At 36.9% G+C, this 240,983-nt stretch overlaps 3 protein-coding genes and 1 long non-coding RNA gene across 12 annotated transcripts; 2 read left to right on the top strand and 2 right to left on the bottom strand.

Moving 5' to 3' along the window:
- Nucleotides 1-6,484: 6,484 nt before the first annotated feature.
- Nucleotides 6,485-55,631, bottom strand: LOC118901955. 3 transcript variants are annotated; one of them, XR_005021500.1, is made up of 4 exons: nt 54,959-55,631; nt 33,854-33,926; nt 29,804-29,907; nt 6,485-6,556 (listed from the first exon to the last, which is right to left on the bottom strand). It is a non-coding gene; the product is annotated as an uncharacterized LOC118901955 (long non-coding RNA). The 3 variants fall into 3 exon arrangements; XR_005021498.1 differs by lacking the exon at nt 6,485-6,556 and adding an exon at nt 23,951-24,000; XR_005021499.1 differs by lacking the exon at nt 6,485-6,556 and adding an exon at nt 28,764-28,791.
- Nucleotides 55,632-55,757: 126 nt separating this feature from the next.
- LOC118890662 (influenza virus NS1A binding protein) lies at nt 55,758-76,230 on the top strand. 3 transcript variants are annotated; one of them, XM_036843792.1, is made up of 15 exons: nt 55,758-55,893; nt 62,125-62,375; nt 63,351-63,478; nt 63,700-63,869; nt 63,998-64,073; nt 65,180-65,353; nt 65,703-65,828; nt 67,179-67,286; nt 71,225-71,354; nt 71,908-72,132; nt 72,606-72,727; nt 72,824-72,950; nt 73,034-73,165; nt 73,276-73,449; nt 74,777-76,230. In XM_036843792.1, exons 3-15 carry the CDS (start codon nt 63,368-63,370, stop codon nt 75,028-75,030), a joined length of 1,929 nt encoding a protein of 642 aa, XP_036699687.1. In that variant the 5' UTR covers nt 55,758-55,893; nt 62,125-62,375; nt 63,351-63,367; the 3' UTR covers nt 75,031-76,230. The 3 variants fall into 3 exon arrangements, with proteins under 3 accessions (XP_036699687.1, XP_036699678.1, XP_036699697.1); XM_036843783.1 differs by having other exon boundaries at nt 55,761-56,161; XM_036843802.1 differs by having other exon boundaries at nt 55,766-55,837.
- A 4,392-nt stretch (nt 76,231-80,622) lies between these two features.
- On the bottom strand, nt 80,623-182,620 carry SWT1 (SWT1 RNA endoribonuclease homolog). The gene is given in 22 exon segments (XM_036829500.1): nt 80,623-82,283; nt 95,840-95,904; nt 99,659-99,725; nt 129,525-129,656; nt 132,355-132,542; nt 136,210-136,358; nt 140,001; nt 140,751-140,830; nt 140,833-140,887; nt 142,258-142,421; nt 144,021-144,166; nt 150,647-150,740; nt 156,944-157,132; nt 157,542-157,643; nt 158,592-158,661; nt 158,663-158,719; nt 159,955-160,014; nt 163,812-164,550; nt 169,266-169,324; nt 171,167-171,250; nt 178,522-178,622; nt 182,507-182,620. Coding segments are annotated over 21 exon segments (2,724 nt in total). The 5' UTR covers nt 178,615-178,622; nt 182,507-182,620; the 3' UTR covers nt 80,623-82,153.
- A 211-nt stretch (nt 182,621-182,831) lies between these two features.
- On the top strand, nt 182,832-219,794 carry TRMT1L (tRNA methyltransferase 1 like). 5 transcript variants are annotated; one of them, XM_036868077.1, is made up of 15 exons: nt 182,832-183,326; nt 187,708-187,818; nt 189,189-189,302; nt 192,224-192,288; nt 193,916-194,045; nt 195,503-195,626; nt 196,121-196,200; nt 200,770-201,019; nt 201,420-201,632; nt 202,566-202,756; nt 212,713-212,791; nt 214,742-214,908; nt 215,583-215,645; nt 217,993-218,119; nt 218,227-219,794. In XM_036868077.1, the coding sequence occupies exons 1-15, from the start codon at nt 183,083-183,085 to the stop codon at nt 218,477-218,479; spliced, it is 2,211 nt and encodes a 736-aa protein (XP_036723972.1). In that variant the 5' UTR covers nt 182,832-183,082; the 3' UTR covers nt 218,480-219,794. The 5 variants fall into 5 exon arrangements, with proteins under 5 accessions (XP_036723972.1, XP_036723980.1, XP_036724005.1 ...); XM_036868110.1 differs by having other exon boundaries at nt 182,839-182,887; XM_036868103.1 differs by lacking the exon at nt 182,832-183,326 and adding an exon at nt 183,337-184,894.
- The last annotated feature ends 21,189 nt before the right edge of the window (nt 219,795-240,983 follow it).

Here is a 240,983-nt window from a genome sequence, read left to right as displayed (position 1 = left end):
GACCTCTAAGGAGAGAGGGAAAGGAAGAGTATGAAGGGGAGAGAGATACCTTCACCTTTTTTTTTTTTTTTTTTAAAGAATCTTCCTGGTTATTTTTGCATCTTTTCTTTAATTAATTAATTAATTAATTTTTGGCTGTGTTGGGTCTTCATTTCTGTGCGAGGGCTTTCTCTAGTTGTGGCAAGCGGGGGCCACTCTTCATCGCCGTGCGCGGGCCTGTCACTATCGCGACCTCTCTTGTTGCGGAGCACAGGCTCCAGACGCGCAGGCTCAGCAATTGTGGCTCACGGGCCCAGTTGCTCCGTGGCATGTGGGATCTTCCCAAACCAGGGCTCGAACCCGTGTCCCCTGCATTAGCAGGCAGATTCTCAACCACTGTGCCACCAGGGAAGCCCACCTTCACCTTTTACACTTACTATTTTGAGGATTTAGAAGTCCTCAAATCCTATGATAAAACTGGACAGCAGTAACCCAGGGGTTTGTTACATTATTTTCAGAATTAATCTGAATACTTGAAATGTTGCCTAATTGGTTTGAAGAAGTATGCTACCATTCTTTCCTTTTTTGTCATATTCATATGAATATGGTAGAACTAGACATGACTAAAAGATCTGGTTCATCATGTGGTTCTCATGTAGACTGGCTACACAGAAACTTGGAAATATTAGACCTGGACTTACGTAACTGACATCATGAGCCACAGTAACTCAGACTGACCAAATATTATGGTCACACCTCGTTCTATGGTAGCATATAAACAAGAGCTAAGAGAAAAATATCAAACCCTCAATTAATCAGAACTCAAGAAACAAACTTTCTTTCATGGAAAAACATCTATTTTTAGAAGAAAACAAAAACAAACTATTATCAAAGGTATACCTTGATTTTCAGATTAAGTCCTAGGGTCAGTGCCAAGTCAAGCTAATCTTCGCATGTTCAATATTAAGGTTGGAGAGAAAGACAGAGATAAAATGGGTTTCTAGCTGATCTTCATTTTATTAAAAAATTAATTTAGCTGTGCATCCCATCCAGTGATGCTGCTTTTATTGAACATAATTGTTTATTTCCATTTTGCTACAATATAATTCCAAGATTTAAAAAACTCATACTGTAAGAGGACATGGTGGTAGGAATTGTAAAGAATCTATACAAAACTAAGCCTATCTATAAATCCTGAGTCCCAGTGCAACCAGTTGAAAAAGTTCCATTAATCTTTATAAGTTAAGAGATTTCTAAGGAGCCAGTGTCCTGGATCTGGATAGAATCCTTTCACCCTAAATCCCACATTCAAATTAAATGAAGGACAAAGTCTGTACCTAAAACTCTGGGTGAAAACATAAGCAAGCAATAACCAATGTCTCTGCCATTTAGAGCCAGGAGTACAAAAGCTTCCTTTACAGGGGAAATAATGGAAAGAGTGGAACCAACATCATTCCAGGTGGCAGGAGGTGAGAAAAGGCATTTGTGGCCAAAAGATAGGGTCAGGAAAGGGGATTTGGAAGAGCCCTGGTTTGAGACAAACAGACAAAACAAAGTAGAAAGTGTATGCTCTGAAGTGAGTCAAGTCATATATGAGCCAGGCTGGCAGAATAAATCAAGTCTACACGAAGCTGAAAATGAATCAATTTCATTTGCAAACAGAGCTGCAAGGCTAACTCTTTCATATTTACTTATTTATTAAACATATTAAATGCCCCCTTTTCTTTCTTCTTCTACTGTCCATAAGTGATTATAATACAGTTTGTTGTAAGTTTTTAGGTTTAATTTCTAATAAAGAATGACTATAGAGCTTCAGAAATAGTATAGCTGAAGGTCAATATGGCAGAATGAACCAAACAGCAAAATCACCTATCCCAGTATCTGAGAAAAGAAAAATCAAAAACATATGTCAATAATATTTACAATTTGAATAGTACTTAATATGTGCCAGGCATTATTCTTAGAACTTTATATATAATATCTCATTCAATAGTATAATGCATTTATGAAAAAATACTATTATTATCCCATTTTACAGATGTAGAAACTGAAGCACAGGTTTTAACTAGTAATTGGTAGGCCTCAGATATGATCCCAAGCAGTCTAAACCCAGAGCTTGTATCTTTAACCACCATACTATTCTGCTCACAAACAGACAAAATAGGCAAACAAGCAATGTGAATAGCATGAAGAAAAAAAAGTCCTCAGTTCCCATTCAAGGAAAGAGTCTAAGCTTAATGCCATAAACTTTGAAAAGAGGCATCTAAAAAAACAAGAAATAAATAAAAGGGATTGAGAATATCTATTAATCCTATTCCCACTTACCAGAAACAATATTGAATTAACATTTTGAGTCAAACAAATATAGAAAATTATTGCTAACACCGCCCCCCCCCAAAAAAAAATTGGAGATAAGTGAAATAAAGGAGTGCCTTGGCAATGTCAGGAGGAGTTAATACTCCAGACTTTACCATTTTCCAGGGCTTCGTGAAGAATGGAAAAATGAACAAAAGCCTGAGAGAATCTGTCCAAAAATAAAATACACTCCCAACTAGTTTGATTGCTCTTTGTTATAGAATATTTAATGTAATCTCAGATCAAAGCACAGAGCTCAGGTCTTCCAATAAAGGCTGCATGTAGCTCCCATCTCAATATGCAGCCTATAAACCATACTGAATGGAAGAGAAACAAATCTCAGATAAGATGGAAAGCCTCCAGAAGAATTTACCTGCATCAGAGCAAATTGAAGTTCAGTCCACATTAAAGATGAGCGAGATAAAAATGAAACACATAGCAATGGCAAACACACACACACACAAACACACACACACACACACATACACACAGAGGATGAAACAATGAAAAAAGAATTTGCAGAGTTAAGAAAACTAATTGAGCATGAAAACCACACCACTGGCGTAGGGGGTCTACAAACTATGATCCCTGGGACAAATCCAGGACACCACTTTTTTTTTAAATTTTACTGGCACACAGTTACATCCATTCATTTATGTATTATCTGTGGTTGCTTTTGCACTGCAACAGCAAAGTTGAGTAGTTGCAACAAAAACCATATGGCCAAAAAGCCCCAAATATTTACCAAAGGGCCTGTTACAGAAAAAGTTTGCCAATACCTACATGAGAAAATTGATACATTATAAACAAGCTGGCCCTCCTGTCCTGGGCTCTACACCACCTTTGTGCTGCTGTTTTCTGTTACACCCTGAAATTGAATGTGCCTTGAAAAATGTACACGTCTCATCCTCAACATAAGCCAAGCATCTTTGATAATATACAATTATAACTGCTAACATTTATTTAGCACTATATGCTAGGTACTATTGTGTTTTTATAAGAATACAGAAAAAATGGTAAAAGTGGTATATAAATAAATAAATTTTAGACAGTATTACCTCAGTCGAAAATACTTCCCTGTTGTATAATAATTCTCCTTTATAGATCAATCTAAACATGAAACAATGAGGAAGGAGAAAAATCAGACTCAACGTTTACAACACTTTATTCTACTTCTATAAACATGTTTTATTGGAAGCATCTTTGTAGTAAACATTTTAGAGATTTATTTACTTTATTAATTTTCAGAAAAAATATCAGGCTGCAACCCTGATTATTGAGGATGTATAATTCTTTCAAAAGTTTACAAAGTACAGTGCAGAATTATATGCTACTACTTTAACCTTGGCTAGGAATAAATAGAAAGTGCATTTTATTCTCACTGGCCATTGAATTGCATTTTATAACTTTGAGGAAAATATCCCACTGGATTAGCTTGCTACCAACTCCTCAAACCCCAAATGAAACTTCCACAGTTCCCTTGGGTGTTTCTTATTATTGAGCAGATGTTAAGTTTACTTATTTGAAAATAATTATAAAGTCTTGTATAAAAAGTAAGTTTTGTTCAGAAATAAAATTTCTCAAAATGTACATACCTCATTGTAATATTGTCACTATGTTGTATATACTCTAGGACCACTACATTTCAATTTTAATTATATTCAAGCACCCAAGACATGTTAGGACATACTTAGATATTGTTAGTTCATCAAACATTTTAACATCTGTGCTTCAAATATTTATCCAACCTAAACCATGCTCTGCAGGCACTATGCAAGGTTCTGAAAACACTAATGAATAAGCCCCAGGATTTTTGGAATTGAAAGTCATGATTACAGATGAGCTCTTCCAAGATGGGTATGTAAATCAGGAGTGGGAAAAAGTTTCTTCTCACCTGCAAACTCTGATCACTTGATTGTTGCCTGAAGCATTTTTGAGAATTCTAAGATAGCATCGGGGATCAGAGAAAACTGCCAAAATCAAATAGCAATGTCTGCTATGGGCATGCATGATTTGGTTCATATTGTATGTTCATAATTTCTTATAGTACTAAAAGGAAAAAGGAGTAAGTATGGAATATTGGATGTCAATATTTAAGGAACAGGTGAAGAAAAGGGAGGAGCAGCAGAAAACTTTTCAACGGCAACATCATGGAAGCTAAAAAGAAGAGAAGGTCCAGGAGGAAGTAGACAATAGTGTCAAATATCATATTCCTTGAGAAAGGAAATTTGGCAAATTGTAATTCATTGGAGACTTTCCTGAAAGCAGTTTCAGCAGAATGGTGGAGAAGAAACTTAAGCGCAGAGACTAAGGAAATAAGGAAGTGGATACAATCTACATTTTTCTAGAAATCTAAGATTCCTCACACTTCACACTGCTCCCCAATATATAATAATGCATATTTGGTTCTGGGATTATTTCTTTGTATATTTATAAACACACTTATAAAAGGAAAACTAGTGAAGTAGTGAAGACCTCGAGCTTCCCTGCTTGGGTTCAAATCCCAGCTCTCTGTTGCTCTCTATATGCATAACTTTGAGCAAGTTACACAACTTCTCTGAGATTCTTTCCTTATCTGCCAAATGGAGAATTGCTAATGTGACTAAACGCACGTGAGCTTAGAACAGGGTCCAGCACCTCATAAACGTCCAGCAACTACTAGCAATTTTAATTTTCATTGTAAAGAATACAGAGGAAAAAGCAAACGGTCATTTACCCATGGTGGTCTCTACTAACCGCTTGGGGTATGTCCTCCCAGGGCATCAAATGTGTAGTTTTAACCAAGAGAGCAGTACTGCAACAGAAATGTGAATGCTACATTAGCAATGACTTGGTTCAACAAAACCTAAGTGTACATTCCACCAATAGTTCTTCTAAGGAAATCTGCTTCAAAACTCTAGTTTCTATATTACTTGCTGGTTTTTCAGTAATGAGGAAGATACAAGATAATATAGTTACTTTAGAATTCATGGATCAAATGTATTCGGAATTCACACACTGTCATTATGAATTCAATATTCATGACAAGCATTCTGGGTGAACAGCCAGACTGTGGGGCTGGGTTTCTCTTTAATTTTATATATTACATATGTATACAATATTTTATAAATCAGCCTTCTATATATTCTATTTCTGGTCCTTGAGAGGAAAGCTGTTGCTTAGCAACCGGTCTTTTCTGCTTGGCTGATGCTTAAAATAGAAAGTTGTGCAAATCAGAAGCAAACAATTGTGTCCATTAGGAGTGATGAGCTACTGGTTTTAACAACTAAGTTGGCTACCAACTTAGTTTATGGTTCTCCGTGTGGAAAAGATAAAATATGAGACAGAAGCTGTATCATGGTATTTACTAATTATTTTTAAGGAACAGATTAATTCACAAGATGTAAATTAGTATATAAAAAAAGGAATAATTCAAGGATATTAAAAAATTACCTAAGTTTTGAAGTATATGGTTAAATTTTCAGATAGAAAATATTTACATCTTAGAATGAAAAGGGAGAACACTAAAACCCATATGCTGAATTCTCAAGTTGTAGCCAACAAAAAACTATGTTTATACCCTGTAAAACTTTGAAACATGATTTTATATTTGCTTTGTCCATTTAGGTTTTAAACAAAGATTATTCACTAGGGAAAGAGAGGTTAGGTCATATGGTGGTAAGAGATTTTGTGGCAGTGAGAGTCCCTTGGCTGCTGCCAACAAAAACTGACCTGGCCAAGTGAAGCTAAAGCATATTTATTGGAGCAAAGGGTTTGGTGGTGCTGATGGTGTGCTCAGAACTGATGTGGTATTGCAGAGCAGGGCTTGGAAACAGGCTGGGCACTCTGGAAAACTTCCTGTGGTCAGAGCCATTGCTGTTTCCTTGTGTCACTCAAGTTTCAAAAGCTCATGGGAAAGCAACTGCCCGGCTGATTCTTCATGTGCCTGCCCCTTGGCTGGGGTGAGTGGAGGGGCCGGGAAGGATCTGGTCTTCTCAACTTCCATGGAGGCATGCATCCGGATTTATAGGATGGTCACTGCTCAGTGAGCTTTTCCACAAGGGGAAATCTGGGTGCTACTCGTTAGAAAGAAATGGATACTGGAGAGGTATATATGGATACACACACACACACACACACACACACATACACATACACAGTATAAGACTTACAGTAAGTCTCTTGGGTCTTCACGAAACTCGTCTGTGACATAATTGCTTCTTTCTTCTCATGTTCCTTACCTCTAAAGTGGATATAGAAATAATCAACTTCATGTATTTACTAGGTAATGTAAAATTTATTGTTTAGTTGGTGGTATCTAGATCATTTTAGAAAGGTAATATGTAAGTACAGTTATAATTTATAAAACAGTGGTGTTTGCATATATTTATATGCAATTTACATGGAGTTAATTTTTATAATTTGAAGCTTTATTCACCTTTTTTTTTCATCTTTATAAAATCTCTGAACATCAAGGAAGAAATCTATATAATCACAAAATCTATATAATCACAAAGATTAAATAAAAATAGAATTAAAGCAAAGTCATTGAGTCTAACTTTTTATATAGTGTGGAAGCAAGCCAAAAAGACAATAAGCCAAATCATTCCTTTTACATAACTGGATTTTTGACTCAAAGAAAAAGCTCATTAGATGTTGAAAGAGTTTGCACATATTTCTATGGTAACATATCTTGGCTTCGATTTACTTGACTGTCAACATATTCTTTGTCCTTTAACCTAAAAAAGTCTCTGTTACAATTTTAATCTACCACTGGGACTATTTTATTAGTGGCCAGTGAAAATAAATGGCCAAGCTCCCCAAATCTTCCCTCTGTGTTAGCTCCTGAAACAAAGGTCAAAATAACAGTCTTAAATAAGATAGAAGTTGCTTTCTTTCTTTCTCACAGAATAGTCAAGCTTAAGTAGACTACGGCAGACTTGGCAGTTTCATGGTGCAAGGGACTAGGTTTTTCTATCTAGTTTCTCTGCCACCCTCAACGTGAAGTTTCCATCTAGTGGTCTAATATGACTGCTCCTGTAGCAGCTACTGCCATGTCTGCATTCCAACCAGTGGGAAGTTGAGAAGGGTAGAGGGCAGGGCGTACATCCCTTCAGCTTACTTATCATTGGCCAGAAACTTGTCACATGGCCACACCTAGCTGCAAGAAAAGTGGGAAACATAGCTCTTAGTTGGGTGACTGAGTTCTGTTGTTATAGAAGGGTAGAGTGGAAGTTTTCTGTCATTCCATCTCATTAACAAACTCATTACTGTCTTGTGCTAAAACAGAAAATGTCTATATTGAAAAATAACAATAGCAACCCAAATGTCTATCCAAAGAAACAAACCCTGGAGCAAATTAAATAATACTATAAAATGATGAATAAAATTCTTATAATGTACATTCTCTACATATAAATTAAACTGTTGTCTTTCAAACTATCAGGTTAATATATATTGTACTAAAGAAGTAATTAACCTACTAGCACCCCAGAGTTCTAATATCCTCAGAAGGTGGGTGATTAAGGGCAACTTTAAGTGTAGTTCTGACACACTTAGACTCCTTATACCATTGGCATGTTGCTGAAATCCTATACACGTTTTCCAAATGATCCTCAGAAAAATATATGGTCTTATATCAAAACCCTTAAAAATATACATTCCCTTTGACTCAGGAATTTTACTTTTGGGAGTTTGTTCTAAAGAGAACAATGAGGATGCAGAAAAAGATTCATCTATAAGGATATTTATTGCAAATTTTTTTGTTGTAGAGAAAGATTAGAAATAACCTAAACATCCCAAAAAAGGGAAGTGTGTACATAAATTGCTATATCCATACAAGAGAATAGCACGCTGCCTTCAAAAATGATAGATGCAGAAATTTATTTATTGACATGGAAAGTTGCTCACAATATATTGTTAAATGAAATATGAAGATTAGAAAACAGTATGTACAGTGTTATCCAAAGTTTATAAATTAAAACTAAAATATTCTTTAAGAAGGCACACCAAAATATGAAAAGTGGTTAGGTGTTCCTGGGTGGTGGTATTAGAGGTCATTGTTATTTTATTCCTTTTGCTTCTTCGTAGTTTTGAAATTAGAAAAAAAAAAAAGAACATATATCATTAGTATAATCACAGGTTTTTGTTTGTTTTGTTTTGTTTTTTTAACATAGGAAGAAATTAAAAACTGTGTTCTCTTAACTCCCAGCCAGATTCAGAATGGCGTTGGAAGGGGCTTCCTTGGTGGTGCAGTGGTTAAGAACCTGCCTGCCAATGCAGGGGACATGGGTTCAAGCCCTGGGCCGGGAAGATCCCACATGCTGTGGAGCAACTAAGACCGTGAGCCACAACTACTGAAGCCTGCGTGCCACAACTACTGAAGTCTGCACACCTAGAGCCCGTGCTCTGCAACAAGAGAAGCCACCGCAATGAGAAGCCCGCGTACCACAATGAACCCCCACTTGCCGCAACTAGAGAAAACCCATGCGCAGCAATGAAGACCCAACGCAGCCAAAAATATAAATAAATAAATAAATAAATAAATAAATAAATAAATTTATTTAAAAAAAAAGAAGAAAGAAAGGCACGGGAAGACAGAGATTCTCCTAGCCTGACTTCTGACTTCTAAGGAGGCTCTTGCTCTGGAAACAGTCCTTCCCCAAAGCCTCTTTGAAAGTTTCATCACCCCAGCAGCAGTCACATCTCTCACAGACAGGGCCAGATTTTAGATGACCTTAAAGACTAACAGCATGGGTTTTATTCTGTAAGTAATGGGAGAGGCTGTAAGCTTTTAAGCAATGATAAAGAATAAGGATGTATTTCTTCCTTCAGTCCATCTCAAGATTTTCTATATTAATAGATGCTTGGAAAACCATTATGGAATGAATACAAGAATGACCAGATGGATAAGATAATAAAGAGAAGAGAAACTTTTGTGATGCCCTAGAATGCACATCTGTGGAAGTAAATTGACAGGATAGGGCCAAAGATTGGGTGGAAGAGAGGTGGTGTCAAAGATAACCCTGGATTTTGTGCTCAGGGACGAGGAATGAATGACCAAGAGAAATTGGAAGTTGGAAGGATTAGCTTTTAGTTTTGAAAAGTAATGTTACTGTTTAGATGTTGGTTGTCCATGAATAAGGAGACATCTAACATGTAGGTGGAAACAAGAGTTTGGAAATCCAGAAACAGGACAGATATATTTATAGAGAATTAAGAATTATGCCATAGCCTGGTTGAAATTTGGGGGCGGATGCTTAGGAAGAAGGATTAAAAGGATTAAACTGACCTGCATTAGGAGGAAGGATCACAAAAGGGAACTGGGGAAGCAAAGGGAGAGATTGGCTATGAGGAGGAAACTTCTGCTCCTCCCTCATATTGCTGGAGATGGCCCCCCTCAGGTGATTCCATAGCATATTATACAGACTCTATTGCCAAACTCTTCCATAGTGAATTTAAAATAAAGTACTAATGGGAAAAATTTCAAACATATCCAAAAAATTGAAAATAATATAAAGAGTACAATGTACCCATCACCCACTGTATCAGTCAGTGTTCAAAAAGTTAAGTGGAACTACTAGGACATGTGTGAATATGTGTGTGTGTGTCTAAATATACATATATGTGTGTATGCTTGTACATATACAGTTGTGCCTTTGTGGAACTCGGTTTAACAGTCGCTGTAAGGCTGTTGCCCTTGAATCGATTGCTGGAATTTGAAGTGCACAGGGCAGGCAGTCAGGAGGGGAAGACGAGTATAAAGTGGGAGACAAGAAGAACATGCTGGAGTTGGAAACTTCGAGGACAGACTGAAACTCATCTTGCCTTAGACCCTGGTTTGTGGTTGTCCTACAGAAGTCCGGGCCCTTCATCACAGAGCTAGGCACACGCACCTTGCTGTGGAGTTGGAGAGGCTGAAGGAAGTTCCAGAAGTAGATGCAGCAGTTTCAGGCCTGTCCACTGTCTCATGCCAATGTGGTGAACCAACAGATAAAGACAGTATGCATGGTTATAAAAATGGCTGCAGCTTTACTTCCAGCCCCCAAATTTCAAACAAGAATGTCTCTTATCGCCCACCCTAACCAGAAACAGAAAGGGAATAGAATTCCGGGAAATGTAGCTCAGCCTAGCCAAGTCATCACGTTGCAAAGCAATCATACCTAATTTCAACCATTTCTATCCCATGGCAAGCCTTGTTTCATCTATTCCTCCACTCACGTCCTGTTCCCCACTTTTTTTTTTTTTTGGAAAAATATCCTAGGCAGCATATCATTTTATCTTCTAACCATGTTGTACTTTAAACGTTGAGGGGTTCTTTTTTTTTTTTTTTTAATTTTTATTTATTTATTTATATTTTTGGCTGTGTTGGGTCTTCGTTTCTGTGCGAGGGCTTTCTCTAGTTGCAGCGAGCCGGGGCCACTCTTCATCGCAGTGCGCGGGCCTCTCACTATCACGGCCTCTCTTGTTGTGGAGCACAGGCTCCAGACACGCAGGCTCAGTAGTTGTGGCTCACGGGCCTAGTTGCTCCGCGGCATGTGGGATCTTCCCAGACCAGGGCTCGAACCCGTGTCCCCTGCATTGGCAGGCAGATTCTCAACCACTGCGCCACCAGGGAAGCCCCGAGGGGTTCTTTTGTGTCATTCTGTGAGCTTCTTGAGAAAAGAATCCTTACCTTATTTAACTTGCACCTCATATATATAGGTATCTTATAAATACTTGTTGACGTAAGGATGTATGATTTTTATGCAAATGAGTAGAAGTCTAGAAAGAGCTGACATTGTAAGGCAGTCTTTGTCCCAAGGAACTGGGTTCAAGAGTTGCCACCTCCCTAAAGTCACTTTTGAGTCCTTTCTCTCTCTTGCTTCTAGGTAGAAATACCCACTCCTTCTTTGTGCCCCACTGGCATATTGTGTAAATACGTCTATCACTCACTGTACCCATCCATTTTATTTTTAATTTATTTACATGTCTTTCCCCTTCCATTAGCTATTTTTAATGAGAGAACTGAGCTATTTGACCTTTCTGGGCTTTACCTTTTTGAACTATCAAAAGTAAAACTAAGAAGATTGGCCTCCCACACCAAGATTCCTGTGAAAATTTCTCCTGAAGAGAAAGAGTTGGGTTCTTCCGTTTTTATTTTTCTACTGCCTTGGGTTCATAACAATGAGTTATATATAATTTTCCATTATACCCAGTATCTTCAAGGACAGTGCATGGTCTAATATACACAGGGGTTAGAAATTCTCATCAGGGCAATGGAGGTGCCACTTTTCTTACAAGAGTTACTAAAGGATTATGAGTCATACCCTTTACATAGGTTATTAGTCGGGACTCTTGACTACAAGAGACAGAATCTGACTTGAAGCAGAGTAGGCAACCATATAAGCTCATATAATGAAACTGCCAGAAAGGCAGGAACCACAGAGTGTGGAAGTCTCCTACTTGGGAGAAATGTTCAGAGGGTGTTTGGGGAGCTGCAAAGAATCTGGCTGTGAACTGTAGGCATGATTTAAAGTCATATTTTGGAGGCCCTTGAATGCCAGGCTAAGGAATATGCACTAATAAACCCTATACTTTCTCTTGCTGAAACCAACGGGAGCATCAGACAAGTCCACAGAAGAAACATTTTGATCTCTAGAAATGTCAAACTGCAGAGCTCTAATACAGAGAAGAAAGCACGGCAGAATCTACAGGAGAGAAAAGTGTCAGTTGCACTGTTTCTGTCAACACATCTGATGTTAGAACATGCACAAAAGACATATAAAAAGTTGATAAAAATCTCAAGGTGGGAAAATTGACATGGATGTAATTTTTAAGGCATTGGATAACATAAGTGAGTGGTTCTTAAAGTGTGAGCTTGGGACCAGCAGGACCAGTATCACCTGGGCATTTGCTAATAGTTCAAAATCTTGGACCCCACTCCAGACTTACTGAATCAGAAACTCTGGGAGTGGGCGCCAGCACTCTGTGTTTTAACAAACCTCCCAGGTGATTCTGATAAATGATTGAGAACTACTAGGTGGTAGGCCGAAAACAGCACCCAAAGCTATTCATGTTCTAATCCCTGGAACCCAGAAGAGGAGGAGAAACATGACCACGAGGCGGAGATTCAAGTGATGCAGCCTTGAGCCAGGGAGTGCTGACAACTACACAGAAGCTGGAAGAGGCAAAGAATGGATTCTCCCTCCGAACCCGTGGAAGGAGTGCAGGGTGGCCTGGCTGATACCTTGATTTCAGCCCAGTGAAACTGATTTCAAACATCTGTTCTCTGCAACTGTTGTTTTAAGTCCTCAAGTTTGTGGTAATTTGTTACAGCAGCCACAGGAAACTAATATACACTGAAATAAAGAAGAATTATAGGCTAAAGTACCTAAAAATTCATTAGATTCTTATAATAAAAAAATACGCTTGCTATTATTTAACAACTCTAAAAATAGTCTTTTGTGTTAAGTAAAAGTTGCCACATCTAAGAGCATTTTCCTAACATAGTTTACCATTGAGTGTTAAAGTATAATAATTTTCATAATATTAGCGTCAAAGATGGCTTTTATATACCTTGATTTTCCTATGATAGCTAATCCTGCAGGAAATGAAACAAATTACCTTGGGTAGAAGAGAAAAAATGAGAGACATTTTGCTTATGGCTAAGATTTGCATAGGTTAGAGAGCTATCATACATCTTCCTTTATGGATAAGAAAATGTTCTTGGAAAATAATAGTGGCGTTTATTTATAGGAAAATGCTTCATAATAAATATGAGAAGACTTTTAATCAATAATCTATGCTACTTGCTAAAATATTCAAGCTCTTTTTAAGATATCTGGAACACCTTAATAGTTATAATAATTTATTTGTCTTCTGCACAGTGCTTCTCAGATCACTTTCATATGTATATATTCCCATTTAATCCTTACAACTGCTATGTGAGCTGAGCAGGGTAGGTATTTTTAATTTTCGTATTTTACAGATTTAAAAAATGATGCTTAGAAAAGTTAAATGACTGGCCCAAGGTTACAAAAAAGGTAGATATTGGATTTGAGATTAGAAACTACCCAAATCTGCTGTACGACGTCATTTCCAGGGATCCAAGTTTTCTTAGCTGCCCTCAAGAGGGTGTATTAGTGTGTGTGGTTAATTATGCTATGGATAATTACACTGGGGTTCAGAGGTCCTGTGATCTGTTTAATTCAACCCAGTAGGCAGTTGCTGAGCATCTGTCGCATGTCTTGAACTGTGCTAGTCAATGCGGGGAACACAAAGAAAGGGCCAGACACAGTCCTTGCACTCAAGAGAATTTACGTCTCTATTAGGCAGGAAATGTCTACGTAAATGAAATGAATAAGGAGAAGAAAAGAATAAAATCAAATGCCACAATCTGGGTGACTTCATACAAAAAAACCTTTGAAGAATAGATCTGATTCAGAGCATTCTAGGTGGCAAAGGGTGTGTGCGGTGGTGTGGGGTGCAGAGAGAATGAACCAGAGCGTAGAGGCTGAAGCAGCCTGTGAAACCCACGGGGAGAGAGGGATCACCTGAGCTACCAGAAGCACCATGGATGTGTCCTGAGGAATAGAAGCTGGGCTTCTTGGTGCCACCTGGTTTCAGACAGTTAAACAGCAGTGAGAATCTTTAATACTTCTAGTGAACACTGTACCCTAGAAAAGTGAGGGAGAAGCAGTACTCATATGTTAAAAAAAAAAAACCAAAAAACCCACAACTTGAAAATCCTCCCATTCTCTCCAATTTTTCTATTCCAGTCCTATGGACACAGCTCCTGAGAACTTACAGCTCTGTCTGTGCAAGTGTTTTCTGACAGTCATAGGTGTGTGTGTGTGTGCGTGTGTGCTCATCTCTGTGTGTAGGTGTGTGTAAATGTAGTATATGAACACCTGGCATAAAGTTCCCCTTAGGAAAAGGGGTGTGTTTGTTTAGGAAAATATTTTGAGAGTATAAGGTGAGGATACCGTTTGCAAGGAAACAGGGAAATCAAAGCAACATTTACATAATAAAGTGGCAGGAATTTGGGAGAGGGGCTTAGCTGGAGAAAGAGGGGAGGGCATAGCCAGAGGAGGCCAGTGCTTGAGGAAAGGAAAATGGGTAAGAAATTTCTGGGGCCAGGATGGATGAAGGGCTTTTAAGAACAGGGATATTTAATTTTTCCTTTTTTTTTTTTTTTTTGTAAATAAGTTGTTTTATTATTTATTTATTTATTTATTTATTTATTTATTTATTTATTTATTTATTTATTTATTTATTTATTTATTTTTGGTCACGCCACATGGCATGTGGAATCTTAGGTCCTGGACCAGAGATCAAACCTGCGCCCTCTGCACTGGAAGTGTGAAGTATTAACCACTGGACCACCAGGGAAGTCACTGTATCATTTTTTTAGTTTCCACATATAAGTGATATCATATGATATTTGTCTTTCTCTATCTGACTTACCTCACTTAGTATGATAATCTCCAGGTCCATCCACATTGCTGCAAATGTCATTATTTCACCCTTTTTAATGGCTGAGTAACATTCCATTGTATATATGTACCACATCTTCTTATATTTGGTGCTTCCATGTAAATTTTCTCCATTGCCTTGACTCTTCCATAAAAGTAGTTAACACCCAGAGTCTTGAGTCAGTGGTATTTGGGGAAGTACATAAAGTAAGTGCAGAGAGCAGGGCTATGTCCAACAAGGGGCAACAGCAAGGGTAGCTTTCATGCACTGGCAAGATGATCACAGACCAAACTAAGTTAGAGCCGTAAGTGACAAAGAAAAATCTAGGTACATTGTCGTCCTTCCCCCGAGTCCCTGGAGAAATTGCGAAGGATACTGAGTTTTCCATTTCATGTAGCCTGGGGGTCTAGCCAATTTCATTTGAATAATCTAGGACATGGTAACCCCTGCATGTATCTGGGTTACACCAGTTTGTGGTCAGTCACTTACAGTGACATTTTAGTCTCTGCTTCACTGGGCTCCTCTGTCACCACAGAAAGGCCTTTCTGTTTGCTGAAAATCGCCAGCTCCTGGAGGAGGAGGTGGTAGAGTTAGATTGGCTGAGGGTAGAGTCTCCAGAGAGTGACTCAGGTTTGGCTTCTCCTGGCTCCAGAGCCTATTTTCTGTTTACCAGGGGATTAATCATGGTTTCCAAATTGGTCTGCCAAGACGCCAGCAGGACTGATTTAAAAAAAAAGGCAGAGGTGCTGGGTTTGGGATTTTTCCATGCCCTGGTCAGTGATTTTCAGCAGGAAAAGGAAGGGATATGATTCCTTGTTTATAGCCTCGCAATAAGTTATGGAGCGCCCTGTAACTAATCTGATTCTGATCACTTGTCCCCGTGTAAACACACCAGATTTATAGCAGCTGAGGTGAGATGCCTCAATTCTTTCTTTTCTGGTCAGCAGAAGAGTGAATTCAGTGTTTGATTAAACAGATTTGGTGGGCATTTGATTTAATTCAATCTAACAACTATTTAATGTGTAACCAACATGTGCTAAGCTACAGAAACCTAAATGTGATATTTACAAGAAAATCAGGAAGGGTTTGGAAATACGTAGAAAACAAACAAATAAATAAATATTTTTAGTCCTTAAAACAGAGGTTTGAGCCTTTTTACTGGATTCATTACAACACTGTTAGGAAATACATTATCCAATATATTCATATATAAGCAATGAATCAACACAATATCTTCCTGAGCCTGACAGCAATATCATGGAGAAGTCTTTTTAGAAGCTGAAGCAGTAATGGTTTTGCTGTCATTTGTTGGGTTGTTTACCATAGGAGATGGTTTGATTATTTTCCATTGTAAATATTGTTATTTCCACAGATACCCAGACAGCTCATATTTCCTCAGTGAGGGCAAAGAAGCTCTTGAAAACATCACAGATCATTTTAAAATGGAGAACTTGTTTTTCAATTAGGTGGAATTACTTCAAGTAATTTGTGATACTTTAGAGTTTAATATATGGGTATTTACCCTTATATTGATAAGAATAGTCTCTAGCTTGGGAAAGTTGTATTAATCGCACAAAAAGATTTATTTTGTGAAGCAGATCGGTAAAAAGAAACATGTGACAGGTCTGTTATGGTATTTTTTGCTTTATCAATCTTTCTTTTAAAGTATCGATAGTAGAACAATCAGAATAGAGAAACAGCTTACCATGTTATAACAGAGCTGTCTTTAGATCCTGTTTAATTTTCATCCCTTCAACTGTTTGCTCTACATAAATCTGCATTTACAACACATAGGAACTAGCATTATTATGATATATTTTGTGATTAGAAGATAGATAGATACATAGATAGATAGATACATAGATAGACAGACAGATAGATAGATAGATAGGCAGGCAGAGAGACGGACAGACAACAATGAAACATTCTTCCTAACCTAGTCTCCAAACCCACTGGTGCCTGAAATCCCACTTACTCAGTATAGTGTTAGGCACAGTCTGCTTCAGCAGTGTTTCGTTCCTGTGCTTCAGAGAGTGATGACGTTACCTCGAGGAACATCAGTGATCAGGAAGCATGGCATGTTCAAGGGGCATGTTTTCAACTTTTCTGACACTTTTTTTTTTCCTGTGGCATTAATCTGGCACTTAAAATTATTGGGAAAGAATGGCAGTACCCCAAAGTCCATTCAGTGTTCCCCACCGATGACACAGAGAAGAAAGAGCAATGATGATGACTATTCGAATAATCATTCTCAGACTTTCTTCTGGATCTGGGTTAGGCTTGGAGAGATCAAACACACAGAACAAGTGAGTACAAAATGGGCACTTAAACTTGAACTTCTGAATCTGGGGTTGAGAGTTAAGAGTCCAGGTTCTGACTACTCTGTGGACTTCCCGAACCATGGGCCTCCATGATACCTAAGTAAAGTGAAGGTGGGATTACATCAAGGTTAGGAGGCTTCTATGACGCATTCCTTAGAAGCTGTAAACTGAGGTGTTTTAATCAGGTGGTTTGGAAAGAAAGCTTCTAGAGTTGCCTGCTGTAGGGGCAGTGTCCTTGGAGGCAATAGTGCAACAAGATTATTCACCTAAGGCAAAACCTTCTAAAAAGTCATTCTGAAATTTACAGTTGGAAAAAGCTTTAGAGGTCATCTGATTTACCTCCTTACCAGCTGTATAAATTCCTCTACGGCATCTCTTAGTTTTATTATCCACTTTCTGCCTAAACACCTGCAATGATATGGAATGCACTTAAATACCCATTTAGGTAGTAACCTTTCTAGGACTTTTTACATAGCCCCGCAGTTATCTATAATCTTCTAGGAACGTTCCCTTCAGCATGGTAGCCAAGTAACCATTTATTTCTAGCCATAATTATTTGAGATTCCTTTATTTTCATACAAAAGTGCTATGTTGGGTACTACAGAGAGAGTATAGGGTTGAGTGATACAGACTAGAATCCTGGGTTAGCTTTAAGGACATTTCAGTCTAATGGAGGAATGTAAACACAACACACACACACACACACACACACACACACACACACACTGCCTGGGAGGAATAATCAGGGAAATTTCAGCGAAGAGGTTGTTTGTGAGCTTGGCCTTAAATTGTGAGTAGAATTTGGAAAGACTTTTCCAGAATGGCCTAGAATATAAGCAAAGTTCTATCACATGGGAAAATAATTCAATAGGATTCAGGTCTCTTGCTTAAGGACCCTACTTCCCAGAAGGCAACAGTGGGGAACTTTCCATTAAAGGACTTGCTTTGGGAATTTAGATTATTGTACTCTTTGATTTTTCAAAGATGATGTTAGTAGTTCTCTTTTTCAACAGAACGTTCCTACTAAACCATATTTCCTGTCCCTGGAATAATCTTCTACTGAACAGAAGAAAGGAAGTAAATAGAGTTCCAGAAAGCAATCTTAAACCATACCCACTTTGAAAAAAATATCCAAAGGAGATATTTTTAAAGGTACTTTTATTCAGAAGATTTTTAAAAGGAATGAGCAAAAAGGCAAACAACCCAGATTTTGTCATATAGAACACAAATGCTCTCTAAGAGGGAAAACCTTGGCATACCAGAACAGCAGAGGTCTGAAGTCTGAGATTTTTTGATTTGCACTTCCTGGTTGTGCCATACGGGTTACTCCCTGCCTGGATGTAAGCTCTCTTGTTCCTCTCCCCCTACCCTGGGCTCGACTAGACCCAGATCTGCTCTGTCTCTCTGGGTTTGCTTACCAGGCACAGAGGAGGCATATAGTTCAGTGGCTAAACCGCAGGATAGAATGCAGCCTCTTCCACCACTGACTCACAAGATGACAGGGCCAGCTAACTTCCCCTTCTGACGTTTCTGTTCCTTTGTGTATAGTGGAGCCCTAGCAATCCTCAGCACCTTTCTTCATTCCACAGAAATAAACAAGTATATTTGTGAGTGTGCTTTGAGACAGGGATCAAAAGAGATTAGTTCTTGTTCCCTGAAGGCAAAGCACAGAATCACTTTCCCTCCTATTACTGTTGCACCAAAAATACCCATGGGATATTTCATCAGGGATAAATAGTGGCTTTTTTCAATGTTGGCTTGTTTATTACAGGGTAAGAACAAAATCTTGGGCTAACCAAGTTACATCCCCATGTTGACTCACTTCCTTACCTTCCTCCTCGCTGCTAGAGCACCAGGGTCAGTTGCTTATTTTACCTTCCCTTGGTGTTTCATCCTTGCATTTATTGCACAGGATTGATTCTTATTCTTCTGCAGATACAGAGGTGCATTGCTTTATGCTACAGGCTGTCTATAGGATGAGTTTTGTGGATATCAAATATTTGCAAACAAGTCAAATTTCTCCCCCAACTGAAATCATTATCTCAGAAGAGTTTTTTGTTTTGAGTTGACTTCTCAGCGTGATAAAGTGGAAAGAGCATCAAAATAAGAAATAGAAGATTAAGCTTCCTATTCTGGCTATGTCCCTAATTCGCCATGTGACTTTGGGCAAACGACACTCTGAAGTCCCACTAGTCTATGTCCTGGCCATGTGGGGCCTCAATTTTGTCATCTCTAATATTTTGGATTCAGATTAGATGATGTTTATGGTCCAATTATGGAATTCTTTAAACAATCCCAGTAATCCATGATACCATTACTTTAAATACCTTATTTTTAGCCTTTCCTTAAGGAATTTGTAGTAATAATTATCAACTCTTGAGAATTAATGTGAAAGATGAATATATGAAGGTTAAACAGCAGTAATACATTTTATAAGCAGGTTTCCAGTTTATAATTATAACTGGTCTTTTCTAGCAAAGTATTTGACTATATATTTTCAGCAGTTCGATAAATATTCTACACATTCTGGACCCACCCTGTTTAGCTTTCGAGTCCTCAGACACACTTCGTAGTGAGTTTTACAGCTGTGGCTTTAGATATCATCTGTTGTTGTTGTTTTTTTTAATTTTCAGATTTTTTTTTTCAATTTTATTTATTTTTTGTCTGCGTTGGGTCTTTGTTGCTGCACACAGGCTTTCTCTAGTTGCGGCGAGCGGGGGCTACTCTTCGTTGCAGTGCGCGGGCTTCTCATTGCGGTGGCTTCTCTTGTTGCGGAGCACAGGCTCCAGGCACTCAGGCTTCAGTAGTTGCAGCACGCGGGCCCTAGAGTGCATGGGCTTCAGTAGTTGTGGTGCACGGGCTTAGTTGCTCCGTGGCATGTGGGATCTTCCTGGGCCAGGGATCGAACCTGTGTCCCCTGCATTGGCAGGTGGATTCTTAACCACTGCGCCACCAGGGAAGTCCTGATACCATCTACTGTTGACTCTAATAAATTTATATATCTAGCCCAGACTTCTCTCCTAAACCCCAGACTCATATTCTGCAGTCTGTGACATCTCCATTTGGATTTCTAGTAGATGTCTCAAACTCAGTGGGTCCAACATGGAATGCCTGATCTCCACTGCCTCCCAAACTGCTTCCCCCATTGCTCTCCCCATCTCCGTGCACTGCAACTCAGACCTTCCACTTGCTCACGCCGGAAGCTTGGTCGTCATCCTTACTGCCTCTCTTGCTCTCACCATCCACTTAATGCCACCTAATTGGTCTCCCTGCTTTCTGCCCTCATTCTTTTATGAATCATTTCCCAAACAACAGTCAGAGCGAGCCCTTTAAAAATGAAGTCAGAAATCCTGTCTGACCAAACCTCCTTAATTGATCTGAGTTAGTCATTGATTCCTGATCACTCAGAGCACAAGCCAAAACTCAGGGCCCTTGTAACCTCGTCATTTTTATCTCTGCTCCTCTCCCTTTTGCTCACGCTGCCCTTGCCACATTGATCTCCTTGCTCTCCTGGGTCTTGCCAAACATGGTCATTCCTGAGGCCTTTGCATTTGCTGTTCCCTGTCCTACAGTGTTCTTCCTGAAGATATCCACATGACTCATTCCCTTGCCTCCTGCTGGTTTTTGTTCAAATGTCATATTCCTACTGCGTTCTCCCCTGAACAGCTTCCTGCCCTCCTATGCCCTGCCCCTGGTATGCCCTAACATCTTTCTCTTTTTTTCCTCTATAACTCTAATCATCTAATACAGGGTTTCTTGACTTTGGCATGATGGACATTTGGGGATAATTCTTTGTTTTGGGGGATTGCCCTGGGCAGTGCAGGATGTTTAGCAACGTAGGGATATTGCTACCTTCTACCCACTAAATACTAAAACCCACCTCCTCCTCCCCAGTGTGACAACCAAAAATATCTCCAGACGCTGCCAAATGTCTCCTGAGGGGCAAAGCCATCCCCGGTGGAGAACCATGATCTAATATGTGTTTTACCTATTTATTTGTTCATTGTTCCTCTCTTCCCCACCACCAGAATATAACCTCCAGGAGAACAGGAATTTTTTGCCTCTATCATTCACTGCTGTAATGCAAGCACCCAGAACAGAGCCTGGTGCATAGTAAGTGCTCAAGAAATACTTAATGAGTGAATAAATGAAATGGACTCCTACCTTTGTTCCTCTGAGCTCATTGCGCTCTAGTCACACAGGTCTTTTTTCTGCCTCTTGTACATCCTGAGCTCATTCTCACCTTTCTGTCTTTTTCTTTTAGCTCCTGCTCCTGTAAAGTTCTAACCACAGGTCATCACATGGTGGATCCCAGCTTTTTACTCAGGTCGCTACTTAAATGTCACTTGCTCGAAGAGGCCTTCCTCCCTGATCACACTATCCAATATGACCCTCCCTGCCTGCCAGAGTTACTCTCTACCATTTACTCTGATTTTGTTTCTTCATTACATCCATCTCCGACATGAGCTTATTTGTTTACATGGTGAGTTTCTGCCTTTCCCTCTTAAATGAATGTTCTCTGAGCACTTGACCTTATATGTTTATTTATCATGGCAACCCCACAGTCTAGAACAGTTCCAGGCCCAAGTTTATGTACTGATTAAACAAATAAGCCTACCTCCTAGTCGATTTCAGAGTGGAAGAGATTTCAATGGTTAGGAATTAAAGGTTGTGTCTGTCAGGGTTCAGTTGCAAAGAAGAGAATCCACTTTAGCTAGTTTAAGCGGAAAGGGCTTAATTACGGCATTAATTCTGTGGCTCACAGAATCATTGAGAAGGCTGAAGAAACAGCCTCCACATTGAGCTCTCACGGACAACTTTGAAAGCTACACAATGACTGTCCCACCAAGGGAGAGAATGCTCTTCAATCAGGAAACCTCTCGCTGAACCGGAAGCTGAGGTTCCAGCTGCTGGCTCTGAGACCAGACCACCATTGTCAGGACCAGGCAGCTAGCATGAGAAGGAGGTCAGCACTCTTCGGGAGCTGTCAAGATCAGAAAACCACCCCCGGAAACACCAGATACCACCATGCCAGTGTTGGCCTGCAGAAAGCTCAAGACAGTGAAACTTGCCCTCCAGCGAGCTTGATCTTCCAGCTCTCGTGGCAGTACTTTTGATTAATGGAACAAATTCAAATGAAAACTGTGGCTTCTGGGAAGTCTGGGAAGATGTGGCTTTTAGCTTTCCAGTCTCTGCAGCACAGGCAGGCACATTGGAAGGAGATTAGGATGAATGTGGAGGGCCAGTTTACCATATGCAGGTGTGGTGGTAAGACAGGATAGAGAGATAAGTGATAAAAAAAAAATGAATCTTCAACTTCATATCTGCAAGGCAAAAAGTTTGCCCCAAATACAAGTCAAATAGTCAAGAGTCTCTTATACACAGTACTGATGGGTAGCATTCATACAATTTCAGGAAATGATTACTTTTTCTCAAAGATGCAACAGCATATGATGAATAGTTGTCACCATTCCTAAAGATCAGTCCCAGCAAACCAAGCTCAATCAAGCCATGATCTGAGCTCTCCTGCATAGTGGAACTGTTTATACCTTGTAGCCCTACAAGAAAAGTGTGAGATCCGTCAGCCTGAGCACTGTTTTTCATAGCTGGTCATGTACATTTATTTCCAACTTAGGGCACTGTTCAAACTCAAGTCTTTGGAAAGGCTTAAATTGGACAGAATCTCAGATTTGTACTGGCTAAGAAAGAAATTCATTACTAGATTTCACTTTTATTATTTGAAATCTATGAAAGGCTATTTATTTGAATGAATCTATTTTCATAAATTATACTGTCTACACTTACATCAGATCACATAATGCAGTGTGTATATGTATTTTACTTAATTCATTTTTTGCAAGGATAAAATTCACAGTCTTTTTATTCTTAACCTTATATTTGCATGCTTTTCAATATTTAAAAAGTTCATTGCAATTATAGATGCTGTTGGTTTATCTGTTTTACACACTTAAAATCTAACTTTAAATAGAATCAATATGAAATGATAATTGGGGAGCCCCTGCTCAACTAAAAATATAGAGATAGATAGAGAAAAACCTAAACAAAATTTTAGAATGTACTTTTAAGAATGCGATTTTATCAAATTTAGGAAATGCATAACTATCTACAACTTTTAAATTCTTCCTTTTAAGTACTTCATGCTTAAAATAGCTTAAGGATTTCTTCCATTCTTTCTCTCCAATATCCTTTGCAAAGGACTTTTTAAATAGCTGCTCTTTTTTGAATACCTTCTGTGTGCTAGACCTGGAACATTCTCTCTTTTAATCCTCATAGCTTCCCTATGAGGTATAGGTATTATTTCTGCTATGCCAATGCAGACACTGAAGCTCAGAGAAATTGCTCATAAGAGGCAGAGCTGGGGTTAGAAATTGGGATTCGACCTCAAGTCCTCTCAACTTCAGAGCTTACTCTTTCTCCTGTAACATTTAGTTATTCACTCACTCATTCATTCATTTATTCAGTTAACGCTACTCAAGGACTCCCTATGGGCTAGGCATGTACTGTTTTCTGGAATTAAAATAATGAGTCCAAAAAAGGGCACCATCCCTGCCTGTATGGAGCTGAGAATCTCTACACCCTCCAGCTGGTTGCTTATTCAGGATTTATAGATGAGGATTAACTTCCTGCAAACACAGACAAGAATGTGAAGATTGCCATTTTTTTTTTAAATGTCGGAGATGGCCATTTTATAAATATTCCCATGTGAGAGAATATTAAAACTGACTACCTGCCCTAGGTTACATGTGTTTGCTTAGAGTCCTTGATGACTCCAAGATTAATGAAGCCCAGAAATTAATTAGAGAGGCTGAAACTCAAGAAATCCCTGGTGAGGAAAATAAGGGTTATCTGATTTTTACATAAGGCAGAAGCAATGACAGAAATTGAGCTCCTGTCAGGAAGAATCAAGCATTTAAGACATAGTTTAATAATGTTTCAGGGTGCTAGTAGTTTTGGTACATTGGCCAACACTGTCAAATTCCTGAGTCAAGGTACTAACGTCACCAGCCATCATCTATAAATGACAGAACCCATTATGTGTACCAGGACTTCAATGCCAGGAGGGGCCAGTAGGCTGTGTACCAGGTGTGGAGGGTCAGGTCTATTAACAGATAGGAATATTCTTCACTTCCACAGCCAAAAATATGTTTTCTCCTATTGGTAGATCTTTCATTTTTTGCCCCTTCTGATAGAGATATAGATATAGGAACTATTTCACTTTCCACTTTACCATAGGAAAAACAACAGCCTGAGGGCATTGATGAGTATTTGGTGTTCAGCCTTACTCTGGGGGAGTCGTTTGGAGTGGCAGGGCCTGTGGGACCCTGGAAAAACATGTCTTGTCTATTGGGGCCGCAGTTATTCCGCTCCGCTGATTGTTGCTGTGGAAGAGGGCCCAGTAGTGCCAGATATTTCATTTTTTAAAGAGAAGCCAGAAATCAGGATTTTTCTGTGAAATCATCTGATATTTAAATCTTGGCAACTAATTCAAAAATTTCAAAAAAAGAGCAAAAAACTCTTGCACCAACATTTTAATACAGTGATCAATCATCCTTGGTTGGTCCAGGACCAAGGTGTTTCCTAGCGCATGAGTCTTTCAGTGCTAAAACAGAGAGAGTCCCAGGAAAACTGAAATGGTTGGCTCTTCTAGAATGTGGAGGATAAGGAAAATATCTCTATAAGCCACAGAAAGTCTGTAGGTGGTCAGTTTGTAACCGCTGATGATTAGGACAGCAAACTAGAATAGGATTCACAGTGTCACATTTTCAAAGGAGGGGGAAGATATTTGATGAACAGAGAATGACTATGTATATCCAATTACTCACTTCTGCTCTCCCCACAGTCCACATCTGATTGCCACAGTCAGGTTAGAAACTATTGTAGTAAACTGATTGCAGTGCTATAGTGTTCTCTTTTTTCAACTGCTTATCCAAAATTTGTCCAACCAAGGAACATACTTAGAGAGAGGGAGATCCAGAGGGTAAAAGAAAAGGCTGACTCCTCTGAAAGGATACAAATAATCAAGGAAAATATTGGAAGTGTATTGGAAAGTATCTTGGGCCAGACTATTTTTATTCTACCTAAGTTTTATAACTAAAAATAAAGGTTAATTTGTCACACGTTTTTCTTAAAAAAAATTTTTTTTTGATTTACAGAATATTATCATGGGAAAGCAATTTTAACACTATGTAGTCCAGGACTTCCAATATAAAGTTGGGGAAATTGAGGCCCAGCATCGCATAGCTAGTTAGTGGCAGAATGGTTCAACCTGCACCTGTTTGGAATGGTGTAGATGGGTGTCAATGACGTGATAAGGGAAGGCAACATGACTCCTCTAAGATCCAGTTCTAGCGATTAGGAAAGTTTTATGGCAAAAGGAAAAATAACCATTAAAATCTAAAAACAACAGGCGTTATTTCAAACTCTGACTTTTGTTTATGAAATTAAAAGATAACGAATAACTAAATGCTCATATTGTTGAAACTCAATGCAGATTGCATAAAATGAAGGACAGTGAAATGGAAAAAGGAGAATTCTCTATCAAAAAGACTACTATATTGTATCTGGGCCATTTCATGTGCACAGTACACATTTCAAACTAAAAACCTATGATTTGCAAAACAGACAAAGAAGTTTAAAAAAAGTCTTTCCAACCATCATTATATACTGGCATAGTTTAGTTTCATTAAGTTCTAAATGCATCACTTCTTCACAAAAGAATTCTCTTTGAAGTCAGAGAATGAACTCTGTGGTGAGGATATGCCCCCAGGCCCATATGAGCAAGTAAAAACAAGGCTGATCTTTATCTTACTACATTGGCATGCTGCCCCAGCCAAAGAACTTACTGGTCTTATTTACAGTCACAAAGAGGTATCATTAGGGTCCAAAGATTCACAAATTCCTTGTTTGAATAAGTAGAATCCCCCTGGCTTCTTTTGGGGACAATATGAAATACATAGTTCATCTCTGACACCTGCTTGTATTAATTCCTAAGAATCTCACAGAGTAGAATACAGACAATGGCCCAGTAGCTTGAACGTCACACCAAAAGACCACAAGGCCAACCTATGTTTCTTGCAGACTCTAAGAAGCTCCTACAGCCCGGAGGTCAGTGGTCACAATGTCTTTATTGTGGGTAGAGTGCATGTAGCTGTAGCCCACTTAAGTCTAAGCTTGGTGAATAGTTCAAGGTCAGAATGATCCTGGTCAGAGTGACAGGCCAACACTTAATGAGTTTATGGTTAATGACCAGACCCACAGCTGGCCCAACACTTACCATTCCCCTCCTGATTAGATCCAGGAATGCAGTGAGAAGGGCGGGGTATGTTAATTCTTGATAACCATTTGGAGGTTGACGATATAGGAAGAGGAATCAACAAAACACAATTATAAAACATTGTTTTGGTGTTCAGGCCAGACTCTCTTCCAAGATAAATCTCTAAGGGGATGATTTAGGCACTCTATTTCAGAGGCGAGTCCTAGGAGTGTTGCTGCTGTTTCTGTGTGTGTGTGTGTGTGTGTGTTTAAGCTTAAAAAAACAAATATTTATTATCATACATGATTTCTGAGGGTCAGGAATCTGGAAGTGGCTTAGCTGGGTGGTTTTCTCCTATGGTCTCTCATGAGCTTGCAGTCAAAGTGTCTGCCAGGACTGCAGTCACCTGAAGGCTTGACTGGGGCTCAAGGGTCTACTTCCAAGATGGTGCACCATTGGCTCAAGATGGCTCATTCACATGGCAACTGGCTGGAGGCCTCAGTTCCTTCCATTTTGCCTTCAACCTGTCTGTGGGCCTGCTTGAGTGACATGACAAGACAGATAGCTTCTCTCAAAGTAAGTGGTCTAAGAGAGGAAGTAGGACTGTAATTAACGTGGTCAAGAGTGACTAACTTGCTTTAACGTGGGAAGCAGATGAGTCCATGCTGGAAGGTGTGGAAGGTGGGAGATGGCTCTGGCACTGAAACCAGGAGAAGTCTTAAATAAATGACTGTTATACATTGCTGAAAGCAGTGGTAAATTATCCTTTTTTAACATTTGGGATAGAAGGATTTGAACACGTGTTTAGCTCAAACCTTCCATTTCAAAGATGGCAGTTGAGGGCATGAGAAGGGTAATTTTAGGTAAATATTTCAGAGTATTTGTATTTAAAAGAGTCATCTATCTTTAATTAACCTTTGTTTGTGGGTAGATTATTACAGTAGAGTATAGATAAGCCACCTCTGGACTTTCCAAGCTCATTGTGAACAAAGACAAGGTAGTGGCTGGCAACAAGGAAACCAGAAATATGATTCTTAGCAACCTTTGAGTCATGTGAATCTGAATGCAGAAAGAGATCAAGATTATAAACCTAATTCTCCCACACATGAGTGGGACAATGGATTGTTGGGAAATTATAAAGAAAGTTTCTTCTTCTGAGCCTCAAAGCTTTTAGAAAAATTAATGGAAAACCTTGAGTAACTTACTTAACCTTGCTAAGACCTATTTCCACTTCTATCAGATAAGGCTGATGATAGCAACCCTGTAGGATTATTGTGATGATTAGAAATAATCTATACTAAGTAGGTGTTCAATAAATGGTAGCTGATTTTAAAATTATTATTATTACCATCATATTTTTTCTTCAAGGCATTAAGCTCATAACCAACAGGCTAGGAGAACCTAGGAGAACTTTTATCCCTTTGGTTCTCAAAACTGCATCAAGGTATCTGAAAAGTGATGGTGGGAGAAGGGGGAGATGCTCCAGTTTACTACAGCCTTGTGAGGTAGTGTTTCCCCTGAGACCACCTGCTGCAGAATTACCTGGTTGTTTGTAAAAAATTCAGATTCTTGGATCCTGCCACAGATCTACTGAGTCAGTATATCTGGGGTTGGAACCATGTAGTGTGCTTTTTTTTTTTTTTTTTATAGACTTTTACTTTTTTTTTTTAAGTATTTGTTTATTGATTTATTTATGGCTGTGTTGGGTCTTCGTTTCTGTGCGAGTGCTTTCTCCAGTTGCGGCGAGCGGGGGCCACTCTTCATCGCGGTGCGCGGGCCTCTCACTATCGCGGCCTCTCTTGTTGCGGAGCACAAGCTCCAGACGCGCAGGCTCAGTAATTGTGGCTCACGGGCCTAGTTGCTCCGCGGCATGTGGGATCTTCCCAGACCAGGGCTCGAACCCGTGTCCCTGCATTAGCAGGCAGATTCTCAACCACTGCGCCACCAGGGAAGCCCCGTAGTGTGCTTTTTAAACAAGCAACCCAAATGATTCTTATGCCCACTAAAATTTGAGAACCACAGCAAAAGATGTTTTGAAACCCTTATGGGGCTCACAGAAGGCAAAGCAACTGAATTGATCTTAACCAGAAGTGTCCAACTTTTAAAAAATTATGTACCTCCATCAATAAAACCTTTTGTATAATGTAATCCTAATGTTTGTATCTTTTTTTATATAAATTTATTCATTTATTTATTTTATTTATTTATTTATGGCTGTGTTGGGTCTTCGTTTCTGTGCAAGGGCTTTCTCTAGTTGCAGCAAGTGGGGGCCACTCCTCATCACAGTGCGCGGGCCTCTTGCTGTCGCGGCCTCTCTCGTTGCGGAGCACAGGCTCCAGACGCGCAGGCTCAGTAATTGTGGCTCACGGGCCTAGTCGCTCCGCGGCATGTGGGATCCTCCCAGATCAGGGCCCGAACCCGTGTCCCCTGCATTGGCAGGCAGATTCTCAACCACTGCGCCACCAGGGAAGCCCTAATGTTTGTATCTTTATATTTATACTTTTATTCATGAATTATTTACATGTAGCATATCCTAAACATTATAAAACAAAATAGAAATTTTTTAAAAGATGGTATAAAAACTTTTTGTATAAATTTTAATATTTTCATCCCATATCCTAGTGGATCATATGGTATATCCCTTGGGATTCATACTTCCTAACCTGGAGACCAGCAGCTAAACCAGCAGTGGTCCCTATGGTTGTGTTTATTCAATCACTTATTAAGCGAACATTTACAGTGTTCTTTCCAAATGCCAAGCCTGTTCTAGGCTCCAGGGCTCACTGTGAGTGATCATTTCCTTCTGTCATATTGAAGCACTAATAACATCACTACCTCACCGTGTCTAAACACTTTGTTATTTCCAGGTTCTGTGGGTCAGAGTGTTCAGCTCATCTCCCCCAGGCAGTAGAGTGGTGCTGCACCTAGTTCAAGGCTATATTCAAGGTCACAAATATATAACTTAACAGAATATTTGGGATTGGGGGAAAGTCCAAGACAGTCATGGTAAGCCACAAGTAAAGGGGGTAAAGCCCTCCCTAAATTAAACAGAGCACCATCTTTGGGAAGGTTGTGTGGCACTGTGGAAAGAATCCTGCATTTAGTTCTGGAAGAGCTATATGTCTGGGCTTCATTCCTTACTGGCTGCATGACCTTCTGTAAATTATTTACCCATTGAGCTTCTGTTTGCTCCCTTGTAAAACAAGGATAATAACACCTTTTCTGCTTACTTAACACAATTGCTATCACAACCAAACTCTTCTCATCTTTGATAATAATCCTGTTGAATGCCAGGCTTGATCAATCAGTTGTCAAACACTATGTTTTACTGAGTGCCTGATGGATATTCCAAAGCATCACTAAGTAAGTAGAATTTCACTTTTCCTGATTTTACTAGAACAAGCAAGTTCTTATTCTTCTGAATTTAGTAACTACTCACCTTCTATCTGTCACCCTTCCACTTCCACAGAGGTTAAGAGAAGTGACTTCAAAGCCTGGCTTTGCCACTTTGACATCCCATTTCCTTAAACATAGTTCCCTCATCTGTAAAATGAGGATAATGATATTTACCCCCTAAATTATTGTGAGGGTTAAATGGGATAATTTATGTAAATTTTTGGTACAATTGGAACATAGTACAAATTGAATAAATGATTGTTATTTAAATGGCAAATATGAAGAGGTACTCTTTCAACATTTTGGTAAATGCAAACTACAACTTGATACATCCATTCAGAAATGGATTTCACTTGGTGATTCTGAAAAAACAAGTGATTTGACCTTACATCTTTTATATGATTAACCTTCTTACCCTGGTTATTGAGGATGAAGTTAAAAGATTGATTTCTTTTAAGATTCAGTTGGAGAATGAATAATGACTAGCTTGACAGAATGGAACTTTTTACTATGTTTTAGACTGGTCTAGATTTAAGAACTGCCCCAAACATGAAGACTTAATATCTACTAGAAATAAAAAGAAAAAGAAAAAATATTGCTAATAATCTTATTACAGTGAGATGTGAGCATGAAGTAATGAGCTGGTAGTCTATAATATGTGCCACAGCAAAGCTTTGATCCTGACTTTTAAATTATGTGATACAAATCTTTCCCTATTATTTAATAATGGTGGATTTTTTTCTTGTTACACAAACTATTGACATAGCTTAAATCACTTACTTAATGACTCATGATGTAATAGACTGACATTTCTTTCATCCTTACTTATGCAAAGATGATCTGATTATACAGGCACACTGAGCTGGTCATAACTTACCTTCATCATAGGCCTGCAGTTTAAAAAATGCCCAAAGGACAGACCAGTATTTGTTCCTAAGTGAATTTATATGCCAGTTTCCCTTAAATGGCCTAAGTATAAACCTAATCTTTAAAACGAGGGTTCTTCTCCTCTTGCCTGAGTTTGAGGTTGATCTTCTGTTTTGAATTCCTCTTGATATCTTAGTCTGCTTTCCTGATCATTGTAGACTCACAGGAGCATAGGGTATTTGAACAGTGAAGAACCATAAAGATTTTCTGACTGTTTCCTCATTTTTTAGAAGTGAAAGCCATGACTCAGGCAAGTCATTCATTTTCATCAGCTTCAGAGTAGAGAAGAGGCGCCAAGTCAGGACTCTCAGCTCTGTTCCTGGTTCATTTCTCCTCAACGCAGCTTCTTTCAGTTTCCCTGACTCCTGATTTGATTGTTTTGTTCAAATGTATAAAAGTGTGGTAAAATCAGATTAATCTGAAACATGGTGTTCATCTCTTTCCCTAGAACAAGCCTTGATGTGTGCGTGGGAACACTGGTATTTCCAAGTTCTAACCAGTGAGATGTGGCAAACCGGGACCTGGATGAGTCCCAGGTTCTGGCTGTACTTATATCTTTAGTATTGTGATTCTTATAAATTGGGTATAAAATTATCTACATTGTTAGTGAATATTCACATTGAGAAGTCATGTTTATTTCTCCTTTTCCACTGCAGTGTGACTTAGATGAAGTGAATTAATTACACCGGAGTCTCCCAACCAACTTCAGGATTTTACATATTCTAAATAGATTTTTTAAAACCTAAAGTATTGATTAATAAATTAGATACTGAGGAACCAAAACTCATTATTGAACTTTAATTGAAGAGAGCTACTACAAATGCTAATCTGATATCCTGGGAGTTGTAAATATTGTATAGTAACAGTATATTTTATATTATTGAAACAGAAAATCTATTTAACGCAAGTAAAAGTAATAAATTTAGCAAAAAAAGAAAAGTAGGTGTATGAGTGTGGCATCATGGAAGACAGGCTCCCAGAATTATCTGTGTTATAATTTACTGGTGTATGTTCATGTATTGCTTAAATACCTTTATTTTTTTTGTTTGTTTTAAGAGCTCCTGACTTATTTATTTATTTATTTACTTTTTTTTTTTTTTTTTTTGGCTGTGTTGGGTCTTCGTTTCTGTGCGAGGGCTTTCTCTAGTTGCGGCAAGTGGGGGCCACTCGTCATCGCGGTGCGCGGGCCTCTCACTATCGCGGCCTCTCTTGTTGCGGAGCACAGGCTCCAGACGCGCAGGCTCAGCAATTGTGGCTCACGGGCTTAGTCACTCCGCGGCATGTGGGATCCTCCCAGACCAGGGCTCGAACCCGTGTCCCCTGCACTGGCAGGCAGACTCTCAACCACTGCGCCACCAGGGAAGCCCTTAAATACCTTTCTTTAAAAAAAAAAAAAAAAAAAAAAAATCACACTGTTTCAGGACACGGAGAACTACAATTATATCTGGGTACTCGGTTCATTAGCATCTTTTCACCACTGGCTTTAATCGGTTTTACATCAGTAGGAGTTACGAGCATAACAGAAATCTAACAAGTGTATGAGGATCAACATGTGGGCTGATTTTAGTCAACAGAGCACTGAAATTGTGCCAATTCAACTGAACCTGTGGCCACATTCTGTGTTTACTCAAAATAGATCATGCATTCGTAGTAGTTTCTAAGGAATTGTTTTAAATAAATAACACTTTCGGGAATTGATTCTCTTCTCAAATGCATATTGAGTGATTTTTTTTCAACTGACTTAGTATAAGAAAAAAAAGTAAGAATGAAAGACAAATTATTTTTATTTAGAGCCCTTGATAACAAACATCCTTTCAAAGTAATTTTATCCTCCCTTTGTTCTGTGACATAAATTTCTAAGATGGTATATCTTGATAAAAAGCCATGTTCTGGTGTATGTTTCTCTTTTCCTTCCTCACTTTTGAGCTCAGTGTAGCAATGCATTTACCAGCAATACAGGCAGAAATTATTTTCTCCTTCAATTATTCCCACCCCAAGGAGGTAGACAAAGTATTCAAAGTAAAGGAAAATATAAACCAGACCAGGAAAGGACCACTGAAAACTTTGCTGAATAAAATTGGTTTAGGAAAGAAAAAATATCCCAAATGTATTTGTTTTGGGGTTAAAACGTTTTCTTTTCTGTGTATTCATTCATTCATTCTGTGTGAGGAAACTACCCTGGAGGCCGGAGACACAGAAATGGAATGCACACATCTAATATTCATATTCAGGAAGAGGAAGAAGACGCGTACACCCAAAATCATAGTTTAATACAAAAGTGCTGGAATGGAGGTAGGAAGATAGCTATGGGGACCCATGGGATTGACCACCCCAGAAAATGGGAGGCAGGAAGGCTTCTATGAAAGGGTCCATGGGACCCTTGAAGCATGAGCAGAAATTTGCCGGAAGGAAAAGGAGTTGGAATTCCAGAGTTAGAGTTAATAAAATGTGCAAGTCCCAGGGAGATAAAAAGCTATGGTACCTTGAGGACAGTGAGAACTCCTGTACTGCAGATTAGGAGATAGGATGGGGCCAGGTGGTTAAGGATTTTATTCACTATAGTAGAGAATTAGGACTTTATCCTGAGGGCAGTCAGGGGCTGATAAGGATGTTATCAGGCAATGAAGCATGTTATAAACCACGACCATTTAAAAATAAAAACATAACCAAGGAAAACTGGGAGGAAAAAAGTAGAAAATGAATACCTGTGCTAATTTCCTCAACTTTCATAGGAAAGGAGTCAATAGGTATATCTAAAAGTCAGTCAGAGGACAGAGGCCATCTATATTGTCTAGGCATTACAGGCAACCTCTAGAACTGAATATAATGCTAGAGGTAACAAATATCAGGAGACAAAAGACAGTAATTTAGATAGAAGGGTCTATGAGAATTCTTCTCATCCTTTACAGCAAGAAGTCAGTACCTATGGCCCAGAACTGATAAATCAAGAAATAGAAATTAGCAGCAGAACTTAAACTAGTTGCCTCTGCAAAAGGAGGCTTGTCTGGAAAATACTTTCTGTTGGTTCTGATACCTGGAATCCCCTGTATTAGGTACAAAAAGCAAAAGGAGCATAGTTGCTCTTTCTTTCTCTTTCATCACTTTCTCCAACAGGGTATTTATTGGAGAAAATAAAGGGTATTACCTTTACAAGGCAGCTTCTTACCTCCTCTCTCGGGAGAAAGTCTCCAAGGGGATGTTTATTACTTTTCTATTCTAGGGTCAGTCAGTCTTCAACCCTATAATGAGAAAAACAACCTTTAGCCCATGCACTAATGATAAAATATAGGCTCTTAAAGATTTCAATGAGCTTAAAATAATTAGTACTATTGTCACTTCTCTACTTTAGATACAGAAAACCTAGGGAATAAGAAATGTAAAGCCGGGGCTTCCCTGGTGGTGCAGTGGTTAAGAATCCACCTGTCAATGCAGGGGATACGGGTTTGAGCCCTGGTCCGGGAAGATCCCACATGTCGCGAAGCAACTAAGCCCGTGCGCCACAACTACTGAGCTTGCGCTCTAGAGCCCTCGAGCCACAACTACTGAAGCCCACGCGCCTAGAGCCCATGCTCCACAACAAGAGGAGACACCGCAATGAGAAGCCTGCGCACCGCAACAAAGAGTAGCCCCCGCTCGCCACAACTAGACAAAGCCTGAATGCAACAACAAAGACCCATCGCAGTCAAAAATAAAATAAATAATATAAATAAATTTTTTAAAAAAGAAATGTAAAGCCTTTAATCATAAATTAATTGAGAAAAGACTATTAGTCATACCATAGGTACTAAATTAACAACTTAATTGTTTTCTATTTCTTTACCACTTTTCATGAATATTACGGAAGGTTCAAACTTTATTAAAACTGTCTTACTGGCTTAGGATAGAAAAAATGTCAGAAAGGTTTTAATTTTCTCTTAGAAACAAAATCTTTGTGACAAAAGTTCAAGCTGATTTTTTAAAAGCCACATTTTAAAAAAATCAACAACCTGCTAGAAGATTATGCTACAAAGAAAAGAGTCAGTATCCCTAAAAAAGGAAAAGGTCATGGCATCCATCATTCCTCAGACAAAAAGAATGGCATCAACTGCACTATATGCAAAGCCAATTTTTAAATATTCCTCATGGTAAGATCATCTACAAAAAAAAATCAAGGCATAACCAATAGGCCTTTCTTCTTCTCATGCAAAAAATTATATATATTTATGAGGCCATATTCTATAATACTTAAGAGTATAAGGTTGACTCTATAAGACCTATCTGGGTTAGAAGCTCAGCTCTGACACTAACTGGGTGACCTTGGAGAAGTCATTTGCTCTAAGCCTTGGTTTCTTAATAATACTTGTTTCACAGGGTTGTGGTGAGGATTACCCTGAAGAACTGATGTAAAGTGCTTTAATACAGTGGATGGCACAATGTTAGCTATTCTAAGTAACATTTTATTTATTTAACAGAAATATTTCCTATTTTTAAAAGTACCCTTTAACAGAAATATCCCAGGCTGGCAGTTAACTTTGAATAAGTGAAAAATCAGAATTTTGTTTAGTTAGATGCTATGGACCCAACAAGGGATACCTAAACAGTGTCCTAGAGAAGGACATCTAGAACCCAGGAGACAGGCTATGACATCACCCAGCCCCTCGCTGACGGCACGGTCTTTATCGGGGCCATCTCCTTCTGCAGGTGAACCTCTTCCCAGGAGTGCCTTTTCATTGAGAAGCTGTTTTCTGACAGCAAGAAATGATTTGGTTGTCATCCATTAGAGTGAAAAGAGTGGTTATGTGATTAAGGGTAACTCCTACAAAATATTTTATAAATCCAAATGCCAAATGCCAACAAGATTTTTCTTTGACGGCTTTATCCTAGCATGTTGACAATTCCAGGGTCAGGCAGTTTTCTCTGGGCAGAAAATGGAGGTGGTGGGGTAGAGGAGGTATGGAAAATAACACACTCACATGCAGACAAGACATGCGATGTGCAAAGTCGAAAATATCTGCTATCTGTCCCTTTAGCAGGAAAAAGTTTGCCGACCCCTGCTGTAGAGTCTAAACACTAAACTTTGAGAAACTCTGCCTTAAGGATTTCAAACTAGAAGCAATAGATGAAAACCCTGATATCTGCACAACTAATGATGTGACCATGTTCTTTTAGTCATGGTTCTGGGATATTGAATAGAAAAGGACATTTTCCTTCTTGCATCTATTTGCTTGAATTATTTATATTTATAGATTAAATCATTCAAAATTAAATGATCGATTTATTGGGTGACACTGAGTTGTCATTCAATCAGAATCATGTATCATTTGTTCTATCATTGGGGTTGGAACTCCGAACAGGAACAGGAACTTTCCTGAAGTCAGAAGCCTTCTGGGTCATGCAGCACTTGAGTGTCACCACCCAGCAACAATAACACCCCCAGGCGAGGAGAACAACTCAAAATCTCTGAAAACCAACTCTTCCCATGCTTTTGGCGTCAAACTCATTTTTGTGGAAAAACCTGAATGGAACCTATGTGGGCTGTTCATTGTCCGTATCCTACCCAGCGTGACTATTCAGCTTCTCTCTGCAGAGGTATTGACGTGGTTGGTCAAGTCTGCCCGAGACTGCTGACTATGTAATGAATAAGGAAGCACATTCTAACTTCTAAAACCTGGGGTGAAAAGTCTGAATCCTGAACCCAGCTTGTCCTAAAGGTTTTCAATAAAGAGCTGTGGACCTATATTCTATTTGATTATGATTAAAGCAAAAATGGGAACTGTGTGCGGAAAGTGTCAGTACTTTGAAACCAACAAAATTCTTTTCCCACAATGCTCCCATATAATATGTCCCTCCAATTTTTTAGTGTTTACAAACAGTGTAAGCCAAACATTTGTTCCAGTAAACAAGTGAATACAATGACTGGTAGTTTTCTCTTTTAAGGATTGTGTACAGAGTAGTAATGTCAGGGTTATAAACACAATGAATAAAAACATAAGTATTCTTAAAGTGACACACACTATTCCCTCTCCATTGTTACCACTCCCAACTTAAATGAACTTAATTTAAAAAAATCACTTTTTGAATCTCTACTATGTGCCAGGCAATAAGGTGGGTGCATTGATGCACAGAACAGGCATCTTCTCCTGTAAGAAGACAATGAGATTTGAAAGTGGATATACAGATGCACGTACTGACTTATTCATTTATTTAGCAAATAAATTTATTGAGCACCTACTACAAACCAAGCACTATTGCAGGTGCTGGGAATTTAGCAGTGAAAAAAATCCCTATCATAAAAAGCTTACCTCCTAGTAGGGAGAGATAGATAATAAGGAATATAAATAATCAAAATTAATTAATATAAAGCAGAGAAGAAAATAAGGAGTGTCAGAGTTGGGGATGCAATTTTAAATAAGGTGATCAGAGAAGGTCTCACTGATAAGGTGTCATTTGATAAAACTGGTAGAAATGAGAGTGCCATGTAAATATTGGAGGTGGGAGGTGTTCCAGGTACAGAAACTAGCAAGTGCAAAGGTCCTGAGGTAGGAGGGAACTTGGCCAACCTAGAGGAATAACCAGGAGGCCAGTGTGACTGGAGCAAAGGGAATGGTCCAGGGCAGTTCAGGAACTGGATGGATGGTGGTAACACTGTTGAAATTGAGAACATGGATAGGGAAGATAATGAGTTTAGATTTCAACGTGTCTGCAAGCCATCACAATGAAGATACTCAGTTTAGAGCAGGGGTCCCCAACCCCCGGGCCATGGACCGGTACCAGTCCCCGGCTTGTTAGAAACCGGGCTGCACAGCAGGAGGTGAGCAGCGGGTGAGCGAAGCTTCATTTGCCTCTCCCCATCGCTCGCATAACTGCCTGAACCATGCCTCACCCACCATCCATGGAAAAATTGTCTTCCACGAAACCGGTCCCTGGGGCCGAAAAGGTTGGGAACTGCTGGTTTAGAGCCCATGATGAGGCTGGGTACTGAGATTTGGAAGTGGTCAGCACTGATAGACGGAAAGAATTTTTTAAAGATTGCATGATAAGTCATTCCATCATATATTACAGTCATCCTATGTAATATTTGGGGGCAAAATATACTAAATATTTTGGGACAAATTTATACTAACAATTTCTTTTGTTTTTCTGGAATTTACATTTAATTTGGCATTCTGTATTTTATCTGGCAATTCTAATCAGTATTCAACTGCCCTGAGAAAAGAGGCAGATACACCAGTTAGGATACAATGACAACAGTCCATGCAAGAGATGAGGAAGCCCTAAAATTAGTGTTTCATAAAGGATCCTTTGCTTGACTAGTATAAATGCAAATTTTAAACTGTAAAATTGAATCAGTTAATTTGAATTGATTAGAAGCATAATGATTTCCTATAGAGGTACTGCTCCCTCAGGGTCAGGATTATACCTGTGTGCTTTGATTCATGAGAGGCCCCAACTTCTGCTGTGGCTCAGCTGGGGGCTGCAGTAGCTCACAGAACACTTACCCCTGGAGAGGGAGTGAAGAGTTAACACCCTGCTAGGCTGTCCTAAGGGGACTTATCTGTAAGAGGAAAGTTCTATGTGCATCTTCGCTTCAGTAGAACTTGTTTACTGTGCTGAACTTGACATAAAAATGAAAACTGAAAGTCCCTATTGACAGTTGATATAGCTTTCCTTCAGGAAACGTATTTTAAACCACACAAATTTTCAATATAGACTCATGATTTGGCTTTAAAAATAAGCTGATGAAAACAAAATAAAAATAAATTCAACAGGGACTTCCGTGGTGGCACAGTGGTTAAGAATCTGCCTGCCAATGCAGGGGACATAGGTTCGAGCCCTGATCTGGGAAGATCCCACATGCAGCTGAGCAACTAAGCCCGCGAGCCACAACTACTGAGCCCGCATGCCACGAAACTACTGAAGCCCGCGAGCTTAGAGCCCATGCTCCACAACAAGAGAAGCCACCTCAATGAGAAGCCTGCACACCGCAATGAAGAGTAGCCCCAGCTCGCCGCAACTAGAGAAAGCTCGTGCGCAGCAGCAAAGACCCAACGCAGCCATAAATAAGTAAATAAATAAATAAATCCAACATATCAAAACTATTTCAAAATACAAAATATTTTCTTCTTTCAGGGCAGCTGTATTCCTCATGCATTATACACTATAAACTGAATTCCATAGGCCTTGATCTATCTTCAGCAAACACTGAAGACCCCATTGTCCCAGGGCTCTGACTCAAGAGGGCTCCCGGGAGAGGAAGGAGCAAGCAACTGCATATGCACATATACATTCTCAAAGTGGATTGGTAGACCCTACACTGAAAGTTGCTTGGTTTTTCTTCAGGCTCAAGTTCCATGATCAGATATATCGTTAACGGCAAATAAATTCTTTAAAGCCTGCAAGAGATGTATAATAGAAATATGACTAAAGAAACATGAGTGACATCCGTGCCATTTAACTATAGGACATTTTCGACACCCAGATTTGAATGTAACTTGAGTGAGGGTAGTAATCTTAGTCTGTGCTCTGTTTGCCAGTGTGGTTGACAAAAAGGGGGCAAGATGAAGAATCCGCAGCAGCCAATCATTATGTTCAAGGGGATGCTGAAATCCTTCAAAGCTTTTCATTTCTAAGCTTGTTCAAGAGCAGTTCAGTAACCAAAGGCAGACATTTCAATTCTTTCATTCACTCAATAAATGTCTGTTGAGGACCAATAAATTGCCAGGCACTGTGCTGGGCTCTGTGCTTCAAGAACAGAAAAGCCATTCATTTGTAAACTGGAAGAACTACAGCGTAGAAATCTGCCCTTTAAAAAGGTGACCCTAGATGCTATCTAAAAAGAAAGTTGGTATACTAAAAACTACTGAATTGTACACTTTAAAAGGGTTAAGCCTATGTGAGTTATATCTCAATTTTTGAGTGGGAAAAAATAAACAATTAAAAGTAAAAAACAAGTGGGAAATTAGAGTATAATTAGATACTATTCCTTTTATACCCAACAGGATAGAGGCAGTGACTCTAATAATTTTCAATTAATAAAACTCTAGAAATTGCCAAGTTAGCCTAAGACATTATCAAAAAAATAAGCAATATAGTTAAAAAAATTTAAAGACAAAAATGAGTGTCTTTAATTTCAAAGTAAAAACTGATTTCTTACTGTCCACGATAAACAAATAAAATGACTGATATAAGAGAAAAGAAAAGCAAAAGGTAGGGAGAGTCTCTAAAACGAAGAGTTTTTCTGGACTCTTGGCCAGTTATTTTTAAAGGGAAATGATTTTTATAATATTTAGGAGTAATTCAGATACAATTTATCTTTTTTTCAATAAAAGCTATTTGAGAGCTGTCAAATCTTTTATTCTACTACATAGTAAATTTCAAAAAGACATTAGAAAATTGTTCTATGAATTAACAACTCACTGTTTTATGAGTTATCATATCTACTTAATATAATATTATGCAGATTTCTCCAAGTAAATCAAACTGCTTCACAAGGTTATCTAAAGCCCTACTGGAATGTTAAAGAAAAAATTATTCATGATACTTGTTAAAGACAGTAAGGAAGACTTTATTCAAGGTGGGCTACTACAATGGGGTTTTTTTAGTAGGGAAGAGAGATGGGCTCCCATCACAAGGAAAAGCCAAGGAGCAGAGTAGGGGGTGGGAGTGGGGAGCAGGGGACGACTGGTGAATGGAAAGGTACTAAGAGGAAACATGAAGGGTTCAGGGATCTTGCTGAAGGCAGGCCAAAGTGATGAGATATTATGTGGGGTTGACGGAAGGTGAGGAAAATAATCAGAAATAGTTTATAAAGGCTGAGGTTTCCTTTTCAATCCTTCCCTTAATTCACATACTCAGCTGACCAAGTCTTGTACAACTAAGAATGCCTTTGTGGTAGGGGGAAAAAAAAAAAACACTAAGAGAACCTCACTCTGGTTCCTGAGTCTTTTGCTATGTGACTTTGGATGGCACAGTTAATTATCTGTAACAAGATCTTCAGGAAGATAAACTTAGGTAGCTAAGTTGACTGGTACATTGCAAATATTCAATATTCATATTTGCAGGCCTAAGTTAAAAAGAGCAATCAGACCTACTAACTGGGGTGAATAAGGCAGTGGTCTTCAAACTGGGGTGCCCATAACTTAACTGGGGTATGTGTGGACAGATACACACACACACACACACACACACACACACACATACTTTGGAGGGTTTCACAGGCAGGGATTGTTTGAACAGAATCAGTGTTCAAATCCTGAACTCCCATGTGTCCTCTCATGACACTGGTTTACTGAAGAGAACACTGTGGTGGCATGGCCCATGGTTCCTTTTCCCACATCCCCTTTCCCAACCAGAGGCCCTGCAACCACTTTACAAAAGAAAGTGAAAGCAAAGCCCCACTGGGCATATAACCTTTGTGTGTTTGCTCCAGGGGTAAACAACTCCAGGCCACAAACTGAGGGACCATGAGGGAATGGAGATTTCCTGAGGAGATTTCTGGAGAGAGAGGGAGAGCAAAGCAAAGAAAGACACCAGAAAGCTCCAAGCCTTCTCTCTCTCAACTTAATTTCAACTTGAATTAAGGAGTAACATTGCACAGACATGCATTTAACCACACTTACTTGCAATAAAAAAGATAAGAATGAAGTCAGCCTTCTCCTGGCCAAAAAAAGAGTCATTCTACTTTGGCCAGATATTTTGCTCTCTCATTTTATAATGAATAACGTCTGACCTGAATGAGGCAAACCTGCAACTCCAAGATTTTGAGGAAAAGTATTTAAAGAATGAAGATGTTGTTATAAAATAGATTCTTTGTACAACATGTTCAGATGTTGACTTGATAATGCATAAAGAGATACAGAGTTTTACAAAAAGTCTTTTAAAGCTTCTGAGAGCAGAAAGGTTGAAGGCCCGTGATCCAAGGAACTTAAGGGAAGAAGTTCTGTGCCAGTCTATACCCATGCTTAGAAACAGGTCTTCTGACAGAAAAGGTGATTTTGAATGCAGTTGGATTTTTTCCAGCCTGATCCTCAGAAGCTTTTGTCCATCCTCGGGAAAGGACACCTGCAGTAGTACCGGTAAACAGTAACCTGGGGCCACATTACCCAGACCTCAGTGGGCACTGTTGTAAGGTAGACTATGACACAGTGAGGAGTGAGGTACGACCCTCATGATGGTGCGCATCTCAGGAGCCTCAGGGCACTGGCAATATCTGAAACCACGAGGCAGCCAGAGAGCCCACAGAAATTCCAAATCACTTGTTTGACAAACCTTGGGGACTTCCTGCAGCAGTTGCGAGGGGATTCGGGCGGCGGGTGGTGTCTCTCTATTTCATCCAGTTTGTGGGATGATCATCTCACTGCTGGTCTCATGAGCCCATTGGGTGTTGTCTGGGGAAAGCAGGGAATTCTTTAGATAAATTATCTAGAATTTATGAAATATGAAATCCCTTTCTTCACTGTCGCCACCTCCAGCCTTCCTCTCATCCCAATTAAAAATAGAAGGACACTGGGCTTCCCTGGTGGCACAGTGGTTGAGAATCTGCCTGCCGATGCAGGGGACATGGGTTCGAGCCCTGGTCTGGGAGGATCCCACATGCCGCGGAGCAACTGGGCCCGTGAGCCACAACTACTGAGCCTGCGCGTCTGGAGCCTGTGCTCCGCAACAAGAGAGGCCGCGATAGTGAGAGGCCCGCGCACCGCGATGAAGAGTGGCCCCCGCTCGCCGCAACTAGAGAAAGCCCTCGCACAGAAACGAAGACCCAACACAGCCAAAAATAAAAATAAAATAAGTAAAATTAAAAATTAAAAAAAAAAAAAGAAAAATATGAGGACACTGAGACCCAGGGAAGGTGAATTGTCAAAGTTTCTGAAGTAGTGCCTGTTCAAGCTGGGAAAGGCACAGAGAACTTTCCATTTCTGTCTTTGCCTAGTCTGTACTCAGCTCTCCTAATTTCAAGTCCAGAATTTTAGCCACAGACTAGACACTACTGGAAATAAACTGTCTCAAAAGGGCATAACTTTCTTTATATTTTCCTCAAGTTGTTTTTTATGTCATTTGGCTAAGAAACAGAATTGGCTCCGATTTGGGCAGGAAGCTGGGTGTGAAGGGGTGCATCACTCCACTTGGGTAGCAGCTTGTCTGCCAACAGGGCAAGCGCCCCGCCCCTGCAGGAGATGGTGGCTAGGATTTGTCTGGACTGTGTAATCAACAAGGACATACTACTCTTTTCCTTCTTTATTCCCAGTGAAATATCCTTCCCTTTGACAGTGTCACCCATTGCAGGGACTGTGGGATACCTGTGGGTAACAGAGGCCCCATTTGCTAAAGGAAAGAAAATCCTTTACTCTTTATATTAAGAATTTCATTAAGGATTTACAGTCCTGCTTGGCAAAACAGAATAATGAGCACAAACTCGATGCACTCACAGAAAAGACCAACCATACAGCCTCCAACAGAAATTTGCATATAGACACTATACTAAATTTGAAGACTTACACATCACGTGGTGAAAGAGACTTGTAAACTTCCTTGTCAAGGACCCCTTTCTATGGGGTCCATTGTTGTACCACATTTCTGCAGAGTTCACATTTTTAACCTACATCAATGTAATATGGTTCTCTTGGACACCAGCTTCTTCCAGACCTCTGGGGTTACATACATTGAATGACCTGACAAGATCTTCTCTTTTTTTTTTGCTGGTTAAAAAAATATCTTTTATAAAAATGAATAGTTTTCCTACATACAAGTGATATTGAGAGAAAAAATAATTAAACAATATCTCAAAAGAGCAAAACAAAAACAAATAATTAGGAATCATCTTAAGAGTGAATGATAAGATCTTCTGAATCATTTTTAAGTAGCCTATATTTCTCAGATAGTTGTTTCTCATCCAATCCAGCTTACCAGCACACTTTATGACCTAACATACCTCCAAGTATGACTTCAAAAGTAGATGGCAACTGCAAGGATGGGGAGATTCACTCTCTCTTTCCCCACACATGGCAAATACTGCTCATCGGTCTCCATCCTTGTCCCAGTGCATGGAGACTCTCAACTCTTCACAACCTAATACTTCAAGCAACACTGCCAACTAATTGGAATTGACATCTAAATTGAAGTCTATTTGCAATTCGAGGGTTACATTAAATCACTAGAAAATCTATTTTTGAGAGGTTTTTTGGAATGTCCCAAGTCTTATGCCCGGCAACCGAATGTCACATTCCCAAATGTGACGTTCTTTAGATGACTCCAAAATTCCATCCCTCTGTTAAAACTACACATTAGAATTCTAACTCCCTCTCTGAGTTTTGAATTGTTGTCAGGAAATATCTTTATGTGGAGGGATGAGGGACAGCTTATCTATTCCCTGTTTTCTTTTAATTTTTTGAAATGAGTATACCTTTGGTTTCCTGATTGTCTACTAAGTTGGCCCTTAGGAGGGGACTTCCCTGGCGGTCCAGTGGTTAAGACTCCGTGCTTCCACTGCAGGGAGCACGGGTTCGATTCCTGGTCGGGGAACTAAGATCCCTCATTCTGCGCAGTCAAAAAAAAAAAAATAAAGTTGGCCCTTAGGATTCTAGTTTGATTTGAGTTTAAGGCCAGCATATATGTTCATATTTTATCCGATTATATCCTAAAAATAAGGAATCTAAAAAGTAGTCATGCCTAGTTATTATTAAATTTTGACAAACTTGCTTGAGAACTGTAAGATCTAAGATCATGGACTTGTAATGGATAAACACTCTGGAAAAGTAATTCCAAGTCTTAAATACTTTTTAGGATTTCAGAACCTAAGGGAAAAATCTTAGAGTTGGTAAAAGAATCAAATATATCTGGTTCATTATTTTACCAAGTGTTCCCTTTAGAACAGAAGACCATAGGGGTCCTGTGATAAATTAAGTTTGGAAACCCTGAATCCAATGTCCCACTCAAAGATTCACAAGGCACATTAGCATGTTAAAGGCTGTAAAAAGTCCTACAGCAAATAGATAGGCCTCTCCAGCGCGCCCAAGCCAAACTTTTGGAGAGCAGTAAAATTTTGTTTTCTGTTCAAGGAACATCTATTAACAACTCTTCTAAAGAACACACTTTAGGAAATCTCAGCATATGTAACCTCTTGCCTCAAACCAGACACATATTTTAAAATGTGAAAGATGACCATCCTTTATAAAACATCTTCAGGTCTTCTCAACCTCTGTCTAACCATCCACAGGGTCAAGTTCTTTGTCTTATCGAACTCTCTCTTGCAATGATTCAATCCTTTTATCTCATCTTTTTCCTTCTTATTCTCTCTCTCGTGGATATGGGGAACTCATTAACTTTCTCCTTATGCAAACACTCCACAAAGCTTTTTTTAATGCAAATATGATAATGTTCCTCCCTAGATTAATATCCTTCGGCCACTCCCCATCGCCTTTAAGACAATTCCAAACTCTAAAGAATAAGGAGTAAGGTAACTGCTTCTCTTCCCACCTTCATTTCGTTGTCCAGTCTTCTCCCGTCTTACTCCCTCCCTATCATAATCTACCCGGGAATCCTCAGACACACTTTTTATTTTGCATATGCTTTTAAAAATGCCCTTCCCTATCCACCAGGAAAACTCATACCCATCCTTCAAGTCTCAGGTCAAACCGCACCTCATGAGGTTTCTCTGATCGCCGCCTTCACAGGCTCACCTGCTATTCTTCCAGACTCCCATAGGGCTTGGAAGCTCCCTCACTCCCTCAGCATTATTACAGTGATTATAGTCACTTATTTCATTGTCTGTCTCCTACTCTATAGGATGAAAACTCACCATAGCACCTGGTATACAGTAAACATGTAATAAACATTTGTTTAATGAATTAATTTATAAACAAGCAGACATAAGAATTTGAGATCAGCTTTTCTTTTTCCGTAAAGAACCACTGGATCTTACTTTACCAGTCCTACCCCACAATCTTTTCCTGTTTTTCTTAGGAACCTCTCTATTATCTCCACATCCCTATCAGAAGGAGGAATCCAAAACTAGACCCCGTGTGGTATTTTATGTTATCTGGAGCTCAAAGCTCTTTCTTTGGGGTGAATCTATAATGAATTTGATTTCAAATTTCCTCTCAATTTTTGGTATTTCTTCCCATAAACATTTTCTTTTCAGAGTAAAAACAGGAAATTAAAGTTAGAACTTTGGTGGGTGTATAAAATCCCACCCTGGTTTTTATCACACTCTGAATTATGGCTAAAATCTGAAATTAGCAATAATTTCAGATTTCTTCCAGAAGATTAATTCTCCCAACAGTAACATTGCTAAAAATTCTCAAAGATGTAAACCACGTTGACTGGATTATATATTACTTTATAAATCTCTTTATTAGAGGAATATGTCTCAGGTACTAGGGAGAATGAATGAATGTTAAAGGACTTTAAGTTCCTTAAAGGATTATAGTACCTTTGGAGTTAGGTATATAACTCATATTTGAATATAAAAGATTAATACCCTAAAGATATTTGTATGCTTTATCTAAAGACTAACTAATGCAAATGATGATTACCAAGAACATGAGTCTACTTTGTTGGATTATTATGGAAAATGAATAAGAAAATATTTTCTTCAGCCCTATGTAGAGCAATATAATTCAGAACCGCAAACACAACTATGCATCCAAACATAGCGTTACTGAATTTGTCAGAACAATTACTAACACTATTTCTTCTATTGTGCTCTGTGGCCAGAAGAATTCCAGAGTGGGACATTAATAAATCCTTTCAATTATCAGCACTCCCTGGGAAAAGTTGAACTTGAGAAAATATGCCAGGAATGTAGCAACTCTGGTGACAATAACGCAGGCAGCAGTTTAAGTCAAGAAATGGCATGGGGACAGCCAGGACTGTCGGGTGGCAAGTGATGAAAAGCCAAGTCACCTGGCTTAAGAAAAAAAGAGAAATTAATTGATTCATGTAAAAAGTCCAGGCATTGACTTTAGCATGGCTGGATCTAGTGGCAATATCACTGCATAACCAGTTTTAATTGCTTTTGAACTGTGTAAATGCCTAGGTTCCTATTTCCTAAAAATTGGACATCCTGAATCCATGGAGCCACTTGCTTATATCACAATGGTTACCTCAAATTCAAATGTTCTCTTTGTGTCAATTAGAACACACTAGATTGTGAGAATGTTCTTGTTTAACAGCATGTTGAATGAAGTTTTACTTTTCATCTCTATATTTGAGCTGAAGTCCCAAAGCTGAGAATAATAAGAGACAATTGCCCCCATGTTCTAAAGAGAGTGCCTGACACATCCACGGCAGACTTAGTAAAAGAAGACAGATCAACCCAATATCTATGAAACTCCCACGTCCAGCTTCTATATGACAAGACCGAATTGTGAAAGTTGGTTGAAGAAAGTCAAGGAGAACAGGAATTCAAAGGAATAGAGAGCGTTTTGGCTTTTCTTCCTCCTCTTCTCACAAAGAGAGAAAGGTACGCTACCTCCTGATCTGCCTCATAAAGACAGCAGGAGGGGAGACAGGTGCCTCGCTTCCCAGCAGAAGTGTAATTTATCAGATGGTGAGATGAGAAACATAAAGCAGAGTAAGGAAGTGATGGGTGTGGGTGTGTGTCACTTGAGATAGAGTAGTCAGGGAAGCCTCACTGATAAGGGGACATTTGAGCAGAGGCCTAAAAGTGAGGGAGCAAGCCTTGCAGATGGCTGGGGGAAGAGAGAAGAAGAGAAACAGGAAACTCAAGGGCCCTTGGCAGAAACATGTTTAATATGTTCTGGGATGCAAAGGAGGCCAATGGGACTGGCGAGAATTGAGCAAGAGGGCACACGACAGGAAAAAAAGGCAGAGATTAGAATGGGCAGAGATTACTCTCTACGCAATGGGTAGAGAGTAAAGGCAGAGTGAGAAAAAGATCACACCCCCCTCCTCATGCCCACTGTGGGTGCCTGAGCCTTGGATCAGGCCTGGGCTGGGGGTGGGGAAGGCCAGGGGAAACTTTGAATTACATGTGAGATTAGGTGTAATTGGATTAGAGAATTCAATGTAAGGTTTTGATTTAGACTGAAATGTATTTGTCTTTTAATACCTGAAAGTAAGTCTTAAATACTAAAAAGTGACTAAAAAACTATAGGATCTATCTGAAGGGTTACCTATAATGAGAGAATCCATGTTTGAAGGTTAGAGAAAAATAAACCCGTTCCCTATTTATAACCCCACAGAGTTTACCCCCATTCAGTAAACTGATTACTTTATTAAAGAATCAAAACCTTTACAATCCATCAGTGAACTCACTGTATACAGCACATGTTTTACACTTTATTATGTGTAAACTCAGTAAACATGTGCAGTTAACCTTCAAGTAGGCTAATATGCCATTTGGGAGAATAAAAATGATGCGGCATTAGATCAATGGTCAGATAAGAGAAAGCTGAGGTAGGGCCTAAACCTCTAAATTGTATAATTCAAAACTTGAGGTTATTTGTAGAGTTTACATGTGGCCTCCTGACCTTTAATCAGAGTCACCTACAAAGGACTTACTGTGAACTTGTTAGATAGGATCAATAACCAAACAGTCTATGACATAGAAATGATGTTTGCTGCTTGCTAGTTTCAAATGTGCAGTGTAGGTTCCAGGAAATATAAACATCTGCAGTATTGTAAAATGAAATAAATTGGACAGAAACAGAATAACACGCAGGAGGGACACTGTTGCAAATGATGGAAATCACTAAACTGGCTATTTCCACTTCCACTTTTGGCTTAAACAAGATGAAATCTGTTATTCTTTCACACAGAGTAATTCTAGAGTTTGGCAGACCAGAGCAGGATGGCAGCTCAAAGGTCATCGGAAGCTAGACTCTTCCTATGACACACTGCTTTGGTCATCCTCGACTGATCCAAAATGGCTACTTGACTTCAACCCATCACATCTGCATCCCAGCCAGCAGGAAAAGGAAAGGCAGAAAGGTACTCCTTTTTCCTTTGAAGAGCACTTTTATGAAGTCCTCACATTTCAGTTTGCCATAACTAGCTGCAAGGGAGACTAGGAACTGTGGCCTTTAGCACCGTGTTTCTAAGGAGGAAAAGGAGAACGGATGGACAACATAGGCAACCAGCCATGTTTGCCTCCCCTTGTTTCTCTTAGAGACCTGTTCACGGAGTTAGGTTAATGCTGTTTATCAAGAAGTGTTACTCAATTTCTTAGGTCTGCCTGCCAAATTGGTGTGTTTGCAGCTCTATGTACTGGTTATATTGTGCTTCTGATTATTCTTAGTGGCTAATTCCACTAACACCAAAGACAAAAGTTCAGTTATATAACCTAACAATATCCTCTCTGTTGACCCTTCCCCTAGATGAATTAGTTGTGCTCGCTGACTCATTTGTCTCCTATGGAAATTAGTAATAAATCAATTTAGTAAACATGTACTGAAAGGCAGGGTGTGGTGGTAGAACAGGGTGGGCTTCAGATCAGATTCTCTTGGATTGAACTCCTGGCACCGACATTCAAGTAACATGACTTCAGGCAAGCATCCCAACATCTCTAAATTCCCATTTCCTTACCCATGAGATAAGAATGATAATATATCTTCTTGAGGCTGTTGTGAGAGGTGAATAAAATAACATCAGAAGTGACTATATGCCCCTATAACAGTCAAAATTGCTATTCCGTAATTCCCTCAAGCATCTGCTATGTGCCCGGCATCATGCTTGGCACTGTGGCTGTTAAAATCTGGAGAAGACATGCAAGAAGCTTGTGATATAATGGAGGAGCTTAAGAAACCCAGAAACAGGCTCTGCAGAGTAGGAGAGGCTTCTCGTATGTGCCACATTAGAAAAATGAGACCTCCCTCGACTGATATCAAAATTGTGGATCCATTACCTTCCAGAAAATGAAATGACTCAATCTGTTAAGAATTTGTGTGCTTGACTTGCTGTTTGGTGACTAATGTTGACATGTGGGCCATAACATGTAGGTAAACAGAGTCACATCAAAGGCTTGCAGTGGCCTCACTGATGCATTTTTCTGAAAAGTGACAGAGAAGTACCTACATGGTACTTTCTTGACTACAAGCTTTGTGAACATCGTGTATTATTTTAGGTTAGAATTTTAAAGCTAAAACGAATTGATCATCACACTACAAAAATTCAGGCAAAAGTCACTTCTTGTCTTGTACATTTTCATGGCTTCAAAGCTCAAGGCAATACCAATAATGCATACCATTCCCTGCTTCGTTTGTTGTAGTGATGTGTTTTGAGGATCTCTACGTGCCTGGCCCAGGGTAGGTACTGAAGATGTGACGATGAACAGGATGGCATCTGTCCTCCCAAAGCATAGTATACAGATGGGGTGCCTACAAGTGGTACTTTCATTACTGTGTGATTACCGCTACAAAGAGGGGAGATGTCCCAGGATATCGTGTGAGTTCATAGGAGGGACAGTGGCCCAGCCTAGGCCCATCCAGGAAGGCTGCATGGAAGAACTGAGTTTTCTACAGTTCTACACTGAGGTTTGGAGGATGAGTAGAAATTAACCAGGTAAAGGGTGCTTCAGTCAGTGCCATGGTACACCCAAAGGGCATGGTGTATTAAGGAAGGGAGAGGTTCAGTGTGGCTGAAAAGGAACTTGAACATTGAGATTTGCTAGGGCCAGATCTTGCGTCCCAGCATAGATACACACAGGGAAGAACCTTGACCCCCACCGTGTTTCAGATCATAGGCTTCTCCTAATTTTCTAGGAAATAGGGAGCAAAAAATCAGGATTTATTTTGTTATGGCAAAGAATAATTTTATGTAAAAAATCTGAGAAACAGCTACATAATGACACTTTTCCACTTGGAAGAGACACAGGAAGCAGTATTTAGGATGTTTGTATACACACTTCCCTAGGTGAAGGGAAGATGGAGTTGAGAATCCTACATCCCCTTCAGCACATTGGAGACCACTTTGAGAAAGAGAAAGGAACTCAGCCAAGGAGATCCGACATCCTTGTTCTGCCATTTGAGGTGCCTTTATTCCCTCTGGTTCGTGATATGCCTCAATAACCACTTCCGTCCTTATTTCCCTAGTCCTCTATCATTCCAGCTTCCTCTAGCACTTATCTTCACTATTTGGAAACATCAGTCTGACAGAAAGAGGCACGAGAGGCACATGTGGTTTAGACATTCATTCATCCAACACTTCAAGGTGTCTGAGGGCAGAGGAACAACCTGCTTAAGAGCCTGGGTTGCTGCTATGCTTCAAACCACTCATCTCTTAACCCTGCAAGCATAAAAGTACCCCAAGGTAGATTAAGTGACAAATGAATTTTATAAGTGATGTGCCAGGGTTCAGGGAGATGGGAGAAAAGTCATGTATGCTGGAGTAATTGGAGGAGGCTTTTAAGTAAAGAAATATTTACTCATTGCCCACCATGTGCCAAGTATAGAATTCTGTGAGGCAAGTATTATTAATAGTTCCCATTTTGAACATTAGAAAACAGAGTCACCAAGAAGACAAGAGATTTTCCTTAAATAGTTAAGTAACAAAGCCAAGATTTGGACCTAGACCTCCAAGTGCAGCACTCTTTCCATTTATCTGAGCCCACTTCTTAGAAGTGGCAAAGTGCTGATTGGGTCTTGAAGGATGGGTGGGAGCACGGTACTGAGAGAGAGAAATTTTGAAGAGGAAGGGTATCTCACGCATAGTCACCTTTAAGGGCACTGGTAGAATATGTCACCACCAAAGTTTTTCTTTCACATTTTTCACTCTAGTAAGACATTAGAGATGACTGGGAAAGATAACATTTCACTTGATAATTCTGTTCCCTAGGGTACCAATTTTGGAGAATTGTGGCCAGGAGGGATTACTCTCAGGGTAGGAATTCTTAGATAACAATTTTATGACTTTCCGTCTTCAGTAGTTTCGAAAGCCCAGTTCACAAGAATCTTGTAAAATTTCATCATTTTCTCATTGTACTTCACTCTGGTCTCCTTCAGACAGTAGAAAGCATTATAGAAGAAGGGAGAACTGATGTTACAACCCCACTGCTTTATCCTTTCTGATTCTTTTGAAGCGGTCTCTTGACTTCATATGTTAAGTGATCAGTTTACACTAGCAACAGTTGGCTGGCTAGTCCAGCTGAACTGTATTGTGTAACTTTCCTCCATCAGGTGTCAAATTTTGGATGCAAATACTACAAAAGATCTCTTTCAGGATCGAACTGTACAGACTGTGCTATATGTTACCACACTTTTGTTTATACGTTTGATTTTAATATTTATATTAAAAACTCAGCTTAGTATAAAGGCTGCTTATTCCATGCCTTGCTTATTCTCAGCAATCGATTTAACAAAAAAAAAAAAAAAAAAAAGGCTTTTTGGATGAAGGCTTTTGGAAAGGTTAGGTTGCATTTTAGAATTCAAGAGCTGAACATATGATTACTGGCCACAAAGAGGTAGCTGGCTTAAAGGTCATATAACATCACAGAAAGTATGTTTGAATGACATGAGAAGTTTTAATTCCTAAGAAATTGTTGAAAGAGAAAGAAACTATTAGGGGATTCTGGTTGTTGGAACACGAGGCTAGAGTTGTTCTCAAAATTTTAGCAGTATACTCCAATAAAGATGTTAAAAAAAAAAATTTTAGCAGTGATGACTTTAGAAAACTAGCAAAAGGTCATTAGTAAAATGGTCAGCTTGGATAATGTAATAGCCAGTAAGGATAATGCAGGACCAAAATAATCTGATTTTATAATCTCTTAAATATATATATATATATATATATTTCTGAACAGCTTGCCTGTTCTCTATGGAAGTTTTATCAGGAAAATGGAAGATTCTCTCTAAAAGGGAATATTTAAAACAATTTTTTAGAGAGGCATCAAGTTCTCCATTTGTCATACATTGAAATACATAACAGTGTCCAATGACCTATTTTAATGGAAGTTTTAAGATTTTTTTCCCTGTGCTTCTTGGGTCTTTTATGACTCTACCATTTTCTTGTTTCTGCTTTTAAGGCACCACTAATGTACCCTAAAAATACTTCCAAATGCCAGAAGTAAAGAAGAGAAAGAAATTGAGAGAAGAGCAGCATGACTGCAAGGGATGAGAGAAATAAATGAAACAGACAAGGCAGGCACTCTGAGTACAGGAGAAACCAGTGGGTTGGAGGAGGTGCAGTATTGTTTTGCCAAAGCCAGAGACTGGCAACAATTTTCCTCAGACAAAGGGCATCCAGAGGATGTAGACAGTTGACCCAAAATAACGTAATATGGTATAGAAATTTTAAAATAGAAACAAGTTTCCAGTACAGGAAGACATATAAATTGTGTGAATTGCTAAATTGTAATACTTAATTAGATTATCTTATCATAATTAGCATGGCTAATAAATAAGAGAGGTAACTAATATCTGGAACAAAACGGAGCATGCACATACGCCTAGAAAAGGTTTTTGTATCTGCAGTGCTTCTCAAACTTTAGTGTGGGTGAAAGTAGTTGAGATGCTTGTCAAAATGTACATTTCAAGGCCTCTTTTCCAGAGATTCTGATTTAGCAGTTCTACGGTACAGTTTCTTAATCTTGGCCCTGTTGACATTGGAGGTGGGATCATTTTCTTGTTGTGGACGACTGTCCTGTGCATTGTAGGGTGTTTAGCAGCAATACCAGTAGCACCTCTCCCCAGTCCTGTTTCCAGACATTGCCAAATGTCCCCTGGGGGCAAAAAAAATCACTCCCCTCCTTTGAGAATCACTTGTTTAGGGTGAAGCCTGGGAACCTTCATTTCTAATAAGAACATCCACGTTATTTTGATAAATGTGGTCCGTGGACCAAACTTGGAGAAACACTGAACTAAAGTGGTATGAGTTGAATTATGTCTCCTCCAAAATTCATGTTAAAGTCCTAACCCTCAGTACCTCAAAATGTGACCTTATCTGGAAATGGAGATTTAGTTAAGATGAGGTCATACTGGGTTAGGGTGGGCCTCGAACCCAGTACGACTGGTGTCCTTATAAAAAGGGAACATTTGGACACACAGACAGGCACACAGGGAAAATGCCATGCAAAGACTGGAGCTATGGTGCCACAAACCAAGGAACTACCAGAAGCCAGGAGAAAGGCTTGGAACAGATCCTTCTCAAGTGCCTACAGGGGAATCAGGACCCTACAGACATCTTGATTTTAGAAGTACAAACTGTGAGACCATAAATTTCTGTTGTTTAAGCCACTCAGTTTGTGGTACTTTATCACAGCAGTCCTAGCAAAATAATACATAAAGAATAAAACACAAGCCAGAGTTTAGGACTGGGACAACATTTAAAGCAGGATCAGAGAGGAAAACAGGCAGATTGCAGGTTGGCATCAATCCCTAATTTATCTTTCTCAGTGCCTGACATAAAATAGAAGTTGATAGTTTTTATTTTTATTAAACACTGTCCAAACATATCTTGTGTAATTAAAATATTGAGTGAAATCTTATAATTTGTTACTTTACTGGGTTGAAATTGTCCATGATATTCCATTGTTAAATTTTCATCTGGATTATATAGTAATTGGAAAGACAGGCTTAAATCTGGAGTTGCCTGGAAGACAAATGGAACGCATAAATTGTCATTATTCATAGAGAAGGTAATATGCAAATGTGAAATTCCATATAAGGCAAAAATGCATTGATACTGTAGCTTTAAGAAGGTGGTGATTGTTTCAGGTCACAGAGGCACTATTTAGAGTACAGCGAGTGGGACCATGTGTCCAGCAGGCCACAAAGTCATGTGCCTACCTGAAGTGGGCAGTTCATACTCTCTCTCTGGAAAGATGAAGTCTATGGTATTAAAGGAATGTAAAAGGTATGTACTCGAATAGTTTCATTTGCAATAAAAGTGAACACTGCTGTCAATTATTATCAGACAAAAACAAGAGGCCAGTGGCAAATGTCAGTCTTTTTCTCCTTAAGAAAGGTATAAGAATTATACTAATAGATATCTTAGATCCTGTTTCCTTCCACAATTGAATTGGAAACGAAACAAAACAAAAATCTCCTTGCCTCAATATTTTAGAATAAAAAGTTGTAAAGCTTCTATTGCAGATGAAGGGCCCCAACATTTTTCCTGCTCCCATAAGCATATACGAAATAGTTAATGATAAAGAATGGTAGGAAGTGATGACAAAGGGCTCCTAGAAATATGTCTACTAATTAAGCGGAGGGATCAGATACAAACAAGGTTAGGTGTAGATGGCTTAAGCGCCCTCACCAAATCAGGATAGGCTAACAGGACATTAACCTGGAAGCCCTTGCCAAACTCTAAACAAGCTTACCTCACGAAATCCCCTCACCTTCAATCTAGGAAGCTTTCCAGTGTGCCCTTCAGAGTCCCATGAAGTTGCTGTCAGCCTGTTATACCCCACGCTCCCCCTGAACAGGTCTGTCTTCTGGGGGCAAGGTGGGTGAGTGCGTGGGGATAATTAAGGTTGCTATCTGGTCTCAAGGTTATCTTTCCAAGAGGGCAAGTCCAGCAAAGAGCTGACTCAGTGTCGCCGCCGAGAGGAGAGCTGCACTCAGACAAAACAAATCCCGGGGACGAAAAGTAGAAGTAAACAGGTTTTCATAGCAACACTGATATAATATTAGGCATTCTCTGACCTCGCCAATTGTTCTCTCTAAGTTACTGAATCCTCTCACCCCTTTTCGTCAGCGTGCCTCTGCTCTTCCTCACAATCACCACGCTTCCTCCTCGCACCACCCTCCTACAAAGGTGAGGGCAGACGGGCAGCTACAGATTCTTAGGTCCACTGCGGCCAGCTCCAGTCCTAGGGCTGTTGCCTAAATGTACATTTGACGCCGAAAAATCTAATCTCTCCCGTCTAATCTGTCTGGCTATATTGTGCCTCCAGGGGATGGCAGAACAGGTGAGGGCGGCTGGAGGGAACCAGTTCCCGGACTGTCTGAAAGGGCGAGGGCCGACGGCGCGACAAGTGGCGGGCCCGAGCACTCGCTCTTCCAAAGATCACCTTGCTTTGACCTAGTTGAGCTGCGCAGGACCGAACCAAACTGGGCGGGGGAGAAGGGTGGGTGGGGCGGGGCCAGCGGTGGGCGGGGCCGCGAGCGCTATATTGCTGTGCTCGCCCTTCATTTGCCGACGCTTTCCAGCCGGAAGCGTCGGGGAGGCGTTGGCGGCGGCTACGGCAGCGGCGCACGTGGTGACGTGCGAAGGGGTGAGGCGCTAGCTGGCGGCAGCGGCGGGGGCAGTGTCTCCGGGACGCGCGTGGAGGTCGGTAGCTCGGGGCTGCTGGGCACAGTTTCGCTGCCTGCGGCTTCAGCGCCGCTGTGCCAGCGAGCGAGCGAGAGAGTCCCCGCGAATTTCCGGTGCGCTCCCCTTCCTCGCAGCCTCCGCGGGCTGTCCGCTCGTCTCCCCGCTCGGTCGCTCCCTCCTCGGTGGCCTCGAGGCGCTTTCCGTTGGGCCGATTCCCGCCCGCTTCCTCCTGCTCCCCTTTGAAGCTCCAGAGATGAGTTTTTCCATCTCTTCAGAGATGAACCAGGTAATACGCGCTGGTCCCATCGACGGTGGAGGAGGAAGAGGGCGCAGCCAGACTGCGAACTGGGGGATGGCGCGGGCGGCTGGGGTCAGGGTGTGAGGCGCGGAGCGGTGCCGGGTGCCGGGAGGAGGACGCCCCAAGCCGCGGCTGCCTCCGTCGCCGTCGCTCTCTGGGGGCGAGGAGCCGCAGCCGAGCGGCCCTCGCGCTCCCGGTGCTGCTGTGGTTGCCGGATCGCGTTAGCGGCCAAGGGCGGGCGCGGGCCGCCTCGGAGAGCGCTGGAGTCGAGGAAGCAGGGCGTGAGGAACGAGAAGTTTTTGCACGAGGGGTCCTCGGGGACCTGGGTCAAGAGGCCGCGCGCGGGCCAGGGACGACCTCCCGGAAGGAGGGCGCGGGAATCTCCGTTCCTGCTGTCAGGAACCGATGCCTAGTGTTGGGGTCGGCCCGGGGTCTGGACTCTCTTCCGTGAGCCTTCCCAGGACCCGGCGAGTGTGGGCGGGGAGCTGGCCCAGGGCCCCATCGGTACCCCGGGCCTGGGGTAGGGTGGCACCGCGCCCCTGATCGCCGTGGGCCGCGGGGTCCTTTGTTCCCGCTCCACGTTGCCCGCTTTTCTTGCCAAGCGCGGGGAGAAGGGGGCGGGAGGAGGGAGGAAGGGAGCGGCTGCCCTGACGTGTCGCGCTGAATGACTGCGGGGCTGGCCAATCCCGGGCGGGGGTGTGCAGACGCTGGGCGCTCTGCCTCCCAGCCTTCGGAGTGGGCTCCCGCCCCGCCGCGCGGGGATGAAGGCCTGGGACTGCAGGACTCTCCAGTCACTCTGGGGCGCTCGCCACTTTGTTTTTGCCAAAGAAAATCGGCAGAGAGGTTTGCTCTTTTCCCGTCCTTCTGCGCATCTTGCAAAGGGACTCTGGTTGTAAGCTCATGATGGTAGGAAGGTAGCACGCAGTATCAGATTGAGGATTGACCGTAGGGAAACTTGAACCACAAATACTTTAGAAATAGATTTACTTTTTCCCCAGTACAAAGTAGACAGATCTATTGTTTGAGGCCGCTGACGTTTGAAAAACTAGATAAGTAGAAATCAGAGGCCTAAAGGGTTTATTTTTGTTTCCCTAATGTCTGCTGTCAGTCATAGAGGATTAGAACACCCTGGCGTCAAGCTGTTCTTTGAGAACTTGCGTGTGGTGATCTTCTGTCTAGTAGTAAATAACAACCCTGTAAGCATAGTACTACTCTAAACAGTTCAACAAGTACAGCATGGACTAGACTATCAGAGACAATATTTTCTTTTAATAATTCTAGCACTGGTGGTTGTTTAAGGATAACAGTATACTGATGAGTAGCTTTAGGCATAATCATGCCAAAACTTCTGTCTGAAAGATGCTGAAGGAGCAGTTATTCTTTGTATATCTGGAGATGAGGTGTACGCTGACTGTTTAGAATTGGATTGAGAATACTATAATTTAATACCAGCTGGCAGGCTACTCGTCAAATGTCTATAATTTGGTAGTGAGAGGTAAAACTGGACTAACATCACTGACCTAAAGGAGACCCAGAATGGTTTTTCCTCTGTGTTTTCCTAATAGATGAAATCTCTATCATTAGTTAATATTAATTATCTTAATTTGCAGTTCTGTTTTTCTGGCTTTTCCCCCCAAAACAAAGTGTTCCAGGTTTTGGTTTTAGTTTTAAATTCGTGTCTTTTTTGGCTACTTATTGGGCTGGCCGAAAAGCTCATACGGGTGAAGGTACAGAAAAATCCGAACGAACTTTTTGGCCACCCCAATACTTTGGAGTGGGGTTTTGTTTTTTCTCGATTGAAGGATATTTTAGGTGGCAATCGAATGTGTTTTGCAGATAAGTGTTGCGTGTTTTTTTTTTTTTAATGCAAAATGTTTTCCTGTTGGGGAACTCTCTTAATCATTGATATTAAGATGAAGTACCCCTAAAAATCATTTCATTGACTTTTCAACAGTATGATTGTATAGTCAAATCTACAAGAAGGTTGGGGAGCCTCCTACCGTGTGCTAGAGAGTGTAAACGGAGGAATTAATGAATAAGGGAGGATTTCTGAGTTTTTGTTAGAACCACAGAAAGTACATGATTATATTTACTTGTAAACTTCAATTACCGCCTTGTAAATGATTTATAAACCGATCCGTCGCTCACTATCCTTACACTTTTCCTATCAACCTGGATGCCCAACAGGTACCTCAGCCTTATAATGTCCCAAAGCAAACTCCTCTTTTCCTTCCCAACTTTAAGCATGCAGCAAACTAAAAATGTCTCTATTATGCTTTTTGGAATTCTAATTTTGATATTGATGCCACATATCTACTCTAAAATATCCTTATTACCAGTTAGGATAAGCAAGGGTTATAAATAATTTCCCTGCATCCATGTTTTACCCATTCCTCCAGACCATCCCCTATATTTCTGCGAGTGTCCTATGCCTCTGTGCTAAAAATTCTGCTCTGTTTAAACCTTAATGTTGATCTCTTTTACTTCCTCTCCTACCGTTTACCATATGCATCCTGCAAACTACAGTCTATTTAAACAGAGATCGCTGCAGTTTCTGGAATATGTGTGCTTTCATACCTTTTTCCCCTTTTGTTTGCACTGTTTTCGCTGCTTGGTTTGTCTTTCTGATTGGTCTGTGGAGTGTTCAAGGCTGGGGAGTGGAGTTAACGCCATTGTGTCATGAGCATCCCATTCCAGACTGTGCCTGCCATATGTTTGGAGCCATACATGTTTGTGGGATATAAGAATTACAGAACAGTGAGGTTAAAAGCATGGAGTGAGGGAGTGAGTTTGGTGAGTTTTGATATAGATGGATCGTTTCAGACATTGGGAATCTATAACTTCTGGTTTTTAAAAGATTCATTGACTTACTTTGTATTATAAAGTCTGTCCTTTAAAAATGGAGTTAGTTACTATTTTGTGAGTTGGCTACGCTCAAAAGATTGCCTTGAAACTTAAATAATACTTGTAATTTGCCTTGAGGTTTTAAGGATTCTTTGAAAGTTTGATAACATTTTATCTTGCTCTTACTGAAGGCCCAAGAAGAATTTGGGGGCAGGTCATATTGTGCCTGCATTTTTTACAGCTCCTTGATAAGGCTTACTGAATTGTTTTTGGGTTCAGCTGATCTTTTGGCGGGCTGTGGTAACATGTGAACTTCTGGGTTTTACTAAAGCAATTTAATTACTCATTTATGAGTCGTCTGTATCCCTTTTCTTGCACTGGCCATATTAAGAAACTGAAGACTGTTTACCAGAATATATTGCATTTGATCTCAGTTTTAATTTTAAAAGTGGATTAGTCGAATGTGTTTTTAAAATATCAAATAAAATTCTAAATTTTATAATTTTATGTAAGCCTGGGATGTTGGGGCTTTTGGTTTGGCTTTTCAAAGATAAAAAATTCTCCCCACATTTTTATTCCATCAGTTATTGAGCTTGAGTTTCATAGACCAAACTGAGATCTATGACTCTTTGGAATGGCTTAAAACTCAATTTGTCCACACTAACTTTAGTGAAAGTGAATGTGAACTTTGAAAGACATGGTTTTGCAAGCAGAAGTTGAGGTGACCTCCTCCAACTTGGGGGTGGGTGAGAGTAGGGGCATATAGTATATGAGGACGGTAATTAAATAAAGTTTGTTGCATTAACTTAAATGCCGAGTGGACTTGGGCTAGCTTTTAAAATCAAGTAGGGTTATACGGATCAGCAGACGTTAGAGATTAGGTTCATGTTAAGACCTTGCTGTACGAGAAAATCATCGAGTACTAATGTGGTAGCACTCACTCTGTGGCAAAACTAATAATATTGTACAAATTTGTATGGCAAGAGTTGCTCCAAAAATTCTCCAGTATTTTCTCCCAGAGGACTGAAGTGATTTTAACCATCCAGGTTTTTGTTGTTCTTGTTGTTTTCCAAAATAAATTTAAGGTAGAACTTTCAATTTATCAAATACACCCACAGAGATACTGTGAGTTTGGTTCTGGGCCACTGTGGTAAAGCGAGTCACGCCAATTTTTTGGTTTCTCAGTGCACATAAAAGTTATGTTTCTACTCTACTGGAGTCTATTAAGTGTCCAAAGCATTATGTCTTTAAAAATAACATACATACCTTAGTTTAAAAATACTTTATTGCTAAAAAATGCTGACCATCAGCTGGCAACTCAGGGTTGCCACAGACTTTCAATTTGCAAAAAAAAAAAAAAAAAAGGTAGTATTTGTGAAGCACAAAAAGTGAAGTGCAGTAAAACGAGGTATGTCAATATATAGATGCCATTTTTATTCTTGGTAAGATCAAGGCTAGTTTACAAATAAATACTGAATAAAACTGGTCAAAGTTTAAAATACTTATAAATCTCCCTTTGTTTTTGGTTTTTCAGAGGGCATACATTTTAATCACATCCAACATAACTTGCATGGAGGGGTCCCCCCCTTTCACCCTTGCATAGACTTTCCCAACTTGAGCTAGGTCTTGGCTGAAAATGTTTGAAGGTTTCTTTTGGATAGTGTGTTCTCTCTGTACATAGAATTGTGTGTTACTTGGAAAACATTTGTTTTGTTAGAACTGGTTTGTTAAGAAAAGCTGAATTAACTAATCTGGATGCAAGTGTAGAGCAGAGGAAATCAATATTACATAAAGGTATGAAATAGTTTCATTGCAGGAGGAAGCATTGACAGTAGTCCCAACCTGAGTCAGAGTACTCAGGTTTCCTTGAAATAAAACCTAAGCTATGGAGAAACCAGTGAAGGCATACGGGATACAGATTGTGCATGTGTTGTTGCACTTAATACAATAGTTTGTTGAAATGGAACTGGACTAGCCTTCAAGTGGGTTCTGGGGTAAAGGGACCATTCACATTAGCATAACTGTTAGATTTAGAATTGTGGGCTTGATTGATATATAAGGAAAATACAGGTGATTTGAAGATGTCTATTTTAAAAAGTATGCACATCTTTCAAATAATTTCTTACTTAGTTCTGGTTTGCTGAATTAGTGGTGTAAGAGCAGTTCAGATGATTAAAAAATAAGTACCATCTGACTCTGACACTTTTAGTTAATGACATGTGAAAATGGGGGGAGGACTGAATGGGATTTCCCTCAAGATTTGATTTGAACCAGAATTGTTCCGTTGGTAGTTTATTACTGTATATAAGAAAAATGATCATACAGAGCACAGACATCAATATTTCCCTTTTTGTTTATTTAGTTCATTTCAACAAATTACTCATCTTTATATTCAGGTTTCTAGGCTAGTTGTTTTGGTGGGGGGAGATGGGAAGGATACAAAGATAAAGAAAACAGAGGCTCTGCCTTCAAGAGGCCTTGAATCAAGGAAGATAAGCCAGAACAGACCAGCTGGAAGATCACACATACACACTTTCAGAGAGGGTTCAGTATGTGGAGGATGGGGAGAAACTACTCAGCTGAAGGGATTTGGCAGGGGCTCTGGAGGTAAGATTTCAGCGGGCAGAGGTTGGGTTAAGGGTATTCCAAGAAAAGGAAACTTGAAGTTACAGAGGTGGGCAAGTACAGAGAAACAGTATATCTGGTTTGACTGTAACATTGTATACATGTCGGGGAATAATGATGGTTGCTTGCTGGCTGGTAAAAACACAGACAGAACACATGTTTGTATATTAGTTGGACTCTAATAGTAAATAATATTAGAATTAACCAATATTTATATTTTCCTCTAATTTTGTGCTTGTGTATCTCACTTAAATGGTAAAAGTTACTAGCTCCTTCTGGGGAGGGATTTTATTTTTTTTAATCACCTGAGTGGTTGCAGGTTAAATGAAAATGCTTATGTATAGTTGTATTTTGTGTTATTTTCTGTATTGTGCCATTTACCTCAAAATGTCTTCAAGATCAGGACTTTGCATGATCTGATCTACCTAGATCAATGGCAGTCTTTGATCATTCTGAATATCCAACAATTGTCATTATTACAGATTATGATGCATGATTATCACAGAAGAAGTTCGTGTCTATAGCTTTAAAGGACTTGATTACATCATTTTCAAGCCTGATAGTTTTGGAATCACCCATTAGAGCTTCAGACACCTCTGCCTTCACTTCAGCCACCTGTCTTCATACCTCAACGAAGCGCTGAGTTTCCTTTGTCCTTGGATTATTTAAAACACCCCGGAAAAAAAAAAAAAAAAAAAACACCCCGGAAATACATTTCTCACCAGTATAGTAGGTAAGTGGATAGTCAGTGCCCAGTGCACACATTTTTTTTTTTTCTGAAGACTGTGCCAAGTACACTAACAGCCTTTGATAATATTTTTAAAAGGCGAAGTCAGTAATATTCGTAGAAAAATTTTTTTTCCTATTTTTTCCTTTCTATAAACTATTTTAAACTTAAATGAATCAGTTACTTCAAACTGAAATCTTCTAGTACCACTTTTTAATGATGCATTTTGTGTAGCCATTAGTCACTTGTTCACAAGAAACGGTGAAATGGAAAATTTTTTAAAGAACATACATTTCTATCTTGTGTGTTTATGAGATAAGTAATTTAAAATATATGAAACTTGCAAAGGGAACAGAATTTTTAAAATATTTTTATTTTATTGGCGTATAGTTGATTTACAATGTTGTGTTAGTTTCAGGTGTACAGCAAAGTGATTCAGTTATACATATACATGTACATATACAGTTATACATATATTGATTCTTTTTTAGCTTCTTTTCTCACATAGGTTATCACAGAATATTGAGTAGAGCAAAGGGAACAGAATGTAAGTTAGTCTTATATATCAGTGAATAAAGGAATGACTGCAGCCCCAGCCAAGGAATCTATATGTGATGACCACTTCACATCTTTCCAGGCTTTTCAGTTGCTTGTTATATGGGTTTGGGCAGGGCTGGGTTTACATTTTTTTTCCCCTTCACAACGAGTGTACTAATAGGAATAGAAACCTGGCCAAAATTGCTGGGACACCATAACACTACTGTATGAATCCTTGAAAAGACTTAGGACCAACGTATAGGGGTACAAAGGCTTAGACGTTCAGTGCCAGTGGTGTTTTAGCAATGTTTTTGTATGATAAAATTTTTATGTGTTGTTGATAAGATGAAATTTGAAAATTAAAGATACTGCATTACTCTTTAAAATGTTATAAAAATCACCATTCATAAGTAAAAGTAACTTGGCTTTCTTTCTACCCTTTAGCCAAATTATAAGGAAAAATGATTCCCAATGGATATTTAATGTTTGAAGACGAAAATTTCATTGAGTCTTCTGTTGCCAAATTAAATGCCCTGAGGAAAAGTGGCCAGTTCTGTGATGTTCGACTTCAGGTATTTAAAACGTAATTGGAAACTTACAGAATTGATCTTTCATTACTAAAAACCATATGTTCTTGGATTGGCTTGTTTTGTTTTCCATAGGAGGCATTTAATGAAATAAGTTTAAAAAAGAATGCTTTACCCAGAAATGTAAGATGAAGGATACGATGTAGTAATTAGCTAGAGAAATACATAGTCCACAATGCTTCTAATGTTAATTCCTCACTTTGCAGGTCTGTGGCCATGAGATGTTAGCTCACAGAGCAGTCCTGGCTTGCTGCAGTCCCTATTTATTTGAAATCTTTAATAATGATAGTGATCCTCACCGAGTTTCTCATGTTAAGTTTGATGATCTCAATCCGGAAGCTGTGGAAGTCTTGTTGAATTATGCCTACACTGCTCAGTAAGTTCTCTGAAGTACATCATATAACTAGGGAATGAAATTCCAAGTCCCTCTAAATTTATTTAAATTAAGTATCTGTGTTTCAAGGCCTTGGTATGATAAATGATAAAGAACCTTTTTTCTAATAGGTTGAAAGCCGATAAGGAATTAGTCAAAGACGTTTATTCTGCAGCAAAAAAGCTGAAGATGGACCGAGTAAAGCAGGTAGAGTAACAGAAGTAATATACAAGGAGTACTGTTACTAGGGGGTCTTATTTTATATGATTAGTGTGTACAATTTGTTATAAGACATCTGTTGGACTCAAGAACTTGGAAATGTCCCTTTTTTTCCCCTAGAGAACCGAATATGTATGTAATTTTAACTGTTTAGCCAGTGTCACACAGCAGGGTCACACTTCCTCTCAGATAATTCAACCTACAATCTTGCTCTTTCAATAGTCTTCTCTGGCAGGGTAAGTCTTGATTTTCTCAGTTAATCATATAACTCATATCCTTAATTCTCCGTTCTTCTACACTTCTCGGTTGTTCTTTAGAAGTATTCTTTCTAGAATTTAATGCCACTGAGAAGTGCTTAATAATTTACAGGGAAAAAGGCATTTAATCCTCTAATGTGGGAGTCAGAAAACTGCAGGCCTGAGGCCAGCTGCCTGTTTTTATAACATCTTATTGTAACATAGCTTTCATTTACACACGGTCTGTGGCTGCTTTCTACCTGCCGTGACAGAGTTGAGTAGTTGTGAGAAAGTACGGCCCACAAGCCTAAAAACTTACTGTCTGGCCCTTTGAGAAGAAGTTTGCTAACCCCCTCACTCTGCTTAAAAATCCTTTTGTGGTCATAGCACACGTCCCTCAGGTTAGAATTCCAGGCTCTCCCTACTATAGTTGTTATTCTTCCAAAACTATTTCCTGATTGTCTTATCTTTTTTTCTGGCCAAACTAAATTGTTGCAGCATCTTCCTTAGTTCCTATGTGCATTCAACGTCATCTCCCCTGTAGAGCCCCATTCAGATTACTGCCTTTATGAAGCCTTATCTATCATTCTAGTTGGAAATACTTGTCTGAACATTTCATGTGCCTTTTCACAGCATTTCAAGTTTGTTGCATTTTTCCTTAAACATCCTATGTATTTGAATGGCATTCTTTGATGTTTATCGTTTGTATACATGTATTCTTCCTACTGTTAAACTTGTTCTAGGGCAGTGATTTTTGGTTAATCTTTATATATTCACATAGTACTTACACACTGAGTATTAAATATTTGTTAAATAAAATGTATGTAAATGTTGGCACTCGTGTATTTCTTTTCCAAGGTTTGTGGTGATTATTTACTATCTAGAATGGATGTTACCAGCTGCATCTCTTACCGAAATTTTGCAAGTTGTATGGGAGACTCCCGTTTGTTGAATAAGGTTGATGCTTATATTCAGGAGCATTTGTTACAAATTTCAGAAGAGGAAGAGTTTCTTAAACTTCCACGGCTAAAGGTAAAATCTATAAAGATGAAAGATGTAAAGGTTAAATAAAGAGATACATACTACTTAGTTCCAGGAATGTAATCTTTCTCCATGTTTCAAGCAAGTGAGTAATGGTTATGAAAAAGACAATACATTGAAACCATACGGTTATTTTTAGCAGTGTAATGGTTTTCTGCCTACCAGTTTGTTTACTTTCTTTTCTTTTTCTTCTCTTTTTTTTTTTTTTTGGCCACTGGTTTCCGTAAAAATTAGAGTAAACGTATGGAGTACAGTTGGGCATCTATGACCGCTTTATTATGAAATTGAGAATTAGAGACTCAACACTGATCCATGTGTCTTTGTTTTTTCCCAACTCTAGTTGGAGGTAATGCTTGAAGATAATGTTTGCTTGCCCAGCAATGGCAAATTGTACACAAAGGTAATCAACTGGGTGCAGCGTAGCATCTGGGAGAATGGAGACAGTCTGGAAGAGCTGATGGAAGAGGTTAGTTTTAAAGTAAATGGGATTCAACAATTATTAAAAATTATTTTGCTATAACATGAAGGATTCCCTTTCACTTTTATTTTATAACCATGACCCTAAAGAATTTAAATTTTGCTATAGGTACCCCTAAGCTGAGAAACAGGGGGGGTGTCCAGGTGAGCTGAATGAACTGTTCAGTTTGGTCTTCTGCTTTTCTTTTTTTATTTCTTTGCTTATTATGTGCTGTTAACTTTCTTTAAAGTAGCATGTAATTTGCTTTAGAAATGGGAGGTGGTACTGAAATTTTCTGTAGATTCTTAATTTTTCTTCACAGGTTTTTGCTTTAAATTGACAAGTAGGTAAAAGCTTCTAATGGTTGTTCCTCCCCATTGATTTATCTCCCCATAGGTTTATTAACAAAACTAGGATACCCAAGACTGAAGAAACAAGAAGAATCCTCAAGTGTATTGACACGTAAAGAAGCAGCAGTCCTGCCCCAGTTCTCCTAAGAAAAATCCGCTGTGGGCAGAGAACGATGATGATTTAATGGTGTTTACTCCTTTACAGGATTCTTATCTTTAAAGCTTTGTGTTTTTCAATGGTGTTGTTCATACATATAGTCACTCACTTAACTTGGGCTACTTTTTGAAAAGTGCACAAGAAAAAATTGACGGAGAAATGGTGGGAATTAAACATGCAGATGGAACAGTGGAGTGACCTTGAGTTTATCCCTCCACTTAAGCCTTTCGGATTCACTAAAGGCTTACCAAACCTGTTAGCCCTTTAAAAACACAGTTATCATTATGCTCTAAAAAGGCTAACAGGTGATTTTTAAATTCTATATGGTTTCCCACTTGAAAATCAGATGCATTAGCCATATGTTTGCATCTGTTAAGGGAGGTGTCTCTGTAGCTTGTTTGAATTTTTGCACTTGTTTTTTATCTGTTTTTCTTGACATTGCTTGCGCAGGACAGAAATATGTTTATGCACATTAGACCACTTACTCTTCAAAGGTGTAAACCAAGTATTTTATTATAAATATGTATATTCTTTAAGAGCCTATATATTGTACTAGTGCCTTTTTTTCTTAATGCTGTACCATAGAAGCTATGAAAAAACGAAGATTTCTTTCAAGCCAACCAAGCCAAGGACTCTTCAGCCAGTATTAGAAGATTCTGTATCTTATTTTTGTTTTTTAAATTTTTACCACCATGACATGTATTTTCTTTACTTTGGGATCCTGCCAGAGTAAGATGTCAAGAAGCTCAAGAAGCACACTGGAGGTTACCTTGAGGCGTTTGTGTGATCTGCATACTAGTGGAGTAGCCGTGGAGACAGTAGCCACATGGGTGTTCTGTTGCTGTTTTGCAGGTTCAAACCTTGTACTACTCAGCTGATCACAAGCTGCTTGATGGGAACCTACTAGATGGACAGGCTGAGGTGTTTGGCAGTGATGATGACCACATTCAGTTTGTGCAGGTATACATTGCACATCTGAGGTAACCTCAGGTTAAAATTTGCTTAGAGCATTTTATAGTAGACTGAAATTTTCCTTTAATAAAGGAAAGTGGAAGAACTTCATTGGTATAACTGGACAGAAACATTTGTGGGAGAAAACAAGCATACCTTTCATACCATTACTACCATTTTTGCCACATGGAAAGAAATTAACGAGAACAAAGTAGGAAACCCCACTTAGATTTTTTTCTCAATCAAATAGGATTTACAAGTAGTAAGAAAAAGGGCCAATAAGATGAAGCAAAATAGAAATTATTTGTTATTTTGGTCAGATTATAAAAAATAGTTGTTTGTAATGGGAATGACTGTTAGACCCAATTTTTTAAAAAAAAATCTCAGGTATAAACTTTTTTAGTTTATGGGTAAATAACATTAGAGAAAAGAATGCAAATCATAGATGTCACATAGTGAACCCACTGGTTTAAACACTACCTGGGTCAAGAAGAGAGTTCTAGCATTCTGGAAGCCTTCCTCTTGCCCCCTTCCCAGTCACTGCCCTACACTACCCCAAAGGAAGCCATTATATCCCAACTTCTGAAGCATTAGATTAGTTTGCCTGTGTTTGAAATTTATGTAAATGGTTATACAATATGTATTCTTTGTGTTTGGCCTTTAGCTTAACATTGTATTTGTCAGGGATAACTATAAAGTAGGCTGAGTCGACCCAAGTTAATGGGTGTTTTCCTTTAATAATTAGAAGGTAAATGATAGACTCGGAAATAACGTGTATGGTGATACTATCAGGTGTTCTGTGTCAATAGTGGCTGAATATTTTTATTTTCACAAAAAGCTTTTGGGGCTGAGTTAGTTGAGAATTTTGTTCATGTTTGTGCATTTTGAACATTGAGGATATTTTCCCTCTTATCTCTAAACATCTCTAAACTGTAAGTTAATGGTTTTTTAAAGTACTCTTTCAACAAGCAGCGGTTGAGTGCCTGATAAGTGGCAGGCCGTGATGTTAGGTAAGAGGGCCCAAAAATGCGTAAGAGACAGTTTCTGCTTCCGGGACGTTACAGGAGTAGGTAAAACAGAACAGACTTATACAAATTACCTACGGAAGACATTAAGGGGAGGGTGGAACCAAAAGGAGAAAAACTAGTGAAATTTCACAAAGGAGGCAACATTTGAGCCATCTGAGGATGTGGAAGAGTTTGCATAGCAGATAGAGGTGTGTCAGATAGCAAAGGATACCTGTGAAAGGCTGATACTCTTGGAATTGCAGGTCACATGACGGGGAGAGTAGGTAAATAACATCTGATCGGGGATCATACTTTATTCTACAAGTAGTGTGGGACTTTCAAAGAATTTTAGACAAGGGAGTAGAGTGATCTGAACAGATATATTTCACAACTTTAATAATAGTGAAAAACTGGGCAAGAGTCCAACAATAGGGGGATTGGTTAAATTATGGTATTTCCATACAGCAGAGATCTATATGTTCATCATCATATTTTAGACAGATAGTTAACTATCAGGTGGCAGTCTCTGGGTCATGGGATTCCAGCTGATTTGAGGAGTTTGTTTGTTTGTTTGTTTGTCTTACTTTACTAAATGCATCGAACCCTTCTATTTTTATGACCAGGTACAGAGGGTAGATTAAAGCTTGTGAGACCAATTTGTAGACTATTACAAGCAGTAGTTCAGGTGAAAAGATGAGGGGCTTGATCTAAGGACGAGAAGGGGAAAGGGTGGACTCTAGACATTTATAGTTACAAAGGTCCTTAGTGATTGTTTAGATTAGGAGAATTAAGGAAACGAAGAATTTGAGGGTGAGTAGGATTCTGACCTGTGTGACTTATTCCAGGGAAGTGCCATGAATAGAGATGATGAAGTAAAAAGGATGAGGAAACACACTAAGCTTCAGGAAGAGAAAAAGTTGAGAAGGCACCATTGGAATCAAATTGTGTTGTACAAGCTAGCTAACATAGGAGAAGAAAGTTTGAAGGAGGACTAGATTGTTAACTGTGTCCAATCATCCTCTGGGAGGTCATGTAAAAGAAGATTAGGGATATCTCTTCTACATTGGTTTTAGGAAGCCGCTTTGTAACCTTTAGTGGGTATAATTTCCAGAGAGCATTAAGGTTAAGAAACGCTTAGCTTGAGAAGTGATGGTGGCTGAAAAAGAAAGAGCTACCAGGGACCACCCCTTGGGGAGGTCAGAGGCAAAGAAAGTGTGGGCCAGTGGGTGGGCTGAGTGGGAGGAGTTGATAGGGTAAAGTTTGAAAATAAAGGAGAGTAAAGAATTAGGTTTGAAAATGTTCTGGAAGGAACATAAAAGAGTTAACCAGCATTTCTATATAAGGCTTGTTAGTTACATAACACTAAGTAGTCTTCATTATTACTGTGCTTTTTTTTTCACATTTGATTTTCTCTCAATTAAAGCCATACATGAGAACAGTTTTCTTACTACAGTAAAAGCTCTTAATCAAGCATCATCAACTTGTGTTACTTTGGATCCCTTCTTCCCACAGATTGGGATAGGGTTTTATGTACCTTGTAATTCCTAGTGGCACAGGACACACAGACTATCATAGCATGAAAGAGTGGCTTTAAACTCAGAATTCCTAATCCTTATTTTTCTTGCATTGCCTTAGGCAATGCATATTTTCTCTCTTATTTTCAGTATTTTTACCTATAAAATGGAGAGATATATTGCCCTTACTGGATTAAAAGAAACAGTGTGAATAAAGTGCCTAATAATACCTAGGTATATAATAAATGTCTAAATGGAATGTAATTATAACCATTAGCATGGTACATTCTCCTTTTCTCAAAATAGCCTACTGAAGCTATGACCACATTTGCTGAATTGCTTACACCAAACTTGATAGTTTTTTCACAGCTTCAAGTAGCTACCAAAATCTTTTTCTCTATTGTTTCATGGCCTTTTTCTTCCACTCGAAACAGAAATTTCCATTAGAGATTCTATCTACCCATGAGGCTGTGGCCCTGGGGATCAAAATAAGTGGATGAGCAAACTTGGCCAGGTACTGAAGGTGGTACCTATTCATTCAGCAGGCAGTTCCTACCAGGGTAATCTTGACTCTTCTAATGCCATGTGATCATATCCTTTGGAAGTGTCAAGAGCTAAAGTAATTGGAAGAAAACCATCAAAGGGAACTCATACACGAGGGCACAATGTAATCTTCTCACAGCCATTTGAAAATTTGCAGCTTTGCCCATTTCTCCCTCTTTTATGTTCTCGTGTATTCCTTTAAAAATGTTTGGTTCTTTTAGTATTATTGCTTCATTAATTTCTGATTACCATTTTTACTTCTGTGTTTTGATGTCGTTTTACTTGTCTAGAAAACCACTCTATAATACCTTTAAGGTAATCCTAAAGAAATATACTTGTAAATATTTCTTGTAATTGCCACTTTTTTTCCTGTAAAATAACTTTCAGAGAGATTGGATGGATATATGTCTGCTAATATGAAGGATACCAGTACATATGATTTAGTTAAGTTTCACAGTTTCATGGAGATAGTGGGTTAAATGTATTCTCTCAGTTAATTCATGATGTTTTAGATTTATAACATTTTGGAAGATTCTATACTTAATATAAAGACTATGTGGATTATGAAGGAGGAGGTTCCATTTTTTCCTCCCTTGACTATTCTGATACTTGACCCACAACATGTTTTTTTAATTGTTGAACTTGAACTTTTTCTTGACCAGGGTAGGTGTAGTTGTTTCCTTATTAAGTGGAGATGGAAGAATGCCAGTGATGTGTGTCAGGCAGAAAGTGTTGTTTTGTGTTAAATCTAGGTGTGCTATAAATGTCATGCATAAGTGGAGGGTACTAAGGGTTTTCTCAGTGTTGTGGAATAGCTCAGGAGCAAAGGTACACCAGGTATGGTCTTTGGCTAGGTTTCTGTAGCTGCCTTTTGATTTTGCAGAAAAAGCCACCACGTGAGAATGGCCATAAGCAGATAAGTAGCAGTTCCATTGGATGTCTCTCTTCTCCAAATGCTACAATACAAAGCCCTAAGCACGAGTGGAAAATCGTTGCTTCGGAAAAGACTTCAAGTAAGTGTATTACACTTGTCAGATTGCCTTCAATTTATTTCTTTTTTAAGAAGGAGGTTTTTTGTTTGTTTTTAATTTATTTATTTTATTTATTTTTGGGGGGCTGTGTTGGGTCTTTGTTGCTGTGCATGGGCTTTCTCTAGTTGCGTCCAGTGGGGGCTACTCTTCGTTGCGGTGCGCAGGCTTCTCATTGCAGTGGCTTCTCTTGTTGAGGAGCACAGGCTCTAGGCGCGCCGGCTTCAGTAGTTGTGGCGCACGGGCTTAGTTGCTCCGCGGCATGTGGGATCTTCCTGGACCAGGGATCGGACCCATGTCCCCTGCATTGGCAGGCGGATTCTTAACCACTGCGCCACCAGGGAAGCCCTAATAAGGAGTTTTAAGTGGAACCATATAATACTTCTAAATTGATTGAGGAAAAAACTCAGAAGCAACTAAATTTGGAAAAGAGTAGCAGGTCATCCCCTGTCTGGAATCTGGAGTCCAATTCAGGATCACACAGCAACCAAAAGTAATAAAAATTGCATCTTTAAACGTGGAACTCTTGTGCTTACAGATAACACTTACTTGTGCCTGGCTGTGCTGGATGGTATTTTCTGTGTCATTTTCCTTCATGGGCGAAACAGCCCACAGAGCTCACCAACAAGTACTCCAAAACTCATTAAAAGTTTAAGCTTTGAGATGCAACCAGATGAGTTAATAGAAAAGCCCATGTCTCCTATGCAGTACGCACGATCTGGTCTGGGGACAGCAGAGATGAACGGCAAACTCATAGCTGCAGGTGAGAATAGAAGGATAAGTGACTTATCAGAAACCTTCAACTGGCTAAGACTCTGTAAGTGGACGTTTATGCTTGCTTGTGACATGCAAACTTTGGAAGACAGGGTTTGTTTAATATGCCTTCTTCTGTGGCATTCCACTTTACCACATTCTAAGAAGACAGAAATAAAAAGTCAATACTATAGTATTGCCTAGGCTTCAAGTTAATGTCTATCTCTAATTCTTAAAAAAGTATGAAGTGGGTAATTGTTCTCTCCTAATTTTCAAGTCAAGACTAAGCAATTTACTTACGCTCATAATTTTGTCATTCAGCTATTACAAGCACTTAGTTAAAACATCAACTAATGTGGCCTTATTAAGTTTGTGGACAAAGATTCTTTTTCTCATTTGTACAGATTACTTAAACCATTCTAGACCAGAAACCCTGGTCCAGTTTAATATTTTAAACATAACTTTTTGTGGTTCTTGTACCAGGTGGCTATAACAGAGAGGAGTGTCTTCGAACAGTTGAATGCTATGATCCACATACAGATCATTGGTCCTTTCTTGCTCCCATGAGGACACCAAGAGCCCGATTTCAAATGGCCGTACTCATGGTAAGTGCACTGTATTGCAGGAAGAAGCAGCCCACATTTAGCTTTTCCTAAGAACTTGAGAATGGCGGAAATATTAATCTCTCGCTTTTGGCATAGGGCCAGCTCTATGTGGTCGGTGGATCAAATGGCCACTCAGATGACCTGAGATGTGGAGAGGTGTATGATCCAAACATAGATGACTGGACTCCTATTCCAGAATTGAGAACTAACCGTTGTAATGCAGGTAATACTTCTCTGCTGAGATCATCAGTATTTAAGTATGATAATTAAGTTATCAATTTATAGCCTTATTTTATACTCACATAGGAGTGTGTGCTCTGAACGGGAAATTATACATCGTTGGTGGCTCAGATCCATATGGTCAAAAAGGACTGAAAAATTGTGATGTATTTGATCCTATAACAAAGTCATGGACAAGCTGTGCTCCTCTTAACATTCGTAAGTTGATTTTTTTTTTTTTTAAAGACCTCTGAATCAACGGTATGTGTAGTGCACACTTACAGTTTTGGGAGATAGAATAATAATTTTGGTTTGACTTGATTTTATAGGTAGACACCAGTCTGCAGTCTGTGAGCTTGGTGGTTATTTGTACATAATTGGAGGCGCAGAGTCTTGGAATTGTCTGAACACAGTAGAACGTTATAATCCTGAAAATAACACCTGGACTTTAATTGCATCCATGAATGTGGCTAGGCGAGGAGCTGGAGTGGCTGTTCTCGGCGGTGAGTGTTGGGACTTGCAGAGTTGAGGAGTAGGCAGTAGCAAGAGTCTGTTCTAAAATTCCAAGAGAATGGCAGTAATAACTATCTGCTTGTGTAATTAAGGATTCAGAAGTAGCCTTCTCTTCTGACGCAGTGGGGATTGGTGGTTTGTCTTTTAGAAATGTCTTTTCTATCACTCAGTACTGGATATACAACATAAATATATTAATTCATCTTCTTCCATAGATCATACTCATAATGCATCATCTTGGAATTTGAGTTTGTTTCTTTAGAGCAAGAATTTTAAAAAATTTGATTTGTAAAACAAAAGAAATGCAAATCATCTAAATCTAGTCTTTTCTAATTGTCTACTCCATGCCTAATTGGAAGCAAAATTTTTAGATTATTTTTAACAAGTGTTTCCAAATCATCATATATAGACACAACTTTCTTTTCACATCCATTTTATGGATTTACATAATGTTTAATTACATAATTACAGTAATGAATTCAGTTAGAATTGTTTTTAGAACAAAGCTTGTGGCTCAACTGGCAAGAGCCTAAGTGTGTAGGCACGCCAGTAAGTAGCCTACTGGCCTGCAACCTCTGGCCTACTATGAGCGTTGTCGGTTCTTTTATGGGTAAGTACATGGAGGCAGGTAGGCTAAGTGACAATCAGATGAGAAAATAATGAATTCGAGAATCCCTAATAAGGTTTTTCCTTAAGCTCCAGAGAATATTTAATGCTAACATTTTGTCTGAAAATAATTTAACTATTAACTGCCCTGCATGTACATTTGAAAATAGTCATAGTTCAGTCTGTTTCCAAGAAGAAATTTCCATGCCAAAATCATTTTATATAGTTGGAGAGCCCTAGAAAATGTTCAGTTATCTGAAACCTGCTTTCCTGTAACTTATTTTGAATCTTAGTTCTTATGCACTGGACTAATAACAAAACTTCCAGTGCACAGAACTACTCTGGTTTGCCACTTACTAGTTGCATCTCTAGGCAAGTTGTCCAACTTCTTTATTCATCATTTCTTCATCTGTGAAATGGCAGTAATAGAAACAACCACATAGAATTGTTGTGAGAATTGCACTGTAGTTAGATGGTGCCTCCCTTCCTTTAAATTGCCTGACTTACACATACAAACAGGTTCTTTTCAATTCTATTCCATTTGTATCGCCAGCTTCTAGGGAGTGCTTGCCACATTGGTAGGCATTCAATACATACTTTCTGACAGAACGAACAGGCTTTTCTACCAAGAACCACTGTTTTAGCAAAAGACCAATTTAAGGGTTTCTTTCTTAGCCTCTCTAGATGAACCTTGTCTCTTTTCTCTTTTAGGAAAACTGTTTGTAGGTGGTGGCTTTGATGGTTCTCATGCCATCAGTTGTGTGGAGATGTATGATCCAACTAGAAATGAATGGAAGATGATGGGAAACATGACTTCACCAAGGAGCAATGCTGGGATTACAACTGTAGGGAACACCATTTATGCAGTGGGAGGATTTGATGGCAATGAATTTCTGAATACGGTGGAAGTCTATAACCTTGAGTCAAATGAGTGGAGCCCCTATACCAAGATTTTCCAGTTTTAACAAATTGAAGACCCTTTCAAACTAACAGGCTTAGTGATGTAATTGTGTTAGGTAGAGGTACACTTGTGAATAAGGAGGGTGGGTGGGTATAGATGTTGCTAACAGCAACACAAAGCTTTTGCATATTGCATATTATTAAACATGCTGTACATACTTTTTGTGTTTATTGGGAAAGGAATGCAAAGATGAAGGTCTGTTTTGTGTATTTTTAGGGCTACTTTGGTTATTTTACTTTTTTGGAAGTTGATATTGTAAAAGAATAAACCAAGAATTGATTGGGCACATCATTTCAAGAAGTCCCCTCTCCTCCACATTTGTTTGCCAATTTGCACATTAAATGACTCTTCCCTCAAATGTGTATTATGGGGCAAGAGAGGTAGGGTTTTAAGATATAGGCAGTTGGGTTTTTTAAAGGCCCTTTTTCAATAACTGGAACACTCTATAACAAAGAGACTTATTTAACTAGATGACAATGACTATTTTTGTTTTTGTTAAAAGAAAGCTTACATGCCTACCGAGGTTTAATCTTTTATGATGGCCTTTTTATAACTTTGTATTCTCAGCAGAGTGCTTTACCTGTTGAAGTAAAATGTGGCAGGTTCAAATTACTGAAGCAGAGTGGCAGTGTTAAAAGTATGCAGTGAGGTGTTTTATACGCCCAGAATGCAAGCTTCAGAGAGCTCTTGCCTCAGCTACAATTTTTTTTTTTTTTTTTTTGTTGAGCATGCAATACCAATGTTTATTGGAATGGAGTTGCTGAACAGTAACATGGCTGTGATTTTTATTTGATACACTGTTTTTAAATACTTTGACTTCTTGGGAGTATATTTTATATAGCAAAACACTCAATATTATATTAATAACAGTAAAGAACAGTGAAGTATTTTATCTTCTAAATAATTCCTATTTTTTATTTATCATTAAAAAAACAATCCTAAATGGCAGCCCTTGACTGTAAAAAAAAAAAAAAATTACCTTAAACTGTATTGGGTTTATGAATGCAGCCTTTATCAGAACTATGTTTTTGTTCAGTTTTCCTATTCATATGGATAAATACTGGTTGGGGTGGTGACTTGGTATCTAATGTGTAATGCTACACATATAACTTACGGTGCCAAAATTAGAACATCCTAATGCTTGCTGCTGATGCAAACATATTAAAGGTACTTTGCAGGAAATCCTTGCACCTTGGGATTACTATCCAAATGTTGTTGTGTACTCATTCATTACTAAAAGTTTTGGGGGGAAAATTTTTTTTTTCAGTAAAAATGAGCTTAAGGTATTTGTGGGAAAATAGTTAACTGGCATCTTACATCTGAAATAAGGACTGATGTAAAGGGGGTTTTTTGGTTTGGTTTGGTTTGGTTTTCTCTGGGAAGACAAAGAGGCACACAGGAATCTAATGAGCCAACTGGGACAACATGACTATCTACTGGCTAACCTGGGTGAGAAGAAAATTAGGCATTTTTTTACAAATGTTCCACTGGGACTTTGACCCCTTATTTCACTCATCTATCCCACAGAGAGAACCAACAAGAAAGGAAATCAGTTCGCCTGGTGGCTGTGTAGTTCCTGACTATCACTGGTTTGGTTCTGGACTAAAACTGGGTTGGCAGATTTGAATTTGCCTAATATGATGAATATTTTTAAAATAGATCTGTATATGTTCTATTTATTTAGCACAAGGAAATAAAATTTTAGTGGGGGGAGTCAGTGTAAAATCCTTGAAATCACTTCTCAATTCCTATGTAACATGCTTAATGCAATAATATGTGGGAATACTTTGGGTCAAAGTTTACCTATATTACCATTGATGCCAAACAGGTAGTTTGGTAGCTAAAATTATGTTCTTTAAGTATGTTTTGAATATAAGAAGGTTTCATAAAGAAAAAAATAGTGCTCAGTGACCAGTTCTGTTTATCCACATTTAAAAGGTAATTTTTTTTTTTTTTTTGAGGGAAGGAGAAAATAGCATAGCCTCAGCATAAATTAAAGAATTTTTTTTTTAAACCAGTATGGGTTTTGGAATAGTTTAGAAATGATATTGGTAATAACCACTCTTGTAATCAATAGTAATAATGCACGAAACATACTAGACTAGATCCCTAAAAAGAGTAGCAAAACTATAAAATACCTGTTTGAATTAACAAAACAATTGATTATACTCAAGCATAAATCACAATAAATTCTTTTATTGTGATTTTCAAGGATAGGGTTTTGATTTTTGCCTTCTAGTATGTCTTAAATACTTTACCATTTTCACTGTTTTAGAATTCCTTACATAATCATATTTTAGGAAAAGACCTGGATTTGGGAATATAATTAGTGCTTAATATATTAGGTGTACACCCTATAATCCCTCCAGATCTCAGAATTCTTAACTTAAAACTGAAGTAGGCAACGGAGAAAGTCCCTCTAGGACATTACTGTAATTCCAGAGTTGCCTTTAGAAGACTGAGTCACAGAAAACACGGTCTCTATAGTATTAGTCAATTTTTTGTAACCTACTTTGTTTCAAAAAAGGATTTGAAGAGTCTCTCATTGAGACTTAAGATACAGGGTAAATTAACTGAGTGAAAAAAGAGGAGGAAATACCAATATATGAATCGAATATATCAATCTCAAATACTTAGTAAGGCCAAGCCACAAATTTGGTCCTGTTAACAGGAGACCTATTAAATAAATTATCTGAAGGTTAAAAAGCAATTACTGTGAAGCATCAGTTTTCTTAATAAGACCAGAAGTTTCTTAAGAGTCTTAAAAATGATAATGATACATTGAGCAATAAGTAGAGTACATAAAGAGAGGGATGTACTCAAGTGCATATCATGGGTTCTTTAACTTACTGTTACTAGCACAATGGCCAATAAAGTACTTAGGCTTCACTGTTAGGAGCTCGGTGCTCTATTGGGGGTTTGAATAAGGGTGAGAAGCAAAAGCTCAGTTATTAAGCTGAGTATTTACAAGGTTGATATCTTGTGGAAATACAAGAATAGATGGCTACACATTTGCTCAGAGAGAACAACAGGACTAATACAATTTTCGCCTGGAAAAAGGCACACAGAATACCAAACTTCAGTGAGTGAGAGACTGAAACCTCTTAAGAGATGAACTGAACTGTCCTGCAAGTTAAGAATAAGAGTTGCCAAGTATGAAGGCATCTATCAAATGTAATGGTGGTCATCCAATCAATAATTAACAGGGCCAGCTATCCATTAAGGCTACTCTCAAATCATGATAGTAAGATCTACCTTCTGCATTATGCAAGTGTTGTCTCTATCTTAACCAAAAGTGGTGCCAAGTCCTTAAAAGGTACAGGCTTGAAAGAAAACATCTGATAAGGGATTTGCATCCAGAGCTCTCTAAGCTCAATAAAACAATCCAGTTTTCAAATGGGCAAAAGGTTTGGAACAAGACACTCCACCAAAGAAGATAAATGGAGTCTAATAATAACATGAAAACATGCTTACTGTCAGATCATTAGGAAAATGTAAGAAGCAAAATGACAACTGGAGCTCTCAAATTGCTGGAGGAATTACAAAATTGTAAGGTCAGTTTGGAAAAAGTTTGACAGTGTTTTATAAAGTTAAATATCCAATGACACAGTAATCCCATTCCTAGGTATTTATCCAAGTGAAATGAAAACGTGTTCTTACAGAAACCTGTGTATGAATATAGCAGCTTTATTCATAATCACCAAAAACTGAAAATTCAAATATCCTTCCAACTGGTGAATGAACGGAAGGGTGCATCAGTACAATGGAATACTGCTCAGGAATAAAAAGCGAAGTACTTATTGATAAAACAACACGGATGGGTCCTCAGAAGCATCATGCTAAGTGAAAAGCCGGCTTCAAAAGCCTCCATTTGCGTAGCATTCTGGCAAAGAGAGCTATATGGCTAGCAGACACATCAATGGCTTTCTGAGATGGGGATGGGAGTTGCCTACAAAGGGGCACAAGGGAATTTCGAGGGGCAATGGAACTCATTACTTGAGTGTGCTGGTGATTATGGGATTGTGTTTGACAAAACTCAAAACTACAGTCTTACACTTGAAAAAGTTTTGTCTTTCTAGCTTAACCAAACCTTTAAAGGAAAAGCCTTTTTAAAAAAGTCTAGGACATGTCAATATTTTACCTGACTAGAAATCACTTCAGGGAACCGTTCATCCCCACTGGCCATGCAAGGGTTATGTACTGAGTTAATGTAGTTCAGCCGATAACCATTAGTCTACAATAGAGTTGTGAAGGCTAGGATATTGAATTTGGTTTGTAGTTAGGAACACTGAGCCATGTTGGTAGCTGAGATTTGAGTGTCTTATATTGCCTTACCTTCTAGGTTCATAGCTGTAAATTCTGCTCAAGCTCATGGAGTTGCTTATTTTCACTGGAGTGGGGTTTTCTGTTGTTTGTTGGCAAAATGGCTTAAAGAGCCACCAACTGGGAGGGAGACTGGACTGTCAGTCCAATCTAAATCAGAAAAGGAGTATGGGTGGCAGCACTTCCTAAGTGGAAGATGCATTTCATTATTCAATAGTGAGGTATATTCCCTCTAAGAAGAAAAAGGTAACTTCATCCCAACTCACACGGTAGGGAGCTAAAAGGCTCCAATAGATAGGTGGGCTTGGGGAGATGTCACATCAGGAGTATGAACAATGAGAGCTAGGTTCTTAAGGGAGACCACGACACTAAATAATTGTGGATCAACCCTGAAAGGGTGAAAGGACTTATGTTTTAAGATGATGGCTAAAAGATCAAGGAAATAAAGTTTCAGGTTTGTCTTGTGTCCCCTGTCTTTCATATGACAGGCAAAGGCAATGACAGGAAAGTGAAATTAATCTATCTATGAAGTTCCAATCTGTGCAGTCCCAACTGCCCACTGCAGTCCTAACAGGAGGACCCAGTAGGGCACAACAGACTCTAAGTCTTTAGCCAACTTTTCTTTGGCTCAGAATGCTGGAAGAGCTGAGGCCTGGCCAAGCCAGAGGACCCTCCCTGGTCCTTTCCAGAAGGAAATGGACTATCTCGTGGAAGTAAGCTGGAAAAGGCTAGTGTAAAATGGTTCCAGGAACTTTGCTGTCATAATCCTCAGGGATGCTTCTCAGGAAGTTATCACCAGCTCCTCACTAAGGCAAGACTTTATGTAGCGAGCCCTTGCCCTCATGGGACCTTTCCCATCAGTCCCTTCTGGTTCATGGCATGCTTATGAAGCTTCTGCCCAAAATATAATAGCTATGTATACTGAATGGAGATTTTAAAACCTGAAGTTCTAAAGATATGATCATTTCCCATGAAAACAAACTTATCAAGGTGGGGCTTCTGATCCTTATGTCAACTGAGTTACTCCAATCCAGAGGGGAGACCCAGAAAAGAAAGAGCAGGGGATGGGAGGAAAGGGATCCCTCAACTCCCACACTGGACTGTTAGAAAAAAAGTATAAATTAAAGTTTAAGATAAGAAAAGAAGGCAACAAAAAGAAGAAAAAAACCCAAAAAAACCCTGACATTTCAAAGAAACAAACACTAAAAAAATTTTAAAGAATGTCTTCTAAAGATAAAAATAAGACTAGAAAGTTAAAAAACATTTTCACATATCAAAATAAATATTTAAAAAAGGTTGAAAATTGACAAATTAACAAAGTGAAAGACACATAGATTAGGATAAAATTAAAATCCACATGCATAGGGTGAAATACGTATAAGTATTCAGATGATAGGAGTGAAAAGAAATTTCCTAAAAAGATAAGAGAGGAAAAGGGAGGTAATGAAGCACAGCAGGGAGTTCCCTGGCGGTCCAGTGGTTAGGACTCTGCGCTTTCACTGCAGTGGCCCACCGTTCAACCCCTAGTCAGGGAACTAAGATCCTGCAAGCTGCGACCAAAACAACAACAACAGCAACAAAAACAAAGCAGAGCAAAACTCAATAACAACTAGAAGCAGCTGAGGGATAAAAGTCTGAAGAAATCTTTGATAGGGGGAGGGGATGCTTTCTTGGCTCCTCAGGGAGGAAAAGGAAAGAGGCAGACAGCAGAGATGCTCTGGCAGCTTCTCCTACCCAGGCTCATGCCCCTGAGGGCACTTTGAGCCCCAGGAGGAGGTGTGGCTTTCTAAGCAAACAAAGCTCATCGGATCCTTCTTCCTGCTAGTGGGCATCCTGCATAGTTCTCTTTCATTGGAGGTTCACTTTTATAATCATACCTGTATGCAGTTCAGAAACAAAATTTGGAAGTAAAATGAAAAGCAAAATCACTAAAAATAATTCACTGCTTTTTTAAAAAAATAAATTAACATTTATAATAGAATACCAAATTAGATTTAATCTAATGTATTAACAAAAGCATAATACACTTTAGTAAACAAGGATTTCCAACTTACGGTATAACTAAATAAGAAGTCAGTTAAACACTTGGTTTAGCCAGGGGCAAACATCAGCCACTGCTACCTGATAAATCCATGCTGTTTCACATTTACGAGGACACTGAGCAGAGGGGTCTCCCTGTTTTTCCCATGAGAAATGCATTGAAAAGTGACAAGGCCAGGGAAGAAAAGAGGCCACTGTAGCAAGTCGGAGCTGAAGTCAAAATTCTACTTCCCTTACCTTGGGGGAAGTGGAAGGGATACGTATTACTTCACCAGGTCTACATGGAAGACAGTTTGATCATAAAACAGCCCAGGGTAAGATTTCTCTTGTGGAATATGGTGAGCATGGTCATGTCCTAATTCTTTCTTGAGGTTTGGAAACGTCTCTGGTCACAAACCCATATTTATTGTTGAGAGAGACGCTAACACTGTGTCCTGGGCCTTCCTCAGATGCCGCAGTGGCTCTTGCCCTAAGATGACCAAAAAGATGGCTCTCCTTTCCTTAGACACACTGGCTCAGTATTAGGAGTAGAGGTAGGGAAGTAAAGTCAACTTCAGACGAGTTGAGTTCACAGTTTATCCCACAATGGATGCATTAGAACCTCATTGAGACTGTCGGTAATAGGCAATCATCTTTTTGTGCCTATGAGACATTGACATTTGAGACATTTCTTGCAAGTCTCCCGGGTTTGGCACAAAAGGTTGAAAGCTACTCTGTTGTTCTTGAAGACAGATGCAGTTCCTTCTAAGTTACAAAATCAGCACTTAGGTTCTATAGTTGAGCATGTCTCCACACCATCCCCTGTTTTTGGCCTCCGTATAGACAGAGGCATTGCACTGTTGCATGGTATGTTCCATCTCAACCAGCTGGCGGCATCCGATGGTTAACTTTTCCCTAGGGGATAAAGAAATTTTATATCACTACAAGACAGCTAGTCAGATAAATGAAAAAAAATCTTAATACAACAGGAGAACACTGGGATTTGAAATACATTATTTGATATTTGAGAGCGAAAAAGCCAAAGTTATGGATCCTTAGCCCAAACCAAACAACATGGGAGGATAAGCACTTAGCAGCACGGGTTCGCAGACAGTCAGCATGGAGATGATTCTGGTGCAATTCCTTAATTCAGGAATAGAGGTTCCCATGGCAGACCTGCTGTCAACAAGAATGCTGTGGAGGAGATCACATATTTTTGTTTGATTTGGCTTGGGAGTCAGAGAACAGGTAACCTGGAGGATACTAAGAGGGCGCACCTCCAGACAGGAACAGACGCTGGCGAGGGGACAGGACGTTGACAGAGCGCCAACTCTTACAGAGAACTGTCAAGATAGGTAACCTAGCCATTAACAAATGCATACTAGATAATTACTCTAAACCAGAGGTGGGGAAGCAGGGAGTAAAGGCCTGATATCTGCCATGACTACTCACAATTTTATCTAAGATGAAGCCCGGCTGGACTCTCAAAAGCTGACAGGAGGCCTGCAAGCTGTGAGATCTTTAAGTTATCGGTTAGAGCACCAATCCATTATACATGGTGTCTATAGAGTTCAAATCTCATGGAAACCTATTTAAATCTACTGAGAGATGGTCTACATAAGCTCACAAAGAATAGCCAGTACCCAGTACAGCATCTGATATATAAGGTGTTCAAGAAATGGCAGTTAGGAAAATTACACTGTTACGACTTCTTTGGCTTCTAAGATTGCTCTGAACCATCTCCAGAGTGTTGGGGAGGACTACTAGCTACCTTTTCACACTACCCCTCCTCTGCCCCTCCACCCCCATGGATCCCTTGATGTAGGGTACAAAGGAAAAAGAAGTCAATCAGAACTCAAGGACTAGGATGAGAGCTAGTAGCGGCAGCAAAGTAAATACACTATATTTTGAGCAGCCTCACTTCCTGAAGACGCGTGGCTTCCCGGGGCTGGCTAAAACCTGACTTTTGGCTTTGTGTTACTCTAGTCCTCTTTCCTGTATTTAGAGTGCTTAAAATCAGTGTTATGTTGTTGCCAGTTCTTTACGACTGCTCAGAAAATGATTTTCTGAAGACCCTAAGAGGTCCAAAATTGGAGAGATGTAAAATGTTTTCTTATAAACTTGAAAATGAAATAAAAAGGGCAGGCCCCTATTCTTGTTCTTGGTTACTTATTCCACATGTGGAAGAAAATTCCTTTAGTAACTAGACTTTTAATCTATTTCGATGTCTTTTCTTTTTCTTCTCCTCTTTTTTCCTCCTCTCATAGTTAAGAGGAGAGCCCTACCCCCTCTTTTCATCCTAATGGCATTTCGTTTTATTTGTGGGAGTCAGCATTCTGACAATGGATTATCACCTACAGATTTTGTTTCCTGCATCAAGTTGTCATTGCTGGCTGAGGGAAGTACAAGGTGTTTTTCATCACATGTGTTGGGTCTATACTAGACTATGAAGATAGGAATTCTTGAGTTCCTTTTCCCTGTGGATTATATGTAGAATGGCAGAATATCAGATATGGCAGAATATTAACACTTTTGTCTACCATTCTGTAGCATCCCCAGTGAATCATCTCACCTTGCCTTTCACCTCTTGGTGATGAGATATTTACAACTGAGAGAAAGGCCATTACATATTTTGATATCTCTTAATTGCTAGAAAGTTCTTCCTTCACATTGAGCCTTAAAAAAATACCTATCTGACCTGTCTGCCTAAATTAAAACAAAACAAAAAGTTGTTATCCTTATTTCTTCCAATAGTACAAATATTTTATGTCCCTTATAGTGACCCTATTTCTCTTTTCCAAACTAAACAATCCCAACTCCTAATCCTTTCTGGAACAAAGCTCAAGACTGGAGGTTTCTTCTAGTTCTGCAATTCTATATTGCTCATGAAACTTCTAAAGAACTGCCGCTGTCTTTCTAAATTGTCCTATTATGAGTATCAAACTTAATTTGACCAAATCTCAGATGGGTCAAAGTAACTGGAAATTTGATCAGATCAATTAAAAAATAATTCCAGGGCTTCCCTGGTGGCGCAGGGGTTGAGAGTCTGCCTGCTAATGCAGGGGACACGGGTTCGAGCCCTGGTCTGGGAAGATCCCACATGCCGCAGAGCGGCTGGGCCCGTGAGCCACAACTGCTGAGCCTGCGCGTCTGGAGCCTGTGCTCCTCAACAGGAGAGGTCACGATAATGAGAGGCCCGCGCACCGCGATGAAGAGTGGCCCCCGCTTGCCACAACTAGAGAAGGCCCTCGCACAGAAACGAAGACCAAACACAGCCATAAATAAACAAACAAACAAATAAATAAAATTAAAAAAAAAAAAATTCCAGTGGTTATCTGACTCATTTCCATAGCTAATTTTGTCAAAGTGGCATGGCAGTAGTGAATTTAAGTGCCCTAACTCCAATATTTGATGCAGTTTTTCCAAAATCCTTTTTAGGTACAAGAAAAAAGTCTACAATGGATATCTGTTTTACAACTCTCTCAATGTTTCTATATATTTGCAATGTGCATCTCAAATAAAGGAAAAATGGAATACAGTGTAGTGCATATAAAAACAGTATACAAACAGTTTCTGATTCAGAAGGTCCGGGCTGGAGCCTTAGAGTTGGCATTCCTTGCAAGTTCCCAGGTGGTGCTGACACTCAGGTCCAGGAACCACAGCTCTAATGTAATCTAGAAGATACTACCATGGAGCCAATTCCTGGAGTCAGAAAGCAGTAATCCCTGAAGGCACCTGCTGGAAGGAAAACAACGCTGCTCCTGATACACATGCCTCAGGCAGCACATTATCTGGATACGCCAAGTACTTTATGGAGCTGATGTCACAAACTAATGTGCATTTCACATAGAAAAAATGACCTTAGAGACTTGTCTTGCAAACATGTCAGAACATTCTGTCAAACAAAGTGAATTAAATACTGTTCCTAACTTACTTCTCATATATGTAGAAGATATCCCATAAGATATTTGTTTGGTAATCTGTTTGATAACCTTGTTATAATTTACCATCCTGGATTTTCTGAGCAAACTCCTCATCTGCCCAGGGTAAGCAGTGCTCAGACCCCACTGGCAAGAGCAAAAGCTATAACAAAGAACCTACAAACTACAGAAGACAGAAAACACTCATTTATACATATAAACACCAAGGTTCTACTGTGTCATGGAATTCAACTTTTGATCAAAGTTACTTTCAATCTGAAACCTTAATTACTTGCTTTATCAGAACCTACAAAATAGTTTTCTGTTCTTGAGCTACTTAATTTCCTCCCTATTGCAATAAATATGGTGTTGGGCACATCAATAGCCTCTTCCTTCACAAGGAACACTTTACAAATCAAAAACAAAGATTAGCAAATTCAGACAATCTAAGTAACTGTCTTTGCCAAGTTAAATCATTCTTCTGTTTTCACCTCTGAGTCACAGGGAAACTCTGCTACCTCTTATCTATTGTGTTTGGCTCTGTGTCTAGTATAACTTACTGAAACAAAAAGAACCTCTGTCTTCTGGCAGCTTACATGAGCTGTGGAGTACACCAGAGGCTAATATGGGAGGGACCACTCACTGAAAATATGGCAAATAATTTCAAAACAAACAACAGAGTAACAAATCTAAAAGCTAATAACCAAAAGCCCGTTGAACAGCAATCCCCATTTTCCAATGCATTCAAGATATTAGATGTATTTGATTTCTCTTAAAACTCACGCTTTTAGGACATAAGAGGGAGCTTATTAATTAATATCATAATTCAAATCCCTGGCATAGTAAGTGGAAGGAAAACAAAGAAGAGAAAAACGGGTACTACCACTTTAACTTTGAACATTCAAGCTTGACCCTTGCACCCCTCACCCCTGCAAAAAACAAACAAACAAACAAACAAAAAACCAAAACCTCCAAAGTATTTAAACAGTAAGCTGAAGTCAAAATAATTTTAGACATTTGATTGAAACCATAATGCAAGGGACTCTGTCCTCCAAGTTATATATGGTGAGCTTTCTACACCTTCAAAAGTATCACTAAGGTTGGAAGACATTGTATTTTTGATACAAATCTCATGTACACAAACCTTTAAATGTGGATTATCTGTAAAGATATATAAATAAGAGTACAACTGATTAATTGAGAGTCTGAATATCAGGGTAAAAAACCATTTTCGCCCCCAGCTACAACAGATAATGCATGCCCCACTGGCTTCAGATTTTCTTAGAAAACTTATTTTAATCTAGTGAGTGAGTGAATTTTTATAGTTGTGCTGCCTAGTAACATTTGTGTATGATTATCAACCCTAGTGTCTTGATATCATCAAATATATTTATCAATCTAGAGTTTTACCAGTAGAAGCACCTTGATAATTAACTTTGTCACCATGTCTGCTCATACAATTTTAGAGCTACACAAATATATCTGCAAATTACAAATGGCAAATAAACTGTGGTTTAGTGATACAGTGGCACATTACACAGCAGTGAAAATACCATCAGTTCTGTTACAGCTCTTGTTTAGAACACAAGAATTTGTTGCAACACCATTGATACATTAAGGAACAATTTGAGCACAACAAAAATTTCGTATTTTCTTATACAGGATTACAGCAGTGAAAAATGCTAGATGAACAGAGAAAACTACACTGCAGCTGAACCAAACTGTTTAGGAATACACACAATACACACATGCATGTACTTCAAACACGTACCAGCTACCTCAGCTTTCCTCCTGTTATGAGCCACATCTCTTCATATCTGGTGCTACACCCTTATATCCAATTTCAGATTCTACCACATCACACTAATCCACAGGCTACAACCTTTCCTATGATCACGTCCATAAGCAAACTTCACCTTCTTTTAAAGGTAAAGTGTCAGATTTATTTTAGGACTTATGTATTTTTTAACAATTTAACATGTGTAAAACTGTGATACTATTTAGATTAGGTTCCTATCTTTTTTTCAATGTCCCTTATTAAGTTTTTGAGTGACGTACCCCAACTCCACCTTTTCTATGAGACCTGTGGCTTTTATTGCATGAATTTGCATAGTTCAGTATGCAGTATGCAATTTGCATAACAGTGATACTTAGGAACACATATGTCATGTTATAATAGAACTGAGTGTAAACTTGACTATTGCTCCGTGCCTCAACATGGATGACTCTCAATGTTGAATTAAAGAACAATACGAAGAGGGCAGACAGCAGAAGCAAGAAGAACAATTCTGCAGCCTGTGGAAGGAAAACCATATTCGCAGAAAGACAGACAAAATGAAAAGGCAGAGAACTTTGTATCAGATGAAGTAACAAGATAAAACCCGAGAAAAACAACTAAATGAAGTGGAGATAGGCAACCTTCCAGAAAAAGAATTCAGAATAATGACAGTGAAGATGATTCAGGACCTTGGAAAAACAATGGAGGCAAAGATCGAGAAGATGCAAGAAATGTTTAACAAAGACCTAGAAGAATTAAAGAACAAACAAACAGAGATGAACAATACAATAACTGAAATGAAAAATACACTAGAAGGAATCAATAGCAGAATAACTGAGGCAAAAGAACGGATAAGTGACCTGGAAAACAGAATGGTGGAATTCACTGCTGCGGAACGGAATAAAGAAAAAACAATGAAAAGAAATGAAGACAGCCTAAGAGACCTCTGGGACAACATTAAGTGCAACAACATTCGCATTTATAGGGGTCCCAGAAGGAGAAGAGAGAGAGAAAGGACCTGAGAAAATATCTGAAGAGATTACAGTCGAAAACGTCCCTAACATGGTTAGGAAATAGCCACCCAAGTCCAGGAAGCTCAGAGAGTCCCAGGCAGGATAAACCCAAGGAGAAACAGGGCGAGACACATAGTAATCAAATTGACAAAAATTAAAGATAAAGAAAAATTATTGAAAGCAACAAGGGAAAACAACAAATAACATACAAGGGAACTCCCATAAGGTTAACAGTTGATTTCTCAGCAGAAACTCTACAAGCCAGAAGGGAGTGGCACGATATATTTAAAGTGATGAAAGGGAAAAACCTACAACCAAGATTACTCTACCTGGCAAGGATCTCATTCAGATTCGACAGAGAAATCAAAAGCTTTACAGAAAAGCAAAAGTTAAGAGAATTCAGCACCACCAAATCAGCTCTACAACAAATGCTAAAGGAAATTCTCTAAGGGGGAGACACAAGAGAAGAAAAGGACCAACAAACACAAACCCATAACAATTAAGAAAATGGTAACAGGAACATACATATCGATAATTACCTTAAACGTGAATGTAGTAAATGCTCCAACCAAAAGACACAGGCTCGCTGAATGGATTACAAAAACAAGACCCATACATACGCTGTCTACAAGAGACCCACATCAGACCTAGGGACACATACAGACTGAAAGTGAGGGGATGGAAAAAGATATTCCATGCAAATGGAAATCAAAAGAAAGCTGGAGTAGCAATATTCACATCGGATAAAATAGACTTAAAAATAAAGAATGTTACAAGAGACAAAGAAGGACACTACATACTGATCAAGCGATCAATCCAAGAAGAAGATATAACAGTTATAAATATATATGCAGCCAACATAGAAGCAACTCAATACATAAGGCAACTGCTAACAGCTATAAAAGAGGAAATTGACAGTAACACAATAATAGCGGGGGACATTAACAGCTCCCTTACTTCAATGGACAGATCATCCAGACAGAAAATTAATAAAGAAACACAAGCTTTAAATGACATAATAGACCAGATAGATTTAATTGATATTTATAGGACATTCCATCCAAAAACAGCAGATTACCCTTTCTTCTCAAGTGCACATGGAACATCCTCCAGGATAGATCACATCTTGGGTCACAAATCAAGCCTTGGTAAATTTAAGAAAACAGAAATATCAAGCATCTTTTCCGACCACAACGCTATGAGATTAGAAATCAATTACAGGGAAAAAAATGTAAAAAACACAAACACATAGAGGTTAAACAATACGTTACTAAATAACCAAGAGATCACTGAAGACATCAAAGAGGAAACCAAAAAATACCTAGAGATAAAAGACAACGAAAACACGATAATCCAAAACCTATGGGATGCAGCAAAAGCAGTTTTAAGAGGGAAGATTGTAGCAATACAAGCCTACCTCAAGAAACAAGAGAAATCTCAAAAAACCAATCTAACCTTACACCCAAAGGAACTAGAGAAAGAAGAACAAACAAAACCCAAAGTTAGTCGAAGGAAAGAAATCATAAAGATCAGAGCAGAAGTAAATGAAATAGAAACAAAGAAAACAATGGCAAACATCAATAAAACTAAAAGCTGGTTCTTTGAGAAGATAAACAAAATTGATAAACCTTTAGCCAGACTCATCAAGAAAAAGAGGGAGAGGACTCAAATCAATAAAATTAGAAATGAAAAAGGAAAAGTTACAATGGACCCCACAGAAATACAAAGCATCATAAGAGACTACTACAAGCGACTCTATGCCAATAAAACGGACAATCTGGAAGAAATGGACAAATTCTTAGAAAGGTATAACCTTCCAAGACTGAACCAGGAAGAAACAGAAAATATGAACAGACCAATCACAAGTAATGAAACTGAGACGGTGATTAAAAATCTTCCAACAAACAAAAGTCCAGGACCAGATGGCTTCACAGGTGAATTCTATCAAACATTTAGAGAAGAACTAACACCCATTATTCTCAAACTCTTCCAAAAAATTGCAGAGGAAGGAACACTCCCAAACTCATTCTATGAGGCCACCATCACCCTGATACCAAAACCAGACAAAGAAAATTACAGACCACTATCACTGATGAATATAGATGCAAAAATCCTCAACAGAATACTAGCAAACAGAATCCAACAACACATTAAAAGGATCATACACCATGATCAAGTGGGATTTATCCCAGGGATGCAAGGATTCTTCAATATATGCAAATCAATCAATGTGCTACACCATATTAACAGATTGAAGAAGAAAAACAATATGATCATCTCAATAGATGCAGAAAAAGCTTTTGACAAAATTCAACACCCACTTATGATAAAAACTCTCCAGAAAGTGGGCATAGAGGGAACCTACCTCAACATAATAAAGGCCATATACTACAAACCCACAGCAAACATCATTCTCAATGGTGAAAAACTGAAAGCATTTCCTCTAAGATCAGGAACAAGAAAAGGATGTCCACTCTAGCCACTATTATTCAACATACTTTTGGAAGTCCTAGCCACTGCAATCAGAGAAGTAAAAGAAATACAAATTGGAAAAGAAGAAGTAAAACTGGCACTGTTTGCAGATGACATGATACTATACATAGACAATCCTAAAGATGCCACCAGAAAACTACTAGAGCTAATCAATGAATATAGTAAAGTTGCAGGATACTAAATTAATGCACAGAAATCTCTCACATTCCTATACACTAACAACAAAAGATCAGAAAGAGAAATTAAGGAAACAATCCCATTCACCACTGCAACAAAAATAATAAAATACCTAGGAATAAACCTACCTAAGGAGGTAAAAGACCGGTACTCAGAAAACTATAAGACACTGATGAAAGAAATCAAGATGACACAAACAGATGGAGAGATATACCATGTTCTTGGATTGGAAGAATCAATATTGTGAAAATGACTATACTACCCAAAGCAATCTACAGATTCAATGCAATCCCTATCAAATTACCAGTGGCATTTTTTTACAGAACTGGAACAAAAAATCTTAAAATTTGTATGGAGACACAAAAGACCCTGAATAGACAAAGCAGTCTTGTGGGAAGAAAACAGAGGTGGAGGAATCAAGACTCCCTGACTTCAGACTATACTACAAAGCTACAGTAATCAAGACAATATGGTACTGGCACAAAAACAAATATAGATCACTGGAACAGGAGAGAATGCCTAGAGAGGAACCCATGCACCTATGGTCAACTAATCTATGACAAAGTAGGCAAGGATATACAATGGAGAAAAGACAGTCTCTTCAATAAGTGGTGCTGGGAAAACTGAACAGCTACATGTAAAAGAATGAAATTAGAACACTCCCTAACACCATACACAAAAATAAACTCAAAATGCATTAAAGACCTAAATGTAAGACCGGACACTATAAAACACTTAGAGGAAAATATAGGAAGAACACTCTTTGACGTAAATCAACAGCAAGGTCTTTTCTGACCCACCTCCTAGAATAATGGAAATAAAAATGAAACTAAACAAATGGGACCTAATGAAACTTAAAAGCTTTTGCACAGCAAAGGAAGCTGTAAACAAGACGAAAAGACAACCCTCAGAATGGGAGAAAATATTTGCAAACGAATAACGGACAAAGGATTAATCTCCAAAATATATAAACAGCTCATGCAGCTCAATATTAAAAAAACAAACAACCCAATCCAAAAATGGGCAGAAGACCTAAATAGACATTTCTCTAAAGAAGACATACAGATGGCCCAGAAGCACATGAAAAGCTGCTCAACATCATTAATTATTAGAGAAATGCAAATCAAGACTACAATGAGGTATCACCTCACACCAGTTAGAATGGGCATCATCAGAAAATCTACAAACAAGAAATGCTGAAGAGGGTGTGGATAAAAAGGAACCCTCTTGCACTGTTGGTGGGAATGTAAATTGATACAGCCACTATGGAGAACAGTATGGAGGTTCCTTAAAACACCAAAAATAGAATTACCATAGGACTCAGCAATCCCACTACTGGGCATATACCCAGAGAAAACCGTAATTCAAAAAGACACATGCACCCCAATGTTCATTGCAGCACTATTTACAATAGCCAGGTCATGGAAGCAACCTAAATGCCCATCGACAGACGAATGGATAAAGAAGGTGTGGTACATATATACAATGGAATATTACTCAGCCATAAGAAGGAACGAAATTGGGTCATTTGTAGAGACGTGGATGGATCTAGAGACTGTCATACAGAGTGAAGTAAGTCAGAAAGAGAAAAACAAATATTGTATATTAATGCATATATGTGGAACCTAGAAAAATGGTACCGATGAACTGGTTTGCAGGGCAGAAATGGAGACACAGATGTAGAGAACAAACGTATGGACACGAAGGGAGGAAAGTGGCGGGGGGGTGGTGGTGGTAGGATGAATTGGGAGATTAGGATTGACATATATACACCAATATGTATAAAATAGATAACTAATAAGAACCTGCTGTATAAAAAAATAAAATAAAATTCAAAAATTCAAAAAATAAATAAAAACAAAATAAGCCTTGATTCCCCATTCATACCATCTGAGAGTGTCCCTTTAAAGATGGAGGCTGATGAAAAATTTGAAAATGGCTATCACTTGTAGAATATATGACCACCATTATTGTATGTAATTTTTGTTTGTTTTTTGGCTGTCTTTCCTCCCCATCCACCAGCCCCCTTCCCCTCCTTTAACATGAGCTAAAGGGCAGAATGGTGTGATGGGAAAAAGAAAAGAAAAATTTTGGTAAAGTTAGTATTTTGATTAGAACCCTAAATACTTCTTTATACATTACTAGTTTCGAAAATAAATTACGAGAATCTTTGGGGAGAAGAATTTGTCAACAGATTATCAAGATCTTTTAAGATGTTCATATTCTAAAGAAATAGAAACATGGTCAAAGATTTCTGCAGATACTGAACACAGTATTACATAAAGTGGTTTAAAAATGGAAATATGGTCAATGTCCAACATTTAAGGAAATACTTAACTGAATCATGGTACATTTAGACAATGTAAGTATATATAGACATTAAAAATGATGCTTGTTGAGATTCTGGTTACAGAGGTGTGGGTTATTGAGGTTTGTTAAGTTGGAAAATAAATAGTATACAGAACCATATATATACAGTATAATCTATATAAAAGTATATTAAACAATGAAATTTATCTGCAATTTCTGCATTTTTATAAGCATGTATTATATTGATTACATAATAAATAAAATTTTTAAGTAAAAACAAACAGACAAACAAACAAACAATATGGATCAATGGAACAGAATAGAGAGCCCAGAAATAAATCCACACACCAATGGACAATTAATCTTCTACAAAGGAGGCAAGAATATACAGTGGGGAAAAGACAGTCTCTTCAGCAAGTGGGGTTGGGAAAGTTGGACAGCCGAATGTAAACCAATGAAGCTAGAACACACCCTCATACCATACACAAAAATAAACTCAAAATGGCTTAAAGACTTAAATATAAGACAAGACACCATAAAACTCCTAGAAGAGAACATAGGCAAAACATTCTCTGACATAAATCGTAGCAATGTTTTCTTTGGTCAGTCTCCCAAGGCAACAGAAATAAAAGCAAATATAAACAAATGGGACCTAATCAAACTTGTAAGCTTTTGCACAGCAAAGGAAACTATAAACAAAATGAGAAGACAACCTACAGAATGGGAGAAAATATTGGCAAATGATGCGACTGGCAACAGCTTACTTTCCAAAGTATACAAACAGCTCACACAACTCAACAACAACAAAAACAAACAACCCAATCGAAAAATGGGCAGAAGACCTAAATAGACATTTCTCCAAAGAAGACATACAGATGGCCAGTAGGCACATGAAAAGATGCTCATCATTCCCAATTATTAGAGAAATGCAAATCAAAACTACAATGAGGTACCATCTCACACCAGTCAGAATGGAAATGGGTGTGGAGAAAAGGGAACGCTTTTACACTGTTGGTGGGAATGTAAATTGGTGCAGCCACTGTGGAAAACAGTATGGAGGTTCTTCAAAAAACTAAAAGTAGAGTTGCCATATGATCCAGCAATCCCACTCCCGGGCATACACCCAGACAAAGCTATAATTTGAAAAGATACATGCACCCCTGTGTTCACAGCAGTACTATTTACAATAGCCAAGACATGGATACAACCTAAATGTCCACTGACAGATGAATGGAGAAAGACGTGGTATACACACACAGACACAGACACACACACACACAATGGAATATTACTCAGCCATAAAAAAGAATGAAATAATGCCATTTGCAGCAACAGGGATGGACCTTTTAAGTGAAGTAAGTCAGAAAGACAAATACTGTGTGATATCACTTACATGTGGAATCTAAAATATGACACAAATGAACATATCTTTGAAATAAAAACAGACTCACAGATATAGAGAACAGACTTGTGTTTGCCAAGGGGGAGGCGGGGTGGGGGAGGGAAGGATTGGGAGTTGGGGGTTAGCAGATGCAAACTATTACATTTAGAATGGATAAACAACAAGGTCCTACCATATAGCACAGAGAACTATATTCGATATCCTGTGATAAACCATAATGGAAAAGAATATGAAAAAGAATATATATATATATGTATAACTGAGTCACTTTGCTGTACAGCAGAAATTAACACAACACTGTAAATCAACTGTACTTCAATAAAATTTTTTAAAAAACCCCAATATGGGTTGGGGGTTGGGGGCAGGGGTTATGGGACTGGAGGGCAACTCTAGAAGGGTTAAATGGGTACTTAATCCTCATGAATTTGTCTGCCTTGGCCCAGGATTGAAGGGCTTTACACCTATACCCTGTGCATACAAGAATCAGATTTATACTACTTCCCCCTTCTTATTACAAGTCAATGCTATAAAACAAACCATATATATATATATATATATATATATATATATATATATATATATATATATATACGTATATATCCCCACTAAGGAGAAAATGGGAGGGAGGATACAAATAAGGGTGGGTAAAGGTCTACTTTATCAAATGAATGGCAGGCATCTGAGTATTCTTTATACCAGCTGTTCTTCAAAACATAGACTGGGGAATGTAGACTCTTTCAAAGGGTCTGCGAGGTCAAAGCTATTTCCGTAAGACTAAGACGTGATTTGCCTTTTGAATTCTCGTCCTTATGAGAGTGTACAACAGTTTTCCATAGATATGTAACACGGGATTATTGAGACTAAATGCAAAAGAAGCTATGAGAATCTACCTGTCTTCTATTAAGTCAGACATTAAGAGATTTGCAAAAATCTCTTACAATGCCATGCTTGTAAGTAATATTTTGTGTTTGGGAAAAATTATTTTCATAATTATGTTACTTATCATAACATGTAATTAGCTGTTATTTTTAAATGAATATTTTTAAATTTCTCAATTCTAATTTCTAATACAGTAAATATAGATACATAAGACCCACATAAGCAAAAGCTCTTAGGGCTCTTCAGTATTTTTTTAAAAATATAAAAGAGCCTTGATGCCCCAAAGCTTGAGAACCACTTTAAAACTGAAACTTGCTATGTGCATACACACATACACACACAGCTCTTACGTATGTATGAGATATTTCATATTTAGAAAGGTTAAAAAAAATCATAGTTTAGTGAAGACGTAAAAAGAACCCTTCAGCACCACCACCAAGTGCTGCTATACATGGTAAAAGCGTGTTACACTGATATATCTACACACAGATATGACTTACCGATACTCAGCCTGTGAAACACAATCATAAAGTTCCTGGGCAGTAAATTTGACATTTTTATTTACCTGAAAAGAACCAAGATATAGCTATTTAAAATGCATATTAAGTCAAATGAGTGGTGAGAGCACAATCAGAATGGCCCATATTCTGAGGGAGCAGAATGTCAAGTTTCTAGTTTTTGCATAAAAAGGACTAAATAATAACAATTAGAAGATCAGTGACCATAATACTAACACTGAACTATGTGTAAAAATATTAGTCCTATTGTTACAACTTAATCTGTTCAGAGAACCAGAAGAAGTGAGATGGTCCTGGGGTTAGTGGGAATCTCAACAAAGCAGATGATCATTTTATACATCAAATGGACAGAAAAAAATGTGTAGTACATGAAACACTAAATTCTACCACTACTGGCTCTTATCAACAGATTCATGCATCAATTAGCCTAGCCCTAATGTACTTATTCAATATTTATTTTTCTGGGAAAAGTAAATAAGTTGTTGAAAAAAATTTTTCAACAGCTGTACTTAAAAGACTACAGTAGATTTGGGGTCCCATAGGTAGACTACTGTAAGCAGAATCAGCCAGCTCTTGTTTATTTCATGAACAATGGAAATAATTCAAGCCGAAAGAAGAAGTTAAATATTCAACTCTAACAACATTTGAATACTATGATTGACCCTCCTGAAAGTTATTACTGAATAACTTTCATTTAAACACTAAGGTTATAAACTGTGTGGAAAGATCTACCTGTTTAGGAAAAAGTCTGATTTATAGACATTTTCTAAAGAAATGTGTTTTTCAGACTACTGAGGTCTAAGTATTTAAACTAGTATGTTTAAGTTTATAAATATTACCATTCAGAGACAATTTACAACACTATAAATATAAAAGTCCTTCATCATACAAAAACTTGTTGTGGCACACATGTGGAGAACACACTGAAGGAATCCTGTTATTTCTTGAGACTTACCACTGATTTAGGCAGTATTCTACTTAAGTTGCAAGGAAGAATCTGGAAATTTGTAGAAGGAAATTCTTTTTATCAGATTACTCAAGATATAACCTAGTGTAAGTTTTTAGAAATTCTGTATTAGTGAAGGGAAACTAAATGAGACTATCTTCTATTGAATCTACTTTTAAAAATACTCAAGCTATTATTAGCCGTATGCAGTTTTTTGATGAGGAAAAATGTTCCTACCCAGATTTAATTAACACTACTTTAAAGATTTATATCATGAAAGTCTTCTATAGATCTTAGGGTTTTGCTTATTTGCAAAAGTTCTATGAGCTTCCTCAGTATTTTCATAAGGTCACCGTATTTGTATAGAAAATGTTCCATTCACTGAAGGTTAAAAACACATGGTTTTTAAATATAACATTTGAAATGTATATAATCCTAAATTTTCACTTAAAATTAGGATTATATATTTATATACAATTTAATGTTATTTAATTATACATAATATTTACTATTATATTTAATGATTTATGAAATTGGTGTATAATTGATCATGATTAATTTTTTAAGTACTTTATAATTTTTATTAAAAGAATCTTCCAAAAATGTTCTAAAATATACCTTTAGAGCTAACTTATCGACCAGTCCAATTCCTATTTCTTTACATGTTCTGCCCTGGTCTCAAGGGCCTTTGATATTTTCACTATTGCCCCAACATGCTAGGACCTATAATGTATCCAAACTTAGGCCAGCAACTTTCAACAATCAACACTTCAGATCTTTGATCAGAAGATGAATGGAATAATCTATTCTCTATCAACTGCTAAGAAAAATCAGCTGAAGAACTGATTTTGAACCTGATATAATATGAATACAAAATAGTTTTTGAAGCCATTAGTAGATTTTTAGCAAAAAGTATCTAGATTTATCTTTACTTTAAAAAAACAATCATCCACGTATATTTAGACACTTATCCCAGAACGTGGCTGGAGTGTAAGTGTGATGTGGCTCCAGGTTACAGCAGATAACTTATAAAGTAAGCAGTTAATCTACGACTAATAAAGGAAAACTGAAACACAAATTCATGACATACATCACAGGTTCTAGCCTGAAATATACCATTTCATTCTATTCATTAATTTTGATACAAGACATTTTAAATTACTCATATTGGGACATTTTAAATTACGTTATTAAATATCATTTAATAATTCCCAGAAAACAAAGAGCTAAAAGATGCCTCCGTCAGTAAACGTTAGAGTTGTGACTGTAAATGGATTATGGAATTGGTGTCGTTAATTCTTAGCTGTACTATTTACAGTGAATGCCAAATATCAGAAATGACTATATTATTTTTAATTCTTCAAAAATCAAGATCAGAAGGCAAAGGTTAAGTATAAAAATAGCCAAACATCTTAAAAAATTTAAATGGTTGTATCACTGTTTATGATGTGAGACAAATATATCCAATGTAGTAACTGGTATTGGGGAGGAAGTTCTGCTACGAGAAATACTTTAAAAATTTGGGACTCAGATCCACATATTCTTATAAATAGCAAGGTGGGTATTTTCTCCTAATGCTCTCAGCAACAGAAAGCACTAAATCCAACGAAGACCTATATATCAGATTTTTTCAGGATATGTGATTTTAAAATTGTCCCCATTGTTTCCACAAATATATTTTTATTGAATTTGAAATTCAGAAAGTATAATGAAATAATTATTTCACTGAATCATCTCAAAAGAGATGATTTAAAAAGTACATGTAAACAACCGCTCTTTCCTTAAATAAAATAAGTAACACTTATTGTACACTTACTCTGTGCTTGGAGCACTTTATATATATTAAGTTATTTAGTCTTTAAAGAATAGCTATAATTTATCTACTTATGTTATTCCCATTTTACAGATGAGGCAACTGAGGCAAAGAGAATTAAATAACTCATCTAAGATCATACAGTTAATAGGTGGCAGAAACCAACATTTGAACATGAGTAGTTTGACTTCAGAGTCTGTGTTCTTAGTCACTAGGTTCTTAACGTAAGATGTGGCATAAAAAAGTTAAATAAAGAGCTAACCAGGAATAAAAGTGAAGAAATATATTTAAAGAAGTTTGACTCCATAAGAAAAGTGACACCTGAAAATATGTCATATTCCTTTATTTAGAGTATTTTAAAAATTAAACACACACACACTTAAAAAGAAAGAATATATGGGCACATGGGTAAAGAACTTTAGGCAAATAAAAACTGAAGATCAACAGAATACTTTCCTTGGGTCAACAAGGATAAGAAAAGCACGCAGATTAATTTACAAAGTACACTGGAGCCTCACCAGAACTTTAATTCCAGGGTCTATGCTGCTGCTATGGAGGAAACTAAATTATAGCTTTCTTTTTCAGTAATCAGTAGTTCTCAACCGGAGGTGGTTCTTCCTCCCTAAGGGCCATCTTGGTATGTGAGTGGGGTGCGGTGGGAAGATATTTTTGCTTGTCACACTGACTGGGGGAGCTACTGGCATTTAGTATCTGAGGAGCAGAGATGTTAAAGCATCCTGCAATGTTCCACACAATGAAGAAATGACCTGTCCAAAATGCCAACAGCACCCCTGATGAGAAACAATTCTGTGTTGGAGAAAGTGTATTATAGGTCTCTACTGTATGTTTTTACTTAGAGAATGAAAAAAAAAAAAAAAAAAAAAACAACTGACTGTCACTGGCAAACTTCTGTGGCATTCAAGAATTTAAAGCAAATATCAATTAAATAGCATTTGATTACATTTTAGAACACCTATGTTTGTTTATATTAAAGCTTGATTATAATGGAAATATGATAAACATTTAAAAATATTTCTCCTACCTCATACTTGATTAGGAAGTTATAGAGGGTCTCAACATCTTGATAATTACTATTGGGTGCCAAAATCCTAAAAAATAAAATAAAAACAAAGGAGGGGGAATGAATGATTTAAGAAAAAACAATACCTTGAACGTTTTTCCCAGCACATGTTCATACTGTGAGAGATACCTTATTGTATAATAAGCTTATTAAAATGTTTACAACCTTTTGGGGGTTTTATTTATCAATTACAGTTATAAAACCATGAGCTTACTTCAACAAATATCGATTATCAATTGATATCAAATATCAAATTATTAAAAGATTTTTGTTTACTTATATTAATATTTACATCATCAGTTAATCAACAACCATTAGCATTCTAACATGAAATTATAGTTCACATTTTGAGTTACAATGATATAGATTTTTCAAAAGGTAGGTAGAAATGTAAAGTACCTTTACACTCCTTATCTTTTAAGCTGCAGATAAAGCTTAAAGATTTTCCACAAAAATGTGCAACCAATCCAAGTGGACAAATGATATAAACTATCAAACACATAAAAAAAAAATCCTAATAAAGATTCTGTGACTAAATTCAAATAATACTGTTTGAACTAACAGCGTAGCAGTTGATGAAAAAGCATTAGTAATCAGACTATGTCAGGTGTTAGAAATAACACTGACTCATAAAAATAACATAAAAACATAAAATGGAAACAAGAAATAAAAAGGAAATGGAAGACCATGTTTCTCCCTCTAGCGGTAAAGTATTAATTCTCATTTTCTTATACTAAGTATTTTTTTAATTCTTTCAAGATGAATTTTTTTTCTTTTGAAAAAAGGGAAAGAAAAGGGAAGCAGTCCTTTCATTATGGTAAAGTGGTTAAGAGCAATGTCTGCCTGGGTTCTGTGTTCTTGAGTGAGTTCTGTGCGACTTATTTTCCTTATCTGCTAAATGGGGATGGTGATAGTCTTTACTTCATAGGATTATAGTGAGAATTAAACAAGTTACTGTAAAGTCTTTATAACAGTGTCTGATATACAGCAAGTACTATATATATGTATATATGAAATAGTAACAATAACAACTATTACCATCTAATGCCTAATAGTTTCAAGCCACAGAATAAGTGCATGATGATTTAACGAATGAGAAATCAATCCACCCCAATTAATTCTTAAATTCCAAGTGCCTTTTAATTACAACAGTGTCTCTAGGTTCTCACATCCTTGCCAATGCTTGATGCTGTCAGATATTAGAGTTAACTGATCTCAATAAACTTAATTAGATCTTTAAACAAGTTGGCCCTCATCAGACTTGTGGGAGAGCTTTTATAAATAATTTCTCAGGATATAGTCAAATTTTTAAATGGGTCATACTCTTTTGGAGGAGACACATACAGAATATCTTTAAGAACATACAAATATCTGCCTATGGGTCTTCCCTGGAGGTCCAGTGGTTTAAGACTCTGTGCTCCCAATGCAAGGGGCACGGGTCTGATCCCTGGTTGGGGAGCTAAGATCCCGCATGCCTCACGGTGCAGCCAAAAAAAAAAACAAAGAAAAAAAATCTGCCTAAAAATGTTTCATAGAAAAAATTATTCTCCCAACAAGTAATTTTAAGACACAATCTCAATACCAAAAAAAAGAAAGAAAAAACAAGAGGATAAATACATTGGAGAGGGTCCATAAATAATTTGTTTTCAAATATGAGAACAAAGCTATATAGATAAGCTAAACCAATCTTCTAGAAAAGCAATGGAAAAATAGTGTGTTCCAACTTTGTAACCCAGTGTAAACAAACTATAAGCAATGTAGAATAATTTACACCCATTCTTTTTTATAGCTTTGGAAATAATCCAAACTGTCCATAAAGAGGGTAAAAAAAATAGATAAAACAAGATGTTTTAAAAGAGAGCCTTATACATTTCAAGCAAAGTACGCTCTTTGCCAGAGAATAAAGTTAACATTTCTCTGTCCTGAAACACTTTGCAGAAAAGCTAGTTTTAGGTAAAATAGTCATTTATCTATAGCAACAAGTCATAGCCATAGTATGAAATAAAGAAAACAATTACATCATCCTAGTTTTCCAATTAGCAAAAATTGAAAAAATTTTAAACTCCCAGCATGGTTTTATTTTTTTAACAGTTTTACTGAGGTACAGTTTACATACATAAAATTCACTCATTTTAACAATTCAATTATTTTTATAAATAAATTTACTGAGATGTACAATGATGTACATTGTACAAACTTAAATACTTGATTTGAAAAAATTATCACAGAATTATATTCTAATGAAAAAAGGCTTATTGGGATGTCAGCATCATTCACAAATATATTACTATTATAATCAGAATAAAATTGTACATGTTATTTTTTAAAACAAGGATACACATTATAGGATTTGTTATAAAATTTGCTGCTCTTAAAAATGTTTTGATTCACTGTACAGTAGAAACACAGCACTGTAAAACAACTACTATACACCAATTAAAAGAAAAATGTTTTGAGGTAAATTGAGCCCCAAGGAGACTAGACAATATTTATTAAAATACACTCAATTTAGGGTTGAATTTAGACTTCATTATGTCCAATGAACTTTGAGTTTATGAGAATGGAATTTGGCCTGGTATAAACAAAAACTGCCAACTTTTACTAACTAGAAGTACAGCTTGTTGAAAATACACAAAAAATGAAATGGAGAAAAATGGTTTATGGACTTTCATGCCTTAGTAATTCCCCACACAAAAATTCTTGAGAGGTCAGCCTTCTCTAAAGCTTTCTCATTTCTTTTTAAAATACCAGCACAAAGACAAAAGACTCTTAGTATGAAAATCCTAAAATTACCCTTCAATGGCAACTTTTAAAAAGAATAATAGAAAGAATTAGCCCTAAAGAATTAGAGAAAATGGCCATTTTTAAATTTATAAATATATCCACATCTGTTTTTCAAGAGAAATTCATAACAATCAATAAGTATATATCAAATGCATACTATTTTCTCAAATGTATATGATACTAAGAGCTATGGAATATAAAAGAAAATTAAAAGACATGGTTGCCTATCTTCAAGTTGTTATAATCTTGAAATTTCACTTTAGAATTTTGGAATCAGAATTAGGGAATAGACTGAAGTAGGATTTAATCTGCAGCTCGCAGATTATTTACAAACCAAGTTGATCAAGTTACCTACTTTTCTGTACCCCAGCTCCTCACCTGTGAAATGAGGAGAAAGTAGTATTTACTGAATAAGGTTATTATATGAAGTAAATAAAATAATGTATGTAAAATACCAAAATGTTTATTAGCACAATGCCTGGCACATGTCAATAAATATTAGGTGCTATGAAAACCAGTTTTCAGGTGTAGAAACCAAGGCTCAAGGTTGTAAAAAACTTGCCCAAGATTACAGAGTTGTGGTAGGTACCTAAATCTCTATTGGTTTGACTCTGGAGTCCATGCGTTTTCCACTAACAAAAAAGGATAACCCTCACATCTTCTTGCCTTAAATGATCTTATGAAATCAAATGAAATAAAGTTCTTTAAAATCTTTTAAGAATTTCATATGTAAGCAGAAAAAACCTCTTTAATTTGCCTTGTATCAAATGCTTCTGGCAAACTATTCTGTGTATGTTCAAACACCAAATCTTTGTAGTTGTTATATCTTTTTCAAAACCACAAAGGAAGTCAGTAGCAGAACCAACAAGCCCTGACTCTTAACCACATAAGCACTTTGAGTTTTCTATTTATTTACGAGCAATTAACATTAAGTAAGCAACATGTTAATCTGAGTTAAACAAATTTCATTTCCATCTCATCAATATTAGATAAATATCAATGTATCTCATCAAGAAAAAAAGACTATGCTACTCAAAAATTTAAAAAAGAAACAAAAGTTAATATAATCTGACTAAAATTAAAAAATCAAATAATGCGTTAAAATGGACTAATTTTTAAATAAGGATTTTAAAAATTCAAATAAAACCTTTCTCCTATATAGGAGAAATAAAGCATCAGACTCAGGAATGGGGAAATAAGTCTAGAATATTCAAGTTTAATATCTAATTCTAGAAATTCAAAAGAAGAGAGAGCATATTCTTGGATATTTATAAATCTTAACTTACATCCCACAGAACTGAATAAATTATGTTCCCTGCTGGCAAGGCAGTTTCACATTAATATAATATTTTAAATAGATTTTCATGTTTGAAGAAAATTAAAAATAAGTTTAAAAACTAATTATATGACTTATTTTACTTAGCATACTGGACAAATTTTTAGAAAGGTATAACCTTCCAAGACTGAACCAGGAAGAAACAGAAAATATGAACAGACCAATCACAAGTAATGAAATTGAAACTGTGATTAAAAATCTTCCAACAAACAAAAGTCCAGGACCAGATGGCTTCACAGGTGAATTCTATCAAACATTTAGAGAAGAGCTAACACCTATCCTTCTCAAACTCTTCCAAAAAATTGCAGAGGAAGGAACACTCCCAAACTCATTCTATGAGGCCACCATCACCCTGATACCAAAACCAGACAAAGACACTACAAAAAAAAGAAAATTACAGACCAATATCACTGATGAATATAGATGCAAAAATCCTCAACAAAATACTAGCAAACAAAATCCAACAACACATTAAAAGGATCATACACCACGATCAAGTGGGATTTATCCCAGGGATGCAAGGATTCTTCAATATACGCAAATCAATCAATGTGATACACCATATTAACAAACTGAAGAAGAAAAACCATATGATCATCTCAATAGATGCAGAAAAAGCTTTTGACAAAATTCAACACCCATTTCTGATAAAAACTCTCCAGAAAGTGGGCATAGAGGGAACCTACCTCAACATAATAAAGGCCATATATGACAAACCCACAGCAAACATCATTCTCAATGGTGAAAAACTGAAAGCATTTCCTCTAAGATCAGGAACGAGACAAGGATGTCCACTCTCACCACTATTATTCAACATAGTTCTGGAAGTCCTAGCCACGGCAATCAGAGAAGAAAAAGAAATAAAAGGAATACAAATTGGAAAAGAAGAAGTAAAACTGTCACTGTTTGCGGATGACATGATACCATACATAGAGAATCCTAAAACTGCCACCAGAAAACTGCTAGAGCTACTTAATGAATATGGTAAAGTTGCAGGATACAAAATTAATGCACAGAAATCTCTTGCATTCCTATACACTAATGATGAAAAATCTGAAAGAGAAATTATGGAAACACTCCCATTTACCATTGCAACAAAAAGAATAAAATACCTAGGAATAAACCTACCTAGGGAGACAAAAGACCTGTATGCAGAAAACTATAAGACACTGATGAAAGAAATTAAAGATGATACCAACAGATGGAGAGATATACCATGTTCTTGGATTGCAAGAATCAACATTGTGAAAATGAGTATACTACCCAAAGCAATCTACAGATTCAATGCAATCCCTATCAAATTATCAATGGCATTTTTTACGGAGCTAGAACAAATCATCTTAAAATTTGTATGGAGACACAAAAGACCCCGAATAGCCAAAGCAGTCTTGAGGGAAAAAAATGGAGCTGGAGGAATCAGACTCCCTGACTTCAGACTATACTACAAAGCTACAGTAATCAAGACAATATGGTACTGGCACAAAAACAGAAACATAGATCAATGGAACAAGATAGAAAGCCCAGAGATTAACCCACGCACCTATGGTCAACTAATCTATGACAAAGGAGGCAAAGATATACAATGGAGAAAAGACAGTCTCTTCAATAAGTGGTGCTGGGAAAACTGGACAGCTACATGTAAAAGAATGAAATTAGAACACTCCCTAACACCATACACAAAAATAAACTCAAAATGGATTAGAGACCTAAATATAAGACCGGACACTATAAAACTCTTAGAGGAAAACATAGGAAGAACACTCTTTGACATAAATCACAGCAAGATCTTTTTTGATCCACCTCCTAGAGTAATGGAAATAAAAACAAAAATAAACAAATGGGACCTAATGAAACTTCAAAGCTTTTGCACAGCAAAGGAAACCATAAACAAGACGAAAAGACAACCCTCAGAATGGGAGAAAATATTTGCAAGCGAATCAACGGACAAAGGATTAATCTCCAAAATATATAAACAGGTCATTCAGCTCAATATTAAAGAAACAAACACCTCAATCCAAAAATGGGCAGAAGATCTAAATAGACATTTCTCCAAAGAAGACATAGAGACGGCCACGAAGCACATGAAAAGATGCTCAACATCACTAATTATTAGAGAAATGCAAATCAAAACTACAATGAGGTATCACCTCACTCCTGTTAGAATTGGCATCATCAGAAAATCTACAAACAACAAATGCTGGAGAGGGTGTGGAGAAAAGGGAACCCTCTTGCACTGTTGGTGGGAATGTAAATTGATACAGCCACTATGGAGAACAATATGGAGGTTCCTTAAAAAACTAAAAATAGAATTACCATATGACCCAGCAATCCCACTACTGGGCATATACCCAGAGAAAACCGTAATTCAAAAAGACACATGCACCCCAATGTTCATTGCAGCACTATTTACAATAGCCAGGTCATGGAAGCAACCTAAATGCCCATCAACAGACGAATGGATAAAGATGTGGTACATATATACAATGGAATATTACTCAGCCATAAAAAGGAATGAAATTGGGTCATTTGTAGAAACATGGATGGATCTAGAGACTGTCATACAGAGTGAAGTAAGTCAGAAAGAGAAAAACAAATATCGTATATTAATGCATGTATGTGGAACCTAGAAAAATGGTATAGATGAGCCAGTTTGCAGGGCAGAAGTTGAGACACAGATGTAGAGAATGGACATATGGACACCAAGAGGGGAAAACTGCGGTGGGGTGGGGATGGTGGTGTGCTGAATTGGGCGATTGGGATTGACATGTATACACTGATGTGTATAAAATTGATGCCTAATAAGAACCTGCAGTATAAAAAAACAAACAAACAAAACAACTAATACTAAACTTTCATTGGGTTATTTGTATGGAAATATGTTAATATAAATGTTTCAGACATTACATGAAAAAAAAAAACAAAAAACTAATTATATGACTTATTTTACTTAGCATACTGTCCTCAGGGTTCATCCATGTTATAGCATATGTCAGAATTTCCTTCCTTTTTAAGGCTGAATAATATTCCATTGTTATCCATATACCGCATTTTGCTTATCTATTCCTCTGTTGACAGACACTTGAGTTACTTTCATGTTTTACTTACTGTGAATAATGCTGCTATGAACATAGGTATGTAAATATCTCTTTGACACTATAATTGCAGAACCAGCCGAAACTGGCCCTGTCCTGTATCTAACAAGATACTGAGTTGTTTTTCAGAGACAACAAAACAAAACCACAAGTCATGCAGCCGAAGCACACGCAGAAGAGAAAATTTTGACCTCAAATAACACCTGGAACCAAAGTTTCTCCCCTCCACAGAACCAAAGGACCAGATGTGACCAGAACCCTTTCAGAAGTGAAGGGTCGGGCTTCCCTGGTGGTGCAGTGGTTGAGAATCTGCCTGCCAATGCAGGGGACACGGGTTCGATCCCTGGTCTGGGAAGATCCCACATGCCGCGGAGCAACTAGGCCCATGAGCCACAACTACTGAGCCTGCGCATCTGGAGCCTGTGCTCCACAACAAGAGAGGCCACGATAGTGAGAAGCCCGCGCACCGCGATGAAGAGTGGCCCCCACTTGCCACAACTAGAGAAAGCCCTTGCACAGAAACGAAGACCCAACACAGCCAAAAATAAATACAAAAATAAATAAATAAAATAAATTTTTAAAAATGTAATAAAATTTAAAAAAAAAAAGAGTAATGTCTGCTCATTAAAAATTAGAACAAAAAAAAAAAAAGTGAAGGGTCCATTGTTCAGGAAGATCCAGTGCTGAAGCCCCTTTACCTAACCTTACCATAAACGGCCAAGTTCCAAAGCCCTCCAATGGAAACCTGCCCCACCAGGGCTCAAACCAACCCTCTTCCCCTAACTCATGAAAGTTTGACCAAACCCCAGATTGATGAGACAGATTTGAGAGCCGTGCCTCCTTGTTTCCTTGCTGGTCAACCTCACAATAAAGTCTTTCCTTTTCTCAAAAGCTGGTGTCATAGTACTGGCTTGTATGCGAATCGGGCAGCAAGCCCTTTGCACAGGAACAAGACCTTATTTTCAATTCTTTTGTGTATATACCTGGAGTAGTCAAAATTATAGATGGGCAGAATGGTGGCTACCAGGGGCTGGGGAGGAAGCGGAAATGAGGAGTTACTATTTAATGGGAATAGAGTTTCAGTTATACAAGATGAAAAGAGTTATGGATATGGATGGCGGTGACAGTTGCACAACATTATGAATGTATTTAATACCCCATTAATACATTTTTAAGAACACTTAAAAATGGTAACAACGGTAAATTTATTTTACATGTATTTTACCACAATAAAGAAGTTAGATTAAAAATATGTAATTAGGGCTTCCCTGGTGGCGCAGTGGTTAAGAATCCACCTGCCAAGGCAGGGGACACGGGTTCGAGCCCTGGTCCAGGAAGATCCCACATGCCGTGGAGCAGCTAAGCCCGTGCGCCACAACTACTGAGCCTGTGCTCTGGAGCCCACGAGCCACAACTACTGAAGCCCGCGTGCCTAGAGCCCATGCTCCGCAACAAGAGAAGCCACCACAATGTGAAGCCCGCGCGCCACAACGAAGACCCAACGCAGCCAAAAATAAAATAAATGAAATAAATAAATTTATTTTAAAAAAAATACGTAATTACATGAAGTAAAAATGTTTGTTTACAACATTATTTCAAAAACTCATTGTACATTCTCCAAAGCTAAGAACTGACTCAGAGCTTAAATTTTACTATGAATCAACTATTACATCTTTATTGAGGACAATATTTATTCAGCATCTACCAAGTGCCAGGGATGGAACAAATGCTGTCTCCTTTAATTTCTGCAATTTAATAAAGCAATTATTATAAACTCCATTTTATAGATTAGGAAACAAATACAAAAAAGGTTAATTAACATATCTAGGTGACAGAGTTAGTAAATGGATGGAACTAGGATTCAACTTCAGATCATTCTGACCCTAAAGTTCTGTCCTTTTTCTTCTTCTTTTTTTTCAAAATAGTAGTTTGTATCTGCTACCCCCAAACTCCTAACTTATCCCTCCCCCACCCCTTTTCCCCTTTAATAACCGTAAGTTTGTTTTTTATGTCTGTGAGCCTGTTTCTGTTTTGTAAATAAGTTCATTTGTATCATACTTTAGATTCCACATATAAGTGATATCATATGATATTTGTCTTTCTCTGTCTGACTTACTTCACTTAGTATGATAATCTCTAGCTCCATCCATGTTCCTCTTATTTTAATACAGTGACATGCAAACTGAATTTTGCTGATGATGAATTTAAGTTGTATTACAGATAAACTGGGTGAAAGTTTATAAAATTAACAATAGGATATACTCATCAGGAAAAAGGTATTGGATCTTAAGAGTACATTTTTGGGGGTCCTTTATTACAAGCAAAATTAAAATCATATGTTTTCTATAGTTAATTTGGTGAAATCAGCTATGCAAGTGGAAGATATCCATCAGCCCCAGATTTTAAAAGAACACCATATGCAATTAAAAATGGTAAAAAGAAAAAAATAAAGTTAAACAACTTAAATTTAAACAAAATAAATTATTTTATGTTCCTGTTTTCCCTTTAGAGCAAAGAATTTTGTAGATATAGGTATTAAATGTAGGAACTTTGGACTAGTTTGGATACAATTAATAATTAAAATTTGATCTATTCAGAACACTGGAGATTTGTTTTTAAAGTTGGTGGTAGAAACAAGGAGAGTTTATAGGTCATTTTAATGACTACATTTGAAATTTAATTATAAAAGCAAATTCTACAGAAAGAAAATATCATTTAGATTAAGGAAAAGATTATACGGCTTACATGTGTGCTACACATAAACATACATACAATCAGAACATACTGGCAAATACTACAGCTTTCTGTTAATTTTGCAGAAAGGTTAAAACACCACATATCCATACACTTTCCACTAATTCTCTTATATGGGTCACCAGCCTCTTCCGCCAATGTATTTTCTACATTGGCATTTACGCATAACGATATAATGATGATGATCATGGTCTCTGGACTCAGTCTGCTTGAGTTCAAATCATAGTTCTACCACTTTCCAGCTGAGTGGCATCAGGTGTATTACTTTACTTCTCTGCACCTATGTTTCTCATGTATAACATGGCCAATAACAATACTTATCTCCCAGGACTGTTAAGAGGATTAAATGAGTTAGTATGTATAACATACTTGGAACAGTTCTTGGCTCAACGAAATGTTAGCTATTATTATTATTCTACCTCTTATCTTAAAAAACACCCCCAATTATCACTGTAGCTTATCAACTGAGAACTAAATAAATACTTAGTTCAAACCGTCTGGGGACTTGTTACCTCCTTGTAAAGTCTGTCCAGCAGTGAACTTTTACGTGATCCATATGAATGGTGACAATCTTCTCTCTTTAGTCTTGGATGTTGATGTAAACATCAATAAGGGAATTCCAGAAAAATGAAAGGCAGAGAAGATGGCCAATATGTAACCAATAACATTTTCAATCCCTAATTATTGCAATTAAGGTAAAGGTGGAGCCAAACTCTAACAAAAACATGATTATTATCAATACAGAACATAATCTATAAAATATGATCTGAACATGGAGAAACACAGGAACTATGCCCTACCCATTGGCTACCAACCAGATGAGAGCATACTGCTTCACATTACCAGGATCCAGGAGCACTCCTAGAAATAAAAGTTGTTTCTATGATAATCAGCTGCAGCCATATTACTGAACTTTTTGCTTAGCTGTGTTGGCCAAACCCAGACAAAACATGCATATTCCTAGTCTCAGTTTTATCTTTATGTGACTTCATATGAATTATGGGAACTGACATCAGTACTACAATTTATTCCCAGAAAGGTCATGGAAATGAACCTAAAATATTTAGAATCTCTGACTGACGAAAAGACAGCTTGTGGTGGTATCAAAAATCCATCTCACTAATTAGGTTTAGTGTTCAATTAAAAGCCATCTTCAGAAAAATCTTAACTATGTTCACAAAGCAGCATATTCTTACCTTAGCTAATGAGTCTATGACAAGGTGCAATTCAAGCCTCTGTCACATCTCCTTCTGTGATACACTGGTCAAGTACTGGATGGATGGCTCTTCATTCATAACTAAAGAGACATTTTTTAGCAAAGGGATCTGGATTGGTCTAGTGAGGCTAGGTCAGAAGACCCTAGGATCCTATACCATTATTCAGGAAATTCTGAAAAATGCCAGCTGTCATGTGTCCCAAGAGTTTTATCACAACACTCCCAGTTTCCTCAAATCCAGCACTTATTTTTGTTAGTGGGCCTTGGCTACTGTTATGGGCTGAATTGTGTTCCCCCAAAATTCATATGTCAAAGTCCTAATCCCCAGTACCTCAGAATGTGACCATATTTGGAGATGCCTATAAAGAGGTGATTAAGTTAAAATGAGGCCATCAGGATGAGCCCTAATCCAATCTGACTGTCCTTATAAGAGGTGTCCTTATAAGAGGAACTCTGATACACAGAGACACCAGGGATGCACGTGCACAAAAGGATGACTATACGAAGAGGCAGCAAGAGGGCAGCCATCTGCAAGCCAAGGAGAGAGGCCTCAGAGGAAGCTAACCCAGCCAGCACCTTGATCTTGGACTTCAGCCTCCAGAACTGTGAGAAAGCAAATTTCAGTTGTTTATGCCACCCAAGTCTGTGGTATTTCCTTATGGCAGCCCTAGCAAATGAATACAGCTGACATTCCTAAATACTGGGGGCTCAGCTTTGAGGAGCCATGGACCTCAAGGTTAGAAGCAAGATGGACCACTTCCCATAATGTGAGACCGTTGTGGAATTCATTGAGTAGTTAGCTGCCAAATAACTACTTTGCTTTGCTTCATAGCATTATGCTTCTTGCTAAAAGATAACCTTACCACTCGAGACGGTGCTGCTGGAGGCCAGTTCCAGGCGTAGTACTAACAGTGTACTGAAAGGGGCCAGAAGTATGAAAAACCAACTCATTTCTCTTCTACTTAGTGTTGAGGCCCCTATCGGGCTCAATGATGTCTTCACAATTTAGGTCTTCACAACTAGGTCTTCAGGGAGTCCTATGCCCACTATATGCCAGCTAAATCTGCATAATAATCACAGTTCCTCCTAATATTTTATGAATGTTATTTCCTAGCTGATGAATCACACCTCACTACCAGGTACCTACTATCCTTCCATTGTAACATGGCAAATAAGACCTCTCTAGATCACAGGGAAGGGGCAGAGCCAAGATACGAGCTCATAGTGAAAGAAACAGAAGACTGAGTTATCTTGTGCTCCCACCATTTAGTGCTGTAAGATCTCAATATATCCAGTTGGGGCTGAGACACAATTTTATTACTGCCTTATTATAAGCACACCTCACTATATATAGACATTGGTAATAGATCAAAAACATTAGAGAAATGTTCTATTTAGAATAAATCTGAGAAAAAAAATTGAAGATAAAAAAACTCTTTTGTAATACAAATACATTTAACTAATCAACACTGAAAGAGCTTTTAAAATGCATTAGACTTTTTATAAAAAGAAGGCAAACCAAATCACGAGATACCACCTCACACCCATTAGGATGGCTACTTTTTTTTTTTTTTTTTTTTTTTTTTTAACCTTTGGGTTTATTTATTTATGGCTGTGTTGGGTCTTCGTTTCTGTGCGAGGGCTTTCTCTAGTTGCGGCAAGCGGGGGTCACTCTTCATCGCGGTGCGCGGGCCTCTCATTATCGCGGCCTCTCTTTGCGGAGCACAGGCTCCAGACGCGCAGGCTCAGCAAGTGTGGCACACGGGCCCAGCTGCTCCGCGGCATGTGGGATCTTCCCAGACCAGGGCTCGAACCCGTGTCCCCTGCATTGGCAGGCAGATTCTCAACCACTGCGCCACCAGGGAAGCCCGGATGGCTACTTTTAAAAACACAGACAATAACAGGTGTTGATGAGGATGTGGAGAAAATGGAAGCCTAGTGCACTGTTGGTGAGTGAGAATGTAAAATGGTGTAACTGCTATGGAAAACAGTATGTGGTTCCTCAAAAAAATTTAAAAATAGAATTACCACATAATCCAGCAGTTCAACTTCTGGGTATGTACCCCAAAGAACTGAAAGCAAGGACTCAAAGAGATATCGGTACATCTTTGTTCACGGCAGCATTACTCATAATGGCCAAGGAGTAGAAGCAACCTAAGTGTCCACCAACAGATGAACGGATAAAGAAAATGTGGCACATACGTGGGACACTACTGAGCTTTAAAAGGAAATTCTGGCTACAACAGGCTATAACATGGATGAACTTTGAAAACATCGTAGTAAGTGGAATAAGCCTGTCACAGAAGGACAAATGCTGTATGATTCCATTTATAAGAGGGCCAATCCTAGCAGAAAGGCCTTTTTGAGGAACCAGAAGACTTTAGAATCACCGCAGTGAAGGGGTCAAGAATAACTTCATGTATCGTTATTACAAAATCACTGTCTTTGCCGTAACTCTGATGTTTATTATGAATGGTTTTATATTTTCATATACTGATATTATCTAAGAAACATTTACACTGACTTGACTGTTTTCTCAAGGAAATCTGGAACACAGTCTCTTCCCCTGGCCTCATGACCTCCCGCAGTTTCACGACGTCCTTCTGCCGCCTCCGTTCCTCACTTCCCCGTCCCCGCTTGGCCTACTGATGTTTAACGTCTGCCCCCACACTCTTATGAAACTGCCACCAACAAATTCACCAACGACTTCTATGTTGCTCAATCTAACGGACTGGGTTTTTTTTTGGCCTCTCAGTAGTAACAAGACACTGTTAAAGATTCCTTCTCTTTTGGAACTCCTTCCTTCCTTGATTTTTTTTTTTTTTTTTTTTTAACTTGGCCGAACCACGAGGCTGGCAGGATCTTAGTTCCCCGACCAGGGATGGAACCCAGGCCCCGGCAGTGGAAGTGCCAAGTCCTAACCACTGGACCGCCAGGGAATTTCCAGATATTTGTGTTGCCAGTCTCTGGAACTTTTCAGTCTATCTTTCTGATAATTCAACTTCAGTCTGCTTTTACAGATCTGTAATAATAAATTGGGCTAATCCACCCTTGCTACATAGGCATGGCCAATTTAAAAAGGCACGAGCACTCCAGCACTGTTCAAACCCGAGTGTTTTGGATCTTTTCATCCTGTTTCCTCCCTTGTCCTTTGTTCTCTACTCATTTCCAGTGTGTTCCAGGCTTCTTTCTTATGCGTTTTTACCTCAAATTTCTAACATCACATTTGCCCCTTGGGCTTAAGGATAGTTTCACATATCTTTATTATCCCTCTGGTACTACCTAAGATACCATGTGCACTCTTCCTCTAAAATAAATAACCATTGTTTTCCTTTCTCTTCTCAATCTTAGTAATACTGTTTCCAATCCAACTATGCATCATAAATTCTAAGGCATTTCTAAAATACATATCTAATCCATTACAAAGTAAAAAATGTAAGCAAATGACATATTTTAAAATGCATCAAAACAACAAATTTACCTACTTTTTTTTCTATGAATAACCCACTGTGTTGGTACATGGCTGCTAACTTAACCTTGACCTAGTCTGACCGTTCCACAGGATGGAATTTTTTATTCCAGCCTGAAGACAGGTCTTAACCACTCTTCCAAATTGCATGGGGCTGTCAGCAATATCACCCAGATACAGTTTTCTTTCCTGCTTTTGTTACCCCAGTTGTTTCATTTGTTAACTCTGTCTCTAGAGACAAGACCATCTACCAGTGGAAACCTTTTTTGGGAGATTCATTTCAACCAAGGTAAGTGTACTCATTCTCCTCTCAGAAAAATGAAAGGTAGAAAAGACAAATTTGGAAAAACAAAGAAGGAAAATTTCCTTCTAAGGCAAAGATATTTCGTATTTTTTGATCAGTCATTTAATATTCTTTTAAATTAAACTTAGAAGTTTTCTAAAGTTCTATGAAACCAACTAAAAAATACCTCTGGAATATAACTAACTTTAAAGTAATTTTTTCAGTCAGAAAGTTTAGTGTATTTAAAAAGTGAGCCCTCTAGAATCAGACCAATTTCAATAAGTCATTCTGCCAAGTATAAACTGTGTGACCTTGGGCAATGATATAATCCCTGTGATCCTACTTCCCCATGTGTAAAATGGGTGTGATAGGGAAAGCCTGCCCCCCACAGGCTTAAAAAACCCTTCCTGAAACCATGCCCCATAGGTTTAATAGAAACTGGTGACTAACAGAAGTTCTTGAGCTTGTCTTACAGAAGAGCAGATAAGGGAACAGCTTGTTAAAAACCCCTCTGCTCGTAAAACAAAACTGGCTGAAACTGTGTGGAACCAGTGGGGCCAATCAGAGTCTGCGCAGAAGAGACTTGCTTGTCCAGGGGATGACCTTTCCACGTCAGAGGGTCAAAAACTCTATCTTCAGAGCATGCTAACGCTGCCATTTTCTGAACATGCATCCCATGAAGAAGCATGTAATTCAGATACGGCTGAGCAAAGCAGCAATTACCGCACCTTTTTCCTACCTCCAGTCACCTTCCCCTGCACTTCTGACCACCCTATACACTTTGCCCATAAATACCCCAAGCCCCCCAGCCTTCAGGGAGGTGGATCTGAAATCTGTTCTCTCATCTCCTCACTTGGCTGCCTCGTGAACCAACTCTTTCTCTGTTGCAAACCTTGACACCTCAGCGTTTGGCTCGTTATGAGAAAGGCAAATGAGCCTGGTTCGGTAACAGTAGCATCTCTTGAGAGGGTTATTGTATGAATTAAATAAGATCACATAGGTAAAGAGCTTTACCTATGTACAGTGACTGGGACATACTAACTACTTAGTAAATGTTACTTATTTATTCATTTATTACTATTATCAAATAGTACTGGGTTCAAAGCAACATGCAAGATATCTCAGGAATACCAAGGATATAATAAGATATTGATCCTGCCTCATGGAGTTCACAATTTAGGAGCAGAGATAAAATGTCTGCAAATAATTATAATGGGAGGCAACACGTGCTAAGAACCTTAAGGGTTCAATACAAACCAACTGTAAAGTCTGTTTGTAGTAGGTGGCTTCTGAACTGGGACTGGACAAATGGATAAAACTTTGAAAAATACATGTAGATTAAGAGGTCACTCCAAGCTCTGAGAAGATATTGTGTCAAGGTTCAGAATTAAGAAAACATAAGGCTTGCTTTGAAAACCACAAAAAAATTAATTTGGCTTAACTACAAAGTAGTCTAGAGGACTATAAGACTAAAAAGGTATGTTAGGACCAAGCAGTCAAAAGCCTTGTCTGACAAATTGGAAAGGCTGTATTTGAACCAGAGGGGAATAAGAGAAAATAAATGTTTTTGAACAAAGGAAAAAATGAAACCATTAAAATATGATTTAAGGAGTTTAAGGAACTGTCAAAGGAGCCTAAGGGCAAGGAGACCTATTAGTAGATGATCACAATAGCCCAGGCATTAAGGAGTTAATGCTGGAACCAGAAGTTCTGCTAACAGTAGGAAAAAAGGATACTAATATGGAAAAAGTAGTAAAGGGACTGTCAACAGGATCAGTTATGAAACACACAGTAATCTAAGGTAATGCTGCATCTGAACAAGAACAGTATAAGAATGATCCTATAGTTAGTCCACACAGAGAGTATGGTTTCCAAAGAGAGTAAACCTCCACAATTTAGAACCAAGGCAAAAAAAAATTTTTTTTCTGAAATATAAATCAGTAAGAATAATAACAACAAAACAACAGCAATAGTAATAATTTATATACTATTTGTCAGGTACTGTTCTAAATTGTCCTAAGTCCTTTACATACAGTAATTCACTTCCTCATTAATCCTATGAGAAGATACTTTTACTTCTCCATTTTTGAGAAAACGGAGGACAAAAGGTTTTAAGTAACTTGCTCAGGTCAGAAACCTAGGAAGTAATAGAGCAGTGATATGAACCCAGGGAAGATGGCTCTATGACCACTTTCCTACTCAGTATACAAAATGCCTCTAGATATGTAACACATGAGATTAATACCAACCCTAAGACATGGTGTGCAAACATGCTGCTGATAGACCTTAGTAATCAGCCAATTCTAATCAAAGTCATCAAGATAGCACCTTAGGGAAATAGGAATGTAATTTAAGCAATGTAAATATAACACTGAAATCTGACCAGTTGTGTTTTGACATTTTCAGGTAACTATTAGTTGACATAATTGACAAGAAGTAGTAGCTTGCACAGAGCTTAGAAAAGGGGATTAAAGAAAAAGAATATCCCTGTATAGGGGAAAGGCTGACCTGACTATTTGGCAAATAAAATTCCAGAGAAGAAAAGAGATTACTTTAGCTTGAGGTCAACATCCCCAGCAGTCAGCAAGAAAACTTGGTAGTAATCTAGTTTGCAGCGTAAACTTTCCTCTAGGAGTCACTTAATTTATAAATATTTAGGTTCAGCTGGCAGTTACTGATTTCAATGTAAATAAATAAATGGGCATTCTGATATATCAGCTTGCTTTCTTCTAAATTTGGTTACTGTTGAGTCCGGTAAGTTTTCAGTAAACTGGTAAAATAAAATTCCTAAACTTACAAATTTGAGGATGAACTCTTCCAAAACTATGAAATCATGGTGTTAAGATCCAGGTGACCAGGCAGTTTCTTTCTCTCTATTTCTGTACTAATTGATTATTCATTATACATTAACTCCTGGGTGAGGTGGGGATATATCAAAAACCAAAACAAAGAGTTCTTGTCCTTATAGAGCTTACAGGCTAGTCTCACTTTAAAACAGGTAGCATAAGCAAAAGTATAGACAAGAGAGAGTCTACACTAATTAATTTTGATTGTCCTTGAAGATAATGAGCTAACTGAGGTAAAAGACATGGAAAGAAGAATTTTCACTCACTGTATATTCTTTTTCACGTATTGAATTATTTTTAAGCAATGTGAAGGTATTATATATTTTTAATGATTAAATAAAATTATTAAAAATTGGTAAAAATAATTAATGAATCAGAAAATAAATTTGAAGAATTATTCAGAATACAGCACAGAGGGATAAAAAAGATGGAAAAAAGAAAAAAGGAGTCAAGAGATACGGCTGACAGAATGAGGAGAGTCAGCAATAGGAATTCCGAAACAAGAGAATTAAAGAGAATGAGGGAGAGAATAATTGAAGAGATAATAATTGAGAATTTCCAGAGTTAAAGATATGAGTCTTCAGATTGAAGAAAACACACCACATCTCAAGAAAGATAAATAAAACATAACCTATACCTAGACATCTTGTGATAAAATTACCAAACATAAACGTTACAGAAGAAAATCTTGAAAGCATTCCAGGGTGGGATGGGGGTGGGGGGAGAGACAGATTACCAGCTAAGAAAAAAGCAATATGCTGACAGCTGACTACTCATTTCCAAGAAGATATAAGATAATGAAATTACATCTTCAAAGTGTCTAGGGAGGGACTTCCCTGGTGGTCCAATGACTAAGACTCCACACTCCCAATGCAGGGGGCCTGGGTTCGATCCTTGGTCAGGGAACTAGACCCTGTATGCCGCAACTAAAAAGATCCCGTGTGCCGTAACTAAGACCCGGCACAGCCAAATAAATAAATAAATATTTTTTAAAAAGTGCCTAGGGAAAATAACTGTCAACCTACAATCTACACACAGTTAAGTATCAATCAAGAATGAAAGCAAAATAACACTTTCAGTCAAGAGAGGCAATGTCATTACAGGCAATAGAGCTTCCACCTGTTATTTTGGGATGATCTTGGAAACCAGCCTTCAGTCTATGAGGAAGCCCAGGCTACATGGAGATGCTACATGTTCGTGTTCTAGCTGACAGCCAGCATCAGCCAGCCTTTGAGATGACTCTAGACACCATCTGACCACAACCGCACAAGAGCTCTCAAGTGAGAACTACCCACACGTGTCCAGTCAAGCCCTGGAACCATTAGAGAAAATAAATAATTGACTGCTACTGTTTTAAGCCAGTAAGTTCTGGGATTTAGCAATAGGTGACCCAGAACATGAGGGCTGAGGTAAGGGAAAAAACCATCAACTACATAAACTGCAAAGTATGAAATTTCTTTTGCAGCTAATCTTTTGATTGGTTCAGCACGAGGAATTGTTGAACTGCTTTTGTCTATTTTTTTTCCTTTTGCTTAGTCATATATTCATTAGCCTTTTAGTGAAGGTTCCTTCTATAAAGTCCTACGGTATCTTAGTTGAACTAAGAGAGAATATTTTCCATATCTCAGCATGAGAAGAGAAATTAGTACCTCTGTTGGTGGTAGACAGATATGATCGTGGCAGCAGGAACCAATCACCCCTGAGCCCAGGTAAGACACAGACCTGAGGTGGAGTGTAGAAATTCATAAGGAGTAGGTGTATAGACAATGGCCCCTTCCTACATCAGTCATTCTGTCACAAAAGTATCTAAGTCGAAGAACTGGCAGTTAAATTTCTGAACATGGAGTTCTATTTTAAGCGACTTTTCAATAGAAAGTTGAAAACACACAGGTATGAAAAATGCATTGGCTCAGGTTATAATAAAATCTCTGTAACTTCTTTGAAAATTTACACATTTATGAAAGAAAATTAATTCCTGATTAAAGGTTCTGAAAATAAGTTGGAGTTTCTTTGTTTTGTCTGAGAACAGATGGTTGCTTGTACACTAGGTCCTAAGCCTATATATGTAAAGGAAGCATAACAATTACACCTTAACTGAATGGAACACTAGACTGAAGAATGTTTCTACTTCTACACACAAAATATTTTATAGGATCACATCCACTTCTTGTAATTGTTTACAACTATTTCCAAGCAATCTAGAGGAACTGTTGACTTTTTAAAAATAAGTACAGTAATCATGTAGTATTGTGCTCCTATGGTACAGAGGGCACCAAGATACAGAAAATTTCAAAATCCATTAAAAATCTTCCTCTTTTTTGCCCCTCCAGATATTACCACTTTCTCCCCTTTGCTCTTCCAGTCCTTCCAATAGCACTGAAATTAAGTTTGTATATTAAATTTTGTTTGAAATACCTAGAGTGGCTTCTGTTTTCCTGACTCAGCAATGACTGAAACAGTACTTGTTAACAGAAGAGTTATTTGGTTTAATTGTGGAGAAACCATTACCACTTGTTTCCCTTGATTCTTGGATCTACATTCTGACTAAGGAAGAAACAGCATCATATACAGCATTATCTAGGACAGCACCCTAACTTCATAGGTTACAGCTGGTATGGAAAATAAGTCTTCTACAGTGTGTTACCAAGCCAGTTCCTTAGATTAGTAGTACGTGATAAAGCCAGCGAATTCCATGTAACCATAGCTGTACTTCTTTTGCTAGAGAAGCACTGCAGTGACAGAAGTTAATTCCATACTTAAAAGAAGTGTCTATTCCAGTGAGGACAAATCATTGCCCCCTTCGTGACGGAAGGGGTCTGAATCACTGCCACTAGTGGCTTGATGGTAGCCTAGGGAATGGTGCCTTATAGACTGCTTAGCATTTGCCTCAGCTGTTGGCAGTTCGGGCTCTCAGCAGTGGTAGCGTCCAGAGCAGCCTTCATAAGGGGAAGTCCCACGTTTGAGCTCATGTTATCCAGGCTGCTATTGTCCCTTTGCATACGAGCTCACTGACCAAACACTGCGGTGGCTAGGGGAAGAGGGTGACTGACATCCACAGGACCGCTGATCTTGTCCGTTTGACTACTGAGAGTCTCCACTGCAGTGGGTAGTCTTTGATGAGTACTCACATGGGACACAAATACCCTCATACTCTGTGCCCATTACAAGATGCCCATCCACACATCTCTCCTCTAGACTTTCCTGTCACCAATCCTCAAATTCTGTTTTTTCCAAGTTTCCAAACAAACCAGTAGTCACTGCTTATTAATCAAGGTAGATCTGTTTCCCTGATCATTTCTCCAACTACAGTGAAATTTTAGGTCCCCAGAGATTAGTATTAACTCAGAGTCAGTATCTAGTAACCCCCCAAAAGGTCTGAGTATTTCACTTTTTCTAGGATAGTCACCCTCGTAAATGGATGCAAATCCTTTTAAAGAAGACTGATACATTCTTTATACTACCTTACACTCCAATGCTGTACAAAAGTACCCACACTTTTTCATCTACATTATCAAGAGTTTAAATAAAATCTGCATAAATAACTATCTTTAATATAAAAATATAATTTTGATGATTTTACTTATTTGTCTTAGCTCAACAATCAAGTTGGGGAAAATATATAGCTATGTGCTGTCAAAACATTATCTTAATGTTAGCAAAAAAGAAACATTAATTGGGGCTTCCCTGGTGGCGCAGTGGTTGAGAATCTGCCTGCTAACGCAGGGGACACGGTTTCGAGCCCTGGTCTGGGAAGATCCCACATGCCGCGGAGCAACTAGGCCCGTGAGCCACAACTACTGAGCCTGCGCGTCTGGAGCCTGTGCTCTGCAACAAGAGAGGCCGCGATAGTGAGAGGCCCGCGCACCGCGATGAAGAGTGGCCCCCGTTTGCCACAACTAGAGAAAGCCCTCGCACAGAAGCGAAGACCCAACACAGCCAAAAATAAATAAATAAATAAAATTTAAAAAAAGAAACATTAATTGGAAAATCTACAACTTATAGTTCCAGTTACATTATTACTAATAGTAAGTATATGTTGATTCTTGAAGGTTTATTATGCCTTATTGACAAGGATTGGACCATCAAAATGTAACATAATTCCAGGGGTTTCTGACGTATAATCAATGTTTACTGAGTTATCTTCTAGGGAGAAAACATTGTCCTGAGTTGGACTCAACCTTTTATATTACTGGAAACAGCCTTGAGAACATTGATTGCATCACTTCTCACTATGGGCAGATGGTTGGTCTACTACAGTGTTAAAAGTTCTTTAGAGGCACAAGAAGATATTTCTCAAAATAGATGAGACAAATCCTAGAGTCTAGGGTACACTCTAACGTTAAACCTTTTGTACAACTACTCTGTAAGAAGGAATTAGAACTGATCATCTGGCTTTATCCATGTATTTATTATATACTTACTATTTAAGTTAAAATTATTATGATAGCCCTTGTTGAGCACCTTTGATCCCCCACCCCATTTCATTTATTTTACTGATGTCTAACCCCACTGATTTAGTCAGTCATTCATCCCATCTGCTTCTCTGAAAAATGTAGTGTTTGGTAGTTTTAGCATTTCTTAGGGTGACTTAATAGCAGGGATAGCAGGGAATTTTAGTTAAATTATCAGATCAATAAATCATTAGGCAGAAATAACCAGCTACAGGGCTTCCCTGGTGGCGCAGTGGTTGAGAATCTGCCTGCCAACGCAGGGGACACGGGTTCGAGCCCTGGTCTGGGAAGATCCCACATGCCGCAGAACAGCTGGGCCCGTGAGCCACAATTACTGAGCCTGCGCGTCTGGAGCCTGTGCTCCGCAACAAGAGAGGCCGCGATAGTGAGAGGCCCGTGCACCGCGATGAAGAGTGGCCCCCGCTTGCCACAACTAGAGAAAGCCCTTGCACAGAAACGAAGACCCAACACAGCCATAAATAAATTAATTAATTAATTAATTTTAAAAAAACTAGCTGTTAAAAAAAAAAAAAGAAATAACCAGCTACAAAAGGAAAATTTTAAAGTATTGATTTTAAATGAAAACAACTCTATAAACAAAGTAAAATATTTGTTATCTTCAAGAAGTAATCTTCATTTATATTTGATTATTTGATTCTGGTGTGATCAAGTGGGAAATATTTAACTCCATCACCAAAACTGGATTTTACTGACTAAAACAAAAGAACACCGACACTTAGAAATGCTTTAGGGGTAGCAGGAATAACTGGCATCACAACGCAGATATTTAGGATGAAAATAAAGGTCCTCACAACGCTGACATTTAGGATAAAAATAAAGGTCCTTATTTCCTATTCTTGAATTACAAATGCTAGGAAGCGTAGATAAGAGCTTCAAATGTATAAAATGAAATCTAGTTATTCTAAAAAGTAAGTCATGTGTGATCTATTACCTTCAGTAGCATTAAACAGGAAGGTTAAAAAAATATCAGCTGTGTTGGATAATTCAGTCAGATTAATATGTGGATGCCACATATTTTGTCAGCTAATTTAATATAAATTTTACTATGTATTACATACATTTGATATAAATGTTATGTTAAACCTGTGCTTATCAAACTGTAATATAGATACCATAAAAAGCTTTTACTGTCTATATTTTATATATATTATATGTCTTATATAAGAAACGCCTGCTTATATTCCTTAAGTCTCAATCACTTCCATTACATCTTGTCTTTCCTTCTAGTAACCCTAATTTAGATAGTTGATATAGAGAGATCAGAATTAAGCAATTAAGGATAACATGGGACCACAAGAGCCATTTGGGCAAATTACTGGAGGCTCCATCATCTGTTCTAGACATAAATACCTTTTTTTACCTCCTCAATCTCTTTGTTCCAGTCTTTCTCCTTCCTCCTGATTTTCTTATTCTTTACCCTTTCATAGCTTGCGCTTCTCTCTTCTGTATCTTTTTTGGAACCTCTATATTACCTATTCATCTAATGTCATAATGTAGTACTGTTAGCAGCATTTAGCCCTACAAGAAGTTGCCCTCCACCAGATAGACTATAAAAGACTCATTCAAAAAAAAAAAAAAAAAAAAAAAAGACTCATTCAACCATTCAACACCCCCCCCCCCCGCTTTTTTTTTTTTTTAACCATCTGCTATGCGTCATACAGGTATAAATCTAGGTATAGAAAAGTAAAATGAAGAAAAGTAAGCAAAGTTCCTGCCCTAAAAGTGGTCAAAGTCTTAGGGAGCTGATTATGAAATAAATTATGAAAAAGGTCTAAAATGATAGCATGGAGGGTGAAGCAACTAAACCTTTTCATTTTAAAATAAAAGGTTGTATTATTTTCTCTTACTCAACATAGTGACTGATATACAGGACATGGGGTATATGAAAAATCTGATAAAGAGGTGCAGTGATATCTGTGGAAACCCTAATGGGGGAGGGAAGGTGAAGTCTAATTATCTAAGGGTAGAAAGGCCAAGCCTCAAAGAAAGTAGGTCAGACCTAAACATGGATAAACCTCTCCAATCTAGACAAAGAAAATTTTTTATCAACGGCTGAACATCTTGCACACTGCAATGAGTCGAGATGCTGAAAAGCCACTAATTTTAAGGTCTTTATTTTCTACGTCTTTCATAAAAACTTTTGTTTCAACAATTAACTTAATCTATAAAACAGCCTAAAGAGTGTTATCTTTGTGTCAACAGAAGGATGACCTTTTCTAAATAACCTTTCTAAAACCTCAAGAGGTCAGCTATCAAAACATACAATATTAAGTTAATATTCTCTCAAATGCGAACTCCACACTCTTTGAAGCTACTAAATCATTAGTAGATATAAAAAACTGCTGTGATTGTAGGATTCCTTTTCCCAGGAATTATGTATGGTTATACCAGTATATGTTTTGTTCTTATGTTAAAATGGGGTAAGAGAGTAAAAGGAAAATTCTTTCTTGTGAGACTTAATAAGGATTTATATATGTAAATAACACACACACATGTAAAAATCCCCAGTTTCGTGATTATAATTGTTTTGTTTTAGAAAACCAGCTCTATAAGGTATTTCAAACCAAAGCCACAGGAACGTAACAGAGGTTACAAAGGTTTTGAAGATTACTAAAAGCATTTGAAGATGATAAAAATTAATCATCTTCCTTTCCTAAATTCAAGCAGAAGTCTCATTTTCCAAAATCATGTACTATGATCACAAATGAATGTCCATCCAGAATATGATTGTGTCCAAGGCACCATTTAGCACTCAGTCTATATTTAAAAACAATCAAACCAAATATGACAGCTAGAAAAAAAATCATCTAAGCTTAAGAGATAAAAATTAATTAAGTAATTAAACTTGAGATATCCCTTCATATAAAAAGTTCCCTCACCCACAAAATGTGCCAAGTTATTGATAACCCCCCCATAAGATTCAAAATATGAAATTGAGAAAACATTCATTATTTTAACCACTTCATCCAAGGTTACTTGAGCTGGAAATCTAGAGTTCATGAAATTGACACAGAAATACAAAGTTTTACATATTAAACCAAGTGATAAAATGAATATACACACTTAAGCATGGTCTAGTTATAGTTTTGGGTTCAAATGCTACAATTTGGGGTTTTTTTCTTTTTAATAATTTCAACCTTATTTTAGAAAGGTGAAACACACAAACATGATTCTAAAATGTAGGCAGACTGCAATTTCCTACCCTCACCCTCCCCCTTTCCTCTCCTCTGCTTCTAAACCAGGCAGCTCATCATCTACTTCACAGACACAAAAACATACATTCACTGTTATTGTGAGTATTATCTTTCAGGTTGAAGCTGCACACATTTATAGTATGCCTCAGATTTGGATTACATGACCTGTTTAGTTAACTTTGTAGATATGTCAATCTAAGCACAAGACATTTAATGTTTTTTGATTAATGTACAAGTAGAAGTTTTCTTAGTTTTAGAATTTTCCATATGACTCTTCGATTAATTTTTCACTCCAAATGAAGCTGTATAATCTTTATATACTAAGCAAAAGGTTTTTGTGATCTTGAGAGTAACTTGATCAATCTAGACATAAGTGCACTAAAGTATAAAATGAGACTAGATTGTACTGCCCTAAAAAATAAATCTTAAAACACTTTTGTTTACATGGAAAGAGTATTGACTAGTTCGCTAGTGTTTAGATAAGAAAACCATTAACAAAAGTGCTCAAATTAATCCTGTATATGTATAAAAGGAAAGATAAGAGAGAAGCAATCTCTAAACCAAGAGCAAATAAGTTCACTCTCCTACCCAAGGAGAAAGTGTGAAGAAAGTATAGAAATCAGCGATATTCCCATCCCATTTTCAACTTTTACCAAATTAGGTATTCTGCTCCTAATTGTATAACTGTGTGAATAACTGTTACATCAATATTTTCAATCTTAACTTACGACAATCATGTTTAGACCCCTATTAAAATTGAAATAACACACTTTTAAACATTTCAAGTTTAACGTATCAGCTTTAAAGAGAAAATAAAGACTAACACTTGTAAATACGTTACAGTTTAAAAAGTATCTTCATACACATCACGTGAAGAAGGCATGAGTATTCTCATTTACTAAAGAAAGAAACTGTAGCTTAGGGTAGATGACATGCCTGAAGTCAGCTACAATGGGAAAGATCTGGAACTAGAAGCCCGAACTCTTAGTTCAACAAACACATTTTCATTCACTTCTTTAACTGAAGGACCTGGTTAACAGGTCATCTATTATTGATTCGTAATGTAACACTATAAATGATCTGCTATAATAAAAAGAAATAGAGTTGACAAATATTCACTGAGCATGCATCTCAAAACTAAATGAAACTATTTCATTTTAGTAAGCATCCAAAATACTAATGAATTTGTAGTCACTACAAATTTGAGTGTATTTTTCAACGTTTAAAAATCCACTCATAGTCAGCCAACCTCCAATTTTTTAACTGAACTTACTTTAACATGACCCTGTTTTTTAAAGGATTTTAAGACCACATATTCACTTGACAAAACAATATACATTAACTTTTACTACATTTTTTTTCAAATGTCCACTGTTTGAAGGTTTAAAAAAAAACTTGCAATTTTAGTAGTTTCTGTTGATTAATGAATGCTTAAACGGGCAAACTTTTTAATCATAATGCCCTCTGCTGGTAACTCAAGAGGTTCTAGTATATTTATTACAGGAGGTTGGATTAATTTCTTTAACTGTGGTCCCCCACCAACCGCACATAAATCTCTTGGAAAGCCTGTTAAAAATACAATCTCCCTCCTCTACAAAATACCTACAGATACTGTGATTTCAGTAAGCCTGGGATAAGACCTAGAACTCTTATCTTCCCCAACAAATAAGCAGAGAATCGCTGGTTTGGTTAGTTATACCAACATCTGACTTTCAAAGCACAATAACTTTATGAAAAGCTCTGGGAAGGCATTATTATGCCTCTTTTATAGATGAAGACTGAGGCTCAAGACAATTTACTCCGGGTCACATGATAAAAAGTAGCAGGACGACTAACATTTTCTTATTCCTGGAGGTATGTACACTTACAGGAAAGATTAACAAAACTGAATCAGCCTTAAAATTCAAGTATTTACTTCCTTAGATATAGTTTATGAAAGCAGTACATGCTATACCTTCTCAGCCATGACTCCACATGAGATTCACCAGGGGAGTTTATAAAAATGCATACACCCAGGTCCCACTCCCAGAGAATCAGATTGAATAGGTTTAAGGCAGCACCCAGCCATTGTTCTCTCTCTTTTTTTTTTAAGCTCCCAGATGATTATAATTGGCCACCAGGGCGGAGCACCACTTAGGCCCATGGTGCTCAGCCTTTAGTGTGCACAGAATCACCTGGAGGACACGGACTGCAAGGCCCTACCCCGAGAGTTTCCGGTTCAGGAGGTCTGGTAGAGTTGGAGAATTTGCATTTTTAACAAGTTCCAGGTGGTGATGATGAGGCTAGTTCTGTGCCCACACTCTGAGAACAGCTGGTTAAGCATACTGGCTAGTGGTTCTCAACACTGCCTACACATTAGAATCACCTGGAGAAATTTGTAAAATCCTGATAGCTAGGCACACCCTCAGACCAATTCCATCAGAATCTCTGGGGTGGGGTCCAGGGAACAATATGTTTAAAGCTTCTAAAATTAAGAAGCTTTCTCTACAGCAAAGTCTATAAAAGCTATTAATGGATGTATAGTGATTTTCTGAGTGGGTAATATAGTATGCAACATTTCCGAATTTTTTTGGACCAGAAACACTTCTGTCAAGGCACATAATTGACGGCTCTGGATGTGTGAAATACTAGCCTACAGGATAAAGTGGAAACTGCTTTATGCGGCCTATAAGACATTCCCCTCCAACCTTGATCCAGTCTCATCTTTTCCCAGACTCTCCCTGGCTCCACTGCCTGTATTCCTATTAAAATATAACCCTCTATTGCAATTATCTGTTTCAATGTGATTGTTTGCACTATTTCTACAAGCTCACTGGAGTCAGAGTTTGCATCTCATTTATCTTTGATTCCCCAGAGCTAGCGTGATGCCAAGCACAGGCGGTGCTCAATAAACATTTGTTGAGTAATTGAATTCAGACTAATATCCCTACTTTCTGTAGAAAAGGTAATGTGTCAAGCATGGCTTTTATGCAATGTAGCATGTGCAACAGCTTTTACATAGCTAACATCAGAACTGAATATTTCTTCTTCATAGAGCTACTCTTGTTTAATATTGCCTTAAATAAAAAAAGAGACTACATGCACTTAGAGATGATACTTAACTTGTCTTTGGATCTGTTACATCTTCAATTCATTAGTAACTTAAGAGTGGCAAAAAGCTTTGGTAATTTTTTATTCTAAGAATCATATTAGCCAAGTGATCCAAAAAGAGGTACAAATGCTTTGTGCATTAACAACGAGATGAAGTTTCCAAAAACCCTTAAAGAGAAGTGAAAACAAAACCAAAAGCTGCTATTGTTTTAAAAATCTAAACAATAGATTTGACATGCTAAAATCAAATCAGTTTTGATTTGGTTTTTTTAATTTATAAAGAACAGTATTCTTCTTTCAGCAAGCTGCATGCCTAATTCAGGTCAAGCAACTTTGGTATATACAGAAAAAATTGCAAGATTAAGTTTAGTATTCTTCTTCAGTGCCACAAAAGAAAACATCTGACTTCATGCTACACAGGTGGTATGGTCCATTCTATACCTTTCTGGAACTATGTTTTCTATATACATCACAAATATTTAAAATAATCACGTATGTATTAAGTCTCAAAGCATCATAAAACTACGTTGCAGGCTTCCCTGGTGGCGCAGTGGTTGAGAATCTGCCTGCCAATGCAGGGGACACAGGTTCGAGCCCTGGTCTGGGAAGATCCCACATGCCGCGGAGCAACTAGGCCCGTGAGCCACAACTACTGAGCCTGCGCGTCTGGAGCCTGTGCTCCGCAACAAGAGAGGCCGCGATAGTGAGAGGCCCGCGCACCGCGATGAAGAGTGGCCCCCGCTTGCCGCAACTAGAGAAAGCCCTCGCACAGAAATGAAGACCCAACACAGCCACAAATAAATTAAATAAATAAATAAATAAAGGAGTTCCTTAAAAAAAAGAAAAGACTGCGTTGCTTCTCAAACTTTTCCAGTTTGTGGTACTGTGAGACTGTATTGGATGAAATCAATCATGTTAACAAACATTAACATATATTTGTTTTTAAAGGGCAGTGATAATTACCTTAACACATATTTTTCATTCAACAAGTAATTACTGAGGGCCCATTATGTGTCAGGCACTGTTCATGGAGCTATAGTTATGCAATAAAGAAAATAAAGTTCCTTATGAAGCTTACAATCTGGTCTATTTTTTTCTAGAAAGGAAAAAAGTGGAAACATTTGTGTGGTCCAAATTAGAAATAGGGATTCTTTGCAAGGGAGGGAAAAAAGTTAAATCTAAAAGCCATTAGTTTATAAAACTTGCTGGAAGACTCCCAGCAACTCTGAAAAAGCTGATAAACCTAAAAGAAAGATGAAAGTAATAAACTTTAAAATTAGTTAGTATTTACCTCTGAATTCCTTCAAGAATATCCTTAACAGCTTCCATTAACTTTTGAAGATATACAAATGCTTCTTCAAATGATGCTATTTTTGAAGACATCAGAGCTGAATTTGAGCCCAATCTTTGAAACACATCCATGCTAAAATAGAGAAAAAGATGCTCATAGGTACACATGCATATTTAGTGTAATTCAAGTATTTCGATTTCTAATGTATAAAATTAGGTAATATTTATAACTCATCTCTCATAATGCTAACTTATTTAAATTAGAAATAAAAGACAGTGACTTGTGAATGTCCAGGCTACCATTCATGCAAAAGATATCGATCAACAACTATACAGGTCTAATCTAAAGTAATACTGTAAAAGCTACGTGAATAATGTTTCACTCTAAGAGACCATAAGAGATGGAAGGGAAGTAATAATATCAATTTATATTCAAGTCAGTATGTAAGTACTGACAGTACTCCCGTACATAAGGATGAAGAAAAAAAATCAGACATCAGATTTAGAGTTTGCTGAAACTGGATGTTACAAGTGTTCATACACTTTACTCTGCTAATTCCAATTTTAGAAATCTATCACATATTAATAATTATTCATAACTGGGTAACAATTAGTAATCACCTAAATGTTCAACAATAGTAAAAAAAAGTGTTAATAGTAAATTAGCCACCTGATGAAAGACCAAACTATTAAAATGATGCTTATGCCATCTATGAAACAGAAAAATTAAGGTATATAAAATGTACTCAAATAATAACCATATAAAAAATCAAAACATATGCTGTATGGGTTGAACAGTGTCCCCCCAAAATTCATGTTCACCCACAACCTCAGAATGTGGCCTTATTTAAAATAGGATCTTTGTAATTAGTTAAGTTAAAATGAGGTCATACCGGATTAGGGTGGGCACTACCCTATGTGAAGACAAAGGCAGAGAGTGGAGTGATATACTACAAATACTGCTGGCAGCTACTAGAAGCTAGGAGACAGTCATAATAGATTCTCCCTCAGAACCTCCTAAAAGAACTAACTCTGCAGACACCTGGATTTCAGACTTTCTAGCTTCCAGAACTGTGAGTGAATAAATTTCTGTTATTTTATTTTATTTTTCAATATTTTTTATTGAAGTATAGTTGATTTACAATGTTGTGTTAATTTCTGCTGTACAGCAAAGTGATTCAGTTATACATATATGTACATTCTTTTTTATATTCTTTTCCATTATGGTTTATCATAGGATATTGAATATAGATCTCTGTGCTATATCACAGGACTTTGTTTATCCATTCTATATATAAAAGCTTACATCTGCTAACCCCAACCTCTTTAAGGTTGTGCATATGTGCTCTAATAATAGTTTTATAAAAATTATTATTTTCGTTTTATAAAAATTATTTTTATTTTATAAAAATTGTGCATAGGGCTTACCAGATCTTCAAATGAGCATCTCTATGTGAAAGGCTCAAGCATGAATATGTTGAGAAGTTCTACAGTGACTCTGGTAGACAACCAGGCATGGGAAACAATGAAGTAGGCTTTAAAAACTATATACTGATAAAATAATATAAGCATTTTTCACTTACTGAAGTACTATAATGTAAAGTCTATTATCCAGAAATTACCAAGAACTCTGTAACATCCAACACAAATGTATGTATATTATAGGTCAGTTCTAAGGTACATAAAGTACTCAAATGTTTTCTAAATGAAAGGAAGATTAAAATATCTTAGATATTGTTTTAAACTACTTTATTTTTAAAGTGATCATTTCTGGCATATACAACTTTCTGATAACAAAAATATCTGATAAGCCACAACATTAAAAATATGTTAAGACTGGACAAAACAAACAAAACCTTTGCTTTATATGAAAATACAAAATTTTAAATATTGTTTTCTTTACCTCACATGTCAGATATCGTTATTTCTTTAGGATAACAGACTATATATTTGTTCAAAAAAAATTTTTAATTGTTGTCAAGGACTAAAAATGGGTCCCAAATCTATGACTGATTGAGAATAGATGTTTAAGTGGAGTGCTAATATTACTTTGCTGCTCTTGTAGACAACTAGAACAGATAAATGATCTTAATCCAAAACAACAAACTGGGCCCTCGAGACAAAATCATACTACAAAGCATATAGTAAGATTAACATATTAATTATATAAAGACTATGGGTTTGGGGAAAAGTATGGAAGGGAGCGTCGGCCTACTTTAAAACCAGTTGTTTTCAATTATTTTTTAAGTTACTCTAGCAGCAGCCTATTTAAAGACTACTCACAAATGGTCTCTATTTTTTCATTTTACCAAGACCATAATACTTCATGTGTATGAAATAAAAGTATTTCTCCGTTTCAAGTAAAAGTATTTATCTTTCTTTTAAAAAAATTTTACATGAATTTTCCCTAATCCAGACTGATGTTTTCTTTACATTATTTTAAATCTTATTAAGGCTTTGTATCCTGCTAATTCGTTTAGCCAATCTTGGTGACTATTCATTGGTTTTGACATATATAGGCAATGATTCTCATCAAGGTTTCACATCTGAATCACCTGGAGAGAAGCACTAGTTCAGCTTCACTTCAGTCCTACTGAATCAGCACTTCTTAGAACCTAGGCATATATAGTTTTTAAACTCTCCAGATAATTGTGATGTGCAGCCCTAGTTAAGCATCACTGTTTCTAAGGGTACAAATTTGACAAAAGGCCCTCTTATGATAATCTAGTACAAACTATATTGTTAAACTCACAACCCAAACACTAACTATTTAATGAATAAGAGGAATGATGGAAAACCCTAAAACTCAATAATTCTTGGAAATTTAGTACCTGTTTTGATATATTGTAATCCAAACATTCTCTAGGATAGACCAGATCTCTTGATGCCTGTTGGGTTGGGGAAGATGAGAACCTGAGAAAACGGTGATTTCTTGGTTATTAGATTTCATCAAAGAATTATCTTCTTGCCTTTTACCCGCTGCATTTTTTGAAGGATTTTGCTTAAGTTTTGCCTTGACCTGGGGAAATAAGAATTACATAATATGCAGCTAGTCCTTCACTAGTAAGTGAGAGAAAAAGAATGTTAATTGTTGCTTACAAATGTTCTAGCTTTCTGGGAAGTGCTGATTATTCTTTGTCCTTGATTATGCACAGAATATTCCTAGAATAGCATCAGAGCTAAAAAAAATTTCCTTTCCATTTATATCAAACAATATTTCCAATCTATTTATTACAGAGTATAGAAGTAGAATTCTACTTGTAAGGGATTAAGAAATAAGTGAGCAAAGAAATGGAAACAACTGTTATAGACTGCTCTTTTAAGAAGTTTGGTAGTTGATGGAAGGAGATGGTACAGTAAATAGCATGACCAATTAAAAGTATTTAAGAATAGATCTGAGCATATTTTTAAGCAGGGTAAAAGAGTGATACTACTGGTTCAAGTGATTTTTTAAAAAAATCACCTTGGGGGAAAATATTAACTTAGGTGAAAAATATATCTGATAGAATGGAAAAAAAGTTTTAACTATGATTTTAACTTGGGTTTTTTGACTTGGCACTACTATAACTTCTTTGTGAACTTAAATAAAATCTCTAGGTTTCCTTTGTTGATAAAAGTATGATTTCAAAGGTTAGCTTCATGGATTATTCATGGTTTATTAGTTTCATGTTTATCAAATTTTAAAAAAAGGAAATTTCCAAAACTGTAACAGTTAATATTTATTGAGCATTTCTCATGTACAAGAATTTTCTAAGAACTTTACTACTAATTTTCTTAGAACTTTATATATAAGTTAATCCTCACAATTACTCTATGAAGCAGATGCTGTGATTATCTATATTTTATAACTGAGGCACAGAAAGGGTAAGTAACTCATGCAAGGTCACACAGATGCTAAGAGGCGTGAACAGGATTTGACCTTCAGTAGTCTATGAATGGGGTTATAATCTCTCTCCAACTATAAAGAGAATATTTCCCTTTTATTTCTTTTGAGGCAGGAAGAAAATTGCCTGTTTACGTTAATTATGGACTTAATAAATACACATGAATGGAAAGATGTATTTTGTTCTGAAATAAATGTGTTTACTCATCACACAGTGCTCTTCCTCAGCTCTCAAACAGTAGTGTATACAACTATGCAAATGGATTGCTTTTTCAAACACTTATATAGCACTTACTATGTGCTAGGCACTAAGTGCTCTACAAATATTAATTTATTTGTCATGAAAGGTCTGAGGCAGAGATTATTATACTCTTTTTACAAAAGAAGGGATTAAGGCTCAGAGAGGTTAAATAACCAGAAGGTAAAAACACAACTAGTCAGCATGGGAAGTCTGAGGCACACAAGTCTAAAGTTTATTAACAAGACTTATTTTAATTATTCTATCTCCTGGAAGAGCAAGTCTTTTTTTTTATGGTGGTTAAAAGGTTTATAAAAGAAAAACATATATATCCTTTTCTCCACCCCATCTATATAAAAATCTGGAAAATGATGCTACTTAACTTTCCATTTTTGTTTCTCAGAAGCAAACAAATAATGAATATTTCTCTTTTCCAGATTTTCTACACTTGGTAAATTCAGATACGGGGGATTTTTTTTTTATAGTTACTATATTTAGATATCCTATTCCTGGAGGTAATCTATTTCTTTTTGTTGCTCATGTTAGTGACACATGACTAAGTATTCAGGTCATATATCAAATCTAATGTATTCTACAAAACAAAACCCTATTGAAAGTGTATTTTAAAAGCCCAAGCTAAATCACAATGTTCCTGGCTGACTTGGACAATGAATTGTTTCAAACATGAAAATAAAGCAACACTTCAGAGCTCTAACTGTGGAAACAACACAGGTTTCAAGCAATCAGACTAATGCCAAGTGCTGAGGGAAAAGCACTAATGAGGATACTAGATTCTTTGCCACTTGCCTTCTTGAAGCTTACTAATGTGACAACTGGAAAATCAGGATCCAAGAAGAAATAACTTACTAAGTAATAATTCAATATTTTTAAAAGTGGGCAATATATCATAGGCATACCATTATGTGATAAACAACACTAAATTTTAATATCACATTTTCATGGTAACTCCCATTGCTAGGTTTCCAATTGATGAAAGAATCTTGATATTCATTAACATTTTTATCTCAGTCAATCCTAATTTTTTTTATTCTCAATAATTTTAATTCAAAAACTGCTAAGCCTGTGAGTATCGTGAACTTTTCATCTTGTTCACCATGTTTGTTTCAGTAAAGATGGGGTTTACGGCTCAGTTCTGTGAGGGAAAAGGATAATGTATTTTCCCCTGCACAATTCAAGTACAATACTCAAGCTGCAACTCCTACATTCCCAGGTCCATTCTTCCCTACTAAAGGTTCTAAAAGTCACACTTGCCATAGAAAAATATAACTACTGATGTTTTGGTCATATTAAACCAAAATATCATTCACCCCTAAATCAATTCTTTCCTCAAGAATTATATATTTCCTATGAGTTTATCAAAAAGATGCTTCTTTTACTCCATAAGATACTCTCTTAAGCAAGTAAGTTCTTTCCTCACCAACTATGACTAAGTTTAATATCATCTAATCCTTTCATTACTTCATAAGTAGTGGGACCTATGTTACCAGAAAAAATCATTGAGAAAAACCTGGCCAATTCAATAACTCAAAGAAAAAAAGAATATGATACATACATACTAGATGAAAGTACCATTAATAGCTTATCTAGAATTGTGATGCTGAGTTTTTTGAGCTATTTCGGGCATATAAACTATCCAGAATTTTCTAGATTTGAAATTAGAAGACTGTAGAAATACAGTATTACCAGGGACAAAACTCCCATAGTTATTTTAAAGAGGCAAAAAGGCCATCAGTGCTAGGTGGACTGCGTAAGACTCACATGAGGAGACTTGTTAAAAAATTGGTAGGTCGATCAGCAAAGTCTGAATAGGGTCTGCAGGTTAGATAATTAATTATGTCAATATTAATTTTCTGATTAATTATACTAGTTACATAAGATATCCTTATTCTTTAGGATATATATATATGGAAATATTTAGGGGTAAAGGAGAATGATATCTGCAACATACTCTTAAACAGTTCAGAAAAAATATTTTGGATAGATAAGTAGACAGGTAGATAGACAGGGAAAACAATAAAGCAAATGTGATAAAATATTAACATTGGGAAATCGGGGTAAAGGATATGTATGAGAATTCTTTGTATTACTCTTGTAATTTTTTTGTAAGTTTGAAACTATTTCAAAATAAAACATGAAACAAGAACAAAAACATTACTGGGCACCACTGCCAGAAGTTTTATTCAGTAAAGTTTGAGAGCGGCTTGGCATCTGCATGTTTAAAAAATTTCCAAAGTATCCTGATGCATGTTGTGATCCACTGGTCAGGAGCACTGAAAAATGAGTAGTCAGCAACAGCTGACTTCTATTCATAAGTGAAATAATATAAAATCCCAACAACGGCTGTGACACTGCTTCCACAAGAGGATGTGTGTTTTATAACTTGTAATAAGGACTGCTTACTCGCCATTCAATTCACTTAATATTTACTTAATGCTTTTAGTATGTTAGAATAAGTTAAAATCTTTTACCTACTGTTGTCTGCTCAATACATTTTTAGAATGTATGTGATTAGCTACTCTAAGTGGCATTCCAAAGGTATCTTACCTCTATAAATGTTTGGAGTAGGTTGTTTACTTGAGCAAAGGCCTGTGGAAGAATACCATCATAATTTGACCTTGTACTGAAAGCATGTAGCAAACTTTCAGAATCCTGAAGCAGGAATTTCACTGTTGTAAAATCCACTGCATTGTTAGCTGGTAACAGAAAATTAAGAAGGAAAAAATATGTAAGAATGAGTATACAACACAAAAATGTTTTTGGAAAACCAATCTAATAATAATTATGAAATTTAAGAAGAGTATGCATTCACACCTATAGGCCACTCTTAATTTATCTCTCTCGTGTAAAAAGCAACAATTAGACTTAGTTTTAGACAAGGTTCTTGGGGTTGACTCTGGTATTCTGTACAGCCTGCCCTCCATATCCACCAGTTCCACATCTATAGATTCAATCAACCATGGATCGAAAATATTTGGCAAAACAAGTTCCATCAAGTTCCAAAAAGTGAAACCTGAATTTGCTGTGCACTGGCACCTATTTACATAGCATTTACATTGTAAATGTAAAATAATAATCTAGAGAAGATTTAAAGTATACAGGAGAATGTGTGTAGGTTATACACAAATACTATACCATTTTATATAAGGGCCTTGAGCATTGAGAATTTTACTATCCTTGTGGGTCCTGGATACCGAGACTATATTCAGATTCCAGAATGTCCCTCAAAAAAGTCAACTTCAAAGTAAAAGTAAAATGTGCAACATACTATATATAAAATAGACAAACAACAAGGTCCTACTGTATAGCACAGGGAACTATATTCAATACCCTTTAATAAACCATAATGGAAAAGAATATGAAAAATATGCATATATATATATAACTGAATCACTCCGCTGTACACCAGAAACTAACACAACATTGTAAATCAACTATACTTCAATTTAAAAAAAGTAAAAGAAAATGAAAGAACATTAAACTCTTCAGAAAAGAGATAACCACCAAACGAGTTAAACTACAGATTTTCAAAACTGAGGTTGTTTGTATACATAGTACTGTTGAGGTATCATAGAGTCACATTTTGGTGGTAAGCACTTAAATTATATGCAGAACCTTTCATAATCAACTCAGTTATCATGTAGTGATTTACCTTCAAACTTCATTACTTGAAATGTAATACTAGATTTATTGAAAATGTGTTCTCTCTGGACACAATATAACCTTAGCGAAAAATAAGCAATTTGGGTAACAGTGAGCTGTGGGCAAGAGACGCTAGTAGAATTTTTTTCCCCCATAAATTAGCAAAGTGAGTTAATCTACAAGTAATAATTTAAAGATATAACAATTTTCTCTCAAGGAACTAAAATCGCCTACATTAAATTCTCAAACCAACTGGGAGAAGTGGTGACAATAATTTCAGATTCAAAAAGTTATGAACAATGAAGTTGAATAACTTTCTAATGTCACCAAAATTCAGAACAGAAAATAAATATTTCTATTATTAAGACAGAATACTACATAATAGATTTCGAAGGCATTTAAAATAACCATGCTACAATGTGTTTGTTTTGTTTTCTTTTAATGCTCACAGCTTCAGAGATTCTGTTATATTCTGAAACACTGCCATGGTTTTTCACTGGCACTATGAGTTAAAAAAAATAAAGAGTTTCTCTGTATAACTTACACAACAAGTATTTGCTTGTGAAATACTGAAAGGGTAAGTGAAAATAAAAAATAGATTTTCATAATTAATTACACAAATTCAGAAATTCTAATTTAATGTGATGGTTATAGCCAAGCTTCTGGCTTCCCTTTTATCAAGCAAACAACCAGTATATCTCCTTACAAAACACTTCTAGTTATTTTTCAAATCAATGACTAGTTTAAATTCCTGTGGGAAAAGAAGAGATGAGAGATGCTACAGAAGACAGAATGTAGGTAAATCTCCTCCTCAGAAGAAATTGGGCACAACTTCTCTTAAGGGTGCTTCTCCAGTGTAGGCTATGTTTGGTAGGGCTTACATCCTTGAATTAATCATTTGATTTCTGTCTTACAAGAATTCTTTACTAAGATTATGGGCAAAAGTATAATAACAATGATCAATTCCGTACCTAGACACAACATAAAATCCATATAGTTGAAATAATTTAATGCTTATATAAGATGAATAATTATTTAGGTTAAAGTTAATAGGGACTACAAAGTCAGAAAAAGCTACTACTCATCTTCTACACAATTTTCTACGAATTGATCTAAAGATACATGCTTGGTATACTGTAGTTAAACACATGTATAATTCAACAGCTGAGGATACTATTAAAAGATTGTAAACAAAATCATAAACTGTGATTTTTTTCTAATTCAAAATTATTTTAGAGCAGAAGGCATTTTTATAATTCTATTATGTGTTCTTCACAAGTCAGTAAATATTAGGCATCAGATTCTTCTAGATCGAGGATCAATAAATTATGCACACAATAATCCTCAAAATGAGTTTTTGGCAAAAGCAGCAGTCACCGTCTCTTCAGTTTTCTTGTTACTAGAAAGAAATAGAGCTGCTGACTACTATCTCTAAGCTGTGTGTAAGAGCAAAACAGTGCCCAGCCCTGGAAAAACGGACAAATGGAAGATGGCAACTACGTATCCCATTTTTGAAAATCTTGTTCAAGATCCCATTTATGGACTTTCTCTTTTGATAGAATCAACTAAATTATGCCCCTAGTAAAAGATATGGACAATGTTTCTATTTATCTTGTAAAACTGCTTTGGAGACATGTCCAGTATGTCATTCCATATATATATATATATATATATATTCCTTATATAATAATACCCCAATAAATATTTTCCATAGTTAAAGATCAATGCCTGGAAAGCGTGTCTTTTTTTAAAAAATCAGTAGCTTTTAAAAATAGATATTCATATATAAGTCATAAGGTATTGATTGTACACCTTATGACTTATATATGGAATAAGTCATAAGGTATTGACTAGGTACTTTAAATTCCCTGGGGAAGTTTTTAAAGATATAAAACATTTTCAAAGAGTTTATACTTGAGGGGAGAGAGAGAACTGGCATACCCCTCCATAGAATGTTTTTGTTTTATCTTAGTTTCCAGGAAGCTTAGTGTCAAAATCTGTGTTCAAGTGTGTTCAATTGTTTTCACATGTTTTATAGTAAAACTATCTTTCTATTCTTCATTACCTGGCGCTTGTACCTTAAAGCCTAACTTAAAACCTTCTGTACTCAGGTGGTCATGTAAAGGCTCACATATACTCAGTTATTTTTTTAAAATAGACAGGATATAACTAATACATAAAATAATAAACAGAATAGATCACTTCATGTTAGAAGTTTAAGAAATTCAAGAATCAACTGAACATCCTAACAATGGTTATACTTAGCTTTTTTTTTTTTTTTTTAAATTTATTTATTGATTGATTGTTTTTGGCTGCGTTGGGTCTTCGTTGCTGTGCGCAGGCTTCCTCTAGTTGCAGCGAGGGGGGGCTACTCTTGGTTGCGGTGCGCGGGCTTCTCATTGCGGTGGCTTCTCTTGTTGCGGAGCACAGGCTCTAGGCCTGCGGGCTTCAGTAGTTGTGGCACGTGGACTCAGTAGTTGTGGCTCCCAGGCTCTAGAGCACAGGCTCAGTAGTTGTGGCACACGGGCTTAGTTGCTCCGTGGCATGTGGGATCTTCCTGGACCAGGGCTCGAACCCATGTCCCCTGCATTGGCAGGCGGATTCTTAACCACTGTGCCACCAGGGAAGTCCTATACTTAGCTTTTTAAAGGTATAGCAAGACAAATCTAGTTGTTCACTTTGGACAAATCACTTACCCTCTCAAGTCTTGTTTCCTTAATCATATCAATAAAACACAGACTTTAATAACATTAGACCAGTGCTTTTCACATCTTTTGCTTCTTAGCAGAAAAACTATTTTTTTAAATCATACATGGAATCTCTATATATAAACAAACAAAAGAAAGCTGAATGGCTAAAGTTGGGGTTGAGGGCCTGCTATTATCAGGCTCCCCATCAACCTTTCCACCTCCAATCTGTGGCAACTCCAGAGGCACTTCAAGAAGGTTCTGTGCAACATAGTTTAAAAACTACCAACTTAGTGGTTGATTTTAGTCTCATCTTGGTTCTAAAATTCACTATGCACCAAAGCCAAAGGTTTCCTATTCCTTATCCATGTATTTTAAATAGAAACCTTGATAAACTATTTTTTAAATTAGTACATGAAATGTAGTCAAAGTTTGAGTGTTAAACACGATGAGAAATGAAAAAAATCCACATAATTCTATTGGCATACCTAAATAAACTTTAAAAAGTTTTCAAACATTATTAAAAATTATATATTCACAATATCCAGGAACATCAACAATGATACAATTAACAGTTACAAGCTCTAGGAACTGCATCCATTCATCCAGCTGCCATAAATTTCCTTAAGAAATTAGAAGTATAAATGGTTAAGAACTAATTGGCAAATCTCTTATTAATTCATCTTCACATTCCATGGAGTATATCTATTAGTCTGACTTTAATACAACACTTCCAAAGACAAGATAAAAGACTCAAACCTTAGAGAGATTTTCATATAGGCTCTCAACAGTTAAAAGCAAGTTCTTTTCCATAACTAATCCAAATACAGCCAACCATGTTTTCTAAAGCACTGTAATAAATGTATTAGAGTCCATGGTGGTTTCAAGTACAGCACCTAGAAAAAAACAGCATCATTGATTTATTTATTATTCCTATTATTTAAAAGTACCTATTTAGGAATTCTACATATATTTCCAGGTAAAACATAGTTGAATTCTTTTAAACTAAAAGATGTTTTATTAACGCCAATCACAATCTTAAAATGCTAATTCCACTGCAAATTGCTTTTGTAAAATTCATATTAGTATTAATCCTTATAGCTTCAGAAACTATGTGTGCAAAAAGAAAACACAGTTCTAATCAGAAGAAGCATAGTTTCTAATCAGCAAAAGTTGTCGATCTACTTTTCAACATGGTCACTTCTATTAGGAAATCAATCTATTTCATAAAACTAGAGAAAAAATCTATATAGAAAAATATTGTCAACTATAATTGACACTTGCTACTACACTCTTGTAAAGACATGTTTACAACAAGATTGATCATTTAGTACTACAAGATGTCAGCACAACCCTTTTTTGAATTGTTCATATGCAATGACTTTCCTAGACTCTATTATGAAATCTAATTTACGTCAACCTTCCTAGAAGAATCTGATCATTCTTCATCATCTTGGTTCAACACTTGATAATATAATCAAGCCACATTGGCAATATTAGAATCTCACTGAGTATTGGGAAGAGATACATTGATGGGAAACAAAGTTTCTCCTAATGATAAATGTGAATAGCAAACAAACATTAAACTAAAAAGGCCACTATTGCCAAATGTGGTGTTTTACTGATTGCAGAAAAGATGTGAATCTAAGAAATTCAAAATATTTTACTAATATCAAATTTATACTCTGATTCTCATATTTACATGACATAAGCCAACATTTAACTTCTCTTTCTGAAAACATATTGCTAAGGTAATTCCCTATACAGACATTTTGACTCAAATAAACTTAAAATGAGAGGTTTTCTGAATTCAATTTAAGCTCCATGGAGGCAATGTGTCTGATACACTGTAGACACACAATAAATATTTGTTCACTGAAAAAAATGAATGATAAGATGTAGAGAACAAACGGATGGACACCAAGGGGGGAAGAGGGGGGGCAGGTTGATGGTGGTGGTGTGAATTGGGAGATTGGGATTGACATGTATACACTAATATGTATAAAATAGATAACTAATAAGAACCTGCTCTATAAAAATAAAATAAAATTCAAGAAAATGAATGATAAAATATAGTCCTAAACTTTAGGAAATGCCCAACACTTAGCTTTCAAAGAGTTATTCCAAAACTTCAAGAAAAAATATAATGTGATGTAGGTTATTACAATAAAGCTTACACATCTTATATAAGTAATATTTCTTAAAATAAAGTAATAAATCTTTAGCAATAAAAAGGAAATTTTCAACTAAGGGTTGAAATAATCACCTCCATCCAAAGGTTTCCAAAAGCAATTTTCATTTCTGTTTCTAATATTGAAGATAAAGCTGTTCCAAGAGATTTTTTGAGATCAGATACAATGCTTTCAAGTAGAACGCATAGTCCAGAGTTTGTAGATTCCTCCTCACAGCTCTTCTCTAAAGGTGTTGCTTCTTTAAAACAAATAGTTACAGGCTTTATTTAGGACACTAATAGTAAATATTTTACATATATAATTAGTATTTGGCCATAAAATAAACATTTAATGGATATAATTAGTATTCGATCCTAAAAAACAATGAATACTTTATTTTTAAAACAGTATTCATGGGAGTTCCCTGGTGGCCTAGTGGTTAGTATTCCAGGCTTTCACTTGCCGTGGCCCGGGTTCAATCCGTGGTTGAGGAACTCCCGCAAGCCGTGCGGCACGGCCAAAAATAAATAAATAAATAAATAATTTTAAAAATAAAAATAAAACAGTATTTAGAACATTTATTTCTAGTACAGTTGTTTTAGACTCAACATAAATATATCACATTAGCAAAAGCTTTATCTTTGACAAAAGTAGACGAAATGTTTTACTAAAATAGAAATTTGAGAAATGTGTGTGATATTTTAACCAAAATTTAAATTTTATTATTTTCAAAAAAGTAAAAAAATTCAAATAATGCTTTGCATTTATTTATAATAGAAAACCGAGAACTATGGATCAAAATGTGTTTTCTTCCAAGATAATATTCTTCCATCGCAACTCACATCAATAAATTGCTTTGAAAAGACTGAAAGCTCTGACTTAACCACCTTTATGCCTTCCCCTTCTAAAATAAGTTTGATTATTTTAATTGATATTATTTCAATATAATTACTACTTTGACACCTGCAAGCAACTGCAATTTCTTTATGGCAAAATTCAATGTATTAAGGGGCTTATCTCTACAAATACAAACAAGGATTTAAATGACAGTAATATAATGGGCAAACAAAACGCATGTTTCCCTTGAAAAACCATAACTAGAATATTCTGTTACTCCCTCTAAATGCCATTTTGAATATTATGACAAAAGAAATTTTATTACCAAAAAGGTCAAATAAGTAGCATGTGATACATGAATACATGAAGCATATACATATGCTTTTAGAGACTTCAATAATTATTTTTCCCACAGAGGGAAATGGAGGGATGCATTTATAAATTCTGTAAGATTTAATATATTTCAACAAATATCAAGCCATAGAACAGATTATTCTGGTGGAAAAAAAAGAGATAAAACAGCAGTATTGCCTTTAGCTTTCTTAAATATTTGTTCAAATTTTTTAAAAAAATTATTACTAGAGTCCTTCAGTTTCTCTATTACTGAGTTTTTACTGTATTAATAGAAAGTTATGAATATGGAACTAATTTTTAAATAAACTAAAAATTTCTCTCTACCATCAAATGAATATTTCCTGTAGCTACTATTAATTTAAAAGGTATACTCTGAGGTAAAAAATAGGATGCACACAGTGATTATAAGTATAGAAAATGGTATGTGAGTGTATAGACAAAAAATTCAAATTAATTTGTAAAAGTATATGTAGAAGGCAATAATGTTATATTTTCTCTTGGATTACCATTATAATATTCATTCAATCTCTACCATTTTGCCAGAAATACGCAAACAATGTTACTTTCAATGTACAAAATAAAAATTTACTATTAATTCCAACTGTTATCAATATTCTTAGTACATAAAATAAGATATATTTCTAATTATTTGTAGTAAGAATACTACCTGCTTTCAATTGTTGTTTAGATATACAAGGCTGATGACATACAACTGTGTTCAGAGATAAGTTTAATAATTCTGCACTCAATTCTTCTTTACTGAGTGACTTCACACCACTTATTAGGCCTTTGTTTCTTAAATTTCTATCATCCCTAAGGTTGGGTTAGGAAGAAAAAATATTTTATTTTTTATAAGATAAATCACATGGCAACTAAAAACACATGGAATCTATTCAGAGGTTGGTGATTCTCAGCATATATATTAACAAACGATAAACAATTTTTTTAATATAGAAGATAAATAAATATACACTAGAATCAAATCATCTGAGCTTTTGAGAATAATTATTATTATTATATATTGAATGTTTCCCAGGTACCAAGGCACTGTTCTAAGCACTTTATGTATATATCACTCCATTTATTTCGCACAACAAAACCTCTTAGGTAGGAGTGGTACTAATTTTTATCCCCATTTCACACATAAGAAACTGAGGTGTATGGGAAGTCCCTGGGGGGCCCAGTGGTTAGGACTCCACGCTTTCACTGCTGAGGGCCTGGGTTCAATCCCTGGTCGGGGAACCTAGATCCCACAAGCCATGCGGCATGGCCAAAAAAAAAAAGAAAGAAACCGAGGTATAAAAAGGTAAGTAACTTGTCCAAAGTTATACCTGGTAAGTGGGAGATGGATTTGAACACAAGAATATGATCATCCCAAGATAAATAAACATACAGAACCATAATAAGATAAATAATTTACACAGGGTAAGCAATTATAAATTTACTTAGGATGAGCATAAGACAAATGATGTAATTTGCTATTTGCTGAAAGAGCCAGTATGATTAGAGCATAGTGGCATGAACCAGTTTATGCGGCTACAGAGAAAGGCAAGAACATTAATAAATGGAAAGAGATTTAGAGGGCTTCAATGGGGAAATGGCATGATCAGATCTGTGTTTACCAAACTGTGTTCTTGCAACTAGTAGGCTTCCAGCTTTTGTTAACGGCAGAGTAGCTTGGTCAGACTAACCCTCCCACAACAAGAATTAGAAAATCTGGGCCAAAAGCAACAAAAAAAGACAACCAAAAAAAACCCTATTTGAAGGCACTAGAAGGCAATCAAATGTAGGCAGAAGGTGGAGGGGAATCTACATTCAAGAAGCAGATGCTGCACTGGTAAGAGCTACAATTTTCTATCTTTTTGCTTGAGGGTATTCCCCAATTCATCAATGCCTTACAACAGAAAGCCGCAGCCTTTATGGCTTGAAACGTCAGAAGGCAATGTCAGGACTGGCCAGAGCATATAGAAAGTTAAGGGGGAACTTGAAGAAGGGAGGAAACCACAGAGAAGGTGAGTCCTAAATCTGCATATAAATTCTGCCCAGAAAAAAAAGCAACATACTGCCAAAAGACAAAGCAATCACAGAACCAACACTCAGACACGACACAGATGTTGAAGCTATCTGATAGGAAATTTTAAATAATTTTGATTAATCTGTTAGAGGCTCTAATGAAACAGTGAATAACATGTAAAACCAGATGGAAATGAAGAAGTGCCTTCAGCAGGCTCCTCAATAGACTCACACAGTGAGGAAAGAAACAACATACATTAAGACAGGTCAAAAGAGTTATCCAAACTGAAACAAAAAGAAATAAAAGTTAAAAAATACGTAAGAGCTGTTGGACAATATCAAATGGTCCCAATATATATGCATGTATTAGTTGTCTACTGCTGTGTAACAATTATCAATCCCCAAAATTAGCAGCTTGAAAAAACATTTATTATCTCACACAGCTTCTAAGACTCAGGGATCTGAGAGTAGCTTGACTGAATGGTTCTGGCTCACAGGTCTCTCACAAAGGTGAAGCGTGCTATTGCCTGGGGTTGCGGTCATCTCAAGATTTAATTTCTGCTCATTCATGTGGCTATTGGCAGGGAGTAGCCCTTCCTTGGTTTTTGTCTGGAGGCTTCAGTTTCTCAGCATGTGGGCCTCTCCACAGGGCTCCTCACGGCATGGAGCTTGCTTCCCCACAACAAGTAACCCAAGAGAGATGGAAGAAACAAAAGAGTGCCCAAGAAGGAATTCCCAGGCTTTTATAACCTAATCTAAGAAGTGACATACCATCGCTTCTGATGCATGCTATCTGTCACACAGACAACCAATCCTGGTACAATGTAGAAAAGGACTACACAACGGCATTAATACTAAGAGGCACAGGGAATTCCCTGGAAGTCCAGTGGTTAGGACTCTGCACTTCCGCTGTAGGGGGCCTGGGTTCCATCCCTGGTCAGGGAACAAAGTAAGATCTCACAGCCAAAAAAAAAAAAAAAGAAAACAAACCAACAAACAAACAAAAAATACTAAGAGGCAGGGATCACTGGAGTCATCATGGATGACTACTACTACAATGTAATTCTGTAATAGCAGAAGGAGAAAAGAAGGAATGGGGCAGAAGAAATATTTGAAGAAATATTTGGCTGAGAATTTTCCAAAACTAAAAATGAACACCCAAACCATAGATCCAAGAAGCTCAGAGAATATCAAGCAGGATAATTTCCTCTCCTCTACCACAAACAACTGGCCATAACTGCTAAAGACTGCTAAAACAAACTGCTAAAAATACAAAAGACAAAGTCTTGAAAGTAATGAGACGGAAAAAAAAGACACATTACACACAGAGGTAAAAGATAACATTTACAGCAGACTTCTCATCAGAAACCAAACAAGCTAGAAGAAAATGCAGTGACATCTTTAAAATACCAGAAAAAAAAAAAAAAATCAACCCAGAATTGTACATCCAGTAAAAATATCTTTCAAAAATAAATAAATAAATACACTATCAGACAAACAAAACCAGAAAATTCACTGCCAACAGATTTAACATGTCAAAGAAAGTTGTTTGGGCAAAATGAATATGACCAGAAATCTGACACCAGACAGAAACCTGGATCCAAAAAAAGAAATTAAGAGTGTTAAAAATGGAATGCAAGATTAAAATATTCACTTTATTTTTAATTGCTTTAGAGGGTAAATGGCTGAAGCAAAAATATTAGCAAAGTATTGTGTTTATAGTTTCTGTAAAAGTAAAATATATATATGACAATGATAGCAAAAACGGACAGGGGGAGAAATTCGAAGCATATTAAAATCCTTACAATACACATGAAGCAATATAGTATTATTTAAAGGTAGACTATGATCAAGTAAAGCTGTATATTATAAACACTGAAGTAACCATTAAAAAGTTTTTTCAAAAAGGTATAAAGTCAATAATGGAGATAAAATGGCACAACAATTAATCCAAGCAAAAAAAAAAAAAAGGAAAAGGAAGAAAAGAATAGCTGAACAAATAGAAAATAATTAGCAAAATGGTAGATTCTGATCCAACCAATTAACTGTGAATAGTAGAAACTCATCAATTAAAAAGACAGAAATTGTCAGAATGGAAAAAAAAGAAAAGTACCAACTACATGCTATCCACAAAATACTTACTTTAATATAAAGACACAGATAGGTTAAAAGTAAATGGGTGAAAAAGATATACAATATAAATATTAAGCAAACAAAACTGGGGTAGTAATATTAATACTAAACAAAGGAAACTTCAGAACCAGGAATATTATCAGTAACAAAGTGAGACATTGTATAATGAGAAAGGTGTCAATTCACCAAGAAGACAATCCTAAATGTGTATGCCTCTGACTAAAGAGCTTCATAATACATGAAATAAAACAAAGAGAACAGAAAGGAGAAGTAAACAAATCCACAATTACCGTTGGAAATTTCAATACTCCTCTCTCAGTAATCATAGAACAAGTAGACAGATAATTAGTAAGGTTACAGAAGACATGAACAACACTATCAACAAAATTGACCTATTTAAAATTTATGGAATACTCTACCCACAAGAGCAGAATACATTCTTCTTAAGTGCACATAAAATATTCACCAAGTTAGACCTTATTCTTGGCCATAAAACAAAGTTTAACAAATTTAAAAGAATAGAAATCATATAAATTATGTTCTCAAGTCATGACAGAATTAAAGAGCAAATCAATAACAAAAGATAACTGGAAAATTTGAAAATATTTGGAATTAATTGCAACAAATATCTAAATAACTTATGGGTCAAAAAGGAAATTATAATTTTTTTTTTTTTTTTTTTGCCACGCCACATGGCTCCAGGATCTTAGTTCCCCGACCAGAGATGGAATCCAAACCTGGGCCCCGGCAGTGAAAGCATTAAGTCCTAACCACTGGCCTGCCAGGGAATTCCTGAAAATTATAAAATGTATTAAATTGAATGAAAATAAAAACACAACATATCAAAATTTGTGGAATGCACCTAAAGCAGTGCTTAAAGGGAAATTGACAGCAGTCTCAAAAAATGATCTAAGCGTCCACCTTAAGAAACCAGGAAAAGAGCACAAAAGGGGCATGAGAGTATTTTCTGGGGTAATGGAAATATTCTATGTATCAAGAGGGATGTGGGCTACACCAGGGTATCCACTGTCAACACTGTATAGTTAAGATTTGGGCATTTTAATATTATACATTTTCCCTTAAAATATAAAGAACTGTATAAAAATAATCATATGGGGGACAGGGAGTAGATGGAAATACAGATAATAGAAGAATGGTAGAATCTTGATAATTGTTGTAACTGAGTATTTAGGAGTTTATTAACTCTTCATCACTTTGAAAGTTGTTGAAATTCTTCATAACGAAACTTTTTAAAAATTAAAAATACCATTATTACTTTTTGAAAAACAAATGGACAGTAAGTATTGAAGTAGAGAGCATAATGGGTCTTAGAGCAGAAAAGGGACAGGAAAAAAATAACATCATTTGACATCGGATGGTGGCAGAGTAGACAAAGAAAAGAAGACCATACAAGACCTGCTATTTAACTGGATACAGATTACGAAGGAAAGGCAGGAATCAAAAATGACTCCTAGGTTTCTGGCTTTAGCAAATGGGTGGAAGATGGCACTTTTTATTCAGATGGAGAACAGTTTAGAAGGAAAGATCGGGAGTTCATTTTTGGAGACGGTAGGTTCCAGATGTCTATGAGACATCCAAACAGAGATATCAAATAAGTAGATGAATATACTAGTCGAGACTTTAGAAGAGAGATGTGGACTGGAGATATTAACTGGGGGTTGCTGGCCCATATTTAGGATTGTAAATGTGAGTAAAGCACTTAGAATAAGGTATAGTATATAGTGTTTATAGAAGGGTTCTCCTAATCACCGTTATTAATATTAATTATTATAATCATCATCCATTTAAGTAATATAAATGTATCCTCACATTAAGTATGTGTGACTTAACACAGTATGATTATCACACTTTATAGGAAAAAATAAAAATAAAAAACAGGCTCGCCTGATGATGTCAGTTAAAAGTAGTCTGACTACAAATTTTCATTTCACTAAAAACTGTTACATCTGTTAATTCCAAAACAGTGACTGCAGAAATAATGGAGAACTGATAAAATCTCACGAATTTAATTTTCATTCTAAGTTGAACTAAAAAAATAACAATTATATAAAAATTATCTCTCAATTTTAGTTTATCTCAAATTCAAAATGATTAACATATTACTAATTCTATTTCAGCCTTCAACAAACTCCAACATGATATATTATGTCCTAGATTAAAAACTAATTTGAAACTAGAGATAGAAATCTCTAATATTTCCTTTAATATAAAAAAATAACATTATCTTTGAACACAGCTAAAATGATAATTGAGCAAGCCCCCTTACAAGAAAAATCTTATGGCTATTCATTTCTATAATCACTCCATTTCAGAGAACTTAGGCATGATCATGAAACTGTAAAAAGTCCATTTTTCAGTGAATACAATTCAGACTAAACTGCAATTAAAATGCTCTTATCAGTTCCTTTAAAGCCTTTTCTCATACATGATGAATACAATTTTTGCTTAACCTTATGATACTTTTACCTTAGAACTAAGTTATGAATACATTAGTTGGGATGGAGGAATGGAATGAGGAAGGGAGAAGGAGGAAAAAACTCTTATTGAGATAATTTATGTGCTAGGCTCTCTTCTAAGTCATTTATATATTTTTTCTGACTAAATACTCACAATAACCTTATAAAGACAGGTATTATTATCCTCCCTATATTTACACATGAGGAAACATTAAGCAACTTTCCAAGGTCACAAAGCTGATTAAGTGGTAGATCCAAAATTCCAACTCTAACTCTATCACAGGCATCAAGGATATAACTGCAACATAACTTAGCCCTTCTCCACAAATTAATTAATTAGTTAATTAACTCTACTGCCTGCCTCATGACCAAAAATGTCAGATTTTTATTTCTATTTTTTTTGGGATGTTAAATTGACTTTCCCTGCTTTTTCAAAAGTTTTCTAAATATCATATAACTTAAGTTGAAATGAAACCATGAGATTCAAATCTCATTCTTCTATAGCTTGCACATCATAAGAATGTGAGATATAACTGAATATACTTACTGGCAGATTTAGAAAAGTATGTATGTTTTTCATCTTGGTATGGGGGACACAGTATGATTTTTAAAAATTCTTTAATATAAGTCGCTATTTTTTTAAAAAAAGTAAAATGATCATGAAACTCACGTGCACAAAATAACAAGAGAACAAGGGAATAATTCTTGGTACTGAAGACAGCATTTTAATACACGATCATCATTGTTCTCATCGCTCAATCCATCTGCAAATTTAGTAAAAGCAACAATCAATAAGCACACTAAAAATCTGGGAACTGTATGAATAATCTAGGCCATATTTACAAATCAAATCATCTAAAAGAAAGAAAACTTTTTAAATAAGAAGAGGAAGATAAGACACAACAAAAACAATGCCTTGAAAATTCTGGATCTAGAATTCAGGCAGCATATAGTTGTGGGTTTAATAAACTGATTAGTTTGCTACTATCAGTAAAATGGAATAGGATATGCCTATTAATAAACCCAACGGAAAAAATCTGATCAGTAGGTTAAATGCCATATTAGAAACCAAAAGCTACAAATCTAGTCTCAGTTCAGTCACTTAGTGACTTAACATAAGTAAATTATATGATTACATCATGCTTAAAATTAGCAACTTAAAAGAGGTCTGTAAAATTATAAGCAACTGTTCTGCCAGCAACAGAACCACTTTCATGTGTCTGCTTTTTCTTAAACTCTAAGCAATAACATTTAGAGAGAGATGTACAGGAGAAGGCAACACAGGCGCTAGGCAGAGAATACAAAAAGTAATTTCTAACAAATGCTAATATGTGGCTGACAGAGTGTCCTCTAGCATTCTCAAGCCCTAAAGCATGTAGTAAGTTTGTTTTTTGTGAAAATAATGTAATGTGTAGGAATAGGACCAAAGACAGCATTTCTTATATGTCCTTACACTACCTGCCTCAGAACTCCCTGGGGTACTTACCCAGACCCATTTCTGGATAAGAATCTTTGGAGCCTGGACCCAAAGATTGATTTAAGCCCTTGGCAACTCTCTTACACACTGAAATTCAAGATGTACTGGACAATGAGCCTCAACTTTGTTCCCAGATTATAACCTTTTTTCCCCTCAACTTTCAGCCTACAGTTACTTAGTCCTCTAAACTTTCAAATTAGAAAATTCATTCATGCATTCAATAAATATTTATATAGGGTCTAATTTGCACCAGGTGCCTATGATAGGTAATTGGACATTCAAAAGACAAGCTCTTTGGAGTCTCACAATCTCTTGGTGAAATCTAGACAGAACTCAACTGATCTCACAGCATGAGCCTTAGGAAGAAGTGATTCAGTTCTTTAATCAGACAACCAGCCAGACAGACAGACATATATTATAGCAGCCAATTTTCCTTCTTTTAGCTCACAGAGTAAATACCACAATAATGCAAAATGGGCAGCTCAAAATCACTGGTTAACTTTAGTAATTCAATTTGACCCAAAAAAGGATGTTTAAAGGCAACAGTGCATGCTCTAAAGGTATCAAAGTTCAAGATTACCTGTTCTGTCATTTTTTCTAGGACACATGGGCCTGGAAGATATACCTAAAACTACAAGAATATTCATGAAATATTTTATCAACAAATATTTTTGAGCACCTGCTCAGGTACTATTCAAAAGTGAACAAAACAGACTCTGAAAACAGACTGATCTGGGTTTGAATCCCTGCTTTCCCACATACTGGACATGTAATAATGGACAAACTGCTTAACAGGATGATTAAATGAGAAAATTCATATGAAACACTTGGCCCAATATATGCTTATCATGTGTTCCTTAAGTAGCATATATTTATTACTTAAGACTCAGCTTAAATGGCACTTCAACAGCAACGACCTCTATTCACATTCAACACCAAAATAAATTCTGTATGAATTATAGTTAATATGATTTTTAACATTTAATAGAATTAAAGCTTCTCAACAGCAGGCCTTGTATGTCTCATTCACTGCTGCAGCTTCAACACTTAGAAGTGTCTGGTACAAATATTTGGCAGATAAATGATTCAACAAAAATATAATAAAAGAAAATATAAAAATGATGGAACAAACGTCTCACGTGGGAGGTGTCAGATAACTTTATTTTTGCTTTTAATTATTTTTACCTAATTATAAAAATAAAATAATTATAGAAAATCTGGAAAATTCAGCAAATATTAATAAAATTAAAATAACTCATAATTCCATCAGCTCAGTATTACCAATATCCACCATCTATAAGTATATATGCATAATCTAAGAAATTTGGGATTGTACTTCATATTCTTTTAAATCCTATTTTTGTTTTTTATTCTTTTTGCAAGTTAAAGTGAGTCTATTATTGTCAGCCCTAATCCAATAGGACTTTGTATTCTTATTAAAAAGGGGAAGGGCTTCCCTGGTGGCGCAGTGGTTGAGAGTCCGCCTGCCAATGCAGGGCACACGGGTTCGCGCCCTGGTCTGGGAAGATCCCACATGCCGCGGAGCAACTAGGCCCGTGAGCCACAACTACTGAGCCTGCGCATCTGGATCCTGTGCTCCGCAACAAGAGAGGCCGCGACAGTGAGAGGCCCGCGCACCGCGATGAAGAGTGGCCCCTGCTCGCCACAACTAGAGAAAGCCCTCGCACAGAAACGAAGACCCAACACAGCCAAAAATAAATTAATTAATTAATTTAAAAAAAAAAAAGGGGGAAATTTGGAGACAGACGTGCACAGAGAGAAGACGATGTGAAGAGACACAGGGAGAAGATGGCCATCTATAAGACAAGAAGAGCAGTTTGGAACAGATCTTTCTCTCAAAGCCCTCAGAAGGAAACAACCCTGCTGACACACTGATTTTAGACTTCTAGCCTTCAGAACTGAGACAAATTTCTAAGTGGTTTTTTGTATTAATTTTTTATAGATTCCATATATAAGTGATGTCATATGATATTTGTCTTTCTCTGTCTAACTTAATCTAAGAAATTTGGGATTGCACTTTATATTCTTTTAAATCTTATTTTAATATCACACGTCATTAACATTTTTCAAAATACAATATTCTCTCATATGGCTACATCATTATACGTAACTTCTCCAATTGTTAGACAGATCGTTTCCAATTTTTTTGCTGCATAAATCATGCTGTGATGAACATTATTTATATAAATCACTGTGAGCATCTCTGATTATTTCTTTAAAATCATTTCTAGAAAGAGAACCATCTCTTTTGGCTTCTTAATACACACTAATAAATTGCTCTCCTGAAAAGTTACTAATTCATATTCCCAGTGCACTGAGCACTGTGTCCCTATCAAGTGCTGGGAAGGAGTAGCTTTCTAAACATAGAAACGATAAAAGAAAACAAGGAAGGAAAAAGTGAAAGATATAAACTAAAACTTTATACATAAGAAATTAACAATATTAAAAACAGCAAACAGACAGGAAAATATTTGCCTTGAACAAAGGACTGACTAGTTGTACTTCTTCTTTTGTGAATTACCTATTAATAATCTATGTCCATTTAGGGGAAAGGGATTTCTAGTTTTTCTAATCAATCTGTATAACCTTCCCATGTAAAAGGACACAAAAGAATTATCGCCTATTCCAGACCATAAATCATTAAGTAATATATTAGCTCAACCAATCTTCACAACCATTTTTTTCAGGGGGGAGGTCGTTTCCCCCCATTTCATTTACTCAGTTTCTTCACCTTTAACTTTCCCTAGGTCAGCTTATAAACCCAGGTCAATCACATTTCAAATCCTATTCTCTTCTCACCATAATTCATACTACATCAAATAAACACAATTTTGAAAAGAGTAAGGACAACACTAAATTATGGTCAACTAAGGCTATTTTAACATGGACTATCTGCATTCAATTTGTGGCATTTTTCTTTTTTTTAATGGAAAATGCTTGTCTAAAAAAATACATTGTTATAATACTGTGATTACATAAAAGAAAATAATACAGCAAGATAAGCAATTATTAGAGTTAGTGGCAAATGTGCTCGACAGATGTAAAGTGTAAAGACTGTTTTGTTCTTGCTTTTCTCCAAGCAAGTACTTTAATTTCACTCAATAATCCTGAATTAAGTTTTTTCATAAGAATTTCAATTTACCATTAGAATATAAAATATAATTTTATTATGATAAGAATGACTAAGGATATTTCTAAAGGATATCATAAAATCACTATCAACAGAATAAATGTATTGAGTACATTAGATTTTATATAAAGAATGTTTTAAATAATCAGTTTGATAGATAACAATGAAACACATAAAGGATTTATCTGACACAGACAATTACACAAATAATCTATCTACAACCTTATAACTAAAAGTGCAATTTAACAAAACAAAGATCAAATAATACCAATTTAAGCTTTAAAGTGAAATATGGATTCAAGGAAGACCCAGAAATTGAAGCAGCACAGAAGTTTGAGACCACTACTATGATTTATCCTCCTTAATAACCCAAAAAGCATAGACTGAAGAAGTCAAAGTATCGAAAAAGCACATAAAAATGGAAAAACCAAAAGAAACATAACAAGCATCTATAAATAATAAATGTGGCCAAAACATCTATTCTAAAATTAGCTCTTCTAAAGTAAGTCTCAAAGTCAATCTATTGAAGGGATAGATATTCCATTTAGGACAAGTTCTTAACATCTCTATGTCTCAATTTCCTCATCAATAAAATGGATCTAATAAGAATTTATCTTCCACAAGTACTATAAGGTTTGAATGAGATATTAGCTGTAAAGCACTTAGAAAAGGGTCTGGAGAGTAATGGCCATGTAAGTGTTGATAACTATTATCATCATCTATACAATTATATAATAAAACACAATTTGTATCAACTAACAAAGAAAAACAATAAAAGATTAAGAGTAAAAAAAATTCCCACCTCTTCTTAAGGATTGGGGCTTTACTGAAATGATGGTTTAGATCAGGGGTTTTGTTAACTGCATGGCTGTTGTTTTAAAAAGTCCTATCTGTTAGCAACACACACCAAAGTACTACAGGCGTTCCAGGAGTTGGGGGAGAAGGGGAAAAAGAAATGAGAGAACAAACAAGAATGACAAAATGTTGAGAATCACTGAAAATGAGTGAGAGGTACATAGGGATTCATTATATTACATTATATTATATTATTTATTATATTATTCTACTGCATTTGAAAGTTTTCATAACGGAAAGTAAAAAAAAAAAAAAAAAAAAAGACCATCTAAGGTGTTTCATTTAATATAATTTGGTTTTAATTCTAATATTTTTAATATTTCTTAACTCTAATAAGTGATTTTTTTTTTTAGTGGTTTCCTCTAAAGCTCTTAAACAGCACATGATGTTCCTACTCAAATGCATAAGCATTGTATTTGGAATATACTAAGAGCTAATAAATATTTGTAAAGGGAATAAATAAAGGAATTAATGGGAGAGGCCCTTTTTCTTCAAAGATTTAAGACTAAACAGCTACGCCAAAAGCCTTCTCAGGGTTAATTTCATGATTAGATTCATCTAAAGATGAATTCTTTCATATCCTATGGTGAATATGGATACAGTAGACAACATAAATCCATATTTAAAATAATATAAATCTACATATACAAATATTTCTGAGTTGGAAAGAAACAAATTTTTAAAGAATGAAATATATCCTCTAAATGTATGTATAAACTCTGCAGAGGCAACAGTGTTGCTTTACACACAGATCTTTTTCCAAATAGTTATATAAAATATGAAGAACAACGGGTGGGATAGGGAGGGTGGGAGGGAGACGCAAGTGGGAGGAGATATGGGGATATATGTATATGTATAGCTGATTCACTTTGTTAGAAAGCAGAAACTAACACACCATTGTAAAGCAATTATACTCCAATAAGATGTTAAAAATGATAAAAAAATAAAAAATAAAATAAAAACATGAAGAACATACTTAGGTTCTAAGATTTTTAAATGACTAAAAAAAAAAAAACTAATATGGAAAAAAAATCAGGAGAAAATCTATAGACCTCTATAATAAAAATACCTCCTTATTACAGGTTCTGACAAACCAGAGGTAAACAGTGCCTGCCTCTGCATTATATTAACTGCATGCAGTAATGATTAGAAACATAGATCACTTACTGGCCTCATCACTCAACATGGTATTTTAAAAAAAGAATCCAAAGTACTGTAATATAGACAACTATGCATACAGAACTATACAGTCGCTCTCTGTGAAATATGGACATAACCTAAGAAGGTCTAGGAGAAGCAGAAAAATAAAAATCAAAGGCCTCCAAACCAAGCCTAACAGAATATGCCAAAGCATCACTATGCCCTGCCATTTCACACTGTAATACTGTTAATTTTTTTTAAAGTTCTGCACCATTTCCCTTCATTAATGAGTCAGCATCCAAACAAATCTTAATCAGGAAGCAGCCTGAGAGAACAATACTTACAAAGTTTTTGAGATGCAAGTTGTATTGATTGACCCCATAGCTTTCTATCTTGATTTTTGAGACTGTCATTGATGAAATGAACTGCAGGTATAGCTTTGTGCTCGGCACGTTTCAGTAATTTTCCTGCCTTCATACGATCCAGCTCTTGCACAACAACCCAGGGAATTATTAACACAAGCCTGTCGAAGCCTAAAAAATAAGAAGATTTCTTAGAAGTCAACAAATATGTATTGAGCTACTAAATCAAACTATATATAGGAGAATTAAAAGTTTTAAAGAAATTCACAATCTAAATGAAGAGATAATACATAAAAATAGGAACTAAAATCAGATATAAATGTCAAGAGAATGTTACAAAAATAAATACTACTGGAAATCAAAGAAGAGTAAGTTTAGAAGCTAGGTTAACCTGTAAAGGCTCTTTTTTCTTTTTTTAAACTTAAGTTGATTATGCTTCATATATATATACACACACATACTTAATAGCATATCCAAATGGAAATAAGTTTGTGGGGGGGGGAAAAACCCACATCACTGTTAATATAAAGTATCAACTCAAATAAGAAAATCAGAATTGGTAAATGTGTTTTATAAATACCTTGGATTTCTGTTGTCTTCAAAATTCTAACAAATTTGAGATGATTCATCAGTATATTTGTGTCAACAACAATTAAAAGTTTTTTGTCTGAAGCAGTATTTGCTAGAGAAAAAGAGCAAAGTGAGGATTTCATGACATTTGATAACAGACTTGTATAATAACTACAATTCTGATATCATAGAACTTTGATAGCATTCTTAAGGCAGTACTTTAGACAATAAAAACAAAAATGCATTTACTCCAATTCTTAAGAGAAAGAACAGTAATCAGTGTTTAATTATCTACCAGTAGAATATTGTATATTGCTTAAGGGTGGATTTTAAATCATAAATTAACTTGCACCAGCAGTAACTATGTTGCCAAACCCTGTACTTGATCACTGGTAGTTAAGTACTTAGGAATCATAAGCTAATTTTAATGTACTCTGAAATATAACTGAAAAGACAAATGTGTAAAAGAAAGAAAAAAGATAATACTAGCACTGTTATTTCATAGGGTCATGTGAGGAACAGATAAGTTGATGCATAGGAAAACACTTAATAAATTGAAAAATGCAATGTGAATGTAACATAGCATTACTATTTTTACAAATACAATTCAAAACAGTATACTAACATATTTTGGGTAATATCTATCATTATCTTCTCCAAGGAGTGAGAATAATCACAATTTTACTATATAAATAAGAAATCCATGAATATAACACCTTTGAGCAATTTGCATTATTTCTGATCAGTGCTTTACAAAGCTGAAATTGTTAAAAGTTATGATTAAGAGCAAAAATAAAAGACAGCTCATAACTCTGATTACTGCCCCTTGGCAAAAGGAGAAAGAGAAAATATGTCTAACTGCCTAATAATGTGAGATATATAAAGCAAATGATGATAAGACAAATCTTAGACCCTACAGCTAAAAGAAATATACTTTATTATTTCGAATAAGCACATTTTAACATTTTTCCTCTAAATATTATAAAATTTGAATGTCGGCACATTAATTCTTAAGAAAACATAGGAGATCATAAAACTGTCATATGTATATAGGATATACCAGAAGAGGAATGTACATCATCTTCCACCAAGTCAATCTCCATACTTGTTAACTCTCCGAAGGTGAACCACAGGTAAATCCACACTTTTTCCCATACGTGCAGCGTGAAGTTCTTCTACTATCTGCATCTAAATTGCAAAAGACCCGCAGTAAAATATTTTGAATTATTTTCTCTGCAGATTAATAAGAGAGAAAGCAATTATTCTTAATTAATTCACTTAATATGAGATAGTTTGCGGAAAGAAAAAATTTACAAATATATGAAAGCCACATGATAAAAGAATACAGATTTATAAACATACACAAGGGTTTCTAATATAGCTCTTCTCTTCTTACTTTATTATTTCTGCAACCTCAGGCAAAGCATATTATTTAACAACCATGGGTCTCATTTACCTACACAATAGGAATATTAAATATCTGTATCCTTTTAGTATTTTTTGTAAGGATTAAATGAAATAATGTGAAGAACCTCACACAGAGCCCAGTACAAAACAGACTTCCAAAATAGTTAATTCTCATTCCCATTCTCACTTCGAAGTATTTTAAGGAGCCAATATGTTTTTATCTGGATGACGAGCACCTTTCCTAAGATTCTAAGATTGTTTATGAACCATTAAAACTGAAATCCAGACCTTATACCCTTCTCGCTTCAGGGGAAGTAGTTCCCTGATGTATTCTGATGCAAAGAATTAAAGTATAATCTCACTTTAGAGCAGAGGCGAGAAATCTTTCTTCTATCAAGGGGCACTGACCCAAAGACATAAAAGTATAACTGTCCAAATAAAAAGCAATCAGTATGGTTTTAAAGTTCTCCTTTAAATAGAAAAACACAAAGTGTTCTATGATCTAATTTAATTTAGAAGCAGGGAGATAAATGGCATGCAATAATTCTATGAGGTTCAACCAGGAGATTCTAGCTGAGAAATGAAGCAACAGGTAAAAAGTAAATATGTATGTGCCCTCATTTTCATTGAACAAATGTTCATCTTGTTGCTAATTAGAAAAATGAGGCAAAACATGTTAATATCATACTGCATTTTGGCAAGCCAAGGCATAAGCATGAAAAAACATAACATTAATTTAAAATTCATGTAACTTGTGGGCCACAGGCTCCATGCTCTTTATTCAAAACAGATTAGAGGTTATTAGAAAAAAAGGCCAAAAGGTGATAAAGTAAATGTAAATACTTCTCCAAATAGTTTTTCATGGCTTCATAAAAACTTATATATTGAATTAAGCAGAGCCATCACTGTTATTTTCATACTATCAAGGTTTTTACACTCATTATATTTTATTTAAATAGGAACCCTTTGACTTAATTTCATTAAAAATATTCAAAGTAAATAAATATATCAGTAACCTCTTGATCTGTATCTTGAATACTTTCAAGTGACACTGAAGAACATGGTGCTTCAAAACTCTGAAATGAAAAGTAATTTTATTAGTTACGAAGCACATACCTAGAGTAAGGTTTTTCAACCTTGGCACTACCGACATTTGGGATCAGGTAATTCTTTGTTTTGGGGGCTATCCTATGCATTGTAGGATGTTTAGAAGTATCTCTTCCCTCTACCCACTAGATACCTACCCGCTCCCAACCTTGACAATCAAAAATGTCTCCATTCCTTTGCCCAAGCAATTTCTGTGGAGTAACAGAGATAAAATCTGATTGTAAATGGAGTTGAAGAGAAAAGGATTTATACTTCAGTTTAAATACAAGTAAACTATGTTGTGTGGGGGTACATACTTAAACAGTCACAATAAAAAGAAAAACAATGAACTGAAAAAAAAAAAAAATGTCTCCATCAAGTCAGTTGCCAAATGCCCCCCTAAGAGGCAAAACTGCCCCCAGATGAAAAATTGCCCCTAGAATAGAAAAGCCTCATTCTATTAAGTTATGAAACATAGCAGAAATTCTTTAGGGTTTACTCATCTATATATATACATTTTTAAAAATACTCGTTTTCTAGGATAAAACACGTCACCCTAAAAAAAAGAACAACCATGGCAAAGGTAAAAAGAGCTGGCCTTTGGTGGTGGGAAATTTTTATCCAGGAGTAAATGAGCCATTTATAAAAGTGACATGACAAAACAAAGGGAACTTGAAGATTATTATATGGCTGAGGGAGGAAAAGCTGAAAACTGTTATCATTTATGGGTGTTTTATTTTTTGTCTCCTAGCAAAGATCGAAAATCTCAATTTTTCACTGGCACTTTTGGTGAGTGGATGAGACTTACTCAACCCTACATACAGGTGACAAGAAACTCAGCAAAAGCCACTACTGAACCAAATCATCTTCTAAGAATTCTCCAAACACCAAACTCACCAAACTTGTATTTTACAAGACACTGTATAAAAATTAGACCCTCTTTAAACAAGTGTATCATATGTTGCTTTATTGGGAATTCAGCTTCTACCCAAACTACCCAACATCAATCTTCACCTGATACAACACCACATACATCACACACATAGGCCCATTATAGCTTTACTATTCCATGACCCTGGGTTTTATAATGCCTTTTCCACCTGACTTTAAATCTCACTAGAGCTTTAGGTTCTTTTCAGCTAAGGAGTGCCAACCAAGCTAGAGATTATTATAGAACTTCCTGCAACTCCTGACATTTGAAGGCTTTTCATTCTTTTACTACTACCCTTCACTCTCTTTGACCACAGGTCACTTTCAGTGATTTCAATAAATTTTCTGTTACCTCCAAATCCAGAAAAGTTCGTGTCAGTTTTCCTGGAAAACCTCCTCCTTATTATAAAAGAAAGTCTTAGTGGGTGTTAAATGTTTGCCTTCCCCTACCATACTTTATTAAATACATGGACCAGGATAAAGCCTTCCCTGGAGATGACAAAAGGGAATGACAATAATGATGGTATAAATGGTTTTATCTGCTAGAGTGATTCCAAACTAAAAACCTGATTATACTGCTTCCTTGATTACATTTCAATGGCTCTGTACTATCTACAAGATAAAAAACAATCTTTCCCATGAGAGATAAAGAAATCCATTTTCTGGACCCTCGCTTCCTCTCCAACTTCCTCTTCTATAGATTCTCTACACATCTCAACTCAAGTCAAAATGAACAACTTAAGTGCCCACGTAGGGTCTTGCCATGCAATTTCATAACTCTGGGCCATTACACAACTGATCCTCTCCCCTGACAGGACAACACTTCTATTCTTTGCTCTACACATTTTTCAATACCAAGCTTAAGAATCCCCACCTTAATAAGCCCTTCCTTAACTCACTCCCAAATTTATACTAATACCAGCCAAATTCCTAGGGCTCTAATATTTACTTCACTGTATTTGCAATTGTATTTGTTTACTAATCTACCTCCCTGGGAACTTCTTGAGGGTAAAAAGCATCTTATTCATCTCTAAATCCCTAGAACCTAACACATAATCGGTATCTTTAATTAATGTTTGATAAACTGATGAACCTCTACCCCACAGACTCATAAGAATTAAGTGGGATACCGTTTATAAAAGTGGCCTATAAACCACAAATCTCTAGAACATTAGTTAGCAATGGTGAGGGGAGGGTGCAAACTGAGAAGGGTCTGTATCAAAGGACTGTAAAACCTAAGAAACAAAATAAGTCACTTTCTCCTAGGAAAGCATAACAGGATTACTAAATCCAGAAAATACAGTTATTTCTTTGTAAGGTACACTCATTATTTTAGGAAGATAATTATCTACTGAGGAATTTACGAGGAAAACAAAACAACAAATATAATATTAAGATGATTAGCTACTGTCAATAATATGCTAACGATAATATATTCAAGATAAGAACAATATTTACTTGCTGCTCCTGTGTCTACATGACTTTGAGTCAGATAAGACTGCTATCAAAGGAATATAAAGAGTTTTAATTCCAATAACTGAAAAGTAATCATGCAAAAATTGCTTCCCCTACAACTTAATATTCATGCTATGCATCTCTTTTGGTTTGTGTAGTAATTCTACAGAGAGCAAAAAAACCTATAAGATGCAGTGCAGGGATTTCTCATACTGTTCCTCAGATGTACAGCACGAGGGGAACACCAAACAATGATACAAAGATGTCTGTTAAACATACTGGAAAATTCAGATTCCTTGCTTGCATGCTACTCTACAGAACTGGTTATAGAGCACAAGAAGAAAACTGTAGCTTTCCTTTGAGAAAGCAATAAAAAGAACAAACTCAATTTTTTCCTTCTTTGGAGTCCTTCAAGTTCAGTGAACAAAGAGTACTCTCTCTCAAGCTCTTCTGGCCTCCCTAGTTACAACCCCTCCATTTTTCAAAGGAAGTATCTTATACTACACTCTGTAGTCTTGATTCCTAAAGTAGGTAGGCTCCACCACCGCCTGTTTTTAAGCAGTCTCTAAATTTCAGAACTTCTGAAGTTCCAAAGTTCTAAAAGTTGTCTTAAAGGTATCAATAAATAATGTTATTTGCCATAGAAACAAGGCTGTAGCAATTAGGTTCTCAAATTAGTCCACAAATGCTGACTTATTACATAATTTAGAAGCAAAACAAGGTATGCCAAGCCTTCTAGCCTGGATCTCTGTACACATAGTTCCCTTTGCCTGGAACATCCCTGCTTCTCCCATCTCACTCCACCTTGTCTGCACCTGAATAACTCCTATTCAATCCTCAGTTCTCAGTTTACTTGTTATCCCCTCCAGTAAACCTTCCTGAATTAATCCCTCCATGGCGCACCAAGGCCATGTTAATCCCCTGCTGTGTATTCCCATATTAGGTGATAAGTACTGATCAGACCTGAGGTGGCTGTTTCTGTGTCTCCTCATATTAAGTGAGTCTCTGAAAACAAAGACAGTGATTGTGGTGCCTGGCATATAGGGCATTCAAAAAATAATTTGTTAAACGAATAGCTATTTGGAATAATAACCCCTGGATGTTCTATAGTTCCTGGAGTTAGAGAAGAGCCTAAGACTGTCACAGTGCTATTCTGATAGAACAATCTATAATGGCTTCTTTCTATATTTTTACACATTCCCTCCTATTTTGGATCCTTGATACTTGCCAGGATAGCTTCCTAAGGAAGTTGGAATTATCGTGGTAAAATAAAAGAATCAATATTATCTTCCTGACTAAATAGAATCAGCTCTGTATGATCATTATCTATAATAGAAACAACACAAACCTAAGTATATTAAAACTCTTTGCTAAAGACTATATTCATTTTGCACTACCTTACCTGGGTTAGGATTTCACTAGAACTTGAATCATTACTTCTTTGATGCTCATGATATTTTCCTTCCCACTCACGAACAGTCTGCTTATACGTGGAATCTGAAAATAAATGTTCACTTTTGTGCCTTGTCAAATTTAACGAAACCTGGGAGCCTTCCAGGCATTCTTTTTTCTCCTGCTTAGTCTTTAACTTGTTAGAATCTAAACTGAAGACATTTTCTTCTACAAGCTTCTGGAGGCTTTCACGGGATTCTCCTAGGATTTTGAAATTGATCTTTCTTCTTCTAGATTCGAGGGGTTCCTTAATTATCTTGTTGGACTTATAATCCTGAGAAAATTGGATTCTCTTGCATTTCTCCAAAACATATTTTTCAGAACTGTCTCTAAATTTTTTGTACCTTTCTTTCTTGAGTTCCTTCATCTTCTCCCTCTGAGCAAGTAAATGAGGCCATTTTTTTTCACTTGCCTGGCCTTCAGCTTTAGGTCTCACATCTTTGGCAATCTTAGGACTGCTAAAGTTTTTAATTCCATGGTCCAGCTCACTCTTAACATTTGTCAATTTAATATCTTTAACTTTAAAATCTACACATTTACTTATACCTTTTTTAGTTCCATTTGAAGAAGGACTCTGAGAAATAATTTGATTATCATTTGAGTATGATGTTTCTTGGAGTTTAACAAGTCCTTGGGATGAAGAACTAAGTTTTGGTCTCTTTCTTGGAGTGTCAGTTTCTACATTCAGTCTGTAAAGCAGCACAGAAAACTAGGTTACGTTACAAGAGTACATGATAATATGTAATATTGCACTGTATCATTTTAGTTAGGAAATGAAAGAACTGGCCTGATAGGAACTTCATAAAAAGTAAGAAATGGCTACATTAAGAATGAAGTGGAAAGGATTACTCAACAAACGGTATTGGAATAACTGGTTTGCTATTTGGAAAAAAACACCACAAACGTACAGCTTTATATAATACCAGACGGTATAATTTCAAACAGATTAAACACTTAAGTGCAAAATAATTATTTCCATAACTGCTCTACTTCATATTAAATACTTAAAAACCATAGGGGAAAAAGGGAATATTTATCTGATTTCTTAATAGAGAACTTCCTAAACTTAATAGCAGTGGGAAAAATCACAAAGGAAAACAGTAAACGTAAATGACTATTTACTTTAAAACTTTAGCATATTAAAAAATAATAAAATTAAAAGAGCTTGGAAATGGTATTTACTACATATGTGACAGCTTATTAGCCTTAGTAAATAAAAAGCTCATCAAAAAGTACTAAGACTCTAAACAAACATATGGACACCAAGGAGGGAAAGTGGCGGGGCAGGGGTAGTGGTGGGATGAATTGGGAGATTGGGATTGACATATATACATTAATATATATAAAATGGGTAACTAATAAGAACCTGCTGTATAAAAAAATAAATAAAATAAAATTCAAAAAAAAAAGTACTAAGACTCTAGAATAAGGCATAAACAGAAAATTAATGAAAGAGAAAAAGGGAATAGCTAATAAACACTTTGGGGAAAAAAGTCTGACTTCCCTAGAAGTCACAGACATGCTAATTACAACATACCATTTTCTTCTATCAGATTAGCAAAGGTTTTTAAATAACATTAAACACCAGCAAGAAATTGTAAAATGGACCCTCTCATATGTTGCTAGTGGAAATGCAAAATGATTTAACAGTTACACAAAGGAATCTGACAATATAATTAAGAATTCTAAAAATGTTCTTATCCTTTGACTTCTTAGTAATTCGCACTTTAGAAATCTATACCAAGGAGGAAAAAAAGCAGAAATGGACTAAAAAATAATAACAGCAAAATATTCAATTCAGGGCTATTTATAAGAGCAAAAAATCAGGTACAAGATAAATGCTAAAATTTTTGAAATGACTAAAAAACATGTCATTCTATCGAGTATGATGGAGTGTCATAGTCATTTCAAATGATGTTTATGAAAAGTTTTCAAAGACATAACGAAACATATTGATATAATATTAAGCAGAGAACAAGTAGGGCACAAACCTGTATACATAATGCAGTCTCAACAGTTTTCTAGCATAGTAAAAAAGCTAGAAAGAAATGTGCTAAAAAGTTTTAGAAGCAGCAATAGCTAGAAGTGATAACATTTTCCTGCTTAATAAAACTAGATATTACTTTGTAGTCAGAAAGAAAGGGGAAAAAAATTCGACGAACCACAATCCATTAATTTCTATCAGTAAATCCTTAAGTGCCTTTTAAGCACCTGTCACTCTGCCGGGCACTGGGAGGCAGCGGAGGACATAACAAATACAGTCCGTACCCCCAATTAATTTACCGTCCAGCAGGGGAGAAAGAGATGGTCAATAAGTGACTTCTCAAATAATTAATTATGCAACAGCAAACTATAAACATCTCAGAGTTTCTATAGGAGTTTCACCTGAGTCTTCATCTGGTTTTACTTTCTTTACTATCTCTTTCTACAAAAAGACTGCCTATCATTATTTATCTGTTAATAAGTAGCAATAAAACAAAACTTTAATAGGACCCTAGCTTGACACTTAATAGTATATAAGACATCAACTGTATTAAAGAAAAATCAGAAAAACAACAAACAAAAGAAAAATTTTAACAGGACCCTGTAGTTCTCTGAGCAGTTTAAAATTCCTATTTTATTTTTTTCTTCACAACAGCCCTATACTGCATATTTCACAGCAATCTATGCACCATGGTCCATATGGTCATAATTAATAAAAACTCAGCATTATAATACCTTTTAAAAGACCAGCAAAATTAAATCTTAAAGTTACCTCTTATCAACTAGTTTTGCAAAATGCTATATTGTGATAATGCAGTTGTATATTTGCAACCCAAAATACTAAAGTTCTGAGATCTTTTTAGACATGTTAGACATATAGCAAATACTTATTTTTTATGAATGACTTAAGCGTAAGCTCAATATCAGCTGAAGCTAAATATCACCATCCTAGAGTGAACTCTTGTGATACAAAAATAAATGTGAAATCTTGTCAAAAATTTAATTTTTATAATTAGATTATTTTAAAATTTAGTAACCAAGGTTTTATTTTTATTTTTTTGGCCACGCCACGCAGCATGTGGGGTCTTAGTTCCCCGACCAGGGATCGAACCCATGTCCCCTGCAGTGGAAGCACGGAGTTTTAACCACTGGACCACCAGGAAAGTCCCAAAATTTAGTAACCAAGGTTTTAAAACATGATATACGGCAAGAAAAATAATTGCTCAACATTACCAGTGGCTAGATTACTCCATCAGCCATCATAATGCACATTTAGGATATTAAATCACATACTTACTTTCAACTTAGGTCAAATGAAGAATAAAGTACTTTTTGGTTAATTCTGCCAATAATGGGTACTGCTGATGGCAATATTACCATCTCTCTAATACTAACTGAGATAAAACTTATCTCCTTTTCAACTCCTGGACTTAAAGATTTGGCCAATGGTTATGATGCAATTTTTATTGAAGAAATCCCACAAACTGTGTGCAACTTGACGAAATGCTTTCTGAATATTTTCAAAAGACTGCTGCCTTTGCTTATATTTTTATTGCTAAAAAATTCATGTATATGTACTTAAACCAAGGATCTGGAATTGTGGTAACAATACAATGTAACTGGCTTTCAGGATGACAAAATTCTCTCTGATTTTCCACCTACATCTCAGCTTCCAATGTTTGCACATCAATTTCGGGACCTTCCCTGTAGTTGAATAGGGAGATCTTTTCGGAAGATGCCATGTATCATAAAGAAATACTTATAACCTTAAGGCAAATAAGTTTGTTTACTGCTCCAGGAAGTAAACAACAACCTCAAATGAATCATTTTCTCTGCAGGCAACCAATGGTCATGAGAAATCCCGCATTACTGATATTGATATCTACTAAGCACCGTGTTACAGCTTTCTTTTGTCCAATCAACGTTTCAAATATATACCACATTGTTTAAATGCACGACAAGGTCGTTCTGAAGTATATTGTATGCCATATACTTTTGTCTTTGACAAAAGAAAATTTCACGAGTTACATCTAAACTACTTCACCAACATCTGAAAGTAAATAATCAGAGATTAACAATAAATCTAGATGCTTTGCACTGTTCATATTACTGATATTGTTACCCTGATTAGATGTGATAATAACTCACACAATAGCATGGTCATTGATCACACCTGGGTTCAGAGATACAGAAATGTCATTGAATAAGACATTCAACTAACTATTCAATGATGCAAGGGCTGAAGCCAAGTAGCAGATTTTGAATAAATACTGATGCCAAGTTGAACTTCATTGCATCCTTAGAATAATTTTGATCCTATTCTCAAAATAATTCAACATTATTTTTTCCTCCTTCCAGAGACTATATGAGTAAGTCCAAGGGGGTAGAGTATATAGATCAGAACTCCATTTACACTCTTATACATGGATATAAAATCAAGGCTAGAAAATGTGTTCTTAAGCAAAAGGTAACTAGTGAAAAATCAGGCAGTGTTTCAGAACTTAAATTTTTTTTAAAAAACCAGATACTAGTACAAAAGGCATTAAAAATCTGAAAAATTTAGAAAGTGATAGTCAATATAACATGAAATTTGTGACAGAGTATACTTCAACAGATAATAATATAGAGACAAAGATTCACAAAAAAAAGATGATTCAAAAGAAAAACTGAAAAAGAGTCAGAGGCAAGCTGGATTTTTTGATTTTAGCAAACATTAACTGAGCTTGTCAGGGAAGCAGAAGTTTTATTTATAGATTTAATGCCACTTTAATTGTTTTCCTGTAACTCCTTATTTTCAGAGAAACTTTGATCTTACCAACTTTCATCATGCATTATACTTTTTATACTTATTTACCCCCATTAGTTGGCAAGAATTCCTTCCCCACAAAATTCTCTGAATTTTTGATCCAAAGAACACAGAAAACTAAGGAGAAATAATCTCCATTATTCCTAACACTATTCCCCAATTTCTCTAGTTGTAGCCATAACCTGTTTTTAATTAACATGGTTTTAGAACCTTACCAATTCAATAAGTTACATATTCTCTTCATGGGTAATATGCAAAGATAATTTATCCAAAATTATTAAATCAGCCTCATAATCTCTTCCATTACTATATATAATGAAGTTATATATCTTATAAGAGTGCGTCAAAATCAACTTACTTGAGATAAAAATTTACATTTTATTTGAAAGTAGCATTTACATAGCATAGAATTCTGATAGACTTTTCATTTCACTCAACTTTTCTTAAATTTATACAAATATTAAGAAAATTAATCATAATCTGTGATTTAGCTATAAATATTTGCATGCAAAACAGTACTAAACAAAATAAAGGATTTTGCGAATCTAAGTATTTAGTCTCACAATTCAAAGCTAAAAAAAAGTGAAAATATATCAAGAAAAAGAGAAAACTTACCTTTTCAGTTCTTGTCTTCTTTTTATATTACAGTACAGAATATGTGCATGATCTGATTTCTGGAAAAAAAAACAATATCATTTAGGAAATATAAATTGTGCACTGGGGAAGGAGATTGGGAGATGGTATTTTTTCCATACCTATGTGTTAGTGAATAGGTTGACACAATAATTTACTAAAAATCTTTCCAATAAACTTGTGAGACAGCTATTATTATCATCTCCGTTTTACAGATAAAGTACCCAAGGCTCAAACAGAGCAAAAATATCCTCAATGTCACAGAGCAAGTTAGTAGCAGAGCCGTGATCTGAAACCAGATCTGTCCACCCTCTCTATTCTACCACCCTGTCTCTCTATGTATTCTGGGGACAAGAGCTAGGCACAAGAAAAATAATAGAGAAAGAGGGTATAGTCCCTGTCCTAAAGAGTTCAGAGTGCAGTAAAAGGATAAAGTAGAAAGAAGTAGAAGGATATGTACAAATAACCTAATATAAAGGACATAAGTGTCAAAGCAGTACAATAAACAGTAAGTTGTAAAAAGAGTTCAAAACCTCAAACACCAAAAGTTGGAATGTACCTAGGAAAAAAAGGTAGACAAAAAATATGCTAAAGATTGAACATATATTGAATAAAGATTAATGGGTAAAAGAAAAAGGCATTCTCAGTTAAAAATGCTTAGGCATCCTAAGAAGCTGTAGGCTACTGGTGTAAATTCAGCAGAGAGAAAATAAACTTGCCTCGCTAGAAGCAGGACTGTTTTGAGGAAGAAAAAAAAGAAAACTGGATAGTTAAGGTGTGACCAAATTTAAGACGGTCCTAAATGATAAACTAAAAAAGTAATAGAAGATTTTTCAACAGAGGAGAAATATGATGAAATCAGTGTTTTAACAAGTTTAATAAAGCAAGAATAAATTGCAACAGCAGTTTCATTACATGAAAACAAATTCTTAAAAACCCAACTCTGCATTCATGGAACTTTCACAACTACCTTCTCTTATTACCTAAAACAACTGTGTAGCTATCCTGATATACACCTAACTCCCACTTGAATATGATGAGTACTTCACAACCACCCATGTACTAGGTTAATGTGTTTGGTCTGCTGTCACTGTTTCAAATCACTGGTGAGACAGTGGAAAGAAATCTGGACTTGGCTCTGTTGCTGCAAATAATTTTGTGTCCTTTGACAAGTCACTTAACTTTCTGAATCTCTATTTCTGAATCTGAAAATGCAAACACTGTATGTGCCTTGGCTATCTCAAAATGAAATTGTAAAGATAAATATAACCATATCTGGGGAAAGACCTGAAAACTGTCTAAATTTATATTCATGCGGTCTAATCCCGCATAATAGGGTCTATTAGCACAAAGAAACAAAGAACTTGATAAACGCTTTTTAGTGAGCAGCAGAAAGAAAAAACTGGTTTTCTGTCTATCGGCTATCAAAAAGTAAGAATAATATAAAGAAAAAAATTAATGGAGGGCTTCCTTGGTGGCACAGTGGTTGAGAGTCTGCCTGCCAATGCAGGGGACACGGGTTCGAGCCCTGGTCTGGGAAGATCCCACATGCCACGGAGCAACTGGGCCCGTGAGCCACAACTACTGAGCCTGAGCGTCTGGAGCCTGTGCTCCACAACAAGAGAGGCTGCGATAGTGAGAGGCCCACGCGCCGCGATGAAGAGTGGCCCCCACTTGCCGCAACTGGAGAAAGCCCTCGCACAGAAACGAAGACCCAACACAGCCAAAACTAAAAATAATAAATAAATAATAAAAAATTAAAAATTAAAAAAAATAAATAATGGAAAAGTAGTGGGGGAATTTATATCATAAACCTTCTAACTGCACATTAAAACTTAAATATAAATAATTTTTAGAGTTAGTTACAGTATCTAAACACTCACCAGTTTTCTCTTCTCTGTTGAAACCGATATTACAGAACAAGCTGAACTAGTAAAATTTGCTGAGGTTTTTTTCTCTTTCTTATCCTAAGAATGCCATTTGGAAAAAAGGAAAGAAAAGCACAAAATAAAGCACAGCATAAGAGAGCATTATTTCATCACTTATTATAAATCAAGATTCTTTCTACATTAATAATAAATTTCAGAGGAGAACAATGTTTAAGGGCATACAAACATTGGTAAGAGGAAGGAAGACCCAACTAGAAATCAGAAGATGTAGGTGCTCTTGAACTACGGATGAGATGGGATACAGGCGCTGCAGCAGAAGGCTGCAGACGACTCAGACAAGGACATTGAGAAGTGGCACTGCCATGGTGGAATTCCGTCTTCCACAAAGCAAAACCATATATCCAGTTATTTTTCAGTGGATCCTGAATTCAATAGACCCAGGACAAACATATTTTGAGTACCTACCATGTATCAAAGACATTATTCTAGACAGTGAGGACAGATTAATGAAAAAACAATAAAAGTCCCTGCCCTCATGGAGGTTAAAAACTAGTGCAGGTATTTACAAATAAGCAAATAATATATTTAGTGTGTCAGATGATGCTATGGAAAAAAAATAAAACAGAGAAAGGGGTCAGGAAGGGCTGACAGGCAAGGGTGAGGCAGTTGCAATTTTAAACAGAGTAGTCAAAAAAGGCCCCACTGGTAAGTTGACATCTGAATAGAGACCTAAAGAAATGAAGGAACAAACCCTGTGGATATCTAGGGAAAATTTTTCAGTTTAAAGGGAGTAACAGCAAGCACAAAGTCCCTGAGGCAGGAATGTGCCTGGCTTATTGGAACAACAACAAGGAAGCCAAGAAGTGGAGAAAGCAAAGAGAGAATGTAATGGAGATGAGATGGGGAGAGTAGTTCACTTTGTCAGCCCCAGCAACGACTTCAGCATTTTCTCTGAAGTGGAAAACCACGAGAAAATATTGAGCAGAGGAGTGACATGATCTTACATTTTAATAGGATCATTCTGCTGTTATGTCAAGAACACAAGAAGGCAAAGGTGGAAGCAGGGAGATCAATTTAGAAACTACTGAAATAACCTAGGAAAGCAAGTTCATTGCCTGGATCACGGTGATAGACGTAAAGGTCGCAGTCAGACTCTGCTGGTAGAATTTGCTGATAGATGGGATGCAGGTAGAGCATGATGACCAGGGTTCTGGCCCAAGCAACTGAAAGAATGTTATTGCATTACGCTGGGAGAACTGAGGCTGGACACTTGAAAGATTATAGTTTAAGAAGATGAGAAGGAAGCACAAAGGATACCGCCAAGCCTCAGTTCCTTCATCTGTATAATTGGGATAAAAACAATACCTACCTCACAGAGCTGTGAGGAATAAATAAAATAATGCAAGTAAAGAATGAGGAGGGCGGGGCAAGATGGCGGAACAGTAAGACGCGGAGATCACTTTCCTTCCCACAGATACATGAGAAATACATCTACACGTGGAACTGCTCCTACAGAACACCCACTGAATGCTGGCAGAAGACGTGAGACCTCCCAAAAGCCGTGTGGACGAAAGGCTCTTGGTGCTCCAGCCAGGCATCAGGGCTGTGCCTCTGAGGTGGGAGAGCCAACTTCAGGACACTGGTCCACAAGAGGCCTCCCGGCTCCACGTAATACCAAACGGTGAAAATCTCTCAGAGATCTCCATCTCAACATCAAGACCCAGCTTCACTCAATGACCAGCAAGCTACAGTGCTGGACACCCTATGCCAAACAACTAGCAAGACAGGAACACAGCCCCATCCATTAGCAGAGAGGCTGCCTAAAATCATAATAAGGCCACAGACACCCCAAAACACACCACCAGACGTGGACGTGCCCACCAGAAAGACAAGATGCAGCCTCATCAACCAGAACACAGGCACTAGTCCCCTCCACCAGGAAGCCTACACAACCCACTGAACCAACCTTAGCCACTGGGGACAGATACCAAAAACAACGGGAACTACGAACTTGCAGCCTGTGAAAAGGAGACCCCAAACACAGTAAGATAAGCAAAATGAGAAGACAGAAAAACACACAGCAGATGAAGGAGCAGGGTCAAAACACACCAGACCTAACAAATGAAGAGGAAATAGGCAGTCTACCTGAAAAAGAATTCAGAATAATGATAGTAAAGATGATCCAAAATCTTGGAAACAGAATAGACAAAATGCAAGAAACACTTAACAAGGACGTAGAAGAACTAAAGAGGAACCAAGCAACGATGAAAAACACAATAAATGAAATTAAAAATACTCTAGAAGGGATCAAAAGCAGAATAACTGAGGCAGAAGAACGGATAAGTGACCTGGAAGATAAAATAGTGGAAATAACTACTGCAGAGCAGTATAAAGAAAAAAGAATGAGAAGAACTGAGGACAGTCTCAGAGACCTCTGGGACAACATTAAACGCACCAACATTCGAATTATAGGGGTCCCAGACGAAGAAGAGAAAAAGAAATGGACTGAAAAAAATATTTGAAGAGATTATAGTTGAAAACTTCCCTAATATGGGAAAGGAAATAGTTAATCAAGTCCTGGAAGCACAGAGAGTCCCATACAGGATAAATCCAAGGAGAAACACGCCAAGACACATATTAATCAAACTATCAAAAATTAAATATAAAGAAAACATATTAAAAGCAGCAAGGGAAAAACAACAAATAACACACACGGGAATCCCCATAAGGTTAACAGCTGATCTTTCAGCAGAAACTCTGCAAGCCAGAAGGGAGTGGCAGGATATACTTAAAGTGATGAAGGAGAAAAACCTACAACCAAGATTACTCTACCCAGCAAGGAGCTCATTCAGATTTGATGGAGAAATTAAAACCTTTACAGACAAGCAAAAGCTGAGAGAGTTCAGCACCACCAAACCAGCCTTACAACAAATGCTAAAGGAACTTCTCTAGGCAAGAAATACAAGAGAAGGAAAACACCTACAATAACAAACCCAAAACATTTAAGAAAATGGGAATAGGAACATACATATCGATAATTACCTTAAATGTAAATGGATTAAATGCTCCCACTAAAAGACACAGACTGGCTGAATGGATACAAAAACAAGACCCGTATATACAGGTCTGTCTACAAGAGACTCACTTCAGACCTAGGGACACATACAGACTGAAAGTGAGGGGATGGAAAAAGATATTCCATGCAAATGGAAATCAAAAGAAAGCTGGAGTAGCAATTCTCATATCAGACAAAATAGACTTTAAAATAAAGAATATTACAAGAGACAAGGAAGGACACTACATAATGATCAAGGGATCGATCAAAGAAGAAGGTATAACAATTGTAAATATTTATGCACCCAACATAGGAGCACCTCAATACATAAGGCAAATACTAACAGCCATAAAAGGGGAAATCAACAGTAACACAGTCATAGCAGGGGACTTTAACACCCCACTTTCACCAATGGACAGACCATCCAAAATGAAAATAAATAAGGAAACACAAGCTTTAAATGATACATTAAACAAGATGGATTTAATTGATATTTATAGGACATTCCACCCCAAAGCAACAGAATACACATTTTTCTCAAGTGCTCATGGAACATTCTCCAGGATAGATCATATCTTGGGTCACAAGTCAAGCCTTGGTAAATTTAAGAAAATTGAAATCATATCAAGTATCTTTTCCGACCACAACGCTATGAGACTAGATATCAATTACAGGAAAAGATCTGTAAAAAATACAAACACATGGAGGCTACACAATACACTACTTAGTAATGAAGTGATCACTGAAGAAATCAAAGGGGAAATCAAAAAATACCTAGAAACAAATGACAATGGAGACACGATGACCCAAAACTTATGGGATGCAGCAAAAGCAGTTCTAAGAGGGAAGTTTATAGCAATACAAGCCTACATCAAGAAACAGGAAACATCTCGAATAAACAACCTAACCTTGCACCTAAAACAGTTAGAGAAAGAAGAACAAAAAAACCCCAAAGATAGCAGAAGGAAACAAATCATAAAGATCAGATCAGAAATAAATGAAAAAGAAATGAAGGAGACAATAGCAAAGATCAATAAAACTAAAACCTGGTTCTATGAGAAGATAAACAAAATTGATAAACCATTAGCCAGACTCATCAAGAGAAAAAGGGAGAATACTCAAATCACTAGAATTTGAAATGAAAAAGGAGAAGTAACAACTGACACTGCAGAAATACAAACGATCATGAGAGATTACTACAAGCAACTCTATGCCAATAAAATAGACAACCTGGAAGAACTGGACAAATTCTTAGAAATGCACAACCTGCCAAGACTGAACCACGAAGAAATAGAAAATATAAACAGACCAATCACAAGTACTGAAATTGAAACTGTGATTAAAAATCTTCCAACAAACAAAAGCCCAGGACCAGATGGCTTCACAGGCGAATTCTATCAAACATTTAGAGAAGAGCTAACACCTATCCTTCTCAAACTCTTCCTCAAAATATTGCAGAGGGAGGAACACTCCCCAACTCATTCTATGAGGCCACCATCACCCTGATACCAAAACCAAAGATGTCACAAAGAAAGAAAACTACAGGCCAATATCATTGATGAACATAAATGCAAAAATCCTCAACAAAATACTAGCAAACAGAATCCAACAGCACATTAAAAGGATCATACACCATGATCAAGTGAGGTTTATTCCAGGAATGCAAGGATTCTTCAATATATGCAAATCAATCAACGTGATACATCATATTAACAAATTGAAGGAGAAAAACCATATGATCATCTCAATAGATACAGAGAAAGCTTTTGACAAAATTCAACACCCATTTATGATAAAAGCCCTGCAGAAAGTAGGCATAGAGGGAACTTTCCTCAACATAATAAAGGCCATATATGACAAACCCACAGCCAACATCGTCCTCAATGGTGAAAAACTGAAAACATTTCCACTAAGATCAGGAACAAGACAATGTGGCCCACTCTCACCACTATTATTCAACATAGTTTTGGAAGTGTTAGCCACAGCAATCAGAGAAGAAAAAGAAATAAAAGGAATCCAAATAGGAAAAGAAGAAGTAAAGCTGTCACTGTTTGCAGATGACATGATACTATACACAGAGAATCCTAAAGATGCTACCAGAAAACGACTAGAACTAATCAATGAATTTGGTAAAGTAGCAGGATACAAAATTAATGCACAGAAATCTCTTGCATTCCTATACACTAATGATGAAAAATCTGAAAGTGAAATTAAGAAAACACTCCCGTTTACCATTGCAACAAAAAGAATATAATATCTAGGAATAAACCTACCTAAGGAGACAAAAGACCTGTATGCAGAAAATTATAAGACACTGATGAAAGAAATTAAAGATGATACAAATAGATGGAGAGATATACCATGTTCTTGGATTGGAAGAATCAACATTGTGAAAATGACTCTACTACCCAAAGCAATCTACAGATTCAATGCAATCCCTAACAAACTACCATTGGCATTTTTCACAGAACTAGAACAAAAAATTTCACAATTTGTATGGAAACACAAAAGACCCCGAATAGCCAAAGCAATCTTGAGAACGAAAAATGGAGCTGGAGGAATCAGGCTTCCTGACTTCAGACTATATTACAAAGCTACAGTAATCAAGACAGTTTGGTACTGACACAAAAACAGAAACATAGATCAATGGAACAGGATAGAAAGCCCAGAGATAAACCCACGCACATATGGTCACCTTATCTGTGATAAAGGAGGCAAGCATATACAGTGGAGAAAAGACAGCCTCTTCAATAAGTGGTGCTGGGAAAACTGGACAGGTACATGTAAAAGTATGAAATTAGAACACTCCCTAACATCATACACAAAAATAAACTCAAAAGGGATTAAAGACCTAAATGTAAAGCCAGACACTATCAAACTCTTAGAGGAAAACATAAGCAGAACACTCTATGACATAAATCACAGCAAGATCCTTTTTGACCCAGCTCCTAGAGAAATGGAAATAAAAACACAAGTAAACAAATGGGACCTAATGAAACTTAAAAGCTTTTGCACAGCAAAGGAAACCATAAACAAGACCAAAAGACAACCCTCAGAATGGGAGAAAATATTTGCAAATGAAGCAACTGACAAAGGATTAATCTCCAAGATTTACAAGCAGCTCATGCAGCTCAATAACAAAAAAACAAACAACCCAATCCAAAAATGGGCAGAAGACCTAAACAGACATTTCTCCAAAGAAGATATACAGATTGCCAACAGACACATGAAAGAATGCTCAACATCATTAATCATTAGAGAAATGCAAATCAAAACTACAATGAGATATCATCTCACACTGGTCAGAATGGCCATCATCAAAAAATCTAGAAACAATAAATGCTGGAGAGGGTGTGGAGAAAAGGGAACACTCTTGCACTGTTGGTGGGAATGTAAATTGATACAGCCACTATGGAGAACAGCATGGAGGTTCCTTAAAAAACTAAAAATAGAACTACCATACCACCCAGCAATCCCACTACTGGGCATATACCCTGAGAAAACCATAATTCAAAAAGAGTCATGTACCAAAATGTTCATTGCAGCTCTATTTACAATAGCCAGGACATGGAAGCAACCTAAGTGTCCATCATCAGATGAATGGATAAAGAAGATGTGGCACATACATACAATGGAATATTACTCAGCCATAAAAAGAAACGAAATGGAGGTATTTGTAGTGAGGTGGATGGAGTTAGAGTCTGTCATACAGAGTGAAGTAAGTCAGAAAGAGAAAAACAAATACAGTGTGCTAACACATATATATGGAATCTAAGGGAAAAAAAAAAAAGGTCATGAAGAACCTAGTGGCAAGACGGGAATAAAGACACAGACCTACTAGAGAATGGACTTGAGGATATGGGGAGGGGGACGGGTAAGATGTGACAGGGTGAGAGAGTGGCATGGACATATATACACTACCAAATGTAAAACAGATAGCTAGTGGGAAGCAGCCGCATAGCACAGGGAGATCAGCTCTGTGCTTCGTGACCACCTAGAGGGGTGGGATAGGGTGGGTGGGAGGGAGGGAGACGCAAAAGGGAAGAGATATGGGAACATATGTATATGTATAACGGATTCACTTTGTTATAAAGCAGAAACTAACACACCACTGTAAAGCAATTACACTCCAATAAAGATGTTAAAAAAAAAAAAAGAATGAGAATAACAAGAGACTTTTCCTGGGTCAGAAGGGAAGAACAAAATATTTACATATCTCATTTTAAAACTGAGGTGTATTTTTTTCATTACACAAAAATAAACTGTAAAAAAGGGTATCTTTAGGTCAACAAACCAGAATTCTTACTTCTTCATCAACACTGGGTGATGGGGCGGTGCCTTTTCTCTGAGATTTCTCTTTTTTTCCACAAGATTCTTTGCTGGACATTTGGAAAGCTAAAATAAACATCAAAAGCACATTATGTGTGTTTTACCACTGCCACAACAAAAACATTAGAAATTATTCTTTTTTCAGTTCCTTAAAGACTGGAGTTTTACAAAATAATTTCTATATTTTACCCATTCTCAAGGTGACGGGATTCTCTCATTGTTCCACTTTACTTATATTCTCCCTCATAATGTTCTGTTTCCCTCCTTCAGCTTCATCTATTACCTTTTTAGGAATGACTCTTAAAACTATGCCTTTGGCCCTGACGTCTCTCTCAAGCATCACATCACCATTTTCAACTGCCTGCCAGACTGCTGTATTTTGCCCCACCTATATATACCTCAAAACCAGTTAGTCAAAAGTCTTCACTTTCCCAACACATCCTCCGTCACTCACTGAGTGAGACTTCGGGCAAAACGCATACGTTTTTTGAGCCCTAGCTTCATTATATGTAAAATAGAGATAACTCATCCGAGAAGGTTTTTGAAGAACTCAGATGAAACTATGAATGTAAAAATACCTTGTACAGGATAGTACACAGTAGGGTCTTAACAAATACTGGCTTACGTGGTTGTCTTTCTTCTAGACCCTGAGCTTCTTGAAGAGTGCGCTGTATTGAAAACTGAGGTGTTCACAAATGCCTGCTGAGTGAATGAATGAGTGAATTTTTCTTCCCAAGAATATTCATTGTTCATTCTGAGCCACTTCCAACTCTTGCTGATCCAGTCCCTCTGTCCACTTCCCATCCCAGTCTCACTTTTCCAGCCCTGTTCTGGATCAAGTCTATACTGTTAGTTACTGACAGGAAAACAAACAAACACACACACAAACATAGTCATTCCTTATGGTCATAAACACTCTCAAGATAGTGTATACAACCATCCTGTACTGGAACGTAGAGGCCAGAGACTGGGAATATCACCAGGTTTGTTGGGGCAAGAGGATGTAAAAGGAGTCCAGAAGCAAAGTCCAAAGGAGAGTTTCTTGCTGGCAGTGATATGTATTGACACTATGAACGTAACAAAGACTAGAAACCAAGCAACTGCAACTACTCCTGGTCAATCATGATCACACTAAGTGAAGTGCTATAAAAGAATGCTCAATTACGCTAAATCAAACTTTTAGAATGTTTTGATGATTATGGAAGAAAGAATAAAAATGCTGATAGCTAACAGAAATCTAATAATAATAAAAATTAATAAAAGAGTAGCCAACATAAACTTCTAAGAACAAATTCTAAATTACCCAGAAATTTTGCTTTGTAAGATAATTTATGGCAATAATTGAATTCACAGTTGAGCTTCCAGATTAGAGGAATAATCTTCATCTCTCTTTCTTGTTCCAAGGATCCCATTCCATGGGGGGTTTGGGGGGGTGAAGCAGGGGAAGGCATAATGAAAAATAATAACTTCCATGAGATGAACTGCTTAGAGGCAATGGACTGGTTATGTTACCTTTTACAATTTAAACCCATTCACATTGTGCTCTGAATACAAAAAAACACAATTGAACCTGTTACCCATAAGACAAATTGAAAAAAAACACTGCAGATAGTGGACTATCAAAGGAAAAACACCCATATGTGTACTATGACAAATGTTTTATACTCATATTAGTGTGAAATTCATATTGATTCTATGGAAATCAAAATACAAACTAAATGAGGGGAGACTTCCTGTGCTGGCCAGTCTCCAAAACGGCTCCTGATGATCTCTGCTACCTGGTAATTACAGTCTTATGTAGTCTCCTCTCACAATAAATAGAGACGACCCACGTAACCAACAGGATATTGCTATATGGTAGTATGTGGCTAGGTCTAATCAGACATTGTGGCTTCTGCCTTACTCTATCTTGAATTGTTCACTCTAGGGAAAGCCAACCACCACATCATGAGGACATTCAAGTAACCCAAAGAGAAGCCCACCAAGAAAGAACTGAGACCTCCTGCCAAAAATGCCAGGCATGTGAATGAGCCACCTTTGAAGCTGATCCTGCAGCCCTAAGCAAGCCTTCACATGGCAGCATCCCTGGTAGGTATCTTCACTGCAGTCTCATGAGACCCAGTGCCAGATATACCCAGAAAGCCATTTCTGAATTCCTGACCCATACAAACTGTGGGATAATAAATGTTTTTGTTTTGTTTTAAGCCACTAAGTTTTGAGATAACTTAGGCAGCAACAGATAAGTAATATACTCAATCTGATTCTTCCAAACTCTGAAGATACCTTCTTCAGGATGTCTCAAGAGCAGGGACCATGCTTAGAAATTCTTATTAAAATTCCCACAGGAGGCTTCCCTGGTGGCGCAGTGGTTGAGAATCTGCCTGCCAGTGCAGGCGACACGGGTTCGAGCCCTGGTCTGGGAAGATCCCACATGCCGGGGAGCAACTAGGCCCGTGCGCCACAACTACTGAGCCTGTGCGTCTGGAGCCTGTGCTCCGCAACAAGAGAGGCCGCGATAGTGAGAGGCCCGCGCGCTGCGATGAAGAGTGGCCCCCGCTTGCCGCAACTAGAGAAAGCCCTCGCACAGAAACGAAGACCCAACACAGCCAAAAATAAATAAATAAATTAATTAATTTAAAAAAAAAAATTCCCACAGAATGCACAGGCTAAAAATCTAACCCATTTCATCTTCTGGTCTCCAGCTGGTATTAATGAGATTGACATACCGAATCAAGCTTTCAATGAACCATCTAGTCTTTTAGAAATTAAAAAATCACTGGTTCTTGTATTATGCACAGATATCCACTACTCATGTCTGTAAGTTGAATGTGTTATTATGCCATTTTTTAATCAACTGTTACGAGCAGTGAGGCAGCATACATCCAGGAATAATAGTTAAAAGCTGGGGATGGGGCCACGAAGAGGGCTTTAGAACTATAATTCACGAAAACTTCCGGGGGATAAATTGTGTTTCCATTAAATTGGGGAGGAGGGGGGAAAAAACCCTCCAAATACTTCCTAAGTACTGGGGGGTTGGAGGGAGGACCAGATTCTTGTTCTGAGTTTCAAATTGCCAAATAATCACACTCGCTCTCCCCTGGGGACTGAAACAAATAGAAAATAAACAGACCAATGAGATAAGCATTAAGTATCAGCTTTATTAACTAGGAAAACCGAACTGAAGTGCGAGAACCTGAGACTAAAAAGAGTTTCCCTCTCCTGCCCTGCTGCCTGTAACATTCGGACCAGTCCCAGGCAGAGTAGCCAGAAAACTCAAAAATTTTCCCCTTGCCTACCCCAGCGGGCTTGAAGGAGCGCGGCTTAAGCTCAAGCAAGCTCAGAGAGTAAAGGCAAGAGAAGTACGGGGGCCGGGGAACTCACTTGCATACGCCTTGAGGAATGTGAATCGCATCAGTCAAGTGCCCCGAAGCTCAACATATTAACGAGCTTTGGGTATTAACAGCCTAAATATAAGCACAGGGCACTCCCCCCGCCCCCACCCCGCCAAATTCCGTATCCACAGGAATCTTGCAGCCACGGCGCAGCGCTGATACTGGGAATACGTAGGTTAGGGCAAAAATAAAAACAAAAGGAAAAGAGTGTTCGGGTCACGGTGTGCGTGAAGGTACGAAATGAGGAGCAGACCCCCAACTCGAAGTCCACCTGACTGACAGGCGAGCTTGTCAGCGTCCTGTAAACCACCTAGGCCCACGGGCTCGCGTACTAACACACTTGACCCTAGCCGGGGCGAGGGGCAGCTCCAGAGAAAGGGCCGGGCCAGAACCCCACCCTTCACAAAGCAGGCTCAACCCCGGGTCCGCCCCCAGAGTCGCCCAGCCCAGGCTCAAAGGGACTCGGAATCCTCCGTCCGTCCCGCCGGCCGCCCGCTACGGTACCGGAGTGAGCGTAACGTCAACGATTCCTCCCCCCACCCCGCCCCAGCTCCCTACCTTATTCACCAGCGCTCGCGCCGGTGGCGACTCGGGACGCCCAGGCCAAGGGAAAGGGACCCCGAGCCCGCTGCCCGCTGGGAAATGTAGTTCTGCGCTCGGAGGCAGGGTACGGCTCGAACGGCTCCAGAGCTTTTGTTTAGCTTTGCGTTCACTTCCTCTGAGGACTTGGAACTCCGGCTCCGCCCACCCAGGCGGCGCGGTGCACCCTGGGTATTGTAGTCTTGGCTGGATTCGGTTGTTGACGCCTGGGACGGAGACGCACCGCGGAAACGGAACTCTCTAACCTCATTGGACGCCGTCCCCAGCCCGCTCCTGCGCAGTCTGGGCTGGCGTCGTAACGTCTTGGGGAAAAGGAAGCGGACGGGACCGCGAATCGCTGTCTGTTGCTTTTTATTTTTCTGCTGACTGGATTTGGTCACTGGTTCTTCGTCTTTTGTCTGTTGCACGCATCCCGCCCTCCCCATTTGCTTCCCCACTCCTCGGATCCGGCCCTCTGGGCTTTCACGCCAGTTGTCTCACCCCGCCGTGAGCCCCTCCTGGTCCCCGGTCGGGCCTGGCACGGAGGCGGTAACTATGGAGAATATGGCGGAGGAGGAGCTGCTGCCCCAGGAGAAGGAGGAGGAGGAGGAGGTGGAAGTGGCCCAGGTCCAGGTCCCGACCCCAGCCCCGGACTCGGCTCGGGTCCCAGCTCCGGCCCCGGATTCGGCTCCGGCCTCGGCCCCGACTCCGGCCTCGGCTCCAGTCCCAGCCCCTGCCCTGGCCCAGGCTCCGACCCTGTCCCCGTCCCTAGCCTCTGCCCCTGATGAGGCTGAAAGCAGTAAGTGCAGGAGGCCCAGATCTGTCTGCCGCAGGAGAAGCGAGAAAGTGCGCCTTGCTGGGGAGTAGGGGAGGCCCTTCTCCCCTGGGATGGTTTTTATGGGGAAAGGCAGTTTTAGAGAAATGGGGGGAGGAAGGAGGAACCCGTATAGCGGGTAAAACGGGTGTAGGATGGGGGAAGGCATCTCCACAAACCTTGGGGACCTCACAGTGAAGGATCTGTGGAGGCCAGGGGTGCTGCAGATAGAAGGAAATAATGAGGTTGTGGGCTTCTTCGTTAAAGGGAGTCTTTTTTTGGTACAAAAATTAGAAGTTACACCTAATTTGGTAGTTTCCCTCTCAGCCCCGTCTGCCATGGTTCACTAAGTCCTTTAAAATATGATAGAGTAACCGAGGCAACCTGTTTACTGTAGTAGATGCTAACTGCCAAGATTTAGCAACTGTTGCTGTCAATTAGCTTTTGTGCCTCGACAGAGACAAGAGATGGGTTTTTCTCATTATTTCATTTTCTTTAGCAGCTTGCTTCCAAAAAGAATTTGAGGCTGATGAATAGTTTAAGAAAGAGTCGGCTAAATTACAGATGTCTTCCCTCAGACATAAATACCAATTGAGTTTTGTACGTTTTTCCATCAGAAGTCGGCTGTTGAAAATTAATAGCCCGTATTATTGTGCTTCTGATTGTGCTTGCATGTTTTCTAAGTGATGATTTATTGGACCATAAAGGAATTTAAAAGATTGATAAGTAACACTTTCTTAAGAATCTGCTGAACATTTTCAAATGTAAGGTCTAAAAGTTTTCTTTAAAAATTTAGTCCCAAAATTGACCTTTATGCTCTTTCTGAATCATAACAAAATATCTTAAATTAATTCGTTGTCTTTCCTACTTCTAAGCCAGTTGTGAGATTAATGTTTATAAAACATGTGGACAGTTATAATCTAATAGAATTATTTTACAATTTTAAAACAACATATAAATTGTTATAGTAGATTTAAGAGTAGGGCAGATCACAGAAGAGACAAAGTCAGCATGCCTCTGTTAGGCCCCTCCTCATCAGAGAAGATCAGAGCTAGTAGGTGCAAAATAAGGCCAGTTGTTTCTTCATCCACAACTACAGTGGGGGAAGAGGAGGAACACTCTCCTGAGTAAGGTATCCTCCCTAACTCATCTCTAGATGGGATATTTTTATGTTTATCAGAGGTGGTTGAACAGCTTTAGGGAATGCATGCTTTCTCCAGCTCCCCACCATCAAGAATATGTTGAATATAGTTTGGAAAGATTTATTCATATATTCCAAAATTTACAAGTGTGCAATTTGAAGAATGCATGATGTTTGAGACACCTGAAAATGCATTGCTGGGACAAGTAGGTAATGACTGAGAATCTGACATGCATTAGAAACATATTAATCACATTTTAAAAATTATTTTTAGATGGTCTAGGTAGCCCTCTGAAATCAGTCTTAACTAGGCAAGATGAAGATGGCATATCTGAAATAGAATTGAAAATTGAGGAAAAAGAAGTTTTAAAAGAACCTCCTAGCATCTTGGACTCATCTGATTGAACAAGAGGTTTGCCTATTGACTTCTGGATTAGTGTGTTACAAAAAGATTGAGTGATTTAAAGTACAGATTGACTGATAACTACTGTCTTGAACCAGAAAGTGATTTCAGAGATGTACATAGGCATATCATGACTCTTTAGACAGATCTTTTAGAGTTTACTTCAATAGCGGACCACAGGATTTTCAGTTTTCTAGCTTACCAGGCCCCTTTCGCTTTGTACTACTTAGTAGTTGGAATGATTTAAATAAGCACATCGTTATGTAGCACTATATATCTTGTTTCACACACACAGATCTTTGAACTATGGAAGCCAAAAGCTTTTATGATTTCAAATTAAATAGGCTGGTTTGTACACGTGGATTCATTGCCTGAATCTTACTAGACAGTAAGGTCAGACACCTAGCAATTAACGGTTTTTGTAAAGTGGGAAAAAATTTTACCTGTTTATAGAAATCATATCTCGTTGTAAGTCATTTGAACAATACCTGGTATAAGAAGTTAACCAATAGCATTTGCTGCTCCTTGTTTTTCTCATTTTAGAATTAGGTAAAAATTGTTTCTTAATAAATTTTAGCAGGAATGTCTGACAGTGCTGAATTGAATTCCAAAATTATTGACTCAGTGTGCTACTGCATCCAAAAAGACTAATGATTTTTTTAAAAAATTAGTTTAAAACTTTAGTGCCTGCGGTGTGCAAGTTACTGCACTAGGCACTTAACCATTACAAAGATGAATAAGACATAGCCCTTGCCTATTTACTGCTTATTTGTAGGGGAGACAAACAAGAACACAAATTATACAGAAGGAAAACAAAGCAACTGGGCATGAAGCTTGGAGAGGGATAGGCAGGAAGACAGCAGTGTCGAGAAATTGTATAATCTAATTATATAATTAATATTAGAGAGCCTTGTGGTTTACCCCCATTGACTCCTATCTCACTGGGGATCCTTTCCTGTCAGTTACATCTCCTAGTCTTGCATATTCAGGATTCCACTTTGTAAATGTTCCTTCCCTTGGGGCTACACATATTCAGGTCTCTCTATCCTTAGAAAGAAAAAACAAGTTACAATCCCATCCATCTCCTTTTTTATACTACCAAACTTATTGAAAAAAATAATCTATGCTGATTTTCTATATACTTGGTTTCTCCTTCCAATCCCATTTGTACTCTCAGACACCTCACTGAACCTTCTTTCTTAAAGGTCACTAGAGACTTGCTAAATACTAAATCCAGTGGTCTTTTCTTGATCTCTGCAACTATTTGTGATACTTAACTGTGGAGCATTTCTCTTTTACAGTCTCTTCTCTCTTGGCTTCTGCATTATCTTGATTCTCCATACCATTTTTCCTTTTTGAATGTACCTTCTTGATTTTCTTCAACGTCTCTTACAAATATCTACATACCTCCATACCTCACTTACAAATTGTATCCATTTATATTAATCAGTAGCGGGTTCAGCAGCATTGGGGAATGCATCCCACACACGACTTACTCAAGAATATGTTAAACATATTTTGGAAAGATTATTCATATATTCCAAAACTTACAGGTATGTAATTTGAAGAATGTATAATATTTGAGTAACCCAAAAATGTGTTACTGGGACTGAGTTTTGGCTTTTTTCTTCTCTGTTTCACAATATTTTTCCCTTACGCTTTCTTACTCATGCTCATAGTTTCACCTAACACGTGTATTTATGAGTTATATCTATTCAGAATCCCTCCTGAGCTCCAAAAACAATTCAACTGCCTACTGGACTTGAGTACCTAATACCAGTAGTAATCAAACACACTGTGTAAAAAACTAAATTCCCTTGTCTCCTCTTTCCTCTTCCTTTGTGCCAAAAGTGTTCTCTGCTTCCTTTATTGGTTAACAGTATTATTAAATCTCAGGATCGTCCTTTAATCTTCACCTGTACTTTCACATCCCAAGTTCTTTGCTTCTTTTTTTACCTTCTCTTCTCCAGTACTTTTCTGTTACTAATTTCTCACCTCAATTATTGATCCTTGGTACTACAGCCAGAGATACCCTCCTGAAATGCATTCAAATCATGTCTTTGATTTCCTCAGAAACCTGAATTAACATTGCCTGAAGAGTAAAGTCCAAACTAACTTGCATAGAATTTATGCCTTCCATGATACATTTTTGGCTGCATATCTTTCTACCAGCTCTATCCCCCAAACATATTACTTTCCAGCCAGGAGTGGTATAGAGGTGGCTGTGTATTTTTACACCACATGCTTTTGTTTATTAGGTTACTTCAGTTTATAAGGCCTGACACCAAATCTCTACTTATTGAAATTCTATTCATACCTTATGAAATTCTATTCATGCCCTAAATTTCAGTCAAATGCCACTTCTTCAGTGAAGACATTCCCAGGAGCACTTGTTGGAATGAATTACTCCTTCCTCTGTAGGCCAGCATCATATTACCTTTACCCCTAGTGTTCATTTCATCCTGCCTTGTGTTCTAGTTAGTAGTTAACGTGTTAATCTCTCTCACCTGGTTGAAATTTCTTTGAAAACAGGAAACATGGCTTCAGTGTTTTGTACAGACTAGAACCTTTCTTTTGTAGAATTATATTGAATAATAAGATAGAATTTGAAAGCTGTGAGGTTACACAGCAGAGTTTTTTCCCCGACTCTGCCTTCTTAGGCACACTTGTCATTTTATAAACTGAGTTTCCCATCTAGGTACTAGGGCACTGTGCTATAGGAAATAAAAGTGTAAAATTCCATGTGACGTGATCAAATAAAAGTGAAGTTGGAATACAGATTGTTAAAGCATAATTTTCTAACTCTTAAAATTTCCTTTCAGAGAGACACATCTCGATTCAAAGGCAGCTTGCTGATCTAGAGAAGTTAGCTTTCGTAACTGAAGGGGATTTTGACTCTGCCAGTTCGCTGAACTCAGATAATCTTGATGCAGGTATTTCCATGATTTGAAAATGTGTTTTTTCTCAGTTTCTAATGATTTGTCATCTTTCGACACATGAAAATTTTTCTAAGCATAGACTTGTTTATTTTCACTGAACTAGAGCAGAAGTAAAATAATGGTTTTTTACTTAGGAAATTATAGCCTTCTATATGCAAAGGTGCTATGAGATAAGTTATTTCACAACTTCTCAAGGAAATTACAGTCTCATGGATATATAAGGGCTTTGTATTCTAAAAGTTAGGAATTACATTTTACTATGAGTAACAAATCCAAAAAGTAGTATGGAGGCTTATATTCTCTCATGTAAAAGAAGTCCCAAGGCTGACAATTTAGGGCTGGTACAGAGTTTCACAATGTTGTCAGTGCCCCAAGCTCTTCTCTTTCTACTTTGCCATCCTTAGTGCTTGGATTCCATCCTCAAGATCTCCTCACGGTTTTCTGAAGTAGGCAGAGTGTATATATATATATATATATATATATATGTATGTATATATATATATATATATATATATATATATATAAATAAAATAAAATAAAATAAATAAAATTGTGCTTATACTTGCCATGTGCTATGTGTGAAAGATATTTGTTGGATTAAAAATTGAGTTATTTTTTCTGTATATTTTATCGCTTTAAACCTGGATTTGAGATTTTAATTCTTTTGTATACTATCAAAGTTTTTATTAAGAAACATTACATTTCTAATTAAATAAAACTTATTTAACACATAATCTTTTCAAGAATATGTTAATAAAGAAGGAAGAACTTACAAATTTAGTAATAGGATACAGTGGTTGTAACCATGACCCCAGTCTCAGAATAGCAATTATATAGGATCCAAGGTACTCCTTCCAATTCCTTCTTCCATTTTTCTAACTCCGCACATTAACTATTTTTGTTGCTGCTAGAGTAGAAGAGTATCAGAGCAGATACTTATACTCTCTGCCCAGCTCCTAGCCCTCTGGGAGTGTGACAACTGCTGCCTTTTCTCCTGCCCAAAGTACAGAATGACATTCTCTCTGGCAGGCACTTTGGCTGGAGGGATATCATGTAGTTTATCACTTCCTCATCATCTCTGTTCCCAGTGTCAACAAGGATATCTGCTAGCCACAGAGAGGAGAGTTGTAGGTAAAAAAATAAGTCACTGACCATGTGCTAAAACAACTATTGTTAAGTACCTGCTGAGGCAGGAATGACTTCTCCCTAATGTTAAGAAAGATATTATCTAAGGTGTGTGAGTGTGTGTTTTGGGGGGTAAAGGGCAGGGGCAAGAGAGGTTCCCCGTTACTTCTTTTGTAGCTAAATTTAAGCATTAATAGCTAGTCTATTCTCTGCTTTATTAGTTCCTTTTCCTTTAACAGGAAACAAACAGGCTTGTCCATTGTGCCCCAAGGAAAAATTCAGAGCTTGTAATAGTCATAAGCTTCATCGTCACCTTCAAAATTTACACTGGAAAGTCTCAGTTGAATTTGAAGGTTAGTATTTTTGTGCTTGCTAAAAGTGATGTAAACGAAATTAAAGATTTGGTACCAGTTTTGGAATTTTAATGAAAACATAATCAAATATTTTCAGTTTAAAATTATGAAGGATTAATGCCCCTTTTAGTGTATTTATTAATAAAAGACCATATAGCTCTCTAGGCAATAGATAGATGTGACACCAATAGTTTAGTTTGGCAAACATTTATTAAGCATCTCTTCCGTACAGGGTACCTGCTTGGCGCTGAAGGTCCACATTACTTATTGAACCATGTTTTAATAAGTTATACTTTTCCTTTTATATTAGAACAACTACAATTTTACATATATTTTTGAAGATATAATAAATGTAGTAAAACGAGAAAATAAAATAATTGGTATGAATATCAGAAAAAAGAAGATAACATCTTTTTTTTTCTGCTGATGGCTTAAAAAAGCCATTTAATGAGAGTATTTGGAACAGTGGTGAGATACAAGATAAATATTCAAAATCAGTCTCTCTACTCTAGATAAATGGAAATTAGAAAAAAACAATTATAATAGTGACAAAAATGACACAATTTGAGGGAGTAAGTTTAACGAGAGGACTCACATAAAGAAATGAATAAAGTTGAAGAACAAAAAACAACATCTTACCAAGTTAAAATACTTCTTAGAGACAGTGAATTATTAGATTCTGGGATAGTGAATTATATATTACAGCATTTTTGGAAAGAGATCTGGCAACATTTAAAAAATTTTAAATATTCATCCACCAGGCACTGCCTTTCCTAGGAGTAAAAGCAGCAATACACAAGGATAGGTGTACAAGAATATTCACTGCCGCATGGGCTTAGTGACAAAAACTTGGAACTAAAATAAAAGAGATTGAATAAATTATGGTACATACATACCATGAAATATTATGCAGCCATTGAAAAGAGTATATTAGATTTATACCAGTTTACTTGGAAGGATTTCCATGGTAAACTACTAATGAAAATAGCAATATATGGGATAAAAACAAAAAGTACCCCCCCCAAAAAGCCCTAAATATCAATCTAAGCATGTATATACTTATATTTGTATATGATTATATAAGTATAGTCATTGTTAAATGTGCTTATCTGGGGTTTCAACCAGACTGAATGAAATAGCCATTATAAGACACCCAAAAAAAGAAGCCAGAACTATACCAGAATTATTTTCTTAGATTATCACTAATTACTTAGAGAAAAGGGTATTAGAGACTAATTCAGAAGCCGTATGTTTTATGTTTAATTATTTATAAGAATGTATAGTAAACCATATTGACTTCTTATCAAAAAAGAAAGATCTCATTTTAATTACAAAGGTCTCTTTCATTTGCTTTATTTAAGCCATTGTTTAGTCTTTAGGTTTGGTCTCCCTCCTCCAAGTTATGCTCTTCTCTTTGATGGCTCATAGTATTGCTTTACTCTGTCATGTACATTAGGTTGTTGGGTTCTTTCACATGGTGGTCATCTGGTAGATGGTGAACATGATAGATTTTGTCTTTGTGAGCAGGCTTCAAAGTAGTTGGCAAATATGTTGAATAAGATCTGCTGAAGGAATAGAAGTGAGATGAGGGAGAAAAAGCCAAGAATGCTTGTGTTTGAGACTTGAGCAACTAGAAAAATGTTGTCCTTTACTGGGATGGAGAAGACTGCATTAGGTATGAGAAAGAAGGACAGGTCCTCAGATTTAGGCATGCAAATGTTGAGATGCATCTAGTGGAGATATCAAGTAGCCTGGAGGCTACATGAATCTAGACTTTGGGGAAAAGGTTTGGGCTAGAGATACATATTTGGGAGTTGTCAGAATATAGATGGTATTTAAAGCCATAAGACTGGGTGGGATAACCTTAAGAGTACATATAGGTGGAAAAAAGTTGTTGTCCAAGGTCTGAGTCCTGAGACACTTCAACATATACAAATAAATGATTGGATGTAAAGTATGAGAAGAAAGGAGTTAAAGATAACTTAGTTTTTGAATTGGGAGTAACTGGAAGGCATTATCATTCATTGAAAAGGTGAGAAAGAGACCTGGTTCAAGAGGAAATGAAAATTTTAGTCCTTGACAGTAGGTTTTTTGGAGTTCTGTTGTTGTTGGGTTTTTATTTGTTTTTTTTTTTTTTTTCTTGGCTGCGTCACACGGCTTGTGGGATCTTAGTTCCCCGAACAGGGACCAGGGATCAAACCCATGTGCCCTGCAGCGGAAGCGTGGAGCCCTATCCACTGGACTGCCAGGGAATTCCCGACAGTAGGTTTTGAAATAACCAGTCATGTGTCTTCAATAGGCAATTGGAAGTAGAGATCTGGCCCTCAGGAATGAGGTGGTAAGAGAGCTATAATTTTGGGATTCCTTCTCACAGGGGAGATAGTTGCAATCATGAAAGGCACTACAGTTACCAAGGAAATGAGAAAAAATTTATGTAGCACATCAAGCATACAGAAAATCTACATTTTCGAGTATGAGAGAGGGAAAAGAATCTATATAGAAGATTAAGTAGGAAAGATGGGAAGAGAAATAAGATAGTGCCGTATCATAAATGAAGAAGAGGCTGTGTAATGGTAAATGCAGCATAAGGCAAAGAAGATGAAGCCTAAGAAAAAGTCAAGATGGCAGAAAGACGATAAAACGGAGTCCCAAAGAAGCTAAATGACTAATCCAAGGTAACACAGATACTTTTGGCCGAACCAGATTTTGACCCTAGATCTCCTGTATTTGTTTTTATACTATGTCATATACAGCAAGTGCGTAAAACTAAGGCAATCTCATTCAAATAAATTATGACGTTACAAATATAAGAATAATCTCAATTATTCTTATAAAATAAAATTTGCTAGTAATTTTTAATAATAATTGAATACTTAATGAACAGTGATAGACAAGCAGCAATTCTTCATTCTTCATTCTAGGTTACAGGATGTGCATCTGTCACTTACCTTGTCGACCAGTGAAACCAAACATTATTGGAGAACAGGTAATCACATGGTAGATTTGTTTTTTTTAGATTTAGCTGTCCCTAAAGAAAGTGCAATTTTGACTTGCTTTATGACTAAAATGTGCATATTCAGCAATGAGTTTAAGATTTTGTTTACAAGGGCTTTCAAATTACCATAGTAGGAAAAATATGAAATGTATGAAAGAAGTTGCTATATTGAACCTTTCATTTTAAAGTTTTTAATTTCAGTCAGATCACCTGCTCTCTTGTGTTCAAAAGGAAAGTTAACCCACTTACTAATTTTGGAATGGATATTTTTAAATAGTAATTTTTTTCTTTCAAAATAAATTTTGATCATGGAATAAGAACCTTTAATTTCTGTGGTTTAGTAAATATCTTAATATGTGTCGATTCATACTCATCCTATGTTCTTCCTCTTAATTTGTCAAAGGACAGAATGAAGAAACTTTCTGAAATCTCACTAACTTTTTTTTAAAAGTACGTGTGTTTACTTTTAGGATAGATTTGACCTTTGGGGAATACAAATTATAAAATATTTTATAGTGACACTATCCTGAATGCATATTAGTTTAATGGGTCCTCATTATTAATTTTCCTTTCAAGTCACTAAAAAAAGTAAAGTACTGGGGGGGAAAAAACAAACATTTCTTAAGTAGTTAGGATAATGCTTAGTCCATTAACCCTATCTAAGATATTTTGAATATGATAACCACAATGCCATAAGGAACCTTGTGCAATGCTCTTGACTATTCTCTCCTTGCTCTATGACCCCGAGTAAATAGGACATAAGAGTAAAAAGGCATCAAAAGCAGGAAAGAGCTGTTGGAGTGGTGTTTTTGTTCTTAGCTAAATAAGGAACTATAAAGTTAGAATTTTTACTTGGAAAAATAGACTTTTTATTCTTTCTCTGACATTTAGTAGTGTGCTAGAACTAGCTCAATTTTCCAGAAATCTTGAAAGCTCGTTGTTAAATGTGGCCATCATCAAAAATTAAATTACATAAACTTAAAAGTAAATAAATTATATTAAAAACAAAGGTAGTGAATACTCACAACTCACTACTTCCCATTTATTTTACTACATTTTACTTTTACCTGTGCTCTTAACGTTATTTATGTATTCTATATCTGCACGGTGGCAGTGTTCTCTGGTATGATATTGCACATCTCTTCCCAAATTCACGTTCAGTGATGTCACATTGGTAGCTTCAAATGTCACAGTTGTAGCTTGACATTGGCCATGGTAGAGTACATAAACCACAGACAGCTGCAGACACTACAAATCAGGGCTTTATTTTCCTGGAGAGCCAGTTGCTATACATCTACCAGCACATTGCTGCTAGTGTCATACCGTTTGTTAAGTGCTGCTTATAGAAGATAGAGTACAGTTATTTGCTGATTAGAATGAATGGATAAAACTAAGAAATTAAACTTGTGGCCTATTGTAAAGTAAGATTAAAAAGCATATGTAAATATAGGTAAGGAAGTAAAAATCCTTTCAAAGTCACATGCCAAAATGAATACTATCTTCTATATGTTAAACCCTAAATACACTAACATACATAAATTTACAACATTAAATAAACTTTTATTTCATTGTCTTAGTAACTTATTTATGTATTTAAATTAAATACTCTGTTTGATAGATATCCAGTAAAATGGGAGCCCATTATCATTGTATTATTTGTTCAGCAACAATCACCAGAAGGACGGATATGCTAGGACATGTTAGGCGCCATGTGAATAAAGGAGAGACTAAATCCACGTATATTGCTGGTAAGTTGAGCAATCTCATTAACATGTTAACAAGTAAATTCTTAAACAATGGTCTAATTATTCTTTTCAGATATCAAGCAGACAAAATACAGTGACTTAACCATTTAGTTAACAACTAATCTGTCTGATTTTGTTTTGTTTCTGTGAGACTCCCAACAATATTCAACTGTTCTCAATTTAACAGATATATTTAATATCTGGGATAGATATTAAATATGGGTAGAAAAAAGTAACTGATGTTCAAGTAAATATAGGTATCTTAATGAAAGACTATAGAATTTTATTACGAATGACGGCTCCTGTACCAATAACTGTGTTATACTTATTATTGAAAAACACTGGAAAAAGGAGGTAGAGTGATATATAAAGACTCTTTATTATCCTGAGTGATATCAAGTTATTAGTAGCTTGTTAATACTGAGACAGTTCCTTCTCAAGAATTAAGAATTAAGCCCTCCTGCCCTAAGGCATCCATTATATGTAATGAATTAACTTCTCTCGTATACATCTAGAATGGTACTCTGGACCTTCCCTTCAAGAATTGAAAAAAAAAGTCACTGAAATAATTATTTGAAGGGCTTAATTTGCTCACAGAACCTGGTTTGAGAAAGGCTGATCTTGTGAGATATGTGACTTGACACTTTGTTGAGTATAGAAAGATATATAACACAACACTAGGAAAGATTACTTTTATTTGGCATTGTACAAAGGGAAATATGGTTCCCATTTAGTTAACATTCTGGTAGTAATGTTATCAAGAAATCCAAACATAGAGAATCTCAATTATATTTCCCCCACACATATTACATATGTCTCCTTTCTTAAATATTTAAAATATATTCACACAAACACATCACTGTTTCATTTGGGTTTATAGCTAAATGATTCTAATGTACATTAAATGTAGAATAATTTTTTTACATTAGCTTATAGCTGTTTGAATATAATTTGTGATTTAAAATCATAATTATGAGAAAGTGTTCTGAAGTCAAGCACATTCAGGAAATATAGTGACTCTTAGTCATCCATGCCGGCTAATGGAATGTAACCACACAGAGAGGTTAATTTTCTAATGTTTAAACCACAATAAAATATATTTAGCAAACCAACCTATGTAAACACAATGTAGTGTTTGATGAGTAATAAAGGTATTTTAGGATTTTGTGCTATCTTAGGTTGATCATTCTTAACTAGGTATACAGATACATTGATGTGCTAGACAGTTAAGATTTTAAGCTGACAAACTTTAAATCACCAAATACTTAACTGAGTACTACTCTTTTCCAGAGACAGTGCTAGGTAGGTCAGTTTGGGGGGATTTTTTTGGCATCTACTCAACTGATTTCATTAACATGAAATATTATAAAGGAAGGTTATTTTTTTAATGTATATTGTTTTTGATATTTAGAATTATTTTGTATTTCACTGGAAATCTTTTTTTTTTTTTGTAATTTTAGCTTCTGCTGCCAAACCACCTAATGAAATTTTGAAAGAGGCAGACACAGATGTACAAGTTTGTCCCAACTATTCTGTACCTCAGAAAACAGATTCCTATTTTAATCCCAAAATGAAACTAAATCGGTAAGATAAATTGAAAACAGGGTTATGGGATGTTTCAGATAATTACAGATGTACCTTTTCTTAATCTTTTTGTTCTAATATATCGAAACTTAAAACTAGGTATAGATTGAAAATCATTTATTTTAGCATTTTCTCAGAATGATTGTTTTCTCTCTTTTATTCTTCTACCAAACCAGTTTCTTTCTCAGAGAGTAAAATAGGTCTAACTTTATATAATTAAATGAACATGTTGGACAAGTTGGGCAAGTTTGTGGGCAAGTTTTATTTATAAAATCATTATTCATAGTGAATACTTGTTAATAAAACCCAATTCGATTTGTAGTTTAATTTCACAGATTTTTAGTTCTTGTACTGTTAAGTAAGGAATATTAGGTCTCTTTCCAAAATAGTTTGCATAGTAAATAGGAGCCCCATTTCTCACTATTCTTAAAATAAAATCTACAATGATGAAACCATGGTGCGTAAAATTGTTTGATTGTTATACTTTCTTCTAGGCAGCTAATATTCTGTACACTGGCTGCTTTGGCTAAGGAACGAAAACCTTTGGAATGTCTAGATGCCTTTGGAGCTACTGGTAAGTAGTGAAGCCTTTTTGGAACCCCACTTTATCAGATCTGTACAGTATCTTTTCTTTCCCTTTTTTTTTCTTGTTGTTTAGCCACTTTGAAAACTAAGGGTTTGTTTATATCATGTGAACCTAAAGAGATTTTTTTCCCAGTTTTATTGAGAAATAATTGGCATACATCACTGTACAGGTGTACACGTTTGAGGTGTACAGCATGATGATTTGCTTTACATGTACTGTGAAATGATTACCACAATAGGTTCAGCTAACATCCATCATCTCATGTAGATACAATACCATAAGAAGAAAAGAAAGAAGAAAAAAATTTCTCCTTGTGACGAGAACTCTTAGGATTTACCCTCTTAACGTTCCTATATACCAGTGTTACCTGTACGTAGTCATCATGTTGTACATTTCATCCCTAGTACTTATTTATCTTATAATTGGAAATTTGTACCTTTTGCCCACCTTCCAGGACAGTATCTTTTCTTAGGAAATTTATATGGATGTCATATGTAGCAAAATATTTTGATATAAAAAAAAAATCCAAGGTAAATTTTTTTATTGTGGAAATTTTTCAAATATATACAAAAGTAGAGCATATAATAAATGAATCCCTTTATATCCATCACTCACTTCAGAAATTACCAATTCATACCCAGTCTTGCATATGTATTCCCATGCACTTTCCCTCATACCTCATTCCCCCATTCTATATCCCCATTATTTTGAAACAAATCACAGATCATTTCATCTGTAAATATTTCAATGGGATATGTAAAAGACAAGGACTTTTTAAAATTAAAACCCATATACCATATCACACCTAAAAAATTAAGAATAATTCTTTAATATCATCAAATGTTTAGATATGCCTAATTATTTCATAATTTTTTAAAATTCAAATCAGAATCCAAAGACTATATTTCAATTGTTTAGTATGTCTCTTAAGTCTCTTTTTAATCTATATTACCTTCCATCATTTTGTGTGTATGTGTGATAATTATTTGTTGATATAACAGGTCATTTGCCCTGTAGAGTTTCCCACAGTCTAGATTTTTGCTGATTGCATCACCATGGTTCATATAAGATGAACCATCACATGATTCCTCTATCTCTCATATTTCTGTAAATTGGTAGTTGGATCTTCAGGTTTGATCAGATTCAGATAGGCTTTTTTTTTTTTTTGCAAGAATACACATTTACTGTGATCAGTTATCAGTTGGTGTTTGGTTGTCTCTTTTTTGTGATGCAGTAAATATTGCTTACTCATTAGGCAGTGGGGTAAGGTGAAATTTTAAAGATTGAGACATTTTCCCAAAAGGACTTAACAGTAGAGAAAAGATAATGGAAAAAGTAGAAAATTTCTAAGAAGCCACTTGTACCTAATCCACGTCTTACTTCTTAAAGGTTATAGGAGTGTATTCTTGGGAAGTTTGTACCAATAGGATGAAAGCATGACTTAGCTCTACTTAAGTTCCTCTCCTCAGGGAGAACTAGTGGTTAAAAACATGGACTGTGGAATCAAACTGGCTGCATTCAAATCCCAGCTTTATAACATGGCAGCTGTCTAACCACAGGAAATTTATGCTTCAGTTTCCTCATCTATCTAAAGGAGGGTACCCACCACAAAATAATGTGAAATTAGGTAAATTAATACATGTAAAGAAATTGGAACAGTGTCTGGTATATAGCAAATGTTATAAAATTATTCAGTATCATCATTATTGTATTATTACTACTTCTACTACCATCATCATCATCATTAGTAATGTCTCTGTAAATATGGTAAAAGTGATGAAGTAGTGATTTTAAGCTGATCACATCCTCTGAGCCAGTTGGATTTTTTTTTTTTAATATTTGTTTGTTTATTTGGCTGGGTTGGGTCTTTGTTGCGGCATGCAGCATATTCATTGCGGCATGTGGGATCTTTTGTTGTGGCACTCGTTGTGGTGCACGGGCTCTTCGTAGTGGCACGCAGGCTTCGCTATAGTTGTGACATGCGGGTTTTCTCTTCTCTAGTTGTGGCGTGGGCTCCAGAGCACATAGGCTCTGTAGTTTGCGGCACGCAGGCTCTCTAGTTGAGGCGGGTGAGCTCAGTAGTTGTGTCGCGCGGGCTTAGTTGCCCCGCGGCATGTGGGATATTAGTTCCCCCACCAGGGATCGAACCCACGTCCCCTGCATTGGAAGGCGGATTCTTTACCACTGGACCACCAGGGAAGTCCCACCAGTCGGATTTTAAATTTGAATCAATTTTTACTCCTTTTCTGCCACTGTCCCCACATACACTCAACCACCAGATCTGTTCTAATTTTTCTTTTGTATTATGACTCATACTCCTTTTCCATTCCATATCCACCAATGTAATGATTTTTGGCAATGATATCTCTCCCACCCAGTCTGTCTTGTATGCTATTGCAAACAGCCCTTCCTCTGAAACACTGAATTGATAATGTTACTTCTCAGTCAAAAAAATCATGCATCTTTATTGCCTAAATAGAGTTCAGCTTCTCAGATTGAAATTTAATATCCTCTATAATCTGACCCAACCTACTTTTCCAGATTTATTTCCCAGCATTTTCCCTGACACAACTTCTCTCTCTCTCTTTTTTTCTCTCTCTCTCTTTTTACATGCAATAAAATTTATTAAATGTCTATCCTAGACTGGGTACTATATATGTTTCTTGATAGTGGAGTCATTTTTTTTTCCTCCAGTTTTATTGAGATATAATCAACATATAACATTGTATAAGTTTTAGATATACAACATAATGATTAGCTCTATGTATATATTGTAAAATGATCACCAAAAAAAATTAACATCCATCACCTCACATAGTTACATATTTTGTTTTCCGTTTTTATGAGAACTTTTATGTTCTGCTTTCTTAGTCACTTTCCAATAAACAGTACAGTATCATTAACTGTAATCACCCTGCTATACATTATATCCCCAGAACATATTTATCTTATAACTGCAAGTCTGTACCCTTTGACCATATCCACCCAGTTCTCCCACCCTTCCAGTCTCCACCTCTGGCAGCCACAAATCCAATCTCCATTTCTGTGAGTTTGGTTTTTTTAGATTCCACATATAAGTTAGATCATACAGTATTTGTCTTTCTGATTTATTTCACTTAGCATACTGCCTTCAGGGTCCATCCATGTTGTCTGAAATGGCAGGATTGCCTTCTGTTTTATGGCTGAATGGTATTCCACTGGGTATATATATATATATATACCACATATTCTTTATTCATTCATCCATCTGTGGACACTTAGATTGTGTCCATGTCTTGGCTATTGTAAATAATGATGCAATGAACTACTCTTTTTTTTAACCTGAAATCACTAAAACTATCATTTAAGTAAGATCTTCTCAGCCTTTTCTTTTTAATGTGCCTTGGTAAACTTAAATCAAGCTCATAGCAGTCATTTTGTGTGTTTCCCCATCGCTAAAACGTGGATAGGGACTTCCCTGGTGGCGCAGTGGTTAAGACTCCGCGCTCCCAATGCAGGGGGCCCAGGTTTGATCCCTTGTCCAGGAACTAGATCCCACATGCATGATGCAACTAAGAGTTCGCATGCCACAACTAAGGAGCCAGTGAGCCGCAACTAGGAGCCCGCCTGCTGCAACTAAGGAGCCCATGTGCTGCAACTAAGGAGCCTAAGTGCCACAACTAAGAAGCTGGTGAGCCGCAACTAAGGAGCCCGCCTGCCACAACTAAGACCCAATGCAACCAAATAAATAAATAAATATAAAATATGAATATTAGAACTTACTTCACAAGCTTGTTATAAGAATAGGAAAATATATGTAAAGACCACGGCACATAGTAAATGCTAACTTTTTACATTTATGAAGCACATGTAGGGAGAAGATGGTTAATACTTCCCGTAAATAGGGGTTTTTCTACTCCATACTGGCTAGGCTTGTGTCACCATCTCCCACTGTGTAGTGAATGTCCCTTATGACTCAAGTCCAATAGGAATAGAAAGCCTGTGAGAAGGGCCCTCTTGGTCTCAATTCCTCTTGGTCATTTGCTTACACATACAAAGTTGTTCTTTTTCATTCACAATGATGCTATTGTGCAGTATTTGAAAAGCACTGATCCAGGAAAGTTGTTTTCATGTTTTGGTGCATTAGGGTAAACTTCAGCAGGAGGAGTTCCAACTACCCATCTTCCCTTCAAGTAGAGTAACTGCACTCTTACTCACATTGTATATTGGGTTTCTCTGTAAGATTTTGTTTCAAAAAGTATTCCATTGTAAAAAGAAAGAAAAAAAAATCCTACCAAAGCCCAAATAAAGAACATACATGGATATTTTATTTGAACATGGATTATAGAAAAGTGTTTTACAAACTATTAATGGAAATCTGTTAGACACATTTTCTTGTGGTAAATTTTCTTCAGAGGCATTTTAGTGAGAAAGTAGAATAAGAATTACTTATGAAAGTATTAAGATTTTGAAAGAACTGTTTTTGTTATTTATAAAATTATATTCTTTATTATTATTATACTACTTTTTTTCTTTATTACAATTTAAAAACTCATTTTTCCTCCAATTTCTCCCAAGGGATAATGGGATTACAATGGGCAAAACACCTTGGAAATGCAGTCAAGGTTACAATTAATGATTTGAATGAAAACTCTGTGACGTTGATTCAGGAGAACTGCCATTTAAACAAATTGAAAGTGGTGGTGGACAGTAAGGAAAAGGAAGAGAGTGATGATATTCCTGAAGAAGGAGAGGAAAACTTTGGTAATATTAAGGTGACCAAAATGGATGCCAATGTACTGATGCATTTGAGATCTTTTGATTTCATGTAAGTGAAAAAAATTGTGTCACTTTCTAAACTGACTTGGATTTGGCGGGAGGCGGGGTAGGGAGGGGGCCGTTAAAAATTAACATAGTTTGTCACTGTTTGTTTATTTAAATTAATACAGTTTTTTGGCATTGGCCTAAGGAATGCAGTAAGAACATTTTCTAGCATTTGAAATAAAATGCCTGGGCATGAAAATTTCCTCTAAGCCTGATTTATTTTTACATGTCTAACATATCATATGATCATTTTATTGCTTACTTTAAAAACATAATTATGTATTTAAAATAGATTTATGAAGTCCTTTTGAATCCATGGAATTTTGTCATTAGAAATAATGACAGTGGTATTATTTTGGATACTAGTATGATTTTAAATAAGTCTATATTCTTTCTGATTTTAGACACCTAGACCCTTTTGGAACATCTGTGAACTATCTTGATTCTGCATTCAGAAATATAAGAAACCTTGGCATAGTGTCAGTGACTTCTACAGATATCAGTTCTTTATATGCCAAGGCACAACATGTTGCCCGGCGTCACTACGGCTGTAACATTGTCCGAACTGAATATTACAAGGAGCTAGCAGCCAGAATTGTTGTAGCTGCAGTGGCAAGGTACCAAATGGCCAACAGTGTACCTTGTCTGGGTATATGATAAAAAGAAATAATATTACAAGAAGTGTTTATTTCATTCCTCAAAATATGCATGAAATACAAATTCCGTATTCCATATATGTAATCTTGATTTGTTTGGTAATTTTATGTTATGTTAGAATGTGATTTAAAAGCTTGTGCCTAAAATAGTTTACTCTTCAATTTAAAATGTTATTAAAATAATTAAAGTAGTAAGAAAGAAAATATTGAAAGTTAATTTCAAATCAGTTTATTTCAACAATGTAGGGGACAGCACCATGAAAAGGGAAAGCAAAGACTGTTTTTAGATTTAGAAACAATCATTTTTTAATGTCCATTTCATCTTTTATTTATGTAGTTTAAAAAAATGATGGCTTATAAACTTGATTCAAATCAATACATACAAAGTTTAAGTTAGTTTAGAACTTTAGAGGGAAAACTAAGTACATAAATGGTGTATCAAGTAGAATTTAATCCAAAAGTATATAAAAGTAATAATGGCAAGGACTTTGCTTATTCATTTTTCACTGACTGTTCAGTTCCTGCATGTAGTTAGTACTCAATAAACATATATTGTTTAGAGGAAGCTTTTATAGAAAAAAGTAGATAAAAATAAAGAAAGATGGTTGTGATGACAAGAAACAAAGTGACACTGAAAACCAGAGAATATTGAGAAGATATCATAAGGGAAAATGTGTAGTTACTAAAATCCTGCCAAGCATCCTATATATCCTGTGTTTCAATTTGTGTAGAAGTTATAGTAATGATCTTTTAAAATCACGGCTACTAAGAATTGAATTTTCCTTATTTTCCCATAACCCATCCATAGTTTAGTGTCCAAGTTAGTATTGTCAGTATAATGCCAAACAAAGGAAAATGATAAGCTCCCAAAATAACTTTAAAAAATTTTTCCAGAGCTGCAGCCCGATGTAACAAAGGCATAGAAGTACTGTTTGCAGTGGCTCTGGAACATTTTGTATTGGTTGTTGTGAGAGTTTTGAGGGGGCCTACTTCTGCAGATGAAACAGCCAAGAAGATTCAGTACCTAATCCATTGTCAGTGGTGTGAAGAGAGAATTTTTCAGAAGGATGGTAATATGGTAGAAGGTAAATTCAAGTTTCTTTTGACTGTATATCCTGTTTAATTTATGTATAAGCCTCCAATGAATAAGCCTTTATCACATCCCTAATTATACATATTGTTGTCCTTTGATTTTAAAGATTACAGTGCTAACTTTATTTCCTATACTGGATTTCCTTTCATCAACAGACAAGACATTCGTGTGAGTTCATTAAAATCATTTACTCATCATAATTTATGCTCTCTAGCCCTGCCCTCTGTTGAAACATCTAGAAATAACTTAGTTTCCACTGTCACTAATTTTAGGAACATTAAGTCAGATTACCTCTTTGTCTAGGATGTTTCAAATCATTAATTCTATAAAAATAATTTTCATGTTTCTGACTGAATATAAAAGCCATCAGTTATAAAATTCATTCAGTAAACATTTATTGAGCCTCTACTATATGCCAGGCCTGGGGAATCAAGGAAAAAGATGTGGCTTGTGCCCTCATCAAGCTGTTTCTATTTTGCTTTTCTGGGACATAGAGTTGCCCATTGTTTTCTGTTAGGTTCTTGGCATTTTTTAAATATGGATTTTTAAGAACTCCTTTATATACTAGAGTTTAACCCTTATGATATGATACGATAGTTGCAGATATTTTTTCTCATTTTGTCACTTGTGTTTGCATGTTTTTTTTTTTTTACCTTTTCATGCAGAAGTTTTTCATTGTTGCCGTTGTTAAGTTAATCAAACATTTAATGTACTCTGGATTTTGTCTGTAGTTGGAAAGAGCTTTCCTATCCTATATTATTCAAGGAAGGTTATGTTTCATTGAATAGTTCACCTCTTCACTGATTTGAGACTACCATATTTATCTTATACTGAAATCCCACATGTATTTGAGTTTGTTTCTGGATTTTCTATTCTTTTCCAGTGGTTGGATGTTCATACACCTCTATCCCACTGTTTTGATTACAGAAGACTTTTAGTGTTGTTTAATATCTGTTAAGACAATCCATTCTCATAGCTCTATTTTCAGTGTTCTGACATTGGATCCTTTTTTTTTTGGCTTAACAAAAAATAAATAAATAAACCAGTTGGTGGTTTATCTTGATCACATTAAGGAGGATAGAGATATTGTTACGGTTTTGAAGCTTCCTAAGAACCCAGTATGCTTTTCTTTTGTCCAAGAGTTAATACTTCTGCTACAGTGTTAATTGATAGTAGGAATGGAGGGCATCCTGTCATGTTCCTTGTTTTAGTTCCCTCTGGTGCTTTCTGATTCATACTTGAATCTGAGATACCTATCATTTATCAGGTTGAGAAAGTAACCTTCATTTACAATTTTACTATGTTTTATCATGATGTTGAATTTTGTCACATGTTTTTTCAGCATCTGTGGAGGTGATTATATGGTATTTCTCCTTAGATCTATTAATTTGATGAATTGTAATAAAATTTCCCAATATCAAATCATTCTGACTTTCTAGAATAAACTACTCTGTCAGGAAGTATTCTTTTATTATGGATTCTGTTTACTAATTTTTTAAAGGAGTTCTGTTTCAATATCATAAATAAGATGGTATATAGTTTTCCTTTTTAGAATAATTTTGGTTGGGCTTTAGAATTAGTTTAAATTCCCTTCAAAAAGAATTTGGAACCTTTACAGTTTTTTCAATGCTTGGGAACAGTTTAGCTAGCATCAGAATTATTTGTTCACTAAAGGGTTAATAGTATTCACTCAGCTTTTCTAATTTATTTGCATAGAGTTGAGCCAAGTGATGTCTAATGATTCTAATTTCTTTGGTTTCTATGGTTATATTCTCCTTATTTTTTAAAGTTTTAGTATTTGTCCTTTCTGCCCTTTTCTCTTAACTATATTAGATACTGATTTATCTAGTCTGTTGTTTATTTTCTTAATGTTTACTTTTGTAGTAGCAAATATGTATATGTTTCTGTAATTTGGATTTATCAGTTTTAAGTAATATACTTTGGCTTTTTGGTAACATAAATGAGGTAATAGCCTGCCATTTTCCATTTTCCCTTCCTAATTTTTGTCCATTATACCATTTTTATGTTATATGTAACATTTATATTCTATTTTGCCAGTATAATCCACACATTAAATATATTCAGTGCTCATCATCAGTGTTCCTGCCATAATTTCTTGAATTATCTGTTGGCTAAATTTAACTTTCTGAGTTTAGTCAAGAGGGTTCATGGGGAAAATACTCTTTGACTTCTTGCATGTTTAAAGCTCCCTGTTTATAGCTTTATACTTAAAAAGTTTAAAGAGTTCGAGTGCCTTGTCGAAATTCTTTTATTGTCTTCTATTACTGAATATTATTGTAACTTTTCCTTCTTTTATATGACATAATTATTTTGCCTGGCTGCCCAGAGGAATATTTATTTTTGAAATACTATGTTCTAACCTTATTTTTAGGATCAGTTTTCCTAATCATGGCATCCCCTTTCATCATGTAGCTTCAAATATCCTTTCATTTCAAGAAAGCTTTCTTAAATATTTTTTAATTCTAATGTTTGTCTTACCTTGTACTATTATGCGTGTGCTCTCTTCAACCTGTCTTCTTTAACTATCATTTTATCTAAAAATATTCGTATATATTTATAATTGTTGTATCATCTTTGGCTCTTTTGTCATTATGAAATGTCTGTCTTTATCCCTGATATTTCTTATCTGAAAGCCTATAGTCTGATATTAATATAAATACCACTCTCATAGTTACTATTTGCATAATATATATTTTTATCCTTTTAGTTTTAATCTGTAAGTGTCTTATTAGATCTTGCTTTTTTATCCAATCTGATTGTTTCTGCCTTTTGATGAGAGTGTTTAGACCATTCATATTGAATGTAGTTATTAAAATGTTTGGCTTTTCAGCACTTTTACTATTTGTTTTATATGTATCTCATGTCTTCTGTGTTCCCCCTTTGCTGCCTTCGTAGTGTTAAATGTTTTTTTACTGTGTCATTTTGATTAATTCCTCTGTTGGTTTCTTAGCTATGTTTTTTCCAGTTATCTTCTTAATGGTTTCTCCAGGGATTATAATGTAGACCTTTAACTTATCTTGATCTACCTCAGGTTAATACTGACTTAAGACTGGCAAAATGTGGCAACTTTGCTCTAATTCTATTTTTCTCTCACCTCCTGTGCTATTTTTGTCATATGTTAATTACATCTACAGACCCAATCCAATAATATAGTATTATTTTTTAAATCTTATGAGTGTAAAAGAAAATTAAGAAAAGAGACACACACACATATCTTTCATAGTTACCCACATAATTACCTTTCCAGTGCTCTTTATTCCTTCCTTTGGATTCAAATTACTCTGTAAAATTTCCTTTCAACCTGAAGAACCCCCTTTAGTATTTCTTATAGGGTGAGTCTGCTACAACAAATTCTCCTAGTTTTTGTGTACCTGGGAATGTCTTTATTTCACCTTCTTTTTTGAAGGATAGTTTTGCTGGATGTAGAATTATTGGTTGATAGTTTTTTTTTTCCTCTCAGCACTTCAACTATGTCAGTCCAGTGCCTTCTGGCCTCTATTATTTCTGATTAAAAGTCAGCCATTAATTGTATTGGTTTTTTTTTTTTTTTTAATTAATTAATTAATTTATGGCTGCACTGGGTCTTCGTTGCTGTGCGCGGGCTTTCTCTAGTTGCAGCGAGTGGGGGCTACTCTTCATTGCGGTGCACGGGCTTCTCATTGTGGTGGCTTCTCTTGTTGCGGAGCACCAGCTCTAGAAACGCGGGCTTCAGTAGTTGTGACTCGTGGGCTCTAGAGTGCAGGCTCAGTAGTTGTGGCGCACGGGCTTAGTTGCTCTGCGGCATGTGGGATCTTCCCAGACCAGGGATCAAACCCATGTCCCCTGCTTTGGCAGGTGGATTCTTAACCACTGCGCCACCAGGGAAGTCCCCATTAATTGTACTGTTGTTCCCTCATACTTGATAAGTTATTTTTCTCTTACTGCTTTCAAGATTCTCTGTGTAGCTTTCAGCAGTTTAATTATGATGTGTCTGAGTGAGTCTCTTTGTGTTTATCCTACTTGGAATTCAGAGCTTCTTAGGGCCCTAGATAATTGTTTTTTATCAAATTTGGGGCACTATCTTGCTTCTCCAACCTAAACCTTTATCACTTCAAACTGAAGACAAATATCTTCTGTAATTACTAATCATGGATTAAAGGAGTTATATAATCATAAGCTGTTTCAAGTACAGTTTTCTAACCAATCCCTTTAACAGTTGTCCTAGAGCTACTCTAGTGTCATTCATCCTTGCTTTTTAGGTTCATATAGCCCCTAGGCTATTTCTGCCTTTAATAGCTATTCTCCCCAGTGGGGTTTTCTTCCAGTAGTATGATCTCACAGCTTGTAGGCTTTCAGAAAGCACTGAATGATTTGGGATGTGTGATGACTCATCTATTTTCCAGCGCTATTTAGGAATTTTTCATAAAAATATATTTTCTATCATTTCTAGAGATTTGGAATAAGAAGAGAGGACAGGTTTAAATGCTCAGTCCACCATCCTAATCTTGGTTTCAATGCAACAAAATCAGAGGAGTTACAGAATCCACTCTGGCTTTTTAAAATATAGATTTCATAAATACCTTGATGAAACTTTGAAAAGTTTTGGTCCTCCTGGATAATTGGTTTAGTGCCCTATGGTTTCTTTTCTGTTTTTTCCTAATTCAGTTTTCCTTTATGTAAGAAATAACAGACATCTTCAGTGTTTAAAAGGGTATCAGTAATGTGAGTTTCCCTCAATAAAAAAGAAAAAGAATCTCAGTGTTTTTTACCTCATACCCCAGTGTTACAGACGGTGTTCCTGCCCTTAAAATCATGAATCAATTCTTTCTTACATGGAGTTTATTATCCTTTCATATCTCACCATGTGTGTTTTACAGTATCAACAAGTAACTAAACTCAGATACACACTGTTCAGATTTGATCCTGAATCCATAAAAACCTAACATCTTTCCCTCTCCATCAGAAGTGCTTCATGTTGTTGTATAATTTTAGACTGTTACTACAGTGGGTTTTTTTCTTTTTTTTAAATATTTTTTTAACTGACATATAGTTGATTTACAGTGTTATGTTTATTTTTGCTGTACAGCAAAGTGACTCAGTTATACACATATATACATTCTTTTTTATATTCTTTTCCATTATGGTTTATCCCAGGAGATTGGATATAGTTCCCTGTGCTATACAGTAGGACCTTGTTGTTTATCCATTCTAAATGTAATAGTTTGCAACTACTAACGCCAAACTCCCAATCCATCCCTCCCCCTCCCCCTGATTAAACATTTTAAAGGATTTTTTACTTAATAAATTGCTATAAAGCAATATGATTTGTTGTCTGCATTTTGTCTTTAATCATACAGGACTTGGAGAGTGTAAATGATTATGTCTTTCAAAAAAGTCGGTCACTTAGAATTTTTTATGTTTATCAATTAGTAATACATAATTTAAAAAGTCAGATAGTTTCATAAGTCTTATTAATAAAATAATGATATCTGCCCCACTCCCTAAAGTCAACAGCTAAAACCTCACAGCTGTTTCTTCTAATATTTAAAGTCTTTAATGTTTAGTGTCTTCCCTGTTTCTAAGTTGCATGCTTATACTGCCTGTAACTTCCTTTCATGGAAGAAGAGTATTCAGCATCTCAAGCCAGCCCAGTCACATGCATGTACTTCTCCTCTCCAGTGTTGGCTTAATCAATATTCAGTGTTTACATTTTTATAAATATAAAATATTGTTCACAAGTCACATTGGTTATCTATTACTGTGTAACAAATTACTCCAAAACTTAGTGGCTTGAAACAACTTTTATTATCTCATAGTTTCTCTGAGTCAAGAATCTGGGTATGGTTCAGTTGGGTCCAGTAGCTGAGGGTCTCTCACAAGGCCACAGTCAAGGTGTTGGCCAGGGCTGCAATCATCAAGGCCTGACTGGGGAAGGATCTGCTTACAAGCTCATTCACATGGTTACTGCTTGTCATGCAGTCCTCTTCATACTCACAGGATAGCAGCTCACTTCGTCGGAAGGATTAAGCAAGAACCAGAGAGAGAAAGGAAGGGAAGGAAAGAGAAAAAGAGAATATTGCCGTATTCTAGTACTAGAAATGAGTCTCTAGATCCAGTGATCTCACATTCAAGAGGAAGGGATTATAGAAGGGTATGAATGCCAGAGACAGGAATCATTGCTGCCTATCTATGTTAGAAGGCTGCTACAACACAGATGAACCAGTTAATATGCTGTAATAACATTTCTTTTTTTATACAACTCTTTGCTTACTCTGGAATTAATAATTACTATGTATTTGTCACCTTTTGTGTATATACTTTTCATAATCCATAATCCAATTCCAGTGTTCCTGTGATTTTGGTTAAGAACATCAAGTAATCTTTGGGTTTCATTTCATTTCCCTGGAGACAGTTCTCCTGCTCTAGTTTGGGTTGTTTTCTAGGTCTGCTGAGAGCTGTTGCCCTAGGGCTTCCTTTTAGACCATCATAATGGAAATTTTCTTTGGCTTTCTCCTTCTGATGAATTTCCTATATCTTAAATCTTATGTATTTTCCACTTTTCCTTCTTTACTTTCGCCTTTTGAAACTACACTTTTTCCCATAGCTTCCTGAGGATTGCATGGCCACGTACAGAAGCCTAGGTTGGAAATCATTTTTCCTCAGAATGTTTAAGATATTATTCCATTGTCTCCTAGCCTCCAATATTGACAAGTCTGCTATTGTTCTTATATATATAGTCCTTTGTGTTTTTTTCTCTGAGTGCTCCTAAAATATCTCTTCTTAACCCAGTATTCTAAAATAACTTCATGATGTGTATGAATTCATCTTTTTTAATTCAATGTGCTGGACAATCTGTGAGCCCTTAAACTTGAGTTCTTCAGTTCTGGTAAATTTTTTTCTATTATTTCTTTGATAATTTTCTTCTCTCAAAATATCTCTCCTCTCTTCCTGGAACTCATTTTAGTTATATGATGGATCTTCTAGATTAATTCTCTAATTTTTTTTATATCTCTACTATTAATTTATTTGGCATTTAGTTCTACTTTATAGATTTCCTTGAGTTTTATTTTCCAACTTTCCTGCTTAAATTTCTGTCATACTTGGTTCATTTCCAAGAGTTATTTCATATTTTTTCATTGCTCCCTTTTTAGTAGTATCCTATTCTTGTTTCAGAGATGTAAAATCTAATCTTACCTCTCTAAGACTATTGATTACAGTTGGGTATATTTTATATTTAAGGGAGGATAGGGTTTTTGTTTTGCTTATTTTTGTATTGTTGCCATTATTTTGTTTTAGTTCTTCTCTTTCCTATTTCTCTTTTGTAATTTTGTTCTCTGTCATAGTATATCTCAAATGTCTAGTGGTCTTTAGTTTCCGTGCTGAAAGTTACATGGAAGTACTTGTGGCAGGGCTTATAAACGGATAGACTTTACTGTAATGAGAAGGCAGTCTGCCTTTTCACTACAAGAACCCCCAAATGCCAGTCAGTCAGTAAGTCTGTGTGTTTGTGTGTGTGTGTGTGTGTGTGTGTGTGTGTGTGTGTATGTGTGTCTCTTTTCTCTTGGATTGGTAAGTATTTCTACAGAGGAATCTTGCAGGCTTCTATCAATCAGCTTTCTAGGAACCATGTTGAGGAAGTAGACTGGAAGGTCTTACCATTTGTACAGACTTTTACTTAGTCCCTTTCTTTTCATATGTCTCCTCACTCTTAACTGTGACTAATGTCCCTGGTTCCAGATTCTCTGTAGTTCAGCCTCACCCAAGATTAACTTCCTCTTTTGGGATGGGGAAGATGCAGAAGCCTAACTGTTGGTATTAGAGAAGATCCACAAGTCTTAAAATTTTAAACGAGGCCTTTTTTTTTTTTTTTGCGGTACCACCCTATTCCCATCTTCAGAGACCATCAATACCTTCAATTCTCAAGCCCTTCCAGGTCCCCCATGCCAGTGGGCTTGCTGTTTATTGGTAGCCCTTCTACCCATTTCAGGCTTAGGCTTGAGCTTTCTCTGACCTGCTAAATCCCCTTGTGTATGTGCTTCCCACTTCTAAAATTTTATTGACACCTCTCATCATCTTTTGTTATCTCCTTTCCCATTTTATTTATCTTTGGGGTTTGAATTTTATTCCTTTGTTCTCATTTTAATAATGCTTTAAGAAACAGCAGAGATAAAGTATGTGTTCAGTCCATTGCATTTAAATAAAAGTCTCTAAGTATGTTTGAATTCCTTATCTGGAATTACCTTCATAGCCTGTTTTACCAGTGACATAGAAATACTAGTTTTCTTCTTTTTTTACCCCTTCATTTTTTGCTACTGGTAACTTGAAATGATAGCCCTGATCCCTCAAGATGCTGATGCTGACCAGGCACTGAGAAATTCTAGGTGAGGGGCTTGAAAAAAGACATAGGTTTATATGATGGGAGCATTTTGCAAAATGCATCAGGAAAAAAACTGACTAATACAAATTTATGTCTGTGCTGTCGGCGGTAAGTTGGTGTGACTGACAGAACTGTAACTGTGAATTGCCCTAATTTCAGTAACCCTGCCTGTAGTATTTGTAGTTTAGTTATTTAATGGTTTCAGGGAGAACTTCTTGAATATATTAATATAATAACTGAGGAACATCATTCTCAACAAAGCTAAGGTCAATGATAACCACACCTTCTTTTAAGGCTGAAAGGTAGACCTAGGAATGAACAATGAAGGAAGCTTTTAAGTAAATATAAGATTTTACAACTGTGCATTTTGCCATTTAATTGCATTGAATGACAGAGTGATATCAGATAGCAAGAGGTTATAGACCCATGTCCCTACCACCATAATCCTGGGTTCTGGATATATCTAGGACCCATTGATCACATCAGGCCATTCCAAGAAAGTGAATGATCAACCCAGGAATGGCCTGGGGGAACTCAGAGTCTGATTTAAAATGACTATTCTGGGTCTGAAGTGAACTGAAAAGTCCATGGTAGAATATCACCCTTTTTTGGAAACTAAGAATAGCTCTCATACCTCCCCAGTCACCTTGTGATTCCATCAGGCCCCTCATTGCTCTTTAAACTGAATTAGTTTCTTCTAGCCTAGATTTTTGGGGCTGAATATGCATCGAGCCTAGGGAATAGAGTAATTCATTTTCTTCCCAGTTACAGAAGAGTTAACTTATAAGAAATGTCTTTATTTTGATGGGATGTTAGTTACCAGGGTATATACATTTGTTAAAGCTCATCAACCTTTTCACATAAAATGTATACATTTTACTGCGTGTAAATTATACCCCAATCAGTTGATTTTAAAATATGGATATCTAGGGCTTCCCTGGTGGCGCAGTGGTTGAGAGTCTGCCTGCTAATGCGGGGGACACGGGTTCGAGCCCTGGTCTGGGAAGATCCCACATGCCGCGGAGCAACTAAGCCCGTGAGCCACAACTACTGAGCCTGCGCGTCTGGAGCCTGTGCTCCGCAACAAGAGAGGCCACGATAGTGAGAGGCCCGCGCACCGCCATGAAGAGTGGCCCCCACTTGCCACAACTAGAGAAAGCCCTCGCACAGAAACAAAGACCCAACACAGCCAAAAATAAATAAATAAATAAATAAATAAATTAAAAAAAAAAAATGGATATCTTGTGGAATTTACAAGACTTTCTCCTACTTAAATTATTTCAGGTAGTATACTGACTAAAAGCTATGCCTCTAATAAGTTGTTTGATGTGGATTTCTACATCTTTCTTAAGCTTTAATCCTCTGATCTGTATAACTGAGATCTTAACAGTACCTACTTCAGAGAGTTGTAAGGATTAAATTTTTTTAATGCATATAAAATACTTAGCACAATACCTGGCACATAGTAGATCCTCAGTATATTGTAGCTGCAAATTATTGTTAATATAATAATTACTACTGTTTACGTTGTCATTTCCCCTTTGACTTCCCTTTTAATTATCTTTTCACAGAAAACCCATATAGACAGCTACCCTGTAACTGTCATGGAAGCATGCCTGGAAAGACAGCAATAGAACTTGGACCTCTATGGTATGTGCCTAAGCATAATATATTCAAAATTGATGAATGTATTGATTTGATTGTTGACTTTTGATTATGTGTGGTAAAAGACAAGCAAATTAAGTTTCAATTTTTTTTTAACTATAGGAAAATAATTATGATTCTTTTCCCCCTATGAATCTGAGGTGTTTTGTTTTCAGATTTTTCTATACCATTATTCTTCCAAGTTCGTGACAGGGCTAAGATGCAGTAGGATCAAAGAGAAGCCTAGCTGATATGCAAATAATTTATTTCTGCATAGTAAGAATGAGGCTTTTTTCAGTTAATAACTATAGAACTAGGGTGTGATTGTAAAGTGATCACTATAACTTTTTATAGACCAGTCAACTAATACATTAATAAAAGGTCTTTGAGGAATTGGTTTTAAGTAAGAAGGGCATGTGAAAGTAAACGTCTGCTTTTGTGTTAGGTAAAGCTGTTTAGACAGGACGCAGCTGCAGATATTTAATGTATGTGTGCTTTTGCATCCTTAGTAACTAGTTATTGTATTTTTAATGCCTTAAAGTTGAATTGCTTTTACTCAGAATCCTTCCCATAAGCGTTTGTTACTAGAGATTCTTGTAGAAATTTGAGATTCCTGACAGCATTGTGACAAGAATCACTGCAAACTTCAACCTCATTACTTTACCAGGCCAAGGTTTGGCCATCTACTAAGCCTAAAAATTAATCTAATAGTAAACATATTTGTGCTGATACCCATTATTTTATCTTCATTTCATGTAAATACTTGTAGATTAAGAACGACCTGGCCAGCCTTATCTTCTAGTACTCTCTTACTTATATCACACATTGATCCTACTCACTGATCTTGGAACTAGGGAAATTAAGAACAGGTTGCTGGATCCAGAAAGATCTCCTAGCCCAACTCCTCCCTCATTTTACAGATGAGAAAATTATGGCACAGTGTATTTAAGTGCTGGCTAAAACTGACCCCCTAAAATTTAGTTAGTAGCACAGGCAGAGCCAGAACTCAGGTTTTCTGACCTCCAAAACTGAGATCTAAACCGTGACTTAAGATTTTCTCACTTAAAGCCATTGTTCATGTCTTTACACTCATCCAGTCTCTTACCCCTTCCCCACCTCCAGTTTAAATTATATATCCTCTTTGAAGTTTCTCCTTAAGTGCTTAAACCCAAAATAATCTTTAAATTGTCTTTTAGTAAATCTTATATTGATCACTCATTTGACACTTAAAATCACAAATCCTTTCATAATTTGCTAACCTTAACAATAATAGCTTCTCTTCCTTGAGGATATACTTTGTACTAGGGATCATAGGTGTACTATCTCATTTAATTCCCATAACAAGTCTGTGAGAGGTTTTATTTTCCATATTATGATGAGGAATATGAGACTCAAAAGCAGTAGTTATTCAAGATTTCATAGCTAGTGAGTGGTGGAGCGAGGACAGGAATTCAAGTTTATCTGACTTGTAACTGATATTCTGTCCATTATACCTGTGACTCTCAAATTAAATGGGAAGCATATCAGACTCAGCCCTGGGCCATTTTTTAACTACATCACCACCAGCATATGTAATTCTCATGTATCTCACCCTGTCCCACCATATATACACTGCAATTAAGGTTTATTACTGGAATATGCACTGTGAAAACCTCTGCCTTACACTATGTCCCTGTCTAGATTCTGTCTAGATTTATAAGCTTTCATAAGGTAAACACTGAATTTTATACTTTGGTATAACTTACACCTCTATGTGTACCACAGGACTTATACACCTTATTGAGGGCTCAATAAATTCTTGTTGACGTAATGTGAATAAATTTCCTTGACTAATCCCACTAGCTTAGAGAACTGACATGATAAAAGGTGTGGGCAAATTATCTTACTTGTTAAATTATGAAGACATTTTTTTTAAAGAAAACATTTCTCAAACCCAATTCTATGTTCTTTTTTCAGGTCAAGTTCCCTTTTCAATACTGGATTCCTCAAAAGAATGCTATTTGAATCTCTTCACCATGGTTTAGATGACATTCAGGCCCTAATAAAGACATTAATCTTTGAGTCAGAGTGTACTCCTCAAAGTCAGTTTTCAGTTCATGCACCTTCAAATCTCAACAAGCAAGGTGACTAATTTAACACTAATTTACTAGCTTACAAATTGGTTATCAGAAATACTCCACCTTTTAATCTTTATTTGATGTTATAATCAAAAGCAGTATAATTATAAGTTGTGTGCTTTAAGTAAATCCTCTCTAATGAGTCTAATCATAATCCAGTTAACTTTTTTTTTTAATTGCATAGTTTTTTTCAGGTTTATATTAGGGGCATGAAATAAATAATGATTTTGTTAAGACAGATATATTTTTTAAATTTTAGTAGATTAAAAGAACTAAAAGTCTGTTGTGATTTTATTACCCTACATCCTCTTTCTAGAAAGAGAATTCTGAGATCACTCTGAGAATAGTGTGGCCAAAAATTTTGTAATATCCATTAAGACATGGAAGCTAGCTTTACACTTATCACTCAGTAAAGCTAAGTTTTTTCTCCTTTGTTTTATCTGGCTATTGATACAAGGGTGGGCTTGTTAGACATCCTAGCATTGTCATGAGTCATTAGAAGAAGCAGCTCTTATTAAAGGGTTAAAAAATGAATTCTTGTAGCCTGTTTTGGTCACAGAATCTCATATATTCATAAAAGCAGTGTGCATAGAATTAAGTAAGCTTTTATTTAAACTTCAAATTGTTGCTTACTGTCATTCTGTAAAATATTTTATCATTTCCATTTGTTTTTATTTTAGAAGAATATGGTGTATTTATTAAAACTACAGATGATACCACAACAGATAATTACATTGCACAAGGTATGTATGTATATGTGTGCATATATATGTATGTATGTGTCTGTGCAAAAGGGCACATAGCAGAAGGGTAATTGGAAGGGAAGAGATTGCTTTGGTAGCATACTTCAAAATGCATTTTCATATTATACCAACAGCAAAATTATAATAAACCTTGTTTATCTGGCATTTGCACAGTTCAAGGTTTCTACTAATATGTACTTTGTTCACATCTCTAATATATGGTGATCCCCTTGCAAGAGCTATAAGATCTTAAAGAACCATGTGAACCAAAATAAGATCAAATTATGTTTGATAAAGGTTATAGAGTTAAGATTAAATTTTATTCTAAGTCTTATAAACTTTCTCATCAACATATGATTTATAGGAATTCCACTGATTAACCAGAAGACCCTATACTCCGGCCGTAAGAATTTATTACATGGCCTTTCTTACAATTTGGGGTGTGTGCATACTTTAAAATTTACTTATATTAGACACTGCAAATTCATATCAAAAGGGTGTTAAGATTTATAATGTCAGTGCCTTAATGTCTAAAGTTTTTAAAAGACAATGTTAGATTCTAAATGTGTTTTGTATACAGGTAAAAAGAAAACACAGTGTTAAGACTGAAAGAACAGAGGACTATAACTACAAGCTATAATTTTGTATTGCTCAACATTTTAGTGTTGATCTTCAAAGACAAGAAAATTTCAACTCCTGCTAATAGCTTACGGTTTAGTAATTACTGCATACTCTTTCCAACAGTCATGTTCATTTGGCATCTTCAACTAATTTGCGAAGATTCAAATCACTTAAATGATTTATTCTCCTTAATTTCTCTGTTGGAGGGAAGAAAAAGGCATTATGGTGTACTGTGAAGCACATTAGATTTAAGAGCATCATTCTACTTCTTTGTTTCGTTTGTTGTATAACTTCAGCCAGGTCCCCCACCTTCAAAAGAGTTGTCATAAAACCTTTTTAGAATAAGGTAAAACATGAGTTTTAAAAATATTTAAAATCTGAGCCTTTCTCATGTATAAATTAAGGGAATTAGACTAATCTCTTTGGGTTCTTTTATAGCTCTGAAATTATATGATTATTCTAAACTAGTATATCAATATACAGAATCTTCCATGATAGAAAATATCAGGCAAAAAAAATCCATGTACTGCTGATGGTAGTAATTATTAAGGTTTGGTATCGGATTTTTAGTCTCAGACTTTCCTAAATCTTCTTAGATTTAATGTGAGAGTATAATCAAGTTTTAATTATTGGATTTAATGGGGGAGTCATGAGGCAACAGTTCAACAATAATTTATATTTATCTTTGAATGCAGTTTATCATTTTCATGCATCAAATTTCGCTTCTGAATACTTTTGCTTAAGTGACTGTTAGTTTTCATAAAAATTTAAAATTTGGCCATAATAACATCCTTGTAGAAATAATTAAGAGTTGAACATTCAGAAAAAATCTCATAGTAACTTGGATATCTCAGTTGTCTTCCTTTTGTGATTTTCAGAAGGATACATTGCTAGAAACTTAACTTGCTAGCTGCCTTTCACTTAAAATGTAAAGGCTAAGTACTGTGGTAAGAAGTAGGCAATGAGATCATACATTGTACCTTTTTAAATTCCTGTATCCAAGCCCTTGAGACTGATTTTGTGTTGGTTTTGTTTTGTGTTCATTGAAGACCTATTGTATATCAAATTCAGTTGACCCTTGGAACAACCCCAGGGTTAATCCATGTATAACTTAGAGTCAGCCCTTCATCCACAGATTCAACCAACCGTGGACAATGTAGTACTGTGGTTTTTACTATTAAAAAATATCCATGTTGAAGTGGACCCACACAATTCAAACCTGCATTGTTCGAGGATCAACTGTATTGGCATTCAGTAGAGAATACAAGTATAGAAATAAAGGACATTATTCCCAGGAACTTAGAATATAATTTGGGAAGAAAGGATTTATACACATAAAAGACCTAAATACGTGAAACAAGGAAAACAAAAAATGACAGAACTTAAACTCTGAGTAGTGTAGTATGGGATGACTGGCCCAGAATTCATAAATGGCTTTCTACAGAAGGTGGAAATAGACTTGAGGCTTAAAATTGAAGAAGGTAGAAAAGAAGTTCTGATTCAGCAAACAGTTAAATATTAATATTACATGGGTGAAGGATAAAGTATCAAGAATATATATCTTACTCTTACAATAAAAGCTATCTAGAATTAAGATTAGATAGATAGGTTGAAATGGTGTGTGTCAGAGGATTTAGACTCGAAGACAGTACGTAGTTATAAAAGTATTTGGCTTGTAATTTTTAAGAGAATGCTAACTTTCTGTGTTTATATATGTATGTTTCAGGAAAGAGAAGAAGTAACGAAACAACCACAAATTTAGCCAAGAGGCAAAAGACTGATGTCAATACTGAACATCCTCCCTTTTATTACAACGTCCACAGACACAGCATTAAAGGAATGAATATGCCAAAGTAAGACAGTCAGTGAATGACAGTGTATATATTTTAAGATTTTAATGACATTGTGATTTAAATAAAAGTACAAGAACCTCATTATTTTTTTCCTTTCCTTGTTCCAGGTTAAAAAAGTTTTTGTGCTGTCTTTCTCAAGCAGGCTTTCGAGTAAGCCGAACTCATTTTGACCCGATGGGTGTCCGTACAGATGCACCTCTAATGCAGTTTAAATCTATCCTTTTAAAGTACAGCACCCCCACCTACACTGGAGGACAGTCAGAGGGCCATGTCCAACCAGCGTCCGAAGATACAGTAGCCGACAGGGTTGAAATGTCAGTGAATGACAAAGCAGAAGCAAGTGGCTGCAGAAGATGGTAAATGTAAAAGAAGTTTGTTCCCAGATGTCTGTGTTGATGGCCTAATAGTTCTCTATATCAACTGTAGTGCTTTTTCTATTCTTTCAATTCAGTTGTGTAAAAATAAAAAAAACAGTGCTGTTTTCATTCAGAAAATTAGCAGTTTCTAACTTAGCTGGTTTGGGAGCTATGCTTTCCAAGTTTTTCTTATTTTAAAGAAAACTTAAAATTTTAATGAAAACATTTCATGTGAAGCCAAGTTTGTGACTGAGATCACCCTACTGTTTAATACTCAGAAAATTTTCACATGCAAGGTGTTTGGAATTTTATGTATGTCATGGAAGCCATCCTTTACTATACTTAATCACATCTATACTTAAACTGATTCATGATATTTATGTTTTTCTGTTTGTAGTGTATAAGATGAAGCCAGAGCCTTTTATTAAAATGACCCGAAATAGAATAGGAGGAACAATGTCCTTTCAGGTCACTAATATATTTTTTCACAAATACAAGCTAAAATATATTCCCAATTTCAAGAAATCATACCTCTCCCCACATTGATCTTTCATTACTAGCTTTTGAGAAATTAAATAGTTGCCTGAGATAGAAATACATTTTCTTATAAGTTTAAGGTCTACATGACTAAACTTCAGAGTAAGATTTTGTTAAGGTAAATTGAGACCACTGTTCTTATATAGTGATTGTTCGCAAGCACTAAATTCTGAAGAGGAGAGATTTTGTTATGAATTAAACAAACTGGGTGATCTCAAGTGCCTCAGTTAATGCACGTACAATATTCATTTGCTTGGTTGTCTACCTCTCAGGAGTAAAACTTGTCACCTTATGACTTTATGAAGTGAGGATTTTCTTGTTTTTAGGTGTGTGTATGTGCTAATTTTTTGTACAAGTAGCTCAGGCTAACATGACTGAAAATTAGTTGGAAAAAAAAATCTCATTTCCATTAATAAATATTGTTCTTGCTTCATTTGAATATAAGACTTTGGATGAAAAGATATACCAAAAATTTACATTTTTGTCTCAAGGATTTAATACATATTTACCTTGTTAGAGGAAGTAACTTTTTACAAGCAGTAAGCTTAAGAATTGAGGGAGAGTAACAACTGAAAGGTTTAAATACACCATGTAAGCACTCCTATGACATATATAGAAATTCAGGGAGTCTAGGTTACATTAACATAGAATATTAACTTAGAGGAAATAAAAGAAAATCTCTTTGTGTTATTACAGCATAGTCCTAGAAGGATGCTTTTTCTCATCTCCAATTAATAGAATTTTAGTAAAATAAAGGAACAGGTGAAGTGCAAGTTAGTCTCTATAATGACCATTAAAAAAACCTTTATTATTCCTGCCATTTAAAATTATAACTCACAAGAGCACAAAAAGAAATAAAAGTTATTACTTTTTTTTGTATACTTAAGAAAAATTACTATAAATCCGTAAGACAAACCAGCACATGGACCATCTGATTATTTACAATATATGTGTATGGGGAGAGGAACTGAGGTGAAGGAGGAGGAGGATGTGGAACTCAACTCCCCCTACAAACACTTCAAAAATACATCTACATGTGGAACAATTCTCACTGAAAACTAACTGGAAACTGTCAGAAAGACTCCTGTACAACCAAGGCTGTAAGAAAGATTCACACAGAAACGGGTAAGAAGGGAAAACAAGCAATCAGGTCGGGACCTGTGACCCTGGGAGGGGACTTAGAGGAAAAGGGAGATTACATGGGCAAAGGCCCTCCCTGCAGGGTGAGTGGTTCAGGCCACATATTGGATGCCTCAGTCCTGGGGTGCAACAAAGGGAAGATGAGCCCCCTTGGCTGGTTGGAGGGCCAGTGAGACTAACAGGAGGGCTGTTAGAAGGTTGCAGTCCACTCATGAGCACATGGATACTCACCTGCTCTCAAAGCTGGGCGGAAAGGGAGATAGAAATTGAAACCTCGCGAGTGGCTGACTCCTTTCCTGTGAACGCTCTGGTATGCCCCCCAACCTGAGCTGAGCAGATATTCCAGCACTGCTTGCCTCGCATCACATCTTCACATTGGAGTGAGGGTTGCCACAACCAAGGAAAAAGCTCAGCTGGCCAGAAGATGCCAAGGCAGCTCAAACCCTAAGGGCTGTCTTAACAGGGAGGGGGCAGCCATTACTGGCAATTGCACAGGCAGTGCAGCAGAGGCACTCAGGATATCTGACAGGCCAGACCGCCATAGCCAGCACCTCAACCCTTGACCCTGGCTGAATACCCACTTCTGCACCTCTTGCTCCAGCACTGCTCCCCTCTGGTGTGAGGGTGACAGTGCTGGGAGGGGCAAGAGCACACACTTAAAGGTGACCAAGCCAGCTTAGACCTGACCCTCAGGGCTTCTGCTCCAGCAACTTGGGACCTGACCCCACCCCTGATAGGCCACTGAGAAGATGGCAAGCCCTGCCTCACACCTGACTCCAGCCCTAGCCCCTCCATCTCCAGCCCCACCTCCCATCAAGGTGATAGCTGCCAGCACACGCTGAAGAAAGATGTGACCTGTGTTTATGTCAGATCCAGCTCTCCCACCAAAGAACATGCAGACTATATAGAGACACTCCCACATAAGGACCCCTTCAAGAATGCCATAGGTAACTGTCACACCTAATTTCATAGGGACAGAGAAAGATAAGCCAAATAAGAAGAGAGAGGAATCTGTCTCAATTGAAAGAGCAAGAGAAAATGGCTGGGGGCCGGGGCGGGTGGTGGGGGGGACACGGACTAATGAAACAGAAATAAACAATTTACCAGATAAAGAATTCAAAGCATTAGTAATAAGAATGCCAACTGAATTAGGGAAAGGAATAGATGAATACAGTGAGAATTTTTAAAAGGAACTAGAAAATATAAAAAAGCACCAGTCAGAATTGAAGAACACAATAACTGAAATGAAAAACAAACTACAAGGAATGAACAGCAGACTAGGTGACACAGAACACATAAGTGATCTGGGAAGATAGATTAATGAAAATTACCCAATGAGAAGAGCAAAAAGAAAAACAAACAAACAAAAAAAACACAGTTTAAGGAATCTCTGGGGTAACATCATGTGTACCAACATTCACATTATAGGGGTCCGAGAAGGAGAAGAGAGATAGGGGTCAAAAATGTACTTAATGAAATTATGGCTGAAAACTTCCAAAGCCTGAAGGAAACAGATACCCAGATACAGGAAGCACAAAGGGTTCCAAACAAGATGAACCCAAAGAGACCCACAGCAAGATATATCAAAATTAAAAATGGCAAAAGTTAAAGGAATTCTAAAAGCAGCAAGAGAAAAACAGTCATACACCAGGGAACCCCCATAAAGCTATCAGCTGATTTTCCTTCAGAAACCGCAGGCCAGAAGGGAGTGGCATGATATATTTAAAGCGATGAAAGGGAAAAACCCGCAACCTAGGATACTCTACCCAGCAAGATTATCATTTAGAATTGAAGGCGAGATAAAGAATTTCTCAGACAAGCAAAAGCTGAAAGAATTCATCAATACTAAGTCAACCCTAAAAGAAAATGTTAAAGGGTCTTCTCTAAGTGGAAAAGAAAAGGCTATAACAAGAAGGAATTATCTATAGGAAAGGAAAATCCCACTAGTAAAGGCGAATATGTAGTAAAAGCTGAGTATCAACCACTTAAATAAGCTAGTACAAAGATTAAAAAACAAAAAAATTATAAAATCAAGTATAACTTGATACTTGATACTGGGATACTTGATATCCCAGTAAAGGGATAAACATGAAGATGTAAAATATAAGAAATACAAAGTATAGGGGAAGGTAGTAAAAAAAAAAATAGATCTTTTTAGAATGTGTTTGAACCTAAAGGACTACCTATTTAAAACAAATAGATATGGGTCAACATATATGAACTCCATGGTAACCACAAATCAAAAAACTACAATAGATACACAAAAACAAGAGAGAAAGGAACACAAACATACCACTAAAGAAAATCATCAAACCACAAGGGAAGAAACTAAAGAAAGAACAGAACAGGGAAGAAAATAACAAAAATAACCAGAAAACAAGTAATAAAATGGCAATAAGTATATACCTATCAATAATTACTTTAATGTCAATGGACTAAACGCTCCAATCAAAAGACACAGGGTGGCTGATTGGATAAAAAGAGTAAGACCTTCCTATATGCTGCCTACAAGAGACTCACTTCAGAGCTAAAGACACACAAAGACTGAAAGTGAGGGGATGGAAAAATATTTCATGCAAATGGAAACGACAAGAAAGCGGTGGTAGCAATACTCATACCAGACAAAACAGAATTTAAAACAAAGGCTATAACAAAAAACAAAGAAGGACATTATATAATGATAAAGGGACCAATACAAAAAGAGGATATTACACTGGTTAACATACGCTCCCAAAACAGGAGCAGCTAAATATACAAAGCAAATACTAACAGACACAAAGGGAGAAACTGACAATAATACAATAATAGTAGGGGACTTTAACACCCCACTTACATCAATGGACAGATCATCCAGACAGAAAATCAATAAGGCAACAGTGGTCTTAAATGACAGAACAGACCAGTTGGACTTAATAGATACCTACAGTACATTCCATCCCAGAAGAGTAGAATATACATTCTTTTCATGTGCAATGGAACATTCTCCAGGATAGGTCACATGCTAGGCCACAAAACAAGTCTCAACAACTTTAAGAAGACAGAAAGTATATCAAGCATTTTTTCCCAACCATAGGGAACTAGAAATCAATTGCAGGAAGAAAAATGGGAAAAACACAAACATATGGAGACTAAACAACATGCTACTGGGAGCAGGGGGGAGCTCAATGAAGAAATCAAAGAGGAAATCAGAAAATCCCTTGAGACAAAATCTACGGGATACAGCAAAAGCAGTTCTAATATGAAGTTTATAGCAATACAGGCCTACCTCAGGAAACAAAAATCACAAAGAAACAGCCTAACCTTCCACCTAAAGGAGTTAGAAAAAGAAGAACAAAAAAAGTCCAAAGTCAGCAGAGAAGGAAGGAAATAAAGATCAGAAAGGAAATAAAATGGAGACTAAAAAAACCAAAAACAACAGAAAAGATCAGTGAAACCAAGAGCTGGTTCTTTGAAAAGATAAACAAAACTGATAAACCTTTAGCCAGGCTCATCAAGAAAAAAACAGAGAGGACCCAAATAAACAAAATAAGAAATGAAACAAAAAATAACAGCTAATACCACAGAGATACAAAAAATCGTAAGAGAATACTATGAACAGTGATATGCCAACAAACTGGACAATCTAGAAGAAATGGACAAATTTCTAGAAACATACTACCTTCCAAGACTGAATCAGGAAGAAATAGACAATCTGAGTAGACAATCTAATCACTAGTAGTGAAATTGAATTTTCAATTTAAAAATACTCCCAGCAAACAGAAGTCCAGGACTGGACAGCTTCACAGGAGAATCTACCAAACATATAAAGAGGAGCTAACACCTATCCTTCACAAACTATTCCAAAAAATTTAACACTCCCAAGTTCATTCTACAAGGCCATCATGACCCTGAAACCCAAACCAGAAAAAGACGCTGCCAAAAAAGGAAATTACAGGCCATAACTTTGATGAATATAGATGTAAAAATCCTCAATAAAATATTAGCAAACTGAATTCAATAATATATAAAAAGGATCATACACCATGATCAAGTGGGATTTATTCCAGGGATGCAAGAATGGTTCAATATTCACAAATCAATACGGTACACCACATTAGCAACAAGGATAAAAAATCACAGGATCATCTCAATAAACACAGAAAAGCACTTGACAAAATTCAACATCCATTTATGACAAAAACTCTCATCAAAGTTGGTATAAAGGTTATATCTCATATATATGGGTATATATCTAAATATAATAAAGGACATTATGGCAGCAAACATCATACTCTATGGTGAAAAGCTGAAAGCTTTTCCTCTAAAATCATGAACAAGACAAGCATGCCCACTCTTGCCACTTCTATTTAACATAGTATTTGAAGTTCTAGCCACAGCAATCAGACAAGAAAACGAAATAAAAGGCATACAAATTGGAAGGAAAGAAGTAAACTGTCACTATTTGCAGATGACATGATACTAAATATAGAAAAACCACAAAATCTGCACCAAAAAACTATCAGAATAAATGAATTCAGTAAAGTTGCAGGATATAAGATTAATATGCAGAAATGCTCCCTGACTTGGGCTTCCCTGGTGGCGCAGTGGTTGAGAGTCTGCCTGCCAATGCAGGGGACACGGGTTCGAGCCCTGGTCTGGGAAGATCCCACATGCCGCAGAGCAACTAGGCCCGTGAGCCACAATTACTGAGCCTGCGCGTCTGGAGCCTGTGCTCCGCCACGAGAGAGGCCGCGATAGTGAGAGGCCCGCGCACCGCGATGAAGAGTGGTCCCCACTTGCCGCAACTGGGGAAAGCCCTCGCACAGAAACGAAGACCCAGCACAGCCATAAATAAATAAATAAAAATAAATAATTTAAAAAAAAAATAATAAAAAGAAAAAAAATAAAAAGAAAAAAAAAAAAAAAAAAAGAAATGCTCCCTGACTTCAAGCTATACTACACAAAGCTACAGTAATCAAAACAACATGGTACTGGTACAAAAACAGACACAGATCAGTGGAACAGAGTAGAGAGCCCAGAAATAAACCCATACAATCATGGTCAATTAATTTACAACAAAGGAGGCACAAATATATAGTGAAGAACAGACTATTCAATAAGTGGTACTTGGAAAACTGGACAGCTACATGTAAAAGAATGAAATTAAAACACTCCCTAACACCATACACAAAAATAAACTCAAAATGGATTAAAGACCTAAATGTAAGACCTGAAACCATAAAACTCTCCAAAGAAAGCATAAGCAGAACACTCTGACATAAATTGTAGCAATATTTTTTTGGATCTGTCTCCTAAGGCAAAAGAAATAAAAGCAAAAAATAAATAAATGGGACCTAGTTAAACTTAAAAGCTTTCTTTCATACAGCAAAGGAAACCACTGACAAAATGAAAAGAGAACCTACTGAATAGGAGAAAACATTTGCAAATGGTATGATCGATGAGGGGTTAATATCCAATAACACATAAACAGCTCATACAACAAAAAAACAAAAACCCGATCAAGAAATGGGCAGAAGACCCAAGTAAACATTTTTCTAAAGAAGATATACAGATGGCCAACAGGCACATAAAAAAAAGTGTTCAACATTACTAATCATCAGAGAAATGCAAACCAAAACCACAATGAGATACCACCTCACACTGGTCAGAATGGTTATCATCAAAGTCTACAAATAACAAACGCTGGCAAGGATGTGGAGAAAAGGGAACCCTAGTACACTGTTGGTGGGACTGTAAATTGGTGCAGCCATTATGGAAAATGGAATGGAGGTTCCTCAAACAACTGAAAACAAAACTACCTTATGATCCAGCAATTCCACTGCTGAGTATATATCTGAAGAAAACAAAAACACTAATTCAAAAAGATACATGCACCCCCAATGTTCATAACAGCATTATTTACAATAGCCAAGATATGGAAGAAACCTAAGTGCCCATCAGCAGATGAATGGATAAAGATGTGGGTACACACACACATACACACACACACACAAAATGGAATATTAGCCATAAAAAAAATGAAATTCTGCCATATGCAGCAATGTGGATGAACCAAGAGAGTATTATGCTAAGTCAAATTAAGTCAAAGACAAATACTCCATGTTATTACATATGTGGAAATCTAAAAAATCAAACAAATGAACGTTTGTAACAAAACAGAAATAGACTCACAGATATAAAGAACTAGTGATTACCAGTGGGGAAAGGGAAGGGGGAGAAGATAGGAGTGTGGCATTAAGATATACAATCTATTACGTATAAAAACCTAAATGTAAGACCAGACACTATAAAACTCTTAGAGGAAAACATAGGAAAAACATTCTTTGACATAAACCACAGCAAGATCTTTTTGACCCACCTCCTAGAGTAATGAAAATAAAAACAAAAATAAACAAATGGGACCTAACTAAACTTAAAAGCTTTTGCACAGCAAAGGAAACCATAAACAAGATGAAAAGATAAGCCTCAGAATGGGAGAAAGTATTTGCAAACGAAGCAACGAACAAAGGATTAATCTCCAAAATATACAAAGAGCTCATGGAGCTCAACATCAAGAAAACAAACCCAATCAAAAACTGGGCAGAAGACCTAAATAGACATTTCACCAAAGAAGACATACAGATGGCCAAGAGGCACGTGAAAAGATGCTCAACATCACTAATTATTAGAGAAATGCAAATCAAAACTACAATGAGGTATCACCTCACACTGGTCAGAATGGCCATCATCAAAAAATCTACAAACAATAAATGCTGGAGAAAAGGGAACTTTTTTGCACTATTGGTGGGAATGTAAATTGATACAGCCACTGTGGAGAACAGTATGGAGGTTCCCTAAAAAACTAAAAATAGAACTACCATATGACCCAGCAATCCCACTACCGAGCATACAGACTGAGAAAACCGTAATTCAAAAGGACACACGTACCCCAATGTTCACTGCAGCACTACTTACAATAGCCAGGACATGGGAACAACCTAGATGTCCAACGACAGAGGAATGGATAAAGAAGATGTGGTACATATATATCATGGACTATTACTCAACCATTAAAACGAACAAAATTGGGTCATTTGTAGAGATGTGGATGGACCTAGAGTCTGTCATACAGAGTGAAGTAAGCCAGAAAGAGATAAACAAATATCATATAGTAACAAATATATATGGAACCTAGAAAAATGGTACAGATGAACCTATTTGCAGGACAGGAATAGAGACTTAGACATAGAGAACAGACATGTGGACATCTGAGGGGGGAAGGGGAGGGTGAGACAAATCGAGAGACAAGGGTTTTTTTTTTAATTAACTTATTTTACTTTTGGCTGCGTTGGGTCTTCGTTGCTGTGCATGGGCTTTCTCTAGTTGTGGCAAGCGGGTGCTACTCTTTGCTGTAGTGCGCAGGCTTCTCATTGTGGTGGCTTCTCTTGTTGTGGAGCACGGGCTCTAGGCATGTGGGCCTCAGTAGTTGTGGTGCACAGGCTCCAGGAGTTGCGGCACACAGGTTCCAGTACTTGCGGCACGCAGGCTCAGTAGTTGTGGCTCACTGGCTTAGATGCTCCACAGCACATGGGATCTTCCCAAACCAGGGCTCGAACCCGTGCCCCCCTGCATTGGCAGGCGGATTCTTAACCACTGCACCACCAGGGAAGCCCAGGAGATTAGGTGTGACATAAATACACTACCATGTGTAAAACAAATAGCTAGTGGGAACCTGCTATATATAGCACAGGGAGCTCAGCTCGGTGCTCTGTGACGACCTAGATGGGTGGGATGGGGCAGAGGGGTGGAAGAGAGGTCCAAGAGGGAGGGGATATAGGTATACATATAGCTGATTCACTTCATTGTACAGCAGAAACACAACACTGTAAAGCAATTATACTACACTTTTTTTAAAAAAGGAAAAGAAAAGAAAAAAAAGAAATAAGCAACAAGGATATATTGTACAGCACAGGGAAATATAGGCATTTGGAATAACTTTATTTTTATTTTTTCAATTTATTTATTTATTTTTGGCTGCGTTGGGTCTTCGTTGCTGCACACGGGCTTTCTCTAGTTGCGGTGAGCAGAGGCTACTCTTTGTTGCGGTGTGCAGGCTTCTCATCGCAGTGGCTTGTTGCAGAGCACGGGCTCTAGGCACACGGGCTTCAGAAGTTGTGGCGCGTGGGCTCAGTAGTTGTGGCGCACAGGCTTAGCTGCTCTGCGGGATGTGGGATCTTCCCGGACCAGGGATCGAACCTTTGTCCCCTGCACTGGCAGGCAGATTCTTAACCTCTGCGCCACCAGGGAAGCCCCATTTGGAATAACTTTAAATGGAGTATAATCTGTAAAAATATTGAATCACTTACGTATCTATATGTATTAATATCACATATACAGGCAGATTTTCCAAAGAAAGTTTGGTAGGAAGTAGTTTGGAACTCTGTTAAGGTACTGTATCAACCTAAAGAGGAAATATTTTTTAAATTCCATCTAATTCTACATTAGCACCTTGCTACTATAACAGTAGTAGCAATTTAGGACACTGTAAATGTCGATCACATTGTAAAGTAATATCAGTTGTATCCCTCCATTAAAATTTGGTAAACACAAGAAACCAGTTCCTACTCCACCATTGGGAAACCAGTGTGTTGACTCTGCTAGTTGCTATTGTTAATACTCTAACCATACACTCATGAAATGAATGGGAAGTAACCAAGAGATGGGTTTAGGGGCCACTGTAGCGGATATGGGTTAAAACTCCATTTTATCACCTAACTTTCATAAGCCTCCACTCTGAATAAATGCATGATGTTCTGGTTTCCACAAATTAGAACTAACTCAAGACCAGTTCAGTAATCCCAAAATGTCTAGGAATTTATTTCCTTATTGCATAATTCCTCTGGTAAACGGCCACAGGTTACTTTGGAGAAGGTTAAGAGGAACATACATATTATACTTGCGATGTTAAGGCTCTGGGAATAGGCACTAAATCGGGCCTGGGAATTGGGTAAGGGATGGTGACTACAATATTGGCTCAAGTCAGATCTATAGTTTTCAGTTATATAAATCAAACAGAACCACTTTTGTCCTCTGGATCACACAATTAGCCAAACCCAAAAACAACAGACTATACTGACCACCCTGTTAGTCCTACTGCCTATTATAGCAACTACACCACCTTTCTAGTCTAGCATTAAGGGAACTACTTGGTTTCTGACACACTGAAGTTTTGGCAATGGCCACTGCATCAAGGAGTCTATTTCAATGTATGCATCTCCCACTGGCATTCATGGCCTACAGACATACTGTAAAGCTTCTCAAGGGTGTAGTTCTCTGCTCAGCAGTATATTTCTCAATGCCTTGGTAAACAGAGTGAATCAGGCCCTCAGGAGGGATATAGTGAGATTTGGTTGAGCAGATCATATTATAAATCCTCCCCAACATTCCCCCTTCTAAGTCTTTGATTTCCCTTCTCTACATTATATCAAGGAATTTCTAGCATCCTACTTCCAATTTAGATAAGCCATTGCTGAGTCAAAATAACAAGTAAACACAACTGTCCCCAGCTGTTCAAGCTGACAAACTGAGCCTTAACCTTGGGTATAAGTATACCCATATTGATAATTTGACCCAATTTAAAATTATATTCCTCCCTTCAGGAGCCAGCATACTCAGAATCTATTTCCCTGGTATTCTCCGCATATCAGTATACATGATTTAAAAAAAAAAGAAACCATTCTTTCAGGTCACACTTTGTTTTTGTATGTCCTGGAGACAATGGGGGATATTAAGGATAACAGAACATATAGGCTGCTTTTTCCCAGGTAACTAACCACTTGAAGTGAGGTTATTAAGCAGTCATACACCAAGGCAGCAAATATCTAAGGAGTTTCTTCCATTTTAAGTTAGGCTCAGTGGAGTTAAGGATTTAAGATACTCATTCATCCAAATCTTTCCAAAACTCTTATTCCAATTCTGAGAATGCCAATCTTTCCTGCCCAGTGTCTCTACTCTCATTGAAGAGACCCAGCAAGATAGCAAATTCAACCAATTTGCAGGATCAAACTGTCTTTTATAACAATCTCAGCCTTAAAATTACAAAGGAGGCTGGAAAAGTGGGCATCTCACAATGTTAGTCTCCATACGGAGACTGACTCCGACTCTTTAGGAAAGGGAAATCACAAGGCCCAGCAAGAGTTTACAAAAGCTGAACATCTTGAAAGAAAGACTGTCTACACTTGCTACGCTGCTTTACAGTCATAGCCATGATCCCTTTCTCTGTTGCCTCTCTTTCCCCACTGTGCAGAGAAACTCCTCTTCTAGCCCGAGGACCCTTTTCTGGCTCTCGGGGGGGGGATGATAAGACTATTAACTTTAAAATGTGAGTAAATTGTAAATGTGAGTTATCCCAAAACTGTAAACTTCTTCAACCTATTTTATGCAATTGAAGTTGACTGTGAAGAGATAATTTTATTTTTTTTATTATTATTTTTTTAATGTGCTGGGGTAGATTACTATATAATGGTCCCCAGTGAATCACTTTTTTTTTTTTAAGAGGTCTAGGGGGCTTGCCTCCATCCCAGCCCTTTTTTAAAAATTTATTTATTTATTTTATTTTTGGCCTGCATCGGGTCTTAGTTGCAGTACGCGGGATCTTTGTTGCGGCATGCAGGATTTTTCATTGTGGCGTGCAGGCTTCTCTCTAGTTGTGGTGTGCGGGCTCTAGAGCATACAGGCTCTTTGTTGCAGCACACGGGCTTCTCTCTAGTTGCAGCACATGTGCTCTCTAGTTGTGGCATGTGGGCTCCAGAGCACATGGGCTCTGTAGTTGTGGTGTGGGTTCCAGAGCACATGGGTTCTGTAGTTTGCAGCACACGGGCTCTCTAGTTGAGGCATGCGGGCTTAGTGTGCCCCATGGCATGTGGGATCTTAGTTCCCCAACCAGGGATCAAACCTATGTCCCCTGTGTTGGAAGGCGGATTCTCAACCACTGGACCACCAGGGAAGTCCCTATGAAGAGAGAATTTTAAATCATATAGACCAGCCGTCCCCCACCTTTTTGGCACCAAGGACCAGCTTCGTGGAAGACAATTTTTCCACAGACCAAGGTCAGGGGGAGGGGGGATGGTTTTGGGATGATTCAAGCACATTACATTTATTGTGCACTTTATTTCTATTATTATTACATTGTAATATATAATGAAATAATTATACAACTCACCATAATGCAGACTCAGTGGGAGCCCTGAGCTTGTTTTCATTTGCCACTCACTGATAGGGTTTTGATATGAGTCTGCAAGCAATTGATTTATTATGGTCTCTGTGCAGTCAAACCTCTCTGCTAATGATAATCTGTATTTGCAGCCACTCCCCAGCACTAGCATCACCGCCTCAGCTCCACCTCAGATGATCAGGCATTAGATTCTCATAAGGAGTGCGCAACCTTGATCCCTAGCATGCGCAGTTCACAGTAGGGTTCGTGCTCTTATGAGAATCGAATGCCGCCACTGATCTGACAGGAGGCGGAGCTCAGGCAGTGATGCAAGCGATGGGGAGCAGCTGTAAATACAGATGAAGCTTCGCTTGCTTGCCCGCCGCTCACCTCCTGCTGTGCGGCCTGGTTTCTAACTGGTCCATGGCCCAGGGGTTGGGGACCCCAGATAGAGACCTGAGAATAAAATTTGCCAGGTAAAAACATTTCCTAGGAAGTGGCATGTTAATTTTAATAGCTTATATTTATGTGAGATTTAGCACTACAAATTGTTGTCTTTACACAGATTATATCACATAAGCTTACAGCAAAGCTAAATGAGATTTATCCAATTCCACTGTAAAACTGGCAAATGAAAGAGCCAGGATCCAATCCCAGGCTGACTTCAGTACTCATGCTTTTAGCCACTTGGTGATCTACCTTTATTAAAGGAAATATAGACATACGTAAAGTTTGACTGTCAACTTTTGACTAAAGGCAGTTCCATAGAAAGTTCTGGAACAGAATTATTACAAAACTATGGTTAACCACTGGCCTACTGAGCATCTTCCATATCTGAAACCGTCAACCATTCATTATACTTTGGACTCAATTGATAGCAAAATCACTGCAAACAACATTTTGAAGATAACAGGTAAACTTGCATTAAATTCCAGAGCTCTCTCAGTAATCTGTCACAACTTGAAAATCTCAATACATTTGATAAGAATGTGCTCAACCCTGTAAAGATTCTATTTTATACTTTCAAAGATAAAAGTTCATGTTTTAGAGATAGAAAGAATCACAGGCAACATCAACCCCTTCATCTTACAGAAGACACCGCTAATGGGGTAGAGGAACTAAGACACTTGGCCATGGTTACATCAGATTCACGTACAGAAATGAGATCAGAAGGTAAATTTTTTTTTTTTTTTGGTTTTTACCAAAGTAGTACATATACATTATTTCACAAGTTAAATAAATTCTTAGAGGTGGAAGGAGTGGGCCAAAGATCCACTCCTTATTTCTACATAATATACCAACAGTACTCTTATTTTCAATTTTGAATTTTCAATTCAGTCAATTTTAGGCACCACCTATTAAATTCCTATATACTAAATACTGTACAAGATGAGGATATAATTTTCTTATACTATTTTTGAGATGACTGGTACTATGGTTTTTTACCTCTTTGAACATGTGCATGTGTTTTCTCCTTTCTGGATCTTTCAGAATCCTTTTATCACATGCTCCTGTCCTTGGTATGCAGCTTCTTACTATTCTTTGTGCTAGGCACTCTCGGGGTCCTTTGAATCTGGAAACCCAGGTCCTTCACTTCTGAATCATTTATTACGTTGTTTCTTCAATAATTTCCTCTCCATTTAACCTTTCCTCTCTTCCTAAAACTTTTTACAGTTAAATTTTGGGCCTTCTAGGTAGATTTTTAAACTTTTTTCTCTATTTTCCACCTTTCTGTTTACCACTTTCTGTGAGATGCATTTGACTTGCATTCCAATACTTCTGTTGGTCTTAAACATTTTTCCTATTGTATTGTATAATTTCCAAGTTCTTTTATTCTCACATATTTCCTTTCAAAGATATTACTTTTAATTTGTGAATATAAGAGTTTGAGATTTTTTTAAAATAAATTTATTTATTTATTTTTGGCTGCATTGGGTCTTCGTTGCTGTGTGCAGGCTTTCTCTAGTTGCAGTGAGTGGGGGCTACTCTTCGTTGTGGTGCACGGGTTTCTCATTGCAGTGGCTTCTCTTGTTGTGGAGCACGGACTCTAGGCAAGCGATCTTCAGGAGTTGTGGCACGCAGGCTCAGTAGTTGTGGCTCGTGAGCTCTAGAGCACAGGCTCAGTGGTTGTGGCGCATGGGCTTAGTTGCTCCATGGCATGTGGGATCTTCCGGGACCAGGGCTTGAACCCGTGTCCCCTGCACTGGCAGGTGGATTCTTAAACACTGCGCCACCAGGGAAGCCCCGAGTTTCTGAGATTTTAAAGTTGGGTTTTTTTCTGCTTCCTGCATTATCTTTTTCATTTTTTCATCTTTCATCAGTTTTGATCTGTTATAGTTTCAGTCTGTCTTTCATGTCAGAGGCTTTCCTCAAATGACTGGTGACTTGGGCTAGCTTCTTATATTTCAGTGTGCAAAGGTCTATTCAAGTCTATTTACTGGTGCACCATACTGCAAGGCGACTGAGAAAGTGCAACTTCTTTGTTTGGGTTACCCTCAAACGTCATTGTGGGTTTCTCCAAGCAGAATCCTCCAGTCTTCTACCTAGTGGTCATCAGAATGCCAGCATTCTGGGGACTTTGTATGGGAAGGGAACAGGGTCATCTCACCATTCAGGATGGGGTCCCCTCTGCTATGCCTGGTGTCCCAAGTCTCACACAGCTCTGGCTCATATTTTATAGAGAACCAATCACCCTTCTCCTGATGGGACAATGGAAAGGCAGTCTTCTAGTGGTGAGGATGGTTTCTGTGGATCCAAATACTCCTTATACACACATTTAACCAATCCAATTTTCATGCTCATTTTGTACCCTTATCTTTTCCAGCAGTCCAAGGGCTCCAATTTTTAAAGTTTTTGTGGACATTCCTGATCTTTCTTCATGCTGCTCTCTATCAGTTACCACTGACCATTCACCATCCATGTGAAAACATTCATCTTCCCAATGTGCTGACAGCTAACATCTGTCTCCAAAATCCTTATCTTTGACCTGTTGAGTTTATTCATTTTAAAAATGTATTCCTTTGGTATCATCTTAATGGAGTTTGGTTTAAACCAGGCAGTTTAAAATTTAATCCACTGACTAAACAGAAAAAGTACACTTTTAGAAAGTAACTTTTACTTGCCAATTGAGCAGTACTTCCAATATATTTTTATTACTGGTCACGAAATGAATAAAATTTAGTCTAAGACTCTGGCCATCTTATGTTTTGCTAAAAGATTAATTTAGCATAATTTAGTAGTATGCTTTCATCTTTACCTTAGGAATTGCCTGCTAAATTGTGTCTAGGCCAATAACAAGCATTAGCCACTGTTATGGGCTGAACTGTGCCCCCCCCCACCCTCCCCAATTCATACTGAAGTCCTAACACCCTGAGTACTTCAGAATGACTGTATTTGGAGATAGCGTCTTTTAAGGGGTATAATTTAGATTCAGTGGGGTCACTGGAGATGGGCCCTAATCTGGTATGACTGGTGTCCTTTTAAGAAATTAGGACACACATGCACAGAGGAAGTACCACGTGATGACAAAAGGAGAAGATGTCATCAACAAACCAAGGAGAAAGGCCTCAGAATAAACAATTCTGCCAACACCTTGATCTTGGAATTCTAACCTCCAGAACAGTGAGAAAATAAATTTCTGTTGTTTAAGCCATCTGTCTGTTCGTTATGGCAGACCTAGCAAACTAAAACAGCCACCTGGAGACTGGTATTAAGGGCTATACACAATGAAAGAATATCACTTAAGATTTTGAGGAGCTCATTTGAAAGAAATTTGGTATAACTTAAGAACACTGAAGAGAGCTCTTCAATTACATTCTGCTAAAATAATCACAGATTAGTTACACAACTCATTTATTTATTAAATCAATTCTTAATTAAATAAAATTACAAAAGGAAAATTGTGGTTTCTAGCTGTAAACTTTCAAATGTATAGCAGCTACAGGAGAATTTCTGTAACAGTAATAAAATGTATAGCCATATTCAAAAAGGTCACAGTTTTATACCAAATAAATCATCTGTGGTAAGAAAACATGCTGTTTGTAAGCATCAGAGTGCATCATTAAATGTTTAAGCTGGAAGCAACCTTAGACACCATCTAAGTAAGATACACCTCTAATTTTAACTGGGCCCAAAAGGCTACTAGGGTTAGACTAAGAGTATGCTGAATGGCACAGAAAGTTGTATCTGTAACTGAAGACCCATTTGTCTTCTATAAAGGGAGTCATTTTAAAAAATAACAACCTTATTGAGATATAAGACACTTAACCATAAGATGCACCCTTTTAAAGTATTATTTAAGGAACTGTTTCGGGGGGGTTTAAATATTCAGAGTTGTACAAGCATCACCAACTTTAGACTTACTAATTTTCATTCCCCCAAGAAGAAACCCCATAGCCATAATCTTCAATCCTTCTCCAGCCCTTAGCAATGACTAATCTATTTTCTGTCTGCCTATTCTGGGAAAATACTACTCCATCTTCCTAGAATCAGATGTCCTATATTAATCATTTTATATGTTGTTGGATTTGGCATGCTAGTAGGGCTTTTTGTTGTTGTTGTTTGAGATTCATGTCTGTATTCATAAGAAACACTGATCTGTAGTTTTCTTTTCTTGTGATGCCTTTGGTTTTGGTACCAGAGTAAATACTAGCTTCACAGAATGAGTTAGAAAGTATATTCTATTTTTTGCGAGAATTTACAAAGCACTGGTTTTAGTTCTGTAAACATTTGGTAGAATTCATCAGTGTAGTCATTTGGGTCTGGGCATTTTTCTCTGTGGGAAGTTGTTATTTTTTAAATTCAATCTATTATAAATCTATTCAGATTTTCAATTTGTTCTTGAGCCAGTTTCAGAGTTTGTGTCTTTATAGGAATTTGTCCATTTGACCTAGGTTACCTAATTTGTTGGCATACAACTGTTCATATTATTCCCTTATAATCATTTTTCTTTTTATAAGGTCAGTAGTTGATATCCTTCATTTCTGATTTTAGTAATCTGAGTCTTCTCAACAGGTTTGTCAATTTTGTTGATGTTTTCAAAGAACCATCTTTTATTTTTTTGTTTTCCTATAACCTATTTCGGTTATTTCTGCTTCAATGTTTTCCCCCCCCTTATGCTTGTTTTGCGGTTAGTTTGCTCTTTACAGTCTTAAGGTGGAAGGTTAGGTTATTAGAGATTTCCTTTGCTAATATCTACACCTGTAATTTTCCCTCTAAGCACAGCATCCTATAAGTTCTACTATATTGTGTCTTCATTTTCATGCACTTCAAAATATTTTCCAATTTGCTTTTTGATATTTCCTCCGACCTTTTTAAAGTACTGGTTAATTTCCACATATTTATGAATTAACGAAATTTCCTTCTGCTATTGAATTCTAATTTCATTTCATTGTAGCCAAAGTCCATAAGCTGAATAATTTTTTCTTTTAATTTACTGAGGCCCGTTTTATGATCTAGCTTATCACCGACCCTGGAGAACATTCTATGTCCACTTGAGAATATGTATTCTACTACTGCTGGGTAAAGTTTTCTCTTGCTATGTTAGGTCTAGTTGGTTTACTGTGATGTTCAAGTCTATTTCCTTGTTGATCTGCTACCAAGTTAAACTGTCCACTATGAAAACAGGGTGTTGACTTCAACTATTATTGTTGAATTGTCTATTTCTCCCTTCAATTATGCTGGTTTCTGCCTCATCTGGGAATGTATTTTAGGGTCCTGTTGTTTGGTGGACACATATTTACAATTGTTACATTTTCCTGAAGACTGGCTCTTTTATCATTATAAATGATTATGTCTCTACTAACAATTTTTGTCTTAAGGTCTCTTTTTTTTAATGAATTTATTTCTTTATTTTTGGCTGTGTTGGGTCTTCGTTGCTGCGCTTTCTCTAGTTGTGGGGAGCGGGGGCTGCTCTTTGTTGCAGTGCGCGGGCTTCTCATTGGTGGCTTCTCTTGCTGCAGAGCATGGGCTCTAGGCGCGTGGGCTTCAGGAGTTGTGGCACACGGGGTCAGGAGTTGTGTCTCGCGGGCTCTAGAGCACAGGCTCAGTAGCTGTGGTGCACAGGCTCCGCAGCATGTAGGATCTTCCCAGACCAGGGCTCGAACCCATGTCCCCTGCATTGGCAGGCAGACTCTTAACCACTGCGCCGCCAGGGAAGCCCAAGGTCTCTTTTGTCTAAAATTAGTATAGCTATTTAGGTTCTTTTGGTTACTGTTGATGTTTTCCACCCTTTTACTTTCAACCAATCTGTTTCTTTGAAACTAAACATGTCTCTTGTGGACAGCATATAGTTGCATGTTTTCAATCCATTCTGCCAACTGCCTTTTATTGGACTGTTTCGTCCATTCACATCCAATGTAATTCATGGTAAGAGGATTTGTATCTGCCAGTTTGCTTATCGTTTTCTCTGTTATGTCTTATTTCTCTATTCCTCTATTACAGCCTTCTTTTGTGTTAAATGTTAATTTCTTATATACCATTTTAATTCCTTTTACTGACTTTCGAGTTACTGTTTTAGTGGTTGTGCTAGGGATGATAACATCTTAATTTAAAATAATCTGACTGCAGATTAACACCAATTTAATTTCCATAGTCTATAAAACCTTTGCTCCAATATAGCTCTTCCCTCCTTGATGTTTTATGCTATTGCCATACAAATTACATCTATACACATTATAACCCAGTCAACAGTCTCATATTTATTACTGTATGTGGTTTTCTTTTAAATCAGAAGACCTTCAAATAAAAAGTACTATTGCAGACTGAATGTCTCTTCCCCAAACCCACTATGTAATGATAGCTGGAGGTTGGGCCTACGGGAGGTAATTAGGTTCAGATGAGGTCATGAGAGTGGGGCCCCATTATGGGACTAGTGTCCTTATAAGAAGAGAAAGAAACCAGAGCTCTCTCTACCATGCAGGGAAACAGTGATAAAGCAGCTGTCTACAAGCCAGGAAGAGGGCCCTCACCAGGAACTGAAGCTACCTACACCTCGATCTTGGACTTCCCAGCCTCCAGAGCTACGAGAAACAAATGTATGCTGTTTAAGCCATCCAGTCTATGGTATTTTGTTATAGCAGCCCAAGCTAATACAAATATACTGTCCTTTATGTTTAATTATGTAGTTAACTTTACCAGTGCTACTTATTTGTGTGGATTCAACTTACTATCTAATGACCTTTCATTTCTGCCTAAAGGATTCTTTAGTATTTCTTGTAAGGCAGGCAGGTCTGCTAGTGACAAATTTGTTCTGTTTTTAATGTGTGAACATCTTAATTTCTTTCATTTTTGAGGAATAATTTTGTGGCATACAGAATTCTAGGTGGACTGTCTTTTTCTTTCAGTGCTTTTTATGTCATGATTTCCCTCCATGATTTCCCATGAGAAGTGAGTTGTTAATCTTACTAAAGATACCTTGTATGCGATCACTTTTCTCTTGCTGCTTCTGAAAGTCTGTCTTACTTAGCATTAGTTAAGCTTCTGAGATGTAGGGATTCTTCTTCATAAAATTGTAAAGTTTTGGACAATTATTTCTTCAAATACACTTTGTGCCCCTTTCTCTCCTCTCCTTCTAGGACCCCCATTATGCTAATACACTTGACAGTGTCCCACAGATCTCTGCAGCTTTTTTCCCCTTCATTCCTTTTTTTTTAAATTTAATTTTTATTTTATATTGGGGTATAGTTGATTTACAATGTTGTGTTAGTTTCTATTCCTTTCCTTTTTTTCTGATAGGACACTCTCAAATGATACCTCTTGATACCTCTGTTCAAGTTTGTTGAATATTTCTACCAGTTCAAATCTGCTTTTGAGGCCCTCTGCTGAATTTATTTCACTTGTTATATTTTTCCAATACAGGATTTCTATTTGGTTCTTTTATCGTAATTTCTCTTTACTGTTATTCTCTATTTAGTGAAAAATTATCCTCAAATTTAGCTTTTAAGATATAGTTTCTTTTAGTTCTTTGAACATGCTTTTAAAAGCTAACAAAGTTTTTGCTTAATGAGTCAAACATCTGGGCTTCCTCCCAGACACTTTGTTTCTTTGCATGTCTTGTAAATTTTTGTTGAGACTAGACGTTTAATATAATGTGGCAACTCTGAACAACAGAATCCCTTCCCTCCCCAGGGTTTGTTGTGTTTGCTATTGTTAGTGAACTTCTTGGACTAATTCTGTAAAGTCTGCATTCTTTGCTGAGTGTGACCACTATATTCTGTTTTGTTAGCTTAGAAGTCAGCTAATGATTGGACAGAAATCTCCTTAAATGCCTTCAAACAATAACTCTCCTAGCATTGAAGAAGTGCTCTGTGAATGTGTTGGGATAGGCCTTCAACACTCCAACATGCAGTTTACAACTCTGCCCTAGCCTTCACTTCCTACTTGCAGAGCCTCAGGTTCTGTCACAGGTGAGAATGGTGCCTTCTTCATTTTTCTCTTGGGCATGCATACAGCCTTGCGCATGTGGCCTTCTAGATTCCCAGGAATATGCTGGAGCTTTTCAAAGTCCTCTACAGGTATGTCATTCCTCAGCTTTTCCTTTTGTTTTTTGGTCAGTGTCTTTTTAGCCCCAATTGTTATCACTGCCTCAGGCAGCTTCTACGGTAAACAACTGCAGCTGCTTTTCACAAACAGGCTGAAGACAGAGCTGTTTGCACACAGCGAGTAGAGTCAGGTTAAATAAAGACAAGCTCTGAGAACAGAGCTTTTCAGTGAGGTACCAGACAGGTCAAATAGTGATAGTTCTCTGGGGTGGGCTTTTTGGTTAGTTTCAAGTCCCCTCCAGTGGCAACTAGGCTGCTGGTTTTAACAGCTACCATAGTTGCAAGGCTACTTGTTTTCAAGGCTACCCTGGAACTAGGGAAAGATAGACAGGGCAATATAAAATGTTACAAACCAACTTGCCCATTGCGGGTGGGTACTGGAGAAACGAAAAAGAATTGCCCAAGGTCAAATGATGACCTTGGCATCACCTGCCCAAGGCTAGTGATGCATGGAATTTAAATCCAGGCAGATTGCATTGGAATTTTGGAATTTAAATCCAGACTCTAAAGCAGGGTTCTTAAGCAGTGTAACACATACATACACACACACACACACACACACACACAAAAGTTACAAAATATATTGTTACGGTTTCTGTTGAATAAGTGCTTTTTAGACTATTGGCAGCCTTTAATTTTTAGAGTTCTGACAAAGTTGATTTTGACAACTTTTAGTGTTCTCATTGCTTTTATGGAACATCAGATTTTCAGAGGTCCTTACTCCATTAAGTTCTCAAAGAAGCCATTTTTATAATTACAACAATGGAACACTAATTACTATTCCTTTCTAATAATCATGTTTCTAAGACTTAGAAAACCAAATATTTCTAACTAGAAATGTGATGGGAATTCAAAACAGACACCTCTTCTCATCTGGAATTTTAATTATTTCTTGTTTAGTTGTCCAAGTCAGAATCCTAAGGCTCAATTTTCTTAAATGTACAAGTGAAATATTGTCTTCCCCAGCATTAAGATTTAAAATGATAATGTAAAACTAATTACAAAGCTACAATAATCAAAACTGACTGGTACTGGCAAAAGAACAGTCATACAGACCAATGGAATATGACCTCAGAAATAAACCATGACATATAAGGTCA

This window comes from Balaenoptera musculus, chromosome 1, assembly GCF_009873245.2.
Source record: "Balaenoptera musculus isolate JJ_BM4_2016_0621 chromosome 1, mBalMus1.pri.v3, whole genome shotgun sequence".
In the NCBI taxonomy this organism is placed as follows: Eukaryota; Metazoa; Chordata; class Mammalia; order Artiodactyla; family Balaenopteridae; genus Balaenoptera; species Balaenoptera musculus.
This window is presented reverse-complemented; position numbering and strand designations above follow the sequence as displayed.

Excerpts from the sequence above, each read along its gene's own strand:
- LOC118890662 (XM_036843792.1), top strand. The coding sequence starts at position 63,368 with ATGATTCCCAATGGATATTTAATGTTTGAAGACGAAAATTTCATTGAG. Across the intron at positions 65,354-65,702 it reads TTAAACTTCCACGGCTAAAG|TTGGAGGTAATGCTTGAAGA; the intron begins GTAAAATCTATA and ends TCCCAACTCTAG. Across the intron at positions 72,133-72,605 it reads CGGCAAACTCATAGCTGCAG|GTGGCTATAACAGAGAGGAG; the intron begins GTGAGAATAGAA and ends TTCTTGTACCAG.
- TRMT1L (XM_036868077.1), top strand. The coding sequence starts at position 183,083 with ATGGAGAATATGGCGGAGGAGGAGCTGCTGCCCCAGGAGAAGGAGGAG. Across the intron at positions 212,792-214,741 it reads ATAGAACTTGGACCTCTATG|GTCAAGTTCCCTTTTCAATA; the intron begins GTATGTGCCTAA and ends TTCTTTTTTCAG. Across the intron at positions 215,646-217,992 it reads AGATAATTACATTGCACAAG|GAAAGAGAAGAAGTAACGAA; the intron begins GTATGTATGTAT and ends TGTATGTTTCAG.